Raw genomic sequence first — 248,839 nt, 5'->3', positions numbered from 1 at the left:
AGCACCACTCCAGAGTTGTCCTCTGACCTTCATACCTGCGCTGTGGCACATCCATAACGCATCATGGAAAAACTTCCTCGACAGGGTTTCTCTGTAACTGTGGTTGCAGCACTTGAGACCAGGCTGGCCTCGCTCAGAGATCCACCTGTCTCTGCTCCCCAGTGCTGGGATTAAAGGGTGCCACCGCTGCCTAACCAATTTTAAAAAAATTTAAGGAAGACGGATCAGTCTGACCGTAGTAGCATACTTTTAATTCCAGCACTCAAGAAATAGAGTACAGCCAGGCAATGGTGGCGCACACCTGTAATCCCAGCACTTGGGAGGCAGAGGCAGGTGGATCTCTGAGTTTGAGGCCAGCCTGGTCTACAAAGAGAGTCTAGGACAGCCAAGGCTACGCAGAAAAATGCTGTTTGTGGGGGAAGGGGGAGCAGACCCCAGCCTGGTCCAGACAGAGTGAGTTCCAGGCTTGCTAGGGTTATAAGGGTCAGGCCATATATGAGAACAGTAACAAGAAGGATATATAAAATCATCTTTTGCTACAGCATTAGTGTGATTACTATTCTTGGTTGTCAGCTTGCCTCTCTGGAATGAACTACAATCCAGATATGGAGGGCACACCTGTGAGAGATTTATTGCTTGGGTGAGGTAGGTGAATCCACCTCTAGTCCAGACCTTTAAAGTAGGAAGATACATCTTTAATCTGAGCCACACCTGCTGGAAGACTATATAAGGACATGAAAGAAGGAAGGTTTTGTTCCTTGTCTGCTGGCCCTCTCCTTGCTAGCATGTCCCTTCCTTCATTGGCATTCAAACCTGTTTCTTCGAGATTTGAGCATATACATAAGACTAGCTGAGACCCACAGCCATATGGGACTGAGCAGCTGCCAGATTCTTGGACTTGTCCTTACAGCCAGCCATCATTGGATTAGCTGGACTGTAGCCTGTAAGTCACTGCAGTAAATTCCCTTTATATGGAGAGAGAGATTTATTCCCTAAGGTCTTTGACTCTAGAGAATCCTGACCAATAATACAATTAGGTTCTCTAAAGGAACAAAACTGATAGAATGGATGAATACATATGTATCTATGAATATATATGTATATGTATATATATATTTCATATATATATGAAAGTTATTTAGAGTGATTTACAGGCTGTGATCTGAGTAGTCCGGTAGTTCTCAACCTGTGGGTTGAACCTTTCAGGGGGGTATCAAACAACCCTTTCACAGGGCCACATATCACATGTCCTGCATATCAGATATTTGTGATTCATAACAGAAAAATTACAGTTATGGAGAAGCAATAAAAATGTGTGATTGGGGACACCTCAACATGAACTGTATGACAGGGTCCCAGCATCGGGAAGGTTGAGACCACTGGAGTACTCCAGCAGTGGCCAAGGATCTAGTAGTTGTTCAGTCCACAGCATAAGTCCCAGGGACGTCATGAAGAGCTGCCAGTTTTCAGTCTTCACTGGAATCTCAAGTAAATAGGTTCTAGCACCAGGGAACGAATGGCTTAGGAACAGGACAGATGAACTTGCCAGTTAGAGTCACAAAGCTGGCAAAAAGCAAAAGCTTCCTTCTCCATCCTTTTATCTGGGCTGCCACAAGAAGGCATGGCCCAGATTTAGGGTGGGTCTCCCACCTCAGCCCAACAAAAATACCGCACAGATGTGCCCAGCTGTTTGGGTTTTAGGTAATTGCAGATGTAGTCAAGTTGACAACCAAGAACAAACATCACACACACAAAAAAAGAACATCATGTTACCTAGGGAGTTCCATGCCTACCTGAGCTACATGAGACCCTATTTAATGGGGAAAAAAACCCAAAGATCGGCACTTTAATCACTGGTCAGCAGTCATGTGTATCACAGCTAAAGCTTTCTGTGGCACATGAAAAATAAGCCAGCCTCTGGCTGGGGGCCGCTGAGAGGTGAAGGGTGGCACAGGGGTGTTGGAGACTGTCCTAATTACCATTCTGTTGCTGTGAAGACCATAAAGAAGACAGCCTATAGGAGAAAGTGTTTAAGTTGTGCTTGCTTGCAGTGCAGCAGGCTAGTCAACTGTGACGGGAAGCAGACTGACACGGAGCATAGCTGATGAGTCCCACCCAGTGATACACCGCCTCCAACAAGGCTGCACCCACTCCACCAGACTACACTTCCCAGTCCTTCCCAAATAGCTCATTGACTGAAGATTAATCATGCAAATATATCATAGGCCTAGGGGGCCGTTTTCACTCAGACCGCCACAGACATGGAGACAGGTGCTGGAGAGCCAGGCAGGCTTCACTCAGGGTGCAGAGTGAGAACCACACCAGGCCCCTGCAGTCCTTCTCTTTCAGGGTGCCAGAGAAAACAGGAGGAAATAGACACTTTCAAAACGGCAGACATTTTCAGACATAACACCCCACCAATTGCCACACCCCCCAAAGAGTTCAGCAAACCATGAAATCAAAAGACAAACTGGAGGGAGGTCTGTAGAGACAGCTCAGCTATTAGGAGCACTTTCTGCTCTTTCAGAGGATCTGGATTTGATCCCTAACTCACGCCATCTGTGCTTCCAGTTCTAGGGGATCCTGTGCCCTCTTCTGGCCTCCAGGGGCACCAGGCACACACGTGGTACACATGCATAGATGCAAGCAAAATACTCAAACACAGAAAATAAGAACAAAGCCAGACATGCTGGCACATGCCTTGAAAGCAGCAGATATCTATGAAATAAGAGTCCAGCCTGGTTTACATTCAAGTTCCAGGCCAGCCAAGGCTACATAATGAGAACCTGTTTCCAAAAACGAAAAAGGACAAACTGAGAAAAGGCACTTGCAAAGGGTATGGTGAGATGCACTGCTGAATCATTCGTCACTAAGACAAAAGCCAGACAGGAAAGCTCAGCGTAGAGACTCGGGCTCCTCAGCACTTGGGAGCTGGAAACAGGACCATTAAAGTTCAAGGATGGCATTGGCTACACGAACAGTTGGAGGTTCCACGGACTACAGGGGCCCCGGTCTCAGAAAAAGGAGGGAGGAGCCACAAACAACTGTATTTCAGAAGCTGAAGAGCGAGCTGGGAATGTAAATTCAGTGGTAGAACTTGTGCCTGGCACTAGAGTAGCTCAGAAGACAAAATACAGCCAACCTCACTCAGAATCAAAGCGCACACACTTAATGGCTCGGCGGCTGCATAGCGGTCCCAGGACCTGACAAGTATGAGCGACAGGGACTCCCTGCTGGGGGCAACACGGTCTGACAGGTCTGGAAACCAGTTTCTGAGTAAATGAAAGGTAAACGGCAAGCGCACTCGCCCCTTGGTTGTGAAAATTCACTCCCGGGCATGTGCCTTGGAGATGAGCACTGAAGGCAGTAATGAGCAGCTATTGAACCTACTGTGAGCTGGGGTCTGTTCTCAGGCTTTTGCATGGGTTAACACCTCTGTGGTGGTTTGAATGAGAATGGCCACCATAACCTCATCTATTTGAATACTTGGTCCTCAGTTGGTGGTCATGTTTGAGGAGGATTATGGGATGTGGGGCCTTGTTGGAGGAGGTGTGACATTGGGGGTGGGCTTTGAGGTTTCAAAAACCCACAGCACTCAGTCAGCTCTCTTTTCTGACTCCTTGCCCATCAGGTGTGAGCTCTCAGCTTCTGTTCCAGCGCATGCCCGCCCGCCTGCCACCAACGGCCATGCTCCCTGCTCTGAGGATCATGGACTCTAACCCTCTGGAACCATGAGCCCCAATAAACATTTTCTTTTACAAGTTGCCTTGGCCATGGGTTTCCAGCAATAGAAAAGTAACTAATACAATCCTCTACCTATTTATCAGGCAGGACTGATCATTGTTTACTTTACAGATAAGGAAACGGGCCAAGGAGTAAGCAGGGCCTGAATTACCCATAAACACCAGGCCAAACGCTCAGTGCACATTGCTCATGTTATGCGGTCTGTGAGGCACTTGCTGTTCATTGTACACATGAAAATACTGAGTAGAAATGTGCCTGAGGAGCCAAAGGGCTATGATTGGACTACAAAATGGTTGCCCCTTTGAGGAGGAAAAAAGGGAGGCAGAGGATTAGAGGGTATTTGTCAACAGGTCTTGGCCATACCCTGGGACCACCTAGAGGGCCTAGCATCTTTAGGGAGAGCCTCTGCTGCTCTCCATGTGTCTTAGTTAGGGTGTCTATGGCTGCAATGAAACACCATAACCACAGAGTGAGTTGGGGAAGAAAAGGGTTTATTTGGCTTAAACTTCCTTATTGCTGTTCCATATTAAAGGGAGTCAGGACAAGAACTCAGACAGGGCAGGAAGCTGGAGGCAGGAGCTGAGGCAGAAGCCATGGAGGGGCTACTGACTGGCTCAATTCCCCTGGATTGCTCAGCATGCTTTCTTATCACTAATTGAGAAAATGCCTTACAGCTGGATCTCAAGGAGGCATTTCCTCATCTGAGGCTCCTTCCTCTCTGATGACTCTAGTTTATGTCAAGTTGACACAAAACCAGACAGTACCCTGTGGCTGGCCACCTCTCCTCTGCTGGACTTCCCCAGAGCCAGTGGAAACAGAATACAGATGAGCTGCATGACTGCCCTGCACAGACTGTATCTCTCCTCCGGAAGAGACCCATGGCACTGGGAAGGAGTATTGGTCACTTTTGGGAGGAAAGGGAACGTGGAGGCTGAGGGGCTTGGCAATGGTTTGGAATCACAGCTGGAGAGAAAGAGCTGGTAAGCAAGCAGGCAAAATACCAATGCACCTTAAAAATGTTTAAGAAATAGAAAAGGCTGGAGTGTGGGCGCTCGCTCGTCTTGGAGGACAGGGTGAACCGGGCAGGAGCATTGTCTCTGGTAGAAAGGGCTGGGGCAGGAGGATCACTTAAGCCTAGGAATTTGAGAGCGGCCCACTCGACAGAACAAGGCTTAAAAGATCAGAAGGCCAGGATGGTGGAGGATGGGCAGTTTTGACAAGCTAGTGGCCTTCCCCATACTGAAGCCACTGAGACAAACAGGAGCTATGGTTGTACGAAAGTGAGAGACTGGAGGGCGGGGGAGTTTGGCTTTGAGGGAGGGAATTAGTTGGATGCAGCATAGACCAGAATAGCAAAGAGGAGAGGGGTTTATTCTGGGCCCCTCAGGCATATGGAGAAACCCAAAGACAATTGGCCCCACATTGATCCAGACGGCTCAGAACCTGGAGTGGTTGGTCTATGGAAGCTGCTGCGCTCCTGCTACAGATCACCCCACCAAAGGTCAACTTCGATACCTTCCCGGTGTTGGAGACTCCTTGACCAAACTGTAATCTCTCCACCAAATCCACTTTCTGAGAAGCAGTCTGCTCTCACAAAAACCCAGTTCTCTTCATATAGTCAAGTGGGGCAGTTGACAGATTCCCAATTTTCACTCTTTCTGCACGTCCAGTGATTCAGGAAGGGGTTTACAGATCCAGGTAGACTGCGGAGAGGAATTCCTAGGGAAATTCTAAAAGCTGCGTTAGAGTCTCAGAAAACTCAGCAGAGAAGCAAGCAGGTGCCATGGCTGGCTCTACACAGCTCTGCAGGACTTCTGGTTAGTAGATGGGAGTGGGAAGTCTGGACGGGGAGATCACATGGCAGGGTCGGGAAGGGTGTCCAGGAAAAGAGTGGCCAGTGTCTCAGAGTTTCCATTGCTGTGATGAAATGCCATCACCAAAGCTAATTGGAGAAGAAAGGGTTTATTTGTCTTATACTTCCACATCACTGTTCATCATCAAAGGAAGTCAGGACAGAAACTCAAACAGGGCAGGAACCTGGAGGCAGGAGCTGACACAGAGGCCAATGCTACTCAGTAGCTTACTCCTCGTGGCTTGTTCTTAAAGAACCCAGGACCACCAGCCCAGGGATGGCAGCACCCACAATGGACTGGACTCTTCCCCCATCAATCACTAATTAAGAAAATGTCCTACAGGCTTGCCTACCGTCCAGTCTTATGGAGGCATCTTCTCAACTGAGCTCCCTTCTTCCTGATGACTATAACTTGTGTCAAGCTGACATAAAACTAGCCAGCACAACTGACTCCTTGTCAGCTTGACACACAAATACATCATTGTTGAGCACAGCTTTTCTTTTTTGTTCATCCCCAAGATCACACATTAATATGAACATCACGATATAAAATATTCCAAGTCTTAAAAGTCCCATAGTCTTCACAAATGCGAACACTTTAAAATTCAATCTATTTAAAAAATCTGAAGTCTCTTTCAAAATCTAAAATCTCTTTGAAAATTCAGTCTCTTCGCTGGGCATGATGGGGCACACCTGTAATCCTAGCACTCATGGAGGCAGAGGCAGGTGGATCTCTATAGGGCAGCCTGATCTACAAAGCAAGTCCAGGACAGCCAAGACTATACCAAGAAACCCTGTCTCGAAAAACTAGATAATAATAATAATAATTCAGTCTCCCTTAGGGCTGGACAGATAGATCAGTGGTTAAGAGTACTGGCTGCTCTTCCAGAGGACCTGGGTTCAATTTCTAGCACCCACACGGCAACTCTCAAGTATCTGTAACTCCAGTTCCAGGAGATCTAACATCCTCACACAGACATCTGTGCAGGCAAACACCAATGCATATAAAATTAAAAAGAAATAAATCATTTTAAAAATCCAGCCTTTCAATTGTGGGCTCCTATAAAATAAAAAATAAATATTTTCTTACTTTGAGAGGGAAGAACCAGGACACAGTCACAATCAAAGTAAAATCAAGCTTCAATTGTGTAAATAACTGTTTAATGTCTGGGATCTACTCACAGTCTTCCGGACTCTGCAAAGGCCCTGGGTCACTTCTCTGGCTCCACCCTCTGCAGTATTGCACATGTTGCCTAGTCGCTGGTGGGCTCCGCTCTCTGCTGCTGCTGTTCTTGATGGTCTCCCACGGTACTGGCATCTCCAAAGTGCCGGCATCTGCTGCAACTGGCCCTCACTTTCACCAACAGCCTTTCCTGGCTCTCTTCATGGTGCCAAGCCTCAACTTCTCTGCATGACCCCTTCAGTCCTGGGCCTGCTACTGCTACTGAGGCTGCGCCTTCTCCAGTGCCCTCTCCTAGCTTCTCACAGTGCCAAGCCTCAGCTGCTCTCCATGACCCCTTCATGCCGTCAAAACCAGTACCACCTGGCCACTCTTACACTACCAAGTTTGGTTGCCAGTGCGAGGTACGACCTTAGCAACCTCAGAGCACAGCTTCTGAGTGTTGTCTCAGAAAGCACTTCCCAGAAGCCTTCATGTCAGTGATGCTGGTCTTTTCTCAATCATAGCTAATTTCTCAGCTCCAGCTAGCCAGCATCAATTGTCTCAGTAAAGCAAAGGTTTCACTTCAGTGTTGCTGGGTTCTTGTTAATCGCTCATCAGCCCCAGCTGACCAGACACCACACTCTTCACACAATTGGCCAAGTGGAGTCTTTGCTCCCCCTGAAATCTCACAAGCCAGGTTTCCATCATCTGCAATGATCAATATTCTTTTTTTTAATATTTATTTCTTTATTATGTATACAATGTTGTGCCTGCATGTACACCTGCATGCCAGAAGAGGGCACCAGATCTCATTATAGATGGTTATAAGCCACCATGTGGTTGCTGGGAATTGAACTCAGGACCCCTCTGGAGGAGCAGTCAGTGCTCTTAACCTCTGAGCCATCTCTCCAGCCTGATCAATATTCTTATCATCCAAGCTCCTAAAGAACATCCCACTGAGCTGGGCTCCATGGTGCATGCCTGTAATCTCAGCACTCAGGCAGGCAGAGGGAGGTGGGTTGCTGTGAGTTTGAGGCTAGCCTGGTCTACAAAGGGGGGAAAAAAAGAAGCCACACCAATCTCAGTTAGGGTTGCTACTGATGAGGAAACACCACAACGAAAAGCAGGGTGGGAAGGAAAGGGTTTATTTGCTTACACTTCCACATCATTGTTTTTCATTGAAAGAAGTCAGGGCAGAAACTCAAACAGAGCAGGGACCTGGAGGCAGGAGCTGATCAGAGGCCATGGAGGAGTGGAGCCCACTGTCTTGTTCTTCATGGCTTGCTCACAGCCTGCTTTCTTACAGAGTCCAGGACCACCAGCCCAGGGCTGGCACCACCCACAATGGACTGCCCACTCTTCCATCAATCACTATTTTTTAAAAAATGTCCTACACACTTGCCTGCAGTCCAGTCTTACAAAGACATTTTCTCAATTGAGGTTCCTTCCTTTCTGATGACTACTCATTGTGTCATGTTGACATCAAGCTAGCCAGCACAGCCAGATAGGCTGAGGAGATGCAAATCCCAAACTGGCTTGCCAGCGGCGGTTGAGGATGCTCATGCCAGCCAGCTGAGAGCAAACACCTGAGACAGGTCAGGAGGCCCAGGGCCTAGCAGCTGTGTGTCCTGGGGCAAGCTACACACTCTCCCAGCAGTCTTCCTTCCTATCACAGGGATTTGGAGCTGTATGAGGCATCTGGAAAGAGTAACTTTACTGAGTTTCAAAACCTGGTGCTCAAGGATTTTCCCAGTAGAACACAGGGTCACTGGTAGCATTCTTATGCCAGTGGGCATATGAAGCCTTATGAGGATCTTGGCACCCCCAACTGGTCAGTCTGTTCCCAAGTCTCCTAGCTACAGATCCACCAGGACAGGAGCCACACACATGGCCTCCACCAAGAGTCAACAGTTAAGTCAATGCAGACATTTTAGGCCCCGTAGCAGACAGGGGCCAAAGATGGTAGCTACCTACCACACCATATAGCCATAGAGCTTGTTCCCCTAAGGAGCCCTTGCTCTCCTGGGAGCCCAGCTCCCTATGGCAGGTCCACCTACCCCCTGAAAGTGGGCAGGGCTAACCCAGGTCTCTGGAGCTTCAAGAGCACAGCTGTGACAGCAGTGCTCAGGGCCAGCTGAACGGTGCCTGGGCTTGTCCTCTGGCTCTCAGTTGTCTTCGGTGCCCTCCTGGCCTCCAGGTCTAGGATTGGAACCTGGGAGCAGATGAACAGAGGCTGACACCAAGAGACTAAGAGACACACAGGTACCCAGACAAGAGAGGCTGCCTTCCCTTCTGGTTGGCTGAATTGTTCAGGTTCTCACATCCCCAGCCTTGGCTGTGAGCTCGGGCTATACTGACCAGGGGACCAATTCTCCATCTTAGCTGCTGACACTAGGTTTTGGTGGTGCAGCAGTCAAATCTTGGCGCTGCCCCCACACATATAGTCACCATACATCTGCCCATGCTTGGAGTCCACTCTTGCAACAGAAAATTGCTGCAGCCCAGAAGTCCTATCTACTCCTGGCTTTGAATGCCCAGCAACTACAGGTGCCTGGACAGGGAGTTTGGGACCCCCTATACAGAAAAAGAGCTGAGGCTCCATGAGGAGCCTCGGTGACTGTCGGTACCTCCCACTGTTTTGCAAGAGTTCTGGGGTCCTTAGAAGGGCTTGTTGAGGGGCCTGATTTCATGTGGGGCCATCACCTGCTGCTCTAAGCTCCTCTAAGTCTCAATATCCATCTGATTGTTTTCTCCCCCAGGCCCTGTGTCCTACTCCTGTTGCCTGCCAGGGAAGGCCTAGGAGGGACAAATTGCATTCTCATCCTGGCCCACATATCCACCTTGAGGTTTGGTCAGGACCCCGCTGCAAACAGCTCTACTCTACAGCCAGCCTTGCATGCCCTCATGGTTCTCTGTGGAGGAGGTAGGCATAGGGAGCAGTGCCCACGATCATCCTCCTCTGAGCACTGCAGCCTCTTGTGGCTGTGATCCTCCTGGGGTCATATGAGGAGACAAATGAAAATGTTTCCTGAGATCCTAAGTCACACCCACCCACCCAACAAGAAAGTAGCAGGAAGCAAGGTGGGGGTGTTGTGTGAGCTGTGTCCCCTAAAAAAGAATTTTTTGCAGTCTCTTGCACCTCAAAATATGACCATATTTGGAGATGATAATCAAGTTAAAAGGAGGCTCTTGAACTAGGTCCTAATCCCACGTGCCTGTGATCTTTACAGAAGGGCAAAGGTAAATTCAGATGCAGATATGGCCTGGGAGCAAAGGAAAGTGAGGGCAGGGACCCCGGTTACAGGAATGGCAAAGGCTGTAGAATCCAGCAGAGCCTGCAGTTCGGAGCCCATGGCAGCCATCCTGCATCAGGCTCTGCCACTGAAATTCCAGCCTGCAGAACCGTTTTAGCCTGAGGCCGAGGTGCTTGGCTGTGGCTAGCTAGCAAACTAGAATAGGGGGAGCAAGGATGGGACCCCGCACACATGGCAGCTCTTGGGACCCCCAGATAATCCTGATTTCAAAGGGAGCTTTCTTTTCTTGTGTGGCCACTCTTAGAGCCCCAGGAAACATTTAAGCTATTAGCTACATGTGTAACCATGTAACCAGGACAGTTGTCCTCATTTTTACAGCTTTGGCCCAGAGAAGTAGGTACCAGACACTTGCCCAAGGTCACACAGGTAATATGGAGCCAGGATTTCAGACCAGCATTCACACTCCTCATCTCTGCCTTAAACATGGTAAGGACCTGGGATTAAGGACAGCCTGAGGTAGATATTCAGAGAGCGGTCAGGTAGAAGGAGCTTGAAGACAGGAATGTAATTAGAAGGCAGAACCTGAGGGGCATAGGAGAAAAAGAGGGAGGGAGGGTGGATTGGGAGGGGATGGGGCAACTGCTGGGATACAAAGTGAATAAACTGTAATTAATAAAAATAAAATAAAATAGAAAGAAGGCAGAACTTGTTGGAGGATTGGGGCCCCTAAGCTCTGGGCCTTTGCCAATCACATGGCCCGAGCACGGGCTACAGCCAGCCCCTGTCCAACTGCTGTACTACCTGGCTGAGCTCTGCCTGGTAAGCTTGGTCCGTGGTCCACAGACCACACGCACAGGCATCTGTGAACTGGAGGCCACATCCTGTGGCTCTCTCCTGACAGGCTCAGAGCTGGGATTAGCCAGCCACCTCTCTCGTCTCTTCTGCCATATCAACAGGTCAGTGTAGACAGAGGCCTGCGGCTATGTGTGGGACCCATTCCTACCCCCACAGTGTTGTATCCCAAGGACTCCCTTGTGATACCTGTGTCTTGCTGTGTGTGCACATGGCCGGGAAAATGCACATTTGCCCAGGAGGCCAAAGGGGAAAGGCTGCCAGGAGGAGGCAACTACTGAGTTGGAACTGGAGGCCGGGGGATGTCAGGGCCTCAGGCACCTGAACCCTTGATCTGGCTCCTGTCTCGCCTCCCACAGTAACCCCCTCACCAACTCCACTTGTCATTCGGGACAGGTATTGTTTCATATTTGTGTGTTCGATGTGCACCTACGGAAGCTAGAAGTCTATTCTCTCCTCCCACCTCGACGTTGGTTCCAGGGATGGAACTTTGCCAGGGTTATTCAAGTGCTGTTCCCTCCCGAGCCATCTCTCCAGTTGTTGTGCAGCAACTTCCCTGGAGATAAAACATTTCATCTTGGAGGACCCTTCATTAAGTCTCAGGGAGTGCAAATGGAGGTTTGTTACTCAGGAAGTAAACAACTCAAAAAGCCTCAGGAAGTCCCTGAAACAGATGTGTTAGAGCCCCTCTCCCCAGGTTTATGTAAGCAGTAAGGACTGCTGTGTGTCATCCTCAAACTGGCAGCCCTGCTTAGAAGAGACACTCTTCAAACTGTCAGTTGAGCTTCCTTTGAGTTGTGCAATGAGCTCCAGGTTTCCAGCTTTCAAGAGCTGTTGCCAGGGCTGGGGTGGGCTTCCAGTGACACAGCTGCCTGTGAGTCGTTCCTGCTCTTGAGAAGCACCCCTCATTCATATGCCCGTAAGGAACCCCAGTAAACTCAATGCTTTCACTAAATTGGACTTGGGTGCTATCCTTACTTTGTCCTCAATTCCCTGTCTTGAGAAAGCAGGTATTTGTTCAAGGCCCCAGCCTGGGTCAGGGATCATTCACAAGCTCACACACCCCACCCTCTTCTCTGGGCATTTGTACCTATTGCTTGCTCTTCCTGAAGTGCCATGTATTTCAGTTTTCCTCTGGGAAAATGCCCGTTCACCTTTCAGGGAGGCTCAGAGGTTCAGAATCCCATTCTTTGGAGAGGCCCTTTCTATCTATTGTCCAGCCCCTGGTTGAATTCACTAAATTGTAATCCCTTGTTTCTTGGCCTGTATGCCCTCAAGTCGTACCCTTTTGGGGACATGGAGCAGGCTGCTCTGACATGGGTTCTGCACAATAGAGGGGCCCAGGTGTGTAGAAGATGCTTAAAAAAATGCATGCTGAATGGCTGGGATCACGATGAAGGGAAGGAGGCATAGGGTAAAGCTGGGGGGAGAGCCTAGCTGCCGCTGAGAAGAGAATGGAGAGCAAAGGAAGGTGGAGAGGGCACCTGCCTGGGAGGGCCAGACCCCGCTTTGCCTCTGGAGTCCCTGAAGTAGAGCCATATATGTATCAGAGCAACTGCCCCCTGGCGCCAGCGTGCCCTCCAGTAGTCACCTCCCTCCTCATGATGCAACCTGGGAGGTGACTCCTGCTTGCCCAGCTCCCTCCTGAGGGAAGATGGTACCTCCCAGAAACTGAGGTGTGCTGGCAAATGAGGCACTCTGGACTCTGTGTGGGCCTTTATCGTTTTAAAGACAGATGTACTCACTGTCTCGTTAACTGGACAGTAAGGTCTCCTTCGTGTCTTCCTGGACACCCAGAAGCCCCTCTGTCCTGGGGCTTTAGTTCCCATACATCTAGAGTTGAACAGAATCTTCTTATTGCCCAACCCTGCTCCCCTGCCTCTGGGTGCCATGAGTAGTGGAGATAGAACTCCCCCTCCTCAGTTATTTGATACAAGGTCTCTCTCCTGTAGTCTATGCTGGCTTCAAACTCATTGTGTGGTTCAGGATACCCTTGAATCCCTGCCTCTACCGTCTAAGTGCTAGGATTACAGGAGTATGCCATCATGCCTAACTGAGATAAGGCTAAAATTTTCCCCCAGTGCCCCATAAGAGACAAGATGTGACCAACGTGAACACAGACACACAGGAAAGGGAGTTGGACCCTGGCCATGGGACTCAGGGTTGGATCTCCGATCATACTCACTAGCCAGTGACAGAGGGTGGCCAATAGCTTGGCAATGGGGCATCTCACTCTGTGAGAATAGGGACCCATCCCAGCCTAGCTTGCACACTCTACTGGTCAGAGAACACCCCAGAGCTATCAGCAGCACTGGCTTCTCCTCAAGCAGCTGAGCACAATCCAGGGCCTGAGCACGGTCCTTTAACACTCTCATCTCTCCCCGCAGCAGCTGCTGCTGATCCAAGAAGTCCCTTCTTGGTCTGTGGCTCTGGCCCAGATCTTCTGAGTCTCTTGTTTACCTAGGAAGAATCCAGAGCAGTGGCTCAACCTCTTCTGGGATTGTGAGGTCCAGGCTAGCCCTGAAGGGTTTACCTATGCATTCCCTTCCTCCCTGAACCCTTGAGTCACTCTTCCTTGGGAACCTAACTATCTTAATCACTGTTCTAGTGCTGAAATAAATACCTGATCAAGGCAACACTTATGAAAGAAAGCATTTAATTGGGAGCTTGCTTACAGTTTCAGAGGCTTATTCCATTATCATCATGGCTCAAGGAACATGGTGGCAGGAGGTATGGTACTGGAGAAGTAGCTGGGAGCTACGTCCTGACCTGTAAGCAGAGAGAGAAGAGAGAGTGAGAGCATGCTCAGGCCTACCATGACCTTTTGAAACTTCTAACAAGGCCATACTTACTCCAACAAGGTTACACCTCCTAATCCTTCTAATCCTTCTAACCACACCATTACCTGGGACTAAGCATTCAAACATATGAGCCTTGCAGGGAGGGCATTCTTATTCATACCACCACACCAGCCTTCCAGGTAGTGTTCCCACCATTCCAGTTGTAGAGACATTTCCACGGACCAATCTAGGCCTTCCCTGAACTGCCAACCTGCAGGGTGGGCAGCTATGGGAACTGCTGTGTGGATGACCCTCAAGTTACACTGTGTGGAGGCCTGTTGCAGTCGGTCTCGCCTGGTCATTTTCTTTTTTACTTGTTCTTAGTAGCCCTTGTCCAGCTTCAGAAGCCCCCCCCCCAGTAGGACCAGTCCCTCTTCTCTCTGCCCCCAGGTATATGTGTGATGGGACCCACTCTGTATCCAAATTTCTCCTGCCAGGAGTCTTAACCCACCTGAGCAAGTATCAGACGATGCTTCTGCACAGAGTCCATTCCAGAGACAGGGCAGAGATCTCAAATACCCCCAGGGAGACTCTGCCTGGGCTCCAAGGCTTCCGGGCCCTGTCATCACCACAGCTCTGCTCCTGGATCTGCAGGCCAGGCCTCATTATCTACTACTATGAATATACAGTGTAGGATCCTGGGGCCTTCTCCCACACAAGGGGCATGTCGTGGCTAGGACCTCCCCACAACTTGAATTGTGTACCTACACAAGCTTTTCTCTACAGTCTGGTTTCAGTTTTTCCATTCGACCAGGGGAAATTGAACTGAATGTTAAAAGAATGAGAAGGAGGTCCCTCTGCCTAGGTAAAAGCCTGCTTATTACATTCCTTTCTTAGGTCCTTCTTCAAGAAGGAAGGCCAGACAACAAAGTAGGACACCGTTGCAGCTGTAACAGATCTGGGGCAGAGCTTTGCCATACATCCACTTGGGAGGAGGGCTCTGGTGTCATCCCTTATCCCAGGGCTCTCTAGGCTAGGCTCTGGGCCAACCGGCTGTCAACACATCAGGTCCAAATGCTGCTGAGCCTTTCCTACCACTGTCTGCAGCAGAAAGACAAAAGGGCTGTCTGCCTGCCTTCTGCCACTCCTTCCTCTCCTAGTCCCCACCCTCGCTTGTTTTCTGGCCTGACTTCTTCCAAGGCTGTTGTCCCCGGGGTTCCCACAGCAGGTGTTTCCATGGCTCCAGTTGGGCCAGAGGGCATTCCAGCTGCTGGGAATAACGCTGAAGGTGGCAGGCGTGCAGAGCCATTGGGGATGCTGGTTTGGATGGAGGCTGCAGCCTCAGATAAAGCAGATTCCTAGCAGGGGCCGAGCTGATGGCTGGACAGGAGTCTTGAGTCATGGCTTATACACAGGGAGTGTGGCTCATAGCCCAGGGAGGGTGGAGGAGAAAAGTGGGCTGCTCTGCTGTTATCTATTACTACAGAGCTCCAGATGTGCATGCTCTACCCCCAGCTGCTCTCAGACACACCGCCTCTCCTTTGTAGCTGCAGATAGCCCTAGAGCTCAGGACAGAAGTGCCTGGGACTCTGTTGTGGAATGCTAGAGATCAGGAAGTCTAAGGAGATGGGTTGTCAACTGGGTCCTGATGGTCACAGAGCCCAGGTGGAGAGTGGTTGGACCCATGAGGGTCATCAATGGGCTGAGACAAGGAGTCATTAAATACTCAGACATCTTGGCAATCAAAGTGGTTCTACCCTGTACCCTTGCAAAGAGCAGGGGTGTTGGTGACCTTACCAGGAAGCCTCACCATACAGTCAACTCCCTATCTCTGGTGTTAGCCACTTTATCTGGCTATATAAGGAAGCAATATCCTGGCCCTTCCTCTGTCTCCATGTAGTGAGTGTCCTTAGTATCACCCAGCACATGCCTCCCAAATGTTAGCACAGCTCCATGGACAGCCATGAGAGAGGGCTGTTCAACAGGCTCTCCCTGCTGGGTGTTCCATTCCCTTTTCTTCTCCTGACTCCCCGACTCTTAGAACATGAATCCAGATGAGGGCAGGAGCTCTGGCCACCTTGGCGCTTTCATCCTGTAAGGGGACCTTGTCAGTTTAGAAGATTTCCCTGGGGCTGCAGGTAGGTAAGGAGGACCTGGGGAAGAGGCTGGGAGACTCATTTTCTTTCTGAGCATTGGCTCACAGCAGGCCAGGCTTAACCCCACCTTGTGCTCCCACTTTCATAGAATTTGGGCTCGTCGCAACAGGGCCTCTGGCACCACTCACAGGTGGCTGCCAGCTTGATCTTCTGCCACCTGTTTTCTGCTGGCCCCAAAGCTCCTGTGACTGCTTCCTGTCCCACTGTGGTCCTCTGAACACCTGCCAGGAAGAGAGGAGCCATGTATTCCAGGAGGCTGCTGTACTTGACTCCCTCACTTACCTTAGCACTTCAGTGGACACAGAACACTAGCCACAGGTGGTAGGAGTGCCAGAGACAGCTGGCAGAGTTGGGTATGTGTCCATAGACACTGAAATAAGCCCGCAGGTTTTCGATATGGAGCTGTCCTGGTTCCTAAGTGTAAGGCTGAGATGCAGAACCGGGGCCCATCCTGCCCGCCACCCTGGTCCTCAATGATTTGATTCAGACTTCCCATAGACATCAACCTCAGCCCATCTTGTTCTCAGTTCTAGGCTTCCCTGAGCTATGGGTGCTGACTGCAGGCAGTCTTCCCCAGCCAACAAGCCCTTGTATGATCTCACAAGAGCCAGTTTAGGAGGGAAACTGAAGCTGAAAACAGGATAATGGGCACCTCAGGTCATGCTGGCAGTCCCAGAAAGACTGGACTTTGTACCCAGGGCTGGCTTAAGGGCCGTTTTTCCCAACCCTGCCACTGCCCAAGTACAGAATCTGGAAACTATAGGGCTCAGGTGGACATTTGCAACCTACCACTTTATGATGTGAGGAACCACAAGTGTGTCTCTGCTCTGGGACTTCTGTGGCTTCAGCTGCTGCCTCCATGCCCACTGCCTTAGTGGGGGGACTCATGGGCTAGCATGGGCTAGGGTGAGCTGGTGCCCCCTTTTCTTACCACTGGCTTCTTCACCTATAAGGGCTAGATCAAGTCCTCGTGGGATTTTATCCAGTTGCAGGATGTGGGGGACTCTGTGGCCTTCCCATTCCCAGACTCCAGTGTCCTGTCCCAGCTTTAGGGAGGGTCTAGAAGATGCCTCCTCTTCACCGGGCCCCTTTCCTACCCCACCCTCAGGGCTCTGACATACTTACATTTCTTAGAATTTAGTCCCTCTCAGGCTGGCACCACCTTCCAGCAGGCCCCTCCCCCTCTAAGCACGATGACTCTCTCCACTCCAGGTCCATTCCTGGGGGCCCTCCTGGTTGTTTTCCTACATCAGCACCACTATAAAACAGACCCAGAGACTGATCCCACAGCCTGGCACAGCACCCACAACACCTTAATTGCCCAAATAGAAGTGAGGCCTCCATGGTTAGCCTGCCTTTTGTCCTCTGAGAAGCAGAGCTGTGCTGAACTTGTTTTAAGAAGTTCGTCGTCTTCCAAGCCAGACTGTTGGGTGTGAGGAGCCAAGTGAGGGTGGCATCACAGCAGAAGAAGAACCTGACCTCTCCCAAGATGCTTTCCAGGGAGGTGACCTTAGGGCTGAAGTTAAAATGTGCATCAATTCATTCCGAATAGGAAAAAGCCGGATGTGGCAGAGAAGACTGCAAGGGCAGCCAGATGAGAGAGTGCTGGGCCCCAGGGACTTGGGAAGTTAAAAAAAAAAAAAAGTAGGAAGAAACAGGAGCTGTGGGGGTTGAGTAAAAGCAGAGCAGGGGCTCTCCTTGGTGCCCTGGAGTCATGCTGCAGGCCAGGCACCCAGAAAAAGCTCGTAGGCTGGGAAAAGTGTGGTGCCTATGAGCAATGGGTGGGCTCCAAACCTCCTCTTGGGGGCCAGGAGGTGGGGTGATGAGGAGCTGGTCCGAGTTCCCTCTCAGCAGAGTAATGGAGAGATGTACATATGTAGGAAGAAGTGAGTGAACCCAACTTTACTTCAGGACCATTTTTTTTTTTCCTGGTTTGAGTTCTTTTATGAAGAGAGATAAGAGAATCCTAAAGGGAGATCCACAGGAGGAAGACCAAGCTACAGCTTCTGGAGAGGACAGGATTATGGGATAGCTCCTGTTTACATTAAAGTAATCGAGAGGTGCTTTCTGAAGAGGGGTATGGGTGGGGACTGGGGGTAGATCACCTGGATTTTTCATGTTAAGAGGCAAGCAGGGAACAGAGACTGCCTCTGACATGAACTGATTGGCCTGCTCTTTGATCACCTCCCCCTGAGGGAGGGAGCAGCCTTACCAGGCCACAGAAGATGACAATGCAGCCACTCCTGATGAGATCTGAGAGACTAGGATCAGAAGGAAGGAGAGGAAGACCTCCCCTATCAGTGAGCTTGGGGAGGGGCATGCGTGGAGAAGGGGGAGGGAAGGTGGGATTGGAAGGGGAGGTGGGAGGGGCTTATGGGGGGGTACAAAGTGAATAAAGTGTAATTAATAAAAATAAAAATTAAAAAAAAGCCCTGCTCAGATGTACTCTGTAGACTCAGTCTCAAGTGGGTTCCCTAGTAAGAGGAGCAGGGGCTGTCTCTGACATGAACTTAGTGGCAGGCTCTCTGATCACCTCCACCTGAGGGCGTGCAGCCTTACCAGGCCACAGAGGGAGACAATGCAACCAGTCCTGATGAGACCTGGTAGGCTAGGGGGAAAAAAAAGGAGGGCAAGCAGGAAGACTGCCTAAATTACCCCATTCCTGACGCTTGGGTTAGGCCAGGAGACGGGAGCTTTTTGAGGATGTCAGCCTTAAACTGGAGGACACTGGTTTTCCGCAGCCGTGGAAACGCAGGTGGGCAACATTGGTGGGAGGTGAAGACCCCGCAGAAACTTGTGAACGAATGAATGAAATTCTGTCAGTGTGGTTCTGGGCCTCAGGTGAGAGCTGCGTCTTCTGACGCCGAGAATTTTCACTCTTTGGCTCCTAGGCTGGAAACACATGAGGCGGACCTAGGGGCAGAAGCAGCTGAAGCGGCTGTCAATTGAATGTCTGCGTGGCCCGGAGGCGGCCAGTTTGAGGTTGCGTTAGCAAACGTAATCACCCAGCTTTTTTTACTCAGCCACTGTTGTTTACTTGGGTGGTGGTGAAGATGCCGAGCTACTACGTCAGAGCCAAAGGCGAAGGTCGCTGGAGACAGTTTCAGCACTGGAGGGGGCTAGGGAGCGGCCGCACCTGATGGCGCGCATCCTGCACGGGGAGGGGGCGCCTGGGAAACCCTGGCTGTCCGCGCGGAGTCAGCAAGATCCTGAAGGGATGCCCCGCCCTGGCCAGCCGCTCCAGCCCCGCTGACCTTGCGTGGCGTGGGGCAATTAGGCGCCGCGCCGCCCGCTTGGCTGCGCGACGCGCGGGGGCGGGGACGCCATCAAAGCGAGGCCTTCCTAAAAGACTGCGGCCTGTTTTCTCTTCTGAAAACAACAGGACTTAATGACCCTGCCACTACAAAGCGTGGGGCAGTAGGTGGGAGGGGTCTAGTCGGGGTGGCCTCAAGCCCGAGGCCGCGGCCAAAGGCAGAGTGACTCGAGTAGCAGAGCGGGAGCGCGGCGCGGCGCGGGGCTTTGGTGTGGCGCGGGTTTGCTGGCCCAGCAACCGTGCTGATTGACAGCAAGACGCTCTGAGGCGTCCAAGGGAAGGGGACGTCCTCTCCGTCAGAGCCCACCGCCGAGGCTCGGGGAACCCTCCCGGAGACTGCCCGGCCAGCTCGAGCGAGGTGGGGCGTGGCGCCAAGACTTTCAAAATCCCCGCACAAGCCGAGAGCAGAATGTGTCGTCCGCTTCTTGCGCGCAAGCGGAGTCGCGCCCGCCTTCGTCTGCCCGGGCGCACCGACCGCCTTCATCTCTAGCGCCCTCCCGGGCCCCGGGAGAACAATGCCGGTGCTCTCCGCGCGCAGGAAGAGGCTGGCGAGCGCGGCCGGGCCGCGGCGGCGGAGCAGACCCAGCCTGGCAGTCCGGTGGGTTCCTCCTTTCGGCCCGGAGCCGGCCTCAGACCGCGGTCGCGGCCGCGCACCGATGCGGCCGCGGGGGCCTGCGTGCACCACAGCGCGGCGCGGGGCGGGCCGCGGCCCGAGGCTGCTCCCGGGACCTCCCGGGAGAGACCTCCGCGGCTGCGGCCCCGACCCCGGCAGGGCAGGCAGGTCCCCCAGAGCCTGCGAGTTGGGGGCTAGAGCGGCCAGGCCTCTGGGTCGGGTCGAGCCCGGGCCGCTGACGGCTGCGTCACGCGAGGGGGCGGTGCTGCCACGGGCGGAGGCCGGAGCCGGAAGCGGAAGAGGCGCTCGGAGTGGGGAGTGGGGCCTAGCCGCAGCCGGAGCCTGGGAGACGGTGAGTGTGGGCCCGAGCCCGCGGCCGGGCGGCCGGGGTGAGTCGGGGGGGACGGGCAAGCTGGTACGGGTACCTCGGCTGCCGGTCGGGTCTCGGCGTGTACCTGTTTCCCTCTTCGGCCCACGTCAGGCCGCGGTCCCGACCTCTCACCCCTGACCCGCCGCTTCTCTCCCGGAGGGCGGTCACTGCAGACCCCTGTTCTGTTCCCGCGGTGCTGGAGGCGGAGCCCCAGCAGCCTCCTAGTCGGCTGGGAGGATCCACTTTGGGGCCCGCGCCGGTCCACAGGCTGGGGTCGTGTCCGACCTAGGCTCTCTATCCTGGAAAGGCTTTCCCTGTCCCGGGCTCGAGGCTTAGCCCACAAACCTACTCCGCGCGCCGCCTGGAGTTTGATTCTGGCCCAGGCTGGCCTTCCCTCTGGTCGCCGGGTCTTCCCTTGGCGGTTACGGGGAACGGGGCTCTGGGATCCGGGCGGAAGGAAGGGACTCGAGTGTGGGCCGCCGGCCCCCTCGGTGTTTTGTTATGATGGAACCACTCCATCCCGGAGAATGGGCCAGACCAAGCCGGGAGTACAAATGTCCAGGCTGCTCCTCGGTCCGGTCGGGAGCCTCTATGCTTTAGTTCCGGGTGCGGGTGCCCTGATGCTAGGGTGGGAATTGCCTGAGTCTGGCCCCCGTCGAGGCGGAGTTGGCGGCCTTCCAGCTTCCCTCCTCCGTGCCCTTGAAAAGGAGGAGCGTTTTGCCCGGTGGCAGCCGCAGCTTGCGAGGTGGCAGGTTTGAGGTTGCAGTGGTGGGGCACTGCCAGCCAAAAATAACCATGGGTCGCTTGGGTGGCAGGAATCCGGGAGGGCAGTCGCTGACCTGGCTGGCTGCTCTTGTCAGCCCGGTTCTCTAGCCAGGAACAGCAAATGAGAAGCCAGCCAGGCCTGTCCTCAGAGAAAAGCTGGCATCCTTAGCTTGGTTTCATTGGTCATACTGCCTTTTTCTTCATTGTGCAGAGCGGAGCCTCCCAAAGAATAATTGTGGCTCTTTAGTTTTAAAAAGCTTCTCTGCTGAGGTCTCAGGGAATCAGAGGGAATTTGTGAGAAATAAGCTCAAAAGTCCTGGCTGAGAAGCTGACCTGGGACGCCTGGTATTTCCCGGGTTTTCACCTGCCTGGGATGTGTTGCCTCTACGGGGTGCTTCATGGCCATCATATTTGACCATCTGTGTCAGTCTGGGAGGTGTTATCTTCATTTTCCAGGCATGGCAACTGAGGTCTCGAGTGACTTGTATAAGGCCACAGGGCCAATAAGCGGCAGCGCTGGGATTCAGTTCAAGATTTTCTGCCAAAACTTCCAACCTGATCCCTTGGAAGGAATTACAAATTAAGGCGTTCAGCGTCGTCCTGAGTGTCTCCCGGAACTTTCTTGGGGCTAATGAAAGGTTGTCTTTAGTACTTACCTGGGCTAGGCTTTTGACTTTATAGGGCAGACATATTTAATTCTTACAGAGCCTGTAAGAGATTATTGTTCCTTTGTTTTAAGAGGAGGCTGAAGCTCAGAGTGGTTTAATAACTTGCCCAGAGGCAAACAGTGAGGTGGCAGTGCTGTGGATCAGGTTGGCATTTGACTCTGCAGCTGTGACTTTCCACTCACGTGGACATGTAGTTACAGAAGTCTTCTAGGTCCCAGGAGGAAAACTTTGGAGTGCTGTGGATTAGATGCTTGGGGTGCTCTGCCTGCCTGGTGAGGATGGGCAGGACCACCCTTGCCTTGTGGGGAGATTCGTGCCCTGGCCAGTAGGATGTCTTGGGTCAATTGGTGAGACATTAGATACTGCTTTCAGTCCATAGCTTGAGCACTTGCCATAAGATAATGGGGGTGGGGAAACATTTAGATGATTGGGAAAAACAAATTACTGCTTTTATGCAGTCTTTATCTCCAAGGATTTCTGGGTGCCCAGACTTTTCAGAAGGAGGGTTGCTAGTGGAAAGATGGCAGCGCTTTTTTTATGGTTGCCAGAGGTTTTGATCAGTTGGCCTTCCCATCCTGCTCATACACATATAGCTATTTCATCTTTGGATTCTGCTGGTGAGATGGTGCAGCCTTGATGGATTGGTTTAAAAGTTGCTTGGCCAGGCAAGCCTAGGACTGTGCAAGACCAGAGGTTGGGTGTAAGCAAGTGAAAGCTTGGAAAGCAAGCAAGCTGTGCTCTCTGCCTGGCCATCTGGTGGAGAAAATGTGAAGGGGTTGGATACCGGTAAAAACAAGGTGCCAGCCTCATGGAGCCATCTTTCTCAATTGGTTGTTGATCCAGCTTGGGAGTCTCCTGTATTGGATCTAAGTCCTCAATGGCTAAAGAATACTTTTCCTACTTCTCAGTGTAAACCTGGAGCCACCTCTTGGCATCTCCAGAGATAGGGCATAGGGGAGAGTGCCGGAGCAGGGGGGGAGCTACAAGGGTGGCAGTGATGTTGGTAGAAGGTAGAGCACCTGCCATGGGACTGTAGTTGGTCCGAGGGCACTAAAATGTGCACCAGACACGAAGCTTACATTCCCTGGGGGTTGTGGCACCTTCCTAGGCTGAGACCGTAGATAGGTCATGAGGGCTGGGCAGGCCCTCCGGGGCCCAGCTTTGCCCAAGTGTTAGTGTTCTCCTCCCTGACTTTGAGTGTTGAACTTCTTTTGAGTTGAGTCCAGTTTATTGCTTTAGCCAGGCAAGTTTCCGTTTAGCACATTGGCTTTATGCCACCAGTTCATTGGCTTCTGGCTTCTAGAACATTTAGGTTATGGGATCCCATAAGCAAGAAGAAATTGAGCAAAACTTTCTTTTCCTCCTGTTTTTGGCATCTCTGTGGCAGTGCTCAGCATCCCCCTATATCTACTTCTGTATCCACATGTGACTTAAATAGTTCAAGTGTTTGGGGCTCTAGGCCATACTGGGAAGGCACCTGTTTGTTTATTCACTGGCAAAGGAGGGAGTCACCCATTGTCTGCTTTTCTGTCACTGTGACCTCAGAGTTCTGTTTTACTTCATAAACCCTTGGGAGGGGCTACCCCTAAATAGAACAATGGGCCTCTTCTTCAGGAGCACCTGGCTGCACCAGGCAGCCCTGTGGCTGAAAGCAGTGAGCTGCGTGTTGAGCAGGGCTTTCTCTTTCTTGTGGCCTAGATGCATCATTGTAAGCGATACCGTTCCCCAGAGCCAGATCCATACCTGAGCTACCGCTGGAAGAGGAGGCGGTCTTACAGTCGGGAGCATGAAGGTCGACTACGATACCCATCCCGAAGGGAGCCTCCCCCACGGAGATCACGGTCCAGAAGGTGAGTGGGATCTGGGTTAGAGGGAAAAACTTCTTTCCTCAGCTAGCTGAGCAAAATGGCCCAGAGGCCCTGTTGGTTTCTGGTTCTTTGTGATGACTGCTTCTGCCCAACTGCCCATAGATTCTTGCTCTGACCTCTCTGGGATCCCCGCACATCCTACTTCCATTTCCTAGCCTCAGTGGAAGCTACCTTTCTTTCTTTGTCACAGAGTGATAATTCTCCCGCTGTATTTTCTAGGCCAGTACGGTACCCCTGAGCCTTCCTCAGTGGGAAAGAGGAATATCGCCCTAGCCTTGGAAAGACTGATCCCAAGTCCTATCTGAATCCCCAAAGTTACACTTGTACCATACTGGTCAACTCTGGCACTTTTGGAGCCCTTTCCCTGTGCCCACTTTCCTCTTCTCCTTCCTCTCTGTTTGTGGCACTGGAGAGATGCTGGTCATTACCCAAGGCTCTGGAGAATAAGTTTGATACCTTTGTACCTTCTCCTCCCCTATTCACTTCCCCTCAGCCAGGATGCTTCAGCTCTAACAGGCTTTCCTTGAGAGCCTTTGCAGAGGCCCTGCCAAAGGCCTCCAGCTGGCAGGAACCTGGCTGGTAGGGCCTTTCTTGACTCATGTCCTTAACCCCTCTTGGCAGCCATGATCGCCTACCCTACCAGCGGAGATATCGGGAACACCGTGACAGCGACACATATCGGTGTGAAGAGCGGAGCCCATCCTTTGGAGAGGACTGCTACGGGTCTTCACGGTCTCGACATCGGAGACGGTCAAGAGAGAGGGGCCCATACCGTACCCGCAAGCATGCCCACCATTGTCACAAACGCCGAACCAGGTCTTGTAGCAGCGCCTCCTCGGTGAGTGGTGGCCAGAGTGTGCTAGCAGGGGCCTAAAGGCCTCCTCTCTTTCTCGCCTTCTCTCAGGCTGGCTGGTCTGGGTGAGTACTGGCAGCCCTGTGCACATACACCACTGTGCGTGCACACGTGTGTGTGTGTGTGTGTGTGTGTGTGTGTGTGTGTGTGTGTGTGTGTGTTTGAGAGAGTGTGTGTGTATTTGAGTGTTTGAAAGAGTGTGTATATGTGTGCGAGATTGTGTGTGTGTGTGTGTGTGTGTGTGTGTGTGTGTGTGTGTGTCATGTGGTACAGGACTGAGCAAGGATGTTAAGCCCTCCATCTTCTGGCCCCTTGCCAGTGGCAACTACAGGGGCTCTGGCTCCGGCGTTGGCTGGTTTCCAGCCTGTCTGTGTCTACCCACTGTTCTAGACACAGGCTACATGGTACACATGCCTGGGACACACTTCTCAGAGATCATACTAAGATTGTTGGTTTGTGGTTTGGGGCTATATGACCTGGTCTTTTTCATATCAGGTCTTGTCCCCTTCATCCCTCCACAAAATAGGTAAATGCTTTGACAAATGTGGACTTGACCACCTCTGCAGCCTCATCTCCACAGCCTTCCTCTCCCAAAGGACCGAAGTCTGCATTACCTGATAAAAAAAAAAAGGATACTTTCCCAGTCAGTTTTATTTTTCTTTTTTAAATGCTAGGATTCTAACCCAGGACGCATACATGCTAGGCAAGTGCTCTACCAATGAACTGTATCACCCCAGCCCCCATGCCTTCTTTGTTTTTGAAAGTCTTGTTATGTATTCCAGGCTGGCCTAAAACTCGTGATTCTTTTGCCTCTACTTCCTGGGTGCTAGGCACCACTGCCTGGCTTCCTAGCCCTTTCTTTTTTTGATATTGTTCTTGAATTTCTGTGTTTAACCTTCCAAGTTGCTGGTCTGTAAGAGCATATTACTTTGCCCTGTCAGTCAGCTCAGCTTGGGAGCTTCCAATCTGACCTCCAGCCAGGCTGTCTTCCACCATGTTCCTTATAGGTGGGGGTACTTGTCTTGAGATATCTGTGTGATGGTCTCCCAGGCCTCACCTTGTTGCAGGCCACTTAAAGAATAGAGGTTGGCCAGCATTCTAGGGTGGTATGCTGCACAGACCAAGAGCCCACACTGTACTCAAGTCCATGGAAAGAGAAAGTCCCTTGTGTGTTTCTGAGGCTGTGTGCTGCCTTCTCTTCTTCCTATTTGGCTTCCCATGTTGTCCTCCTGCTGGCCAAGAGGCCTCTGACTAGTAGTGGTGGGTTCAGTGGAACGATCTTCTCTGCCCAGTGCTCTGTGACTTGAGTGGTATGGGTTGAAGGTTGGTTCTTGCAGGTGAATCCAGCATTGGCCTGTGGCCTCCCACAGTGCCACATGCTGCCACTGGGTGGCAGTGCAAGTCTGGTGCTCTGTTATACTTGGTGCCCTCTGTCGTTGTGGGACGGGTCTGGCTTTTGAGTGGCACAAGTCCTAAGGCCAGGTCAGGAGCTGGCTTGGGGCCTGAAGGTCGGCTGGCTCAAAGGATCTCAGCCAGGCTCATTTCCTGCTGGAGTCTGGTGGCAGGAGGGCTGCTGGCAGAAGGCTGTTTCTGGTAGTTGGTTAAGTCTGGCCAAGGATGTCATGTGGGGGCAGGTAGTAGCTTGGTTCTACGTGGCAGCTGTTGAACATGTTGTAAGGCTGTGTGGGCGAGCGGAGGCAGGCAAGGACAGGCTGAGCATACTGTTGCTGCTGAAGCCAGGGTAGCCCTCCAAACCAGTCCAGAAGGTTGGACCCAGGTTGGCCAGCTGCCTTTTTTTGCGCCGGTCACTCGTGCGTCTTCAGCTCTGGCCAAAGTTATGGGAGGGCCAGGGAGGGGGAGATTCAGAAGAGGAGGGAGTCAGGGCTGTGGCTGTACTTGGGGCCTGGCCCCTCTGTGTCAGAGGCAGGACATCTTTCTGAGCATTTGTGGCACTCTTCTTAGAGATAATGTCCGAGTTTTCTTACATACCTGTAGCTGTTTTTGCTTTTCTGTTTTGAAGTCAGTTTGTGTCTTGACGTGTCCCTTGCAATATCCCTATCGTTATATATGCTGTGTGCCTTATGAAATGCTGGGATCTGGAAAATCCAACCAACCAACCCACCGGCTCCTCACCGTCTCCACCTCTGCCTTTGACTGACACCTCAATCTGTCAATCGGAACCGCCTACCATGCGATTGGTCGGATGGCGTTTCGGGGGGCGGTGCATGCAGAGAAGCCAACAGAGCAGTAAGCGCAGCAGCCGGAGTGTGGAAGATGACAAGGAGGGCCACCTGGTGTGCCGGATCGGCGATTGGCTCCAAGAGCGATGTACAGCCACCTTTCGTAAAACTTTACCTCTCTACTTTCTACCCCCCTTGTTAGATGAGACCTCTCCTGCGTGGAGGGGCCTCTAGTGCGCGTGGCGCCTTAGTGGGGCCACCAGTAATTGCCTGAATGACACAGACACTAGCAACTTCTGTTTTAAAGAGTGTAGCAGTGAGCAAGAACCTTTGTTGTTTTTGAGGATTTGAATGCTGTGAACTTGCAGGAGCTGCCAGCCTCCCGCCCTCCGGACTCTCATGCCCAGCTTCTTCTCTCTCGCAGATGAGATCGTGGGGAACCTGGGTGAAGGCACCTTTGGCAAGGTGGTGGAGTGCGTGGACCACGCCAGGTGAGCACGCTGGGGCAGCACAGCCAGCTCTGTGTGCGGACGTCCTTGGAAGGGCTAGTGCAGCTCTAGTGGGGCGCAGCACCACTACCGGTTATGTGTTGGGTTTGCTGATGTCATGAAATAAGGGAGAAACTCTTGGGATTTGACAAGCACGTGACATCCCTGCCCAAGAACTTGTGGTTAGTGTGTGCCTCTGCCCTAAATCCCTACTTCAGGCTGTGGCATTGGATATTAGGACAGGGCCAAAGGCCTGTCTTCTCTGTGGCCTGGAGCTGCACCCCATGAGCTTTTGGAGATTTTTAGCTAGGCCTCATCCATTTTTCTAATTTCTTGGGCAGAGAAAAAGACAGATAAAAGGTCCTGGGAACCTTTAAGGAATTCAAAGGGAGTCAGAACAGGGCCAGTGGAGGTAAAATTCAGCTGTGCTAGCAGTCCTGGTAAAGGGCTTCCTTTGGAATGAGTTACACCTGTGTTAAAGACACACCAGCTGGTTGCAGTGGCACACTTGGGAGGCAGAGGCAGGCAGATCTCTGTGAGTCCAAGACCAGCCAAGGCTGTTATACAGAGAAACAAAACAAAAACAAAAAGATAAGAGTGGGGGAGGGACCTTTTTTCAGAAGTCTGAAGTAGTGGCCTCTCCTTGGCCAGAAGGGTGCGAATGCTGCTGGCCAGGCCTGATACTGCCTTTGCCCCTCCCATGTCTGCCTGAGAAGTCCCAGCCGAGGGAACTGAGACTGTGGCCTTTCTCACCCAGTGTAGTAGATGTCGATATAGATGTATTACCTCAGATGTAATAACGAGCTGAGTGAGTCCAGACTGGGGAAGACAGTGCCTGTATGTGACACTCCCTCCAATTCTAACAGTGTAACACCCTTTATCATTTGCCAGACTAGAGTCCTTTCTTCCTTTCCTGTAGCTTATGTTAGAGAGGCAACCCTCAGAGGAGCCACTTGTGTTCCTGCCTTAGTAACCTCTGACTGTTTTAGTGCATTAGCTACAGAGTGCTGGTATCTTCATTTGAGCCATGCTGGTCACTGCTTCAGAGATGAAACATGAACATGCTCTGGGGTTGGCCAAGTTACACTTCAGCCATTGATGATAGAACTGGGCCTGCTCTCCTTGGTGCTTCCACATTAAGTGAGCTGCTCAGAAAGGACCATTGGACCCAAAGTCAGCCATTCTTTCTGCCATGAGATGAGATGCTAATGTGACTGAGAATCTTCCTCCTGCTCCCAATTTCCATTCAAATACCCCTTCATCCGTCATGACCCTAAAATGAGTATAGCAGCACATACACACTGTCTTGTGACCAGATGTGGACTGGGCAGATGGGAGAACCCCTGACACAGGAAGACAGCTACAATGTGTGGCTGTCCCTCTGAGTAGCTGGGAGTGGAAAATGAGCCTCTGAAGTCACTAAAGGATGGACATAGGTCTTGGGAACCTTTAAGGAATTCAAAGGGAACCAGTGGAGGTAGACTTCAGCTTTGGTAGCAGCCCTAGAAGGGCTTCTTTTGGAATGAGTTTCACCTATCTTAAAGACAAGACTGCAATTTAGGAGGTAGGAGAACACCTTGTTTCAGAAGTTTGAAGTAATGACTTCTTTCTCTCCACCTTCCCTGCTCAGGAAACCAGGGGGGAGGGGGAAAATGAGGGTTAGCAAAGAGAGCATTCTGAAGAAGTTCTCTTTGCCTGTGGGCCTATGAACTTGTTCCCAGTATCAAGGTCAACCCTTGAGGTACCAGAGGATACACCGTGATGGGCAAGGATCACCTCATTTCAGGTGTCCACTGGCACCTCAGCACTACCTCTCATTGTCAAATCTTGGCAATCTAGCCTGGCATGTTTCCTTGTCTGCTCACATCCTGCAAATGGCCTGTGAGACTGGGAGTGGATTATGGAGGGCAGAGCAACAACTGTGGGAACTCATGGGAGTTCTTGGCTCTTTGTAGCTGGTGGGAAATGCTGAGGCAGTTAGATAGTTGGGGAAAGGGACCTGAATTAGGGTGTAGTATAGGGAGTGGCCCAGCCTTCAGTGAAGATTCCACTGCTGCCACCCTAACTGCTTGTTAAGCCTCATACTGCCCAGGTCAAGAAAGTATATGGTTAAGCACTAGGTAGGGCAGCTTGGCCTACAGAATAGGCTGTCAAGTAAGCTTCCAGAGACTGGGGTTAGTCAGGATTGGCCTCAGCTTCTCTGCCTGGATTCTCCCTGGGAAGGTGGAAGTTTCTGAGATGCTAAAGGCACACGATAGCATGGAGGCCGAGACCATTCATTAGAACTGCCAGGGGATCTTAGATGGTGAGCAGAGGTCTGGTGTTGTTCTCAGCAGGCTGGACCCTCAGGTATGAACACCATTTCATTACCTGTGGTTTATGTAGTAGGGTTTGTTTTGAGTTGCTGGTTTCAGGGAAGGGAAGAGAGCTGGGCACTTGGCTGATGAGAGCATTTGCTTCTTTCCTGCTCTACAGAGGGAAGTCACAGGTTGCCCTGAAGATCATCCGTAATGTGGGCAAGTACCGGGAGGCTGCCCGTCTAGAAATTAATGTTCTCAAGAAAATCAAGGAGAAAGACAAAGAGAATAAGTTGTGAGTGTCTGCAAGAAGTGGGAGGGGGGTCACTCAATGGGGCAGCATCCTCTATTTCCAGCTGTCTGGACCCTGGGGACTTCTCAGTGTCCTACATGCATCTGGTACTGCTTCCTCAAAACACTCAGTCAGGGAGTTTGACAGGTATTCTTTCTGTAAAGAGCCCTTGGAATTCAGGCTTTACCCTACCTTGCTTTGTGTTCTGAAGTATCCCCAGCCCTGCATTTATGAGTTAGGGACCTCACAGGTTTGTTGCACTGTTCAGACACTTAAAGAAGAGAGTTTTTCCTTGGCAGCTAGATACCAGTCAACTTCTCTACAAGCACTTAACTACAGAGCACTTCAGCAAAGGGGATGTGCCTGCCCAGGTCAAGAAGATCAGCAGTGGGCTGGAGAGATAACTCAGAGGTTAAGAGCACTAGCTGTTCTTCCAAAGGTCAAGAGTTCAGTTCCCAGCAACCACATAGTAGCTCACAACCATCTATAGTGAGATCTGGTGCCCTCTTCTGGTGTGCTGGTGTACGTGCTGTATACATAATGTGTACTGTATACATAATAAAGAAGTAAATCTTAAAAAGAAGTTGAGCAGTACATGGAGGCCTGTGCTGTACTGGTGCAATTCTATCTGCCCTTAGTAACTGTGTGGCAGGGTTGCTTACCATCCCAGCTACATCTGAGCTGGGATCAAAATGTAGCTCCTTCTTGCTCTCAACACATCTGTGTGATCTGAGACTTGCTTTGTATCTTGGTGTGCAAAACAGTGGCTTTATCTGGGGCCAAGTGAGGCACAGCTTAAACCTCCACTTATCCTTTTCCTCTAGCCTATGTGTCCTGATGTCTGACTGGTTCAACTTCCATGGTCATATGTGCATCGCTTTTGAGCTCCTGGGCAAGAATACCTTTGAGTTCCTGAAGGAGAATAACTTCCAGCCTTATCCCCTGCCACATGTCCGGCACATGGCCTACCAACTCTGTCACGCACTTAGATGTAAGTGTCCACTGGAGCATGGAATACTTTACCCTCAAAGCAGTCACCTGGTGGTCTTGCTGTCTGTCCTTCAGTATACTGTTGAACATTCTGTAAGGTCTCTGGCTGAAAAGTCCTTCTGTCTTCAGAGAGGAATCTCGGTGCAAAGATGGAAAAATCTGAGTTCCCTGGAGGGACATGGGCCAGGCTTTTCCCCAGGTGCTTAGGAAGAAAATAGCAAAGTGCTCTAGGAGTGGCCTCGCTACTGACTCTGCTTTTACCTTTATGGAAACGAGGAAAAGGTAGAAGGTGGACCTGACAGATCCTCAGGTCCTGCTACCCAGAGACCTTTCTCAGTTATCTACCAACCTTGAAAAGCAGCTTTGATGGACTTTGTACCATTGTAGGACTTACGTAGAAAGGCAGCTTGGAAAGTGACAAGTGAAAGGCATAGAACTAAGGTGTATAGGGCCTGAGTTGGTGACTGGAAAAGAACCAGCAAGTAAGGGGCACAGCTCTGCAAAGGTCGAATGTGTTGACTCACTCACTCCAGAGGAGAAGGGACATGCTGGAGAGTGCTCTGGCTCAGGTGGGGTCACGGAATTGTGAAGATCTTACAGGCCAAGTGGGAACCGTGAAGCTGAAAAGTGAAGAGTGGTAGAAAGTGCCAGTGAAACAGATTGGAGGCAGAAGGCTTTCTTGCTCAGGGATAGCTTCATAGGCATGTGATCCAACAGTCCCCTTTGGTGCAGTGAGGCCGGTTAGTTGATACAGCTAGTCCAGAGGAAAAGGGTGTACTGATTCTGAGATGCATCTGAAGTTGCAGAATGTGTACATCTTTGCCTCTGTAGAGAATGGTAGAGGGATTTTTTGATGGAAAGCATTCCTTTTGTGACTTCTGAAGGCTTATGAGGAGGCCCCACAGAGCTCTTGACTAGGACCTCAGTGTTTGCTTCTCCTTCCCCTAGTTCTACATGAGAACCAGCTGACCCACACAGACTTGAAGCCAGAGAACATCTTGTTTGTGAATTCTGAGTTTGAAACCCTCTACAATGAGCACAAGGTAGAACACTGACTGGGTGGGCAAAAGTATGGCCCTGCTCCAAGGTAGGTCACCTACCTGGTCAGACTGACCTAGCTGGCATGCCTTGCCTTCAGAGCTGTGAGGAGAAGTCAGTGAAGAACACCAGCATCCGAGTGGCAGACTTTGGCAGTGCCACATTTGACCATGAACATCATACCACCATTGTGGCCACCCGTCACTATCGCCCACCTGAGGTGATCCTTGGTGAGTAGCTTTGTAGCCTCCAATATTGTTTACATTAGGCAGCTACCAAAATGCATAGCTGGATGTGGTGGTGTACACTTGTATTCTAAGTCCTTAGAAGGTAGAGGCAGAAAAGATCAGTCCAGGCCAGCCTTGGGCAACACAAGACCCTGACTCAGTGAGGCAGGTGGTGGTAAGCAGAACCTATCAGTCTGCCATCCAGGACTAGACAATACCCGAGACACTGAGGTAGTCTTGGTCTTAGGCAGAAACAGCTTTATTAGTGGGGCTTGGGCAAGAGTTCTGCCAGCCAGAGTGACAGCTTCCTGGGGACTTGGGGTGCTGGGTCTCATGTCTTAACATCTTGGCTTACAGAGCTGGGCTGGGCACAGCCCTGTGATGTCTGGAGTATTGGCTGCATTCTCTTCGAGTACTACCGCGGCTTTACACTCTTCCAGGTATAGTACTGAGTTGGTGGGTTGCAGGGCACATGGGCAGGAAGCTCTGTGTGGTTGAGGAACTGATGTGTTCCATCCCTACAATGTGACATTAATCTAGATTCTTGAGGGTTATAGTTGCTTAGGGAAACGAATTAAGAGAGTCTAAAGCAAGTAGGGAGGGTTTCATCAAGGACAAGACTGGGTACAAACAGATTCTGTCTGGACAAGGACATATCATAGGCCTCCTATGGCACAAAGAACCAACCTGGTGTGTAGTTAGCCAACCAGGTCCACAGCCTAGTTCCAGACCTGTGGGCTGTCACCAGGTTGGATTTTCCTCTACTGGAGCGAGAAGAGATCTTGACCTATCAAGTGGGCAGAGGTTGGGCCTAATTCCTACCTATTCTGTCCCTGGTCTTCTGCAGACCCATGAAAACAGAGAACACTTGGTTATGATGGAGAAGATCCTAGGGCCCATCCCATCACACATGATCCACCGCACTAGGTAAGTCTGGGTCAGCAGGGTACTAGAGAATAGCCTTTACCAAGTACTCTGTGGTTCTCTAAGCTCCTGAATAGCCTTTACTGTATGTCCCTTGAACCAGCCTGGTTAAAGCTGTTGCCCTGACTTACTGAGTCAGGCCCATACCTCTTTTCTGGCCCTGCTACCTGAAGTCTGACTAGGAGCTACTTTTTCTCACTTCCCACCTGAGCCCAGACCCTAAGGGCTTTCTTACTCCTTGATTGCCTTTCTCCTCCCCATTGACTTTCCAGGAAGCAGAAATATTTCTACAAAGGGGGCCTGGTTTGGGATGAGAACAGCTCTGATGGGCGGTATGTGAAGGAGAACTGCAAACCTCTGAAGGTCAGTTTCTGGCTCCCCAAGCTCAGCTCATGCCAAGGAGACCCCAGGCATTGGGCAAACAAGCAGCAGAGACAGGATGGGCAGCCAACAGCTGCCCATCATCCCAGTTCTGTGTGAGGCAGCACCTAAGGCTACAGGGTACTGGCAGTGAGGCTTTCTGCAACCTGTCCCTGTGGGGCCCTTAGCCCTGCCCCTGTCCCTGTCCACAAGGTGGCTACGAATATAATGGGGAAATACCTGGAAGAGCATGCTGTCAGACTGCTGCTTCCTGTCCCTCTCTCTTCTCAGAATTTTGGGAAGAACTAGGCAGGACTGAGGCAAAGGGGAGGGAAGACCTAGATGTGGCCAAAAGGAGGCTTGTCAACTGTAATTTGGTACCTGGACTAGTGCATTTCAGAGGTGATTTCTATACCATCAGAACTTTGCATGTGGGGTAGAGGCACCAGCCCATGAAGATCCCACCCAGTAGCCTAAGTTCTGAGCATGAAAGGAAAGGAGCGGCTGCTCTGTCTTGGAGGGCAGAAGTAGTCCTCCAAGGAGGCACCCCAGAGGCAAGGGACTGTGGTGGCCTCCCACAACCCTGCTGTCACACTGAGGTACCTTGTGTCCTTGAGCAGAGTTACATGCTCCAGGACTCCCTGGAGCACGTGCAGCTGTTTGACCTGATGAGGAGGATGTTAGAGTTCGACCCTGCTCAGCGCATCACACTGGCAGAAGCCTTGCTGCACCCCTTCTTTGCTGGCCTGACCCCCGAGGAGCGGTCCTTCCACAGCAGCCGTAACCCCAGCAGATGACAGGTGCAGGCCATCATATGAAGAGTTGGAGAGCTGGACTGGGCTGCGGGCCCCTTTTCTCCAGTCTCTCCCACTGGCCTCAGAGCCAGAGCCACCTATGAACAGTGCAATGTGAAGGATGGCAGGAGCCTGCAAGGGATGGGGGGGGGATGTGGTGCCCAGCTGCCAGAAAGCACAGATTGGACCCAAGCTATTTATATGTTGTAAAGTTATAATAAAGTGTTTCTTACTGTTTGTAATCCCCTGGTACCAGTGTGTCCATCTCCAGGCTCCTTGCCTTCTCCCTTCTCTGACTGACTTGACTTATTTAATAAAGTCTTTCTCAGCAGCTCAGCTTGTGGAAAGCTAAGTGTGGATTGGACCAGACACAAAAAGACTAGCCAACAAGTTAGCAAGGAGCTGGAGCATCCCTCTAGGGCAGTGGTTCTCAACCTGTGGGTCATGACCCCATTGGGGGTGGGAAGGTCAAACAATTTCACAGGGCCACCTAAGACCACCAGAAAACACTACAATGCATCATAAGAGTAAACTGTTTTGAAGTGACAATGAAAAGAATTTTACAGTCGCAGTATTTGGAAAGGTTGAGAACCACTGCTCTAGGGTTATGGAGAGTTGAGTTTTGGCCCCAGGATAGGGATGAGGTGTAAGACTTGCCAGACCTAGAAGGCGCTCGGCATTTCTCATTTCAAGGGACACACAGCTCCCTATAGCTAACCAAGGAGAATCTGGTTTTGCCTTGTCCATCATGTCCCTATGTACATAACCATACCAACAATCAGTGATCAGGGAAAGCTCCTAAGGATTAGGGAAACGGCACTTCACACTCTACAAAGCAGTTCAGATAGCAAAGAGCTCTGTCACTTTATTTTAGTGCTGGCTTTGGGTTCCCCAAGAGCTGCATGCATTAGTGACAGATTTGACCACTTGACTGAAAACAGCAACTCGGCAGGAACTTCCAAAAAGAGCTGCAGGTAGGAGTAGAACACTTTCAATAACTCTAGAGAGGTCCAGGCCAAGGGCAAGGAGAAGAGGGTGAGTCTTCTTAAGTCTGACCACTTCAGGGTCACCAGAACTTAATGCTAGTAATCATCTTCAGGATCAGAGTCCTACCTCGTTTTATAAGTGTCTAGTAACTTTGAGTGGCTGCCTGCTGCCCAAATTGTAACCCTGCCTTTAGAAAAAGAGGCCCAGCTTGAAAGCAACAAAGTCCTGACATGCAGGTGATGCTCCCATTCCTTTAGCCTCTTTTCTATAGCTGGGGATAATTTTAGAGAAAAGATGAAATAAAGGAAAGGCTATCACCATCTGTTCCTGGCCATGCTCTGGTAAGTAAAGCAGCCTGAAATCCACGGTACCAGGGTTTACCTTCTACCCAAACATCTTAGTGAGCCCATCTGCCTGTCCACCAATACCCTGCAACCAGGGGTGGACAAAGCAGGAAGAAGCCTCAAAATACAAGTCCTTTGCAAAGGTTTCTGCTAAGGCTCCAGGCATGGTCCTATCTCACTAACCTATAGGACCCAAGCCCAGTAAGATCCTGAGAATAATGCCCTAGGATCTAAGCAGTGTGATGTTTCCATGGCTGAACCCCACCAGTAAGGTCATCCAGAACTGAGCTCAGTTTTGGCGTTTAGAGACAGGCCACTTGTCCCGAGTCTGCATACCTGGGAAGGGCAACTATAAAGGATTAAAACCCAGATTTAAGAACTGGGGTGAAGTCATAGCAGGAGGGAGGACATAACCTGGGACAGCCGCAGAGGATCATTTCCAGAGACAGAAGGGGCAGACAAGGAGTATTTATGGGCAAGGAGGTAGGAAGTGATGGCCTAGGGCAGAAGCACCAGGGAGCTTCCTCTGGCTCAGCACCAAGCTCCTTCAGGGTTTCCCTAATACTGAAAAGCTGCATCCTGAAAGTCTGACTCCCAACCAGGAAGTGGGCACTATTGGGAAGTGGGCACTGTAGCTTGACAGGCACGAAACTGCTAAAGGTGACAGCAAAGCAGCCAGTCTAAAATCTCATCATAGGCATCATCCCATACACTCCTCAGGAAAAGTGCCAACACAAAGTTGGATCATCTCAGGAGAGTCCAAAGTTTCCAAACAAACTTGGGTGGCCCTCAGGGAAAGCAGAGACACAGCTCTCAGGATCTAAGGAGAACACAGGACTGTCTTCTGGACAGCTGCCATGCAGCCTGATCTACATGATTAGAGGAAGAGGGGGCTAGCTGGCTGCAGGGCCAGAGAGAGCATGGGAGAGACATAAAGCCTTCTGAAATAGAGTAGGTGGAAGCCCCAAAAGGCCTTGGCCCACCCCACAAAGTGCCAGCCCATGCCCAGTGGCTGTAAACCTGAAACAGTCTTAGAGCTGCCTATGTCTGTAAACAAAGCCCCACTTGAATGGAGGCAGGTAGGATAGAAAGATGCCTGGAGCCACTGGTCTATTCCTGACATGCATGCCAGTGGGAAAGCCTTCCCTGGTGAAGGGAAGGTGGCAGGCAAGTTTTGTTCTCTCACAGAAGAAACAAACTGAACAGATACTCTACAAGGTCCACAAAGCTTCACATCCTTAAGGCGTCCGTTGTTGGGTTTGGTGGCAGGAATGCAGGGGAATACAGGGTCCAACTGCCTAGAACCCTTCTAGGCAGAATGTAGGGGTATGACAAACTTGCAGCCGAAGGGTGAGTGGTAGTTGATGCCAACTTCCTGGAAGACCTGCTGGGGAATGCCAATGTCACACAAATAGACTCGGCCTGCATGCTCCCCCAGAGGCAGAGGCAGGCCCAGTGCCAGGGACCATTTGGCATCAATGCCCTGTTCAGCTTCATGCACAGGAGGGTCTATGCTGAGCACTGGTGCCCGGTTCTGGTTGGCCCAGGCCACAGCTGCCTTGTACCAGGGCTGATCCCGCAGGAAGGCATTCTCAGGGCAATCCAAGCAGTTGATAACCAGGTCCACAGGGCTAGTAGGAAGATCTGCAGATGGAAAGAATGCATCTGAAAATTCCTGGAGCAGACAGCAGGCCAAACCAGGCCTCAGGTAGCTCCAGGGACACCTGGTTTTCTAGATAGTACCACTCCAAAGATCAGCCTTCTCAAGGGCATAAAGCCCTCACCTCCTCTGCCTTGCAGATAGGGCTTTATATCTGACTAACCCCAATGATGCCAGCCCTCTCAGGGATGCTCTCAGGGTCCAGCAGAAAGACCACCTGGCAATAGGTGTTTCTATTCAAAGGCTGGCCTGTACATCATACTCTAGCCAGCTTGCCCTTCTGTAGGAATTCCTCATGCACATGGATCCTCCACTCAGTCCAAACTCAGGAACAGGGAAAAACAATCTCTGTTCTCCCAGAGCTTAAAGGTCTTCTCTAACAGCCAGTGAGATGGTTCAGTGCTGCCAGGCCAGATGACCTGAGTTTAATCCCCAGGACCCACATGGTGGGGGAGAAAACTGACTTCTCTAAGTTATCCTTTAGACCTCCATAAACATGCCATAACATGCACATCCACACAAACTTAAGTAAAATGTAACAGCAATGTATTTTTTCCTTAAAAAAAAAAAAAGAGGGATGGAGTGATGGCTCAGAGGTTAAGAACACCCACTGTTCTTCCAAAGGTCCTGAGTTCAATTCCCAGCAACCACATGGTGGCTCAGAACCATCTATAGTAAGATCTGGTGTGCAGGCAGAATGTTGTATAAATAATAAATAAATCAAAGAAAGAAAGAAAGAAAGAAAGAGAGAGAGAGAGAGAGAAAGAAAGAGAAAGAAAGAAAGAAAGAAAGAAAGAAAAGAAAGAGAGAGAGAGAAAGAAAGAAAGAAAGAGAAAGAAAGAGAGAAAGAGAGAGAGAGAAAGAGAGAGAAAGAGAGAAAGAAAGAGAAAGAGAGAGAAAGAAAGAGAGAAAGAAAGAGAGAAAGAAAGAAAGGAAAGAAAGAAAGAAAGAAAGAAAGAAAGAAAGAAAGAAAGAAAGAAAGAAAGAAAGAAAGAAAAAGACTTCTCTGCTCTGACCAGACTATAGTCCTCTGTAACAGTAGGGTCAGGAAGTCTCAACATGAATGCATGCTAGGACTAACCTGACAGAAACAGTGACAACAGGAAGTCTTGACATGTATGCAAAGCTAGGATTAACCTGACAGGAGCAATAATGAGACTAAACTGCACAGTCATTATTATCCCCAAGCTCCTGGAGCAGCTGCCACAGGAAAATTTTTTGATAGCCATAGGAAGGCCTGGCTGGAACATGGCACCGCATGTTCAGACTGCAGTCCATTCCCAGCATTCTTCTTAGAGCTCAGCCTACTTAATGACAGTGCTCAATTAGAGACTCACAGCTTCCCTACTTAAAGACTCATGAGTATAAAGTTCCTGTAGGTCATGAATCAGCCAACAGATTGAGTGGAACCCTTAAAAAAAAAAAAGTGGAGCCTTTTGTATGTACACAGAAACCTGTGGTTCTGGTCTAGGCTCCACACTTGCCATGTGGCCTCTGGCAAGGTCTTTCTTTTCTCTCTCATCTTTGCTCTCTTATCCTATTTTCACTTAAATCCCACTTGCAGTGTAGGAATTTCTTACACCAAAACTGTGCTTCCTAAGTATTCCAGGCCTCCACCTGGCTTTCAGGCCATTGCACCTCCTCCTCCCTCCCTGACCCACTCCTTGCCTGCAGAAACAAAAGAACTCAGTCCTCTGACTCTCCTTTTCCAGACTAATGACAGCTTCTGTGCCCCTCAACACAGCCCCTGAACTCGAGGCTGGATCCTTCCTTTTAGTCTAGAGTCACAGAATTTCCTGCTTGAGCAGCAGTGGTCCCAATTCCTGGACACCCAACAAACATCTAACCTGAGGTGTTCTTTCTCTGACAAGTCCCACTTCAAAGGCAATTTAATCAAGTCAAAAAATTCACAGCATTCTCTCTGTGTGTCTCTCTCACACACAGAGAGCTCTTTTTATTTTATGTCTATGTATAAATGTACACTACATGTGTAGATACCACAAGACAGTGTCAGATACCTTGACCTGGAGCTACATATATTTCTGAGCTGCCATGAAGGTACTGGGAATTGAATCCAGGCCCTCAGAAAGTAGAGCAATTGCGTTTAACCACTGAGCCATCTCTCCAGCTCCTTGTCTTTTCAGTTTTATTGAGTTGCCCAGGCTGGCCCCTAAAAGCTGAGAACCTCTCTATGTAGGCCTCCTGAGCTGCTCACTGGAGCCACTCCTATTTCTTTTCTTGCTTCTCTCCAGTAATCTGACTCTAACTTCACAAATGACTCAAAAGCTAACCACTTTTCACCACCTCCTCTTAGCATAACTACTATCTCAGCTATCTGCTACCCCTAATTCTCCTAAGAGCATCTAGAACCCTCTGTATCCCAAAGACCCACTCAAAGCTTGTCTAGGAGCTGAGTTGGGTCAGAAGCAGGTTTGAGTCTATGAGTTTGAGGTTAGCTTGGTCTACAGAGTGAGGTCCAGGCCAAATGTGGCTATACAGTGAGATTCTGTCTACAAAGAAATATCCTAGTAGATAATCTTTCTGCTGGTGCCACCAATGACTCTCCATCCCACCTGGAGTCAAAACTCAAACCACTGTAGTGATCTCCTCCTCTTCCTCTTTACCACCCAACTCAGAAACACTCTCCTCTACGCCTTCCAGCATGCTCTGTTCGTCCTGCTACATTTTACTCCATATCTGACCTAATGATACTTACTTGTAGGTTCATCTCTCCTAACCACAGTGTGAATCCCATCATGGGAAAACAATTTTATTTCTTTGAGACAGGGTCTCACTATGTAGCCCTGGAACTTGATATGTATACCAGGATGGCCTTGAGCTCACAGAGATCAGCCTGTCTCTGCCTTCCAAGTACTGTGATTAAAGCTATGTACCACCACATGTAGCTGGAAAAACGGATTAAAAAAAAAATCAATGCCAAGTTTATTCCCAGAACTGGGACTAGTGCTTGTCCCGTAAATACTTATGAAATGAGATAGTGGGTATCTAGTTCTTTTTGAGTGGCCAAAAGGGTAGGGCTTGGGCTTTTTCCTATAGGTAATTTAAAGACACCTTGGAAGCAGAACATTGTGTGTGCATGTGTGCATGTGTGCAGAGATACACATGTACTTCCCCACAGATTCTTGCTATATAGTCCCAGCTGGCCTCAAACTCAAGAACATTCTGTCCCTATTTCCTACCCATGTGCTGCCTTTCTACTTGGCCCCACCAGGTGGCACCATCAGACTGCCATGCTACCAAGGACACAGGAAGCTTTGACCCATACGGAGAGGCACTTTTTTTGTGAAGCCAGGTCCTTACATAGAAAGTGTTCTACCTTTGGGCTACACTGCAGTGCTGATGCTTACTTACCTCTTAGGCTAGACACCTGCTGACCTTGGGTCTTGCTGAAGAGAGACAGTTCATTGGTGATAGACTCCAGCATCTTGACAAAGTTAGGAAGGAAGAGGATGACTTGTACATCATGGTTGGCTAGGTGCCTCCCACAACTGATACCCTGAGCCCCCTTCACATGGGGCCCGCACAGCAGGGCTACTGTAGGCCTCTGGTGGACATTCTTAGGATTCAACCTAGAACACACAAGTGAAGAAGCAGTTACTGGACAGACTGGGCCAATCCCTTGAGAACCATCACAAAGACAGATGCCTGTTGTCCTCAAGGGCACCGTAACTCTCTCCGCTGCTGGCCAAGCCCTAGGCCCCAGAGAAGCCCAGGCCCTCTACAAGTCTGCCAGGCTTGCAGCATGGCCCTCACTGCCTGTTCTTCCCACTAGCTAACCCACAACAAGTAGCATACAGCTCTGTCTGTCAGAACGATGTTCTGACTCAAGAACATCTTCACGTGAACAGTTAGGTCCAAAACTCCATGTGGTGGAACTGCTCCATCTCTGACCCTAACCCCCCAAGGTTACTTGACTCCAGCGATGTTAGGCTCTTCATTCTTTCCTGCAGTTGTAAGGCTCTATCCTGCCCATCCTCAAATTATGTCCTGTGACTAAACAGCCTTTACTTTTTTGCAACATAATATTTTATTGACTATTTGGGAATTGCACATCATGCATCCCAATCACATTTACTTCCCAGTCCTCCAAGGTCTGCCCCCACCATTGTGCACATACAAAAAAAAAAAAAAAAAAAAAGAATAAAAAAGAAAAAGGCAATAAGGCAATAGTGGTACATGCCTTTAATCCCAACATAGGGAGGCAGGGGCAGGAGGATTCTTTGTGTTTGAGGCCAGCCTGTTCTACAGAGTGAGTTTCAGGACAACCAGGGCTACATAAAGAAACCCTGTCTACAAAAAAACAAAAACCAAAACCAAGCAAACAAACAAACAAAAAAACCCACACCAATAGTCCAATTGATGCAGTTGATATACTCACTGGGGCATGATCAAATTCCTAGTGTCCAGCCCCTTAAAGAAAGCTGAGTCCTTCTGTACCTGCACCCCACCAGAAGCCATCAACTTCACAGCATCCCTGTGACAGCTTTTAAGAGTTCTCTTAAAGTTCCTGTTCTACCTTGGGGAGTAGGAGTTGGGGTTGTCACTAAAGCTTTCCATGTCCCTGTCTCTCTGTGGGTCTACACTCATCAATGCCACTGTCAAAGTAGCTTCCTTGCCCTTTACGGTCAGTGGGAGCACAAACAACAGACATTCGCATGGACTATGGGCCTCAGCAGTTTCCAGGGGCAAGAGACCACAGACATCAACATGGCCCTTTGCAACAGCCACATGTCCCTCAGTGGTAACACAAAGCCCTTCTCTCACACCTGTCCCTGCTGGTGAGTCTCTAGTTTGGCCTCTCTCCACCACACATGTACCTCTCTGCTCCTCATCTTTCCTACCTCTCCATTTCATATTCATTTGTCATAGTGGCATTGGAAACTGCAGTGTGTCACATAGTATTATTTTCTTACCCAAACAGTTTTACATGCAAATATTCATAGGTCTGGCTCAAGACCTCTTGTCTCTGACATACCATAAATACTGGACTCATCTAGGTTATCCTGCTGCTGCCCATAGTCAGGGTAATCTTGCAGTGAGGCAGGGCACCTGGGAGTAGGCTTTGTGGAAGTTCCAGGCTGCTGCACATCCCCCTATCCTCGATGTTAGCTGCCCAGAGGCTCACCAGGTTCCACCTTCAAGTTCATAGCCCTCAGGCAGCACCCAGGCTCTAGTACCCTGACTACCAGTAAGGCAGGCAGTAGCTCCAAGCTGAAGACTATCTGGCTGACTTAGGACCAGATCCACTTGGCAACTGGCTCCTCCACACAGCCCAGAAGCCCACAGACAGAGCAGAGGCTAGAGTGGACTCACCCAAAGAGCTGGATCTGAGCCAGGACAGCAGCAGAGCCGGCCAGCCCCAAAGGCCTTGCAAACATCCCACTTTTCAAACTCTGAGCTACTTTTTCTTTGCTTTCTAGATCAAGGCTCTCACCTCTCACTCATGCTAACTTTTCTCCTCTTCTCAACACCTACTGTCCTTGATTATTTGCCAATCCAGGTTTGCTCCTGAGGTGCCAATAATCTGATGAGGGCAGTGCTATGGACAACTCCTATTATTTTCTAGGAAGTTGTGTGAATGAATGGAAATAGAAATTCTCAACTGAGATTTTTAGGCATCAGGGCAGGACCTGACTTGAAGAAAAGTCTATTTTCTTGCTAGTCACAGATGACATGCCTCTGTCTTATGAGAGCCAATGCTAAGGAGGTTTGGATCAGCCCTGGATTGATCCCACAACACAGGCAGCAAGGTAGAGAAGAGGTGAACTGCAAGACTTTGGGGTAGAACAGTGCCAATCACCATCACCTACAGGGAGGGAGATTACAGGTACTGCCAAGACAGAAAAGAATTTCAGGACTTCTCTTCACAAAGATACTTCAGAGAACTTAGCACCAAACTCTACACAGACACCAAACTAGTCACTACCCCATTTTCTCTGCCTCTAGACCTGCAGTTCTCAACCTGTAGGCTGTGACTCCTTTGTGTGTGGGGTGTTGAACAACCCTTTCAAAGGGATTGTGTCAGGTATTTACATTATGATTCATAACAAAATCACAATTATGCAGTAACAACGAAGATAATGTTATGGCTGCGTCACCACAACATGAGGAACTGTATTAAAGGTCACAGCATTAGAAGTGGTGGAGCCATGCAGGAGGAACAGCAAAACACCTCTAGAACTCACGGAATGAAGCCCACTGGTTAGCACAGGAGACATGCTAGGTGTCTTGGAGAGGCATAACCCAAGGACTATGTGTCCCGAGGACTTCTTGCTATTATGGAGCACAGCTCTGTTGTCCTGTGGTCACCATATCCCTCCTAATCTATGAGCTGTAGGAAAACTCTACCAAGGCTTCCAGTCCCTCACCGGGCAGCATCACTGGCAGTCACAATAATGCTTGATCTCTTTCAGGCATTGCTGCTGGAACAGACTAATGATTCACCCACCACCCTTGAAAAAAATTAAGAGATACAGATTGTTAGCAATGACCACTATCCTTAGAAACAACTTGGAAATACAGATTGTTTAGCAAGGTTAGGTAAAGATGTTTTTGTTAGTGGCTCTGGTATGGAAAATCTTAGAGAACAGTTTGAAGTTCAGGAAAGTACATTCTTAATAGTAAAACCAGAGACTTTTTGAAGTTGGTGAGCAGGAACAACAGCCTAGAGTAGGACTGGCTGTTGTGAGACTCTCAAGCTGGGCAGGTGACTGAGATGACATTCCTTATACTTGATTTTACCCTCAATTTTCTGTTATGCTTTAATAAAAATTATTAATGAGTAGATGTGCACCTTAAAGATTTAAGGTGGAAATGGTTGATTATTTTTTATATAAAAGTTTAGATTTGTGATTCTTCTAAGGCTAGGTAGTGGTAGTGCACACTTTTAATCCCAGCACTCAGGAGGCAGAAACATGTGGACCTTTGTGAGTTTGAGGCCAGCCTGGTCTACAGAGTGAGTTCCAGGAGAGCCAAGGCTACACAGAGAAACCCTGTCTTGAAAAACCAAACAGAAGAAAAGAAGAAGGAAAAGAAGAGGAGAAGAAAGAGAAGGCGGAGAAAGAGGAGAAGAGGAAGCAGCAGCAGCGAAGACACAAGAAGCTGGCTAGAAAAGAAGGCACTGGTGAGGCATGCACAGACTGCTCCCACGGTTTCTAGAAAGCCACTTAATGGCTTCCAAAACTCTTCTCCCCACTGAACTCATTCCAAAACTCATTCTTACTCTCACTGTGAGAGTAGGGTGTGCAGGAAGCTATTCCTCCTTGGAGTCTCTTTCCTCTTTCTGCACAGGAACATCAGGGGCCCTGCACAGCAAAGAACTTGCCCACACAAAACACAACGAGGAACGAATACTCGTAACTCTACAAAGCAAGGAGTAGAGGCCAGAGTGAAATCTATCTATTCTGGATCAATCTTGTTTTCGTTAAGACTGCTTTAGAACCACTGTCCAGCTCATTGTAGCCAGAGAATTCCTAGATAGTTTCTCTGCTTCCTTCACTATGGAACTCATTGTACTTCCCGAAAGACTTCCCCAGACTACTAGAGGACATGAGCAGTGTGGGGTGTCACTGGTGTGCTCAGTGTCGAGCCGAAGACCTAGAACACACCCCCAGTAAGACCATGCTCTGCGCTGACAGCAGCCCTTGGGCAGGCAGAAAGCACCTGTCCACTAGGTGCTCAAGACTTGGTGGGGCTGACCTGGAGCTACTATGGATTCAAATGCTAATTGCTTGCTCCCCAAGTTCCTCACCAGCAAATCTTCACGTGTCCAAAATGATGTGGTATAAACCTTGCCTCCCAAATTGTCCCTGATTGGCAAATAAAACGCCTACACTTGGCTGGGCAGGAAAGCGGTAGGTGAAGCGAAGGTTCTCAGGCTTTTGGGAGAGAGAGGAGGAAGGAGAAAGGAGCAGGTCACCACGGTTAGGATGGACTAGCAACATGTGGCCAAAAGCAGCTTGCTCTGAGGACTGCCCCGACGGAGCAGGAACAGCTTAAGTGGATGGGGTTTGGGGGCGGGAAACAAGTTGGCTTAGAGGGCTAATATCTGCCCAGTCATAGGTGTAATAAGGCTTATTAAAAATCTAACAGGTTTCCATGTCCATTTATTTCTAAAATAGTGGGTTAAGGGATAACTGCTGCCTTAATAACTATATGAACCAAATATTAATAATTCCATAGCAAAGACTAATGTGCTTTCTAGTGAAAGGTTGAGTGTCAAAGGGCAGATCTCTGCAAGGCTCTTTAAAGTCAGGCCTGACAAACAGCAGAGATCTCAAAGAATCAGACACTGCTATCAGCAAAGAAGGAAGAGTAAGGACTTCCAGGAGATGGGTAAGAGAAAGGGCAAAGAACCTTGGCAGCATAAAAGGCTCAGATGGGACGGTGACTGCCTGGCAGCAGCTCCTATGTGCATGTGAAATGTGTGGGCTGACCAGAGAGGGCACTGCCACACCACATGCGGCACTGCCAGTCTAGAGCCACTCACCTGTTGGGTCCTCCAAGAAGAGTCAGTGCCATCTGACTGGCACACACACCAGTCATCTCAAGCCTCCGCTCTAAGGTCAGACCGTGCTTCTCAGCCACAGATAAAAGCTTTTTATGTAGCTCATAGGAAATACTTGGGACCACCAGGCCAGAGTCTGTGGTAAAACAGAGGCAAGGAGCAAGGAAAACGTATTATAAGAAATCAAGGTTTTTTAAAAAAAAAAGTGAGCATTTTATGCAGATTCTGCACATGCCAGCCTTTTTTATTTTTATTTATTTATTTTTTTGAGACAGCATCCAAGGCTTAAGCTTATGTAGTCAAGAATGACCCTGAACTCCAAATCCTCCTGTCTCTACCTCCTAATTTCTGGAATTACAAGCAAGCACAGCCATTTTCAGTTTATTCAGTAATGAGAATTGAGTAATGAGAATTTGCCTAACAAGTTAGGCAAAAACTACCAAATAAACTTTACTCTACACCAAACTTTTTAAGACCAAGCCAGTCATATTGGAGTACAACTTCAATCTCAGCATTCTGAAGGCAGAGGCAGTCTGATTTCAAGTTAGAGGTAAGCCTGGTCTACACAGTGAGTTCTAGGACAGCCAGAGTTGTGTAGAGACTCTCTCTCAACAAGACCAAGCCTCCTTCAAGGCTAAGGCATGCTTGAGGAGTAAATGACAACCTATATAACATATCTAGATCAGCAGTTCCTCAACATGTGGGCCATAGCCAGGGTGGGGAGTGTCAAATGACCCTTTCACAGGGGTTATCAAAGACCGTCAGAAAACACAGAAATTTATGCTATGATTCATAACAATTGCAAATTTACAGTTATAAACTAGGAATGAAATTATTTAAGGCGAGTGGGGGTCAGCACAACATGAAGAAACATATGAAAAGGTGGTAGCCATAGGGAGGTTGAGAACCCCTGCTCTAGATCACATCAACAGAAAACAGGGAGAAACTTGCCCTCCATCCTTAGCAATTCAGCTTTAGGCCACTATGCATAGATGTCACAGCATCCCATCACAATAAAACAGCACACTTTTCCCAAAGTTTTCCTCATAAACAGGTTGCTCCTTTTTCCCAAGAATTGGAAAAGATACTAACTAGCCTTCTGGCCCCTCTAAACACTGCTATTTTCATCAATTTCTTGGCAGGAATTTCCACCCATTTGCTTTCTGCTTCCTCTTATTTCTCTCTTTCACTTAGTTTAAGAAATTTAGCCAGCAACTTGTTTTCTCTAATAATTTGTCATTTTCTCCCTATTTGCATATTACCCAACCTTCTGGCCATCAGACAGGAATACAGCGAAACAACTGTCAAGCTACTTTAAAAAACATTTTTCATTCGCCAGAAACAAAATTCTAAGAATTCTGTCCAGCACCTAGTATACTTGGGAAAAGTTTATGTGGTGTACTCCACGTATAGCAGTATCTGCAGACCAGAAACATTTCAGAGATCAGACCAAAGTAAAAACTTGTGATCGGAAGCCCTTGCCTTAGTATAGAAGGTCTCCTTCTCCCCAAGATAACATGCTATCTTACAAATGCAATGCTGGACTGGCCCTAGAGGAGCAGACCCACTGACAAAGAAGACCTTTTAGTTTCCCTGTCTGAGGAAGCAAATACAGACAGCTCAGAGGCTAGGCGTGCTGGCTGCTCTTTCAGAAGATCCAGATTGGATTCCTAGCACCCATATGGCAGCTCACATCTGTACCTCCAGTTCCAGGGAACCTGACTTGTCTGGCTTCTGTGGGTACTGCACATACTTAGTACAGACATTCATGCAGCCAATTAATATTAATACACATCTAAAAACCACAAACAACAACAAAACAAAATCAGAGGAGGGCACACTATCTGTGTTTAGCATTTCGGATCCCATATCCTCAACTTCTTAAAGTAGGGAGGTGACCCTTTCACACCAGTAGCCATGGTTTCCTTGCATCTCTGTCTTAAATACAGGCAAGAGCTCAGCAGTTGGTCAAATATATAGACACAAACCTCACGATAGCTATGATCTAGCCTAAAAACACTAGTTTTCTTTTGGTTTTTTTGAGACAGAATTTCCTCTGTGTACCCCTGGCTATCCTGGGCTCGAATACACAGCGAGTCCCCTGTTTCTGCCTCCCTCGATGCTGGGATTAAAGGTGTGTGCCACCATGCCCAGCTGAAACATTCGTTTTTTTGTGGATTTATCATCATCCCATTGTTCTATCATCCTGTTTAGAAAAGCCTGACTGCCCCACTGTTCATTTCTAGAGAAATTTCTTTTACTTCTATCACGAATCCAGTTCTGGCTATGCAAATTATCCAAATCAGACACAAGAAGGCTATTGCTATGGACTTTATCAAAAGGAACCAAGCAGAAAGTTCAATTCTATAGCATTCAGGCCTGTGTTTTCTCAAGTAAGGCAGTATAATACAGTTTAATGCAAGGAAGACATAATGAAAAATGCCTAACATTCATCAAAATAAATGTCAGCTGAGTGCTTCTGCCTGCCTGGCTCCCATTTGTTATGGGCAAAGGCCACAAACAGTACCAATGAAAGTCTCCTCCCTCTTTCCCTGTCTCCTCCCCCCCTTCCTAAAATGTAAGTCACTGTGGCACAGGTGCCAAGGCTGAAGGTGTAGCCTGGCCTTACATGTTATGAGTGATTAAAGCAGTTATTTTATTTTTATGGCCTGTTTTAGACAGGCACACATTATCAGGACTAATTATGAAGCCCTGATAGCAGTGAAAAAGCTGGCTGAATTTTCAAGATTCCTAAGATGTCCTGTCCGACTAGTCACACACCTATCTACCTCAAAAAACAAAACAAAACAAAACAAAACAAAACAAAACAAAACAAAACACACAAAAAACTTCTTTACCTGCAAAATCATGGAAAGGAGAGCTTCATTCAGTCTGCACGCCTTTGCCTACTTATCTAAACTAGTACCATAGGGTTTTAAATGGGATGGCCTACTACACGATAAATCAAGCTTTCCAAGCCTAGCTCTTATACTGTATACAGACAGAAAGCTCTCTGGGAACAAGCAGATCCATTTTCAGACGGCTGTCCTCTCACAGCTCTGAAAAATATGAATTAAACTGGGTATTAGGGGACACAAACACTCTCCATCCTGCCTAGGAGCTACGACAGCTGGAAACTGAGTCTCCTGCTATCTCCCCCTGGTCTATGCTGAGGGAAAGGGGCACTGCTAATGGACTGGCATAGTTCTATAACCTAGAGCAAGACAGGCTAGAATCCTCTCTGCCTGCAGTCATATGCTGGGGGCCTTACTGGAGCTGCTTTCTGCTTCTCTAAAAGGAACACACAAGAATCACAAAATGTTCCTTTTAAACATTTTAAAGAAAGTTCAAGAAGACGGACTGGCTTATCAAAAACAGGCAGGAGGAATAAAATAAGCCCCAAAGGAAAGGAAGCAAGAACATAGCGTGTATACTGCAAACAATAACACTGGCAGTCTGAACATGGGCCAAGCCTAATTATGTTTGGGTTGGACGGTGGACCCAGCCAAATTACTTGCTGGGTTTCCCTGAATATCAGAGAATATGTATTTTACAGCTGTACTGAAGAAAGAAAGAGAGATATAACTGTATCCAGTTTGTGACAAGCAGAGCACTGGGCTCCCTTTACCTCTACGTATCAAGGAAAGCAATTCAAGCACACACTGCATGGGCCAGGAAAGGAGGCTCCTCCCTGCATTGCTCATTTCCACAGCATGGGGCTGGGCTGTCTCTTAGGTCATAGGTCCCAGTGGCCTAATACTGCCTATGTCTGCCATGTCTCATACTATCACTATTATTCTCCATTCCAGTCTACACCACTTCAGGCCTTTCTCTCCTTATACACATATATGTTTTGACATTTTCCATGCCCCAATCTGGTAAGACCACATCCAAGCTTCCCCTCTTATCCACCCAGGTCTAGCCTTTCTCCTGCCCAACTCTTAAAACAAAGTGTCTCTCAATGTAATGTAATTGTCAAATAAATGTGGCCCTTTGGTAGGAAAGGTTCTATGCCCTGTATCTCTTGAACAGGGAACACAACTCACCTGATGGGTATGGGATTCCTCTGTTAACTGAGTCTATTCTATTGCAGTCCCAAAATAAGGAGTCTTGGGGTGGTAGCATGTTTTTTATGATTCAAAATCACCTGCAAATTATACCTTCCGACTAGCAATGTACAGGCAGCCCCTACATATATATATATTAAAGCTGCCAGAAAATGTGACATAGCAGCAAAAGGGACTGTTAAAAGAAGCCTAAAGATACACTACAACAAACTTTATCCTGGCACACAAAGTCTTCTATTCTGACTGCATCTCTCTCACAACCTTTACCTCACACATCACCTCTATCAGGTCCCAGATACCATGGCTGCTTCAAATCGTTACTCCAACAGTTCCTAAATACTTTAAACTCTTGGCTTCCCTCTCCTAGTATTAGGTTCTTCTCAATTTTTACTGTAAAATATTTATTTACTTATTTGTGCACATGTGCCATGGTATATATGTAGAAGTCTGAAGAAAACTTGTGGGAATTAGTTCTTTCTTACCATTATGTAGGTTCTGGGGATCAAACTCAGGTAGTAAGACATCAGGTCAGTAAATTTTTGTTTTCCAAGATAGGGCTTCTCTGTGTAGCCCTGGTTGTCCTGCAGCTCACCCTGTACACCAGACTGGCCTCAAACTCACAGAGATCTGCCTCTGCCTCCCAAGTGCTGGCATTAAAGGCATGTGCCACCAGTGTCCAGCTCAGATTTATTATTTTAACTAATAAATCGAACATAAAAGTTGAACATCTTAAGGTGTTACCATGTAATGTTCAACAAACATGGAGGGTATGTAATGTTTAAATCAGGTCAAACCCCGCGTTGGACCCTGAGTGCTACAACACCAACCTGCCAGGCAAGATGTGCAAGTATCTCTGAGGTTTTGGCTCTCTAAGCCAGATTAGCTTAGAGAGTTAAAACAGACTAATACTGCTCAATTGTTGTGCCATAAAGCTTGCTAAACAAGGGTGCTAGCCAGGTTAAGAGTAAAATTTCAATACAATTTTAATTTAATCATTAACATTCATAAAATTAACTATTTTATGAAATAGATGGAGGCAGAAAAAAAGCAAGAATAGAAAGGCCAAACAGAACTGATTTCAAGAAATGTCTGGGAGACTTACGAGGTAACAAAAAGGTCTTGAAAATGTCACAAGTTTGGAGCTAGAATGAATATTCTGTGAGTAAAGGTAAGGCTCTACGGGAGCAGCTACAGGACACTGGCACTGCTTGCTATTACATTAGGAAAGGGAGTGCTGAATTCTCTGCACAAAGGAAGATGTAAAGTTTAATACTGAACACTGACTACAAAGTTTAATACTGTATACCAAAAAATGGCTATTCCAACAATATAACTGGGAATGACAAGGAGTCAGGGTGCAGTTGGGCAAAAACAACTGGCTTTGATGTATATCCTTTAAGGAAGATGGTAGATACTCTAAAATCAAACTTTTTTTCACTCTGGATAAGCAACCATGGCACTGAATGAGCAAGAAGATATATATCAGCAATGTAGTTACACCGGGAGAGATCAGCCCAGTAATCTAACTGGAGATATCAGGCCAAAATGTAGTAGATTCCAGTTCCTCCAGCCCTTTGTTTGAGTTCAGACCCTTAAAATTTCAGCAACAAGCTGAGCGACTCCCTTCCCAGTGGAACCAATAACCAACCTCTTAAGGCTTGTGACAACCACCTGTCTTACTGTACAGGCCAAGACACTATGATGTTTTCCAAGTTTATTAACTGTTTGTACTCTGGTGATGGAGGATCTACTAGAACCAAATGAAGCAGATGGCCACTAAGGCAGTCTGCTTACAGAGACATGACTTCAGAGACTGGGCTCATCACTTCTGCTTATGGAGCACAGGGTGATCACTCTCATGTTCTAGTCAAAACACACTGAATTCAATTCCTGTTGCCTCCTCTGAGGTTGTCCCTTGGAATGTGCTCTCTATAGCACCTGTTCTAGTTTGTAATGGGAAGGTGATGAGTCTCAAGGCTCATACAGAGGCTAAGGTAGGAATTTACCTAGTGGGTTGGCTCCACAGTCTAAGAGGTAATGTAATATAACACTCAATTCTAAGAGAGAAGCAGTTTCCTCAAGAGCATAACAGTGGGCTGGAGAGATGGCTTAGAGGTTAAGAGGACTGTCTGCTCTTCCAGAGGTCCTGAGTTCAAGTCCCAGCAACCACATGGTGACTCATCTATATCTCATTATACATACATGCAGGCATACATGCAGGCAGAATACTACATACACAATAAATAAATCTAAAAAACAAAACAAAAAAAAAAAAAAAACATAACAGATAACAGCCATGGAGGGAGGCCTCCACAGTCTTTAGGCTAAAATTCTTCAGCAGCCTCTTCAAAATCCAAAATTTCTTCTGGAATTCTTCCTGAAGAAGAATTCTTTTTAAGCATACCAGATTTCCTCATTACTTGGTTTGTTTGAGATGAGGCTTCACTCTGTAGCTCAGGCTCTCCTGGATTCCCCCTCGTGAAGATGAAGCTGGCATGGAACCTAAGGTAGCTTCCTTAAAGAGATAAATATACTAGATAGTTTTTGAAAATGCTAGAAGGTTTTTGAAAGACTCTTGGTGACAAGAAACAGAGAAAAGTGGCCCAAGCTCAGAGGCAGAATGGAATGCCAACTATGAAAGACAACTGCCAGGTAGAAGTGATGAATCAAACCTGTCCAAAGGGAGAAGGCACCCCATCGAAGCTTGAAAGACTCAGTTGGCCAGGATGGGAAGAAATACAAGCTGGCAAAGACAAACCAGTGCTGGCCAGGGGTCAGAGCAGATTCTTGAGATCAGGAGAAATGGGTCTAAGGGTTAGCACATGAGTTAAAGCCAGGGCGCTTAATTCAAACTTGAGACTAGATCCTTTGCAAGACAATAATCATTTCAGTGTGGGTTTTGCTGCTTTCTTAATCTCAGCAGACACAGAGTAGAAGTAGTCGATAATTCTTCAGTAGAGCTGACAGGATAATTGTAGTCAATGCCTCTACCACTAGCATTCAACAGACTTACCCATCCTTTTAGAAGAGGGCTCTATAGCAGAAAATCAATGGTGGAGGTTAGTAAAGTCTTTCCATCAAAATGGAGAGAAGGCTTAGTAGTTAAGAGCATGTACTGATCTCACAGGGGACTGGAGCTCAGTTTCCAGGACCCAGGTCAGACAGCTCATAACTGTCTGTAACTCTAACTCCAGCGGATCCACCTCTCTCTTATGGACTCTGACGACATCTGCATTCGCATGCACACATTCATGTACAGAGACACACAGACACACACACACACACACACAGAGAAAGAGAGTGAGAAAGAGAGAGATTTACAATTTTTTCTTAAAAGTGAAGTTTCTCCAAAAGGAATGGTTCATAAATAGAGAATTTATTAGAAGAACCTGGGGAAAAATAGTTTGAATGACGCTCAAGTCATTCTTGATCAAGTCACCTAAAACAAAACTTTAGCAAAACAGAGATAATAAAGACAATAAACTCAATAGTCCAATCTCACAGAGATGCTATGAAAATCATATGATGTTACTACTTGGAGTCCTTTGAATGGTGTTTGGATATAGCAAATACTCACGGTTATGCTGTTAACCATAATGCTATTGCATCAATTGCCACCACCCATTTCAGCCACAGATAAGCACTGAACCCATTTTTATATTTAGATATTTACATATTTGGCTGTCCAGCACTCTAAAGATCCTGAGGTGACTGAGTATCTAGCTATCTAGTACCTAGTATCTGGCACTTGGTCTATTTTGTAAATGTTGATGCTTTGAAGTAATCTTACTGAGGCAGCCTTTGCAACTACATTTAAACTCAAGTATTTACGGAGTAACCGATAGGAACTTGGAATTGTAAAAGCTGCTTTCCAATCTACTTTATTTGACAACGATCTCCCCACTCTACAGAGAAGGACACAAGCTTAGGGGCTTCCTACTGGCATTAGAACTCACAATCCTTCACACTGAAACTCACAACTACCCTCTTAACTTTCCACTCTTCAGCTTACCTCTCTATCCTTCACAGTGGCACCTCTATCTTTTTCTTTGTCTGGCTTCAACCACAAGGCATTGCAGAAGAAAAGAGGGATGGGGGAATCAAACCACAAAACCATACATAGCTCTCTACAAAGTCAGGCAACCTAACTACAGCTGGACTCCGATCCATTCTTCCTACACCACACACATCCAATGCCTCTCAAACCTCCGACATATTCAACAGTTTACCTGTCTTCAGTCATCATACTGTATCAAACTCTCCTGTCATGTCTTTCTTGTCTTTGAATTTATACTTCATGGTCCAAAATCCCAGTACAGTAGTTTCGTCATGAGAGCCAAATTGATCCTGCTTCAGTGTCCTCAGTCCCTCTCATTCTGTGCTAAATCTTACCCTAAGACCAGGATGAAAGACTGCAATCATACAGTGCTCTGATCTAAAATCTTTTGGTTGTGCTGGTGAGATGGCATATAGGGTAAAGACACTTGCTACCAAGACTGACAGACTGGGGACCTACACAGTGGAAGAAATGGACTCCCATCTCTAAGAGTTCTCTGACCCCACATGTGCACTGTAGCATACATGCAATACACACATTGTGCATACATATGCATAACACTGAAACAAATTTTTTTTTTTTTTAAGACAGAGCTTCTCTATATAACCTTGGCTGTCCAGGACTCACTTTGTAGAACAGGCTCACCTCAAACTCAAAGAGATCTGCTAGCTTCTGCCTCCTGCATGCTGGGATTAAAGGCGTGTGCCATACTACACCTGGCTCAAAATTTTTTTAAATTAAAATGAAACCCTTCAGTTGTTCCCCAGGTGTAGGACAAAATATACAAGGCTAGCAAAGATAATATAAGATCCTCTGTGCTCTGGTCTAAAGCTCTTTTTATTGCCTTCTAGTCACCCTTACAAATCTATCCTCAACCAATCCAGCTAGTGAATAACCTCCCAAGCCTTTAACTTACACTAATCATCAATACCTGCCCAGTTTGCCAATAAATATCCTCTTTTCAGCCCAAAAATCCTGCCCAAGAGCTTCTGTTCTGCTCCCAACTAAAGCTCTCAACTCCATCCTAAACTTGCCTGCCTTTCAACTCCCAGCACTCTTATTGTCTACACCCTCACTGCACTCTGGGCACACAGGGTACCCTTGTGTTTCCTATACTCCCCACTCCTAGCCTCATGCTGAAGACCAGCCCAGGGCCCTGAGCAAGTCAAGCTCCTGACTGCTAAGCTGTATCCTAGCTCTTCCTACTAAATCCTTCTGTGTTGTTGGTTTTTTTGAGATGGGGCTTCTCTGTGTAGCTCTGGCTGTCCTGAAGCTCGCTCTGTCGACCAGGCTGGCTTCAAACCCAGGGATATGCCTGCCTCTGCCTCCAGAGTGCTGGAATTAAAAGTTTGTGCCGCCATGCTCAGCTCCTACATTTGTAAGAGCAGGTTACAAACAATAAACACAGCAGTTTCTTCTAGTGTTTGTGTGTTTTGGGGGATGCATATCAAGGCCAGAGGTTAAAACAGAGTGTTACAATTGTTCACTACCTTACTTGGACCGAGTTCTCTATGTAGCCCTGGCTGTCCTGAAACTCGCTCTGTAGACCAGGCTGGCCTCCAACTCACAAAGATCCCCCTGCCTTTGCCTCCTAGAGTGCTGGGATTATAGGTGTGTGCCACCTGGCTTTTCTTTCTTTCTTTCTTTCTTTCTTTCTTTCTTTCTTTCTTTCTTTCTTTCTTTCTTTCTTTCTTTCTCTCTCTCTCTCTCTCTTTCTCCCCTCCCTCCCTCCCTCCCTCCCTTCTTTCTTTCTTTCTTTCTTGTTTTGGTTTCTCGTGTATAGCCTTGGCTGTCCTGGAACTTGCTCTGTAGACCACACTGGCCTCGAACTCACAAAGCTCTGCCTGCCTCTTAAGTGCTTAGGATGAAAGGTGTGCACTGCCACCACCACCACCACCTTACTAGTTTAAACTATCTTATTAGTTTAAGAGCAGGTCTAAAATAGACCCTGATACACCAGCTAGTCAGAAAACTCTAAGAACCTGTTCTCCTGCTTCCACCTCCCCAGCACTAGGATTACATGTGTGCACACCACACGTGTTTATGTGGGTATTGCATAACCATACTCAGATTAGAGATTTCCATGCTTGCACAGTAAGCCCTCTATTGACTGAGCAATCTTCTCAGCCCAAGCAGTGTTTTGCCAGACCCAAATGGTCCTAATTTTGCATTTTAGAAGACTAAAAACATTTAGCAAAAACTCTCTTCTGGCACCCTACCACCACTAAGCAGTATTTCCTGGGACTGATTCACTGTATATTCACATACACATATACAAACAATTTGTTTCCACATTTTTCCAACTTGTGAGTGTGGACCCATTCTGGAGTAACTACTGAACATTATTATCTTATAGGGCAGGCCTAGTCAGACTGCTTTACAATCTGTCCCAGTAGAAACAGCAGCAATGCCAAAGAACCAAAAAGAGCTTTCCAGAGAAATTTGGGTTAAAAAAAGGAACTAAATTTAGTTGATTCTTGAATGTATTTTCCCAATCAGCAGAACTACTGAATAAGCACGTGCACACGCACACTCAGGTCTGCTCACGCACACTCAGGTCTGCACACGCACACTCAGGTCTGCACACGCACACTCAGGTCTGCTCACGCACACTCAGGTCTGCTCACGCACACTCAGGTCTGCTCACGCTCACATGCCCCACACTCTCTCCCTCTCTGCTGGCAAAGCAGATTGGTAAGGGAGTGTGCCCAATGGCCCAATACCTGCTTATGTGCTGTCAACGCCACTTAGCGCGAATACGCAGGGCAGCAGCGGCAAGCCATCAGAACTCTAAAGCTCAGCCACCCCAAATGGGAAATGAACATGCTGCACCTGCCTCACTGCTCCGGGGATTAGCAAAAATAAAAGCATCTAGTATTCAAACCCCGAACGCCACAAAGCTACCCTAGAGGGCTCTTCAGGCCATTCCTGTAAATTACTGATTAGCCTGGCCCATTTCTGAGACACTGCTGTTTAATTTTTTAAAAAATTAAACAATGTTTCACTATTTTCCATTAATCAGAGTTCTTTTATACTACAGTCTTCCTTTCTGAACTTGTCCACATTCACATGAGAAACAGGTTTAACCAAGTAGATTGTTTCTCCAAATATCCTGGACAGATAGGCTTATTCTGATGCTAAAACATTTGGAACGGAACACTGTCCAGCTCTTTGCTAGTGGAATACTGTTCAACAAAGGGGATTTATTTCTACTAACCACTGTTAGGGAGAACAGAAAAAAAAACATGTGGCAAGAGGCTGCTGGGCTTCTTGTCCCCAGCATCTTCTACCGCCATGAACTAGTAGAATACCACTTACACTGCACAGCACAAGCTGCTATTCCCTGGTTCAAGAACAGCACAAATGACATGTGGCACATTTGTCGATGAAAAATAATTTTTTAAAGATTTATTAATTGGGGGCTGGAGAGATGGCTCAGTGGTTAAGAGCACTGCATGCTCTTCCAAAGGACCCAGGTTCAATTCTCAGCACCCACATGGCAGCTCACAACTGTCTATTTCTTCAGTTCCAGGGATTCTGATACCTTTGTACCAATGCACAGAAAATAAAATTAAATAAATTGTTTTAAAAAAAAAGATTTATTAATTATGCATACAGTCTTCTGCATACATTTATGCTTGCAGGCCAGAAAAGGGCACAGGAGAAGGTACCAGATCTCATTAAAGATGGTTATAAGGCACCATGTCGTTGCTGGGAATTGAACTCAGGACCTCTGAAAGAGCAGCCAATTCTCTTAACCTCTGAGCCATCTCTCCAGCCCGGAAAATAATTTCTTGAGGACAGAATTTTCTATTCCTATCTATGAGACATTTCTCTTTAGGAAATGTTTTTTCAAGACTCTCCAGGATCTGAAATGTTCTCCTCATTCCCACTGTGGACTCTTTCAAACCTTTTTAGTCACTTAACTACAAGGCAGACCATCATCTCCCCCAGCTCAGGAATCCCTGTGGTCTAAATAATTCCAGGAATCCATACACTTCAAAATCCAACCACCTCTGCAGCAGAACAAGAATGACAGCAGAGAGCCACAGCAGAAATTGTAGTTGGTAGATCAGGAGTATGCCTAATGGGCAACTAACTGCCTTTGAAAAGCCTGAAATCAGGCTGGGCAGTGGTGGTACAAATCTTTGGACCCAGTACTTCAGAGGCAGAGGCAGGTAGATCTCTGTGAGTTCGAGGCTTGCCTAGTCTACAGAGTGAGTTATAGGCCAGCCAGGGCTACACAGAGAAACCCTGTCTCTAGAAACAAAACAAAAAAAAGCCTAAAGTCTGAGCAAGGATACCTGTCTCGACATGAGTAGTTTTAAAACTCCAGCAGTTTGACAGTCACACTGTAACTTAAGAAAATTTCTGCAGTAAAGAGGCATGCCCTATCAGGGTCTACCAGTGAAAAACTGAAACAACTTCAGTCTTAGACTGGCAGTTTGCCTATTCTTCATAGGTGTGCATAAGCTAGCAACAAAAAGCCATGTCAGAAATCCCTCTGAATGCAATTCAGCTGTCATTTCTTCCTGTAACTGAGTATTCACAATGTAAAGTTCCCATATTCTCCAAACCAAGACGGAAACATTATGCTCAATTCCGTTCCTTTAGCAGAAGTGGTTGGGTGGATTGTGCTCAATTATGGTTTCCCCTTTGGCTTTTGGGATCACTCAGCTACAATGACTTGTACATTGTATTCTAAGAAGTACGGTTACTTTACGGTTTGGGGCAAAGAAGGGCACTGACAGATTACATCTCCTCCAGCTACTCTCATCTGTGCTTCAAGGCCATAAATTTGGAGACAAGTTGGTGGTGATTTGAGAAAGAATAGCCCCATGGGCTCCTTTATTTGAATGTTTGTTTAGTCACCAGGGAGTAGCACTATCGGAAAGAATTAGAAGGATTAGCAATTGTAGCCTTTTGGAACAGGTGTGCCACTGGGGGTGGGCTTTGAGGTTTCAGAAGCCCACACCAGGCCCAGGTACTCCTGTTCTCCCTCTCTCCTCCCTTCCCATACCCTACCCTCCTACTTGTGGATCAGAATGTAGTTCTCAGCTACTTCTCCAGCACCACGCCTGTCTACCACTATGTTCTCTGCACAATGATAATGGACTAAACCTCTGAAACTATAAACACCCCCCACCACCATTAAATGCTTTCTTTCATAAGAGTTGCTCTGGTCATGGTGTCTTTTCATAGCAATAAAACAGTGACTAAGACAAAGTTTCTGACTTAAAAAAAAAAAAAAAGTCAAAAACTGGAGGGATGGCTTCGTGGTTTAGAGCACTGGCTACTCTCACACACATGGTGGCTCACAACCACCTATAACTGAGGTCTCATGAGATCCGATGACCTCTTCTGGTGTGCAGATAGATGTGCATGTATATAAAACATCCATATTCATAAAATAAACAAATCCTTTAAAAATAAAAATGGATAAAATAAAAACTAGAGCAGCTGAGGGGCAGACTCCTTCAGTCCCAGTGCTTAGGAGGCAGAGGCAGGTGAATCTTTGGGGAGTTTCAGGCCAGTCAGGGTTACGTAGTGAGACCCTGTCTAAAACAAAACAAACCCAAACAAAACTCACCTGTGCAGAACTCCTTGCTCACACTGTGTGGTACCGTGATCCTTCGGTAGACAATGGGCCCCGATTCCAGGATGTTTTCGTCATGGCGGTACCTAGCAGGACGCTCGTTTGGGACACCCCGGGAACGGGTGCCACTTCTCCTCTCGTAGGTGTCAATCTCCTCAAACACAGCTGCTTTGTCAAAAAGGGCCAGGTTCCCCTCAAAGTCAAAATCTGTGTCTGGGATCTCCTCAATATCATCTCCAAAGCACTCATCATCTTTATTCTTCATTTGGCCATTTTTTAAACCACTTTTCTTTGGCGTTGCCTGGTTTGGATGCCTGCTACTAGATGACCCTGGAGGTTAAAATAAAGAACAAAGTCAGTGTAGCCATAAGCAGTGTAAATGAAAAATGTAGTCATCTGAGAGTGTCAGGAATCAAAAGGAAAGGCAGGGTATTTCTAAATCACACTAAGAGCAAGAAAGAGTAAGCACAAATCTCATGTGGAATAATGAATCTGAAAAACCACTCAAATAACTAAACAGAAAATGAGCAATACTCCTGAAAATCTTAATCACTACTGCCTTTCATAAAGGAAAAGGTCATGACAGATACTTATTGTCAATAAGGTTATCAATAAATCCCCCAGGCTGGCCTTGAACTTCCAAACAACTTGGATTACAGGTGTGCAACACCACATAAGATGACAGAAGCTTATCACATAAGAAATGAAATAGCAAGAGCAGCAGCATCTCCTCAGGCTAGGATGGTTGCTGCCAGGGTACAAGAATGAAGTCCACAGGAAGAGCTGTTCAGCTTATTCTCTGTGTACCCACCAAAGTCCTTTCTAACTTAATTTACACAGCAGACAAGAATAACAGATCCAGCTAGTCTAAAATGTTCTTTAATCTTTTGTTACTATGATCTCTTTTCTCAGAACCTTCTCTCTTCTACATAAGTGTTTTCTAAACTACCAAAGATAAATGATCACAGCAAAACAAACATCAACACTGCAGCAACCAGCCACCCTGTCTCTTAGATTCTACTTGGCTGCTATTTATCAATCAATACTCCTTTAGCAGCCAAAGAGAAAGTTCCATAAAATTCTTCAAACCAACCATTCAAAGTATAAATTATACCTACACAGATATGTAGGCAACTCATTTCAGCTCAACTACAATGCTCCTTTTACACATTCCTTCAATGGGTCAAGCGTTAGAAGATCTTTAATCTAGTTAAGTCATCAAAATGTTATATAATCTAGGGGCTGAGGAAACAAGTCATTAAATCATGTGCTAAGTGAACATGAGATCCTGAGTTTGGAGCCCTAGTACAGAAATAAAAGCTGAGTGCAAGAGTAAACACGTCTGTAACTGAAGGACCCTGAGCGCTTACTGGTGAGCCAGCCAGCCTAACCAAACTAGTGAGTCCCAGGTTCTGTGAGAGAGATTCTGTCTTAAAAACTAAGGTGGAAAGGGATGAAAGAGGAGAGTCAATGTTGATCTGTGGCACCCACATGCACATGTGGGTGTGCACTGGCATGCACACATGCAGATAAGCACACAGACATATACATATACAATGTACATACCCAGAGACAAATAATTTGGGAATGGGGTTGAAGCCCTGTTGGCAGAGTACTTGCCATGCATGCACTAACTCCTGGGTTTAAACCCCAGCACCCCAAAGCCTGGGGATGGTGGACACATGGGTAATCACAGCACTTGAGAAGGAGAGGCAGGGCAGAAACTCAAGGTCATCCACAGGCCTAGGCTAAACGAACTCATGTGTTAAAAACAAAAACAAAAAGCAAGAGTTATATTTAATCTTATATTTCTATCAAGCAAATTGTTCACAGCACTGGTTCAAAGTAGTCAAAAAATATCTGACAAATTAATCCACACTAACAAGGCTATTTTAACATTATTTTGAAAATACAACTCATGTTTTCCTAATGCCTCAGTACTTGGCTCACTTAGCCCACAGTCTGGCTGTGCACTAAGCAAGCTGACCTCTGGCCACTGGGAGAACAAGGAACTTCCCTTGGAAAAGATAAACAGTCCTTCCCAGGCTTGCAAACCTTTCAAACAAGGGCCAAGCATGTAAGAATGGAAGCTGGCCTTCCTGTGCCATTTTTCTGCCAGCCTTTGATACATAGGCTCTTTGGCCAGGACCTTTTGTAACAAACCCACAGTTGTGTAACCCTCAGTGTCACTTACTAATTGGCTTTTGTCATGCATATATTATAAAAGGGAACTCTGTCCTACACTTTAGGTTCTAAAGGGTACCTGATAGTCAAATTGAAAATATTTTAGTTCCAGACTCAGAAAGCCTGATATGACAGAAAGCCTGATAATACTGGAGATATTCTGGTTATTTACCAAATCTGGCAAATAGATGAAGCACATCCAAAGAGATACAAAGTCAAGAGGAACTCTAGTAGGAACATGGAAACAGAAGTTCCAACTTCAGAGGACTACCAAATCTAAGCGTCCATTAAAGCCCAACCACGTTGCAACAAGTTAACATCCAACATCTTTCCATTCAAAAGGTTTAATTATACTTCCCAATTTCTATCTTCTACAGAAGAAGTACCAAGTACCAAATAGACAAAATGTTGTACCTATGATTTATATTTAATTCTAATTTTTTGTACATGTGTGTCTGGGATGGGGGTGAAGTTGTGCCTAAGAGGCCAGCAGAAAGCATTAGATCCTCTAAAGCTGGAATTGTAGGCACTATCATCCCCTAAAATGTCTATCTGTAAGACAACCTCTGCTTACATAAACATGAGCTCAAGGCCAGTTATCTACTTTCATGTTCTAAGAGCAAAAGAGCCTTAACCATCCAATAGTATATAACCAATGAATGATTGCCACATTCATGATTACAATGTGATTTTACAGGAGTGTCTTTATCTGTTCCCAAGAGTCACTATTTTTAGTTGATTAAATCATGAGATTTAAAATTATGATTTTAAATGTATTTGTTATTAGTGTATGTTTGTACACATTTGCACCCACAACACAATGCCCTGGAACTTCTGATTCTCCTACTTTTGTCTCTCAATTGCTGAGATTATATGCAGAGCATACAAGTTGAGTTTATGTGGTGCTGGAGATCTAACCCAGGTTTTTATGCTAAGCATGCACTCTAGCAACTGAGCCATATCACCAGCATGACACATATGGTTTTTACCCACACAGCAACCCATACACTTAATAAACCTTAAGTGTTCTCCCTCTGTAACCTGGACCAGATGGTTGACCCATTCACCCCTTTGACAAGTTTTCTGTAAGTCACAGAAACTATTCTTTAAACCCATCCTTACCCCAACCCAAGGAAGACATTAAGAAACACTTATTCTAAATTTTATCAGGGTTGGATTAGCTAACAGGAACCAACAAATTCCTCCATTTATAGCTCACCTTGGAAGAACACTTATAAGAACAGGAAAGAGGGCTTGAGAGTTGGCTCAGCAGTTAAGAGCACTGTCTCCTCTTCCAGAACACCCAAGTTCAGTTCCCAGCACCACACAGAAGCTCACAATCATCTAGTTAACTCTAATCCCAGGGGATCCAATGCCCTCTTCTGACCTTCCAGGCACCAGGCAGGCATGTACACATATATACATGCAGGCACAAAGGAGTCACACTTGATGGGCTTGGTTGCACACAACTTTAATCCCAGCACTCAGGAGGCAGAGGCAGATGAACCTCTGTGAGTTCAAGGTCAGCCGGGTCTACAGAGAGTTCTAGAACAGCCAGAGCTGCAGAGAAAAACCCTGTCTCAAAAAACAAAAACAAATCAGAAAGAAAATGACATACCAAGCCACAAAAAGACATGAATGAATCTTAAGCACAACTGCCAAGTCAAAGAAGCCATTTGTACTGGCTGGTGTTGTGTCAACTTGATATAAGCTAGAGCTATCAGCGAGGAAGGAGCCTCAGTTATGCCTCCATGAGGCCAGCTGTAAGGCATTTTCTCAATTAGTGATCTTGAGTTCTGTAAGAAAGCAGGCTGAGCAAGCATGGGAAGCAATTGAGTAAGCAGCATACTTTCATGGCTTCTGCATCAGCTCCTGCCTCCAAGTCCCTGCCCTGTGAGTTTCTGTCCTGACTTCCTTCAATAATGAACAGCAACATGGAAGTATAAGCCAAATAACCCTTTCCTTCCCAACTTACTTTTTGGTTATGGTGTTTTGTCGCATCAATAGACACTCTAACTAATACACCATTGAAGAAGGTTAAATGCTGTGTAATTTAATCTGACATTCTAGAAAATGAAAACTACAGCAGCTACCAGGAGAAGTGGAGAAAAGGGAGGGGATTGCTGTACAAGTAAAGCACAAGAGATTGTTTAGGACACAGAAACTATTCTATACAACATTGTAATAACAAACATATGACCATGTATTTGTCAAAAACCCACAAACTCTACAGCAAAAAGAGTAGTAAGCCTTTATATTTACAAATATTCAAATTATTCAGTAGCTTTGAGGAATCACAGAATGGAATGAAAAATGGCAATCCATCTATATTATGAATATAAGAAACAAATCAATAATATGTGTGAAAAAAATCTATGGAGTCTGAAAATAAATGGAGTCTGTAAGATGAAAGGCAAGAGGAATCACACATTCCTTGTCACAGAGATTATATTCTGTAGAGAGTACAAGTTAGTAATTCTGATATAAACTGAGTATTCTTCATCTGAAATGCTTGGGACCAGAAGTGTTTGGGATTCTAGGAATATTTGCGTAAGTTATCTTAGGGACAAAACCCAAAACTAAAGACAAAATTCTTTGGATATAGACTACACAGAATTATTTTGTAAAGGAGAAATTTGATATGACATTTTAATCAGGTGACCAAAGTAATGGTGGAAAGTCATAAATTATGGTCATTACACATTTTCTTGATAGTGTAATAAAAATTTTATATTTTGTGTTTTTCTACCCCAAAATAGTCTAATCACAAGAAAAATATCAACGGAGGGACTTTGTACGAAATACCTGACCAGTATGTATCAAGAGTATCTATCAACAAGAATAGGAAAGCCTATGGGGTGATAGCTCAGTGGTTAAAGAGTATCTACTGCTCTTCTAGAACATGCCAGCTGGTCACACTGACTATACTTCAGCTCTAAGGGATCTGACGTCCTTTTCCGACCTCCTTGGGCACCTGTACACACACAACCCAAAATAAAATAAGTCAAAAAAAAAAAGAAAAAGTCAGTCCAAGATTAGTAACTTATAAATATAATGGACACTGAATAAAACCCAAGACAAGGCATTAGGTTAAAACAAGGGCAACCTGAATAAAATTTGTACTTTATTCAGCAAAGGTTAAAATCTAAGTGGAATGAGTCATTTCCTATCCAAGCAGTCTAAGTTTTCTTAGGATACAGAAGTACTCCTGCATGCATTTCAGTCTTCTGGTTCAAGCCATCACCAATTAATACAGTTGTTTTATAGGTATTTAAGTATGTAGGTATTTGCCTAAAAATGCCTTTTTATTGGATTCTTTTTTTCATTGAAAGTGGGCATTTCTTTTTCTTGTTTGTTTTGTTTTAAATAATTTATTTTTACTTTATGTGCATTGGTGTTTCGTTTGTATGTGTATCTGTGTGAGGGTATTGGATCCCATGGAACTGGAGTTACAGATTACTGTGAGCTGGGAATTGAACCCAGCTCAGGTTCTCTGGAAGAGCAGGTAGTGCTCTTAACTGATGAGCCATCTCTCCAACCCAAAGTAGGCATTTCTAAAACTTAAAATGTTAGCCCTGACACAAATGTCACATCCCAAGCTAGAACTGAAGCAGCACACTAAAACCTTACTACAAGGCCACTGGGACCAATAATGAGGGCACAAAAGGACAGTAAGTGGCACTGGAACTTTCTGTAATCAACTCTCCCAGTGGACTCTAGAAGCAGCTCATTCTAAATTCTGCCATGACTCTAGTGTATAATTTTATATGAGTTAGTGAATACACATGTAAAATTCCTCATATTTTGCTACCACTTGTAGGTATAAAATGCCAGTAACAGTAAGACAGTGTACTGGATAGTCACCTGACAAAGGCTGGAGTCATCTGAGAAAAGGAAACCTTAATTAGAAAAATGTCTCCATCGTATCGAGTTATGGGCAAGCCTACAGGGCATTTTCTTAAGTTAGTGATTGATGGGGATGTGGAAGGAATCAGCCCACTGCGGGTGATGTCATCCCTGGGCTGGTGGTCCTAGATTCTATTTTTCTCCCCAAGTTGCTTTGGGAATGGTGTTTCATTGCAACAACAGTAACCCCAACTAAGACAAATGGTATTTATTTTTATTTATATGTATGTGTCATGTATCTATGCACCTATACCGGTACCCAGAGAAGTCAGAAGAAGGCCTTTGGAGCTGGAGTTACAGGCACTTATGAGCCACCCTGACTTGTGTGCTGAAAACTGAACTCGGGTCCTCTGTAAGAACAGCTAAAGTAAACCAGGTGTGGTGGTCTAACGCCTTTAATCCCATCACTCAGGGAGGCAGATGCAGGCAGATCACTGTGAGAGTTTGAGGACAGCCTGGTCTACACAGCAGGTCCAGGACAGCCAAGGATACAGAGAAACCTTGTCTTGGGAAAAAAACAAACAAACAAATAAACAAAAAAAACAAAACCAGCTCTTAGCTACTGAGCTATCTTTAGAGTCCTAGATGTAATTTTTTTCTCCAACTTTGGATTATTGTATTTTTTTTCTGTCTTCACCATTTTTTAAATATTGGTTATAGTTTATTAACTTTGTATCCCAGCTGTGTCCTGTTCCCTCATTCCCTCCCAATCCCACCCTCTCTCCGTCATCTCCTCTCTGCCCCTTTCCAAGTCCATTGACAGGGGAGGACCTCCTCCCCTTTCATCTGACCCTGGTTTATCAGGTATCTTCAGGACTGGCTGCCAAGTCCTCTTCTGTGGCCTAGTTGGGGGGAGGTGTGTGTGTCAAAGAGCCTGCCATTGAGGCTACCACAGAGGGCCTCTGAAAGACTACCTAGATGTAAAATTTTTAAAATTACTTTATATGTATGAGTGTTTTGCCTACATGTACATATGTGTTCTACATGTATGCCTGGTGCCTTTGGAAATTAGAAAAGAGTATCAAATTCCCCTGGGACTAGAGTTACAGTAAGTTATAAACCACCATTTGAATGCTAGGAATTGAGTCTTCTACAAGAACAAGTGCTCTTAATTGACAAGCTGACTATCCAGCCTCCCTAGAAGCAACTTTATTTTTTAAAAAAGATTTATTTGTTTATTATTTATACATATTCTGTCTGCATCAGATCTCATTACAGATGGTTGTGAGCCACCATGAGTTTGCTGGGAATTTAACTCTGAACCTTTGGACATCTTAACCTCTGGACCTCTTAACCTCTGAGCCATCTCTTTAGCCCTAGAAGCAACTTTTAAAAGAACATTTATATGTATTTAAGAACCAGGACAAATGTGAACAAATCTGTTATTTCTCAAAATTACATTGCTCTAGCACACATGAACGTGACAGGTTCTAGTGACCCATCTATGGCTCTATAATCAGCACGTGGAAATCAATCATGTGTTACTAGCAAACAAAACCAGAGAGAATATATACCAGTGCATGCTTTCCTTAATGTTCTAATGGGGACAGGAAACACAAGAAAATATAAATGACCTGTCTGGGGGCTGGTGAGATTGTTGAGAAAGTAAAGATACTTGCCACCAATCCTGACAACCTGAGTTTGACCTAAAAGCCCACATGATGGAAGGAGAGAACCAACTCCCACAACTATGCTCTGACCTCCACATGCACATACCTGCACACATACACATAAATACAGAAATAAAATTGCCAGTTTCAGACATAGCTTGGTGGCAGAATGCTTGCCCGGTATGCAAAAACCTGTGTTCAATCCACAGCATCTCAACAAATAATCAGTTTGTCAGAAATGAAGGTAACAATGATGCTATACTAGAGTCCTCCTCTCTAAGAACAGAAGTCGTATTCAAGAACTAGAACAGCCCAAGTACAGTCAATTCAGACATCACAACCACCACCAGTTATCAGATTTAAAACAAACTGGTTCAGATCCCTAACTTTTCCTGAAGGAAGACAAGTGACAAAAGTGGGCAAGAAGGTTGGGTGTACCTCAAATAGCTCATTTCCTTTTCCTTGGTATTTTAAGGGACTAGCCTAGAATAACAGAAGCATACTATGTTTTTGTGAAGCTCTGCCAGTACCCCCTTGTGTAAGAGTAAGAAACGATTCAGTTAAATAGCAACAGTAGGCAAGAGCGAGCATACAGCCCTACAACACTCGGTTATTAAAAACAGCAACTTGACTGTACTTACAAGAGTTATGCCGTCGGCGGAAGCTTTTGGACTGACTCAAGGATTCCATGTGCCTGTCCACGTAACTCTTTGAGCATTGCTGCTGCTGAGGAGAAACGGCAACATCCTGGCTCTTCACATCTGTCCTCTTAGGGATGTTCTGAGGGGCACTACTGGAAGAAGCTGGTTTCTTGACCACCTTGCCTGTACCATTCTGACTGATACCCATTTGGTACCCAATACCAGAAGGGCCTAATTCTGTCTGATGAAGGTCTCCAAACTGCTGGTTGTCTCCAGGACCTGGTATCTCCAGAATTTTTAATTCTGTAATATCACCTGCCCTGAAATACACAAAAGTCCAAGTCTGAAAATTATAGTAATAGGAAAATGGTAAGGATGAAACTGGGATTAACAGAAACCAGCTACCCTCTGCAAAACTGCATAACTGGGAATTATAAGTAAAAACTAAGACCGGTAGCAGAACACTTAAAGACAGTGTTCAGCCACCAACTTTCTATTCATACACTACTTTAGAGAGATAGTTGTTAATAACACTCTGTAGCCATCTTAGATTTTCAGAATGTTAGTGGCTATTTAAAATTCTTTCACCCACTTGCTCATTCAGCCGGCAGATATAACGTCCTTAGTATGTGGTAAGCCATGGCTAGGTGCAGGATATACAGAGACACAGTATTTACTTATAAGCAACTCAGTCTGAGCACTGGAAAAGACACGTGTAAATAATGAAGTGTCAAATACTATGACAGAGACAAGCACAGGGCACTAGTGAGCCCAGAAACAGAATACCTAAATTCATACCGTATATGGACTTTCTTCTGTGTTTTGGTTTTTTTTTTTTTGTTTTTGTTTTGTTTTGTTTTTTTGAGACAAGAATTTCTCTGTGTAGCCCTGGCAGTCCTGGACTTACTTTGTAGACCAAGACAGCCTCTAACTCACAGCGATCTACCTGCCTCTGCCTCCCGAGTGCTGAGATTAAGGCAAGCCCCACCACATCCAGCTATATACAGACTATTTAAGCTATGTCTAGGCTGTGGCAGGAGAAGGTAAAAGCAAATCAAGTAGAGATCAGTAGGGAGAAAGGCATCTTAGCCAGAGGTTCAGAGACTAAGAAAATGTGAAGATGTTCTCAGGAAGAACCGCAGATGCTCTCGATGGTGTTATATGAAGAAAGAATGCTTCTAGAAGCCCAGCAGGAAGATAAAGTGATAACCAGGGGCCAGATCATGAGCACAATAGGTTTTTCCCACGGTTGTTTCGAGAAACTAACAGGGTATCATGACTCCTGTCTAGAACCCTACATTTGGGAGACAGAGGCAGGATCACAGCAAATTTAAGACCAGCATGGTTTGTATAGTTACTAGGCAGCCCCAACTACACAGACCTTGTCTCAAAAGAAAGACAGAAAGAATTGTATTCTGGGCTGGAGAGATGTCTCAGAGGTTAAGAGCACTGTCTGCTCTTCTAGAGGTCCTGAATTCAATTCCCAGCAACCACATGGTGGCTCACAACCATCTATAATGAGATCTGGTGCCCTCTTCTGGTCTGCTGGCACACATGCAGGCAGGATACTGTATAAATAATAAATAAATAAATCTTAAAAAAATCCTTATTCTTCTAAAGCCCTCTCCTGCCCTATGGCTGTCTGCCGCCAGGTGGAGGATGTCCATGCCTGCAACTCCAGTGGCATGGCTCTTCCCCGTTTCTCTTCCACTGTCCTACACTGATGGGGATTTTCTTTTAAACTTTAATAAAAGTGCCCTCTCAAGCCCAAATTAGGGAAAGAAAGTTTTTTATGATTCTTAAATTTTCTTTTTAAGGTCCCCCTCCCCCGAGCCTGGGCATGGTAGCACATGCTAATTGATCTCTGGGAGTCTGAGGCCAGCCTGGTCTACTTAGTGAGTTCCAGACCAGCCAAGACTACATTTTTGAGACCCTGTCTCAAAAAAAAAAAAAAAAAAAAAAAAAAAAAAAAAAAAATATATATATATATATATATATATATATATTCCCCCCTTGGGCTAGAGAGAGGGTTCAGAGGTTAAGAAGACTGCCTTTCTTTTAGAGGACTCCTAACTGTCTGTAACTCCAGTTCCATGGGATCTTAGGCACCAGACACATAAGTGGTACACAGTATGTAATGCAGACACTCATGAATAAACTTTAAAATTTTTAAATATTCCTTACATTTATTTCTTCATTGCACAGGGGAAGGGGGTGGAAATGGAGGGGACAGGGTGTCACCATGTGCGCATGGAAGTCAAAGGACAACTTGCTAGAGTTGTTTCTCTCCTTCCATCATTCGGGTTCTGGGGACTGAACTCAGGCTGCCAGACTTGTTAGCAAGCACATTTACTTGCTGAGCCATCTCATCAGCCCAATTCTTAAATTTCTAACTTTGGTAAAAGGTGTCAACAATATAACTTATGACTAGACTTCTGGAAGAGAAACCTGCAAATATAGTTGTTCAGCTGTGTCTTCAACTGAAGACATCTTGTAGAATGAATATTCTACTGGGAAAGATAAGGAGACAAAGTATCTGCAACTCAGACAATAAAGGGGCAAAGATCCGAGCTCTTACTAAAATACATTTAAAAAGTACAAATTTACCTAGAGCCTAGCTTATTTAACCTGTGGGCTGAGACACCATACAGAGTCACACAGTGACCTTGGGGTTTTGAAAAACCTGGTGATAGTAAAAGACTTCTGAACATGCAATGACCAATGAATTCAAAATCACACCTAATGAACCCAGTGTGTCTCTGCACGCTCTGCACTGTGCAAGCTGTCATGCCATCCAACCCAGTATCACCGCCTCAAATGTCTCAGTTCAAATTTAAGATTACTGTACATTATAAACAGTAGGGTTTCTACTCTACATACAGAGATTTTTGGTCTTGTAGAAACAGTTTTATTATGAAAACAAAGACTTTCAAATATTTTCCCACTGCCATTTCTCAGTATGTAAATAACAAATTAACTAATCTCCAAATTGTAAAGCATTACAAGTTTGACTCTAAAAGCTGCTGTTTGAATTACTAACTTTTTTCATTTAAAAAAAAAAAAAAAGGCAGTGGTGCAGCACTCGGGAGAGGCAGGGGTAGGCAGATCTCTGTGAGTTCAAGGCAAGCCCCGTCTACAGAGTTCTAAAACAGCCAAATCTGCACGGAGAAACCCTATCTCAAAAAGTACACACACACACACACACACACACACACACACACACAGGTGGGCTGGAGATATGGCTCAGAGGTTAGCAGCACCTGGGTTTGATTCCCAACACCCACATGGCAGCTTATAACTATCTGTCACTCCAGTGCCAGGGTATCCAATGTCTTAATTTTGGTTTAGGATTAGGACAGAATTTTCAAGTTTCTGAAATGGCCCTAAATAAACTCCCACCATTTTACACTACACTGTGAATCAGCAGTTCCAGCACTGACAATTATGAAAACAAAGTATCATAAAGATACTCTGTATACTGAAGTATCAAATATTCAGCTAAGCTTTAATTCTTGTTTTGTTTTGTTTTGTTTTGTTTTGTTTTTTTGAGGTGGGGTAGTCTTGTAGCCTTGTGTAGCCTATTCCTGGACCTTGGTATATCTGTAGACCAGGCTGGCCTCGAATTCGTAGAGATGTGCCTGCCTCTACCCGCCAAGTGCTGGGATAAAAGGAGTGCACCACCACCACTGGCTCAAGCTTGAATTCTTTAGGTAAAAATAAGTAAACACACCCACCACACTCAGTGTCCAAATACACTTCACATTTAATAAGTGGTAAAATTATATGTGTACCAAAGGATTATTTTGAAATAAACTTCTTTATGGTTGAACAGAAGATGTTTTATTTGAATATCTACTTTTTATGTCTATATTCTGCAGTCACTTTAACACGTCTATGAAACAGACACAGTGGACCATTCCTTTAATCCCAGTGTTGGGGAGGGATAGGTGAGCAGAACTCTTTGAGTTCCCAGCCAGCCTCAGCTGTATATTGAATAGATTCTGTCTCAAGAGTCTGAGAAAAAAAAAAAGTTTAAGTAGAAAAATTTTAGAAGCCCTGATCCGAAGATTGAAAAACAAAACAACAAAGACAGAACACAGAATAAACCATTCTTTGAACCTGAAAAGAAAAAGAACAAACTTAGAGGCAAATTAAAGAAACCAAGAAAAGGAGCACTCCTGAATTTGTCATGAATTAAGATTAATTAAGTCTTCTGTCAGCCTGACAAGAGATAATCCAGGATGATGACAGAAAAACACGAAGAAGGAACTAGAAAAACAAAGCTACAAAAATGAATAATGGTAAATAATTTTCATCTGAACAAGAGTATGGATATAAAGAAAGGGAAATGATATTACCTAGTAGGAAATGGGGGGAGGAGGTTTCACATGAGGGAGATCCATTGCTAGAATACAAAGAGACAGTACAACAAAGGTTGATGCTTGATGCTGAAGACGAAGACACAGAAGAAATGGAGTAAGGTCTCAAAGGAGGGAGAGAGCGCATTTCCAGTACAAATGAAGGGGCCAGCCCAGACAAAAGGGCTACTTGCAGGGACCAGAGAAGTTAGGAAAGGTACACCCGGAGCTACAGTGATAGCTCAACAGTTAAGAACACTTGTTGCTCTGACTGAGAACTAGACTCAAGTCCAGTTCTCAGCCGCACACTGGCCTATAACTACAGCGTCATGACATCCAACTTCTTCTGGTCTCTTCGAATAACTGAACATACAGCCAGATAGGCATGCACACACAAAATTTAAAAAAATCTTAAAAAAATAAAATAAAAAACAAGTTCTCAACCAAAAGGTTGTACAGGCATAAATACAAAGGAATTGCTCAGGAAAATAAGGTAGCTCTTACCAGCATCGTTTTTGGTACATAAATATAAGAGTCTGACTCTCAGAGTGATGAAGATAGGTTTGTAAAAAAAAAAGTGAAAAGAGCTAGAGGCAAATGCTAAGGAAAGAACCATCTATAACTAAGGACTTCAGTTACTGGCTCCAGTGTGCTTCCCAGGATAAAACCACATGAATCTACAACAGACACATTTATGCCAACAGGAAAAAACTGGTAAGACCTTTGATGTAGGAAAGCACATATAATAGTGGAAAAAAAACTGAAATGATAAAAGTTATGCTGAATTTAAATAAAACTTCATGTCAGAAGAGGTAAGAAACAGGTTTCACAAACCCAAAATCATTACCTCAAAACTGTATTATAACATAAAGTCTCCACTGAGAATAGCAGAACCCTGAGGCCTGTAAGACTATGAACTCTCCCTCTGGACAGACTCAACTCGACAGAGCCCAGCCAAGAAAACACTGTCAATCAGACCTTGATTCCAGCACCAGGCTGGATTCCGAAGACTGTAAGTCAGGACACTTACCGAAAGGTGACTTCTGGCACAAGACACTTCACTCCATTGTGGAAGGGCCGAGTAAGGGAGATGGTCTGGCTGACCTGATCCACTGCTGACACTCTGCCCTGATAGACTCCCAGGCTGTCTCCACAGTTGATGGACACAATACTGCCCAGCCAATCCATAGCCATGTTTCAGACGTGAAGTCGCTGTGAAGAGAAGGAACTAGTCAGTATACCTTGAAGAAAATCTTTTAAATTCAGCAAGTGTGTTAGGTTCTGTACTTAGTGCTGTTTGATAACACTCTGCCATTGAGGTAACAAAGCATTAAAAAACAACAATAACAACAAAACTCTCCAGTAAGAAGTGAAGCATAGGGGCCAGAGAGATGGCTCAGCAGTTAGAGTACTGGCTGCTCTTCTACAGGGCCCAGGACCAATTCCCAGTTCCCATATAGCAGCTCACAACTGTGTGTAACTCCAGCTCCAGAGCATCCAGCACCCTCACAGACAGGGCCTCACCATGTAACTGTCTGGCCTGGAACTCAAAATGTAGACCTCAAACTCACACAGCTATATCTGTCTCTGCCTCCTGAGCACAGGAGTTAAAGGTTCGTACCCCTGTGCCCAGCTGCACATACCTCTGGTCGCAGTGTTGGGGTGGCTAGGCAGAAAGCAGAGTCAGGTAGACCTAAATTGAAGCCAGCTTGGTCGACACAGAATGTTCTAGGTCAGCCAGGACTACACAGTGAAAATCTGTCTCAAAAACAAAAAGTTCTTCAGTAGGGACATGCTTATTAATAAGCAATATTGATATCTGTATACAAAGACCATGTAGACAGCAGGTAGTGGTGGCACGTGCCTTTAATCTAAGCACTTGGAAGGCAGAGCACGTAGACCTGAGTTCAAGGCCAGTCTGGAAACACAGAGAAACCCTGTCTCAAACAAACAAACAAAAAACCAACAACAAAGATTATGTAGTTGTTTTAGAGTATGAATTACAGACAACAGTGCAAAATCTTTCAAAAGGGAAGGATAGGTACATGATTAAGCAGTGGGGTAGTATTTGCCTAGCAAGCACAAAGTCTGGGTTTAATTTTTAGCACCATCAAAACTTTTAAATATATATATATTAAAAAGCTGAACAAAAAGGGCTGGAGCGATGGCTCAGCAGTTAAAAACACTGGTTGCTCTTTCAGAGGATCCTAGTTCGATTCCCAGCACACACACACAGTGATGTATAACTGTTAATTAACTCTAGTTTCGGAGAATCTGATGCCCCCTCCTCAGGCACTGCACACACAATTCACAGAAATACATTCAGGTACACACTCATGCACATAAAAACTTTTTTTAATTAAATTAATTACTATATAGAAAAGACATCTACTGGCTGGAATCTCTGAGTTCAAGGCCAGCCTAGTCTACAGAGTGAGTTCTAGGACAGCTAGGGCTACAAAGAGTCACCCCTACCGCTAACCCCTTTACACCCCCACCCCACCCCACCCCCGCAAAACAACAACAACAAAGAAGCCTTTTGTAGCTCCTATATATCCTCCTGCTTCAGCTGTAGCTTTTTCTGACAGGGAGGACTTGTAATGAATGACGCACATTTCCTTGGAACAGTCATCAAATGAAGTCTGATGGGTTGCACTGTTTGATTTATAGTTGGTATCTGTGTACAAGAAAAAGTTTTGGTTTTAGTTCTTGGTAGTTTTGGCAGGTAGATCCAGAATTTCATGTACATATTCCCAGAAAGTGTTCTTCCACTGAGCTGCATGCCCAATCCTAGGAAATTTTGGTTTGTTTATTTTGCTTCTTCTGAGATCTGGTCTCAGTGTGGCCCTGGCTGGCCTGGAACGAACTCTCTCTGGGCTAGGTGTACTCGAAGACTTACTGCAACTTTCCAAGTGCTGGGATTACCAGAATGCATCACACACTCAGGTAGAAAGTTTCTTTCTAGGAGAAGCCTGTTTGCTGTGTTGTCAATAAAATACCAACGTATTTTACAGAGGTGCTTCCAATAAAAACAGAGTTACATATTAATATAGAATCAAATTTTTTAAAACTGCATTTATTAACTGAAAGTCACATTTATCAACTAACCTTAACATTTGACTTGTTAACGTTAACATTTGGTTTGTCTGTCTCTGCCTCCCAAGAACTGGGAGCTGGAGCTCATTTTTTTTAACGTGTGTGTGTGTGTGTGTGTGTGTGTGTGTGTGTATGTGTGTAAGTGCCTGCGTGCCTGCATCCACTTTGCATGCACACACTTTTCTGGTGATGAAACCCAGAGCTCATGCTAGTACCTAGACATCTGAGTTTACATCCCTAGCACAAGGCAAATCTACTTTTCCATCAACAATTTACATAAAAGTGGATTACTCCACATTAAAAACAAACAAACAAACACGATAGGGATTCACTATGTATCCCAGACAAGCTCAAACTCAAGATGCCTTGTCTCAGCCTTCTGAGTGCTATGATGACAGCTATGCATCATGACATCTGGTGCTCCAAAATTTTTCAAGTAACCAGTCCCCCATGGAGCTACGACACAACTATCACAAGGGGCTCCATTGTGTCTCCATAAAGATGCTGCTATTCTGACATCATGAAAGATTAGTTTATGCTATTTTCAAACTTCACAGAAGTGGAATCATGCAGGATCATGTGCCTGGCTTCCTCTAATCAATAGTACATATGTGAAATTCAACTGTTGCATGTAGCAAAAGTTAATTACCAAGTCTGTAGTGTATTATCTAAGCACACCTCAATGAATTTTGCCAGTCTGCTATTGTAAACAGTTGAATTCTTTCCACTTCTGAGTTCCATTTTAAAAAACTAACACTTTTATATGTGTTGTTCATATTACACAGAAAATCAGGGTCGAAACTGTGTTTGACTTTATTAGAAACTAACCGCCAAACAGAGTGGTGGTGAAGGCCTATAATCTCAGTACTCCAGAGGCCAAAGCAGGAGTATTACTGTGCTTAATACTGGACCCAAGTGTGAAGACTGTCTCAGTATCATCCAAAAGCCAAGCCCTGTGGTGGTGCAGGCCTTTAATCCCACCACTCGGAAGGCAGAGGCAGGAGGATCCCCGTGAGTTCCAGGCCAGTTCGGTCTACAAAGAGAGTTCTAAGACAGCCAGAGGAACTACTTTTACTTCAGAGAAACCAACAATTAGGAATTTTTGTGTCCCCCAAACTGATTTATCATTCAAGAAAACTAAAACAAAAACAAAAAACTGGATTCCACCTGAGAGCTCCCGGTGAGATACAAACAGCTCAGGGTTGGTCATTTGTATTGTGGAAAGAATAAGGTTGTTCTGAGCTCTGCAACTGGGAGACTAAAACCCAACTAACGGAGCTGATGAGGGCCATTCCTCCAACACACTCCAACACTTAAACCACTGATCAAGTAAATTACGAATAAATGCAGTCACATCACAGAAAGGATTAATAACTACAGCAGCGCACCGAGGGCAGTTAACTGTGCGCACTGGCAGGGCATCAGGATCTGTATTTCCACATTCCAGCCTGTCACAGATCAGCATCCACCGTGTGGCACTGGCACGCTTCCTGACTATTAACTTCACTGGTCAAAAGGAAATGGAGGCAAAGAGCAGTGGCTGGGAGAGAGCGCAACTCGCAGAGGCCACCAAAGCTGGCCTGAGAGACCCAGCCGCTACCGCCTCCCAGCCCTCAACCTCCCGTCTCCTGCCTCAAACCCAGATCCTTGGGCTACACCTACACCGAACCCAGTGAGTGCCTCAGCACCCCATACGCGAGCACGCACACACCCCCGCAAGTTCCCGCACAATGCACACGCTACACACACACACACACACACACACACACACACACTACACACACACACACACGCACACACATGCACACACACACAGAGTTCCTGCACACACACACAGAGTTCCTGCTCACCAATATACAGGTCTACAAGGCCTGGAAGCCTAAAAAGCAAACCGAGCCGACCACCCCGGAAGCGCCAGCACACGCGAACACGCGACCTCCCTCATGCTCACCTCCCTGCCGTCTGCCCCCGCCTGCGCCGCGCACCACACCAAGCAGATCCCACAGGCCAAAACACCACAGAGGGGCTTCACGCCCACCTCCAGGGACACAGAAGAAGTCGCCGCCACCGCCGCCGGAAACGCCCCCGCGCCACGCCAACCCGGAGTGAGGTCACTTCCGTTGACACACATCATAGGCGGGAGGGAGGAGCCCAGGGGCGGGCTCCCGGGAAATTTGAGAGGGTCGTGGTGCTGAAAGGAGATGGGTAAAGGCTGCTTGGTTGTGCTGGGTGTTTTTTGTGCTTAAAGTCCGAGTGGAGTGTGTGTGAGAGAGAGGGGGAGAGAGAGAGGAAGGGAGGAGGGAGGGGAAGGAAGGAAGGGGAAGTTGTACTGGCTGGTTTGTCAATATGACACAAGCTAGAGTTACCTGAAAGAAGAGAACCTCAACTGATAAAATGCCTCCGTAAGATCAGACTGTAAGCAAGCCTGTAATGCATTTTTCTTAATTAATGCCCAGGCTATTGTGAGTGGGGCCATCCCTGGGCGAGTGGTCCTGGGATCAATAAGAAAATAGGCTGAGCAAGCATAGGGAGCAAGCCAATAACCAGCACTCTCCCATGGCTTCTATATCCTGTTTCTTCCCTGTTTGAGTTTCCCTCCTGACTTCCTTTGATGATGAACAGTGATGTGGAAGTGTAAGATAAATAAACCCTTTCTCCCCAAGTTGCTTTTTTGGTCATGGTGTTTCATTACAGCAATAGAAATCCAAACTAAGACAAGTTGGTAGCAGGAGTGGGGTATTGCTGTGACAGACTGATCATGTTTTGGGAGGATTGTGGAAGGACTTTAGGACTTTGGAACTTTGGACTAGATAAGCCATGGAGTGTTGTAGAACTCAGCGAGTTGTTCCGTAGTAGGTTGGAAGGTAAGAATATTAACAGCATTGAAAGATTGCCTGGCTTGTGAAGTTTCAGAGGGAAGTGTTAAGACTCTATCGGGGCCATTTGTCATTTTGAATTAAGATTCTGTGGTTCTGGCTTAGCTGGTGCAAAGAATCAGCTGCAATTAACAAGAACTACTAAAGTAAAACTTTTGCTTTGCTGGGATACTCAAATCTGGCTGGAACTGAGAAATTAGTGGTGCTTAAGAAGAGAACAGCATTATTGAGGTTAAGTTTTGCTTGTTTTTGTTTTTTGAGACAGGCTTTCTCTCTGTCGCCCTGGAACTCACTCTGTAGACCGCTGGCTTCAAATTCAGAGATCCACCTGCCTTTGCTGGGATTAAGGCTGTGCAGCACCACCGCCCAGCAGGGTAAAATCTTATGGGAACTGTTTCCTGAGAGCTAGCAGACCAACAAGAAAAAGAAGGGGGTAAGGGGAAGGAGAAAGTGGGAGGAAGGAGGAAGAAAAGAAAGAAAGACCGAAAGAAAGAAAAAAGAAAGAGAAAAAAAAGAAAAGAATTATTGGGCTGGAGAGATGGCTCAGAAGTTAAAAGCACTTGTTGCTCTTCCATCACTATCCATAAATTCAGTTCCAAGGGATCTAATACCCTCTTTTGACCTCTGAGAGGACCAAACGCACTTATGGTGCATGTACATGCATGCAGGCAAAACATTCAATACACATAAAATAAATCTAAAAAAATAGAAATTTGTATAAGCTTATGTGCTCAAACACAGTTGAAAGGTTTTAATTTATGGGAAAATTTTTGAGTCAGTGTCTTGCTATGTAGCCCTAGCTAGATTCAAACGCAAAGCAATCCTTCTTGAGTTCTGAAATTAAAAGGGAATGTCACCATACCAAGTAAAAATTATTATCAATAATTAAACTGTCCTATATTCAGAAGTTAAAACCTGTTCAAGATTGTCCAGAGTGGCTTATTCCATTCCTGGAATCTTTGTAGCATCTTTACCATCTGTCATGACCAAATGCACCAGGCTTGTCTTTCATTAATACATCCTCTGTCCCAGATTTGTGGGCAATTGTTTTCCTAAGAAGCCCTGGATCTCAATCTAGGCATTAGAAAGTGAGAATGTTCATTTCTGTGAGCTGGCTCCTGCTTCTAAGTTTTAGGATCTTAGCCAGGCATGATGGTACATGCCTACAAATCCCAGCACTCAGGAGGCTCAGACGTGAAGCTCAAGAGTCGGAGGTCAGTCTGGACTACAAATTGAGACCCTGTCTCTAAAAACAAACAAACAGATCTAGGAAGTTGAGAGACAGGTAGATAGAAATGCATCATATCCGTTAAGATTATCTGCTTCTATGTTACAACAGTTTCTTCTTTTTTCTATACTCTAAACCCCTAACTCCTCAAGATATAGGGGATGATGAATTTGAACACCATTATTACTCATTTATCCTTCATTATACTGTAATGAGCAAAAGTAATGTCACCATCATCAAGGCAAAGTCTGAGAACAGTTGCATAAATTGTTTTTGTCTTGTTGTGTATAGTGTGTGTATGTTTTGTTTGTTTGTTTGTTTGGGATTTTTGTTTTATTTTGAAACAGGTTTTCACTGTGTAGTGCTGGCTGAACTGGAACTCACTCTGTAGACCAAGCTGGCCTTGAACTCAGACATCTGCTGCCTCACCATCCTGAGTTCTGGGTTTAAAGATGTGCGCTACCACTGCCTGGCTCATAAATTGTTTTATAAATACTGCCCAGATTTATTAGTTTTAAAATGGTATTTTCCTTACCATTTTAACCTGTATAATTCATTGTGGTTTTTTTATGAAGATTTACTTTTGGGGGTATGTGGGTATTTGGGGGAGGGTGGTATACACACAATTTGAGGGTAGGTGGGAGTGTCCTTGGATGCCAGAAGAGAGTATGTGGAGTTACAGGCAATTGTGAGCTGCCCACGTGGAGAGATGGATTGGACCTAAGATATCACAAAAAAGCAAGTATAATGTGGGAAATCTAAATGTTTAGGAAACTATGAGGGCTTGGAGATTTAGGATGGAGTAGCTATTACCCAGCATGACAGGGTGCTGGTCATGGAACTTGGATCCTCTGGAGGAAAACCAAGAATTCTTAACTGCTGAGCCTCTAGGCCTCACTGCCTAGCTGCTGTTTGTTTTGTTGTTGTTCTTTTTAGTGTACACAAAGTTATACAAGCATCACTCCTGCTTTTAGAATCCCTTCTCTATCTTTAGAAGAAACCCTACACCTGCCAATTCCCTTTGCCCTGTGTTACCTGATAATCACTAACCTGATTTCTGGCTCTATTAATTTTCCTATTCTGCATAGTTTATAGGCTCCTCTATATTATAGCATATAATACAAATTTTCTTGTTGTTTCCAAGACAGGTTCTCACATATTCCAGACTGGCTGCAAACTTTCTATAGCAGAGAGTGACCTTTTTAAAAAATATTTATTTGTTTATTATGTATACAGTGTTCTATCTGCATGTACACCTGCACGCCAAAAGAGGGCACCAGATCTCATTATAGATGATTGTGAACCACCATGTGGTTTCTGGGAACTCAGGACCTCTGCAAAAGCAGTTAAAGATTTATTTGTTTTTTTTTATATATACAGTGTTCTGCCTGCATGTACACCTGCACACCAGAAGAGGGCACTAGATATCATTATAAATGGTTGTGAGCCACCATGTGGTTGCTGGGAATTGAACTCAGGACCTTTGAAAGAGCAACTAATGCTCTTAACTGCTGAGCCATCTCTCCAGCCCCAAGAGTGACCTTTAACCCCTGACCATCCTGTCTTTATCCCCTGCTTGCTAGAATTACAGGTGTGTGCTACCATAGGAACTTAAGCTTTGGGCATGCTGGACAACTATCAACGGAGCTAATCAACGGAGCTAACATTTCCAGCCCCAAAGGTTTTTTCAACTTGGTGTAAACTTCCAAATAAAGCAAGTAGACACAATGTTGAGCTGGGCGGAGCCAAAGGACAGGAAAGTGGGGAGGAGCTAGAGGGCAGGAAATGAGTGGGAGGGAAAGGGCGAGGAGAGCTTGGAGAGAGAGCTGGAGGAGAGATCTTGGAACTACATGGAGAGATGGATTGGACCTAAGATATCACAAAAAAGCAAGTATAATGTGGGAAATCTAAATGTTTAGGAAACTATGAGGGCTTGGAGGTTTAGGATGGAGTAGCTATTACCCAGCATTGTGTTCTAGGTTAACTAAATAAACCCAATGTCTGTGTGGTGATTTGGGTATACAGCTGTTAGGAATCACAGCAAGCTTTACCAAAAGATAATCATTAGTAAATATTAATCACCGACTACAACACTTGAGCTTTGGGCATGCTAGACAACTATCAACTGAGCTACATTTCCAGCTCCAGAGGTTTTTTTTGTTGTTTTAACAAAAAACAATTTGAATTATATGCTATAATATAGAGGAGCCTATAAACTATGAGAAGGGTAATTGGGCATCATTGTTCCCTCTGACTTTGGTTTGCTTTTTATGGTGGCCTGAAACTCTTGGTGAATGGAAACTATCTACTCCAGTCAGAAAGCATGAACGTGGCAATTACTGTCCACTACAAGCTGTTCAAGGAGGTTGAGTGGGGTGATACTAGGAAGGGACGCAAACCAAGGTTCATGTCCTCTAAGCATGTTAGAGGAGCTTTTGGCTGAGTGGGTCTGCCCTTCACCCCTACCTGACACTGCCACTCTGACATTTCTGAGGGATGAGGCTTTCTCCATTGAAATGTGAGCCACTCGAGAGAATGCTTCTCTGGGAGAGCTGGCCCTGTCCTTCACTGGCTGCAGTGTTCAGGAGAGTGGGCCCTGCACATTGCCTGGGCAGCATAGCAGAGCTAACCATGGTGGCAGAGTGCAGGCCAGCCGGTCCAAAGGTGTGAACACAGGAGAGCTGGCCCCCTCCCTCACTGGATACAGCTCTTGGGTCCTGCACCTCATCTGGGGAGCATAGCAGAGCTGACGCTGGTAGCAAAGGTTAGGGTGAGCTGGCACCACAGGCAGAGGAGTGGGAGAGCTGCCCCTGCCTCTTGCTGGCTGTGGCAATAGCTGAGCTAGCCAGGGCAGTGCTAGAGAGCTCACCGGCGTAAGTGTGGGAGAGCTGGCAGGCTGGCCAGTTTAGTGAGCTACTACCCCGGCCCAGAGCCAGGACTTGATCCAGGAGTTGGTCCATCCCAACATCTCCCTCACCTGGGAACTTCTGAAGCATGTGAAGGGGCTGGTCCTGCAGATCCAAAGCTGCAGTATCTCCATGACACAGAGCAACAACAGGATATCTGAGCAGGGTTCCAATGAGGATCCAGCAGAAGCCAGACCAAAATGACCCATTGCAATGAACATTTGCAAGTAAAGAAGTGTGGACTGTGCAACACACTGCAGCTTCCATGACAAGTTTTTTTTTTCTTCTTCTTCTTTTAAATTTTCTTTTGGGGAGGAGGTTTCAAGGGCAAATACGAAGGACTGGGGAAATGTGAGACTGTGGTACATGGTGTGAAATTCATAAAGAATCAATAAAAAGTTTCTTTTTTTTTTTAAGCGACTGTTTCTCATCCTTCAAAGAAGGCTCTGCTTCGGTGTCCCCCAAAGACCTAGGAACTTCTCCAGTATACCCACCCCACACCCAGCCCTATCCCCAGTTCTACAACCCATATTTCCCTATGCAGGGCTGGTCAAGCCCGGAATACCTTGAATTAGGTGATATGCTACGGATCAGGCCCTTCCACCAGCTTTCGGGGGGAGGGTTCTGAAAGCAGTCTTTTGTTTAATGTCCCAGAGAACACTCTCTATCAAAGTGTGCGGCTAGTTAGAGAGGGAGACGCCACTAACAACCTGCCTGCGAGTTGCCATGTCCCCTCTCCGCTGCCACCTCTGTCTCCCCACAGGGACACAGCAGAAAGTTGAGCTCAAGGTTAGAATGTAGGCTAACTTGAGGTTCAAAACCTCTCCATGTGTAGCACTTCCAGGTAAGCTTTTTATTTAGCTTAGGTAGGTTTCTCCTATGTATTTCTGGATACTTGAGTTAGAGTTTTCTCTGTTGTATTAAACATATTGATCTAAAGCTCTTAAGGTCTGACTAATACAAATGCATAAGCAAAATACAGAATAGAATTAAAAGGTCTATGTACAAACTTGGTTTTGTTTGTTTTTTGAGACAGGGTTTCTTTGCGGGGTGGGGGGGACTGTAATACTGTTTACTCTGCCAAAAGTGGTTTTCTTTACAGATCTTTTTTTTTTAACTTTTATTAATTACACTTTATTCACTTTGTATCCCCCCATAAGCCTCTCCCTCCTCCCCTCCTGCTCCCACTCTCCCTCCCCCTTCTTCACGCATGCCCCTCCCCAAGTCCACTGATAGGGGAGGTCCTCCTCTCCTTCCTTCTGATCTTAGTCTATCAGATCTCATCAAGAGTGGCTGCATTGTCATCTTCTGTGGCCTGGTAAGGCTGCTCTCCCCTCAGGGGAGGTGATCAAAGAGCAGGCCAATCAGTTTATGTCAGAGGCAGTCCCTCTTCCCATTACTATGTAACCCACTTGGACACTGAACTGCCATGGGCTACATCTGTGCAGGGGTTCTAGGTGATCTCCATGCATGGTACTTGGTTGGAGTATGAGTCTCTGGGAAGACCCCTGTGTTCAAATTTTCTGGTTCTGTTGCTCTACATGGAATCTTACGTAAGAAGTGGGAAATGGTAAGCTCTGGAGAGGACAGGAACTCCACAAGGAGAGACAGGGTTTCTTTGTGTAGAACATTTTATACAATAAAGAAGAAGACCAGGAGCAGTGGCCCATGACTGTCCTGGCACTTGGTAGGGTGGCAACAGCAGAACAAAATAAGGAGCCCAAAGCCATCCTTGCTACATACCAAGTTCAGAGGCAGCCTGGGCTACAAAAGACACTGTCTCAAAAGTGTCATCCCTTTTTTCTACACCTGGTCCCATCGCCCAGAGATTCGGTCCCTCTGTTCTTGGGTCTTTCTAGACACCAAGTCCCAGCTCTTCCTGAACAAGAATAGAGGCTTTGCAAGAACAGGGCACCCTGCCCTGTTCCTGTGGAGGGCAAACAAAGGTGAGCCCCACATGAAGTGTCATAAACCCACGCAGGCAGGCTGCTTAGCCTTAACTAATAGCAATCACACCTCTGTGCCAGTATTTTGAGCTGTCTTCTCCCTCTATTCTGGGCAGCTCCCAGTTGTCAAAGAAACCAGACAGATCCTGGCATGACCTGCTTTAAAGTTTTTCTCAAACCAGCCAGTCCCTGGAGCATCCAGAGAGCTAGCTCTTCAGGGGTTTTCTGAGGCCCATGTACCTCTTAACACTGTAAGGCTTCCTAGTTGTTCCCGAACGTGGGAAGGTTCCAAAGTTCCTGTGGGCCTCTGCTGTGCCCGGTCTGTCTTGAGCATACAGAGAAGCAAGTCCAAAGTAGGAGGCAGGCACAATTCCCCAGAATCTGTGCTTCTGGCTGGGGTTAAATCCGGGAAACAGCCCGCTGGTCTGGTGACATACAGGGCAGTCTGAGCTTAGAGATGCTGAGGCTCAGAAGAGCGCATCTTCACTTGGAAGTGCTCACAGCGGGCATACTTTAAAGTCAGTCCATAGATAGGGGTCATATCCACCTTCTCACCCGGCAACACTCGGAATTCTATTTGCTGCAACAAGATCGCCAGGAAGAGAAAGACCTCCCACCGGCCAATGGTCTCCCCGATGCACTTCCGCTTACCCAAACCAAAGAGCATGATCTTCTCACTCAGGACCTTGTCCAGAGTGCCACTGGAGGTGAGAAACCTTTCAGGCCGGAACTCGTTTGGGTCACCCCACAGCTCCCTGTAAGTAGAGGGAGACAGTTGAAGTACCTGATCAAGGGCTTATAAACATCAAGTAGGTCAATTCCCCAGGGACAAGAGGGTCTAAGCCCAGGAGAGGATGGACCAGCTCACTCAGGAGTTTCCACTTCCCCGTCAACTTACTGGTCATGGTTAACCTGCCACTGGTTCACAAAGACACAGCGCCCCTTGGGAATATAGAAACCACACAGACTGGTATCTCTTGTGGTGCTGGGGAAAGAGGAAGCTCAGTCAGGATCAGGGCCATAGGAAAGTCCACCACCCCCACTCCCATGCCATGTCCTTCCTATGAATCCTAATGGGCTATGTATACTAAACTAAGGCCTAGTATCAAATATCAATGGATCTATGGACTGACCTGTGGGGGATGGTGAAGGGGACGAAGGATGAGTGTCGGAAGGTCTCTAGGATGAAGGCCTCCAAATAGGGCAGCTGAGGTCTGTCGGAAAGCCGAGGCAGCCGATCCCTGCCAATCACTGTGTCTATAGAATACACGGGTGCCAAAGGAGTAAGATATTGCCCAGACTTTATCAGGGTCTCCCACTTAGAGTCCTTGGAAAGGAGCCACCACCTACCTAGTTCCTCCTGAATTTTTCTCTGTACCCTAGGGTTTGTCACCAGGTACATGAGGCTCCAAGAGATAGCAGTTGTGACTGTGTCAAACCCTGAACAGGAGGGAAGAGAGGGAGAAGTCGGCATGTGGCAGGTAGGGGCACCTAAGCAAAGACACGATACACTGAAGTGCACATACCAGCTCCAAAGAGGTCAAAAACAATCGCGATGATCTTATCGTCTGACAGCTGCACATTGGCATTCTCGTCCAGCGTCTTGTCTTGACAGTGCTCAATGAGGCTGTCTGTGACATCCCGGATGTGGCCCTGGGAGACGAGGGAGCACAAGGTGAGAATATCCCAAATCCAGACCTACCTCTCCATCTAGGCCTGGCCCCTCACTGTCATCAACACCTATGTTCAAGAGGTGACCTGAGCTGCTGTCCCAGTTTTGCTTTGCCTCTCCAAGTCTCTTTCCAACCTTAGAGAACTGATGGCCCAACTCAAGAGACCCTGGAGGCATAGAGCCTGACACTACTAGTAATTAGATGCTTTCTTTACCTGTTTTTCCAGCATGAGACCAGGACACAGGTTCTTTAACTCTTCCTGGTCCAGCAAGAACTAGCCCAGGGCTCCTCCTATTCAGTGGCTCTTGTCTTATGGATGCACAGAAGGACCAGCCAAGAAAATTCTATTGACCTGCTGAGGACGGAGCGCACTCTGCTACTGGCTCCAAGCTTGCCTGTGATGTTCTGGCCCTGGACCCTGCCTGCTTCCTACCACCACCTGCTTCTCCCAGCCTCTACCTTCTCAAATGTCCTGTAATGCTCCTTGATTAACTTCTTTACGAAGCTGTAGAAATTCTTATTCAAGTCCTTGAAGACATCCAGAGAGGAGTTAGGCAGGTAGCGAAGGACAGGGATGAAGTCAGCAGGGTATCCAGAGCCAGTGACCTCCCCAAACTCATTGCTCAGATTGATTATGCTCAGCAGCTCTTGGTTGTCATGGTCATAACGTTGGCTAAAGCACATGGCACAGATGACATTGGCCACTGACACTACCAAATATTTGTAAGGATCAAAGTGGCCAACCTCGGCCATCAGCTTCTGAAACTTGCTGATTAGATATTCAGCCTCTTTGCTCACGTGCTCCTCCAAGTAACAAGAGGATGCTGATGTCGGGTCTGAGGCTATGGAGAAACTCTTCAGGGCGTTCTGGGCCAGGCGCCGACGGGCAGCCCACACTGGTCCAGAGTCTGGATTGAAGGTCAGGCTCTGGCCATTACTGATGAAATTAAAACTGTAGAGGTCTGGCCGGCCCTTGAAGTCATCCCCCTGCCGCACCAGGGCCTGCCGGATGGTGTGGAGGCCGCTCAGCACCACCACAGGTGTGGAGCCAATGTGGATCTGCAGTACATCCCCATACTGTTTGCTCAGTTTTGTCAGTGACAGGTGTGGGTTCTTCCCCAGGGTCAATATGTTCCCAATGAAGGGCCAGCCCCAGGGTCCGGGTGGGCTCTTCAGACCTTTGGGGACCCGGGTTCTTGACACTCTGACCACCCAGAATCCGAGGCAGAATATGGTGACGGCCAGGAGCAGCTCTGTGGCGGACATGAAGGCTGGGAGCCCATACATAGAAGGCATGATCCAGGTGGCTGCTGAGAGCTGAGGCAAGAAGAAAGAAAAGGCAGACCATCAGACTGAGGGTGAGGGATAAATATGCTAATGTGTCACCATGCTGGTTGGACAAAGGAAAAGCCTTCCACCGGAGATCTTCACTGGGTACAGAGGGAGGACAGAGATTGTTGAGCTGCCACTGTGTGCCCAAAATTCCACAGTACTTTTTCCTCCACACACAGAAAGGCTGAGGTCAGGTAGACTGTCGTCTCTTCTGGAGAAGCCTCAGTGTGGTTTTGTTTTGTTTTCATACAATATATTTTGATCATCTTCTACACACACATGCTCTCTCTCTTTCTCTCTCACACACACACAGAGTCATTTTTTATTCAGTCTTAGCCATAAGCCTCTGAGGAAGGCTGCAGTAAGATTCAGAGAGGATACGTAACATTCTCAAAGCTGCAGATCTGGGAAAGCTACACCCCTGTGATCCACTTCTAGAAAACCTCTCGTAACTACTACTGCATTCTACCTAATGCATTCCAATAAATGCACAGCTAACACGTCACCCAAAAAGTTCTCCTTGGATCCTACCCGTCACCTTGGGGAAGCCACCCTATCAGGAAATTAGAGATCGTTTGTTCCTCCGGCCTCGTTTCATACTCTAGCAGCAGGGAAATCAACCTTCAAATGGGGCATTGACTTGCCCAGAGCCACCCAGCCATAGTGACAGAGCCAGGAGTCAGAGCTCTCAGGGAAAGTTCCGTGGAATGCATAGCTGCTTTGGCGGCTGTCTCCCTTTGGAATTCAAAGAATCTGAGTTCACAGTTCTTTACTGTTCTGTTCACCTCAGGATCTAAAAAACCCCACAAAACCCCAGCAGAGGACAAGAATGGGAGAAGGTATAGGAAAACTCCTGAGCTCAGCTGAGCCACACTTTAAAAGCAGAGGAAGAGCAGCTGTAGCTCTGAGCAACAGTGTTCCAGGCCAAGCTTTCTGTTGTGCTCAGTTCTCATGAATGAATAGGCTGGGCCTCCCCCACTCTTTTGCTGGTCATAAGAAAGCAAAATTAAAAGGAATCAGGCTAGGGCTATAAGAAAACCACTAACTGGAATTAGGAAAACCAGGAATGGATTTGAACTTAACAAAAATTAAGAGGAAAGGTTGTCTTTAGGCTTGTTCTAGAAAAGGCATGCAAATTTACAGACTGTTCCAAGGTTCTGCCCAGTCAGGAGAGTCACTTTGCCAAGAAGAACAGTCCAGATAGTCTTGGACAAGTCATTTTAACTTTGAGGCTTCAATTACGCATCAAGGAGAGAGGGTAAGACAAGATTGCCCAGTTCAGCAGGGAGGTGGTGGCACATGCCTTTAATCGCAGCACTTGGGAGGCAGAGGCAGATGGATCTCTGAGTTTGAGGCCAGCCTGGTCTACAGAGTGAGTTCCAGGACAGCCAGGGCTACACGGAGAAACCCTGTATCAATAAAACAAACAAACATCTGCATCCTCCAGATACAGATCCTAGGAAGAAAAGATCTGAACCACATAAGAAAAGATGTACAATTCCTACCTCAAATACTATAGCCAGCTTGAAATGAGAGGGGCTTCCTGGAGGAGCCGAATTGCAGCACACCAGAGACTCATTTTGCTCAGTGAGGTAGGAATACTGCCAGCCTGTGTGTGCCATGGCTTCTCCTTCAACATAACTGGTGTCCCTAAAGACCTCTAGTCTTTATAAGATAGAGGAGCCAAGGGAAAGGCAACTGGTGTTTCCAGTTCCCTGCAGCTAGCAGTCTCTCAAGCTGATGGTGTCCCAGCAAGGATGGAAGAGACAGCCAGTGGGAGAGGGAACCCCTGGGTAATAGGTAGTGGCAAGGCTCCTGCTGAGGGCAGTCTCTCCTGCCCAGGCCAGGAACTCTCAGTTCTAACATGCTACCTTTTGGGGTAGGGGTAGTTTTAAAATAAGACAGAGTATGGCTAGAAAAGCTGAGTTATCTCTGTTATCTACCCTATCTGACCAGAGAGGAGCTTTCTCTCCCATTGGCAGTCCTGAGGAACGGGCTGAAAGTGTGGGAATAGGGAAGCCCGGGGGGGGGGGGGGGGGAGGTCAGTGAGAGCTGATCTGAAAGTGGAAGGGTATCTCGTTTCTATCTAAAGATCTGATACTAACTACTAGACAGTCCTCTCATTCCTCTGGCCTCAGTTTCTCCCTTAAAGAGTTTGCCTGATCACAACAACAACAAAAACCAACAAAACACACAACAACAACAACAACAAAATACTCTTAGTCTCCTATTTTGGAGGAGCTATCCAGTACCTCCTCACCAAAATGTTCCTTTTCTTGGGAAGGAGGAGCAAACCAGGAGCCCCCCAGCACTCACCTTTGGCTGTGAGGAGGTGCTGAACTGAAGAGTGCTCTTTGGGGTCCCCCTTGGAGGATCAGGGAAGGCTCCAGGGAACTACCACCTTCAGGATCAGGGTGGAGGCATACCACCTTTATAGGAGTCTGTGTGTGTGGCCACGCCTCTTTCCCCCGAGCCGGCCTTAGGGTGTGCTCTAGGCAGGAGGGGGATGAGGTAGGCAAAAAAGCAATATGGGGACACCTGATGTAGGTGTGGGCACATAAAAAAGTGAAGGCTGGGGTCACCCCCACTTTCAAGGTGCTCCACGGACAGCACAGAATCCTGAGAGAGGGGTTGAGGGAAATTTCTGGAGAAGCCTTTAAAGTATTGGGGGAATCCCATCCACCATCCTTTCCACTATCTTGCCCCCCCCCCAACATTGGGTGTGTAAGATCCTGTGGCACATTACAAGCCAATGGGTGCCAGGAAAGGCTGGTAGAGGGAGAGCAGTTGGGTGGTGACTTTCCTTCCCTGGGTTACTAAGTCTGAGCTCGCGTGAGAAGCGCCGCGACCCCAGTCCCGAGGTCACGGACAGGAAGGCCAGTGGCGCCATTGGACTGACTCTATTCCCCATAGATTGGTGGGGGTGGATGGCAAGCTTGCAGGTCGCACTCTAGGGTCATCTTAGGCAAGCTACAAGCCTGGCAGGTCCCTCTGTAGCTCCCTCTAGGCTCCCGGGAGTGTTTTTGCATACTGAAGCAGGCAACGTAGAGAAGTCAGGCTGCGGGTAGCTACGGAGCTAGCTGCGGATGGTGTAGGAAAGGCTGGAGGGAGAATCCACGGGAGACAGCGAGAGGGGGTCAGGGGCCACCAAAGGGGATGCTTGGCATGCACGCAGGCTCCTGGGGCTAGCGTGTGTGAACCTGCTCCATCCTCCGGGGGCAGAGGTCAGTCTGCTTGTCCCCGCCCCACCTGGCTGGGGGCGAGGTGCCCGGGAGTTGCGTGAGAAGGCCTGGAGGCCCTCGCAGCCACCCAGCTACCCAGCTCACAGCCGGGCGCGGGTCCCAGTGCTGTCACGCTAGCTGGGGGAGGGGAGCATGGGTGAGGCTCTTAAAGGGCCAGTCTCTCATGGGGCGTTGGGGTGAGGTTTTAGAGATAGAAGTAGTCTAAGCTTTGCTAGGGCGCGACTAGACAGCACAGGCGGTGCAAAGGGCCAGGCTTGCGTGCGACGCTCGGCTTCTGCCTGAGAGCAAAGGCCTGACAGCGTGTGTTCACATTTTTAGTGGCAGGACACGCAGCACCACCCGGCACGCCTAGCTGGCTCTTTTGCAGGTGCTCTCTAGCTCTGAAGACGGCTCCCAAAATAAAATTAGTCTAAGGAGAGCAACTAACTCAACTCAACCTGTCCCTAAATAACATCTTCACCTGCCCTCCCCTGTGAGCAACCAAGACAAGAAATAACACTGCCATTGCTCTGTGACCAAGGCCAGGGGGAAAAACAAAAAACAAAAAAAACTCATCCACCCCCTCCCCTCCCGCTCTAGTCACAGGCCACCCTTATGCATTGCCCAAATATTCACCAAGTGCCTACTATGCGCTGGTGATTGGTACAGAGGTGAACAAAACTAACAATGCTCCTTTGACAGCGCTTACCCTCTGCTGGGGGGAAACAGATGATACGCAGCAAGACACAGGTGGCCTAGTACAAAAAGGGCAGCAGAAAGATTAAATGATGAGGTGGCTCTCTGCGAATGAAGAATGAAGCCTCCCAGGTATCTCCCTGGAGAACGCGTCGCATAGAGAGCCCACCTCAAAGACAGTGTTCCTAGAGCTACTGGTTGTGTGTAGAGGCTGTGGGAAGGAGGGGGGTCCCTCGACACTTGCACCTCCTCAAGAAGCACCCCACCAAGGAGGAGGAGAGTCTGCAGTGTGGGTGTGGTGTGACCTGAGCAAGATCACTCAGGCTCCTGTGCTGGAAACAGACTGAAAGGCAAGAACACTTCTCTGGCCATTTTGACATCTGGGTAGCTCCACGGCCATACTCTCATCCAGGCCCTTATCATTGCTCCCTAGAGAATGGATTCCCTTTTGCTTTTTGACTCTTTCAACTCCTTTTTCCCCACTATGTCTCCCAGAATTGTGCAAACCTTTCTGTCACCACTTTTGCTGACATCCCTTGAGCACCTGAAGATAGAAATTAGAGTCTCTCGCAGAATCTACCCAGTCTGCCCATCTAGGCTTCTAGTAGTCCCAAGCTTTGAGTCTTTCGTGAAACATGGCCTTTTTTCCCTGAAGGTCTTCCTGTATCCTTCCCACAGCAGGCTAGATTTCACCTGCTGTAGGTTCTAGCACTTCTTCACAGCCATTCTCACTTCTAACCCTGTGGCTGTGACCTTCATTCTATCTGTCTCTTCTTCCTCTATACCCCAATGCAGAAGAGCTGCATATGGAAAGTTAATCAGATATACAAGTGCTTGTGAGGTAGAAATGAATGCCAAAACTCCATTATAAGTAGGGCTCATGGCAACAGTACTATTGCTCCCCAATCATGTAATGATAAAAATTAGGCAACAAGTATTAGGCATAGTGCTATATAACTATAATTCTAATAACTTGCTAAAATGAAGCAAGAGGATCTTCATAAGTTCAAGATCAGCCTGAGCTACATAATAACAGTGGACCAGCCAGGATTACACAGCAGATACAGCAAGAGTGAAGGGGAACGGGGAGATAGAGAGAAAGAGAGAGAAACTGAGTAACAGAAGAAGCAGGACACATAGGCGGTAAGGTGGTCCTTCTTGGTCTCTCTACAGTCATCATTCCAGTCACTGTGTCTCCGACTCAGCCTTTATGGTACCCACTTTGGAGCAAGAACCACAGAATTGAAAGAGCTTGTGTAGAAATAAATCCTGGCCAGGAAGTGGGAGCAAAACACTTGTAGACCTCTCAGCTGCTCCACAATCACCCTCTTCTTCCTACTCCATTGTCCCCACGAACACTAAGGCTCTAGAGGGCCATGGAAGCTCCTAATGGCTGGAGGATCTCATTTTGGGGCTTACAGCCAGGAATTCAGGAAGTCCCACTGCTTTGCTCATGTTCTCTACCAGGCTCTTGACTCCAAATACTTTATTAGTTAATAAAGCCAGTTCCTCTCTTACTTCTCAGCTGGAGAGACTAATGCCAGAAAGAAAAAGCCCAGTGAGCTGGTGGCAGATGAAATCAGAGCCTAAGACTGGCATCTTGCTTCCAGGCAATAGCTCTTCCTGCTAAGGGAAGCCCCAGGGTGACAAGCTAGGGCTCTAAGCCAAAGCCTTCACCTCCCCAGCCCCTGTGCACTAGGGTCTTGGGGACCTTTCACTCACTATCACCAAGACTCATCTGAGGAAGCTCCACAATGGAAGGAATGGGCTTCATAATCTGCTGCTATTTGACAGGCAGAAAGTTTGGAGGCCTTGGGCTAAACACTCAATCTGAGGTCAAAGTTTATAAGCGTTTGCGTGAGAAGCTCCTTGGCTTCCAGAGTGACTGATACCAGGAGCACTTTGGGAGGGGAGAGGGCTCTGTGTTGGAGGGAGGCAGTCAACCTGGCAGAGACAACAGCTGAGGCCTTTGGGTCAGTACTGCTGAGGGCTAGGTAGTGGAAGCCAGGAAACAAACAAGACCCTACCAAAATCCCTTTTCCAGAAGGGAAAACAGGAGCCACACCCCCAAAGAAAGCCCAAGTGGAGGCCAGAGATGCTACAGAAACCTGAGCAGGCTGAGGCAAATGACACAGGACTCTGGGGAGCTTCGAATAAATTTGAGGAGCTAGGAGAGTTTGCTGACGTGGGCGGGAGGCACAGTATGAACACTGTAAACATGGCAGTGCAAGGTTGGGGGGGAGAAGTACGGGAAGAGCAGAGTTTGGGTTGATGTGCAAAAGTGAGACTTGTCTTTCAATATGTCCTCATTCCACCCACTGGTCATCCTCTAGTGTAGCCAAGGTATGAACCTTGAGTATCTTCCCCTTGCTGTGCCCAGAGAGCAGACACATTCAATTGGTAGGGACCAGGGCTCAACTGGCCCAGGCCTCCACTAGCCGGCTTTTGTCTGCTGCAGTTAAAGTAATGTTACCTTCCTACAGTCTTGCTCTGATCCTGCTGTAATGGCCAGGCTGATTGCAACTTCTCTGAATGCAGAATCACTATGGAAATGTACCTCTGAGTGTTTCTGTAAAAGTATTTCCAAAGAGGTTTAGCTTTCAAAGTGGATGGCACCGTCTGCTGGGTTAGGGTCCAGGATCAACACAAAGGAGAAATGCGGGAGCAGCATTCCTCTGCCTGCTTCCCGACTGCAGGTGCAGTGTAGCTTGCGGCCTGTGCTCCTCCTGCCACTCCCCACCACAACCGAGCCAAGGGAAAACCTTCCCTCAAACTGCTCTTGGCAGGAACTTTGCCCTCGCCAACAAGAAAAGCAACAAATACACTTGTTGTCCCGACATAAATATTTAAAGCGTCCTCTTTTATTCTTAAAAGATTCTAGACTGGTGGGGGAGGGAGGAAGAGCCTGCACTGAGTTACATGGTCTTCTGAGGGTTGTGTAGTTCAGTATTTAGTTTCCTTTCTACTTCCAATTCTACACCAACTCTCCCTTGGGGACTGCTGGATCCCTACTCTCAGCTGTTAACTTTGGTGAGGATGACCCTACCCCAGGCTAGGCCAATGAGAATCCTGTGGGGGTTTTGTTGGAACTGCTAGGATAAAAAGAGGTTTTTCTCTCGTCAGGGACTGTTATACTGCTTATCTGGGGGCTCATTTTTTAAAGAAAGCTACAGAGAGAGGAGGGTATGGTAACCTGTGTCTATAAATCCCAGCACTTTAAAAGTGGAAACAAAGCTGGATGTGGTGGCACACATCTGTAATTCCAGCACTTGGGGAGGCAGAGGCAGGCGGATCTCTGTGAGTATGAGGCCAGCCTGCTATACAAAGTGAATTCAGGACAGCCAAGGCTACACAGAGAAACCCTGTCTTAAAAAACAAACAAACAAAAAATGGGAAAAGGTCAGGCTCAGGTATATGGAGAAGATTCTAGGCTAGCTTGGTCTATAGAAAACCCTATCTCAAAAACAAATAAACCAGGCTGGCCAGATGGCTCATACACATACAAAATAAATAAATGTCCTCCAGCAGGGGAGGGGAGCAAATGTCAAGCAAACAAACCAATCCCAAGAGAAGAGAGGGAATTCCTAACTAGGTATACCTAGAGCCAGCTTTTCCCTAAGTCAATGAAGCTCATGCACAGAACATCCCTATTTCTTCTGGGGATTTTGTTTTGCTTGTGTGTGTGTGTTTTCGTATGTGCACACGTGTTTGCCTGAGGAAGACACGGGCCGTCTTGCTCTATTACTTTCCATCTTACTCCCTTGACACAGGGTCCCCTCACTGAACCCAGAGCTAGACTGGTGACCAGAAGTTCAAGAGGCCCTCCGCTCCCTCTGTCCCTCCCCATTCCCTGCCAGCTCTGGGGTTAGAGGCACAGCATTATGTGGGTGCTGGGGATTTGAACTCAGTTCAACATGCTTGTACAGCAAGTGTTTTTACCACTGAGCCATCCTTCCAGCCCATGTTTTTGTTGCTTTGTGAGGGTTCTGTTGGTTTTTTTTTCAGTGCTAGGGTAAACTTCAGTGCCTTGGTAAACTAGGAGACCATGCCATCATTGAGCTATTTCCCCATCCTACATACTCATTATCTTAATTAAATCAGCACTACTGGGCCCTTTTCTACCACAATCCCCTTCTCCTCCTCCTCCTTCACTGCTGCCTGTCTCTCCTTCCCTCCGTCCTTTCTTCTTTTTCTCTCCATTTTATAGTATGAGCTGGGCTTTGAGAACTTGTGCAAAAATTATAACCCAAGCCTGCCAGCCAGGGAGCTGAACTCAGCAGCACTGCGTGTGTTAGGCAAACCTCCTGCAAGGCGTGCCTTTAATTCCAGCAGGTTGGTCTCTGTGAGGCCAGCAGAGCTACACAGCGAGACTCTGCCTCAACTGATCCCCTGACAAAACTCACATGCAGCGCACCTCAAAGAAGACCCACCAAGGGTGCACACTGCTCCCCCGTTGGCAGCCAGATTTCCAGAAGCCTGTGGTGCTGTTGGGTTGTCCTCTGGGGAGTGCCTGTGAGGGGCGCCTGCTCACAGCAGAACTGACCTGCAGTCTGCCCAAGGCTTGCTGTGTGGAAGTCAGCACCATGATAACTGGGTGGTCATAATGCTGAGCTTAGGAAGCTTCCTCTAGGCAAGCTCCTGCTGCTTCGTTTGTTCTTTGCCTCTCTTGGCCTCAACCTTTCAATTCCTGACTGCAGGTCTTCCCAGGACGGACAAAACTCCAGAACTCAGACACCCAGAAGAGAGCAGCCTGTAGATAACTTTACGAAAGGAGTCTAAGGGAAGAAAAACTCCAGCTTCGTTCTCCTCCTTTCTTCCCATCTCATGCCGGAGCCTTCTAAGGGTTGAACAGATAACGAAGGCAGAGTGGGAGGCACTGGCAGTCTGTAGAGTCAGGTCATAGTGCACAGAGCAGGGACAAACCATGGTCAACAGCCTGGGCCTGTTGAGCTATTTGCTTGCTCACTTGTTTTTTAAATTTTCTTTCCTTTTTTAAAAGTTTATTTATTTGTTTATTATTTACACAGTATTCTGTCTGCATGTGTGCTTAAGAACCAGAAGAGAGCACCAGCTCTCACTGTAGATGGTTATGAGCCACCATGTGGTTGCTGGAATTGAACTCAGAACCTTTGGAAGAACAGCCAGTGCTCTTAAGCTCTGAGCTATCTCTCCAGCCACCCCTCCCCCATTCTTTCCTTTTTTATTTGTTTTCTTTGAACAGTATTTTGTTATACAGCCCCTACTAGCCTTGAACTTGATATATAGCCTAGGCCGTCCTGGAACTCCAAATCTTCCTGAGTCTTCCAAGTGCTGGGATTATAGGCATACACACCACCACTCCTAACTTCTCTGTTTGATTTTTATTATTTCATTTACTTATTTTTGAGACAGGCTCTTACTACGTTGCCCAGGCTAGACCTGAACTCCTAGGCTCAAGAAATTCTTCCATTTCAGACTCTTGAGTAACTACAGGCTGTACAATGGCTTAAGGGTTTTGTTTTTGTTTTAATCAACTTATTGTCAGACTCCTCCATGAAGGCAAGGCTTGCCTGTGTTGTTCATAAATGGAACTGTTCTTCTAGAACAGTAAACAGTGCAGTGTGTGTGTGTGTGTGTGTGTGTGTGTGTGTGTGTGTGTGTTCAGAACTGAGGATGAACCAGGACCTCTTGCCTACTAGACAAGTGCTTTTCCACCATCCTGGCTAGCTTTATGTCAACTTGGTACAAGTTGGAATCATTGGAGAAGACTGAACCTCAATTGAGAAAATTTGTCTGCCAAATTGGGCTGTAGGCAAGCCTGTGCTGAGTTTTCTTGATTGGTTTTTGATGTGGAAAGGGCCCAGCCCATTGTAGGCGATTCCACCCCTGAGCAGGTGGTCCTGGGGTACATAGGAAAGCAAGCCTTAAGAGAATGCCAGTAAACAGCATTCCCTCCTGGTCTCTGTATCAGCTCCTGCCCTGACTTCCCAGGACGATGGACTACAAATTGTAAGATTAAATAAACCCTTTCCTCCCTAAGCCGCTTTTGGTCATGGTGTTTTAGCACAGCTATAGAAAAGTAACTAAGACGTCTTAGTTGTCTCCCGACTGGAGGACTGTTTATGCTCATAGAGTCCCACTGCACCCACTATGTGACAGGAAAGAGTAGAGGGTGCCACCCTCGGAGTGAGAGTGCACACCTGTAATCTCACGACTCATAGGCTGAGGCAGGAGGATTGCCATGACACTGGGCTATAGAGCGAGCTCTCATCATAGTCTAGAGAGGGAGAATGAAACCAAATCACTATGACACCATGATTTTGGTAGCATGAAAGAACCATGTCCAAAGAAGGATTACGGAGGGCATGGGTTTGGAGTCCCATGTTGGAGGACTTGGTTTATGGGAGAAATGGAGACGTCTTGTCACCAGTGCTTAAATATGTTGAGCATCTTGAACAGAAAAACAATGCATTTTCTTGAGGGCGTCCTTTGAATGTGAAGGAGTGGTTGGGAGGAGGGTCGGGCATTCTGGGTAGTGGGAACGACGCTTACGAAGGCAGAGACAGAGGCTGCAGGAATCATAGGGTGGCTCCTCCATCTGGTGGGAAAGTTACACTGAGGGGAAGACAGTGCAGGGGGCGGAGGGGGGGAGATGGGGGTCCCATGCTCGGCAGAGGAAACTTGTTTTCAAGGCTTTGCGAAGTCGAGAGGCGGCTTCGAGAGGACTCTGGCGTGCAGTTTCACAAAGTTCACTTAGGTGGCATCAGGGAGCGCTGACTGGAGAGCTGTGGGTGTCTAATTATGCTCACAATTCAAGAGTATAAAATGCTTGACATGTCAGTTCTGCTAGCACATTTTACAGCCGTACCAAACAGAGCAAAAAGAGAAGACCTTTTTTTTTTTTCCCCCAAGCAGGCAAGACAGCCTGATGATCTGAGTTTAATCCCCAAGACCGTCTCATGTCGCTCAGGCTAGCCTGAGACTCCCTATGTAACCAGAGATGACCTTGAACTTTTGGTCCTCCTGACCTTGAACTTTTGGTCCTCCTGCCTCCAGCTCCCGATTGTTGGTGTAACAGGCATTTGCCACCAGGCCAGGTTGTCCGCAGTGCTGGAGCCTGGACCTAGCGCTTCTTGCATGCCAGGCAAGCTCTCTACCAAGTGAGCTATGTCCACAGCCCTCAATAAATTTTTTTGAGTGACCACCCAGAACTATCTTTCCACTTACCATAGCCTCAGCCCCACTCTGTCCGTCCTCTTTGGAGGCTGAATTCCCCCAGTTCTTCACTCACAGTAACTTTCTGATTCTGTACTCTACTCTGCCCATGTCCACTGCTGTCCTTCCCTGCATCTGGTCCAGGGTCAGTCACTTACCACCTCCAGGACTGCACTGAGTCTAGTGAGAAATGAGGCTACAATGTATCTACTTGCCAGCAATAGCATCTGAAACAGATGGCCTGTGTTAGCCGTGTCAGAACCCGGCTTAGCAGATGCTCAGGGAACACTAAGTATTCTTACTCATCTACAGGACCAAGGTGGGAAATTCCCCATGAAGACGGCTCACAAAGCTCTCATTCAGCTTCATATGCCTCCTGTGAATACTAATTAATTTATCAAACCTTTTCCTGAGTATAGCACTTGTTTTTAATATTCTACTTTATTTGGGGGTATTTGGGCCTTCACCTCCCATCCAACCTCCCAACCCTATGTAGGAGAGGGCTTAGTGGGCAGAGAGGGCCCCTTTACTTCTCCTGGCTGTTTAGGGCCAAGGGGTTCCTTTAGGGCTCTATACCAATCTCCGTCTACAGCAGATGCAGACAGCAGTCTCCTTCAATCTGCTACACCCGGAAGTAGGTACACTCCATCGGTCTGCTCCAAACTGCCACAACGTCAGTCTCTTTGATCTCTCCAAACTGCTACTCACCACACACCAACACCGAATGCCACAACTCTCTTTCTCAGATCTCAAATTTATATTCTGAGTCCTAGACCACCCTCTCTATGCCACACAGGGAAGGCTGTTACCAGCTAGCAAAAGCCACATCCCACAGGAGACAATTCATAGCTGTCGACAAACTATAGCCCAACTAAAATCCCACACTTGGGATTAAAACAAAAACATATTTACATAACATAACTGAGTTTACAAAGAAAGCAAAACTTCCATTACCCCTGAGTGTGTGCTGTGTGCTGGTCCCAACACTAGAGACCAGAGGTCTGTAGAAAAGTTAAGGCTTGGTCAACCTCTGTGTTAGCCAACTTTCCATTCCTACAACAAATACTTGAGTTTATCATCTTGGAAAGGGAAATAACTTAACAGATCACAGTTTTGGAAGTTTAAGTCCACAATTAAAAGACCCTGTTTCAGAGCTGTGGAGGGGAGTGTATGGTAGAGCAAAATTGTTCCCCCTAAAGCTAAAAGGTGAAAAGAAAGGAAAAAAAAAAACAAGAGGAAATCTAGGGCCTCACAACCCCTTCAAAGGTAGCCCTTTGGTGACTCAAGCCTGCAACAAGGCCATACTTCAACGTTTTCACCCTTTCCTAATAGCATTGATCTAGGAACCAAACCTCAAACATATGGACCTTTAGAGAACACTAGATCACAGCAAACTGCAAGTTCTTCATGGTCCTGGAGGAAGACAGGTGATAATGGAACTGTAAGAATTCAGAGGTTCCTGGCTAGTTTGGTGATAGCTGAGCAGGGTATAAAATAATGAGTCAGAAAGGCAAGACAGAGTTCAACATACAGAGAAAGACTGTGGAAGTGGTTTCCCTGTCTCTTGCCATGTGGCTCATCATTGTCTTGGATGCAGCCACTTAACTTTGAATCAGTCCCTTGAACCCATGCAAGGAGCCAGGTGTGGACTGGGGATATGGCTCAGTGGGTAAAGTGCTTGCCACACAAGCATGAAGGCCTAAGTTCAGACCCCAGAAACACACATAAAACTAGATTCTGCAGCAAGTGTCTAATTCCTTTGCTCCTTCTGCAAGATGGGAGTTGAAGTCAGAAAAGTCCCTGAAAGCTCAGAAGTCCTGTTGTGAGCAGTGGTGACTAACAATAGAGTCTATCTCATAAAAGGAGGAGGTTGAGAATGAAACCTGAGGCTGGACTCTGACCTATGGCAAGTGCACGCCCACACTCATACACACGGATACTCACATAACGTACATACACAAACACTCCTAGTAAAATTTAAAAACAAAATTTAAAAGCTGGGAATAGTAGCATACACCTGTAACACAAGCACTGAGGGTGAGGAGACAGATGAACCCTTGGCACTCACTGGCCATCAAGTCCAGCCAAACCACTGAGCCTCAGGTTCACTGAGAGACTCCCTCAGTGAGCTCCTTTGGTCCCAGCACTCAGAGGGCAGAGGCAGCCAGATCGCTATGACTTTGACGACAGCCAGGACTGTATAGTGAGACCCTTTCTCAGAAAACAACAACAACAAAAAAAAAACAAGAAACAGCTGTTCCTTGGCTGGAAGATTTAGGTTTGACTCCCAGCACCCACAAGGCAGCTCACAACCATCTGTAGCTCCAGTTCCAGGGGATTTGATGGCCTTTGATGGCCTCCATGGGCACTAGGCACATATGTAGTGCAAAACACGCAGGCAAAACATCCATACACATAAAATAAAATCTAAAGGTCTGAGGGATGGGTCAATGATTAAAAGCACTGGTTATTCTTCCAGAGGACCCAAGTTCAATTCTCAGCACCTACATGAAGGCTCTAAATTGGCAGTAATTCCATCCCAGGGGATCTGACACCTTTTCTGGTCTCCAGACATATATGCAAGCAAAACACTCATACACATAAAATAAAATGTTTAAGTATTTGAAATTAGATTTTAAAAAAAATGATAAAGGTAACTGGGCATGATAGCTCACACCTTTAATCTCAGCACTTGAGAGATATGGGCAGTTGTATCTTTGTGAGTTCAGACTGGCCTGGTCTACATAGTGAGTTCCAGGACAGCCAGGACTATGTAGAGAGACCCTGTCTCAACAAAACAAAGCAAAACAAAACTAAAACTAAAATAAATAAATATGCAGCCAGGCATCACGGCATAAACCATAAATGCCAGTACTTGGGAGAAAGAGGCAGACAGATCTGTTCATTCAGGCCAGCCTAAACTACTTTGAGGGGTAGAGGCTTTTGAAGTCTGGTGACATTCTACCTTCTGACCTGGGAGTCAGTGACACTGCTCTCTCAGATTTGTGAAGATGCTCTTAAGCCACGCATTCAAGCTACATGCCTATGATTCCAGCATTCATGGACCCCAGGCAGCAGGGTCTTGAACTGTAGGCCAGCCTGGACGAGAGCGTCGAGAAGGAGTAAGGTTCTGAGTGAATGCTATTAACATGGCACAGCCACGCCAAGGGCCGCAGAGCCTCAGACCCATGGAGAAAACCGCAAAGCCTTCTCTCCTGAGGTGAGGCTCAGAGGCAAAGCCTTTCTTCCGATCTGTGTATAGATGATGATGGTGTGTGCAGAAAATGTCCATGACAGATTTCTCCCTCTGGATATTCACAGTACGAAGACTCCTCCCCTGATCTCTGTGAATTCAAGGCCAGCCTGTTCTACACAGTAAGTTCCAAGAGAGCCAGGGCTGCCCAGAGAAACCCTGTCTCAAAAAACAAAAACGAAAACTCCTCCTCTGCAGAGATTGCTCCTACTCTTACTGAGATTAGTTAAACCCATCTCCTTGATCCAGCTGTATATCATAAACCCCGCCTCCTTGTCTATCTGTAAATGATAACCCCACCTCCTCGTTAAACTATATGCACTAACCCCACCCACCTCTTCTTTCAACTCTATATAATAAACACACTGAACTTCTAGGATACTCCAGTTGCTTCATTTGAGAGCCCAGAACCTGATTCCAGTTTTCCTGCTCTCTCTCTCTCATTCTCCCTCCCTCCCTCTCTCTATCTCTCTCTCATTTGTGTGTATGTGTTTGTCTGTCTGTCTTTATTTTCTTCATTCCCTTGCTGCCCCAGTCATGTTTAAGTTCCTGGAGTTGTGTATGGACACTGCAAACTCCCTAAGTATCCAGGGATGACCTGGAACTTCTGACCTTCCTACCTGCACCTCCCCAGTGCTGAACTTACAAGCATTCGTTACCAGCTCCATTGACAAAATGCCAGGGATCAAACCAGGCCCTGATGCATGATGGGCAAGTTTATCAACTGAGCCATGTCCCCGGCCTTCTTCCTTAGTTTAATTTCTGAAAACAAAAGCGATCTCTCATAGCCAAATGTCCAAATATTTGTATAGCTGCTCCCCACTTCTTGGGTGTAGGCTGTGCACAGTGCCTTCTTTCAAAGGGCGCAGCATGGAAAGTGAGGAAAAAGTGACTTAAAATGGATGAAGTCGCTTGCTTCCCTGCCTAACACTGTTTACGTTGGAGAAACTTGACAGTCACTATTCAGCCGACTGATCAAAGTCACAGAGACAACGGTTGGAATTGTTAGTGTCATTTTACCTCCGAGACCCTTCTACCAACTACCCCCAACCTCAGGCTTGCTAGGAAAAAAAACTCCAGGCCAATCTAATAGAGAGATGTACTACAAACATTTGACCCAGACTCCTGAGAATTATCAAAGTCATCCAAACCAGATAGCTTGAGAACCCTGAGAGTTTCAGCATCTAAATGTCACCTGGCATGCCAAAGAAGATCCTGAAACAGATAAAGAACATTGAATAAAAATTACTGACATCTGGGAGCTGGGGAGACTCTCAGGGGTTAAGAGCACTGTCTGCTCACAGCTCTGCTCCCAGGGGAACTTAACGCTCTCTTCCAGCCCCCATGGGCACTGGACCCATCTGAGTCATAAACATACATGAAGGCAAAACACACGTCTACAATAACATAAAAATATTTGTGTTTGCTTTTTTATGTTTACAATAACATAAAAATATTTGTGTTTAGCTTTTTGCTAAACTCCTGTTTAACACAACAGGAGTTGGGCATAGTGACACACACTTTTAACCCCAGCATTCAAGACATAGCAGATCGTTGTGAGTTGGAGACCAGCCTGGTCTACACAGTGAGTTCAGAGCAGCCAAGGGGACATAAACAGACCCTGTCTCATAAAAAAAGGGGGGATGGAGACATCTAAACAAAATAAGCTGTGGGCTTTAGTCAATGAGAAGACAAATTTGTATAAAACTTGGCCTCCTTCCCATGTTGGCCTTTTTAATTGAGTGAGCTGAACCCAGTGAAGACTCAGGAACTAGTGTTGCTTGGTTCCCAGCTGACTTCAAACCAGCTTTGTCACTCTGTGTCCCCATCCTTGACCCTTGTACAGGTTGACCCTGAAGCTTTGTGTGTGTGTGTGTGTGTGAGAGAGAGAGAGAGAGAGAGACAGACCACTGTGCTCACATGGAGGTCAGAGGGCAACCTGAAGGATCTAGTTTCTTCTACCATGTGAGTCCTGGGGATCCAAGTCCTGGCTGTCCTGGAACTCAGTCTGTAAACCAGGCTGGCCTTGAACTCTCAGAGATCCGCCTCTGCCTCGTGAGTGCTGGGATTAAAGGCATGTGCCGCTGCCACCGCGGCCACCACCCAGCTTATATATTTTTAAGGTTTAAAAATGTATTTTTCTAGTGTGTGTGTGCATGTGAGAGAGAGAGAGAGAGAATGAGAGAGAGGGAGAGGGAGAGAGAACACATTTGCCAAGATGTGAATGTGCCAAAGCACACATGTGGAGATCAAAAGACACCGTTCCTACCATGTGGGTCCTGGGGTCAAGTGCAGGTCATCAGGCACCTTTACCCCCTGAGCCATCTCAGCAGTCACAGAGTGTAGGTTCTGGGTTTTTTGTTTTTAACAGAACCATTTGAAAGAATGTCGCAGACGTCATGACACTTCATCCCTAAAGCACACAGCATTAATCTCCAAAGAACAAGAATACCTTACCACATGTGGTTTGAATGAGAATGGCCCCCATGGCTTGAAAATTTGGTCCCTGGTTAGTGGAACTGCTTGGGAAGAACTGTTGGGTGTGGCCTTGTTGGAGGAGGTGTGGTGTCACTGGCGGTGGGCCCCACACCGGGCCCAATCTTGATCTCTCTCTCCCTGCTACCTGCAGGGCAGGATGTAAAGCTCTCAGCTACCGCTCCAGGGCCATGCCTGCTTCCTGCTATGGTGATCATGGACTAACCCTCTAAAACTGTAAGCAAGCTCTTAATTAGATATTTTATTTTATAATAATTGCCTTGGTCATGGTGTCTTTTCACAGGATTAGAACAGTAACTCAGATGTCATGTTAGCGTGACATATGTCACATCTGAGCAAATTAGTATTCATTTGAGAATGTCATTTAATCTGCAGGCCATGGTTATGAGTCCTCAATTATCTCTCTAAAAAGTCTTCTATAGCTTTAAAATTTGCTTTTTGTTAAATTTAGGATCCAATCAAGTCCACATATTGCATTTTATATATTTTAGGGTCTCACTGTGTAACCCTGGCTGACCTGGAACTTACTATGTAGACCAGACTGGCTTTGAACTTATAGAAATCCATCTACCTTTGCCTCCAAAGTGCTGGGATCAGAGTGCATGCCACCATACCCAGCCCTGTATTTGCTTTCAGTTTTTTTGTTTCTTGGTTCTGGAACTTATCTGGTTGATTGTTTTTTTCCTCTACTAATATTGACTCAGAAGAGTCCAGGCAGGTTACCGTAAAGAGCAAGTCCTGCTATAAATTCTCCTTATTGTTTTTAATTCCTACCACCTTCCACAGCAAGGAGGGTGTCAAGAGAGCCTCCCTTTAGAGGACAAAATTCTAAAGGAAATAAAGGTTGGGAGAGGAGTGGAGACAAAGGTCAGTGGCAGAGGACTCATCACGTATGTTTATGGATGTAGGTTCAATCACACACACACACACACACACACACACACACACACTGTTGGGGTACATATCTGTGATGTTTAAATCTCCAATGCCATCCTGATGGGATTTAGAGTCACCTAGAAGATGCCCCTCAGAGCATACCTTTCCTGAAAGGTTAACTGAGGACGGAAAGCCCAGCCTGAATGTGGGCCACACCATCCCTGGGCTGCAGCCCCTGGTTAAATAACAACCAGGAGCCCAGCTCCAGCATTCATCTCTCTCTGCTTCCTAACCGCAGCTACAGTATGACCTCACGTTCCTGCTGTTGCAACTCCCCTGCCGTGATGGACTCTAAAACTCTGAACCAAAATAAGCCTGCCTTCCTTCATTAACTTAATGTTTTCAGGTAGCTCGTTACATCAAGAAAAAGTCGCTAGTACAATGCACCTCCCTATCTGCCCTGGCTGGCCCGGACTAGAGGCTAGGCGTGTCCCTTTCTGATGAGTGCTATACCTATCCACAGGCCTAGCTTTCACACCCCACACTCTGAAATATGCCCCAGCTCCTAAAATGTCATGGATATTTATCTCCAGGGACCCAGGGCCACTTCTGACCCAAAGATCTGTTCCTGAGCCCTGAGTAGAAGGTGGAGCTGAGGGATCAGGGCTTGAAGCCAAGAATTGATCCTTCCAACTTTGTGCAGTATCCAACTTGGGTATCAAGTGACCTGAATGGCTGGGCCAGTCCAGAGGGGGTGGTGTTATAAAAGGCCCATCATTGGAACCCCAAAGGCCCAGAGAGACTCCCACAACTCGGCCAGTCTCCAGCCTCTGCCCTTCAGGTATGTCTGTGTGTTTTTCCAGACCATGAGATCTGCTTATCTCCTAAATGCTCTTAAAGATGGATAAATGTGGACCCTGTGGGAACTGAAGGAGGGATGAAGTTTTAATTCTTGCTTGTCAGCCCTGAATCTCAGTTCCTCTTTTTAAACTTCACCTCCCCCACACCATGTAGATACGTGTCTGTCTGTCTGTCTGTCTGTCAGAATTCCACAGCTTGTGTATGGTCAGGGGACCATTTTCAGGAGTCAATTCTTTCCACTATGTAGATTCTGAGAATCCAACCAGGCTGTCATGCTTTCCAGAAAGTGCTTTTAACCACTGAGCCACCTCACTGGCCCTCTGTCTTTAATTGAGTAGCTTCAAGGACAGTTGAAGCTTTCTAAGGACAGATGCCTAGAGTGAAGAATTAGGGAGAGAATACCCACCTGGCATTGGGTAGCCCTGGACCAGGCTCTAGCTTACTTCTATTCTGGGAAGCTCCCAGTTGTCAAAGAAACCAGACAGATCCTGGCATGACCTGCTTTAAGTTTTTCTCAAACCAGCCAGTCCTTGGAGCATCCAGAGATCTCTTCAGGGGTTTTCTGATGTGTAGCTTAAAACCAAGCATGTGTGTCAGTGCTTACTGAATGAGTGAGTGAAAGGATAAATGGAAGGCTCAGATTCCATCATCAACCACCCCATCTTTCCATTTCCCCCGCAGCTGGTACAGATGGCATTGTCCTCACCCACAGAGCTGCTCCTGACCGCTGTCATCTTCTGCATAGTATTCTGGGTGGTCAGAGTGTCAAGAACCCGGGTCCCCAAAGGTCTGAAGAGCCCACCCGGACCCTGGGGCTGGCCCTTCATTGGGAACATATTGACCCTGGGGAAGAACCCACACCTGTCACTGACAAAACTGAGCAAACAGTATGGGGATGTACTGCAGATCCACATTGGCTCCACACCTGTGGTGGTGCTGAGCGGCCTCCACACCATCCGGCAGGCCCTGGTGCGGCAGGGGGATGACTTCAAGGGCCGGCCAGACCTCTACAGCTTCACACTCATCACTAACGGCCAGAGCCTGACCTTCAATCCAGACTCTGGACCAGTGTGGGCTGCCCGTCGGCGCCTGGCCCAGAACGCCCTGAAGAGTTTCTCCATAGCCTCAGACCCGACATCAGCATCCTCTTGTTACTTGGAGGAGCACGTGAGCAAGGAGGCTGAGTATCTAATCAGCAAGTTGCAGAAGCTGATGGCCGAGGTTGGCCACTTCGAGCCTGTCAGCCAGGTGGTGGAGTCGGTGGCTAACGTCATTGGAGCAATGTGCTTTGGGAAGAACTTCCCCCAGAGTGAGGAGATGCTGAGCATTGTGAAGAGCAGCAATGACTTTGTGGAGAATGTCACCTCAGGGAATGCTGTGGATTTCTTCCCCATCCTGCGCTACCTGCCCAACCCAGCCCTCAAGAGGTTTAAGACCTTCAATGATAACTTTGTGCTGTTTCTGCAGAAAACAGTCCAGGAGCACTATCAAGACTTCAATAAGGTGAGACTGGGAGGCGTGGTTGCAGACTCTCCACCCTCACAGGGGCAGAGAATGCCCCTCCGATCCTAAGGCACGGTACTCATGCTGCCAGGCCTAGAAAAGGTCCGGGCCACTCAGCGGCTGTGTGGCCTGAAGCCATCCCTTCCTCCTTATAGCCCCCTCCGGGCCTGTTCCAAGTCCCAGAAAGATCAAGTGTGTGAATGGAGCCTTGGCACAGCAATATGGGGTGTCACAGTGCAAAGGCTATTTGTTGTTCTGCAGGAAAATGAACCTCAGCAAAGCCTAAGCCGGCTTCATGTCACAGTTCTTCCCTTGAGTTCACGCCTACCTCTTCCTCCTGGGAAATCTGACCCCTGGGGGTTATGAGCAAGAATGGTCAGGGGCACATGCTCTATTTAGGGCTGATGCCAATTCAAAAATCTGAGCCCCAGCCCAGAGCCTGGAGGCCAAGGCAGCTCCCAGGCCCTGGGGACGAATCAAACGGCATGGGCAACGTCTGGCATTTGTCCCTCGAAGTGCCCGTAAACTCATTCCCTGTAAACTCGTTCCCCATAAACTCGTTCCTCTTAGGACTGTATCCAGGACATCACAAGTGCCCTGTTCAAGCACAGTGAGAACTCCAAGGACAGTGGTGGCCTCATCCCTCAGGAGAAGATTGTCAACATTGTCAATGACCTCTTCGGAGCTGGTAGGAACCCGCACACGTATCCCACCCCCGTCCACCAGCTGCTATGTATCCGTGCCCATCCTATCAGCTAACTCATCTACCGCACAAACACAGGACAGACACCTAGGATCAAGGTGTCACCTCACACTTTGCCACCAACTCCTAGAAGAAACTCAGCCAGATCCCTCTCTTTTTTAAAGCCTGGGTTTCTCCACCTGGAAAGCAAGAGAGTTCTACAACCTGCAAGTTCAGTCTTAAAATTCCAGCTGCTCATTATGAAACCAGTATCTATCAGGTTTTTTTTTTTTTTTTTTTGCTTGATTGGGTTTGGTTTTGGATTTGGTTGGTTTTGACTTGTTCTGTTTGAGACAAGGCCTCACCTCTGTGTCCTAAGCTGGCCTCAAACCTATGGCAATTCTCCTGCCACAGATTCTCTGGTGGTGTTGGGATTCTAGGTATAAACCACCAAGTTTGGCTTCCAAGATTCTGTAGAGGACTCAGCCCTTCCCTCAGGATACACAGAGATGGGAGCCAGAGAGGGATAACACTTGCTCTATTTATGCCAGTGCTTGGTAAAACAAAAACAAAAACCCTTTTCCTTCCCCCATCTTCTTTTCTCCCTCACCCTACTCCCTGCTGCCCAGGATTTGACACTATCACCACAGCTATCATCTGGAGCCTTTTGCTACTTGTGACACATCCCAAGATACAGAGGAATATCCATAAGGAACTGGGTATGTGCTGCTCCAAACCCTGAAGTCAGAGAAGCCTTGAGGCTCGGGGTCACTTGATCTACAAACTCGTGTTTATGTGTCTACTCTGTAGAAGTCCTAGGCATATGGCCCCATGTGTCCAGATAAGGTACTGGGGGCGTATTGTGGGGTCTCAGAAACGTGAGTAAACACAGTCCAACATAGACAGAGTCACTCTAGTACAATGGGGACACACATGCATGGAACAGACAGAACATCCCATGAGCTCTGCCTGTGCTTTGCAGACACGGTGATTGGCAGGGATCGGCAACCACGGCTTTCTGACAGGCCCCAGCTGCCCTACATAGAGGCCTTCATCCTGGAGATGTACAGATACACATCCTTCGTCCCCTTCACCATCCCCCACAGGTAATGCCCCTGTTCCGTAGCCACCCCCGTTTTCATACTGTTCCTCCACCAGGTCCATTCCCCTGTGGCCTCAGCAGTTACTCACCTCCACTTGACATCTTCTTCAGCCACACCCTCCTCACAAGCGTAATCTAGCCACCTGCCAACTTTGCCTAAACTGGACCTTCTGCCTGGAAAGGCTTCTATCCATTATGTGGATCCCAAATTCTACTCTTGCCCAAAATCAGTCCCAGCACATGTATGCCCTCCCATCTAGAAGCTCCTTTTGGCTCAGCCAGCAAGTAGAGCTTCCTCCTCCGATGACTTGTAGAACGCTCAGCCCGTGCTCCTTGACTGTAAGAGCGAACATTTACCTCTGCTCACACCTTAGCCTAGTTGCTCCTGGTACAAAAGGCTGCAGATTCCCAGGGCAAGCCCCAACCACTGATTTCTTGCCTCAGAGACTGCCCCCTGTACACCTGAACAAAAAGACGTTCTAGTAAACAAGTGTTGAAATTGAAGAGTATGATCCCAGAAAAGGGAAGCATAATCGCCCCATGTTGCCTACCCCTCACATGACCTCCCAGTACCAGATTTGGAGACTGTGGAAGTCAGACACTGGGATGGATTAGAGGGAGGAACAAGTCACAGCTCAGCTTTTCCAAGCCCAGAGCTGGACAGAGCTCTCTTCTTTCCTTAGCACAACGAGGGACACCTCACTGAATGGCTTCCACATCCCCAAGGAGCGCTGTATCTTCATAAACCAGTGGCAGGTCAACCATGATGAGTGAGTACATTGTCCTCATGGGGAAAGGTGCACACTCAACAATCAGGAAGGCCGTCTGTCTCTTCAGGAAGTCTTTACATAGGAACACCTCAGAGCTAGATACCCTATACTAAGTGACAAAACTTAGTTCCTGTTTCTCAGACTTCAGTGTACAAAGAATTTACTAGGTATCTGGTATAGGTGGCAAATGCCTGTAATTCAGCCTACTCAGGAGGCTGAGGCAGGAGGATTATAGTGAGTTCAAGGCCAGTCGGGGATTCTTGGCAAGTTTTAGGCTAACCTAGGCTCCATACCTGCTCAAGAGAGAGAAAGAAAGAAAGAAAGAAAGAAAGAAAGAAAGAAAGAAAGAAAGAAAGAAAGAAAGAAAGGAAGGAAGGAAGGAAGGAAGGAAGGAAGGAAGGAAGGAAGGAAGGAAGGGAAAGGAAGGAAGGAAAAGGAAGGAAGGAAGGAAGGAAGGAAGGAAGGAAGGAAGGAAGGAAGGAAGGAAGGAAGGGAGAGGAAATGAGGGAGGAAGGAAGGACGAGAAAGGAAGGAAGAGAAGAGCTATAGAGTGGGAAGTTTCTCTAATTCCTCAAGGTTCCAGTCTGATATGTAATGTGGATACCTCAAATGACTTCTGAGGACGGTCTAATGATTTCCTTGGAAAAGTCCACTCTAATTTGTAAGTGGGAGATCCATCCAAGTCAAAACATATCGAATATGAGAACACCATTCATGTTTGTATTATCAACTTTTAGCCCAGAATAATACACATAAGCTGAGCCAGCTGGCGATCTCCCTTGCTACTGGCCCATTGGGAACAGAAGGGAGAGAAACATGTTTTCCTTCTTTCTTTTCTATCCTTTCGATAAAGTGTTATTTCTTTGAAGTAACAGATTAGAACTGGAGCTGTAGCTTGCTGGTAGTATGTGTGATGTGGAAGGCCCTAGGTTCAGTCCCCAGAACCACGTCAAGGAACTAAGACAAATGAATATTAAAATGACTATCTTGGACCCTGGGAACGGTTCAGCAGGTAAAGGCATGAGCTGCCACACCTAATAACCCAAGCTCATCCCCAGCCCCACATGGTAGAAGGAGACTCCTAAAAGTCGTCCTCTGACCTCCACACACACACAAGTAAACACACAAAAATATAAATTAAAAAATGATCAAAATCCAGTATCTTTTCTGTTCTTCTCTCATATTATATCCCAACTACAGTTTCCCCTCCCTCCCTCTCCTCCTCTGCCCTCCTACTCCCCCTCTCCCTAAGATCCATCTCCCCCTCAAAATCCACTGTCTTTAAAGGTTGATCATTTTAGAGAGAATTTTTTTAAATCATTAATATGGCTGGAGGTATATCTCTGTTGGTCGAGGGCTTACATACTGTGCACAAGGCCCTGGGTTCAAGCCTAAGCGCCAGGTGTGAGAGCACAAGCTTGTAATCCCAGCACTTGGGAAGTAGCAGTAGAAGGGTCAGAAATTCAAACAAGGTGACCCTGGTGTTGGCGTTCAAGGCCAACTTTAGATGCATGAGACCCAGCCTCAAAACAAACACAAAAAGAACTGTAACAAAAGAAAATAAATACTAAGTTTGCTACCTTCCCCGAAAGGCTTTCCCACAAAGCTTCTCCCAGAAGCCGGGTGAACACAGCAACCCTTTCCTTTCAGAGCCTACACAGCTCAGGTCCCATATGTTCCTCTTGCAGGAAGCAGTGGGAAGACCCATTCGTTTTTCGCCCGGAGCGCTTTCTCACTGATAACAACACAGCTATCAACAAGACGCTGAGTGAGAAGGTGATGCTCTTTGGCTTGGGAAAGCGCCGGTGCATTGGGGAGACCCCAGCCAAGTGGGAAGTCTTCCTCTTCCTAGCCCTCCTGCTGCAGCAGCTGGAGTTCAGCGTGCCCCCAGGGGTGAAGGTGGACCTGACACCCTCCTATGGGCTGACCATGAAGCCTGCATCCTGCAAACATTTGCAGGCATGGCCACGTTTTTCCAAGTGAAGATGGCCGTGGCAGGGAAGGAGGCAGCTGTGGGGCCATCATCTTTGTTTCTTTTCCTTTCTTTTTAAATAACACCTATTTTAAAATCCAATTCTTTCACCACATAATTCATCTCCAAGCAATTTTAGGATATTGTCTATCATGCCCCCCTTTAACCCATACCCATTAAGACTTATGGCCATCCCTCCTAACTTGTCCCACCACATGCTAATCTAGTTTTTGGCTCAATAGATTTGCCTACTCTAGCCATTTCATAAAAATCCAATGATTATGGTCTGTGACTGGTTCTTTTCACTTAACACAGCTCTTTGCAAGTTCATCCATGTTGTCATGTAGGTTAATAGGCCTTGCTTTCTTGAATCCTGGGACTCATTCTGTTTCCTCAATCAATGGTGGATACCTTTTCTACTGCTGTCTCCTCATACTCTTCTTCTTGGGCTTGAGTCGTTGAACACTTGAAAGGGACAGAGAGGAAGGAGTCTGGCTGGTAGTGCATAGGGACCTCCTACATCCTATTCTCAAAAAGCAGAAGGCATGACTCCTCATGTTCAGGGGAGAATAACATCCCCAGATGCATTCAGGTGACTGGAGAGTGAAAACAGAGACTGGGAAGATGGTTCTGTGGATGACAGCGGTTATTGTGTAAGCATGAAGACATGAAGACCTAAGTCTGAATCCCAAGCACCCATATAAAACAGACACAGCCACACCCGCCTATAACCCCAAGCTGTGTGGCAGAGACAGGAAGATCCCTAAAGCTCACTGGCCAGCCTAGCCCAACCGCCAGCTCCAGGTTCAGAGAGAAACCCTGTCTCAGAGGAACAAGGCATAGAGTGATGGAGGAAGTGACTTCACACACTCCTCTGGCCTCTGAATTGGCGAGCATGGGTTGGGCATGCACACCCCATGCATACAACACACTGCATGTCCATGCATACAACACACCAAACATACATACAGCACACACACACAAAAGGGGGAAAATGGAAATGTAACCCATGAATGGAAGATACTTGTAAAACATAGTCTGATGAGAGGTTAGTGTTAAGGATATGTAATTCTCCTTCTATAATTCGATGTTAATGTTAAGGACATGGAATTCACCTTCTGTAATTCAAGACAACCCAATTCAATAGTGAACGAGGAACTTGAGTCAACACTTCTCTTAAAAAGGTATACAGTTGGGACTAGAGAGATGATTCAGCGGTTAACAGTACATACTGTTCAGTTCTCAGCAACCAAATGGTGATTCACAACTATCTATAACTGTAGGTCCAGAGGATCTGATGTCCTCTTCCGACCTCCACAGGCACCAGGCATGTATATGATACGTAGATATACATAGATATACACGCTGGCAAAGTACCCACACACATAAAACTAAGTAAATCTTTAAAAGATTTATACAATTAATTAGCCAATAAGCACAAGAAAAGGCTGTAAGTCACTAGCGAAAAGCACCATAAAGGGAGCGCGGTACCACACACCTGTGAGCACAGTCACTCAGGAGGTTGATGGGAGCGTTGATTGAGCCCAGGAGTTAAAGTATGCTCGGGCAACAGCAAAACCTCAGCTAAGCAAGCCTAGCTGGACGTGGTGGCATGTGCCTTTAATCCCAGCACCTAGAGGCTGAGGCAGGACTTTTAATGAGCTGCAGGCCGGCCAAGGCTGCAGAGTGAGACCCTGTCTCGATAAGTAAATAGATAAATTTAGACGATTCCAACGGCACACCCTGTAACATACAGTTGTAGTCTGTCGCGAAGGGAAGCCAAGGCAGGACCTCAAGGTCCAGGAACCTGGAGGCAGGAGCTGAAGCAGAAGACCTGGAGCGACACTGCTTACCGGCTTGCGACCCATGGCTTGCTCAGTTTGCTTTCTTCTAGAACTCAGGACCATTTGGCTGGGAGTGGCACCACCCACAGTGGGCTGGGCCCTTTCGCATCCATCGTCAGTTAAGAAAACTTCCCATAGTCGTGCCCACCAGCCGGCCTAACGGGAACAAGTCCTCAGTTGAAGTTCCTTACTTCTAAATGACTCCAGTTTCTGCCAAGTTGACAAACACCAACCATTAGAAATAGGATGTCAATAATTTTTACACTGGAACTTAACAAGCATTGGCGGAGTATGTGGAAAAAGCATAACCTTCATACACTGCTGGTGGAAAGGCACAGTGGTTCAGCGACTGTGAAAAATGGTTCAGTAGTCCCTCAGAAAGTTAAGCAGAGCTATCACATGATCTGACCACCCCACTTCTGCTCCTCTATGCCTTCCCCGCCATAACAGAGTGTAGCTCCTCAAACCGTGACCCAAAATAAAGCCTTCCTCCCCAAAGCTGCTTCCGGTGAGGCATGTGGTCACAGCCATGAGCAAGGCGATTCAAGCATGCAGTAAGCTCACAGAAAGGACTGTGGTTCAGGGTAACCAGGTAAATCCACAGAACAAAACCAGGAGGCTTCCCTAGGGTCAGAGGAGGCAAAATGAGGAGCTGGCTGTTGTTGTTTTGCTTTTTGTTTATTAAAAACTCGGTATTTAAGGAATGTAGTTTGTGTTTAGGATCATGAAAGAACTCTGGAAAGTGGATGGTGGTGACCATTGCCACCATGATGGACGTACTCAGCCCTGCTTAACTGCATCCTTAAATGGTAAATTATTTACATATTTTGACACGATCTTTTTAAAATGGCAAGTGACACAGCAAAATGCTGTGTGATGAAAAGAGGTGAGCTATCAAAGCCAACACGGTCTACACAGCAAGTTTCAATCCAACAGGGACAGCTCAAAAAAAAAAGATGGCTCAGTGGGTAAGAACACAGACAGCCCCGGCCAAGGACCCAACTTTGGTTCCCAGCATCCACGTTGGACAGTTCGCAACCACCTGTAACTCCAGCTCTGGCGGATCCAACGTTCCTGATCTCTATGGGTACCTAAACACATGTGCAAATACTCACACAGAGACGCACTCAGAAACATAATTTAAAAAGAAAGATGAAACTAGAAATCTAAAAAACCTAAATAAATAAATAAAAATAACAAGATGTAAAGATGATTTGTGGTGCTTCCCCTGCTCTGTGAGAGCAAAGCCAGTTTCCTGTGGAAACCAGAGACAGGAAAATGAAGTGTGCCGAGGCTCAGGCTTGGACATTCCAGCTCTGAGCCAACACATCTGAGCTGACTCAAGGCTTCCGCAGACCCTTTAATTACTATTGTAATTCCAAGGACGTGGCTTTATGCTTGGAGGGAAAACTGGCTGTGGTGGGATTGAGGGTAATCTGGGCTCCAGGTGTTGGGAAAAAAAGGAAGGAAAATGATGGTGGAATGTACAGGAGGAATGAAGGAGGAGGGAGAAGAGGACGACACAGAAGGAAAGACTGTAGAGCTCAGAGTAGCGTTTCAGGGCCAGAGCCCTGGGATGTTTTTGCTGTTTTTTGGTTTTGGTTTGAGCCAGAGCCTCACTGTGTAGTCTTTTGCTGGCCTGGAGCTCACTATGTGGACCAGGTTGGCATCAAACTCACAGGTATTCACCTGCCTTGGCTTTCCGAGTGCTGGAATTAAAGGCGTGTGCCACCATGCTGGGCTCCATCTGCACTCTTGATCTCTTGGTTCATTTTTGCTTTCTTTATGACTCATAAAGTTCAAACAAATATGTCCTACAAGTAATGATTCTCTAATCTGAAATAAGAACAAACCAAACTTATTTCCAAGAAGGTTCTGCGTCAACCGTTTGAGGGCTTAGTAAAGAGGAAGTGGATGACCGTGAGAGCTGAGAAAGTGGTGGGTGCTCTGACCCACAACCGCCACCTTCCAAGCAGGATGCCGCTTGGCCTTTGGTCAACTTAATTCAAAGCTCTGGAGAGCGCTCAATGGTTAGAGCAGGTACTGCTCCCCTGGGCTTTATTTCCCAGCAGCCACATCAGGGGGCTCACAACTGTCTGTAATTTCATCTCCAGGGGATCAGTTGCTTTTGATCTCTCTGTGCGCTAACTCTCAAACACAGATACACATGCACAGCTATACTCAATCTAGAAATAAGTTAAATCTTCTTGAAAAGGAAGCAAGAATGATAATGTTTAGGAGCCCATTTCTGGGGCTGTACCTGTCTATGACATGCCTATCTTCAAGCACAAGGCAAAAGCCTCAAGGAATTCCAACTAGAAGACTCAGCTCAACTCTTAGACTCAGAAAGGAGCATCTCTGCCCTGGGCAACCTCAGTCTGAAACGAGAGACTGCGATGCCCCAGGATCAAGCCTGATCAGGCCATAAAGCAATCCTGAACACCTAAAACTAGAAGAAGAAGACAGAGCTCCACACTTCAAAGGAAATCCCCCTGCTCAGAAACAGCCGTTTAAGGAGGAAGATAGAGCCCAGCCCTTAGAGTGAGCAGTGACCTTGTTCTGGGACTCCTTGCTGAGCGCCTTGGCTCCAGTGTGAGAGAACGTGGACCTCCCTCCAGAGACTGGTGGAAGGCTCCTTGGGCATGATAGCTAATCTTTTTATAATACATATTAGCTGTACATGATAACAGGTTTTAATTATGACACTGCCATAGGTGTGTTTTATGTACTTGAGTATATTCATATCCATTACCCTCCCTGTCACCCTCCCACTCACACTGACTCCTGTCCTCTTCCCCACCAGTCTTCCTTCTGATTCCATAGCTCTCTCTCTCTCTCTCTCTCTCTCTGTGTGTGTGTGTGTGTGTGTGTGTGTGTGTGTCCCCCAAGGGTGAGGGGTTATTTACAGGAGCATAGGAAACGTACAGTGGTTCCACCACTGAAGAAAATGTCTCCACCTCCTCCAGGAACCATTAACTGCCAATACTGGAAAAGAATGGGGGCTCATGATCTCCTCTCCCATTTATGACTGAGCACTGACTGGCCTAGTCTTGTCAGCTAATCAGCGCTGCTGTGAGTTCAAGGGTGCAACGGCCCTGCCATGCCTGGAAAACAGCATGTCACAGCAGCCACCCCTTCCTCGGCCCACACAGTCTTTCCACCTCTTCTTCCCTAAGCCTTCAAAGGAGTGACACAGATGTTCCGTTTCGGGCTGGGCGCTTAACAGCCACTTATTCTCAGCACCTTAACTAGTTACAAGTCTCTGCGGTGACTTTGCCCACCGTAAAAGAAGCTTCTCTCATCAAAACTGAGAGTAGCACTAATATGTGGACATAAAAAATTAAGAAGGCACTTTGACAACACACCCACTCAGGAAATCTACAGTAGTAGCTATTCCATTAGGGCCTGGGAGCTCCCCAGCTAGGAATTCTTGACAGCAGACCTCAAAATCAACTAGAAAGTGGCTGGGCCATAGCAGTCATGCCACTATTGCACAAGTGGGCATGTACCGATGGTTAATCTTGATGGTTAACTTGACTGGATCTGGGATCACCTAAGAAACACATCTCTGGATGGATCTGTGAGGGCATTTGCAGGAAGGATTAACTGAGGAGAGACTGGCCCCAGAGTGGACGGGCAGCACTCTCCAACAGCAGCCCAGAAATCAAGGTGAGGGCACTGGAAAGATGACTCCGTGGTTAAGAACACTGACTGCTCTTCTAGGGGACCCAGGCTTGATTCCCAGCAAACACATGGTGGCTAAGAACTATCTATAACTCCAGTCCCAAGAGATCTTCTGGTTTCTTCAAGCATCATGCAAACATATGGTACACAGACATGCATGTAGGCAAAACACTGGTCACAAAATTACACATATATAATATATGTAATTATATATACATTACATATTACATATTATATATATATATATATGGTTTTTTGAGACAGGCTTTCTTTATGTAGCCTTGGCCATCCTAGACCTGCTTTGTAGATCAAGCTGGCCTCAAACTCACAGAGATCCACCTGCCTCTGCCTCCTGAGTGCTGGGATTAAAGACACGTGCCACCATGCCCAGCACATATATACATATTTTTTTTAAAGATTGATTTATTTCATGTATATATGCAACTTTTTCTGAAGATTTATGTATTTATTTTATGTATATGAGTATTCTATCTTCATGTACACCTGCATGCCAGGACAGGGCATCAGATCCCAGTATAAATGGTTGTGAGCCACCATGCGGCTGCTAGGAATCGAACTCAGGAGCTCTAGAAGAGCAGGTAGTGCTCTTCCAGCCCCCATAAATATATTTTTAAAGGAAAGCATGAGAATGGACAGAAAGACATGTCAGGTTAAAAAAAAAAAAAGCAAAAAGCTGCTACTTTTCCTGCTCAACTTTACTTCTTTGGTTTGGTTTGTTTTTGGTTTGTGGGATTTGTTTGTTGTTCATTTTGAGGCATGGTCTCACTATGTAGATCAGGCTGGCCTCAAACTCTCGGAGATCCTGCTGTTTCTACTTCCCCAGTGCTGGGATTAAAGGCACCACCTCGTTGGGATCTCCCTTTGCTTCTCAGTGGTGAGTGTCTGCTTCGCCCATTTTGTACGAGCCAACCACATTTTATTTCATCATATGTATTCATTCTAGCACTGCTATTCCTCTGCAACCACTGACTGATACGCTGGGGTACCCCAGTGGCACAAAGCCTTAGGAGACAACAGGTAGACATCTCCACACGTCTTCGATCCAAGCTCAGCAAGGCTCCGCTTCCTGGCAAGGTCTAGGACAGGTCTGTTGATTGTCATCTAATGGTCACTGCCCAGTCTGACGGCGTGTGGACTGGGGTTGCCGTGAGCTTCTCACGCACACCTGGCCAATCTTTAACCAGGTAGCCTCGGGCTCCGCTCCGGCCAGAGCCAAGGTAGGAAGAATTGGACATAGAGACTTTGCTCTTTACCACTCCTGTCCCTGACATCACGTGAGAGGCGGATGGAGCCAGTTCTGTCCCGCTCTGTCCTGGGCAGTCCCTGGACAGACACCTCAGGCTGTTCTCACTCCAGGAGGTGGGAAAACACTGAAGTAAGGCACACCAGGGATGGACAACTGGGGCAAAGATGAAATGGTAGGCAGGGCCTAAGGTGGGCTCCTGCCTCTGTCTCCCAGTGGAGGGTGTGGGGCCTCACAGGACCCCACATTCTATGCCGCTCAGGTCCCCAGATCTTCATCTTAAGGATCTCCCACCAATCCTTTCCTTTAAATTGCTTAGGTCCAATTGCTTCGCCTCCTCCCTCGCCGCCCTCCCCACCCTCCCGGCCTGGAAATTGCAATTCAGTGGTGAAGCAAGGTAGGGATTTAATCACAGTACCCAGACTACCCCGGGAGGTGAAACCAATACAACAGGCCCGTGGGAAATAATGTCACAGAAGAAAGCAGAGGTGCACAAGGGTTGCCAGCTGTCACCTTTCTGGTCTTTCTACTAACAATGAAAACCAAGCTCACTCTAGTTCTCAGTTAGACCTAAAGAATCCAAAACAGGGTCTGCTGACAGTTCCACAGACCAAGTGCTAGGATTCCACAGTGGCTTGCCCTTTTGGAAAGGAGCTGGGGCACTGGGCCAGGTGATGCTTCCTGGCCGTTTTACTGTCAGGGTCATCTCTCTCCCCGGATACCCTTGTTCCCTAGGGAGATGAACCCGATCACTAAGTTCCCTCTCACCCAGATCTGCCAGGTAAATTTCTTAGGCAGTTCACTTCCCAAGCAAGAATTTTCCAGTTGGCAAAGGAGGAGACAAAGGGTCTGGAACAGGGCACACTGCTTCTCCTGGAACAGGGCTTGCGGAGTTCGAGGAGTCAGCCGCTGAGTTTGCCCTCTCCTTAGAAAGAGCCCCCAACTCTCAGTGACCTCCCCCCCCAGTTAGTTCCTGAAGGTCCTGCTTTCTGAACGTCCCTCTACCAGGACAAGGTGCTCATAGGATCCTTCTGGGCTGGCAGCTCTCAGGTTACAGCGAGGGACATTGCTAGGCAAGAAGCGCGCAGGTGTGCCTCACCTCATCTGAGGAGGAAGGCAGCCAGCTTCTGGTCTTGGCTGAGGCCACCTGTGCTCTCCCACCGGCAGCTCTAGAAGGACAGTGAGGTGACATTTGTTTGCTTTTTCATGCCCCTCCCTTCCTTCATCTCTGCACTTCTGCGTCGGGCCAGCAGTTAAAGGAGGTTTTTCACCTTGGCAGGGATTGGGAAGTGGAAAGCGATAAGAAGGCGGTTTGGCTCAGCTTCGCTAGCCAGTTGCATAACCTGAGTCTGGATTTTCTCATCTTACAAACCCAGGCTGATAAGTCTACCTCACAGGGCTGGTAAGAGGCTGAAGGAGATAGTATGTATAAAGTGTCAGGCCTCAGGTGGGTGTGCGCACACAGCAGAAATGCTGGGAAAAGTGTTCCCAGCGCAGGACAAAGCCCACACGCTTGCCAGGCCATGAGCAGCTGTGCACACCTCAGGCACACGGGTGAGCCAGCAGCCCCAGCACTGGGGTCTTGCCAGGGCCCAGGCTCAGCTCACTTCCTCCCACTCCTACCCACCCAAAAGCTGGGGAGGTGATAGCGTGCCAGGGAACAATAGGCTCACAGCTCCTTCCGGCCCATTGCGTGAGAAGGAGCTTCGGGAAGGAAGCTCATCTCCCAGAGGGAGGGGCCACCGCCCCCTTGTCACCAGCCCTTGGGGAGTTTCAGGACCCTCTCTGCTCCAGGCCTCGCCTCCTTGGTATCTCCAGTCCACAGCACCTGTACTGGCTTCCCCCGTAGGCCGAGCTCTGGCCAACCGAAAAAGGAAGCCAAGTCTGGAGACCGTTGTGGCCCAGAAGCTGAGCGAGGAGAGGTGAGGGAAGGATCAAGGATGAAAAGGCCAAAGTTCCTGCCCTTTACATAGGGATGAAGCAACAGCCCCCCAAAAGGCCACCAGAGAGTATAGGAAGTGAGGACACTTGAATATTTCCAACACTCGCTTGCCATTTCATCTACGGGCTGGCACCCATCCGTTCACCTGCGTCCCCCACTCTCCAAGCACTTTTACTGTCACAGTGGGAGCCCTTACAGGCAGGGGACACGAAGGGAGCACAGCTCTCCCACTCTGCCTATCCACATCTAGCTGATAGCTCAGAGGAACCCCTCCAGGCAGGCTGCCGATTCAGGGCTCTGGGGCTCTACACGTGAAAGTCATGGCAGGGGCTGGGACTGGCTGAAACCAGCCCTGCTCTCAGCCCTCCTTATTCCGGCCATATGACCTCAGAGCGTGTAGGCAGATTCTGAAGTCTTACTAGCTCTTGCTCATGTGTTTATTCATTTTCTCACTGTTACTCCCAAAAAATCTGGGCAGGAACTCTGCTCCTCTGTGCATGGACTCGGTGTCACCAGTTCCAAGTGTCCCCAGCTTCAGGTGTGACTGAATTGCCAAGGAACAGAGAAGCAAAGACTGTTTCCCAAGGCTTCCCCGCTCTGGGCTAGTGGCCTCCCACGGCCACCCCCATGGAGTCCTCACCGCTCCAGTTAGAGGCTCCGAGGGCCTGAGCACACAAGGATGGCAAGCACGACTACAGACCCAAGCCCAGCCTCAAACATAGACACACCTGTCTGGCGTGCTAACCCACTTGAATGCACACCTGGTGTGCTCAGGCACAGACACACACCTGGCCATCCTTGCCCATAGGCCCACAGAGAGCAGACCCATTGCAACGCAAGCCTTGTGCGCATACACCCCAACCCAGAGTACTGTGGGCTGTACAAATCCACTTCCCACTTGGCCTTGCTAGAACTCTATCAGGTGGCCCCAGGAACTAGGAGCCTGTTTTCCCCTGCTGGGGATTAAACCTGTGGCCTCATCTAGGCTAGGCAGGGTTTCTACCAGCCAGAGCTTTTAAAAGCTTAATTATGATCATGTGTGTATGATGAGCAAGAGGGTACATCGTGGCATACATGTGGAGGTCAGGGAACATCTCCCAAGATGTTTATCCTACCACATTGATCCCAGGAGCAGAACTCAGGTCTTCAGGCTTTGCAGCAAGCATCTCTACTGTCTCCAAGGCTTAGTTTATTTCTGTTTTGTTCTGTAGTCATGTGGTCCAGGCTGGCCAGGAACTTATGTAGAGGAGGCTGACTTTGCGTTCCTGATCTTCCGCTTCCATCTCCCAAATGCTAGGCTTACAGGAGAATGCCACCTTCTCCCTCTCCTTTCTCTGTCTCTCTCTTGACAATGTTTTTCTATGTAGCCCTGGCTATCCTAGAACTTTCTATACAGACCAGGCTAGCCTCCAACTCACAGCAATCCTCCTGTCTCCACCTCACCAGTGCTAGGATTATAGGAATATGCTGCATAGCTAGCTAATATATATATATATATATATATATGTATTATATGATATATATTATATATATAATTTGGGGGTGTGTTTGAGGCAGGGTAGTCCAAGCTCCAAGCTGTCACGGAACTCACAACACTCCTGTCTCAAGCTCCAAAGGGCCAGGATGACAGGCATGAGCCACCGTGCCAGACTTTTAAAAATAACAAAACTTTATTATTCATCCCCTCATTTAATTTGCTTCTTTTTGTTTTCTTGGGACAGAATCTCACTACATAGACCAGGCTGGCATGGAGCTCAGAGCCATCCTCCCTGCCTTAGCCTCCTAACTGCTGGCATCACAGGCAATGTATTGCATCACTACACTTGGCCAAAAGCTATAACTTTAAAAAAGAAGGCAAATGAGAAAAACTCTGATAAAAAGAATGCTTGGTTTGTACCAGTCAGAGTGGCATGGCTGAAACGTTCAATAATAGACTGTTGGTCACAGTATTGAAAAGCAAGCACACCTATAATTTCAGCACATTGACAGCAAAGGCAGTAGGACCCAGAGTTCAAAGTCAACCTTAGCTACAGAGCCAGAATTTTAGGCTAGCCTGAGCTACATGAGACCCTGTCTTTTAAAAAGTGATGAAGACATGACTGGGGACAATGCATGCTCTAACAGCCTCAGTATTTGAGAGAATGGGGTGATAGGGTCACTTGAACCCTGAAGTTTCACAGAAGCTTGATTGAAATGGAGAGAGAGACAGAGAAAGAAAGAAAGAAAGAAAGAAAGAAAGAAAGAAAGAAAGAAAGAAAGAAAGAAAGAAAGAAAGAAAGAAAGAGAGAACAGAAGACAGGGTCTGGAAAGAAAGCTCACCTAGGATTGTGCTTGCTGGAAAGCACCAACCCCCATGACCTTTGCTCCCCAGCACCACAGGCTTTGTGAAAAAGACCCCTGAGGTTCTCTGGTGAGTCAGCCACATCAGCAAGCCTCAGGCCCCAGTAAGAGACCTCTGTCTCAAAAGACAAGGTAGATGGCTCTTGTGATACCCCGGGTTGACCTCTGAGAAATCACGTGTATTTCCCTAACATTATAAAAACAGTATTTTAAAAACAGGAGTCACAAAGCTCTAAGGAATCACATGACAGTCAAAGGGTCATTTGATCGATAAGATCAAATCTAGAGTCTCATGCATGAATATTTGCAAAGTTCATTCACTTTGATCCAGCAATCCCACTACCCGGAATTCCTCTTTCATTTAAACTTACACAAATGTCAATAACATCAAGGATTTTATTTTTTAATTTTAAACAAGGGTTTCAGTATGTTACTCAGGCTGGCTTTGAACCCATTCTATAGCCCAGGCAGGTTCCAAACGTGAGATTTTTCTGCTTTGGCTTACCTAGTTGTTAGGAGTACAGATGAATGTCACTGGGCCTGCTTCAAGAATTTTTGTTGCAGTTGTCAAAACCAAAGTGGAGGGTTGGGGGGGTGGCTCGTTTGTGAGTGCTCACACAGCATAGTTGGAGCCATAGTGTTATTCCCAGTATCAGCATCCTCTTGCTGTGCTGGTTCACACCTCTAATCCCAGTAGTTGGGAGGTGGAGGCAAGAGGATTAGAAATTCAAGGCCAGACTAGGTTATGTGAGATTCCATCTCACCCGGCCACCCCTCCCCCCCAAAATAAAACAAAAAACAAAAAAAACAAACAAACGAATGAATGGAAGTGGAATTGCTTTGTCAAGCATTACAAGATAGTAAAGTGAAATCTAGAAAGAAATTCCACAGCTAATCAACGAGAAAAGACTGCCACAGCCAGCACCTCACACAGACTATACAGTGAGAACTGCTGTGCAAGGACAGCACCCCATCTTTGTCGCTTCCACCTTGGACAGGTGCCACTCTCATGATGGATCCTGTGGCCGAGGATCATTGCATCACTATCTGTTGCAAGAGTCTCGCCGTCTTACCTTTAACCTGCTCTGGCCTCAACTTCTCTGCAGTCACGCAATTTGCTATGACACAGCATAGCTGCAATAAACGCACTGAAAGGTTGACCCGTGGGCGCAAATCTGCTGTCCAGGGCTTGAGCAGATCAAGAACCTCAGGCCTGCCTGTGAGAGACTGCCTGAAAAGGGAAAAAGAGCAGCCAGAAGGTGGCTAAAGAAGCTAAAGGTGGCAAGCAACCTTTAGCTCAGCACTCAGGGGTCGGGGGTGGGGGGAGAGGCAGGTAGCTCTCTGTCTCTAACCTGGTTTAGAGGGCAAGTTCCAGGGCTACCTTGTGAGACACAGCCTCAAAAGAAAACAAGCAAACATATAAAGGATTGCAGAGATGGCTCAAAGGTTAAGAACTTTGGCTGTTCTTCCAGAGGATGGAGTTGGATTCCCAGAACTCACATGGCAGCCCACAACCATCTGTAACTCCAGTTCCAGGGGATCCAATGCCCTCTTTCTGACCTCTGCAGGCACTGCATACATATGGTAGACAGACAGACAGACAGAATACCAATACACACAAAATAAAAATTAATAAGTCTTCTTTTACAAACCCTGAAACTAAACAATAGTAACTACAACAATTGATTGGAAATTCTCTCTGTGATATTCAAGATGGCTCAGTATTCTACTAAAACTAGTAATAGTCAAAATGATGAAAAATTGACAGACCTATATAAAATAATAACATGATGTGAAGATTTTTCCACACCAACACACACGGCCTTGTTAGCCCTTCTGGGTTTTTTTGTTGCTTGTTTATCTGTTTTTTATTTATTTAATTTTATGTGTGTGGGTGTTTTGCCTCCATGTGTCTGTGCTCAGTGCCTTTGGAGACCGGAAGAGGGTGTTGGGTCCCCTGGAACTGGAGTTACAGATGTTTGTGAGTCACCATGTGGGTGCTGGGATTCAAACCCAGGTCCTCTGCAACAAGTGCTCTTAACCACTGAGTAATCTCTCCAGCCCGTTTGTCTGTTTTTGAGACAGAATCTTACCATGTGCCCCAGGCTGACCTTTATCTACTGAGCCATCTCACAGGCTGTTTTTGTGGGGTGGGTGGGTGGGTGGGTGGGTTGGTTTAGTTGCTTGGTTGGTGGGTGGATTGTTGGGTGGGTTGGTGAGTGGGGTTGATTGGTTGGTGGGTTGGTGGGTTGGTGGGTTGGTGGGTTGGTGGATTGGTTTGCTTTTGAGCAGGGTCAGGCATCACTTTATTGGTCTTTCCATTTATATTTTTTTCCTATTTTTTGTTTGTTTGTTTGTTTGAGAAAGGTTCTTTCAAAAGAGAGCCCCGGAACTCAATATATACCAGTCTTTCTTTCCTTACTGTCTCTGTGATAAGGCACCACAACCGAGGCAGGTTACAGCAGGAAGGGTTTATTTAGAGGTACTGTTCTGTCGCCACCATGGTGGGGGCATGGCACCAGGCAGGACACCGAAGCAGCCCCTGAGAGATCCCATCTTGATCTGTGAGCAGGAGGCAGAGAGGCACACTGGGAATGGAATAGTGTGCGTCTCTTGACACACCTCCTTCAACAAGGCCACACCACCCCGTCTTCTCAGACAGTTCCACCAAGCATGAGCCTACAGAGGCCATTTTTATTCAAGCAATCACAACAGCTCAGAGTGACCTTGAACTTCCAATCTTCCCAAACCTTTGGTTGCTACACCCAGTGTTGGGGTGCTGGGGATTGAACCTAGGGCTTTGTGTATGCTGGGCTAGCACCCTACCGCCTGAGTCATAGCCTATTTATTTGTTTAAAAACAAGTATATGCTAATGTATGCAGAGAAGAAAGGAAAAAAGGGAAGGTGATAGATGTCTATGGGATGTAGGGTTCTTTATTGTTTGTTTTAAGACAGGGTCTCTCTGTTATGTAGCTCTGGCTGTCTAGGAACCCTCTACATAGGCCAATATGGCCTCAAATTCGCAGAGATCGGCTGCCTCTGCCCCGAGTATGGGGTGCAGATTTCTTTTCCAGTTCTAAGAGTTGAATCCAGAGCCCCTTATGGCAGGAAAACAATCTACCTCTAAGCTAGGCTCCCTGCCTCCCTGCAGCCCCTCTCAAGCTCCCCCTGCCTCCCAGTGTCAAGCTGGAACTGACTGTAGCCTTCACAATACTTTCCCCGTTGGTGGGACTCAGTGTCCAAAGGGAACTGTCACACCCTCATGCCTTGTGTACACCTGAAATAAAAATCAAGCCAGCTGGCCACGGTGGCGCACACTTGTGATCCCCACCTGCAGGAAGCTGAAACAAGAGCTGGAAGGATGGCCCAGAGAACAGAGCTCCTCCAGCACAGGCAGGTCACGGTCATCCGAAACTCCAGCTTCAGAGAATCCAATCCCTCTTCTGGCAGGCCTCCCGGCATCAGGCGCACACGTGGTAGACATGTGGGGCACAAACAGACATACATGCAGGCGAAATCCCCATCCATACAGGTGAAAAACAAAATTAAAATAAAAAAATTGAGGCTGAAGTGGAGTGGGCATGAGGTGGGCGAGAAACACTGAGATCCGGGATAGCCTGGGCTACACCTACAGCAAGACCTCAGCTCAGAACACACGAATGCGAGCAAAACCAAGAATCATCAGGGCGGGGCGGTGCACACCTTTCCAGTCCCAGCACTAGGGAGACGGAGGCGGTCGCACAGGCTGGTCGACACTGTGAACTCTAGGTCAGTCATGGACTATGTAGAGAGCCTGACCATCAATAGGTGAACAGAGTTAGGATTTCGCTCTGTGGGAGAAGGGAAGTCCTCCAGCTTACTCTTCCCAAGCTGCCTGTTTTCCCCTTGTTTTGTGGCGACAGAGTCTCACTAGGTAGCTCAGGCTGGCCTGGAACTAACTCTACAGTTCAGGCTAGTTTTGAGCTCATGGAGATATGCTTGCCTGTGTCTTCCAAGGGCTAGGATTAAAGATGGCACCACGAAGCCCATCTTTAGTTTTAGTCTCCCTTCCTGCGCGGTCCTGAACTCTCAGGTCGAGATCTACCTCCACCGTCCACTGCGCGAGGCTGTGGCGTGTGTCTGTGATGCCCCCTTGTGGCCGTTTGGGAAAACTGCGTTTCCCAGAGTGGTTGACCCTCGGACCTCATCCCAAGCAGGCAATCTAATGGAAAGTGGTTTGTGTTGCAAATGCAGCTTCGAGGTAAATCTCAAGTCTTTCCTCCCCATAGAATCTGGAGAAATTACCAGTAGTTTCTGGAGCATGCCCTCCCCTCCCCTTCTCTGCAGCTTTTCTTGGCCTGGTTTTTGTAGACTAGCTTGAAACAGGAATTCTTTGCCCAGCCAGGTGTGATGGCACACACCCAAAATCTTAACACTTTAGAGGCTGAGTCAGGAGAATTGCTGTGAGCTAGAAACCAGACTGGGCTGTTCATACCCAGTCGCAGGCTAGCCTGGGCTAGACGGGAGACTCCCGTGGTAAAGCAATAGAGCCGACTAACGAAAGACACCCGCCCCAGGGACTCGGGGGCCATAGCCCTCGGGGCCTTTCTGACTGCTGACTGGAATGTTGTGAACCGCACCCTCCCTTCCTCGAGCTCCCTTTCCTAAGTCCTCCTTCTCCACCCCCCAAACACACTAACAGGAAAAAATGCATACATGTTAACATTTCACAAGAACCAAGAAAAAAAGCCAGTGCAGAGAAGGGTTAAAAGACCAAAGAGGGGGCTGGAGAGATGGCTCAGCAGGTAAGAACACTGGCTGCCCTGCCAAAGGACCCAGGCTCAAATTCCAGCACCCACATGGCAGCTCACAACTGTCTGTAATGCCAATTCCAGGGTGTCTGACATCCTCCCATATCCATACATGGAGGCAGAGCACCGGGGTAAATAAAAATAAAATAATAAAGAAAAGAAAAACCAAAGAGGAAGAATAAGAGTAACAAAACTAAGAATGAGAACAGGGGCCAGGAGCGATGCTCAACGGTGAAGAGCACGGGCTGCTCGTCCAGAGGACGTGGTTCCATTCCCAGCTTCCAAGGGGCAGCTCACAGCTCTGTTGACTCCAGTTCCTGGGGATCTGGTGCGCTCTCCTGGCCTCCACATGTACCAGGCACCACCTGGTGCACAGACATTCAAGCAAGCAAAATACTCACACAGATAAAATAAAATAAATATTTTTTTTTAAGTAAACAAAAAGAATGAGACTAGGAAGGAGGAGGAAGGGGAGAGGAGAAAGCTGTTACTTGTCCAGCTCCTTCTGCAGCGTCTCTTGGCCCTCCAAGCCTACCTTCAAGGCTGAGTCACTGGTTGTTTTGTGTGCACACAGTGCATCTGTCAGCATCAGAGAAGCCTTGAGCATCAGGCCTGGCGTTCTGCCTTGTTTGAGACAGGATCTCCTTATTGTTTTCTCCACACCACATAAGCCAGGCTAGGGGCCCATGAGCTTCCAAGGATTCTCTCGTCTCCATGTCCCATCTGGTAGGAGTGCTGAGGTTATGACGGAGCACTGAATGTCTGCTCGGCAATCACTTTTACCCACCAAGGCATCTTCCCAGGCTCCCACCATTCTATTTGTTTGTTGTTTTTGTTGGTTTAGTTTGGTTGCTTCCTTGCCTTCTCTCTCTGAGACTGGGTCTCTCTATGTAGTCCTGGCTGTCCTAGAACTCACTATGCAGACCATGCTGGCCACAAACTTACAGAATTAAAGGTGTATGCCACCATGTCCCACTTGGCTGCCTTACTGAGACCAGGCTGACCTTTAACTATGACCCCTCAGCCTGCTTGGTGCTGAGGTTATAGATGTGTACCACCACACCTGACCTCATCAGCTTTTTGGTGCTGGGGCTACTGAAAACGTTGATATATACCCGTTCTTAACTTAGATACAAGCTGGGCAGTGGCGCACACCTGTAATCCCAGCATTTGGGGAGGCAGAGGCAGGCGGATCTCTGTGAGTTCAAGGCCAGCCTGGTCTACAAAGCGAGTCCAGGACAGCCAAGGCTAGACAGAGAAACCCTGTCTCAAAACAACAACAACAAATTAAAACTTAGATCTATGTGAGGCTTGCTTACCTAGAGTGACAGGCGAGCAAATGAGGATCATAGGTGTAGAAAGGCACAGAGACAGGAGTGGCCAGTTCTACAAGGGCACCCCTCCACACACACACACACACACACACACACACACACACACACACACACATCCTTCAGAGAAAGTGTATTCAGGGGGGATTAAATTCCAAAATCTTATCAATCCCTGGAGCCCAGCTCCCTTTCCCGCTTGAAGGCCCTCCAGATTTCTTGTGTGGTTGCCCTTGCTGGTCCCTCCCCGTGTTTGCTCACTGAGAAGGTATACACAGAGGGGCAGAGAGGGAGGCCTTGTGCTACAATGACACCTCTGGTCATTTTCCGAGGCGGCACTTGAACAAAGTCCTCAGAAAGAAGCGTCACCACGAAGGCTGATTGATTAGGATTTTAGCGTTCGGAGTGGTTGGAGTGGGTGCAGGTCCAAAGTGAAGCTACAAGGTATCCTGGCCATCTCGACCCTTTGGATTGAAAAGCCAAGTACTGCCCACCTCCACGTGGGACCTAACGTAGCTAGTAAGACCTTTTGGAATGTATGAGCAGACCCCACACCTTCCACCAACCCAAGATCGAAGAATGTGGTCAGATAGCAGCGAGGCCAGCGGCAGAGATTTCCCCAATTCGCTGGAACCGTCTACCTTACGTACTCACCCGTTACATGGATAGTGTTTCCTCATGACTTTCTTAGTCCGGTTACAATACTAAAAACTTCACAAGACTTACCACTACACTGGGGCCTGGAATCTGGGGAAGCATAAATCTGTGTTCCCACGCCAGAATAAATTATTTCTTGTCCCCCCCTTTTTTTTTGAGATTTACTTTTATTATTTTTACTTATGTGTATGAGTGTATCTACAGGTAGGTATGTCCACCCAAGGGCAGTGCCCACCATGTACGCCAGAAGTGTAGGAGGCCTTGGAACTAGGGTTACAGACACTTGTGCATCTACTGGTGAGTTTTAGGAACTGAGGTGGGGTCCTCAGCAAATTTCTCTTAACTGCCGAGTCATCTCGCTGGCCTTGGTGTTTCTGGTTGGTTGTTTTCACCCACAGGACTGATCCTGGGCTTTACTGGAAGCGCTTTCTGCTGACCGTGCATACACCCCTGTCTGGCACCAGTGCCATGAGCTGCCTCTCAAAGGGCCTGCGTCAATCCAGATCTTAGAAACAGAGCTCAGAGCAGACCCGGAGGTCTGCCTCCTTCCCACCCACCCTCCATACCTCTTCTCTGTTTCCCACCTGAGGGCCCGGGGGTTATGGGAGCCAGAATCTCCTGCCCAATTTTCAGCAGCCTGCCAGCACGAATGGCTACCATATGATAAATGGGGGCGGAGTGGGCAGCAGGAAGCAACCATCTCTCCCAGATCATAGCCCTTCTCTGCCAAGCAAATCCTGCTCGTGGGGACTCCGGCTTCTGAAGCTATCAGGGGCCATTGTGGGGCAGAAGGAAGCTCGGGGGTTTTAGCAATTCTGTATGCAAATCAGCCTCACAGTACTTGAAGAACCTCCTCAAGAAGCACGACCTAGAAGATTCCATCTTACTTGAAGAACCATGGTCAACCGAGATATAATAAAAACACCCAGCATGCAGTAGGTGCTCAACAAAGCGCCTTCCTCCCTTGTCCTCATTCAGAAAAATCCTGGGATAATCAGCAGTGCTGGTGCCAGGGGCCAATATGGTGGTTGCCTTAGGATCAGCAGGCTTCCTGCTCCCTGTGGGCTGACACGGCTGTCCCCCTCGGAAACACCCTTCCAAAAATGCCCTCCTAAGGCCAGGCAGAGTCCGTGGCCATGGTTGGAAAGGCTTGTTCCCTCCATTCTGTGAAAGGATGGTTAGTGCCGCCAAACTTTCTGGAAATGACTTTATTCCTTCCTGCTCCGGCTGCACTCCGTCCTCATCCGTCCAAGCCGGCTCTGGCCAGCACAGGCCCTGATGTCAGTCGAACCCACTACCCCGTCTCGCCAGGTTCCTAAGAGCCTAGGTTAGGCAGACTAGCCCATCCCTTGGTCTGGAACCCTAGGGCAGAGTCATGTGACTTTGTCCTTCCTTGGGGCCTCTTCTCTTGTTCTTCTGAGTTTGGACACTAGAGAGCGCTGTTGCCTCTCAGATCTGGTGAGACCGGTGGCTAGCGTCATCAGAGACCAAACAAACCGAGTTCTAACGGAAGAGGAAAGTACTGGCAGCGTGCAAGGAGTAGGCAATGCATTTATTTGCCACAGCTGTGGCGCTAGCCTTTCCCCTTGAAATTCAATTCCATCAGTTGAGAGAGTGAGGCAGGAGAATTGCCACAAGTTTGCAGCCGGGGCAAACTAGCCGTCTGCGACTGCAGAGTGAGTGTCTCAAAACATCAGTAATATGATCATCAACTCTGCTGGTCTAATAATTATTTGTCTTAGTTTTACTTTTGTTGATTTGCTGTTTGTGATAGAGTCTCATGTAGCCCAGGCTGGTCTCATGCTTAATATATGTCCCTGATAATGACTTTGAATCCTGTTCTTCCAACTTCCACCTCCCTAGTGCTGGATTACAGGCACGTATTTTTCCTATGAAGGATAGGGGCGAGCTGGCACACACCTTTGACCCCAGCACTTGAAAGGTAGAGGCAGGAGGATCTCTGTGAGTTCAAGACCAGCCTGATTCACACAGAGTTACAGGAAAGCGAGGCCTAGCTAGAGAGACCTTGTCTCCAGACAACAGCAAATCTTAGGGAAGCTGATGGTGTCAGTCATCTCCCAGTTACTCAGGGACCTGAAACAGAAGAAGTGAGAGTTCAAGGCCTGCCTGACCTACACAATAAGTTCAAAGCCAGCCTGAGAAGCTTACTGAGATACTTTCAAAATGAAAATTTAGGGGCGGGAGAGATGGCTCAATGGTTAAGGATACTGGCCACTCTTCCCGAGGACCTGAGTTCAATTCCCAGCACCCACATGGTAACTCACAACCATCTATAACTCCAGTTCGCAGGGATAGTATGTCCTCTTTTGCCCTCGAAGGGCATTAGGCATGCAGGTGGTATATAGACATACATGCAGGAAAAATACCTGTACACATAGAAAATAAATAAAATAAAACAAAAGTTCAAAAAGGCTGGTGATGTAGCAAAATGGTAGAGCACTTGCTAGTTGTGTATGAGGGCTGGGCTCCCTGGTACCATGAACAGAAAGAGGATCTAGCACTTACTACACAGACTTTACATTTCCTCCAGCCCCAGCCATGGGAGTTCAGCTGCCCTCTAGGTAACAGGCAGGATCTAAGTCACAACCAAGCGGAAGTGACCTCTGCTAATATTATCAAGAACTAAACAAATGCACTGCTCGTGCTCGTAAAAGCAGCTGCAGCAGAGAGAGCCTCACTGGGGAGGCGGCAGGCAGTGAGGATGATGAGGCCTCCCGTGCGGTTTGAACAGGATGCGGCCTCTTGACTTGGGCTGACAGGGAGAATAATCTCCAAGTCTTTGGTGCCTGTGGCCCAGCTTCTCTTTCTTTACCCATCCTCATACCAGCTGCCTTGAGGTAAGAACACAGGGAACCAACCAGCTCCTCCCAGGCTGTGCTCCAGCCACTCAGGCTTCCATCTTCCCTTCCATTCTTCTGCACACTGGCACAGGTGAAGCTCCTGTCCCTAAGGCCCTGGGGTGGGGAGAGGAGAGTCTCTGCCCCTGACAGGCACGTTTGCCTCCTTTTTGAGGGTGCCCCTCTCACTGTCAACTGGCCCATGGCAGAGTGGAGCTACAGAGTAAGAGATCACTAACTACTAGCAGCTGAGAGCTCAGCACTCAGGGCTGCTGAAGACCACAGGCTTGGGGAGCCAGGTGTGGCCCTAGAGGTCAGTGTGTCACACTGGGGGCTGAGAGTCAGGTCTCTCCAACCACAACTGGCCTAGGCTGAAGGGAGACTTGAGTCGGAACCCCCCCCACACACACACACCAGGTTATCTGTGTGACAAGAGGAAGCTGCTGGAGGGCAAGCAGTTAGTTAGGGGTTGGGGTCCAAGATTTGACAGATGCAAAGCAGATGAGGAACTCCTCCCTGGACCGGGGATCCCGAGGCCTGTGGCAGGAATGACGGCCAGACACCTCAAGAAGAGTTTGGTCACTGCTTTGCTTTTTCCACGGCTGTGTCCTGCTAGAGGCTTTGTGCCACCTGCCCTATGGGGACAGGAAGAAAGGAACCAGTTCCTGTCCTCACCGTTCCCAATCCTGGGAGGAATCCCTAAGAGGCAAAAGGCCTTTCCCTCCAGGCCTGCTGCAGCCCGTGAAGAAGGTCCCTCTAGGCCTCAACTCCCACTCCCAGGAAACATCCACAGCCCTGACCCTGTAGGGTTTCCTCTCCTTACAGCTCCACCCCACCGATGGCCAGACAGACAGGTGTTGTGTGTCTCTTGGGGGTAAGGTCCAGCAGGTAGGCAACTCTTGGGCAGGAGGATTTGCCTGTGATTTGCAAAAGCTGGACTTGAAGTGAGCTCCTGCTCTTCCCCTTAACACCCTGCCCACCCCACCCTCAGAGAGCCAACCCTTCCCTCCGTGGAGCACCCCAGGGTCTCCGCTCACCTTCCCCTACCCAAGTCCTCAAGCAAGTTAGAACAGCAGCTGAGAAGCATCCAATCAGCAGGCAGAGCCTGGGGATTTCTGGGTGGGGTGAGTCCATCATAAAGAGGACAACCGGCTGCTGGGGCCTCAGGACAGCATGGAGGGGTGAGTACCAGCCTGCAAATGGCTTTGGAAGTGAGAACCAGAGACGCTCTAGCCCTGCCTGGTTGCCATTCACCGCCGCTGAGGGTAGTAACTGCCTGGGTATTTGGAGAGTGGATGAATGAGGTTTTTTTTTTTTTTTTCAGTTCCTCAGCTATTGTGGCACCCTCAGCTCAACAACAAAAGCCTTGGCCCCACCCTGCAGAGGCCAGCAGACCCCTGAGGGGACTGCGGGGGGGGGGGGGAAGCCAGACTACAAAGCTGCTCCAGGAGTGAGATGGGGGGAGAATTCACCTAACTGCCAGTGAGTGCCAGAGCTGTGGCCTAAGCCAGGCTCCAGTCTAGTCGCCCAACCCCTTCCAGAGAGGCTGCCCTCACTGTCCCTTTACAGGCAGGCTTCTGAGGCTGAGAAAGGCCACCGAGAGGGCTCAGAGGACAAAGGTGCCTGTTGCCAAGCCTCATTACTTGAATTCCATCCCTGGAACCCACATGGCGGTAGGGAGAACCAACTCTCAAAAGTCAGTCACCCAAATGCCTCCTGCCCCACTTCTAAAAGTAAATGAATAAATGTAATGATTTTTTTTTTAAGGCTCGGTGTTGGCCCAGGGGTATCACTCTGAAGCAGACCACATGACTAGCATGCAAAAGAGCCTCAGTTCCATCCCCTATATTGCAGAAACTTAAGTTGAAAGGTCACATAGACGGGCAGGGGACAGTCAGCATTCTAACTAGGAAGCCTTTAAAATAGAACTTCAAGACGTCATCCTGGGTCCTTCCTCCCTCCCAGAGATCTGATGACCAGCTGAGCTAGGCTCTTTTCAGTTTCCTTTTCTGCAAAATGGAGCTAGAGATTCACCCCTAAAAACAAAAATACTGGGCTGGGATGTGGTTCAGTCAGCACAGTTCTGGCCTAGCATGCATGAAGGTCTGGATTTGCTCCCAGACAGTATAACCAGGGCATGGTGACCCACACCTGTAATCTAGGCTCTTGGGAGTAGGGGTAGGAGGATCACAAGTTCAAGGCCATCCCCTGTAACCTTGAGTTCAAGGCCAACATGGATACATAAGATCCTGTCTCAGAAGTACACAAATAAATATCAGCCATCATCAGCGCCATCACTGATAAAGTGTCTGACAGAGAGTGACACAGAATAAATAAAATGAGAGGTCCCTCAGCCACCAGGGGTCAGACACTGTAGATAACAGGCAACCTCCACCTGTGAATGAAGAGTCATAACTGCAGATCACCCTTAGGTATTTGGGTGGGGAAACTGAGGCCCAGAGTAGAAAGACTAATTCAAAGTCAAAAGCAAGGTCCATTCAGAGAACCAGGGTCTTCTAGGCCATTTGATACTCAAGATGACCTCATCCAGAGTCAAGAGGGAGGTTTACAGGGTGACGCCTCTGGATTTAGGCAGTTTTGGAAGGTAGGAGGCATTCTGCAGGCACAGTGTGGGGAGGCTTACCTGGGGACTGAAGCCTGGGTCTGCATGAGCAGTGCACTCCTTACTTGGAGTTCCCAGGAAATTGCTCTCCCATAAAATGAAGCAGTCCCGGGGGAGGGGGCACCTTGGCCCTCTGGGTCCTGGCTCCTTCGACAGCTGTGGACATCAGCCAAGCAGACCCAGACATTGACATGACAGAAGTCACTGTGGCCACTTGCTCTCCTGGTTTCTGTTGTTTGTTTTCCTACAGACTTGGGGTACTGGTCTTGGCAGCCACCGTTGTTCCACCACTCCTACCCTTTAGTCAATCTTCTCTAATTTAGTGAGACCCTGCAGTAGAGGGTCTAAGTCACCCTGGAGCCCCTGTTCTTCCTTCAAGATCCATCTACCTCCCGGTTCTACTGCTGTGCCATGTCTTCGTCTTCATTAGGCCTAGCATGAGGCTTATTGCTGCAGGCCCCCCTGATGGAGATGACCAAGGTCGAGGCCAAGAAACAAAGCCGGAGAGGCAGCCACAGCCGAGGCAGGTGCCTGGCCAGTCAGCCCAGGCCCTCTGCTCTGCACCCTGCTTACAGCCCGGCAAATGTATGCTGTGCAGGGGCACCTGCCCTTCAGGAAGTAGGAGACTTTGCTGGAAATCTGTCTTTAATCTTGGCTTCCTGTTTTCTGCCCTGGGGGACGCCCAGAGTGGCTGAGTTTCAAGCTACTTCACACTAGCTTCTCTAAACTATCATCTCCGAGCATAAAAGCTGGGGGAGGGGTAGAGGCAGAGAGAAGAAGCAGAGGCCCTTCCCTGCCAGGGAACCATGGGAACACACTCCAATCAAACCTGCTAAAGCTCGGGACCCCGCCCCTACCCCCCACCCCACTCTGCATGCAGCTGGGCCATCTGGTCCCTTCACCCAAATGCTGCCAGAAGTCTTTATCTCCATCACCCTCCCTCTCTAGCCTCCTCTTTTCTCCACTCTCCTGGAGCTAGCCCACCTCCCAAGAAACAAGCCACAGCCCATGCTGCCTTGATATGTCCATACATTACAGACAGTTCAGACTTAACCAACACTGCAGTTGCATTCTTGAGTGTTTTCTCGTCCCTGTCTGCCCTCCACCTCCTACCCCCACTCGCTGAGTCCTCTCTCAGGAGAACCCCACCATTTCCCAGGAGCTGGGCTACACCAGAGGATCATGAGGCCTCACTGACCACAAAGTCCCCCCAGGGAGAGCTGACCTGAGACACTCCTTGTCTACTGTCCAGGCCTGTTGCTCCTGCCAGGACCCATGGCCTCCTCACCATGTGGACCATATATGCTTCTTTGCTGGGCTTTGGGTTTTGTTTTGTTTTGAGATAGGGTCTCATGGAGCCCGAACTGGCCACATACTTCCTATGTAGCCAATGATGAGCTACATAGGATAACAATGAATTTGTTATCCTTCTGCCTGAAGATCCCAGTCCTGGGATTCTAGGTATAGATCAGCATGTCCATGTCATGTTGTATGGAGATGGAACTCAGGGAATTCATGCCAAGATGGAATTCATGCCAAGCAAGCACACTACCAACTGAGCTACATCCTGAGCCTTAACTAATGATGCACCCCCCCCCTTTTACTGGACTTTTAAAAAGTGTGTGTGTGTGTGTGTGTGGTGGGGATTCAACCATGCCATAGTAATCCTATGGCAGTTAGAGGAATCTGTTCATCTGTTCTTTCCTTCTGTCATAGAATCCAGGAATCGAACTCATGTTTTCAGGCTTTGGAAGTAAGTGCTTTTAAATTTTAATTTAATTTAATTTTTTAACCTGCCTAGCCATCTCATTGAGCTTCTTAATGACTCTTCCTAATGTCAGGTCCCTGCTCAAGATCATTCAATGGCTCTGGGTTACTCACGTAATGCAATCCAAAACCAGGATGCATTGCTGGTCCCTTTTTTCAATTTCATCCTCCTCCTCACTGCTTTCTAGTCTCATCATCTTGGCCTTCTGACTGTTCCTGAGCCACTGGGCACTTTAGAATGTAGAGTCCTCAACCTTCCTACCCCTTCACCCAGATTACTCTCCCCTTCCTCCACCCTCCTGGGGCTAGCCCCACCACTCAAAGCCAAGAATCCTAGCCTGGGAGTGTAAGGCTTACAAGCTGTCCTGACATATTCATACATTGTAGGCAACTCAGGCTCAGCTTAGCCAATGTTGCTTTTTTTTTTTTTTTCTCCCTGAGAGAGGGTTTCTCTGTCAAAGCTGCATTCTAGAAAGGCCCTTCCATGAATCCAGATGCTGACTTTTTGGTTCTGACCATTGAGGTGCTCAGCTGTAGCTGATCAGGCTGGTTTTCTCTTTTCTGTTTTGGACAAGAACCCTCTTGACTCATCTCCAGCATAGCACTCACAGCTAGCAGGTGTTCCACATTTTTTTTTTTTTTTTTTGAGAGGGAATGAGTTCGTGAATGATGAACTCAAGTGTTATCTGGTCCTTGCACTATCCAGCTCAGGTTTTTTGTTTTGTTTTGTTTTGTTTCCAGAGCTGAGGACCGAACCCAGGGCCTTGCGCTTGCTAGGCAAGCGCTCCACCACTGAGCTAAATCACCAACCCCCCAGCTCAGGTTTTAATCCCCAGTGCCCGACTCAGAAAGGTTAATTTTTCTTTCCCTTACTTTGCTAAGAGGTGGAGCCAGGATTCAAATACAGGTTTATTTGGTTTCAAAGGTCATCCTCTGGGCCCCAGCACACTGGGGGGAAGGGGGGGAGACAGTGTTTATGGGTAAAGGAAGGTGTGTCGGTTGTGAAACTGGAGCAAGGATTTAGATAGTCACTCAGGTACTTCCCCTCAAACCCCCACAGCCTCCCCACCACCTAGCCCTCTTACAGTTGAGGAGATGTCAGTCTCTCCCTTCTTGAAGCTTTGCAGGCTGCTAAAGCCCTTTCCTTCAGGCTGAGCAGCACACACACACTGCCCCCCCCCAAACTGGGGCCATATTATCACTCCATCTTGACCTCAAAGGAAAGAAAGCGAAGCCTGATACACACAAACTCACACACACACACCATCACTTTAGGCCTGTTATCTTGCTGAATCTTCACTCCCTCAACAAAGAGGCATGCTCTCAGCCTGATCGTACAGAAGAGGAAACAGCTCAGAGACCTTAGGTAACTAGTTCAAAGCCACACACTCTTAAGATTTAACCCTGAGATTTGACCCCCAAATTCCTGTGGGGGTTGTTTGTTTGTTTGTTTGTTTTCTTTTGTTTTCCACTATGTCACTTACTGGATGTCTCCACCAATGGTATCCCTAGAAAAGTGGTTCCTTGTAAGCAAAATGATCCTGGGCATGCTGGATAGGAGGGTCAAAAGCTTTGGTCTGGGGTGGGGGGTGGGCTTCAGCATGCCCACCTCCTGCTCCTACCATTTGAAGTTACTCGCAATCTCACAGAACCCTTTTCCTGTCCCCTTTTGCCCCTCAGTTCTTACTTTATATTCCATTCCAGGTCTGTGCCAGCAGCCTCCCCTCTCCCATCCGAGGACCCCACTCCAGCCACACACCCCCGCCCCGTTCCTAAACTGTTTGCCTCCTTCAGCACCTCCAACAGGAGCGTCTGGTTTCTCTCTAGCGGCCGTGCGTCCAGCCTGTGCCTGAGCACTGCTTGCTCTCTTAGCTACGAGCAAATTGCCTAGGGAGGATCCTGAGTCCTCATTAACAATGGTGTATAATAACAGCCCGCGTTTAACTGAGGACTCACCACGTGCCGCCGCACACCAAGCACTTTAAACCTATTAACTCATTTCCTCTCCGCAAAACCTTACCAAGTTGGTGCTATTACTTTTGCTCGGTTTACCAAACCACGATGCAACAGGACAGAAAGAGGTTGGGTCACTTGTCCCAACAGCCACTGACAATTTCTTATGGCTTCCAAGCCGAAAATAAAGTCCAAGAGAGTTCCGAGAGGCTTTTGGGATCTTTTGCCCTGGCAGCCTGCCGGAACCCATCTTGTGCTGCTCGCCCTACCCACAGGGCGAGCGGCAGCCTCCCTGTCTTTGCACGTGCTGTTTCCCCAGTTCTGTGAAGTCACCCCCTGCACCTTCTTTCCTATTTCCTGGGGGCCTTCTACATCGCCTTTCACTTTTATCAATTTGTTCTTTGAAAGAATCTATTTGCCCCAACCCCGACTGAGAACTTGACAGAAATAGTTTTTAAGAAGTGGACTCCTGCCGGGTGGTGGTGGCAGCGGCACACGCCTTTAATCCCAGCACTGGGGAATAGTATGTCTGAGTTCGAGCCCAGCCTGGTCTACGGAGCGAGTTCCAGGACAGCCAGGACCACACAGAGAAGTCCTGTCTTGAAACAAAACAAAACAGAACAACAAAAAAGTGGCCTGCAGAGTCAGCCCCCAGGAAATGTTTGTTAGTAAATAATGCAAGCTTACTGCCACAGAGGAGTCTAGGCCTAGCCGCCACCCTAGCACGGGAGCTTCGCCTAGAGAAGGCTGGGAGCTTGGCTCTAGCGTGCTGGTGGCTCTCTGGAAGGACCTTCGGGAGCCTTCGCGAAGGCCAGCGAGTGGGGGCAGGGCGTGGGCGCGGACACACCCCCCGCATTCCCTCCACGGTCCAGCAGAGGGCGCCGACCCACGCCCCGCTGCGCGCCGGGCAGGCCCCCTCGCGCAGGCGCGCCGCAGCGGGCGGAGGATCCGGGCCGCGCTTCCTCTCGCCAGGCCTGCGAGCTTCCTCCCATCGGAGCCCGGGCGAACTGAGGTTGGCCGCCGCCGCCGAGCCTGCTTCCTCCCTTGTCCTCCCGCGCCACGCCGAGCCCTGCCCCGGGGACCCCACCGGGGCCGGGGCCGGGGCCGGGGCCGAGCGGGGCCAACCCCGGCCGCACCGCCGTCGGGGCCGTCCCCGAGCCAGCCGTCCCTCCCGCCCCGCCAGCCTCCGGCCGCCCAGCCTCCGGGGTGTGGGGCGCAGGCACCCCCCGCGGGCCGCGATCGAACGCCCGGGGCGGCCCCCGGCGGCCGGCGCGACGTCCCCAAACCGAACCTCGGTGGCCGCGTTCGGAAGCGGAACTCTGCCGGGGCCGCGCCGGCTACATTGTTTCCTCCCCCCGGACTCCCTCCCGCCCCTTCCCCCGCCTTTCTTCCCTCCCCAACCCGGGCTGCGCGGCCGTCCCCCTGCCTGTCTGGCCGTCCTTCCTCCCTCTCTTTTCGCATCCATACACCTCTTTGTACCGCACCCCCTGGGGACCCCTGCGCCCCTCCCCTCCTCCTTGGCCGCATGGACTGTCCTGCAGGCCGCTGATGCCGCCCGCGGTGAGGTGGCCTGGACCGCAGTGCCCCGAGAGAGGTGAGTGCTGGGCAGTCCGGGAGGAGGTGGGTGTCCCGGTGTCCCCTGGAAGGAAGGAGGTCGGTCGTCCCGCCTCTGTAGCCAACGCTGCCTCGTCCACACCCTTCCCCCCCCCTCAACGGGTTCGAATTCTCCCGGGAATCACTGTCAGAACACTACTGGGAGGGAGCCACGAGGGAGGTACTACCCTGCGCCACTGGAGACTTGCTTTAGGTCGGATGAGTCCTACCCCCCTAGACCCCGTGTGGAGCGCAGTGGGAAGTAGCAGGACCCCGGAGAAAGGGAATCGGTGTGGGCTGGGAAAATGGGCCGGACTCCCGGGAGTTTGTCCTTTCCTGTTCAGGGCTTCCCTGAAGGTACCCTATCTTGCTTGGCTCTGAACTCTTCTTAAGTCCTGCATTGAGGTCCTACTGGCTCCAGGCAGCCCAGGGCCGTGCCACCTCCCTTTAGCCCTGACAGAAGCCCGGGTCCTTGAACTGAGCCTGTCACCTTTGGCCTGCCAAAGGACCAGGCTTAAAGCAAGGGACCTCTGACCCTTGGGTGGAGGATGGGCAGAGCTTCCAGTGTGCGTGGAAGCGACACTGGGCATTGCTCCTATGCCCCTACCTCCTAGCATCCTCATCAGCTCATTTTCCCTGGCTTCTCAGGACCCAGACCAGTTATTTGGAAGGGGTGTGTCCAGTCACTGGATCTTTGGAGCTTAAGTAGGACCTTTTTTTGATCATTTTGTACACCAGGAAACCGAGGCCCAAGGGGCAGGTCATATTCCAGGCCTCTGGTGGAGGGAGGCTAACTGTCTTTCATTCTCAGTTCTGTAGCCATCGGTAACTGTAGGTGAAGGGGAGCCAGGGCCACCCTGGCACCCACGAGGGACACAGTCAGTCCCCAGCCTGACCTCCAGAAGGGACCTTGTGGGGTGAGCACGTGTTCCTCTGCAGAGGGCTAGAGGCGAGGGAAAGGGCTTCCGGCCCCAGTGCTGCCTACTTAGTTGCTGAGACATCATAGGTAGTGCTTGTGAGACTTCCTTGGTGCCTGGGACTGGGTCCTGTTGGTGTGGGGCGTCCGTGTGGTGTGCAGAAGCCTGCTCCTGGCCTGCTTCAAACAGTGTGGTGGTTAGTCCTGATCCCAGCCGGGCTCACTCAGAACCCAGATGGGGTCAGTATAGGCAAAGTGGGAGACAGCCTTGGCATGAAGGCATGGTTGGGGCAGGAGTGTGGACACTTGGGACTTGTTTCTGTTTCCCTGTACCCTGGATGTCATGGTGATGGCCACAACAGGATCAGGCCAGAGGCAGGAGGAATAAGGTTGTCAGTGCTGCAGGATCTTCAGATCCCTTCAGGATGCTGAGCTATGCCTAGACCCCCTTGAAGCCACAGGCAGTTTCATCTTGCTTCCAGCCCTTGCCCTTATTTAAGGGTTTTTTCTCCTGTTGCCCTGAGATTCCCCCGGTGGGGGTGCTCCCCGCCTGTGAGGCTGTACTCACATAGCCTCATGCCCAACCCGAACTTCCTGTCCAGCCTCAGGGGCTGTGGCTGGGCCTGACATGGCTGGGTGCTTCTTACGAACTTAGTTGCAAGGGTGTGGCCAGAGTCCAGAAGCCTTTTAGAAAGCATCTTAGGTTAAGCTAGCACGTGTTCGAGGCTGCGAGTTTCATTTGGTGAACTAATTCTCCCCTATCAGAGCGGCTATTCCTTCTGTGTTGGGATGGAAACAAGGAAAGACCAGGAAAGCAGATGCCCTCCGCACTACAGGGGCACCGCTGTTCAGTGGCCAGCCCACATGCAGTGACCCGCAGCAAGTGTCGGTGGGGGGACAGCTTCCTTCACGCCAGTCCAGGTGGGGATGGAAGCCAGGGGCCCACAGTGTTACTCAGCCTCCCCAGTAATCCTCCTGTGTTTCCTTGGAGTGCTAGGACCACTCAGGTCCCTTTGCGGGGTCCATCTTTGGAAAAATTTCAAAACCTTGACCTATAACCCCCAAAAAACAGAGATGTTGAATCTGGGAAAGGTCTGAGAGAGATCCTCTCATGTCTGAGAGAGTGTCCCAGGTGGGAATAGATGCTCCATCGCCGAAAAGTCCTGAGTACCTGGGCCAGAGCTGAAGGGCAGGTAAGACCTACGAAGGTCGGCCTGAACTCACATGAAGACCATATATGCTTAATTTTGTTATTTAGAAAGTAATGAGGCCTGTATGTGGTGACACGCACCTGTAATCCCAGCACTAGTCTTTAAAAAAGAAGAAAGAAAGAACACAAGCCCCAGAAATTTTAGAAAACAAAACAAAATTACCTGCTAATTGCCAGGCAGGGACTATCAGCTGGTTAGAGCCCTGTTTTCCTGACTTTCTTCCTTTGTTGCTCTTGCCATTTGAATGTGTGCGCCACAACTCTTTTTCCATTTACTACTGTGTCCCTGGGCACTTCTTGAGCTACCTGTCATGGTAACTGCCTCTAAAAAGCTTCAGGGTATTTCCAGGAGCTCTGCCGCACCGTCACCCAAACCCTCTCCCTGAATGTGCCGCGCTTCCATCTGTCACTGCTGTGGGCTGTTACTACACACCCCACAAGCAGCTCGTGTGTGGGGAGGAGGCAGTTCAGCAGCCAGCCATGTGGGTTCCAGGCCTGAGCATAGCTAACAGAGACAGGGATCCTTATACCTCGGAGGACACTGAACTAATCCTCCAGGAAGCTAGAAGGAGTCCGGGCCGGTGGCTGTGTGGCTGCTACAGAGTGGGAGAAAGGTCCCTGAGCCATGGGCCCCAGAATGGGTGACCTCTCACCCATTTTTGTTAAGGTGCCCCAGCGCCCCTGAAAGCCTCTAACTCTGCATTCTAGGCTGCTGTGTCTGTGCTGTGCCCCACTCCCTTCCCATCACCATGTGACAGAGCTGCCTCAGAGCACAGGGCTGGGCCTTGGGAAGATAGGCTGCTAGTTGCTGTCCAGAGCCTGACCCCACCCATTCCCTTCACGGCCTTGGAGTTGAGAATCGCCACCCAGCACAGACACAGTGGTTCTTGCTAATGGCTGTAAACTTGAGATCCTTCTGCGTCAGTCTCCAGAGCACTGAGATTACAAGTGTGCACACAGCAGCATACCCAGCCTGAAGAGTCACCCCGTTGCCTCCCAGTTGCTGCATGGCTGACCTAGGCTGCATGTTCCAGTGGAAAATAGAGGGTTCCTTAGGCGGAGCCAGACTTAGTCAGGCCAGCCTCAGTTTTCTCCAGTGGCCAGGGAAAGGAAAGCTTAGGTTCTGGAGCCTTACATCCGAGAGTTGGGAACTAGGCGTATGTGCTGTTGCCCTCCTTTGCAGATCTAACCTGAAGGTTTCCACACTATGGGCAGTGGGAAGAAAGTGTTCTCTGCTTGGCATACCCTGGATGACTAGGGAGGTCCAGAGCTACCCTAGGTGCGGAGGACTGACATGACCCTTTCAGTGCAGAAGCCCCTCAGGCTGGTAGCTTGGGACCCTGATTGCCAGTCCTTGACACACACATCCATAATCTCTCTCTCACTCTCTGGTACTGGTGCCATGAAAGTGGTCATTACTACTGCCCTCCTGTCCCCTAGCTTCAGTGGGATGAGGTCACAGGGTTGGGTCTTGCCCAAGATGCTGGCCTTTGAGTGTTTCTCAGTTTTCCCCGCCCTTGGTTAGGGACAGGATGGGTGGAGGAGTAAGCTGCTCCCTAAACCCAGCAGGGAGCACTGCCTCCCTCCTCCCTTCTGGGTCCCTTCATCCAAGGGCTTGAAATAGAATTCGCTAAGTAATGATTAAAGTCAAATTCAGGCCTAAAAATAAAGAGCTGGAGAAGGAAGAGCTTGTGTGCTCCCTGCCTGACTGAGGAAAGATGTGAACAGGGAGAGACTGCCTTTGGGTGGCTGAGCCCTAATCCCCAGAGTCAGGAGTGCTCCAGGAATTGGGGAATGCTCTCTTATTGGGCATGGTGCAATATGCAGCACCCATTGGTTGTAGACTGTGTGAATGGGGGTGCAGAATGAGAGAGAGAATCCCATTTTTTCCCATGAGGAAACTGAGGCTCGTTTAGTGAATTGACTTGCTCAGGACCAGCAGGGAGCTTTCCTGAGTGTAGGCCCCAGGGCTGAAGGCCCCACACAGCTCCGCCCACCCTGTTTTGCCTGCTTTCTCTTCCTGGTTCTGTGCGAAGGGCAGCTTCTTCCAGCACACCCTCCAACCGCAGCTTCCCTCCGCCTCTCTTCCGTGGTCTGCACTGAGCAGAAGAGAGCTGCTGGTGCTCCCCGGCTGCCCTGGGCTCTGCACGGTTGGACGGCTTGAAGGCTTGTGGGCGGGTGAGACCTGGGTGTCATCCGACCCGTACATCCTGGCGGCTGCTGCTCAGCCCAGCCCAGCCCGGCACCTGGTCCTCACCCAGCCTCCGGGCGTTGCACCCTCTAATGTGCACACTACAGGAAAAAGGACAAGAGGATGAGCTCCATTACTGACGAGAGAGGCGGCTGAGCTCAGGGGAAGGCTGGCAGGACAAGCCTATGGTTCCCCCTCCTGCAGGGCTGCTACTGGGTTCTTCACGGGCTGGAACAGCTTAGAGGACTTCCCGGAGGGAGAGTAGGGCCTGTGAAAGCACTTGAGGAGGAGACAGAGAGCCAGAGGCTCCTGTTCAGTAGGTCTGTCCTCTGAGGGCTGCTGCCTTCTCTGGGTTGCTGTGAGGCTCTCGTGATCTGTCTGTGCAAAGGCAGGATATGCAGATGGCCAGGAGAGAGCACAGGTGTACCTGTGCAAGCAAGAGGGACACAATATGAGTGGTTGTCCCTGGTGTTCCTGTTCTGTCCTTTGAGGATGTCATATGATCCTGCCAAGGAAAAGTTGGGGAGGAGGTCTGCTGAGCCAGGTTCCAGCATAACTAAGCTTGAGTCCCTGTTCTCACTCTTGGAAGCTGCTGGTGCCCTAGGTGGTGACCGTTGGCAAGCTAGTCTCCTCCCCTGACTAGTGGGGTCCACCAGGACCTGTGGTGCCGAGGGGAGGAGTAAATGGCTGGTGCAGAGCCTTGAACCATGTTGGAGCAGCAGGCCATCGGCCACATGATTTCATGTGTGGGGTGTTGGTGGCCCCTTCCCCTGAGTCTTTGTCCTCGGTGCTGTCTGCGTAGTTCAGCCTTCTGAGCTGTGTCCACTGCCATGCTTGTTCTGGAGGTTCCTTGGTTGCTTTGTCTGTCTGAGGCGGGTGTGTGTGTGTGTGTGTGTGTGTAGGGTCGTCTCACTTTGTAGACCATGCTGGCTTCAGATTCAGAGCTTCAGCTGCCTCTGCTTCAAGTGCTGGAGGCCACAAATCTGCTACCCTGTTCTAGACTGTTCTCTTATCCCCTTGCTCCAGTCTCTTCTCTTGTAACATTGCTAGGAGACTTGGAGGGTGTGTGTGTGTGTGTGTGTGTGTGTGTGTGTGTAACAAAGCCACTGCATGACTTTAAAGGGTTGTTGGAGGTTAGTTGGGAGGTTCTCTGTATGTAAGTCCAGGCAAAAGAAGATGCAAAGACCTGAAGCCTACTCTGAGGGGTGGGGGGCAGAGGCTTGGGGTAGAACCCTGGGGAGACCTGGAGGCCCAGAGGCCCAGTATATGTAAGTAATTAGGCTCCTGAGTGGTAATTAGAAACCTTTCTGGGCCAGGAGTGGCAGCCTCAAGCCACAGTGTACCCTGGGGAGGAGGCTCCCTGTTAGCCTCCTCTTTAACTCCCCCCTACTGCTCCTAAACTGCCAGACAGGATTTCCGGTCTCGCTGAGCCCCAGTGAGTTGCTATAATTTGGTTCTTTAACATTTTTCAGTCATTAAACTCAGCCTTCCTCTTAGGTCAAGGGTGCTAAGGGCTGAGGGAGCCTGAGGCTGGAGGTGGGGCAGCATGCCCCAGAGCCCAAGCCAGGCATCTTTCTTGCCCAGAGCTCTGCATACCCCAGAGGTCTGTGCTTTCAGACCTCTTGGGACTTGTGTGCAGTGGGGGTGCTGAGGGATGTCTGAACTGCCGGGTTAGCAGGAACCCTCCAACCCTTACACCCAGTGTGTGGCTGGGTGACTGTGCTGTCAGCCCGAGAGCCCTCCCTCTGCAGAACCAGGGGTCGGGCTGACTGTAGCTGCCAAACCAGCTCTGCTGCTGGCTGGCTGCCCACCTCAGGTGTCCTGCCCTCTCAGGGGCCGTGCCCAAGGCTGCACTTCACCTTTGCCCCTGTCTGCCCTGGACCTGTAGGAAACTTCCTTTGGCAGCCTTGATTGAATCCCTTAGTGATTCAATGTAGTCTTACCCGTGGCCTGGTCTAGACACCTCAGTCATTCCATCTCCCTCACCTCCTTCCTGCAAGCTGCTGGGTAAGTAGTTGAAAGGCGCTGGGAGTAGAACCAAAGCAGATGGGAGAACATGATGTGCTTGACCACTGAATTATCCCTGCAAACCTTGGCCTGTTGAGGCAGTGGCACACCTGCTCTAGTGAGCATTCTGGACCGAGGAAGACAGGAGCTTAGAGTGTATTTTGTTGGGATCCCCAGTACCTCCACATAGGCTTGGCACAGAGGACAGGCCGAATCAAGTTCTTAGACCTCTACGACTAGAGCCTTGTGGGCCTTTCTCTCGTCCTGCCTAACCTGACTGCCAGGCAAGGCACGAGGTACAAAAGAAGGCTCCTGAAACACCAGCGGCACAGAGTAAGAAGGCAGAGGACCTTCCTGCCTTTGCCTCTGTGTGTCTGTATGTCTGTGTGTGTCCCCAGACAGTGCAGCTGGGTCCTGTAGCAGGACCAGAGTCTCTGTGGGCCAGAGCACCAGTCCCCCCAGGTCTCTGGTACACTTCCCTTTTCAGTGGGTATTTTTAGCTGCGTGTAAACAGTTTCTGAAAGCTCCCACGCCCCATTAAGCAGTGGAGTTTTGGTGAGGGGGCAGGGCTAGAGTCTTCTGACCTATCCTAGCCCTCTGCCCGTGCTTGGTTCTGGGGGTCTGCAGCTGCCTCGAGGGCAAGGAGAGGGCAGCCTGTGCATGTCTGGGCTCCTGTTCCCCACCCCGTACCGCCTCCTGGACAGCCTGGGCTCCTAAGAAAGGCCTGCCTGAGGCTGCAGCCACTGACCTCAGCGCTTGGGCACAATGCCCAGCCTGTTCCCGGGACCCCAGCACAAGGGCTGCTGGGAGCAGGGTTTAGGACAGGAAGTCAGAAGTGTTGGCCCTGCCACAATCCCAAGCCCCTGTCCTGCAGCCTTGTGGGGGTGGTTGACAGCTGCTGACCCTCTGGGGTTAAATATAGTCCTATTGGTTGCAGGACCCAGTGTGCTGTGGCCAGCCAGGCTTTCCCCTTTCTTTCGTTCATTCATTCAGTACTCATTACTAAGCAGCAGCTTTAAGCCCAACCCATGCTGGGGGTGCAGATGTGGCAGGTCCCAGCTCACCTCTCCCACCTGTGCAACCAGAGGCCACTGCTAGGGAGGTCCTTTGGAGCATTGTGATACAGGAGTCCCTGGAGGCGGGGCCAGCCAGTACAGCTAGAGAACCTGATGGAACTGGCTTCCAAAAGTGGTGGGTTTTCCAAATTTATTGTTAGGGGGGAAGAAATACAGATGTTTGTAGCTTTAAAAGAAAACCATGAGCTGGGGATATAGCTCACATGGTAATGTTTGACTGGTCTTCTGAAGCCCCAGGTTTAATCTCCAGTACTGCATGAACTGGGTATGATGTCAGACATGAGGTTCAGAAATTTGAAGCCATCTTTGGCTACATAGTGAAAATAGAGGTTAGCCTGGACTGTATGAGTCTATATATATAAAGAGAGTCTCTCTCTCTCTCTCTATATATATATATATATATATGCTTGTACATATATATGTATGTATACTATAGACTATAGAGTGTGTGTGTGTGTATATATTTATAGCAAAATAGAAAATATATAGTAAAAATGTTTCCCTTTAATTTGATACTATCCCAGAGGAAACTTCTGTTACTTATCTTTTTTTTTTTTTAGGTGTATTTGATTTTGCGTATGTGAGTGTTTTGCTTGCATGCATGTCTGTGTAGCGTGTGCATGCCTTGTGCCTGTGTCCAGAAGAGGTGTTGGATTCCCTGGAACTGGAGTTAACCACGTTTCTGAGCTGTCCTCTGTAACTGCTAAGCCATCTCTCCCCTTCTGTGCGGCTCTCAGAAACTACCTGGGCATCTGTAAGCTTAGGAGTGTGTGTTCGTTTTCTGTGAACTTGAGCGCCAGGGAGGAGTTGGCGCTGGTAAAGATGCCTGCCACCAAGCCTGACCACCTCGGGCTGATCGCCAGGGCCCACACAGTGGAAGGAGAACCAGCTTCCACAAGCCACTCTCTGATTTCCACGTGTGCATGGTGTGCATGAGTCCACGTGCATATTAAATAAGTAAATAAAATGTAATAAATTAAAACCACACAGTTTATACCTGGGCGTGCTGGGGCGTGCCTATAATCCTGTCCTGAGGCAAGAGGATCTCAGAAATTGAAGTCATTCTGGACTGCATAGCAGGACCCTATCTCAGAAATCCTATCAGGAGGCAGAGGCAGGAGGTCTCCAATAAGTTGAAGATCAGCCTGGTCTACATACTAAGTTCTAGGATAGCCAGGATGACATAGAGACACTCTCAAAAAACAAAAGCAGCCCCCCCCCCAAAAAAAAGTTAAAAAACAGCAATAGCAGCCACAAAACAAACCCCACTCTCAACATGTACTACACTGTAGGTCATCGAAAGGTGCATTCGCTCTTTTTTTTTTTTGGTGTTGAGTGTTTCCAAATCACTGAAAAGTAGAAATAATGATGTAGAAGACATTCATAGATCCTTTCTCTGCATTTACCTGTTCTTAACATTTTGCCTCATTTTACATTGACTTTTTTGGTTTTAATTGTGTGTTTGTGTGTATGTGCCCACATGTATGTGCATGTACATCACACAGTGTGTGTCAGGGGTCAGAGGACAGCTTTGTAGAGTTGGTTCTCTCCTTCCAGGAATGGACCTCAAGTTGTCAGGCTTGACAGCGAGCGCCTTTCCCTGCTGAGCCGTTTGGCCGGTGCTGCTTTGTTTCCTGTTGCATTGCTGGGGGATCGGAACCCAGCTTCATGTTTGTCACAGCTTGCTGTCCTGGCCTCCGTCACGTGTAGGTGGGTGCATACAGGGGCTAACCTCTGTTATCCATAGGTAGGTGCACACGGGTTTGCAGCTCGCAGGCATTTATCCCTTACCCTGGAGAGTTTGCTCTTTCATTTTTGTGTGCATGTAGGATATGTATAAGTATGTGTGTGCATTCATGTGTGAGTACACTTGTGGGCACTTGCGTGTGAAAGCCAGAGGTCAACAGCAGGTGTCATTCCTCAAGATTGTTCTGGAGATAGGGTCCCTTGCTGCGGGCAAGCCAACAAGTTCTAGAATCCCTGTTTCTACCTTCCGCTCTGGGATGGCGGGCACATGCCACCGGCACTCATGTTTATGTGAGTGCTTGCCACCAAACTTGGATCCTCACAGCAAACACTTTACACACCTTGCTCTCTCTTCTGTCCTCCTTTGTTTATTTGTTTGGTTGATTTTGGTTTAGTTTTTTGAGACAAGCTGGCCTCGAACTCAGAGCTCAACCTGCCACTGCCTCCTGAGTGCTGGGATTAAAGGTTATTTTTTTAATTAATTAATTTATTTTAAGACAAGCTCTCACTGTGTAGCCCAGCCTGGCTTCAAACGTGTCATCTCTTCCCCCGCCTCTTGCCACCACAAAGAGGGGCGTCCTATTGTACTTTCCCTTTGTACTCTGTGTACCACAGTAGCCGTCCCCTAGGCTGAAACCCCAGGCTGCGTAGAAACTTCCTGGATGAAGGGAGAGGGCAATAAGTAGGCAGGTGCATGGAAATAGATGTGAGGAAAGGAGACAGACATGGTGCTTGGAAGCCAGCAAACGCAGTGAGCTCCGGTGACTTCGGAAAGATCACACAGCAAGTTGGTAAGCGGGCCAGGGCCAGGACAGCCCAAGACAGTGGTCCTGTACTGCCTTCCTAGAGCACCTTGGCCGGAAGTTCAAGGTCCCACAAAGGACCTTCTTTGTGCCTTCTCCCCAGTGAGTTGGAAGGTGGCTTGCAGTAAGTGGCCTCTTGAAGCTACTCTGGCAATCGGCCTCAGACCAGAAGGCAAGCCCAGCCAGAACACTGCAGCTGCTCAGCCATCCTGGCCTGGTGACCTCACCATGATTGACAGGTTGGAGGATGTCTGGTGAGATACGCAGAGATCCAGGTGCTAAGGGGACAGGGGGGTGGAAGGCAACCCCAGGTGTCACAGCAGCCTAGGATTTGCTGGTTTCTCACCTAGCTGTTGTATGCGTGAAAAAGCAGGGTCCTAAAAGGCACTGCTGTGGAGTTAAGGGTGACTCTCCCAGATCTGGTGGCCCAGCAGCCTGCCCCCTAGGCAGCATCCCCTGACCACTGCTGTCTTGTCCCATCATCCTCTTAATGCATGCTTGCCCCTCATGGGTGCTCTTTGCCCTGTCTACCCCCAGACTAGGAAGTCCCAGATACACAGCAGTTCCTGAGGGTATAATGTGAAATGCAGAAGGCAGGAGCCACCAGGAGGCCAGGCAGTGCTGGCCAAGGAGCTCAGGAGTCTGACTGAAGCAGGACGTGAAATCTCACTGGAGCTCTGACCTCAGGCAAGGTCTCACAGTACTCTGGGCTTCACTTGGGGGCCTCATCTGTAAAATGGGGCTAGTAATAATAGCCCGTCTGTCTCTTAGAGTCATTAGGATTGGGTGCGTTGTAAAGTGCCAAGGATAAGGCCTGACACTGAGTAAGTACTCAGAAAACAGGGCCTGTGATTATTTTTATTATTGTCATCAAGGCAGCAGGGAGGTGGCGCGGCAGCTGCAGGCCAGGAAGGAGTGTTTGCAAACTGACAGCTGGAAGGGTGACTAACTGTGCCCAGCCTCCGCTCCCTCCTGTGGTGGCAGCAGTGAGTTTTGAATTTGGGGAGGGAGGAGGAGGTGTGGAGAGCTGTGTGCTAATAAGTTCTCTATAGAAGGACCCTAAGTTTGGGGCTCAGCCAACCTCAGTGAGACCCTAGCTTAGGCTGTGTGATCTTGGGTAACCTCTTGGACCTTGGTTTCCACTTCCATAAAACAGGGTAGGAAGGCTCACAACTCTTCCACAGAACGCAGTCCACAGGGCCCAGAAGGTGGTTTGCGTTCATGCTGGCTCAACCATGGAAATGGGGTGTGAGGGGATGGTTCCTATCACTCTCTCCCTGGGCCTCAGGGCCCAGTCTGGACAACAGGCCTGATGGCCTTGCTTGCCTCTGGGTGCAAGGACTGTTTGTTCTGGAGGAGACAGGAAGCATAGCAGACACTTCCAACTCTGGGTTCTCATCCATTCCTCCCACAGCCTCCTTGCAGGGGTTCACTGTGCTGCCTTTTAGCTGAGGGGATTTTAGGCGCAAAGGGTTCGTTCATTCTCTCCAAGTTGGCATGTTGATAAAGCCAGGTTCAAAGCCCCAGTCTGATTAGAGCTGAGAGTCCAGCTTGGGAGTGCTGGTCAGTCTCTCCTGCACCCTCCCCCCTTGCTTCTGGTGGACTCTAGGAGCACTGCTCCCTGAAGAAGGTCCCCAGGCTTAATACTCTCAGGGTCCAACCATAGCTCTTCACAGTGCCGTGGGAAACTTCTTGCCACCCTGCAAGGTTCATGTCAGGGCCTCTGGAATACTTCTCACACAGCAGACAGACAAGGGTGCTCGGGAGAGGCTCAGCATGTCAAGGGTCATAGAGCCCCAGAGGGGCAATTGGCTCTGTCTGCCTTACCAGCTTCCACCCAGCCCAGTTCTTTTTTTATGTGTGTGTAGTGTGTATAGTGTGCATTGGTGTTTTGTGTGCGTGTGTCTGTGTGAGGGTGTCAGATCCCCTAGAACTGGAGTTACAGACAGTTTGTGCTGCCATGTGGGTCCTGGGAATTGAACCCGGGTCCTCTGGAAGAACAGCCAGTGCTCTTAACCGTCTCCAGCCCTCCAGACCAGTTCTTGAGGCTGTCCTACCTTCTACTCCAGCGCCTTGGCTCAGCTCGACTAATGTATCAAGCATCACTATATTACTTTTTCTGACCCATCCTCTTTTAGAACAAGGTCTTAAGCATATAGCTCAGGCTGGCCTCCAACTAGCCATCTCTTGGCCTCACCCTTTACCCCTCTGCCTTTCTGACAAATATCTTTTTATATCAAATTTTATTTGCTTGACTGCTCATGAATTTAAAACACACAGATATACACTTTGTGCTAGGCTTTGAACCCAGAGCCATAAATAAGCATTCTAGGCAGGTACTGTCCATCCTCCACGGGACCAGCTCCCGTGCTTCCTGCATATGTGTGAACATGCAGGCATGCATGCACACGAACCTATATCAGCACTTACACTGAAGTTCTCTTCCAGCGGTGATGTACATAAGCCGTAAATGCAACGGCTAGACCTCACCTGTCCCATCTCGGTAGGTCTGTCATTGAACCGTGTGACCAACGAAGGGCCTCGGCTCTGTTTTCTCGCCAGAAAGGGAACAGTTGCCCCAGCCCCTCTGCATCTTCCTGAGGTTGTCTGAGGCCTGAGGCTGTATTTGGACTGGTGGTGCTGACAGGCTTGCTGCTCCAGGGGAGTGTTCTGGGTGTTGCCTTTACTGAAGTGCGGAGGCTCTCAGGGTACAGCCAGCGAGTCGCTACAGAACAGGCCCTCTGCTGCAAGGGTCTCAGTCCCTGGAGCACCCGGAGTCCCCGCACACCATACCAAGCTCTTCCACCCTCACAAGCCTGGGTCGGATTGACTAGATTCTGAACTGCTTTCCTGAGCCTGGCTCCTCGGGTGAGGGTCCGAGGCCGGTGAGCGGCTGAAGAGGATCACGCCACTGCTGTGTGGCGCACCCTTTTGTACTTCTCCCTGCTCTGTCCACCTCATTTTCCACACCCAGGCAGTTGCTGGTCTGAAACTTACTACAAAGCCCAGCACGGGAGAGCACCTGTCTGTCTCCTGGCAGACACGGGCTGTTTTCTCTTGGGTATATACAGACAGGGAAGCATAGACATTTGTCTCTGCAGAGGCCTCTTGGGCAAGCTTTTGTAGAACCTGTGAACTTGTCCAGAGTACAAGTGACTTTGCCAACCATACAGCACCTGCCCAATTTCAGAGTTTCCCTGGACTCCCTTACCTGTCAACCCCCTAGGTCTCATTGGTCCTCTTGGTCTCTCTATGGGACCTGTAAGGCCCCCCAGAGACATAGGTTTGATGGCAGCCTCCCGTGGGACTCTTAAGTCTGTTTGCTTGTACCTGAGGCTGGACACAGTAGCCCTGGGTCCATGTCCCAAATCCCAGAAGCCTTGGCACTGTGGCTTGTACTCCTTTGAAGAAGATGGCGATCACACTGAGTGGGCGGGGGTCATCATCTCTTCTCACCCTTCCTCAGCTTGACTCTTCTCCCACAGCTCTAATGGTACCAAGTAACGGATCGGCCTTCCTGTAGCACGGGGACGCCAGATCTAAGAAGATGTCAGCAATACAGGTACCATGGGGTGGTGGGGACAGATAAAGCAGTCAGTCCCAGATCCCACCATCTCCAGGCGGGACAAAGGAGCAGCCTGTCCCCGTGCCCAACCCTCCACCCCTGTTGAGAGTTTGAATGAAGTTAACATTAAGTCCAGTGTGCTCTACTGGGCACAGGACCCCAGACAGGGCTCTGACAGATCCGAGCTGGAAGGACTCAGAAGTCTCTGGAGGAGGGTGTACCTACCCCCGGTTCATGGAAGTCAGCTAAGATGCTTTGGTCCCAAGGGCATTCGGGCAGACGGATAGAGAAGGGCCCTAGCTGCACCCACACACCTGTCCCTTCCCCTGTAGGCCGCCTGGCCATCCGGTACAGAATGTATTGCCAAGTACAACTTCCACGGCACTGCTGAGCAAGACCTTCCCTTCTGCAAAGGAGACGTGCTCACCATTGTGGCCGTCACCAAGGTACTTGGGGACCTTTACGCCTGTCCCATTCTCTCACCTGTGGGGCTCCTTCTGGCTTTGGCTCCCCTGCAGAGGGAGGCAGACCTGAGGGTGTGTCTGCGTTGTCCTTTCTCCAGGACCCCAACTGGTACAAAGCTAAGAACAAAGTGGGCCGTGAGGGCATCATCCCAGCCAACTATGTCCAGAAGCGTGAGGGCGTGAAGGCAGGCACCAAGCTCAGCCTCATGCCGTGAGTACCAGGAGGAGGGAGGGCTAAAGGCTCCTGGCTTGGAGAAAAGAGGGGAGATGATTGTGGTCCTCCTGGAAAAGCATCAGAGGAAAACAGCCCCAAGCAAGGAGCTGTGTAGGGGAAGGCATTGTGGGAATGGGACCAGAGTTGGGCATAACGGACCCGGCAGAAGGAAAAAGGGGCAAGGAGAAGATGATGGCCTCAAATGCTTGGCTGGCAGGAGGCACCCAGGTCTGTGCCGTGGTGACCCCCAGCCTTGCCACCCTCCAGCTGGTTCCATGGCAAGATCACGAGGGAGCAGGCAGAGCGGCTTCTCTACCCACCGGAGACAGGCCTGTTCCTGGTGCGGGAGAGCACCAATTACCCCGGGGACTACACGCTGTGTGTGAGCTGTGAAGGCAAGGTGGAGCACTACCGCATCATGTACCACGCAAGCAAGCTGAGCATCGATGAGGAGGTGTACTTCGAGAACCTCATGCAGCTGGTGGAGGTGAGTCGGGTGCGTGCCCGGGTAACCCGCCCTTCCCCGTCTCACACTCCTGAGCTTGCCTGGCTGAGCCGCCTGGACATTTGACAGCTTTTTTGGGTCTTTGGTTCCTTCCACCTCAGTGGAACACCCACCTGCTATGTGCCGAGGCTTAGCTCTGTCCCCAGAGTGCCCCAGCGAGGCCCCACAGATAGGGTGGCACCCCGTTTTATAGATAAGGACACAAAGGTTCAGAGCAGTGAAGGTCCCCTTATCTAGGCACCGGAGGTGCCACCACTGGACTTTTGAGTCTGTCTGATCCAGAACTCACTTCCTCTGGCTCTCAGAACCCCTCTTGTCTGGATGTGTGCCTTCGCCATCAGAGTCCTTGAAGCCCAGAGGTCCTGGCCGCTTCTAACACCAGCTTTGCCAGCTCTTGCCAGGCTATACCTGGTATCAGATACCTGTAGGTTCCCTCCGAGCTCACTCCCATCTCCAGCTTGGCCCTGAGTACACCTGGCTAGCAGCTGGTGTAGGGAGCAGGCCAGGCTTTGCTTTCTACCTTGAAGATGCAGGTGAGGCCCAAAGAAGTAGTGAGAATTGTGAGTCCGGTAGCCGAGTGTGGGTGGGATGACGTAGGAATAGACAGGCATCCCCACCCTTTTTGAAATGAGGAACCCTCTCCACACAAAGCTGCTCAAGGCTGTGTGGGCTGGCCTCTGCTGCCCTCTTGTGGTCAGACATGAACAGTGTGTGAGTCATTGAAAAGGGGGTGTCCCAGTGGAGGTGCTTCTAAGGGCTTGCCCTCTCTCCGCAGCACTACACCACAGATGCCGATGGGCTCTGCACTCGCCTCATCAAACCAAAGGTCATGGAGGGCACAGTGGCGGCCCAGGACGAATTCTACCGCAGTGAGTGCACACGACACCTAGACCTCCCGCTCGCCCACTTTGCCCACCCAGACCCTCTGCCCTGCCCTAGAGGCTTGGAAACCTCAGACACCCCTACACCTAAAGCAGTCTAGGCTGTGCCTGTCATCTCAAGTGGCTCCAGTCTGCCTTTCACCTCACTGACACACTGCCTCCCTGCCCCAGGTGGCTGGGCGCTGAACATGAAGGAACTGAAGCTGCTACAGACGATCGGGAAGGGGGAGTTTGGAGGTGAGTTAAGGGAACCCGGGGAGAGCTGAGACGCTCAGGGAGTCCAGGAAACAGCCCCTGCTTGTCCCCCCAGATGTGATGCTGGGGGATTACCGAGGCAACAAAGTTGCAGTCAAGTGCATTAAGAATGACGCCACTGCCCAGGCCTTCCTGGCTGAAGCTTCTGTCATGACGTGAGTTGGGACAGGAATAAGGGCAGGTTGCCTGGGTGGAGCCGGGGAGGTGGGCCGAACCCTTTATCACCTTGTCCTGCCACAGGCAACTTCGGCACAGCAACCTGGTCCAGCTGCTGGGTGTGATTGTGGAGGAGAAGGGTGGACTGTATATCGTCACAGAGTACATGGCCAAGGTGGGTGCTCCTCAGCACGCCTTGCCCCTCCCGTGGCCCCTCCACTCTGCCCGAGCCGAGCTTTGAAGTTGCCAGCCCTGGCCAGTCATTTATTGACTGACTTTAAACAAGTTATGCCACCTTTCCAAATCCCGGTTTCCTCATCCGTAAGCCCCCCTCAGAGATTGTGGGGGTTATGAGATTATGAATCTGTTAAGCCCAGTATCCCAAGTGTTTCGGTCCTTCCCTGTTCACCTCCCACCCCTTCCTTTCTGTCCTGCTCTCAGGGGAGTTTGGTGGACTATCTTCGATCACGTGGTCGTTCGGTGCTAGGTGGAGACTGTCTCCTCAAATTCTCACTGTGAGTGATGCAGCGTGGGGTGGGGGTAAGAACCTGAAGGAGACCCTGCGCTGCTGTGGGAGCCCCAGTCTGAGGGCCATGTGGCTGTCCCGCCCTCAGAGACGTCTGCGAGGCCATGGAGTACCTGGAGGGCAACAATTTCGTGCACCGGGACTTGGCTGCCCGGAACGTGCTGGTGTCTGAGGACAACGTGGCCAAAGTCAGTGACTTTGGCCTCACCAAGGAAGCGTCCAGCACTCAGGACACAGGCAAACTGCCGGTCAAGTGGACAGCTCCTGAAGCCTTGAGAGAGAAGGTGAGCATGGGTCCTGGAGTCTCTCTCACATGCACGCACTTGTGCGTGCGCGCGCACACACACACCAACGCCAACCTTACTAGGATCTGATGCTGATTCTCTTACACACATGGCAGAAATTTTCCACCAAGTCCGATGTGTGGAGTTTCGGAATCCTTCTCTGGGAAATCTATTCCTTTGGGCGAGTGCCTTACCCAAGAATTGTGAGTCTGGGTCTGGGAGCCATGTACGGCTGGGGCTGAGGGCATGGGCACGGTGGCAAGAGCAGCATCCCTGGGAGCTGCCTCCCTAGCTGGAGCCTGGTACATTGGGTCTGTCCTGAGTAACCTCCAGGCCATTCCCGGACCTGGGCCTGAGGCGGGGCTGAAGGCACCCCTAGGGAGGGATTTCTGGGTTGGGCTCCCTTCTGTGGTAAGGCACTGAAGTCACATGTCACCTGCTCTCAGCCCCTGAAGGACGTCGTCCCTCGGGTGGAAAAGGGCTATAAGATGGATGCCCCGGATGGCTGCCCGCCCGCAGTCTACGAGGTCATGAAGAACTGCTGGCACCTGGATGCTGCCACACGGCCCACCTTCCTGCAGCTCCGCGAGCAGCTGGAGCACATCAAAACCCACGAGCTGCACCTGTGACCTCTGCCTCCGCCTAGGCCACAGGCCTGCAGGGTCAGGGCCTAGAAGATCTGGGAGCTGGTGCCCTGCGGCTCACTGGCCTGAACTTGAACTGAGCCCCAGCGGGCTGGTCGGCCTCTTGCCTCTGACCTGCCTGTCCCTTCTGGCCCCCCAGGGACCCCACCTAGTCCTGGCATCTTCTCTCATGGACCCACATGTAGGGCTTGGGGCTCCCACTGAAGGGGCTAAGAAGGGAGGAGGCCCAGCAGCAGGAGGCAGCGCCCCTGTGGTCGGCCTTCTCTTGGCCTCACATCATTCGCCTTCTTAGAGTTTTATTCCTTTCCTTTTTTGAGATTTTTTTTCGTGTGTTTATTTTTTATTATTTTTCAACATAAGGAGAAAGAAAGTACCCAGCAAATGGGCATTTTACAAGAAGTACGAATCTTATTTTTCCTGTCCTGCCCCTGGGGGTGGGAGGGACCAGCCTCTCTCTAGGGACCCATCACCCCAGCCTGTTCCCCATCCCGTGTTCCATGTCCAGTGTTGCCTCGGTCGCCTATGTTTGCGCTTGACCATGTTGCACTGTTTGCATGTGCCCGAGGCAGGCGTCTGTCAGGGGCTTGGATTTCATGTGCTGTGGCCGCTCACTTTACCGCCTTGTGAGATGGAATCCTAATAAACCACTCCATGAGGACACCGCCGCCCAGCCTCGGCGCTTCCTCCGCCGAGCCTGCCTGTCCGCCCCGTCGTCTTCCCATGCCATCTTGTCCATCCCTCTGTCTCTGTGAGTGGGGCTGAGAGGAAAGCATGGCCAGAAGATGTAGCCGCCTTTGTGTCAGCTGCACGAGCCAGTGTCCTGTGTCTGCCCATGGGGAGTGCTCACCGCCTGTCCATTCCTGCCAGCTATCACCTGAGCCCGGCACCTGGGCTGCCTTGGGCTCTGGGACCAATCCAGGGGTGCCTGGGCATTCTGGCTGCTTCTCCTGCCGTGTTGTCCAGGTCTGAAGCTCAAAGAATTGAAGTCCAGGCCTGGCCAAATGGGATGTGGCCCTGGGACCCAGATAAACATGCCCCGGATGATTCTGACCGCAGGGGTGATGGGAAGGGGAGCCTCTTGTAGTTCTCATGTTTCTCCAACTTGTGACAGCTTTGCTGCCCCCGCCTCTCCTGTGTGCCAAGCCCTGTGCCTTCCTGGGCTTTGCATGGAGTAAGGCACCTTTTGCCTGCTCCAACTAGGGTACACACATGGAGAATGAGGACCAGTCATGGGCTTTTCTCCCCTCAGGGTATCCAGGGGTGGTAGAACCCCAATGGGTAGGAGAGACTGGATTTATCTGAGATGAGTGGGGAGGTCCCCTTGTCCTGTCATGGTTTTGGGTCTCCTCCATCATCCAGGACTTAACTAAGACCCAGGAGTTCCGGCTTGGGGCTCACCTTAAGTCTACCTCCCCCGGCCCACTGTGCTTCAGTCCCTCCCACTGCAATGACTTCCCCATCAAGCCACCCTCTGTGCATACTGCAGGCTAATTCTGTGAAAAGGCAGAGACCAGTCATTTAGCTACAGACTTCAAATACGTGCTGTGTGTAGACTGTGCTGGATGATTCAGCCAGTGAACAGAGCAGACTGGAATTCATGGTTGAGAGGACGGTCACATGCCATGACAGGCTGTCTGTGAAGGAACATCCAACACCACAGTTGTCTGTAGATCAAGAGGCTGCATTCATGCTGGGTTCAGGATGAGTGCAAACATGGGTGTGTTTGATACCCTCTACCCACCCACCCAGGAAGAGGCAAACCAAGGCAGGGAAGCTTGTCCAGGAGCTCTGAAGACAATTCTTTACAGATGGACAGAGCTTGGAGATAGGAGGTGGGCTTGGGGAGGGAAGGTTGCAGCCTGCATGTGGTTTTTATCAAGCCAAGAGCTAGCTGTTGGAACCCAGGGATAGGTTTGAGGTGGCAGAGATATGATCACCCTGGTAGGGAAGTGTGAGGGAATAGAATAAGGATGGTGGTGGTGGTAGATGGACTCCAGGGAGACCTAAGGGGTGACAGAGCTTAGGAATGAGGTCAGCACACTCCACAGTGAAGGAAAGAAGAGCTGGACACCTGACCTGCCTGCTGGGTGGGTGTGAGGAACGTGAGGGCTGAGCGCCTGCCCATTGGAAGGACCAGAAGAGACCACAGGTTCTGCTGAGGGCGTACAACCTTGTGTGCTTTTGAAACTGTCAAGAGGTAGGAAACTGAAGAAACCCAGGCTAGAGAAGGAAACTGAGTTGTCAGTGAGTGGACTGAACGTGAGGGATTGGTCCGAATGGGAGAAAAGGGCAGAGAACAAAGCCTGAGAGAGGCCTAGAGCAGGCGTAGGAAGTTCACACACTGCAAGCCCAGTGGAGGCAGGCAGATAGAGACCAGAGTGGCTGTTTACTGAGAGTCTGTCTTTAAAAATTAAAAATGGCCTACGCAAAGCATAGAGGAGGAGAAGCTGGAGTTTGGCAGGAGCAGGTAGGCAGTGCCACTGAGGCCCATGGAGAGGCCTGCCGCTAGGTCCTGGCCCACTGAAGACTTGGAGATGAAACTGACGCACTTGTTGGTTTTCAAACCTAGCCTGAGGAAACTGGCCTAAAGAGCATGTGTGTGTGGCCAGGCCCATTCCAGGAAAATGTATCCGTGACTGCAAGCAGCGAGAATGGGAACAGAGGGAGTGGGAGTCAGAGGCTTGAGCAAATTTGTCTGAGGAAAGGACGTTGACCCCTGGGTCATGTTCAAGTTATGAGGGGAAAGCAAACCACTGAGGAGGCATGGTCGGGCTGGTGGGAGAGCCTTTCTTGGAGTTGGTCTCTCTGAAACTGCAGTGAAGGGTGTCTCGCTCACTGGAGCCTTGGTGACTGTTTAATGAGCAAATTGAAACCAGATGTACACAGCTGTAACCTCAGCACTTCTGGGTTGAGGGGGCAGGTGGGCCACCTTGGCTACATTCAGAGTTCTGGGCCATCCAAGGCTACAAAGTGAGAACCTGTTTTAGAGAAAGAAAAGGAGGACAGGGAGTGGGTGGGAGCTGATCTTTAGTAGTTATTGATACCTAAATCAAATATTGTCTGTCTGGTTTCAGGCTACCACCTAGCTTCATTGACGGCTGAGCTAGTGGGGATCTTAACCCCTGACTCTCACCGGCTGCCCGCAGCCATGTCCTGTTTAGAAGCCAGCAATAGAGCCTTGTGGAGGAACAGGCCCAGCTCCCAGGGCCCTGAGTCAAAGCAGACATGGGTAGCTGAGCCCGCCTTATCCTGTCCCCTGCCTCTAGCTTCCATCTCTTCATTTCTTTTCCCTTCTCCTTTCTGTTTTTATTTTTTTGAAATGAGTTTTGTATCTGGAAAAAGTGGAGATTGAACCCAGAACCTTACAAAATTGAGGCAAAGGCTCCAACAATGCTACAAACAGCTGTAACCCACCAGCCCAGCGTTTCCTTTTGTCTTTTTCAGACAGAGCTCCATGTAGCCCCGGCTGGCTTGTAATCATTGACAGCTGGGAATGAACTTACACTGCTGAGTCTGCTCCCTCCATTTCCCAGGTGCCTGTGACTGCAGTACTGGGTCTCAACCCCAGGGCTTTGGGCATGTGAGGCAAGCACTCTGCAGCCTGTGCCAGCCCTTGCTTTTACTTCCTGTTAATGCTGTTTCTCCTATCCTCCAGCCATCTGTGTGTCTGTTGGGTTGTTGTAAATGAGCATGACATAATTCTTAACCTAGAGAGTACCCCTAACATTGTGGACAGATGGAGGAACCCTCTCAGGGCTCAGCTTGGTAGCCAGAAGTCCTTTGGGGTGCCACCTTCTGCCAGTAGCCGCCAACAAAGCAGAGGCGGCAGGATGTGCCACTTTCCACACACTCAGTAAAAGGGGCAGGGATGGAGTGTACACAGGCGTCCCTTGTCAAGAGAAGGCTACGTGGAGAGCAGAGGTGGTGAGAAGGTTCCTGAGAAGGCAGGACCCAGACCTCACATGGTTTAGCAGACCCAAGGTGGAGTCCAATTTGAAGCAACTATGATCAGGAGCCACCATTGGCCAGTGCAGAGGAGTAAGGGGAAGATTGGAAATTTAGAAAGGAGTTCTGGGCCAGGTGGTGGTGACACATGCCTTTAATCCCAATACTCTGGAAGCAGGAGCAGGCAGATCTCTGAGTTCAAGGCCAGCCTGAACTACACAGTTCCAGGATAGCCAGGGCTACACAGAGTAACCCTGTCTCAAAAAAGCAAAAAGGAAAGAAAAGAAAAAGGCATCCTGGCCTGAAGCAAGTTCGGAAAGGGGACCAGGAATTCTGGGGAAGCTGCTGTCGTCAACAGCGTGGTGGGAGGCGGTGGGCTGGACAAGCAGGTGGAGCAGAGAGGAAGGTGAGCGCAGCCGCTGTTTAGCTGAACTGAGTAGCAGTTCCTGTGTACCAGGCCCTGGTCTAAGCACTTTACATAGATCATCATGTAATCCTCCAGACACCTCTGGTAGCCACATACTATATATTTGATAGACTATGCCATATATGGCTATTACTATATTTACCTGTAGTACAGTCCATTGCAGTTGAGAAAAATGCTCAGAAAGATTGAGACACGAGGTTACAGGCTCAAAGTGACAAGAACTCATTTAAAAGCTGGTGATGAAAGGGGGGGCAAAGGTGGCAGAAGTGGTGTGGACATAAGGACACCTTCTGGCCCTTGGGGCAGGAAGCCCTGAAGCCTGAAGGAAGCTGGGAGGTACTGGGGAAGAGAAGTTCCATTTGAACAGGATGTCAGGAACTTGGAGACATCTACTAAGAGCCGTTCTTTGCAGAGACATTTGTTCCTGTAGCTCCTGGGAGAGATTGGGCTGGAAGGGCTTTGTGGTAGGAACGAAGGGCAGAGATGAGCCGTATTAGGGGATCAGGTGGAGACTGAGGAAGGGAGAAGCCTGAGGACCCTAGCTTAAGAGGCTGGAAGGGACGATGCTGATAAAGTGATATAGAGAACAGAGGGGTGGGGAACACCAGATGAGCTCAGCAGAGAGAGATTTATTATTTATTTATTTTTTCAACACAGGGTTTCTGTGTAGTCTTGGCTATCCTGGACTCACTTTGTCGACCAGGCTGGCCTTGAACTCACAGAGATCCTCCTGTCTCGAGTAGTAGGATTACAGGTGTGTGCCACCACACCTGGCCAAAAAGGAGATTTTTGATGAAGGTGAAGAAAGCAAGACAGTGCTGCATGGAGGTTATGTTGCAAAGCATTCCCCAGACCAAAGGACCTTGTGTGGTATGAACAAATATCTAATTGGTGCCAGTAGAAAACAATAGACTAAAGTAAGGATACTGGCATAGTAGAACTTGGTGAACTAACAAGTTTCCTGGGGTTACTTTCAGGAGGGTTACTTTCAGGTAAGGAGTCACTTACAGAAGGAAGAACGACTTAAAGACAGCTGTGTCAATACATGGATGATGGCTCATGAAAGCGCCACCCCTGCAGAGTGTCTTCCAGGCAGCTCCACCAGTCTGAACCTCCCCAGCAATTCATCCTTCTTATATAGCCTTGAGGGCCCGAATGCACCTGATCAGTTTCAGGAACTTCCTGAGAGTTCTGGATTGTGTATTTCCTGAGTCTTAGTGAGCCTATCTTTAGAACTTCTGCAGTCTTAAGGAGTCTTCCCTCAGAATTTCCTGAATCTTTGGAATTTACTAAGTTTCAGTGGACTCCTTTCAGGGTGGTTTGTTAGAACTCCAAGGGAATGCATAACACCTTGCTTGGATAGAGGCAAGAATCAAGAAACAAGAAACGGGTGTAGAATACCCACTCTCCCCACCCCCCAGCTTGGCTGTGAAGGTAGAGGTGACTCAGCATGGCACCGTGACTTCCTTTAGCATGTCCTAAATGTGTCACAGCCTGGACATAATCAGTTTAACACAACTAGTCACTGCACCTATCAGAATGCTTGAATGGACTGCTATGGAAAACTAACCTTTATCTAGATGGAATATTTGGAGTACAGGGTTTCTTACATTTCAAGAATATTTTTAATTACATAAAGAGTTGACTAAAGTGGTAAGGCTCCCTGGGTTGGACCTCCAGCATGAAAGAAAAAAAGAAATGGAATGGAATGGAATGGAATGGAATGGAATGGAATGGAATGGAATGGAGTGTAGAAGACAGGCTTGCGGATGTAGCTCAACTGGTAGGGTGCTTGCCTAGAATGAAGTCCTAGGTTTGATCCCCCATAAAACTAGGTTTGATCCCCCCACCACATAAAACTGATGAAGAACCAGGAAGAAGAGATAAAAGGAAGAGACAGGTAGGTGGGTCTCTGTGAGTTTGAGACCAGCTTGGTCTAGCTAGTACATTCCAGGCCAGCCAGGGCTACAGAGTGAGATCTTGTCCCAAAACAACGAGTTACACTTGGCCACAAGTGAACAGACTTAGTCCAGAATGCCAAAGGTCCAGGGCAGAGGGCCAGTGGGACTGTTTTGGTTGTAGGGAAGGTGGCCAGTTTCTCGGGTGGTCCCGGCAAGGTGATGTTCCAGGTCCATTGACAGGGTATTGCTGACAGCAGCACACAGCCCAACAACTTGTACCAGCGTCCCAGCCCTCTGCATCCCTTACTTCTGCTCCTGCAGCCTTCGTGGTGCACAAGCTGATTTACTTGAACCTCTGCCTCATCTTTCTCCTCTTGCGCTTCAGCCTGCACATTCACCTCATCCACCATTTCATTCTCATAGTGCAGGAGTTTCAAGGAAGATGGCAGTAAGGCCAATTTGTGATGCACACCTTTAATTCCAGCACTCAGGAGTTCTAGGATAGACAGGGCTATACAAAGAAATACTGTCTCAAAATATAAATTTAAAAAACTGATAGCTGGGCACAGTATTGCATGCCTGTGATCCCAGCACTCAGGGAAGCAGAGGCAGGTGGATCTCTGTGAATCTGAGGCCAGCCTGTTCTACAAAGTGAGTCCAGGACAGCTAAGGTTTCTAGACAGAGAAACCTTGTTGCAGGAAGGTAAGCCATTGAAGGCCATTCTTAGCTATAGGGCAAGTTCCAGGCCAACTTGGCCTGAAAAAAAGAAGAATATAATGAACCCTCAGATCTCTATCACCCATCTTCAACAACCCAGGTCTGGTCCACATTGTTTATACCACCTGCTTGTTCCAGGTTCCGGGATATTTGAGAACAAATCCCAGACATGCGAATCCATCCATAAAGCTTTAATGTGTTTCTCCTAAATACTGAAAAAGCCATAACCCAAATACCATATTACATGTAAAACTTTAACCACGATTCTTTAATATCAAATACCATTGCTCCAATTTCCCCAATTGTTTTATTTTTCCAGTTGGGTTGAAATTATACTCCAAATAAGAACTATATTTTGTATTGTACTTGTTCTCTCCTAAATTCTTTTCCTCCCCTCCCCCACCCATCTCTTGTGAGACAGGATCTCACTATGGAACCCAGGCTGTCCTTGAACTCAGTAATTCTCCCACCTCTTAGGTACTAGGATCACTAGCATGAGCCAACACTCCTAGATATATTTTGCATTTATTTGTTTTTTTCTCTGTCCTTTTTTTTTTTTCCCAAGGCAGGCTCCCACTACAGAGTCATGGGTAGCCTGTAACCCACCATACAAAGGAGCAGGATGCAAAGCCCCCCCCCCAAACAAGGAGGAAAGGGGAGGGCTGTGGAAGAGTAGGGCCTGGCACTGAGCATCCCTGAGCACCCTGTCCTATCACCAGCTCTGGAGCTGAGGAAGAGCAGGAAGATGTCCTCAGCCAAAGAACAGGGGCAAGGCTCAAGTTGGCAAGGAGCCCAGGGTGAGAGGGGGCGGGGCCTGAGATCAGACCTGCAAGAGAAACAGGATGTGTGTATTGGGGAGGGGGAGGAGTGAGCACACGGCCAAAAACCTAGATCCTGGAAGGTTGTCAGGATCTCCCTGAGTGACTGCGTGTCCTGGAGCCCATCACTGGCCTCACAGCCAGGATCCATCCTGCTGCTCAGAAACCAGCTCCTTTGTAATGCTGGGGACCGGAGGCCCATCACCTTCCCTCTGCCTCCTTTTCCCACTGCTGGCCATGTACAGTGCTGAAAGGAGCCATCCTCCTCCTCAACGCAGGTTTGAGTACAAGCTCAGCTTCAAGGGACCAAGGCTGGCAGTTCCTGGGGTTGGAATACCCTTCTGGAGCCACCATGGAGGTGAGAAACAAACGCAAGAGGACTGGCCACGCCTAGGGTCCTTCAGAGAGTTGGAGGGTCTACAGCCAGATGGACAGTGGGTGTGAAAGGCTCTCTGCAGGGAGAGGGGTGACCTGGGGTGACAGTGACTGACCCAAGACCCCTCCCACACCTGTCTCCTGTTTCACCATGCCCAGTTGCCTTGCCTTTCAAGACGCCCTTTCTTTGTTCAAGGACTGTATTTGTGGAGGACCCAGAGGCACTGGCAGAACCAGCTGTTGGGAGTGCAGGACAACAGAGAGTCACAACTAAAGAGGAGAATGAAGGGGTCAAGGCTCGGGGGAGAGGGGCCCTGTGGGTGGCCGAAGAGCAGGCTAACACTACCATTCCATCTCACCTCCAGCTTTAGTTTCTCTTGTGCCACTCCTGAGCCCCAGGACTTTTTGCCTTACTTCTATTTGCAATTCTTCCTCTAACTTTCGGACTGTGAACACGCACATGGATGTGCACACGCATGCATGCACACACCTGATGTGTCCCCGATGCACAATAACGAGGCACCTTGAACTCAGATTAGCCTCCTCTCCGCTGGCTCCATCCTGTGGGACTAGAGTTCTGCTGGAAGCCGGGCACTGTGCGTCCAGCTATTTTGTTAGGGCAGGCACCAGGCCCTTCCCTTGCCTGTTTATTGGCGGTAGAAGCAGACATTAGATGATCTTAGCACACAGGTCTGTGCTCAGGGTCTTCCAAACCCAGATCTACAATTTGTCTGATCTCCTTCACAAAGGGTTCTGTGACGACCTGCCGAAACTACACAGTTTGCAGGATCTTAAATTAAGAGGAAGAGAAAAGAATCAAGGACCCAGAGTTGGAATGGAGCAGGAGATGAGTCCAGGAACATGGCTCATTTCCAAAATATATTGTGAGGTTCGCCTAGCCATGGGTTTTGCTCAGAGCCTCCTAGCTGGAAAAGCAAAGAGAAAAAGTAGATTGGTTATCTATTTCTATGTAAGTTCCAACAATGGCACAATTCCTGACTAAGATGTTCCAAGACAGCATAAGCTTCGATCCTCTTCCATGGAAGGCCAGGGGGTGGATGTGGGTTGTCTCCCAGCCAGGTGCTGCCTGGTGCCCTAAGGACAGGATGGTAGAACCAGTACTCGCTCAGAGTCGCGCCACAGCTAAGGTGTCACGGAGCACGTGGGGGAGCTGAGGCACATCCCCCGAGATCACCAGCAGATATGATTATTGTCTGTCACTCATCTCTCCTTTCATCAGAGCCCCACCCAAGGCTCCCCTGTGCCCAGCTGGATACCCAGGACTGAGTCAGGCTCCAGTCTGGGATGAGATCCCAGACACTCCACAGGAAGATGACTATGTGAGTTAGTCAGAGACTTGCCTCCTACAACTCTCCTAGGGCTTGGGGTGGTGCTATAAAGCCTGTAATTACAGCACGCAGGAGGCTGAGGCAGGAGAATCGAGAGCTTGAGGCTAGCCTGGACTGCTTGAAAAAACCCTGTCTTTTTTGTTTGTTTTTAGTTTTTAGTTTTTTTTTTAAGAGCTCTTTATTACTATAAATTATGGTTTTATGAGATTTTTATAAATCATTTTACATTTTAAATTAATTAATTAATGAAATCACTTTACAGCCTCCTCCCTCCTCTCCCCACAGTCCCACCCTCACATCAACATTCCTCTACCACATTCCTCCTATGCCCCTTGCTGCTCTCTATGAGTTCCAACCCATCACGGCACATCAGTCACAGCAGGACTAAGTAGCATCCTCTCCCACTGAGGCCAGACAGGCAGCCCAGCGAGGAGAAAGGGATCCAAAGGCAGACAACGGAGTCGGAGCAGCCCCTCCACCAATAGGGGGAACCACGCCATGACAAAGCTGCACATCTGCCACCACGTATGTGTGGGGCTGTCTGTGTTTATAGAAAGAGCTGAGATAGCTCAGCTAATAAAAGTGTTTGCCGTGCAAACCTGACAGCCTGCATTTGGTTTCCAGAACCCACAGTGGAAAGAGACAAACAGCTATTAAACTACGGAAAGTTGTCCTCCAACATCCATACATTGGCCTGCATGTGTGCTTACACACACACACACACACACACACACACACACACACACACACACTTTAAAGTACGAAAACAAAAAATGTTGAGCTAGCAATGCTGCTCAGCTGACAGAGTGCTTGTGCTGGTTTGGCATGCACAAGGCCCTGAGTTAAATCCAAGCTCCACATAAAGCTAGGTGGGATTACAACCTGTAACCCCAGCACTCTGTGGAAATGGAGGCAGGACTGTCAGTAGTCCCGGGTCATCTTTGGCTAGCCAGAAAGTTCTAGGCCACCCTGGTCTATATTATAAAAACAAAATACAAACAACAACCTCACTTCAGACAGTGGTGGTTTCCAGGGACTCTGGACCTTCTTTTCTTCCCCACCCATCACTGGCCTTTGCAGAGCAAACAGGCTGGATTAGCAACCTCCGGAAAGTCTTGGCAGGGTCTAGGCCTTGGGCCAGGTTCCAGGCTGGTAGACCAGAGGGTGGGGATCCAGTTGGAATGGAGCCTCTGATTCCTTCCTTCCCTCCAGTTCCTGCCATGTCTGCCTCAGGCTGCCCTGCCCCCCAGCTCCAGGGTAATCCTCATGCTCTCCAAGCCTGTGCCTTCTTCTCACCACCCTCCAGGCCAGGGCCTGCCTCAGTCCCTATGCCACAAGCCTTTCTCTTCTTGGGCCACCCTTGGTCCTCTTTCCCACAAGCCTCATTTCCCAGGATGCTTGGATTACTGATCCTCTTGCCTCCATCTCCTGAGTGCTAGGATTACAGGTGTGTGCCGGCACTCCCAGTTTTATGGAGCTGGGGATGGAACTCAGAGCTTTGTGTTTTTTAGGCAAGTACTCTACCAACTGAGCTCCATCCCCAGCTCCATAAAATGAAACCTTATAAAAACAGATGGCATAGACTTTCAGTGAGGCTGCAGTGGAACCCAGCAAAACCCTGCCTCTTGCTGCCTTTCTTGAGTAACATCCATTTGAGTGCTAGTCCCATTTCCCCAACGGATTCTCCCTCTCAGAAGTCAGCCCCATAGCCCCATAGCAAATGACGAGGTCTTTGTGCGAGCTCTTCCCCAGGGCTCGGCTTTTGCCGATGAGATAGAGAGGTAGGAGAGGAGAGTCCAGAGGTCCCCAGCTACCGTGCTCCACAGACGCCATTCCAGGCCTGGAGGAAGTGCGGCTGGTTCCATCTATGAAGAACCGGAGTGGTGCCGTGTGGAGCAAGATCTCTGTCTCCTTTCCTGCCTGGGAAGTGGAGATGCAGATGAGAGTGACGGGACCAAGGCGCCTGGGAGCCCAGGGTATGGTGAGTGGCCCTTACCTGCGTCTGTTGGGGAAGCAGGTGATAAGCCCCAGGCCCAGTGTCCTACAGGGTCCCTGACCTGTGGGTCTGGGACCTTTCAGGACATGTGGTATACCCAGCAGAGGGGTCAGGTCGGCTCTGTCCTAGAGGGGCTGACCTCATGGGATGGCATCAGGATCGCCTTTGATTCCTCCGCCAGTGACGTCCAGGTGGGTAGCCATCTCATGCCCACCCTCCTGCCTGTCTTAGCTCTAATCTTCACTTCTTATTGTGCTTCGAGGCTCAGGCTGGTTGTCACCTTCTATGCAGAATGGCCCTGCCATCCGAGTACTGGCCAGTGATGGGCAGGACCTCCAGGAGCAGTTTGGGTAAGGGCTTGAGGGAACTGAGCTTGGGCCTAGCAATCACCTGTACTTCCTTCCCTAGAGAATTCACCCCTCCTAAACCCGCCACCTTTGCTGATCTCTCATTCTGAGCTCCACTGACTCCTGGGACTTTTTCTCACTGGTCTGAGCTATGCCTCAGCAACCAGGCCAGAGCATGCTTGCTTTTCAGGGTGATGGCCTCATCTGTCTCCAGCTCTTGAGACCCAGGTGAAGTGACAGAGGCTGGAACTGCCATGAGCAAGGTCTCACTCCAGAGACCCTCATTAAGCATGCTACATGGGGACACTGAGACCCAGAAAGGCTGATTGACCAGAATGGCTACAGAGCGGTGCCGAGGGAGGGTCCGGCACTAGCTGCACTGTTGTCCCTTTCTCTCAGATGAGGTGGCCTCCTGCTCCTCCCCCACTGGCTGCCATAAGTGGCTGGACTGGTTTGCCAGTGTGTCTCAGCAAACATCCCTCAGCCCATCACAATTAGGATAATTGCTAAATGACATTTATGGAGTTGGGCTGACTGTATAGCAGGCACAGTGCCCAGGCATTTGACATTGCCTTGGGAACCCTTGTAAAACTGTAATGAGGTAGTTGCAATTATTATCCTCATTTTAAAGACAACAATTCTGGGCTTTGGGAAGGTGGGAGAGGTTGCCCAAGGTTACGCAGCCTTGAATATGGCGCCTCCCTATTCTCTGCTGCCCAACTCTTGGCTGAAGGTGACAGCCTAGGTCCCATGCTGTGCACCTATGGGCCAGAGCACCTCGGGTTCAACAATCTCCTAAGTCCCTGAGCTTGCTAAGCCTCTCTGGGGAAAAACTGAACTGGCCACATTGCCCTTGGCTTTTAGGACAGGGCCCTTAGTGTCTGCCTCAAACAGTCTAGGCCTTTGCAGAATGAGAAAGGGACAGGCCTTGGAATTTAAGGGAAAGAGAGGGATGGAGGGACAGTGAGATTAGGAGGTGAGATGAGGGATAGAGATTGGAAATCCCATGGTTGCCTGGGCTTCTGCTCTTTCCACCTTCTCCTGCCAAGGAAGCAAACTATACCAAGAGAGGCTCAAGATAGACAATAGGGGCTTGTCCCAGGCCGGGTCACTCAATGGGGACAGTGACACTCCAGGCTTGGACAAAGTTGTTCCCTGGATTGTCCTTTGGCCAGTCCCTGGGTCTCATGTGGCCTGGCTGCATTCTAAGCATCCATAGGGATGGAAGTGTCCAGGAACTAGGCTCCTGTCACCGAGACTTCAGGAACTGGCCATACCCCTTCCGAGCTCGGATCACCTACTGGAAGCAGAGGCTGCGAGTGAGTCACCCCTGCTGTTCCCGTGGGAGCCTCTAGTGGGATGTAGCGCTGCAGTTTGGGGAGTGCCCAGTGTTCTAACAGCCCCATGCCTGTGACTGTCTGTCACACACTGGTCTTCACACCCATGTGAGGTCCCTGGTCCTCCACCAATACAAAGAATCTTAACACTCCCAGAACATACAAGGCTTGGGTGAGACCAGCATCTATGTCACTTTTATGCCATTCTGACCCAAGCCCTGTAGTTTCTAGCTTACCTCAGGTCTAGGGAGCCAGTGAATCTGAATAGGGGACAGCCCCTTCTTCTGGGACCAGGCAAAGACAGGAGCTCACTGCCCCCGTGCCCCTCAGGTGTCCTTGAGTGGAGGCCTTACCCCCAATGACCCTGAAGAGGTCTGTGCTGATGTGGAGCCCCTGCTTTTAGCCCCTGGAGGCTTCTTTGGGGTCTCAGCGGCCACCAGCACCTTAGCAGGTGAGGACCTTACCAGGTAGGTAAGCAGAGGGCTGTGTCTGATGGCGGAAAAGCCTTATTACAGCTTCTAAAACGCCTTTGTATGGTGTCAACCATCTTCTCACCAAGTGGCCTGGGCTGGTCACATTCCCTCTCTGGCTTCTCCGTCAGAAGGTCACATTGGCCTTGAAGAGCTACGGAATGTCTCAAAGGGACACTGTGGGTGTGAGCTCTGTTAGTGAGACCTCAAACAGCATGCAGGACCCAGCTGTGGCGGCACATGCCTGTAATCACAACACTTGGGAGGTAGAGGTAGGGGGGGGAACGTTCAAGCTATCCTCTGCTATATAGCAAATTCAAAGGTCAGCCTGGGCTACGTGAGACCCTGTCTCAAAAAATAAAAAGAGGAGGGGGGCTCAGATGAGATGACACATAGGAATTCTTATAGTCCAGTATCAATAGCCATAAATTCACTTTCCTGGGTGCTGTAGGCTGGTAAAGGGAGGGACAGCGCAAGCTGCAGTCAGGGAGTGGATGTCTTGCAGTGGAGAGCCCCTGGAGGGTCCTACGGCTGAAAAGCAGGCTGCAACCAGAGGATGTGAGTCTGTGAGAGCCGGGCCTCTAGTTTTTAGGCTCTGGGTCCTGGGGCATCATGGAAGGTTTCCAGGAGAGAGGATGGCTACAGCCATGCTGGGGAAGCAGCCACCGTGTGCTTGTGACTGCAGTAGCAGCTCTCTGCTGTGTCCTGTGGCCTCCTGCGTGGCCCTTGGGCCCCACTCCGGCTGTATGCGGTTCAGCCCTCACATCCCACACACTTGTGTATTTGACCTTCAATGAAATAAGTGAGACAAAGGTCAGAGTTGCCCAGAGTCATACAAGCCTCTTGTTTTCCTGCAAACAGTAGAGTCTGGATGAATGGGTAAAAACCCTCCATATCTCCCCTTCATCTGTCTCTCTTCCAGATGACCATGATGTCCTGTCCTTCCTGACCTTCAGTTTGAGGGAACCAGGTCCAGAGGTAATGGCAGTCATTTCTGCCTGGGAGAGGTAGCCCAGAGACCCTGCTCTCCTCAGATGCCTTCACTCACAGCAGGGCATCCTCAGACCTGCCATGCTAGTTCTCACCAGCTAGCTGTCAAATCAGGCCTTGGGATGGGCGGTGTAAAGGCCAGCGTGTATCCTCTAAGCTTCTCCGGTGGAACACATTTTAATCCCAGCACTCAGGAGGACAGAGGCGGGAGGATTTCTGTGAGAGCCAGGCCAGGGCCTCACACTTAGAACATTGTCTCAGTGACTACAAAACAAGACCAAAAAGGCCCAGGGCAGTAGTGGTGGGGGGTAAGGGAGGAGGGAGAAGGAGCACTAAGGAAGGGTCTGACCCAGCCAAGAGGAGAGAGAAGGGTGCCTGCAGGAGGCGAGCTTAAAGGAGCACCATACCTAAAGGCTTAAAATGTCCAAAGTCCGGAGCTCACAGAGAAGTTTGTGAGGATGTGATAAACACAGCGCTCATAAGTCTACAAGCTGCAGGGCTCTGTGGGGGCCTTGTGGTTGAACTGTGGGTTCCTCCTCGGTCCCAGTGAGTATGTGGAGGAAGATTGTGGGCTCCCAGACGCCCTGAGGGGAGGCTGCCCCTCACAGTACTCCCACGCATTTGGGTTTGACTTTTTGTCTTCCTCTTCCAGGCAGGCCCCCAGCCATTCATGGAGAAGGAGCAGCTCCGCCTGGCCAGGAAGCTGGAAGGACTGCAGGCAAGGTTGGCCCTGGGCATTAGAGAGGATAGCATTCCACCGCTGAGCTCCAAAGCCCAGGAAGAAGGTAAGACCCAGGGAGCAGGCAGGTAGGGCCACAGCACATTGTAGGGCCACAGGACCCTGTTCCTCCAACCAGAGTCCATTAGCCCATGGAGAAGCGGAGACCCAAGGAGGCTGTATCGAAGCAGAACCTGGGATGAATATTCTGACCTATTCCCACCTGACACCCCCACCCTCAGGCACATTTTCTTTTTCAATGTGTGTGTGTGTGTGTGTGTGTGGTGTGTGGTGTACACCACAGCATTTCTGTGGCGGCTTTCCTGGCAAGTGCTTTTCTGTTGCTCACCCTGCTTCCTGGACCCCTTTTCCAAGCCCCTTTTCTTAGAAGAAGAATCCACACATCCTCATGCTCCACTCCAAAACACAATCTACTGCCCCTCCCCCCACAGCCTTCCATTTGGCTCTGCCCCAATCCCCAGGGGAAAGGTTCTTTGACTTGGAGGAGACACTGGGCAGACAAAGCCAGATCCTGCAGGCCCTCCAGGCTCTCTCCAGGCAGTTGGACCAGGCTGAGAAGCAGTGGAAACAGCATCTGGGGTCTACAGTCCAAGTCCGACCTGAGGGAGGCTGGGTGAGTGATTCTGGACCACCCTAGATCCCACCTGAGGGCTTAAAAGAATAGTGACAGTCTAGAGCTAAGGTCACCCAAGCTTGGGGGAAAGGAGGACAGGTTACAGGACAAGCAGGGTAGTATATAAAAGGACATTACCACATAGCAATTGCCCTGGGCTGCAGAGAAGAGATGCCAGGTATCTGGAATCTTGTCTATAGACAAATGGCAGAAATAGACTAGGCGCTAATTTGCATGTGGCTTCACATGTGATTTGCATAAGACTTGCCTAAAAGCTCAGTTGCACCAGAATCCTCATTTCCTCTCGGCTGCCACCCTGGCTCCTCCCCCAGGTGTCGTTCCCTAGGACACACTCCAACTTGAGGAGTGAAAACTAAACCCAGCCAACATGCTGGCTAGTGGGCAGACAGGGACAGCCGCTCTTGCAGGCTTTAGGCTCTGCCGCCCAAGGCTTTTAAGCTTTTGTCCTCAGCCCACTACAGCTTAGGCTAGGCTGTTGGAGCAAAACGGAGTGGAGAGGCCGACACTGCAGTTGTTTCTGATCCTATCTTTAGGCCCTGAACCCCTCCTGCCTGATTCCACTCACCCTCAGAAGGGTCAGCTCCCTATCCAGGTCACTCTGCCAGACATGGACCCCTGTACTGGATTTTAAACCTGTTCTGGCCCTCAGCTTGGATCACAGCCTAAGAGAAAGGCACAGAGAGGATTGGATCAGGCTTCTTCTGCCTCCCTGTGGGGCCAGGGATACTTTTTAACAGGAGAAGGATTTGTGGAAAGCCTAGGGGGCCCTTTTGGAAGAAACATCCCAGCTTGGTGTGGAAGGAGGGTCCTCCAGAAGTCCAGGTGGACAAGTGCCAGGGGGATTCAGTGTGTCCAAAAAGAGGGGAATCATGGCCCTCTGATAAGGCTTCTGGAAGAAGAATGAAGTATCTGTGGGGAAGGTGAACTCTGAGGAGAGGGGACTCTGGACACTAAGAGCTGGCCTTCCTGTAGAACACTGCCAAGGTCAGCACACTGCTCTATGGACAGCAGACTCTGATCCAGGCCCTGCAAAAGATGAGGTAAGGAATAGAGTGAGGAGGGGGACTGAGAGGGGAAAGAAAGGGTCCTCTGTTATCCTGCCTCTGCCAGAAATTCCTGCTCCCTATTTCTGGGGCTACAGGCACTTACAGCCAAACCTGGCTTTTTCCGTGTGTACTGGGAGTATGAAGTCCTTGTGCTTGCAAAACAAGCACTCTTAGCCTTTGAACCATCTCCTCAGCCCTTGAGGGAATGTATTTAATAGAGGTTCTTGGAGGAAGCACAGCCAAGATCAGGCTCTTTTAAGGAAGTGGTCTGAGCCCATTCTGCCTCCAGTGTCCCAGGATCTCACTCTGGCTCACCCAGCCTGTGGAGCTTCCCATAGAGTTCGGGGGTGGGGAGATCCCCTCCATCTAGATGCCTGGGGCGTTAATTCCTCTGGGCTAGAGATGAAAGGCAGAGTCTAGGGAGCCTGGAACGTAGACAAGACGCTTTTAGAGACATCTTTGTATGTGCTAAAGTTGTCTCAGGTTCCAGGGAGAAGTTTTAGAGTAAAAAGACCGACCCCAAAGACAGGAGTCTATGCATATCTATTTTTTATCATGTGCTGACCCTGGGGGATTATGGGGAAATATTAGGTAATTTGGGTACAACCAAAAAGAGTAATGGGTCATCTTTCTTGATGTCCACGCCCCATCACACCACCAGGGAAACAGCTGCCCAGATGGCTTCAGGAGCCCAGGTCTCTTACCTGCCTGTGGGGACTAAGCATCATTTTTTTGAGTTGGACCAGATCCTCAGCCTCCTGCAGAAGGACCTCAGGGATCTGGTGGTAAGAAGTGGTGGGTAGGGCTCATTCTTGAGGTCTGGTCTCTACTAGCCTTTCCCAACACTTCTGTAGCTTTGCTGCATTCGTCCAGGACCCCCGACAGGCACAGCTGTATCCACCTTTGTGTGCCTACACAGGGCACGAAGGGACACAGGTCTCTTCTATTCACCCTCCTGCTTAGGAGGAACTCCTGCCACTCAGCACTACCCAGAGACATCTTGATCAACACCTCTTGATGACCAGAAGGGAAGTGGAGTAGACCATGCCAGGGACCACTCAGATTCAGTGGTGCTGCCAATCTTCCCGGGTCCCTGTCCCTCCTTGTTCTTGTCCTTGCCCTCACATTTACCATCCTCTCCTCCTTCTCTCTTATCTCTTAAGACTTTAGTCCGTTGATGATTCCAGGACCAATATCTTCTGAGCTATTCCCACAGGTGGAGCCATACAAGCTTGCAGAGCACAACTTTGGACACTACCCTATTTCCATGTTCTTAGATGACAGCCAGGATAGCCCAAGCCTGAGGGAGATAAATAGGGACCATGCAAGGCATGGATTCCAGGTCCCCTCTCCTCTAATGGGTTAGAAGCTGAGGTAGGGCCTCATAATTTTCCCTTTCAGAAGATGACAGCCAAGGCCCCCCGCCAATCTGGCTGGCACCTTGGAACTTCCACATGTCTTCGGACCAGCATCTTCCTATTCTTCCTCCTCATCCAGACCATAGGCTTCTTCTGCTACATGAACTTCAGGTGGGCCTTCCCACGGGCACGACTTCCCATACCACCTGTATCAATTGGTTTTGTTGAACTTGCACATCTACAATGGTTGACTTGAATTGGGGACCCTGAAGCTCAGACAGGTGCTATCCAGTTCACCAGAGGGCTGGGAGCAGAACCTAGACCAGGGACACATCATTTACTAAGGACAGACACCTACTCAAGCTCCAGTCCCATCTAGTCCTGCCCCACAGAACCCACTTTAGAGCAAGTATCTGAAAACTAATAGTCAGACCTTATGTTGCCAGTGCTATGGTGGCTGGAAGCTTGGAGACTTGGGGAAAAGCAACTGATTCATCTTTGAGGCCGGGTTGAGGGTAGAAGGCGATCAAGGAATTGACCTGGAAAGAATATTTGATTTGGGTCCTTAACGTGACTAAGTTTTTCAGCCTGACAAGATAAGTAAGGCATTGATGCAGAGGGAACAGCATCAGAAAAGGCATGGAGGATGGAAAAAACATCTTTAGGAGAAAGAAAAAGAAAGCAATTGAGTACTATTGAAATAGAGGGCAGGACCAATTTATAAGACTGGGCAAGAAATCTGGGCATTCTGGATTAAAAGTGAATGCCCTTAATCTCAACATTTAGAAGGCTGAAGCAGAGGGATGCTGAAATCTGGACCAGTCTGGGTTCAAGAGTGAGATCTCGTCTAAAACAGAAAAAGAAGGGAACGTGTGCCTAAGGACTTCACCTTGGCATTAAGCCGTCCAGGAAGACTTCAAATGTCAGGATGAGATGTGAATTTATATGGCATGTCAAGGGAGCTATAGATAGTCCAGAGTGTGGCTGGCTGTGGGATACTGAGCACTGGGAGGCAAGTATGAGTCTTGGTCTCAGAAGGGAGACTCAAGTAACCTTTTCTCTCTGGCAGCAGGCAGGAGCTGGACAAGAGGCTTCAAAAGTACCTGTCCACAGGAAGCCTTCCTCTAGAGCCTGCACTACCCATCCCTAGGACACTCGGGGCTCTGAGGAGACAGCCTGTCTCCCCCAGCATGCAAGCCTGACCCAACTCAAAGCCACGTCTTACTGGGAAAGTGGGGGATAAAAGATTTGGCCAGTATCCTTCCTGAGTGTCTACATCCTAGTTTTTGGCAAGTCCATATTAAAAGTGATTTTCCTCTTGCTGTGACGATAGCCTCATTTACCTTCCAGCCTCACATAGTCTCTGATAGCTTCCACCTTCTCTGGGTAGGTAGCGTCCCAGAAGGCAAGGAGGCCAAGGGCTAGATACCCCCAGAGCCCTTCCCTCTGGACTACTGAAGCGAAGGGAGAGAACTGTGCAAAATTTTCTTCCTACTAAACTCAGCAAGCACAAGGAGAGGTGCCTGGGCTCCTTCTGGCTCATCTTTTCAGTACCCCCAAACAACACTTCCCCTTCCCCACTCCCTGAGGCTCCATGGACAGCAGGGCAGACACGTGACAGAGGAACTGAGTGAAAACTCACCGAACCATATAACTGGGATTCCTGCTCATGCTCTTGAGGCCTCCCCTCTGCCCAGCCTTGAGCGTTTTGAGGTAGCTGCTAGGGTCAGCAGAATGGAGGTGGGGGTGGAAGGAGGATGGAATGGGACGGAAGGCTGGGGTTATTTGGCCCTTGCTGCTACTGGGCTTTCCAAGCTGAAGTTCTGGTTCCCGATGACCCAGAAATAGAGGGAATTGGAAGGTAGAAGGCAGGGATCAAGGCACACATAACCGCAGCCCCTTTTCCCAGGGACGCGACCCCACCACCGCGAGCCCTAATCAGCTGTCAGCAGTAGCCAGCAGAGCCTGGCTGGCGCTAAAGGAGGCACGTGGGAAAGGCGGGAGTGAGGAGCAGGCACGTGGTCCAGGCTTCTCAGCCCCGTGCATGCCCCCCTCCCGGCCCCCGTGAGGAGGGGTTTGGGAAGGTAGGGACCAGCGCGCAAAGCGTGGGGCGCGAGCGCGCAGCCGGAGCTGTCCCTGGGACTTAGTGCTGAAGTAGGCGCCGGCGAACCAGGCGCCTGGTGCAGTGGCCAGAGAGGACCATGGCGTTCATGGTGAAGTCCATGGTGGGTGGCCAACTGAAGAACCTCACCGGGAGCCTGGGGGGCGGTGAGGACAAGGGGGACGGAGACAAGTCTGCAGCCGAAGCACAGGGGATGAGCCGAGAAGAGTACGAAGAGTATCAGAAGCAACTGGTGGAGGAGAAGTAAGTGGGACCCTTTCCTCGCTCCTGTGACTCCACACACAAATACACTGACGCGGCTGTAGCTCTCCGTGGGTCAGAGCTCCCCTCTACCTCTCCTCAACATGGTAAGAGGGCGGGAGGTGCCCTCTGGGCTGCATTTGCAAAACAGCCTATTTCAAACCTAGGACCCTGTTCCAGCTTCATCCTTGGTCCAGGGGAAGTTGGGGGAAGGGTGATGAGTTCAGAGGTGTGTGGGGGGAGCAGGCACGTGCATCTCTGATGAAATAGGTAATCCCTTAATCCGATCTGCTTTTAACCTCCTGTCTTCCAACTGGGGCTCCTCTGAGCCTGAGGCTGTAAGAAAAGTGCTTTTCATTAGGCAGGGCTCAGAGTCACGGGGACAGATCCATGGTGGGGGTATTCATGGATACCGAGCCCACCGTATGCAGTAGTTCTGGGGAAGAGTAGAGAGAGAGTGAGCTAGGGTGAAGTTGCTTGGTTCCGATTCTCACTTTGCTTACTGGCTGAGTAACTTTAAGAAAGTCATTTAACATTTCTGTGACTCCTTTCCCCTTCTGAAAAATGAGAGTGGTAATCACAATACATGCTTTATATATCTGTGAGAGCTGAATGAGTTAGTGCCGTTAACCCTTAAGTACAGCACCTGGCACATTCGAATCTTCCCAAAATATCCGCTACTGTCATTTTATTTAATCCTGGTTGTTCTGTGAGTTGTCTCACCTCCCCCCCCCCACACCTTATAGAAGAAGGTAAGTGATTTACTGAAGGACATATCAAAAGTGGCAGTGGTACCATGAGCCAAGTCCAGAGTACCCCCCCACACCCTTGCCCTCATACCCTCACTGCCCCTTCCACACAATTTGTCAGAGAAGGAAAGACAGACCCAGAAGGAAAGACAGTCAGAGATTGCAGAGGACGTATATTAGGAACTGAGAGAGCAGGATAAAGAGAGAGAGAACAAGACTCCCACTCAGTCAGCTCTTCATTAGCAGGAGTGAAGAACACACAGAAGAAGGACACGGTGATGGGTTGGTAGCATGAGCTAAGCCTGCCAGTCTGAGGTGACTAACTAGGCAAGGGCCAGCTGGGCGTTGGGAGTCCCATACAGCCTCTTCCCGGTCTTCCCGATCATTTTAGTCTCCTTTACAGACCTCGTATCTCTCAACCCCCGAGATGACTTCACACTGGTGTCTTCCTCCCTCGCAGGATGGAGCGGGATGCACAGTTCACACAGAGGAAGGCAGAACGCGCCACTCTGCGGAGTCACTTCAGAGACAAATACCGTCTGCCCAAGGTATCCAGAGCCTAAACTGTGAGGTGTTACTAAGTCTCTGTGAACTGGGAGCTGAACTCCCTCTGGGCCCCTCAACTCTCAGCCCATAAGACTCACAAGGTGCTTGATGACATTTTTCCTTTTCTTTCTCCTGTGTCCATCCACATGCTCACACTGCTGAGCCAAACCCTGGGCCTGTGGAAGCTTACAAGTTTGTTTCTGGGGTCAGTCCTGTTTTCCTTCACCTCCACCTTTCTGAGCTGGGACAAACCTGGCCCATGAAGACATGTGGGGTTGGGAGGGGAAGGTCAAAGAGCAGGCTCTGTGAGAGTGTGAGCTCCTCTGGGGCTACTGACTCCATTTGGAGCGCTGGCAGGAGGGGAGAGCATGACCCTTCCCATGCACCGGCAACCTTCATGTCCTTACCTCACTCTCTCAAGAAAGCTGCTAGATAGTTGTCACTACATGTGTGAAAGAGGAAACTGGATGGGGAGACTAAGGGGCTTAGCCAGCGTGTGGGACAGTACAAGCCCGTGAATAATGTGTGTATGCTTACTCTACTTTTCAGGATATGGGGGCTACTGACCTTTGCCTGTCTTTGTCTCAGGGAGCTCCTGCCCTGTGCTTCCCACGATGTTGCAGCACTAGATTGGCCTACAAATGTGCCACTCCTGCATGGGACAAGCCGCTTCCCAGAGCATCACCTTTGTGTGCCCAGAGCTGTGCTAGATTCTGAGGAGTAGGGTGCCATAACCCTGGTCTTGACTTTCCACTTGAGTACAGAGATCAAATATATCCTGTCACATTTACTCATCAAGCAAAGTGTTTGCTGAGCCCTTGGCTGCCACTGACTTCCCACAAGTCTTTTGAAAGTCTCTCAAAGGAAAACCTAGTTCAGAAAGTCTTCAGTACTACAAATTCCGATAGCAATGGGGTCATGGCTCAAATGCTCACACCAAACGTGTAAGAGACATTACTCTGCTGTAAGGAGATTCTGAATCTAGCAGAAAAGGCAAGACTTGGGTGTAACTGTGTAGGACACAGGAGAAGAACCCTAAATACTTCCCAGAGACCTGGGGGAGTATGGTGGCTCTCAGCAGGTGCAAAAGGAGTAGATATTGGAATAAGTGGCGTAGGTCTGAATCTAGCTCCCCACTTCTCTTCCTAGAAGTATATTAGGCAAATTGCTTAAATTCTGAATCTCTCTCTCTCTAGTTTGTAAAGTAGACATGTCAGGTCCCTTGTTGCTGAGGATGGCCTTGAACTCCTAATCTTTCTGCTTCTACCTCCTGAGATTACAGGTGTGGGCCACTTGTCATCTTTGCCTAGTTTTTGTTTGTGTTTGTTTTGAGACAGGCCTCAGTATGTATCACTGTATGGCCTGGAACTTGCTATGTTAGACCAGGTTGGCTTTGAATTCATAGTGATCTATCTACTGGCCTCTGCTTCCCATGTGCTGGGACTAAAGGCCTTTAACACCACTCTTGGCTCTTCCTAGTTTTTTTTTTTTTTTTAATGTTTTGTTTTTGAGTCATATATTTTCTCTGTGTAGCCCTGGCTGCCCTAGAACTTTGTCTGTAGACCAAGCTGACCTCAAACCCACCAAAGTGTGCACCACCACACCCAGCATTTTTCTTGGTATTTTTTAATTGCAAAAGGTAAAGCATTCTGAGTGCCAGAGAGATGACTCAGTGGCTAAAAGCACCTGTTGTTCTTGCAGAAGACTGGAGTTTAGTTCATAGCATGCACACCAGAAGCTCGTAACTGCCCGTAACTGCCAGGTCCATGAACAATATCCATGAACAATAAAATAAACCTTAAAGAAGCCCATTAGAAGTACCTACATTACTGTCAGCCATAGACTAGGTCTTGACAAATGGTATCCATCAATGATTTTGTTGTGCTATTCAGTGTAGTTAGCCACTGTCAACAGTTAGCTGACTGTAACAAAGCGGCATTTTCCTTTTGATTTAGTCTCTCTGCTAGTCCTTCAGTATCTCAGGTGAGTAAGGCAGTGCAAAAACTGCAAAGTCTCCAGGCCACCCATGAAAGGCTTGACCCCAATGTGGGGGCAGGTGCTGAGCTCGCTGTAATATGGCCTTCAGCAACCAAGAGTCTCAGGACCAGCCTGGGCAGCCTCTGTGCCCTGTACTGCTAGGTCCTGACAGATCTCCACCCTTGTCTCTTCCCTTCAGAATGAGACAGATGAAAGCCAGATCCAGCTGGCAGGTGGAGATGTGGAGCTGCCTCGGGAGCTAGCCAAGATGATCGAGGAGGACACGGAGGAAGAGGAGGATAAGGCCTCTGTGCTCGGGCAGCTGGCCAGCCTCCCCGGCTTGGATCTCAGCTCACTCAAGGACAAGGCTCAGACTACACTAGGGGACCTCAAGCAATCAGCTGAGAAGTGCCATATCATGTGACCACTTCCCCTGGGGTTGCCTCTGGGATGGCTAGAGGGCTGGTGCCACGTGAGGGCTAAGAGAGTGTCTCAACTTCCACATACCTCCACTCTATTTTGGCCTTTGTTCTTCCCTGCCCTAGCCTAGCCTCACAGTCTTTTCATCCAAGGCCAGCTCTGGCTCTGATCGCTCTCTCTTTGTTGTCAGCAAAGTTCCCCTTCTTCCCTCTTTCCCTCTTTTGCCTGGAAAGTTTCCCAAGTCGATAAGATTAGCACAACCCTCTCTGGGTACAGCCCCCTGTTCTTTCACACTAGAGCACTCACAGAAAGAAACAGAAGCCCTGGATCATTCACCATAGACGCATCCTGGCACACACAGACACACACATCCCTTGGGTTCCCAGCCCCTCCCAGATACCAGCACCTCAGAGGGACTCTGGGCACACAGAAGGCCTGTTCTTATCCCTAACTTAGGGTCCTAGAAGCTGCTGCTGGGCTTTATGGTATCATCTGTGAAATGGGAATGGACTGAGTGATTTCTAAAATTCTTTCCCAATTGGCATTCCCGACCACTCAGAACAGAGCCCACATCCCTTCTTGGGCAGGGCAGCAGCTGCGGCACAGCGTCACACAGCTGCCACTGTGGGCTCTGGGAACTGAGCAATGCTGTGTGAGGGGCGGAGTGCCAGGGATGGAGCTGGCGCTGAACAGTAGCTCAAGCAGCTCCAGACCTTCTCTGGGCCTAGGGCCGGGCCAAATTCTGTTCTGTTCCTGTAGAATTCTCTGGATTCCATAGTTGGAATTTCCTCTTCTCGTTCAGTGGAAAATAAAAATTCCAAATGACATGGCTATCTTCCTACTTCTGCTGACTCGGAGTTCACAGGCCCCAAGCCTGCCCTTGGAGGGGTATCCTCTGCCTCTTCACCTGCAGCTTCAGAGGGCTCTGGGAGATGAACGAGGGGCTTCTGTGGGACTCTATAGTGCCAGCCCCTGTGTGAGTGCCCTCTCAGGGCTGCAGGTGAAGCCTCGCTGAGGGAGCAGATGCGCTTTTGGGCAGGATGAAGCAAGTCTAAGCACCAAGAGTTTGATGTGACAGGCTTCTGGGGAAGGTGGGGCCTTAGGGTGTTTCCTGAGATTAAAGAGAAGGGCTGTCTCTCATACTTGTCCCTCGATTAAGATGGAGAATGAGACAGAGAGGAGAAAGGGTTCATTGTGCTTCAGCCTGGCTCTGCTGTGTGTCCTTAAGTAGGTCTCTAAGCCTGTGTAGCTCCTGGTAAAATGAAGAGTTCCTGTCCCCAATAATAACAGTATGTGTTTCAAAGACTGACCATTTGTTTTGTTTTTGTATTTTTTTTCTTGGTAGCGCTGGGGACCCAGGGCCTCACACACTGCATACTAAGGAGAGTGCTCTACCACCGAGCTACACCCACAGCCTCCAAAAATGCCCCTTACCAGCTGTGGTAACACTGAAGACAGTGTTAGTCTCTGGCACATTTGCAGGGAGGTGGCCTGAGGTGGGAAGCTGGTGCCCTTGAAGAGTTTGTGTTTAGGCAGTGAATTACTGTTCCTGCTACTTCCTCTGTCTGTCTCTCTGTCTCCGTTGGTATTACTGTCTTTATTTTGTTTCAGAGTCTCATGTAGCTCTGGCCCACCTCAAACCCCTATGTAGTCAGTGCTGACCTCGGACTTCCAGTCATCTTGCCTCCACTTCCCAAGTATCCTGGTTACAGGAATGGGCCCCCACACCCAGTTTAAGCTGTACTTAGGCTAACCAAGGGCTTTGTGCATGTTAAGCAAGCACCAACTGAGATGCATCCTTGACTGTGCTTGGTGGTGTTTTTAAATTTTATTTTATTATTTTATGCGTATGAGTGTTTGTCTGCATGTATGTATGTGCACCATGTGTGCTTGGATATCAAAGATGTCAGAAGAAGCTGTAGGACCCCCTTGGGACTGGAGTTACTGATGGTTTTGAGCTGCAGTGTGATACTGGAAATCGAAGCTGTGTCTGGAAGAGCAGCCAGTGCTCTTAACCACTGAGCCATCTCTCCAGCCCCTTTGTAGTTGACATGGGATCTCACTATGTAGCCCAGGCTACTCTGGAACTTTAATCTTCCTGATTTAACCTCCCAAGGGCTAGCATTACAGATGTGGAGCACCACTATGCATGAAGAATAAAAAGAATATAATTCTTTCTTAAATGAAGATTTCAAATGTCATCATACTTTCTGATGTCTGGCAGGCAGGGTAGGGGATGGTGTTCTGGAAGTTCTAAGTAGCTGCTCCAGTGGATCATCCCAGGGGCTTGCTGGGCAGAAGGAAAGTGCTATAGGCACCTGGTGTCTCTTGGCCTCACAGGCTAATTGCTAGCCTGTGGGGAAGCCATTAGTTTTACAGGAAGGAAAAGCAGTTTGTTTTCAAGGGCAAAGTTCCTAGTAAGTCTCCCTATAAAATAAGAACAAGAAAGAGTAGGTAAGGTTGAGTGGAAATGCTGAAACAGGAAAGAAAAAAGAGAGTAAAGACAGAAGGGATCTATGCCCCAAGTGGCACTTCTTGAGGCTGTCACACTGGGCATCCTTTGAGCATCCTAGGGAGACACCTGCATCTCTGAGATGCTCTGGCCCACACCCTGGGGAAGGGCTTAGCGGCCACTGGACAAACACCCTCTTCTGACCTTCCCAGAGGAGCCCCAAGCTGGGGGTGGGGAGCATGGGCTGCCTCAGCAGCATCAACAGCAGGGTCCACGTCAGCCCTCCACCCTCAGGGGCCTTCTGCCTAATGGGATTGGACAGCCCCTTCCCCTTCAGTGCTTTGCTGGCTGAGAAAGAGGCTAGCATGGCAGGTCAGGTGGTAGGGGTGCTTGGGGACACTCACTGAACCCTGTCAAAGCAGGGCTGTTTGGCGCCTGGGGTCAGGAGGTGGGAGGGGACTCTGCCTCCTCACTGATCCTCCACTCACATCCCAGGAACCCCAAGAAGCCCTGACCTGTCTGCAGTGTCCCTGGAATGGTGCAGAGGAGGCTCTAGGGCAAAGGCACCAGTCTGAAGCTCAGGCAAAGATGGGTAAGGTGGGCAGGCTAAGGGTCCCCCGTCAGCTGTCCTACTGGATTTTTCTGCCTATCCATGTGCTTGTCTGCTTCTCCCTCTCCTCCCTTCCCATACCATCCTCAGTCTTGGCTTCATATATCTGATATGAAGTGAGGACCACAAAGGAAGCCATTTGCTTCCAACATTTTCCTTTTAGCAGTGCCTAACCCTTTCCTCTCCAAATAGGCCCTGAGGCTTCAGGCCCCTCTTTCCCTCCCATCCTTCGGCTCCTTCTCCCTTCCTCTTTCCTTCTTTCCCTTTCAGGATACTAGAAATACCCACAGGTGATGAAAAGAGTATTTCTGACCCTAATTTTTCTTATCCATTCACCGACCCCCTCCCCCAGCAAATGTAGACTTCTTCAAGAAAAAAGAGAAAGAATTCCCAAGATAGGGGAGGGAAGTATTGCCAAGATCTGAGGGGAGAATATCCCAGGACAGGGGAGATGAAAATATGAAGCCTGTTCCTCCTACCCCACAGCATGCACATCCAGGTCTCTGGCTCCACAACACACAGATTCCAGAGAGATTAGTGGCACCCCAGGCCCTACCAAAGAAGCCTCCAGTCTGCTCTTCCTGCTTCCCACCCACCCAGGCAGCTCAGGCCCAGCTCCCAGTGGGAAGAGAGTGCAGAAATAACAAGTGGCTTTCTAAGGCCAGCTGTTTCCTAGGGCGGGGTAGGGAGGGTGGCCAGGGTTTGGAATGCGCAGGATCTCCCTTTCCCCCAACAGCCAGATGGTCCCTCCTCAAACACTGGAAGCCCTAGGCAGGCACTGGGGACATCTGGGCATGTTCACTTGTCCAGCTGAGCTCCTGACAGCGCCTATTGACCCAGTTGACGCTCAGCTCCCAGCACTGAGAGGCAGGAGCTTCTGTCCTCTGTCCCACAGAGTCGAGGTTGCAACAGGACCGGGGAGCTGTGGAGCCCACTGTCCTGCCTCTAACCTTGTGACTGCCAGGCATTGCCAGGCCCAGTGTGTGAGGCGTGGGGAGCTCACTGGCCTGAGTCCAGGGGCGCAGCATTGCTGAGGCTGCCTTTGCCTCACTCAGCAAAATCTGTGTCTGCATTTCTTTAACTATGAATGTAGGTCTACCTGTGACATGGCTTTCTGTGTCACAGCGTGTTTGGTTTTTCAAGTGTTGGCTTGATAGTATGAATCAGTGATGGTGGTGTGGAAGTGGCCATGGATATGCCTTATTCCTCCTGCCCCAGCCTCATAGTCAGGGCCATTTCCCTCTTAGGGAGGGCTGGAACAGCAACTTGGCCTTTGGGGGGAGAGTGCTTCCAGATAACCTTCATGAAACAAGACCTTATATCCTTTCCTATATCCCCAGTAGGAAAAAAAAAGGGCGGGGGTGATGACAGGCTGGGCCTAGAGACACCTGGGTCCCTTGGTCTATTCCAGAGGCTTTTTCCAGAGCAGGCGCTTGGGAAAATGGGAGGTCCAGGTCCAGGTGCTGTCGTTGGCTCAGTCTGGTATTGGGAGTATGGAGACAAGGGGGTGGAGCTCCTGGATGGACAGTTTTGAAAGCCTTCAAGGTAAGAAGTGGCAGGAATTCTCCACCTCTCAGATGAGATATATTTGACAAACATCTTAAGTTTCCTTTAGGCCTGTGCCACAGGAAAGCTCACTGGAGCCCACTCCCCACTTGCTCCGGGTCCAAGACTGACCCCCTGCTTCACAAGGGGCTTGACAACAGGACCTGCCTGGAAGACATTAATTCAGTGCTTGGGAGAAGCCCTTCCCAGAGCCCGAGTCCCATGCCCTTCCTGTGCGCACTGTCCCATGTGGGCCCATTCCTCCAACGCCCTGTGTAAGAATTTCAGGCCCCTGTTTGCAGCCAGCTGGCCAGTGCGGCTATCACAAATATACAACTCTCTCCCTTATCTGTTGGTGAGCGTCACCCAGCCTTTATTATTCTATCTCCCAGCCAGTCTTCTCCATTCATCCCTTTCTTCCTTTCCCTAATTTTTTCTTACTAAAACTTTTCATCTGCTTTATTTCCAGAGAAAATTTGAATTGTACTTTTTCCCTACATTGAAAATAACATTTTATTGGACTTGTGCTATATACCAGGTCTACATACACTGCCTTATTAGAGTCTCACTGGGCATGTTCACCAATAGCCCACATGTGTAGTCTAAGCACTGGGCCAAGGAACAGAATCAGGAAAGGCTGCAGCAGCTCCCTCTGCCCATACTGCTCCACCCTGGCCCCAAGGGCTAGGCTAAAAGCTTCAGCAGGATTCATTCTACCTTGGCTCCTCCTGTATCAGACCCATGGTAATAGGCCTGAGAATCATTAAGGAAAGAGACTGTTGGAAATTACCCCAGCCTGGGCATCTTTGGGGCATTAGGTAAAAGAAAAAAACCCTGAAAGATTCCCTTTTCCTAAAACCAGCTTGCTGCTCCCTCACTGCTGGCCCAGAGCGAGGAGGAAAGAGACGCCTGGGACACTGGCTAAACATAGAGGGTTCTAGAGGGTTCTGCCACCTGCCACTGGGCTGAGGTATGTAGAGAAAAGGGCCTGCCTGGGTTCCCAGGCCTGGCCACCTTTGTCCCACTCCCACCCCAATGCACTAGGTGGTTAGGGGGAATGGTGGAACTCTTGGATCCCCAAAGACAAACGGCAAAGGCAGACGTGCACACATGTCACATCCCCCTGGGATCATCCTAGTCAGCTTCCCCAGTCTTTTCTGGACATGAGCAGGGTCACTTCACCTATTTTTCCAAGGCCAGAAGAGAAGCATAAGTATGAAAAATAATTTAATAGAGAAACAATGAACTATATATTCTTTACGTACATCCAGTCTCCAGCAGGAGAGTGTTCCACTTTGTACTAAGTCTCCAGCAGGAGAGTGTTCCACTTTGTACTAAGGAGGCAGTTAAGGGCAGAATGATTAGAACCCACCAATATTCTCTAACTTTAGAAATAACCTTTGTGACAGACAGACAGACACACACACACACACACACAAACAAACAAACACACACACACACACGAAGAAGAAGAAAAGAAAAAAGAAAGAAACTCTCATTACTTGTCATTTAGGGTAATTTGTGGCAGAACAGCTCCCCTTCTCCTTATTCAAAATCAACCTTCAACAAGAATTTGAACAAAAATTTAAAACAAGATAATGATGAGGGTGGTATTTAAAAAAGAAATCCTCCAATAACTCCAGATATGTAGATTCTCCAGCTCACACAGGATGTAAGCTGTGGATGTATCCATAGCTTAATAGGACAGAAGGGAAGACCCAGGCCCACCCTAGCCCAGGGCTGACTGTATGACTAGTATGGCATATCCCCCCCTACACACACACAAAGAGGGCTGAAAGTAGGAGGGATGAGGGCCCTCCTCCATGCCAAGGCACGGACAGGCCTGGAATTTCACATGTACCTCACCCTACAAAGGACATGGATTTCATGCATGAAGGATTGTCTTGAAGTACTGAGAAGGCCAGCAGGTGGGAGCTCCCAGGAAGTCTGGAGAAGCTGCAGGACTGAGTGCATATTGTAGGGTAGGTAGTCCCTGAGGGGTACTGGAGTGTCCCATTCCAGTGCAAGAAGGGAGTAGGGTTGGAATACAGGCTTCCAGGGAGGACTGGCCCAGGTGCAGCAGCTGCCTGGCAGCAGGGAAATAGAAGTACCCTGAAGAGGCACGACTCCCTCTTTGCAGAGCAATACACACACTGTGATGATGTCCTGACGCCAACAGACTTCGGGCAGCAGTCGCCCAAGAACAAAGTCCTATTAAAGCAATTCTCCCAGAACTTATTACACCCGGCACAGTACATGGGCCGGCAGCTGCTCCAGGGGTGGAGAACATTCAGAGGAATACTGGGAGCTAGGATGTGGGCGTGGTGAAGGTATTCACCCAGGAAGGCCCCAGGTGCATACGTGTTAACCGGCGTTGGTACATAGCTTCCCTCTAGGCTTGTGTCCCATCCACTGGTTCTTCTGGTGTCACTGCAGTGTGCAAGCTAAGACAGGTGAAAGGGAAAGGTCAGGCTTGGCAGAGAGGCAGAACCTATAATCCTGAGGTGGGCTGGTGGACCCCCAGGGCAGGACTCACAGCTACGAACAGACTCCGACAGCCCCTCTTTGTCCAGAGTGTCTGCTTCCCAGTGAGATTCCCTTATCTGTGGGACATGAAGCAGGAAAGGGGTAAGGCAGCGGTAGCAAGACTTGGAAGCCACAGCACATACACAACCACAGAGAGCAGGAACCCATAACCCGTCGCCCAGTGTGGCCCACCCATGCCCACCTTGATCTGCTCTTTCAAGTATTCTGCTCGAGCCATTAGGGTCTGAACCTGCCAGGAGAAAACACGCCCAGAGGTGTTTAAAATTGAGGGCCTCCTCACCCCCGATGCTCCCTAGAACCCTCTGCCTCGTTAGAATGGCCTTGTCTCTGATCCTCTATTTGTTCCCTCCTTCAGGAAGCCTATCCTGCTGCAGGAGGCCACAGACTTTTGGTTTATCCAGGCACTGAAGTCCTGGGCCCCTGACCTCACAGTTCTGAGGCCTGGCCTTGGGTCTTGAAACCCCCAAGGGCAAGGGAACTCCATATGCAATCTACAGAGGTCCCACAGACCTGAGCTGAGTGAAAGGAGAGGAAAGAGTACTTCCTGACTCCCAAACCCACGGAGTACCTCAGTGTGAAGAAGCTCCCGCCTTCGGCCCGGGGCTTCGGCTGTAAATAGAGGGAAGGTGGTGAACACCGGGTAGCCAGAGGCAAGGGCAAGAGCGGTGTTGGGCCTTACCCGCCAAGAGCAGCAGCAGCTCTCCCAGGCTGTGCTGGTACAGGTCCAGGGCGTCCTGCTCCTTGCCAGCTTCCTCCTCCTGCAGCCAGAGGGGCAACACAGCGTTCCACATTGTGACTTGGTTTCCCTCCTGTCCCACCTGGACTCCTCCCAGTGAGCACAAACCTTGGCCATAGCAGCTGAGGCCACTTCCAGGGCAGCTAGGAGGCGTGGCTTGTCCCGGGCCATCTCTGAGGTGAGAGGAAGGGCTCCCAGTGAGGGAGAGGCCTGTTGTTTTTGCCCAGGAAGCCCCCCCTCAGTCTCCCAGTCAAGATGGAGCGGGGTTGCTAGGACTCATGCACAGAGCAGGAACTGAAGCCCTACCCCGCAGCAGCTCCTGGACAGACGTGCCCTGCCTTAGCAGAGCCTGATTGGAGGAAGAGACAATGGCTTTGAGCTCCTCTGCCCGGGACACATACTGCCCCACCTGTAAAAGAAAGAGAGGCTCAGGGCTGTTCCCTTATCATGTACCCACCTCCAAGTTGCCCTCTGGTCTTTGATGATTGCTTCACACTAACTAGGTCAGATATCAAACAAGCTGGCCTGACCCACCCTCTTCCCCCAGCCCTATCCTATGAGAGAGGAGGCTCCAAATCTAAGACCGCCACTCATCAGAGGGGCTTGTGACCTCTGGGTCCTCTCCTCTCATGTCCAGCCGTCTCCTCCTGGCGAGATCACCCACCTTTGCCTTAATTGTCTCCTTCCTCTGGGCATCCACTTCGTCTGCAGAAGGTGAAGGGGTTCATATGAGGGATCTGCACTGGAACCCCTCCCCCACGGTGAGTCCTCTGCAGTCCTCAGAAACCGAGTTCCCCCTAAGCTCTGCGTGGGGAGCCTGACCTCCCTCCTGCCCCACGTTACAGGGATAGTGGGGCCTCACAGTGCAGGGCAGGCACAAAGAAGTCCAGAGCCTTGCAGTAGAGTGACAGGGCTGCAGCTGCGTCCCCCTGCTGGTCCTTCTTCACAGCCTCCACGACAAGGGCTGTCTGGGGGAGGGGAGGATCAGCGGTCAGACCTACCTTCCTAATGCCACAGCAACCAGCATCAGCCAGCAACTGGTCCCCACCCCCACCAACTCCCCCATGGCCAGCTGTTCTGCTTCTGTGGGCCAGTTACCTGTTCACCAGTGTGGACAAATGAGACCCAGCCCACCTCGTCTCCACTGGTCTGCTTACTGCTTGCGCCAGGCTCTCCCCACTAGGCATGTGCTCCAGGTCCACCCAAGGGTGGGCAAAGAAGTCCTGGAAGGAGATTCGACGGCTTGGGTCCCGCTCTAGAAGTCGCTGCAGAAGGTCACGGCAGTCTAGGGAGAGTTGGGGCCGAAGGGGGAGCTGCAGAGGAGCAGAGCAGGAGCACATCACACTGGGCTCCAACATCTGAGCCTAAGGCCTGTTGGGAACCCTCACATGGGGTACATGTTTGCAGGAGGGTAATCTGAGCCCTGGGAGGAAGATGGCAGGTCCAGCTGATGTGCAGGAAGAATGCCAAGCACCCTTTACCAGGCTCTTATCAAACGGGGATCTGCCTCCAGCCCTGCACTGTGGGACAGTAGGGCCTGGCACAGTCCCTAGGAGGTCATTTGGTGCCCATTGTGGCTGATTTGGATCCTCAGGAATGGATCAGACCCTAGGCTTCTATTGTAGAGCACGCCGTACTGCCTTGAAAGGCCTGGGGCCTACCCTGCAGTCTACAGCAGTGGAATACAAACCACTGGGCCTTGAATCCCTCAGTTCCCCAGTGGGTGCCAAGACCCTGCCAGACGCACCTCAATAACCCGATTGCTGCGAATCTTTTCTTCTAGCTCTGAGAACGATCTGGAGGCAAAGGGGGGCTGCCCAAAGAGGGCTTCTGTGGAAGAAAGAGAGGGGAGGCTCACCCCTGGGAAGGAGACCAAAATCCCTCAGAGGAGAGCTCTGGGTCCCTCAATTCTCACTAGAACCCAGAGAAGCCTTGCCCAAAGGCAGAGTAATTCTCGGGTGGTCAGCAAGGGAATAGAGGTCTCACCATACAAGATGACCCCCACAGACCAGAGGTCCACACGCGCGTCATACTGCCGCTGGCACACCATCTCAGGAGCCATATAGAGTGGGGAGCCACGAAGCACATGTTTCTCATCCCATGGGGACATGTGCTGGGCAAAGCCAAAGTCTGCAGGCAAGAGGCCAGGCACAGGGTTCAAATCCCAGCTGCTCTTGTGACTCCAGTCAGAGCTCCTCCCAACCCACAGCACTCCTCCTCTATTTCCCTCTGAGGCGGCAATCCTCAGCATGGCACACCACCTCTTAATCGCCTTCTTCTTAAGCCCATCTCAAATGCAAACTGCACAGAAAGCCTCAACCCCCGCCCCACCTCTGCACTAAGCTATGTCATGTTCTCTAGCCTCCAAACTCAAGTCTATTTTTCCTCAAATCTTATCAGAGGCCACACCGTCCTTCCACTGCCACAAGTTCTCCTCAGTTGTCCAGACTGAGCCCTAATCCTAATGACAGATTAAGTCGGGTCCCAGCTCACAGACTGATCCTGAATGCTGGTCACACACCGACACTATTTACAGACAGCCCCAACTCTGACCCAGGGTGATCCCTGGCTCCACCCACAACACTGAAGGTCTTAGCTCGTGGGCAGCCTGAGGATGGGTGCTACCTTTTGGTGGTCTGCTCAGCCCTGTGTCTCCAGACCTGTCTGTCACTAGTGGTTTAGAGGGATGCCTGGGAACCTGGCTGGGCTGCTGAAATAGCACAGCAGGGAGCTCACTGTTTCCCCCCCACACACACACCCTGCTGTTCCAGACCCAGACCTGCCAGTTTCAGGTGGGGCTTCTCCAAAGAGCTCAGCAGGATGTTCTGTGGCTTCAGATCCAGATGAGAGATGTTTCGTTCGTGCAGAAACTGCAGGGCACTAGCTGGGGAGCCAGCACCATGAAAATAAGTCAGAGCCTCTTCCCCACCTGCCTCTGCCCGCCCCAGCTAGCCGCTGTCCTCTCCCAGCTGTATGACTGCAGGGCTGTCCTGGCTGTTTTACATAATACACAGTGGCACCAGACTCTGGACATTTCTAAGAGGTCCCTTGAGCGCCTGCTAGAGCACCCTTCATAAGATCCCCACCCTTTCAAGGAGCCTCCGGAGAAGCCCAAGCCCTTTAGGACTTAGCATTCTTCCTCACTACAGCACTTGGGTTCCACCTACTGGGCCCTGGAAGATTCTACAAGGTTCTCACACCATGTTCCACACATGCTAGGGACGCAAACACGGGAAGCCGCAAAGCACTGGGGTGGGGAAGAAGAGCACATGGGGTGTGTCACAGGCTTTTACCCAGCTGCTGCATGAAAACACGAGCCACCTTCTCAGGCAGGATCCTGCGAGCATGGATGAAGCGAGACAGGTCACCCCCCGCGCAGAACTCCATGATGAGGTAGATATTGTCACTGTCCCACTGTGGTGGAAGTAAAGAGGCAGCTGTGGGCAGCGTCCCTTCTCCAGCCTCCTCTGGAGGGAGTCCCCCCCAGGCTCACACCTGGAAGTCTTTCAGCTGCACGATATGGGGGTGTCGAATGCCCTTAAGGATCTCAATCTCAGTCAGGAGGTTTTCCACCGAGGCCTTGTTGAGACTTTTCTTGGCCACGCATTTGATGGCTACCACCTCCCGAGTATCCTTCTGTGGAACAAAAAACTTGGGGTCCCTGTCTTGAAGGGGTCCGCCCATGAGCTGGAGGGGCCTCTGGTTCCCTTTGCAACCTTTCCCCTGTCTGGGTCTATCCACTCTCCACAAGACTCCAAGTTTCCCAGCTTCCCTTTCTCAAATCAACGAGGCTTCCCAACCCAGCAAGTGTTGTCCAACTCCCTGCTTCCAACCCATGGCAATTCTTTCCAGAGTGGCCGGTGACGGGGGTAGGGGTGGGGGTGGGGGAACTATCTCTGTTCTAAGAGCTGGCCACTCAGCGTTCCAGTTGGTACTACCTCCTGGGAATCTGATCCCAGACTCCTCCCAGCCCCTCAGGCGACTTCCGTGCAGAGCCGGTTTTTCAGCCACTGACACCGAGGCTTCCTTAGGTCTTCGCCCGCCCCTCCAGACCAAACTGGCATGTGTTTGTTTTTAAGACCTAAGAGGGGCGGTCAGCGCCAGCCTCCTCCACCCGCCTGAGGCCAGGCAGCCGCTGGCCAACTACTTTCAAAGCGGTCGCCTGTGTCCTGCTCCTCCCGGTCACCCAGCCGGGCTTGCCGGGGGTTGGCTGACACACAAGCCGGGTGCCCGGCGCCGGGACACCTCGGGCACGACCCGCCCACACCCACCTTGGCGTAGGCCTTGTACACCGTGGCGTACGTGCCACTGCCCAGGCGCTCCGTAAGGATGAAACCGTCCAGCCGAGGGAGACCCCAGCCGGTCCCAGCCATCCCGCGCCCGCCGCCAAGTGCTTCCTGGTTCGGGGCGCAGGTTCCGGCTAGAAGCGAAGCTGGGGGCGCCTGAGGGGCGGCGGGGCGGGACTCCGCACGCCCCAGCGCAGCCCGCCGGAAGCTCGGCTCGACACCTCCCCTCCGAAGCTCCTCCCCTCCTGCCGTGGACTGGGTGACACCCTCTGCCGTGCACTGCCAGGCGGGTTTTCAGATGGAGGCCTCAGAGGGCGTAGAAGTGGGTGGAGGACTGCGGACACGTTCACGTGGGAACCCCCACTCAGTATATGCGGCCCCTAGAGACCACCCACTTAGGGGGCGGGAGGAAGAGTGCGGCCTTCTCCCCGCCCTCCAAGACCAGAAGAGCGGGACACGTAAATCCCGGGACCCCAAAGGGTGAAATGGGAGAACAGACTCCAGCAAGTTCTCTGATCACCACACACGCTCTGACATTTGTTTATGTATGTATGTATGTATTTTGTTTCAGAATTTTTTTAAAATTTTTATTAATTACAGTTTATTCACTCTGTATCCCCCCACCTGTAGCTCCCTTCCCTCCTCCCCTCCCAATTCCGCCCTCTCTCCCTCTTTTCCACCCATGCCCCTCCCCCCAGTCCACTGATAGGGGAGGTCTTCCTCCCCCTTCCTTCTGATCCCAGCCTATCAGGTCTCATCACGACTGGCTGCATTGTTTTCCTCTGTGTCCTGGTAAGGCTGCTTACCGCCCAGGGGAAGATGATCAAAGCACTGAGTTCACGTCACGGACAGTCCCTGTTTCTCTTACTAGGAAACCCACTTGGACACTGAGTTGCCATGGGCTATATCTGTGTAGGGGTTCTACATGATCTCCATAAATGGTTCTTGGTTGAAGTATCAGACCCAGAAAAGACCCCTGTGCCCAGATATTTGAGTTCTGTTGCTCTCCTCTCCTCTCTTCTCCTCGTCTTACTATTTCCCACTTCTTTCATAAGATTCCCTGCACTCTGCCCAAAGTTTGGCTACGCTTATTTATTTATTTAGCCATTCATTCATTTTGTTTTTTGTTTTTTCAAGACAGGGTTTTTCTGTTTAGCTCTGGCTGTCCTGGAATTTACTTTATACACCAGGCTGACCTCAAACTCAGAGGTTGGACTGCCTCTGCATTCTGAGTGCTGGGACTAATGGTGTGTATACCATGCCTGGCTTAAAAAAAAGACAGAAAGTTTTAAATGCCTTTGGAAGAGGCCACTGTCAGGGTCCTCCCTTCTACTTTTCACTCTTGGAAGGGGTTCCTCCCTAGAGCTGAGTGGGTTGACGTCTATCACAGTCCAGCCACCAAGGATCTTAACTGTCACCTCACTTATCAGGCCCTCAGCCTGTACTTTGGTAGGCCGTGGCCTCCCAAGTCCACCAGAGACACCAGGACCAGTGCTGTCCAAAAATCTTTTTATTTAAGCACAAAAATTGAGACATGACATATACATTTGTACATGGAGGAAAATAATACCAGAAAGTTTACAAAACCCTGGCGACTGTCATTACCATTCAGTGGCTCTAGGGCTAAATGGGCCGACAGCATGAACGTAGCCTCAGGCTCCAGTTCCAGAGGCAGGAAGCTGGCCAGCTTGCTGAGCTCCTGCACTACTGACACAACAGAGTCAGGATTTCCACAGTGGCTTCCTGAATGCCACTGCAGTGACAACCTGTAGAGACCCATGACAAGTGGAAAGGGAGCTAGACTCTACCGAGGGTTGGGAAGAACCCTCAGAAAGATGGCTCAGCGGTCCTGCCTGCAGGACAGTTCAGGACTAATTTCTTCCAACCACCCTAAGAGTTGTTAAAGGTAAGGATTGCTGAAGATGAGCAGGCCTAAGGCTGAGGCAGAGGGGCAGAGTCCCTCAGGAGGAGAGAAACCAAAACGAACAGGTCAGCCGACACCTACCCTCTCAGAAGCCTGGCAGAGGCTGGGCAGGACAACTTGAATGACTGTCTTCCATGATTCCACATCCCCAAGTCCCAACCAACTCCATTCACTTTACATTCAGGAGTCTGAAGAGAAGGGCTAGGGAGGGTCCCCAGAGGGCACAAGGTACTGTTACAACACGGGGCAGAGCAGATGTTATGACTCTACTGTGAAGAAAACTGGGAGAACATCTGTGCACCCACCCAGAACACAGCTCAACTAAAGTGGAGCCCTTGGAGGAGTCAGAAGCCTAAGTATGAAAGGCAAGACTGTGGAAGCCCCAATACAGGTTAAGCCGGCAGGGGAGGAGTGGAGTCCAGGGTGCCTGTGGAAAACTCCTGGTACAATGATCCCCATACAGGCCAATGATCCTGTGTGTGGTTCATGGACCCTCGTGCACATGAGTGCACTTGTTCTCATGGGAAGCAGTCCCACTGCGTCCAGACAGAATCCTCCCAAACCACCATTAGAAAAGGAAAGACAGCTTTGTTAATTTTTCTTTTCCCTTGTGTTAAAAAAAATAGAAGTCCATGTCCCTTCCTCCCCTTCCCTCATGTGGAAGGGACAGCTAACTACTGAGAAAAGAGCAGGAACAAGACGAAATCCCTGCCAGGTCTGTGCTGGGCGTAAGCACTGCATAAGGCACCATGGAAAGTGCAGCTCAGAAGGCAGGTGACGGAAGAGGCTGGGGCTGAGGGAAGGAGAGTCAGGAAGACTAGTTCCCCTGGAAGGCTCCTCGGGCGGCAGATGAGGCAGCACTGCGGAAGGTTCTGTTGCTGAAGATGCCCTGGGAAAACTCTTCCTGAGCCTGCTGGAAGCTGGCTCCTGTTCGGCGGTAGAAGGCATGTACCTAGGGAACGAGGCTGGGGTGAGAAGAGCCCAGGGCAATCCTGGCCATCACATATGCTCCCAAAAGGGCTCCTGAGGGTTCAACCCTGTCTGCCTGCTCACCCAGGGCCTCAGACAAAGGTGTTCAGCTTCTGAGGACTTCACGGGACAAGGACCCGTGCACCCAGAAGAGATGGACCTTTTACTTGTGTTTGCTGTTAACTTGTGCCCTACTTACCCGCTGGAGGAGGAAGAGCGAGAGCCCAGCACAGAGTGTAAAGAAGCCAGCCACTACCATCATGATGATGGTCACAGGTAAGGGCCCATTTTTCAGTGTGGCCAGGGCTGCGAGCCAACCACTACAAAAGGAGAAAGCAGAGGTGAGGTAAGAGTGAGACCCAGATGTCCCTAAGAGGAGCACTTCTCCCAAATGGCTATGTCCTGACCACCACCTGGGCATTTCCCTGCAGTACAGGGCGCCTTGTGGTTCAATGATTTTCCTCTGTGAGAGACCAGATTGTGATCCCTGATGGGCCCACATGGGCTCCAACATGACCTCTCTTGAGGTGTCAGAGGTGGTGTCACATGGAAATCTTCTGGCCCAGTGAGATCTAGAAAGGAGATGTGGCAACTGTCTTGTCAGGAGCAGCCCAAGGCTCAGTGCATGCTGCCAAATGAGGGTGGGGACAGTGGTCTGCACAGAAGACTCCAGGGGAGGGGCACTGCTCCGCCTTGTTGCCTTCACCCTGTCACCTCAGCCTCCCCTATCAGGACCTCTGCCTTTAGTGGTTATGTTACCCCAGAACCTCAGTCCTTACCTGTAAAGGGATTATTCTCAGGCTGCCTGACTTCAAAACTTACAACAAAGCTACAACAATCAAAGCAGTGTGAAAATAGCATGAAGAGCAAAGTCACAGACTCCAGAGTCCAGATCTTCCTATTTTTAAAATTATTAATTTTTTTCTGTGCATTGTTGTGTCTGTGGAAGGATGTCAGATCCACTAGAGCTAGAGACAGTTGTGAGCTGCCATGTGAGTGTTGACAATTGAATCTGGGTCTTCTGGTAGAGCAGCCAGTGCTCTTGACTGCTTAGCCATCTCTCCAGGACCCCCAATCTACCTTTTTTTTGTTAGGTCCTAAAACCAAATGGGACAGTGAGATGGTTCAGCAGGTACAGGTACTTGATGCCAAGCCTGACAGTTTGAATTTGATATTCAGGACCCACATGGTGGAAGGGAAGAACTTATCCTTGGACCTTGCATACATGTCCTGACATGTATGTCCTCAACCCCCTGATAAATAAAGGAATAAAGAAAAGTTTTAACACCCCAAAGGGGAAACTTGTAGTTTCCTTACAAATGAAACTGGGACAACTGATCCTTACTTCAATCATATATAAAAATTAACTCAAAATAGGGCAAAGATTTCATTGTAAGAACTGAGACTATAAAACTTTTTGAAAAGCTGGGCACACACCTTTAGGCCCCAGTATTTAGGAGGCAGAGGTAGGAGAAAATAAGTTCTAGGACAGCCTGGTCTACAAAATAACTAAAACAAGAAGGATCACAGAAAGACCCTGTCTCAAAAAGCAAACAAACTCTTAGAAGAAAAATCGAAGTTTCATGACCTTGAATTTGCTGGTGGTTTAAGTGTGACCAAACACACAAGCAACAAAAGAAAACTAGAGCACCAAGGAAACTGGCTCAACAGGTAAAGGGTTTGCCACTATGCTGACAACCTGAGTTTGATCCTCAGAGCCCACATGGCGGAAGGAGAGAACTGCCTCTCACGTGAGGGTCCATGCATGCTGTACATGCACACTAAATCAACGTAATTTTAAAACCTTTCGTGTCTTAAAGCTGAATGCTATGGCTTACACCTGTAATCTTAGCAATTGGGAGGCAGAGAGGCAGGAAGACCAGCAGTTAAAGGCCAGCCTTATTTCAAAAACAAAAAATGTATGGGAGAGTTCAGTTCTTGCAGCATAAGAATAAGGACGTGAATTCAGAACCCATACACAAAAGCCGATGCTTATAATCCTAGTTAGCACTGGAAGGGCAGAGGCAGGCAGATCCCTGAAATTTGCTGGTTAAATAGCTTTTTCAGCAAACTCAAGCTAACGAGAGGCCCTTCATTAATAATAAAAAGAAAGTACAGCCAGGTGGTATCGGCGCACGCCTTTAGTCCCAGCAGAGGCAGAGGCAGGTGGATCTCTGAGTTTGAGGTTAGCCTGGTCTACAGACCGAGTTCCAAGACATCCAAGGTTACACAGAGAAATCCTGTCTCAACAAAACAAACAAAAAAAGTGGAGAAGTGGCAAAACAGCTCAGCAGTTCAAGGTACTTGTTGCCAGCTCTGATGTCCTGAGTGTGCACGTGCACTCATACACAGAGAGAGAGAGAGAGAGAAAGAGAGAGAGAGAGAGAGAGAGAGCGGGAGAAATTAAGAAAAAACAAGGCGAGTGCATCTGAAGAACAACCTCTGGGCTCCACAGAGAGGTTACACACATACCCCTACATGAACATGCATGCACACATGCGCATATGCATACACACACCAAAGAAGAAGAAGAAAAAGGTCACAGAAGGTCTGTGGGAAGGCAAAACCAGGCAGGAACCAGCAGAGCTCACTGAGTACAAGGCAGTGAGGGCAGGGCCAGGACCAGACCACAAATTTCATACTCCCAGTCCAGAGTGCAAATCCTAATTACAGCATGCCCTACCCTCACCACATTCTCATCTACTGTCTGTCTATTTATTTTGAACACTGTCTTACTATGTAACCCTGGCTAACCTAGATCTTGTTATGTAGACCAGGGTCTCAAGCTAAAAGATCCACCTGTCTCTGCCCTTCTAAGTGCTGGGATTAAATGTAGCACGATGCCCAGCTCATCTGTACTCCAGGCTGGCCCTGAACTCACTACACAGCCCAGGCTTACCTTAAACTTTCAATCTTTCTGCCTTATCTCCCAGTGCTGGGATTACAGGATAGGGGGCCACCCATACTTGGCTTTCCTAACAACATCTAACTTAAAGTAATAATGAAATTGGACCATCCATCAAAAGGGGCTGGGTTAGAAGAGCAGAATGAGAAGGAAGCAGTGTGGCAAGAAGGCAGTGTGCTCAGGCTCAAACCACCCGTGCAGCCAACCCTCTCCTCACACTATGGACTAGCTAACTGCTGCAAGGAGGGGGCTGCCCTTCCAGGCTCATGCTCTCAGCCCCATGCCAGCTCGGCCTTTTTGCAATGTTCCTAGAGTACTGGGGTAGAAAGAAAAACACCAGCCATCAGCCTTTCTTTTGGAACTTAATTCTGAGCTGAGGATTGAGATAGCAAACAAACAAACAAACAAACAAAAAAAACTCAAGCAGCTACATGCTCCAGAACAGAAAGACACCTCCCCAGAGAGGCAGGTCCCATCTCCTGCAGTCACAAGGCCCTGAGAGAAAAAAGTAAGATGGGAGCCGAGGATGTAGTGTCATTGCAGTGCTTGCCTAGCATCCATGAGGTGCTGGACTCCATCCCAAGGTCTACATAAAACACACGCGCGCACACACACACTAGAGCCTACAAGCAGAAAGACAAGAAGTTCAAGGTCATTTTGAGCTACATAGTGAGTTTGAGAAAGGCAAGGTGTAAGTTACAGGCTTCAAAGGCCAGGGCACCTATCAGCATGTAGGAGGATGCTGCAGGAGAAAAGCAAGAAGTTGCCATACAGTGCTAAACTGGCATGGTGGTATGGTGGCTCAAACCTGAAATCTCAGCTCTCTGGAGGCAGGCAGGAGGATTACCATGAATCTGAGGCCACCCTGAGCTATACAGTAAGTCCAAGACCAGAGTGAGACACTCTTGTACACACCCTAAAATGAAGAGGACAGAAAGCAAAAAGTAGCAATGGTAAAATAATGGAAAGCTAGGGTGTGGTTCAGGGACAGAGCATTTCCTAGCATGTGCAAGGTTCTGGGTCTGACCTCTAAGACACAAAAAAGAAAAAGATGACCAGTAAAGAGATATTGCATAGTTTCCTCAGAGATTGAAACATTCTATCCTACCATAAACAATTCAAAATAACTTCAGGAAGTCCTTGAAACTGACCAGATTCACTAGGCCTCTTCCTACCAGAGAAAGTAATAAAAGCTGAGCGTTCCCCTCTGATGAAGGAGGCTGAGCTGAAAGAAGATTCTCATACAAGCTGAGCTTCAAGGCAGACTCATGAGGCCAGACCAGCTGCCTGCAAGAGCGTTAGACCAGACTCACTTGGAAAGGACACCCTCCAAGTTGCTGAGCTGCCTGCAGGCTGTGCACTCTCCAGGTTCCTGGCTTTGTGAGTTCTCACTCATGCTGGGGTGGGCTTTGCTGATGCATCTGTCTTTGAGTTATTTCTGCTCCTTAAGTACCCCTCACCCATATCTTTGTAAATAACCCCAATAAGACACATTGGTTCACCAAGTTAGACTCTGGTGTTAACCAGTACTTTGGTCTGTCACGGGTTCCCTCTCTGGGGTGAGCAGACGTATGTAGATCTCTCCAGGAAATGTTTGGTCACACAACAGATCATAGTGTGCACTCCACTTTTTCTCCACCATGGCTCAAACAGGCTCTCTAGGAGCTAGGACCTGGCAAGGAAGCTGAACCCTCTGTGATACGGATACCTCAGGTCTTACCTGGTTCCCAAATTAGGCAAGCCAATCAACTGGATAAAGTAGATCCCTATTTGACAAAAAAATACAAAGAAGAACACGAAGAAGCTGAAAGAGTTGTCAGACCTGTGGAGAGAGAAAGAAGTGAATCACAAGAGGCCTTGGGGCCAATAGTTTAGGGATGAAGCCAGGGATGAAGCTCAGTTGGTAGAGTGCTTGCCCAGCATGTACAAAGCCTGGGTTCTAGCAGAGCTCCACATAATTGGGTGCGGTAGTACAGGCCTGTACTTGAAGCATTTTCGAGGTGCAGACAGGAGGGTCAGTGAGGAAAGGTCCTTACTACCAAACCTGATACTCGATGTTCAATCCTGGAGCCCACAGGATGGAAGGGGAGAACTCTCAAAAGTTGTCCTCTGACATAGTTAAGTGCACTGTGGCATGAATACACACACACACACATATACACACACACACACACACAAAAAAACCCAACAACTGATGCCAGGCATGGTAGTACACTCAGGGAGGCAGAGGCAGGTGGATAGCTTTCAGTTCAAGGCCAGCCTGGTTTACAAAGGGAATCTAGGACAGCCAAAGCAAAAAGAAAAACCCTGTCTCGAAAAACTAAAAAAGCAAAACAAGACAAAACAACTAAGGCTGGAGAGAAGCTCAGCGGTTTAGAGTACTAGCTGCTCTTCCACAGGACCTTAGTTAGCTTCCCACAGCCACATGACTGATGTCCCAACTGTCTCTAACTCCAGTCTTCCAGTCTCAAGGGATCTGATATCCCCTTCTAGCCTCTGAGGACACTGCATGCACATGGCGCACAGACATTTACATAGGCAAAACACTCATACAATCTGTAAAACCTTTGAGTTCAATGCCCTCTTCCAACACACACACACACACACACGCACATCCGCACACGCAGACTTGGCTGGGAGAAAAGATGTTTGTAGAGCGCAGTGGCAAGCTGGTTAACACTCCTCAAGAACTGGGTGCCTCCACCACACTGTGCTGTTTTTAGTTACAGACAAAGGTCTCATGTAGCCCAGGCTGGCTTCTTAATTCCCTATGTAAGCGTGAATTTCTGACCCTCCTGTCTGCACCTCCTAAATGCTGGGAGTACAGGCCTGTGCCACCATACCCAGTTTTCTGTGGAGCTTTACTAGAACCCAGGCTTTGCACATGCTCAGCAAGCACTCTACCAGCCAAGCTTCTTCCTTGGCTTTGACCATCTCATCTTTGAGAACCATAATACAGAATTCAGGATCTGTCCTTCTGATACTCCCAGCTCTTCCCTGAAAGCATCAAGCTGGAAGTCTAATTGCAAATACCCAGGTGGGCTGAGACACCGCCATTTATGCTCATAGCAGCTATCTCACATATTGGCAACAGATGCCTGAGATCATAAAGATGAGCCGCAGACAGCATCTAACCCCCTCAGGGTGGCACCTCAGGCCTCAGCAAGGTGTTCCTTCTTCACAACAACTAAATCCCTGCCTACCGGCTAGCCTGACCAGAAACAGTACCACAACAGGCAAGGCTCCAGTCCCTTCTCATTCCCCTGTATCCATCCTTGGACAGGGCTCTAGCAAACCTCACCTACAGCCTAGGCTGAGGAACATGCCTCTTATTTTGTGTGCCCTGACTCGAGTGAGAAAAGAAAGGTGATTTCCCTACCGCTCTGTTCTGAGCTAGGCCTGTAATGGGGCCCAGAGCTTGGGTCTGTCAGCTGTTCCTGGGATGTCAGGCATCCCCTCGCCCCTTGTACTAGCTCCACTCACCTGAAAGCCTTGTAGATGGGTCGGTACCAACACAGGAAGGCACAGGGGGTGAAGATCAGAAACCAAAGGATGGAGAGGCCAAAGGCTGTTCCATTAGCCGCGTCACTTGTGAACCAGGCCAAGCATGCAAGCAGGTTTAGAAACAGAGTCACTGAATGCACTGGGAAGGGGCAAGGAGAGAAAAGTGGCTTGACCCAAGGTGGCTGGAGGATTGGCTGCCCACAGAGCAAACCACTCCCTAAGAAAGGCCGTAGTGTGAGGGACGCTGAAAAAATAGCAGGGGACATTAGTCTATACTTAAGCAAAGTCAGCTTCCAGATTCTAGATCCTGGTTCTCTGGGACCTCACATCAGGGACCAAGTAGGAGGTGACTGGGAGACCTAGGGATAGGCATGGTGAGGTACAGACCCAAGGTTGAACCTTGGGGAGTGAAATAGCTCTTTCTCAATGCAGAGAAGGCCCACCATGCAGCTATAGTCTCTCCTCACCGGCAGGAACCCAGAGGCTGGTAGGGAGGACACGCCTTCACCCAGGCTGAGCCTTTCTGGACAGTGAGCTCTATAGGAATGCAAAGGTCTCCAGGTAGTCCCCTCTCCTTCCCAAAGTGATCTAGCTGGCCCTTCTGAGCAGGTTCCCAAATGGCACATAAAAAACCTCCCCATTCCAGCCCCAACACCGAGAAGGGCAGTCTGTGAGGGGTCTTGACCCAGGGGAGCAAGGCCCAAAGCAAACCCAGGGATCTCAAGGCATTGCCAACGCGCGCTGGCACTCACACATCCAAAGATAGTAAAGCATCTTGCATATGCGCTGGTAGTCGGCAGGGATCTCCGTGGAGAAGTCCTGATAGAAGCAGGGCTTCACAGGGCACCAGGAGGGGAGGGGCGGCCAGTTGTTGTCTCTCACTGTGTAGAAAGAGTTCAGCCTCATCAGTGGCATGGAGAACACACACCCGCCCAGTTTATAGGCAAAACAGAGCTGACAGAGGTGCCCCTTACATAGGAGTTTCAGGGGCTTCAAGGAGCATGAAGTGAGATCACAGGGGGACCCAGAGAGACACCTACAAGGTCACTGCAAGATAATGAAGCCCCACTACATTGGGTGATAGAGAGCTAAATGTCCTAAATGATGTGTTTGTTTCTTTTGGGTCAGTGAGGTAGCCCTGGCTGTCCTTTAAGACCAGGTAGACCAGGCTGGCCTTGAACTCACAGAGATCTGCCGGCCTCTCTACCTCTTGAGTGCTGGGATTAAAGGCGTGAGCACACTGAGGCTGATCACCATCTTAGGGAGTTCAGTTGCAACCTCTTGCAAAAGTATTATCCCAGTTGGACCTGCTGACCACCTACATCCCTGAATAAAGGGGTGGGGAGGGCAGGAGACCCTCACTTAAGTATCCAGCCTCTCCCTACCGCAGGTTGTATGCAATTCTGCCTTAATTGTACATGGCCTTGGGGAGGGGCTAGAGTGTAGAGGGAAGGGACTCCATCTGTGCCGCACAGGAAGATCTTCATCCCTGCTAGGTAAGGCTTTCCAGGAATAGCTGTTCAGGGAGGAGCACCACACCCCTATAAGGAATCCCTCACCTCTGCTCCATAAGAAAGCCCAATGAATTCACTGGTTCCATAGAATGAATTTAGGTAGAATCATGCTTCAGTCTGTCATTGGGACATTGTTTAAGCCTCCCTCTGGGAAGGAGTGATAGCAACAACACAGAACTGTGGGCCCAGGGAATCAAAGAATTTCAGAGCCGGGAAAGAATGCAGAAATAACCCTTTTCTGTCAGGCCTATACTCTGCTGGTCTTTTAACTTCTGCCTTACTTCCTTCTAACTCCAAAACCAACACTCTTCCTTCCTTCCTTCCTTTCTTCCCCTCTCCCCCCATGTAGTCTTGCTATATTATAACCTTGGCTGGCCTGGAACTCAGGGTGATCCTCCTGCCTCTGCCTTCCATGTGCTAGGGTGACAGTTACTGCCACTATGCTGAGCTCCCCAAACCAACATACTTCCAAAATTAAAAAGCTTTGCAAGATCCCCCATGAAGGTGGTTCGGGGCATCCCCTGTGCTAGGGAAAGCAGGCTAGACCCCAACAGTCTCTGTTACCATGCAAGTTCGCCGCAGTGTTCTGCAACTCTCGCTCCTTGCGTTCCAGCTCAGCAGCTTTCCTGTCTAATTCTTCCTGTTGCCGAAGCAGGCCTGCCTGGGCTGCAGCTGCAACAGCCTGGAAAGAACAGGAGCAGGGAACAGCCAGAAATGAGAAAGGAACAGTGTCAGCCCAGGCAAGCCAGCAGGGCACTTCACCTAGGCAGGAAGCGCTAGCAGGCGCTCTGAGGCGTCCAACCCAATAAAGTGGCTTGGGCTTTAAGGAATACCACAGGAAGGCCTAGGTGACCCATCGCCCACTACCCTTATACCACCTTTGACCCCTTAGTCCCTGCCAGGGCTCTCCACTTCCTCCCCCTCTCCCACGGCTCATCTAGTTCTCCACAGTGGAGTCCAGGCTAAACCGAAGTATACTGTCCTTTGCATGACAGCAAAAGGGAAAGACCTCACAAGAGCCCAACCAGAAGCCAGAAACCCAGAGACTTGAAGCTAAAGGGAAGAGCCTGAAGTGGGTGTGCAGAGTGGAAACAATGCTAGGCTGCCAGCAAAAAGCACAGAGAGAGGATGTGAGGCAGGCCATGGACACCAGAGCCTCAGTAATCCACACCAAAGTAGCCTCCCTCCCCACTCTGTCCGAGGGGCTGCCTCCCAGGCCCACCTGAACAATGTCTGGCCATGCCCTTGGGGGCAGTCCATGATGTGTGTCCCTTCTCTGCCTGACTTTCATGGCATGCAGAGGCCAAGCTTTATCACCTCTGCAGGCAGAGCAGTCTTTTAATGAGGCAGTTCAGGGACTCTCAGGTGAGGCTGAGTAGAACTGGGCCCAGGGCCCTTGCACCTGCTGCTGTCACCACTGTTTGGCCCCATCTTCCTCCTGAAGAATGAGACTATGGTCCTCCTTGGGGGAGCAGGCAGTACGCTGGCCATTTCGTAGGGTGACAACTATGCATGTGTGTACACATACACATTTAACCAAAGCAGTTCTCCAGAGAGCAAAGGCTGCCTCTGGAAGGTGAACTTCAGACACTGGGATCAGAATTGGCCCTATAGTTTCACACTGAGGGTCCTAGCCTCATCTCCCTGTGCTGTCAGTGGAACAGAGGCATGGTCTCTGCATCCCATCACCCCCTGAAGAGAAAGTTACCCTGCACACAGGGTTTGCCTCACCTCACAGGGTTCTAGGACCCAGCCTGGGCAGGCTCCAGGTGCCCAGCCCACCCTCTTGCTCATCTACACTGGGCCTACCTTTGGAAGCTTGCGCATGTAGCTGTCCCTGGAAATACTATCTCCTCCTAGTAGCATCTGCCTCTCTGAGGGCTCACCCGCTGCCAGGAATCGGGCAGGCAGAAACTTGCTGGCCTGTCTAAGGAGCTGCAATACACAACTCCCGCTGTGGGCCATGCTCACCAGGGCAGTGAGAAGCCTGGGGTGGGGTGGGGAGGTGGGGAAGTGACAGAGGTCAGCGACAAGCACAAGCAGACAAGGCTCACCAGACAAAGGGACAAAGGCAAATAGGATAGAAGGAGGAATAAATGCGGTTAAAAGAGAGAGGGGCCAGGGATGGAGCTTGGTGACAGAGCATTTGTAAGGCCCTGGGACTTGATTCACAGTACCACAGACTAAAAAATAAGAGACAGATTCTGGGCCCTAAGAAGGTCTTGGGAGTGGCACAACAACACAGGTGTTCTCTAAAGACACCAAGGATCCCAGCCTGGTTAGTAGTAGAGCTTACTTCCGGGGGTGGGGAGTGGGGGATAGGGGTGGGAGGAATGGGGCTATAGTTTGGCTCCACAAAAAACGCCAAGAAGCCTCAGGGATGAAGGCCCTTTCCCTGCCCCCAACCCTAAGGGTTCAACTATGGAGCTGGGTGATTCCCGCTTGCACAGGAGAACCCAAAGGACTCTCAACCAGTACCTGGGGCGTTGGCTGTACTGGCTCCACTGAGGGCTGGAGTACTGCTGGCTGGGAGGGTCCAGGAAGCTGTGTGACAGGAACTGTTGTTGCTGCATTTGTCTATGTGGGACAAAGGTGGGAAATGAGTGGGTTCCACTAGTGGCAAACCCATAGTGAGGACCTGATCTGGACTCTCCTCTGCAGGTTTTTGGCCAACAAGGCTTAGGCCTAGGGAACATGACCTCTAACACATATCCCCTAGCCCATACTCCTGGCCTTGCTAGATACCAGGCTCTCCAGCATTGTCCTGTCCCACCCTGTAAAAGAGAACCCACAGAACTCCAGCAACAGAACTTTTGGAGATGTCTCCATTCTTCTTTTTTTTTTTTTCATTTACTTATTAATTTAATCTCTTAGTCTCCTCCTTCCTCTCCTCCCTGTCCCGCCCTCATGCCCCCTCTCCTCATTTCCCTCTCCTTTTTCTTAGAGAAAAGGAGGACCTCAAGGGATATCAATCTACCCAGGCACCTCAAATCACAGCAGGGCTAAGAGAATCCTCTCCCCCTGGGGCCTGAGTAGGCAGCCCAGCTAAGGGAAGGGTTCCAGTGGCAGGCAACAGAGTCAGAGACAGCTCTACTCCAACTGTTAAGGGCGTTAACCACGCTGCACATCTGCTACATACGTGTAGGGAATCTAGGTCCATCCAGTCCATGCATTCGCTTTAGTTGGTGGCTCAGTCTTTGGGAGCCCCCATGGGCCCGTCTCCATTCTTACCTTACCCCAAGTCCACATTAGGACTGTCCCTCTGTGAACAGTTACTCTCCAGAGCTGTTCTTTCCCTGCCATAATCCTTGCCCCAGACGCCCTGGCACCTCCTGCTAACACAGGTCACCACCTCCCCAAAGACTCAAAAAGGACATAGTCACCAACCTCTGAGAAGGGATTGAATTCAGCCAGGCCACCCTGAGGGGCATTGGTCAGCTGGGTCACAGAGGGATCCTGGGAATGAGAAAAGGAGGCATTAGATATTGACAAGAGGAAACAGCCCCGGCCAGCAAGCAGTCCCATGTCCCACCTACCCAGGGTTATAGTCTGCCCTGCAACAAGGTCTCATCATCTGTATCCTTCACCTTTTCTGGAAACAGTCTGCCCCACAGAGGCCCTCAGTGCCAGATCCGGGGCGGGGCACAGCATTTAACCTTGGTAGGTTTTTTTTCCTTCCTTTCACTTTGGTGGGGAAGGAATAAAGTGGATGGAGGAGGTAATGGCCTTTCTGCACTATTTGTTTTTGCTGCTCTGCTGGAGATGGAGCCTAGGGCCTGTGCTTGTGAGGCAAGGGCTCATGCACTAAACTGAACCCCAAACCCGGTTTTTCTTAGTCTTCAGAAAGCAGTTTATTCCTCTTGCTTTTTAGAGGAAGGTTAAAGGTTCTGGAATGGAAACATGCTACTGGCTGTCAGCACTGACGATTAAATCAGACACACTCGATAGGAAGGAGGTCTCAGATGAAAAGCCAAGAAAATGTTTCCTTTTCTTTCTTAAAAATAAAATAAAATAAAGAATAATAAAAATAACAATAAAATTTAAAAAAAAAATCCTAAACCTGGTGTAGTGGTGCACACCTTTAATCCCAGAACTTGAGAGGCAGAGGGAGGTAGATCTCTGAGTTCTAGGACAGCCTAGTCCATACAGGGAGTTCCAGGCCAGCCAGGACTACACCAAGAAACCCTGTCTCAAAAACAAAAACCAATCAAACCAAAATTCTTTATAGTTAGGTATCAGAGCATATATGAGTTATCTTAGTATTCTGAAGGCTGACATAGAGGATTAGGATCCAAAGAGTTCTGGGTCAGCCCGGGCTTACATAATGAGTTTTAGGCTGGGCTATAGAATGAGATAATGAGATCTTTATTAAAAAAAAAAAAAAAAAAAAAGGAAAGAAACGGAAGTTATCAGCAGAATACGATCTTGTCCTGTGTTTCCATCCTTCTGCTCCCAACTTCCTCTTTGCCTTTGTGGCCCTTTTGGTAGCAAGGGCAGTTTCTGTTCATCCTGCCTCTCCTGTAACAGGCACCCTGTCCCCCATCCTGGACATGAGTATAAGGGTTCAGGTCTCGATCCAAAACTATGCAGGAACTCTGGGAGGAACATCTGTGAGAAAGGCCAGAGTGCCACTGACTGGCATCTCTAAAGTTCATTCCCAGACCTGCATTTTCTTGTTTTATTTTGTTTTGTTTTTTCGTGACAGCGTTTTATATACCTCAGGTCAGCCTCAAATTGTAAAGACCAGGAAGGCCTTGATCATGATCCTCATGATCCCACTTCCCAAATGCTAAAGTTACAGGTGTACACCACCAAACCTTGCTCTACAGACCCAATTCTTAAATACAGTGTCAGTGTCACAGATACTCAGAGAGCAAACCCCTCAGTTCATAGGTATAGAAAAGACACTGATGAAGTAACCTGAGGACTGGCAGGTGTAGGTATCAGATTGTGTGTGTTCTCTGGTTTTTCCATATAGTGGTTCTGTCTTCCCACGGGGATCGCCAGCTCCTGGGGTAAGACTGTGCCTGACCACCCCTAGGGCCACACCCAGAGTAGACCACCAGCTGGAGATCACCGGGTCTCTCAGGGCTACTGTACCACCCTCCTTTCAGCCTCCTCCACAAGACTGTGTCCTGACTGTTGGTCACCCACCTCTGCTTTGGTGGCTCCTACAACTCAGAGAAATTGACAAAGTGAGGTTCAGGAGGTCCCCTAAAAACATGAGGATTGGTCCTGAGGTTATTCCCACTAACAGTCTTCTCCCAGAACCAGCTGGCCTACATGGAGGCTCTGGCTCAAGGTCTGCCCTCCTTTCGGAGCCAGTGCAAGTGAGCCCAAGCCACTGAAATAAGACCCAAGAGCCAAGAAACTGGCTTCTACAGTCTGTCACCACAGGGCATAGGAACCAAAGGGTAGCTCAGGTAGCAGTTTCAGGAGCTAGCAAAGATGTGCACATTTAATAGGCAACTTTAAAGCTCAAGGCAAGATGTCATTTCTATCACAACAGCAGTCAGGTAGCAGATTCTTGAGGCAGGATGGAGATGAGAGAGGTGTGGCTACCCTGTCTACACTGATTCTCCCCCTCCCCTTCTTTTCTAATATCTGCAAGGTGTGGTTCTGGGACCCTAACCAGGCTCATCTTAACTGGCCCGTCCCTACTAGTGGTCTGAGAGTGTTCTGCAGCTGGGGGCATCTAGGTCTAGTCCATCTTTCAGGCTTCTTGGGGTTTGGTGAAGGACCTATTGCAGAGCAGCATCACAGGAAAGGTTTGAGAACAAATGCCACACTGTAGTGCTTCATCCTCTCAATGCATGGCCTCATGCTAGGAGACCTGCAGGACAGCAGTGGCCTAAGAACTTGGAAGCACCTTGCCTGGGATCAGATAAGCCCAAGACACTGTGACATATGGGTATTTCTCCTGTAAGGAAACCTGAACTCTCCCTGGAAGCTGTGGGTGGCTCCAAGAGAGACTGAGACTAGGTGAGGACAGGGAGGGAGGACTAAGAGAAAGTGACATTTCCTGAGTGCCTACTGTGTGCCAGGCTCACCAAATAATGATACCGTGAATTCTATTCATCTAGACTAGATTATTGGGTCACATCGCCAGAAGGTTCTATAAGCCTTTCTCAACTTGTTTTTTAATTTCTGCTTTTTATTTATTTTTGAGAAAGTTACTCCATATTGCAGTATGGAAGCCACTATCTACAGACCCCCCCAACCCCAACCCCCTAAACAAGAGTCCCTCTGTGTAGCTCAGGCTGTCCTGGAGCTCAGGCTTCCTTTCCAGACTGGCTATGAACTCAACCTCCTGCTACAGCCTCTCCAGAGCTGAGGTCAGGGGTATTTGCAATGATGCCCAGCTCTGTGGTGACTCAGCTTCACTCCTTTGTCTGTACTGTACTGGTGGCTGAAAAGACGGCTCAGTGGCTAAAGGAACTTGTCACCAAGTCTGAGTTTGACCCTTGAACTCTACATGGTGGAGGGAGAGAATGAACTCTCTTCTAGTTGTCCTTTGTCCTCTGAACATGCAGGTACACACTCATAAAAGGAAGTAAGTTAAGGAGGCAAGGAGAGGGAGGAAGGAAGGGGGAAGGGAAGGAAATATTCATTCTATTCCATTCTGTAAAGACTTGAAAAAGCAACTCTTGTGTGTTTTATGCCTCTGCCAAGAATGGCAACCACAACTTCTCTCACTGAATCTTCACTCCAGCCATATGAAAGACAGTTACTCCTCATGCAGATGGGAAAGTCCAAGCTCAGTGCAGGGAGGGCAGCTATTCAAGAGCTTTGCTGCAGGGGCTGATGGTTCAGTGGTTAGGAGCACTTCATGTTCTTCCAGAGGACACTCACTCAATTCCCAGCACTCACATGGTAGCTTACAGCCATCTATGACTCTAGTTCCAGGAGAGTTGATGTCCTCTTTGGGCTCCTCAGGCCACATACACATGGTACACAGGTATACACACAGACAAACACACATGCACATTAGAAAAAAAAAAGTGCGTGTGATGGCGTGCACCTATAATCCTAGCACTCCAGGGAGGTAAAGGAAGGCAATTTCTGTGAGTTCAAGGCCAGCCTGGTCTACAAGGTGAGTCCAAGACAGTCAAGGCTACACAGAGAAACCCTGTTCTGAAAACAACAACAACAACAACAACAACAACCCCAGAGCTGTGTCTGAGGTAGACCCTGAATGCAGGTCTAACTCTAGGGACAGGACAGTAAGGCAGAGATGGCCCAGCTTCAGGACAAAGAGAAGGTAATTGACTGCTCGCTGTGTGGCTGAAGTGAATGTGCCCTATTCCTAAAAGTCACGAGCAAGGGCTTCCTTACTGAGCTTCAGAGAGCTGGGTCCTGGCACACATCTTTACAAAATACATGCAGAGCTTTACAGCCTTTCATGCAAGGACCACACTGATGAGGCTGTTGAGGACCTTGAGCTTCCTCTCCAAGTCACAAACCGAAGTTACCTCCATCAACCTTTCCCACTCACGGAGTACCAGTTGGCTCTTAAATGGGTCACGCAGTTATTTAAAAGGATGGTGAGGTCTAAGTTTCACCTACAAGAAGTAACCTAAAACCCCTTCAGCTGCTCAGACTGGAACAATGCCTTTCACTGAATTTACAAGAGGCTGGAGAAAAACTCTAAAGTTCATAACATTTCGTGAACAGGTAGAGTGAGGAACATGCTAAGATAAGCAGGACACAGCTCTTTCCCTCTTAAGAGCTCACAGTTTGTGGACTGGTAGCTGAGACAAATGCCAAGAGTGTGCGGGGGTGAGGTACAGAGTGATTGACAGGAGGGGAGGGAGATACCTCAGATGGCTGGGAGGAAAGTGGGTGGCATGGTTAGCTTTAATTGTAAACTGGCTTCAACCTCATAATCATCTGGGAAGAGAGTCTCAATCAGATATTGTCTACATCGAGTTGATTTGTGGGTTTCTCTGTGGGAAGGTTATTAAGTTAATTGCTATGGGAAGCCCCAAAACCACTGTGGGTGGCATCATTCCCTAGGCAGGCAGGGAGATCCTGTATATAAGAGCAGAGAAGTCAAGGTGAGCACAAGCAAGTAAGCATATATATAAGTTTCTGTTTGCTCTTAACTGCAGATATGATACCTAGCTGAGTTCCCATGGACTATAATGTGGATTTATAAGTTGAAATAAGCCCCATTCTCCCTTAAGTTGCTCTTTGCCAGGGCATTTTGTCACAAGAACAGAAACAAAACTAGAGTAGTCGGGCTCCCAGAAGGCGGCAGGAAGGCAAAGGCCCAGCAGGTAATAAGAGCATTTCTATGCAGGTAGGATGTGAGGGCCCTGGGAGACACATGGCTGGGCTACAAGGGCCCCTTTTACTGGTTTGGAGAGAAACCTCTTTTCATGTGTTTCATAATTCCTGATTAGGCCTGAGCCTCGGTGATTTCCCTGCTTTCCCGTGTTATATTCCACCCTCCAGCTACTAGTGTGGGACTGATCCCATGCTCAGAACAAGCACATTAAACACCTCAGGTCTGGCACGGTAGCACACACCTGTAATCCCAGCATTCATGAGGCTGGCAGGGGAACAATATAAGCCACCCTAGACGATCTACATAGTGAGCTTGAAGCCAGCTTATGCTACACAGCAAGACCTGTTTCAAAACAAAACAACAAACAAAGCAAAACAAAACAAAATATCCTCTAGTCATACAAAAAGTTTTCATTAGATTAAGCATCAAGTTAGTTTTATCAAAAGTAATCACATGAAAAAGGCTGCCAGGAAAACACACCAAAAGAATGAAGCAAGACTGAGAGGTATGGGTGGCTTCTTTTCTCTCTTCCAAATTTCATATAATGTGATAGTGTCACTTTTACCTAAAAGCACAAGGGTTAGAGTAACAAGTTGAAAAAAAAGTTAGAGACAATTCATTTTGGTAGGATGCTTCTTTAAGCAAGCGCGAAGCTCTTGGCCCAGTTTAGCACAGTGTCAACTGGGCAGGACAGCATTCATCCGTAATCTCAGCACTCAAGTAGAAGCAGGATGACCAGAAGTTCAAGGCACACACCATTAATCCCACATGGATCAAATATGAGGCCTGCCTGGTTGATACAGCAAGTTCTAGGCCAACTAAGACCACTCAGTGAGACCCTGTCTCAAAAACCAAACACACAGCCCCATCACGGTATCACATACCTATAATCCCAGCATTAAGGAGACTGAAGCAGGCGATGTCCCTCAAATCTGAGGGCAGCTTTGGCTACAAGACGGTAACAAAACCCTATCTCGAAAGTGGGGTGGAGGGAATGAGTGCTTGAGAGCTATGACAGGCAAGGTCTACTCTGGGTCTTCTTTCCTGTCCACAGTGGTCTAGAAGGTATGTGAGGGGCTTCTCGGCCCTGTATCTGGGGGCCTTTTAGGCCCTGGGATACCTCCTGTGGGCACAGTCTTTCTAACCTGTGCCACTTCCTTTGTCCTCCTACCTGTCCATTCCCTACACAAACCAATCCATGAAATGCTAAGCTGGGACTACCAAGAAGAAGAAAGCCTGTTCTTGCCTCTGAGAAGCAACAGTAGAGAGAATCAAACCCAATCAACACTGAGCCCGGTTGAGAATAAAGGCAGCAGTATCACATGGGAGCTGGGCAGTGCCAACACAGGCTCTCTCTAACTGGCATCAGACCACCTGAGCTCTAAAGAGAACATGCTGGTGTTCAGGGAATGAGAAGGCTGTGCTTAGAGATTCTGCTTAGTTTTCTTTTTTAGAGACAGGATCTCACTGTGTATCCCTGCTCTCCTCCAGATCACAGGACTTGCCTGCCTCTGCCTCTTGACTGGTGGGATTAAAGGTGTGTGTACCACATCTGGCTTAGTTTTCAGTTTTGTGTGGTTCACTCATTAGTTTATTCTCTCTTTTTCTTCTTTTCTTCCTCCCTTCATTCCTTTCAATTTAAGGATGACCCTGAACCAGGTTGGTGGCACACGCCTATAGTCCTAGTGCTCTGGTGCAGAGGCAGAGGCAGAGAGGTGCAGAGGCAGAGGCAGAGAGATCTCTATGGATTCAAGGCCAGCCTCTTCTACAAAACAAAACCCTGTCAAACAAACAAACAAACAAAAAACAATCTCCTGATTCTTTTGCCTCTACCACCCAAGTGTTGAATTATAAACTTATGCCACCACACCCAGACTGGAAGAAGGTCATGGAGGCTTAGAGGTGAGAGTGTAAAGAGAAAACATCCAGAAAGTATTAGGAAACCAACATGACAAGGGCAGAGCCAGACTGGAGCAGTTAGGACTTGACATCAGTGGCAGGGGGAAATAGCCAAAAGAGTTTGAGCAGGTTACACCACCATTCTGGTTATTATGAAGTGCATGCAATGTGCAGGAAGGACAATGTCAGGTCATGACTGGTGACACGAGTGACACAGTTAAATTAAGGGACAGTAGCTTGGGATAGAGGGGTTAAGGACTCTAGAGACTAGGAGTAGATGTCACAGGCTCAGCAACTCAAAGCTGGTTAAAAGTGGAAAGGATGCCAAGAGACTGGTTTTTCAGGCTGTGTGGGAAGGGAGAGGACCACCCTGGGAGGTGTCTGCAGAGTATGTCTGCCTGGCATGTCTAGAAAGGTGTGGATAGGAGCTGCAACCATTTGTCAGAGTTTGAGAGTGAGCTGAGGACGAGAGCTACACAGCTAGGATGTCTGGGTAAGGATGCTATTCTGAGGATAGAGCAGACAACTGAGGACCAGGCCCCAGACAGCACTCAGAAATACTCCTAAATGGAGGACAGGAAATGAGACGGACCTGAGATAAGCCAGAGTTACCAGTCAGAGAGATCCTGGACAGCAGGCAAGCATGTGTCACACAAGCAGCAGACAGCTCCACAGGCTCACAGAGAGGAGAGGTACCAGGTGTAGCTGTGTTGCCTGCAATCTAGGTGCTTAGGAGGTAGAGGCAAAAGGATCGTCAGGAGTTCAAGTTCATCTTTGGCTCCAAGTTGAGTTCCAGGCCAGCCTGGTCTAAGTGAGACACTGTCTTATGGAAAAAAAACAAACATAAAGCCAGGCATGGTGGCACATACAGTAGCTCCTGGGAGGCAAGCAGGTGGATTTCTGTGAGTCCAGGCCAGCCAGAGCTACATAGTAAGATCCTGTCTCAAAACAAAGAACAGTTGCTTTGGAGCCATGGCCAGGCGGCTGCTAAATCTGCCCACTTTTCTGAGTCCTAATTTCCTTTTCTTCTTTTCTACCTCTCTCTCTTTCAAACACTGGAAAAAAACCTAAGCATGTCGTCTCACAGCTAAATGTCAACTCCAGAAAGCTGCTGAGATGGAAGTGTCCTGCCTTTATATGTAAAGCCCACTTTGGGCTTTCTCAGACTTTGGGTGAAGCCACCTGCTTTCACCACATGGCTGGCTGCTTGCTGACCTCTGCTGACGAGCATGCCCCTTTAACTAAAAAAATATGGCTACCTTCTTCTCCATGTCTTCTTGCTGGTGGCAAGTTTTACAGCTTGCTTGCCCTGTTATTTCCTCTCAGACTCTAATTAGAGTTCTCTAAACCCCAATTGTCAGGGACAGAGAATAGGTTCAAAGACTGAAGGGGTCCCTGGGTAGCAGGTGGAATACAGGAGGACAGAGGTGACATCTTAAAGTGACTTCTAGTTCTTGCTGTTTCTTCATCCAAAATCCCTTATCTTTTCATCTGCCAGACTTTCTGCTTTCCGCCCCAGCTCCTTTCTGGCATGGGACTCTGCTCTTCCTCCTGAGATCCTTCACAGCTTCCCTGCCCTCACCTGTCTCTATCCAGAGCATTAGCTCTCAGCTCTGCCAACCAGAGACCACATGCTCCTTTACCTTGCTCTCTGGTACGAGGCAGGTTGAACAGCAGGGCTTCTGGTGTGCTTAAAGGTGTGAGCAACTCAAGGGGGCACCCGATGGCCCGGGCACGCCTTGCACCGTACACAGCACTCTTCCCTGAGTGAGTTTATCCTGGTTAAATATTAGCATCCTCTAGGCAAACAATAATCCTATTCACACTGACTCCAGAGAAAGTTTAACAGAAGTGTAGAGTCCAAGTTCATCTGAGTCTCTAGCCAAGTTCTAACTCCCCTGCCTGGCTCCAGGTGCCAAGCCTAAAGGCAGGGCACCTTCATCTGGGCGGCTGCCTGGAGTTGGCATTAAGCTGTAAGACTGTTGCCCTTTTCAAATTTTCCCCCTTAAAACTGTTTAAAGATTCATTTTCATTTCATATGTACAGGTATTTTGCCTGTCTGTATGCCTTGCACCATGTACACGTCCATCCCTTTGGAGGCCAGAACAGGGTGTTGACTTCCCTGGAACTGCAGTTACAAACAGTTGTGAGTTGACACATGGGTGCTGGGAAGAGCAGTGAGTTATTTTAACCACTGAGCCACCAGAACCACTTTCAAAATTTTTAAGGCAGTGTTCCTGTTCTACATAAGTTCTGGATGTGGTGAGGAACACCTGAAATTCTAGCACTCTGGAAATGGAGGCAGAAAAATGACAAACTCAAGGACAGCCTCAGCTACATAGCAAATCTGAGGTCAGCCTGGGCTACGAGACATCTTAACCCAAACAGAAGAAGAAAAAAGAGAGAGAAAGGAAGAAAATTCTATCAGGTCTATTGGTGATTCTGAGAATTCCCAAATCTCACTCAAGCTAGAGCTGGCCCTTTCTGGGAAGTGGCACAGGCCTTAGTGCCTGTGGAGGGAGCTTCACGTAACTGTTCGCACAAATCCCATTTTCTGCCATCATCTTCCCCCACAGGAGAGACAGGTTTCGCGTCCCTGGGACGCAGCCACGGCGCTGAGATTATCTTTAAACTTTAAAGGAGGCAATGTGTGAAAGTGAGATTGTGTGACTTGGCAACTCCAGATCCTGAAAGACTTCCTCTGTTCCGCACCACCGCCCCCTCCACACCCCAGCCGAGACCTGGTCCCTCTGCTGTAATCTGGCAGAATGCTTGGAGGAAAGCAGCCCTGGCATTTGCTGGGGTGGTCTGATTTTTAGTGGACTGCTGGGGGAGAAAAACAGTAAAAAGAAAAGAACAGTACAATGATGCCTCTTTTTAGTTTTCCACTTCTGTATCACAGGACAAGACTCGTGAGAAATATCTGTGAGCAGACAGCCTGGAATCATTCCAGTGCAGGAACCCAAACATCCAGAGGACAACGAGCAGATGTGCCACAATTAACAGAGAAACCAGGGTGTGCCTCAGAGGTTGTGAAATCGCTAAGGCTTGGCTTGTAGCTTCCTGCTTCCTTCCAGGAGTTTGGTAAGCCTCTGCTGCACTCTGCGGACCTCGCTTTCCACTCAGAGACCATCTCAAAAAAATGTTCTTAAAGGAAAAAACAACAACAAAATAAGTGAAAGGTGCTTGAGAAATGGGAATAAAAAATATGTCCTCTGACCTCTACATACCTGTATACACATGAACATACAGGGAAAAAAGTAACTTGAGTAAGAAAATCTACTTCAAAGATGCATAGGAGTTTCGCTGTGTTTTCGAGTGTGAGCACAGTGTTCCTTGGTTGAACAACTCTGAGAAATGCTGGGGCAAATGTCTTCATTGTACAGTATATCAGGACCAGTTTAGCCAAACTGGCAAGCTTTGTCAATCTTCAAGAAAAATGTTTCTCAAACCTACTTGAGCATAGAACAGTGTATCTTAGAAAGTTCAAAATACACTGTCTTAAAATATTGCCTTTAAAAACCCCTACATACGAACCAACCGTAGCAGCGCAGGCCTTTAGTCCCAGCACTGGGAAGGCAGAGGCAGGTGGAGCTCTGAGCTTGAGGCCAGCCTGGTCTACATAATGAGTTCCAGGACAGCCAAGGACACACAGAGAACCCTGTCTCAAAACAAAAGGGGTCAAGTGTGGTATCAAAAACCTCCTGATCCCAGCTCTTGGAAGATAGAAGCAGGCAGATCTATGTGAAGACAGCCTGGGCTACACAGTAAGACCCTAACTATCACACATACAAGCACACACACACACACACACACAATCGATAAGGGCCCCCCAATGTAGAGCACTTGATTAGCATGCTCAAGACCTTCAGTACAACCCCCAGCAACAACAAAACAAAATGTCAATAAAATCTGTCCAATTTCATCCCTTTCCATGAAGGGATGATGAGCTGGCTCAGGGTGCTTTCTACTAAGCCTGACTATCTGAGTTCAGTTCCTGAGACTCATGGTACAAGCAAAGGACTGACTCTTGCAAGTTGTCCTCTGACCTTTATTCTTCAACACAGTATGAACATGTAAAATAACAGCCAGGTGGTGGTGGCGCACACCTTTAGTCCCAGCACTCGGGAAGGCAGAGGCAGGTGGATCTCTATGAGTTTAAGGCCAGCCTGGTCTACAGAGTGAGTTCTAGGACAGCCAGAGCTGTACAGAGAAACCCTGTCTCAAAAACAAACACAAATAAATAAATGTAAAACATTTTAAAACGTTTAAGTTTTGCTAATGCTGATTTGGTGACAACTACCAGCATTCTGATTTCAAGAGGGAAAGGCTACTCTGGCAAGGTGACCCGAGCCCATTAATTCCAACACTCAGGAGGCAGAGGCGAGAGGATGACTACATGCTTCAGGTCGTCCAGCAAGACCATGTCTCGAAAAACAAAGAAGCAAACCCAAAAAGTAAAAAGATGACAAGAGTGACAATACTACAGTTTTTTCTTTAGCTGAGCTAAAGTAACCCCAAGAAGCTTAACACAACAGATGAGATTCGAAAAGCTTTAAAGCAGCATCATCCCAGGAATGAAACCCAGGTCTAAATTCTCCATGTGATGCTAATTCTGGCACGCTGCTGTTGGCCCTAGCGTGTCCCAGCCTCACTGGAGTCTTGTCTTCTGAAAGCTGAACTGAAGATGTTAGAATAGATTTCTAAGAACATTTACAGTCCCCTAACAGTCAGCCACAGACTCAAAATAGTAAGTATATTTTTATAATCCACCATTACATGGTATGACCAAGAAAAAAAGAAGAGAGACTGTTCTCCAGTCTGACTAGGTGTGACGACTTGTCTGTCACCTTTCCACCTGCTCTCTCCTGAGCTCTGAGCCAACACCTAAGTAAACGAAACTGGGCTCAGGCCTAGTCATCCAACAACTACACCCTGCCGGTGCCCAGCCCTGACAACAGGGAAGCACGATACAGTATCCTAAGGGAAGGAAGGGCAGCTCTGACCAGGAGGAACTACAGGCATCAGATGCCAGGCTGCTTCTCCTCACACAGAAAAAGAAAAAGTCCTTTCCGTGTGCGGGGGAGTGTATCACCATCAGCCAGCTCTCTTCCCACACAGGATTCCCCTCCAGATGTTGCCGGTCTGCAGGCCAAAAGCCGCTTCCTGTCCCACCATATCCTGAGGCTGCCTGCACAAACTATCTTACTTGAATGCAATGCAGAAATTACTTTCTGTTGCCTCTAAAGTTACTCTCACACTTTGCCCGATCATTTCCGAGTTCAGAGATGTGCTTTAAGACTTTCAGGGCGCTACTACAAATACAGGGCCGAACAGCCCTGCCCACTGCCAACCCTGGAGATTATCTGCTGCAATGCTAGACAGCCCACTGTGCTGATAGCTGCAGAAAAGCTATTATTCTGACAGAATAAAACTGAACAAGGAACACCATTGCCTGACACGCACCAAAAGACTGCTGGATCCTTGCTATATATAACGGAAACATTATTATTTCGTATTATAGGGCAATTTATCATTAAATCAAAGGAGTTAGCAGAAGACATTAACAGGAAAAATGCAAATATTCTTTTCCTCACTCAACTAATAGAGAGGCAACTGTTTGCCTTACATAACAGACAGGGTCCTTACAAGGACTCTGTCAAGAAGCATTATGCTACAAGAGGAATATTCTAAATTCCCCAGTGTAACAAGGAATGAACTATCAAATCTGCCTGAGGGTTCTGATCAGCTAGGTGACCTTGGGAAAGGAGCATAAATTTTCCACTCTCAGCCTGGCTGGGTGTGGTGGCACATACTAGTTCAAGACTAGCATGTGACACATAGGGAATTCAGGATGGGTCTGTACTACATAGAAAGAACCTGCTTTAAATAAACCAAGAGCCAGGTGTAAAGCTCAGCGCTACCCAGGATGCGCAGTGGCAGAGGACTCGCCCAGCAAGTGCAAAGGTGTGGTCTAATCCCACCACTGCAAACTTCAGAACAGCAATACATTCTACTTCCTGACATATAGCCACCTACTTCAAGGCACTTCTGCTTTGCTCCCACCCTCAAAGGATCCACGTTGGAAAATCTCAAAGGACTTCTCTGACCCTGCAGGAAACTCTGAAGTTGTAGATGACCAAAATTAAGTACCAGCAGGATGAGTTAATGTGCTTGGTGACATTCTGACACAGACAGGAGGAACAGCTGGGCTCGTAAATCACCAGTCAGCACAAGCCTCGCTTCCCTCAAACTGGTTTCGGGCAGACATGAAAGAAGAAGCAAAGTGCCTTGGCGCTAACAGGAGTCGCAGAGTGTCTAGCCCTTCAGCATGGGCACACAGGCACCCCTGTGTCCTCCACGAGAAGTTTTGGCTTTAAGTCCCAAGACTGTTGTATTCCTGAATGTTCCAAAGGTCAAGCCAGCAACCACCTATGCAGATTCGTCAGGCCCGTGTACTGTGCTCCAAGCTCCTTCACCCCCACCCCAGCAACTCTCTCTTGTGTGGCCCAAACTCACTCCAAACAAAGCCCTTAGCCAACACGTACAATTTTTACAAGGCTATTTCCTGGCTTGGGCGCTCTTCTTACCCTCTCTCAGCTTTCTTTTCGTGATAAACACTGGATACTCTCCTGTACTTTAGATGCTTGCTTCACCACTGCTGTTGCTGCTGGGGTGTTGGATTGTCTCCACATTTCTGCACCTCGCTAGACTTCTACTTCCTCCTTATGTTTCAATGACCCTTTCTCCTAAGATGACTCAAGACAGGTGAATTCCCAAGACTTAGACAAGTCACAGCTACATGTTCATTCCCTTCCTGATCCTAGGACACCTCCCCAAGGATAAGAGCCTGCTTACTGCCCTTTTCTCCAGTGTCCAGCCAGGGGGGCTACAACCCGGGGTGCTCTCAGAGCCCACTTCTTTCCAGGCTGCAGCGCCCCACCCCCTTGCCGCAGTTCCACCTGTTGCAAAGTCCCGCCTCCATACAAACTATGATAGGCCTAGACTTCGAATTTCGCTCTCCCATTGGGCAGGTGATCCGTCCCTCCTACGCCACGTCTCCGGGCTCCCGCAAAAGAGGCCGAGGCCGCGGCCCTTGGCCCTAGAGATCTAAGAGTTGAGGGTTCTACCTGGAAGGGGTTTACATCCACTGGGTCCGCGAAAGGGTTAGTGTCGAAGGCTGACATGGTGATCGAGGGCCAGCGGGCGATCTCCGCGAGCGCTACTGCCTTCGGTCACTCAGACCCAGCGGCACTCAGCGTAGACCCTTCACTTCCGGGAGCGAGGCAGCCGTTCTGGCGCAGGCGTAGCGCCCTCTGCGGGGGCGTGGCCCTGCGGCGTCACAGAGGTCCGCTCCGCCCTGCCCAGCCCTCTAGAGAGCGAAGGCCAGGCGTTCTGTTTCCATTCACTTTTCCTCTCTCCTGAAAAGCTGGGCATAGAACTCAGCGTCTCACCAACGACAGACAGCGCTGTAGCCCTGAGCGACATTCCCAACTTTTCCACCCACTTCTTCCTCTGGGGCAGGTTCCCATCTGATGCCTTCCTTCCAATTTGCGTTTATTCTGAGCTTCCAAATGAGGGACTTGCAGGAAATTCCACGCATTTCTAGAGGGCAAAATTGGGAAATTCGGGCAAGTACCAGAGTAAAAGGACCAGGGTGACATGTCAATCAGAGTAGTTCTCTGTAGAACTGTGCTCCAGGACAAATTTGGAAAACGTGCATCAGCCCTGCCCTAGAAAAGCCCAACTTTTTTAAAGCCCCACCCTCCTTATTTGTCAATGTCTTTCGGGCTGCCTTGGAATCCAGCCCCAATCGTTTCTTACCCTGGTATAGAACAGCGCTACTAATTGTTCTATTCTTTGTGTTGTAACCAGATGTTTTTTGCTTTTGTTTGTTTGGTTATTGTTGTGTTTCAGGAACTTTGGTTGGTTGGTTTGCTTTCTTGGTTTTGTTGCTTTTTTATTTGTTTGTATGGTTGTATGGTTGACGAAGGAACTTACAATATAGCTCAGGATGATCTTGAACTTGTGATCCTAAAGTGGAATAGAAACACAGGAAAATTATGGGGATATGAAGAGGGAAAAGACTCTCGTATCCAAGTCTGACTGATGCCCCCTCTCACCAGCTAAGAAAAAAAATCCATAAAGTTAATAAATAAATAAAATTAATTTAGTTTTCATATAGAGCTATTTTGTAGAGTAAAATGAACCAGGCTTGAAGCTTGAATGTGTATGTCCTTTCCCAAGATATCTCCTAATTATCTCAAACAAAACTATTCACGGGAGTTAGAGAGGTGGCTCAGAAGTTTAGAGCACTGTTCCTCCAAAGGTCCTGAGTTCAATTCCCAGCAACCGTATGGTATTAAAACCATCTCTAGTGAGAACTGATGCCCTCTTCTAGCATGCAGGCAGAACACCATATAAATAATAAATCTTGAAAAAAACTATTTACATTGAAGATATCATCTTCCTACATCCTGGAGAGCTTATCAACAGTGATCTGACAAGTACTATTCAGAACTATCCGGAGATCTCGTTGAAAAAAAGTAGTAGTTGTTGTTGTGTATTAGAAGATAACTGTGTGCTGAACACAGCGGCACACGCCTGTAATCCAGCACTCACGAGGCAGAGGCAGGCGGATTTCTGTGAGTCCGAGGCCAACCTGGTCTACAAAGTGAGTCCAGGACAGCCAAGGCTACACAGAGAACCTTGTGCATAACCAAAAAATAAAATAAAATAAAATAATAAAATAAAAACTTTGTGGAGTTGGTTCTCTGAGTTCAGGGATTGAACTCAGGTCATCAAGCTTAGTGGAAAGCACTCATACCCACTGAACCATTCTGGTGTGTGAAGTTCAAAGTTTTAATTTGCCCTCAATGTCTTTTCCAGTTTGTCTTCCTTATCTATTCTCACCCCCTCTTTTGCCCACACCTCTTCATTACACTCTTAAGTGGTTTTGGTTCCTGAAACTAATATGCCAATGTAATGCACATAGTTTAAAAAAAGCCTTTTAGACATATAAAAATAACTTAGTCAGGAACCCCATTACACCCAAGGCTGCACCTAATAATCAGAACCCAGTGATATCACTCACCTAAGATAACCGTATACAGTCCTTGAACCCCATGACACCACCCACTGGACAATATATAAGCAGACAGCAAGAACAATGGTCTACTCTGTACATCTGGAGAGATGTCAGCTTGACCTGACCTATGGCTAGAGAGTCTCCCCCAGGATCTTGACCCTCAAATAAGAGACTTCTTTTAGAGACCTGACCTGACCTTCAGCTGAGATAAATCGCATAGGTGAGCAGCTTTGGAGAGATAGGCTTAGGACCATAGTTAGGAATTCAGAGTATGAACCTTGTGATGACCCTCAGCATAATAAAATATAACTTTTGTTATGCTGACTACATGTATGTACCTTATTGCTCTAGACAATACCCTTATCCCATGTCCTACTGAATAAGTATTCCTCAAAGCCAACTTCAGGCCCTTTTCTCAGAAGTGACTTTTCTTCACTAGACTAGATCATCCATGTCATAAACTCATATTATCTGCTCTTGCCCTTTCTAGTGTATAGTACAGATTGTAATTGCATGCTTGTGTAGATGGGTTTTATTTATGCCTCCCCCAGGAGACAGTGGGCTCCACAAGAGCTCACCGCTGTGTTTCTGGTACTAACGTAGTAGCAAGCACATGGCAAGCATTTCGTAAACACTGTCTCCACTGATAATTCCCTTACCTTTCTCGCCCTGTGTATGTTCTAATTACCCATTCAGGCTGGGCTCAATGCCACCAGAAACATTCTGAAGTTGAGAGAATGAGAAAGGGACCCATGTGTGTTGGCCTCTGTCCTTCAGCCCCTACAGATACCCCTGCGAGGGTAGAACGCTCAGTTGTCTGCATCCGGAGAGGAGAGCAGTCTGTAGAGTGTGAAGCTGTCCCATCTTCTCTCATACAGCGCCAAGGCTAAGTAGCATGTTGAGCTGGTAAAGAGGGAATGAAACTTGATAATAACCAATATGGAGACTGCCTCCACAATCTGTCCATGTGAGACACCAGTGTAGGGGGGGGCGTATTTTGGGAAGGCAGAGGATAACTTGTGGTAGGTAATTCTCCCCTTCTATCCTGCGGATCATAGGGACTGAGCTCAGGTTGTTCAGCTTGGTACTAAGCACCTTTGCCTACTCAGCAATTTCAATGCCCTATATTTGTTGTTGTTGTTGTTTGCTTATTTTTAAACAGGGTCTCTGTTGTTATTTTTGTGTGTTGGCCTGCCTTCTAGTACTCAGATGGAAGGGTGTCTGGAAAATCCATAGCTCTGGAGTGGAGAATCCGAGTCATAACACCAAATGTTGTTTTTGTGTGTTGGCCTGTCTTCCTGACCGGGTGGGAAGGTGTCCAGACCACTCACAATTCCAAGGGCTGAAAAGCTGAGTCACAGCTCTGAGGACTGGGAAGGCGCCCCAGCTCTGAGATGGAACAGAGTCCCAAGGGTATCCTGAGGCACTGGAGCCCAGGAACCTCACAGCTCTGAGAGGAGCCCTCCTCAACAGAGAGGTTGTAACTTCCAAGGGAGGGTTGTCTCAACCCTGAGGAGCTGAGGAGCCCTAGAAGCCTGAGCTCCACTCCTTCTCCAGCCTGTTCCTTCTTTGTTTCTTCTTCTTTCTTCTCTTCTTTCTCCTAACAGTGCATCACAGCACGCAGTAAATCTCCTAAGAGACTTTTTGAAGGGACAAATCCAAAAGTGGCTGCCTCTGCTCTCAGGAGAAGGCAGCCAGGAACTGGAGCAAACACAGCCTTTATATAGGAATTCTTAGCGGGCAGAGTTTTCTGGGGCAGGGATTTCCAGAGTGTGAATTGGTGGGACTTCAAATCCTGAGCTGTGGTAAGCTCAGGGATTGGTGGGTTTTTTTCTCCAGTCTTTTCACCTCAAATTTGCATACTCTGGAATGAGTCCTACTGAAAGGTTGGACATGATAGTTATAGAGATATAGGGGGTGCAGGGCTGGGCTGCTGGACTTCCTCAGGCAGAAGTCTGGCCCCTTTTTTGTTTTGAGGAGTTATAAAGTATACAAAGTGTCCAAAATTTACAAAGAGTTCACTGTGAAGGCCACAGACTGAAGCATTATCAGGGACAGCTTCCCTGGCGGAGGCAATGGGCATTCTGAGGCAGGAAAGGCCTCTGGTTCCCATGGGCTGAGGCAGGAAGAGTCACCATGGACAGCTCCCGCTGAGGCGTTGCTTAAGAGTTGCAGGCCAGGGCTGGAGAGACGGCTCAGTGGTTAAGAGCACTGCTGCTCTTCCAAAGGACCCGGGTTCAATTCCCAGCACCCACATGGCAGCTCATAACTGTACCACCAGTTCCAAGGCATCTGACACCTTCACACGAATGCACATAAAATAAAAGTTAAATAAATTATTAAAAAAAAAAAAAAAAGAGTTGCAGGTCATCTTGTCCGGAAAGAGGGGCTGACTGCCCTCAGAGGAGAAGGGGAACTGGCAGGGAACCACTGCTACTATGCATTTAATTGGCCTCTAAACAGCTCTTGCAGGGTACAGTGGGCTGTTTGAATTTCCTGCTGCCTCAAGGGAGGAGTGGCAGTTTGGGATGCCTTCCTATCTCACCTTAGTGGGCTGCTCCACTCCTGGGGCTCGCCTCCGCCTGGGGCATCCGCTGCAGTGAACCTGCAGCCGCAGGTTACCTCGGCTCCAGCCTCACAGTGTCAAGTATGAAGGTGCGCCTGTAATCCTAGTGCTGGGGAAAGTAGAAACAGGAGGATCCTGGGAGCGCATTGGCCAGCTAGTCTAGGTAACTGGTAGGCTCCGGGTTCAGCTAGAGACCCTGCCCCAAAAATAAGGTGGAGAATGATAGTGGAGGAATCTCATTCCCAACCTCCGCCCTCCACACTTGCATGAACTAGCCGAGCTTTTACACACATGTGCTTAATGCAATAAATAAAAAATATAGGGCATGGTGGTACACGCTTGTAATCTCAGCACTCTGGGAGGCAGAGGCAGGCCATCACTGTGTGTTCATCGAGGCCAGCCTGGTTTACAAAGCGAGTCTAGGACAGCCAAGACTACACAGAGAAACCCTGTCTCAATATGTATACATATGTATGTATGTGTATATACATATGACAAATAAACCAAGAACACATGGTCTTGCACATGATGATAAACCCTCTCACACTGATGTACCAGCCCTTATGATTCTTAGATATACTATTTCCTTGTAATTATTCCACTTTGAATTTAAATAAAACATTTTGAGACAAGGTCTAATAGGACCCAAGGCTGTCTCAAGCTGGCCGTTATGCTAAGGGTGCCCTCCAATGCCTGATGTTCCTGTCCCCATCTGCTAAGTGCTGGGATTAAAGGCATATGGCATCACCCCAAAGAACAAGATCAGCGAATCCTGGGCCAGTGGGTTAATATTATTTGAAGCCCATCGAGGTCCTTTGTTTTAGAAATCTAAAAAAGACTTACTGCACATTTAAAAGTCTTAGAGTCTGTCTTTTTACTTCCCTTTTTTAAAGAATATAGCTAGTTTGCAGTTTCAGATGGAGAAAGAGAACCGAAAGCAACTTTTGCCAGGGAATAGTGTTTTAGTAGAAGCAAAGCTGGTGGGGACTAATAATACATTGCTCAGCTGTATGCCTTCCAAATTAATTCTCTCTCTATTTTGGGGGGGGGGGGTACTGGGAATGGAACCCATGACCTTGGGAATGTTGGAAAGTGCTCTACTACTGAATTATATTGTTAACCATTTTTAAATTTTTGAATTTTTTAAACTTTTGTTTCATAGGTGGCACACACTTGTAATGCCAGAACTTCATAAACTGAAGCAGAAAAACTACGGTTAGTTCAAGGCCAGCCTGAGTTTCAGGCCTTCCTGAGCTACAAAGTCAGACCCTGTTAAAAGAGAGGAAGGAAGGAAGGGGTGTGTGTGTTGGGGGAAGGGGATAAAAAGAAAATAACTTTGAAATAAGAGTCTCAGCAACTTGCCCTTGAACTCACATGGCTTCTGCCTCAGTCTTTTGGGTAGTTAGAATTCTAGGTTCTCCAGGCACCCTGGTTTCTCTTACAGATAACTTTTCTTCTCTCTCTCTCTCTCTCTCTCTCTCTCTCTGTGTGTGTGTGTGTGTGTGTGTGTGTGTAGCTTGGAATGGGACCATTTTATCTCAACAATTAAATTTTTTTCTTATGCGAACGATATTCCATGGAGGTGATTCTAATTATGGCTTCTGTGATGGCAGCAGTGGAATTGCCTCTTGAACTCCTGTGTCTAATTTTGCCTGCACACGTGTCTGGGTTCTCTGGAAGAGCAGTGTTATTATTGCAGAACCATTTCTCTAGCCGCTGTGTCTAATTTCTGTGTGTGTGTGTGTGTGTGTGTATGTGTATTCATATGTGTGTGTGTGTGTCTTTATGTAGCCCAGGCTAGCTTGGAATGCATAGAGATCTTCATGTCTTTGCCTCCTAAGTGCTTAAAGGTGTGTGCCACCATGCCCCTCTCCTGTGTCCAGTTACTATCCACACAATTTAGTATGGCTTGGGGGGTAGGGATGAGGGAAGGATCCAGTACTCTGAAGTCGGAGGTATTTGAGCTGCCAAGCACATGATTCTCATGTTTTCCATTTCATTATTAGTGTATGAGAAAGCTTCCTTCAAAGTGCAAGTTGGTTTATATAAACAAGAGACCTCCAGGAGGAGTTGATATCCACATGGAAAGAAAGTTTGAGTCCCCTTTCCTTGGACACTGTGGGATTAGCCCCATGTTTGTGTGTATAAAGGTAGAATCAGGTCTGAAGGGGCTTCACAGATGGCACAGAACACATCAGGACACCAAATTCTCAGCATAAAGGAGTTTTCTTTTTCCTGGAGGGGACAGGCAAGTGGTGCTGCCTCTGGATTGGGCAAAAGCAGGAGCAGGTGCCTCTGCAGGAGTGGGTTTTAAGAGAAGGGGGGAGTCGTGGCTGGATGAGTTGGTGAGTCCTGTTTGGACAGGTCAGTTAGTGTAGCCAAATAACGAATTTTGATTGGTGGACCTTGATGATTTGATAGTTGGACCTTGGTGGTCAGCCTCAGGAATGAGTTAGGCATAAGGAAGTCGCTTTAGGAATGAAATCTAATGGTTTTAGCAAGGGATAGGGAAGGAGAGTGGTAAAGGCCTGCCGGTGCTATGTTTGCAATGCTTGGGCCTGTTGCAGAGCCTTTAAGGTCTGTAATGCCCCTCTCACGTTCCCAGGAGCTTTGACAGCTGTGATTCTGGGTCCCCAGCTGGCTTCTCTCCTCCTAGGCTGCTATGGAGGTCCAGATGTCAGACACTTTTTACAGAAGATATGAGAAGATTACTCTGTAGCAGGACTCCATCCCTAGCCTTCCCTGTGTAGGGTTCCTGGTGACTCCCCCTCCTGCCCACAGCAGCTCAGCCTGGAGGAGGGCTGGGTTCTGGAAACACCTAGGATGGGAGGGTCAGAGGGACATAGAGAACTGATTGCTTTACAGTCCCCATAGATACTACAATAAATCTGGCAGAGCTATGTTACTATCCTCATTCTACAGAGTAAGAAACAGAAATTGAGCGGAGGAAAGGGGGTGCAAGGGATAGCCGTCATCACCATCATAGTTACATCACACAAATAATCTTCTAACCGTTGGCACTTGGAGGAAAACCTGAAATCCTCATGAAAGCATATGAACCCCCACTCATGACCTTTCCAGTTTGCTGACTGCCTTCAGAGCATGTGTATGTGTGTGGCCTTTGTCCTGCAATACTGACCTCTTTGTTATTTAATTGTGTACAATATATGTACATTCCAAAGTTGCAGCACTAGAGAATTCTTGGAAGTCTTTCTTTTGCCAAGAACACTCTTCACTCTTCCTTAAATCTCTCCTTCTTACTGGGGCTTACCCCGATGGCTTGTTGTGACAGGGTCTCATTATGTACCTCAGGTAGATCCCGAACTCAAGACAGTTCTTCTGCTTTGGCTCCCAAAGTGCAGGAATTATAGAAGTGTGCCACTATGGTTGGCTATTTATTGCCTTTGGACACACTGTTAAGATTTATTTAATTATAGCCGGATGTGGTGATGCACACCTTTAATCCCAGCACTTCGGAGGCAGAGGCAGAGGCAGGTGGATCTCTGTGAGTTCGAGGCCAGCCTGGTCTATAAAGAGGGTTCCAGGACAGCCAGGGCATTTATACATAGAAAACCTGTTTCGAAAACCGAAAAAAAAAATTAAAAAAAAATTTTTTAATTACTTCCCTTCTCTAGACTAGAAGCCCCGAGAAAGCACAAAACTAGTGCTAGCTTGTTCTCTGATGCATGCGTGGAACAGTCTGTGGTACTCAGTGAGCTCTCAATACTTACAGATAGAAGGGGTGGGAAAGCAAACGTGCTGAGACCAAGACTTAGGGTGAACGTTTTTTGGGCAACAGGGCCTCCTGCCTGCGGAGGTAGGAGGCAGTGGGCTCTGGGAACTACATTTCCCATGAAGCTCTGCCTTCTGAAAAGCGGAGGCTTCTGGGAAGGGCTTACGTGCCTGAAGCCGGGTCTCCAGCCCTAGAATGGCGAGTCAACGAGGTGAGCCGTTGGCCGGTGCTGCCTTAGTGATGGTCGCGTCCTGGGTCTTAACCCTGGCAGGACCTAGCAGGTCAAGACCATTCACGTTGAATGTCCGACAGAGGAGAGGATCTGGGGTGGGCATTGCCACCGAGGGTGCGGGAGTCGGAGGTGCACTCGAATCACTTTGGGACCGACCTAGTGCGGAGAGATGAGTAGTTCTTTTTCTCTCCCTGTCACCTGAACTCAGTTCTTGCCAATGTCGGACAAGAGCCGTATCTGCCAGTCTTACAGGTGGGAACATCGAGGGTTGTGGAAGAGAAGGGTGTCGTCTCAAACTCATAGACTCTGCCCAGCTCGTTCCTGGTTCCCCAGCACTAGGAAGTGAGGAGCGGAGTGGAAGCTGACCTTCTGTCTGTTTCCCCAGTGTTCCCACTTTCCTGTGTGGTGCAGCAGTATGCCTGGGGGAAGTTGGGCTCCAACAGCGAAGTGGCACGCCTGCTGGCTAGCAATGACCCAGTGGCCCAGATCTCAGAAGACAAGCCATATGCAGAGGTAAGACCCTGGCTGCACATTAGTTCACTTTACCCTAAGTGAGACCAAAGAGCCTGACACAAGCCATATGGATCCGTTGGGAATAATCTTTGCAGCCCATGGAAGAGGCCCTTTTGGTCCTTGGACCATTTTACATACATGCACTGTAATCACAGAGCTGGGGAGCTGAGATAGGAGAATCTGCCTGGTCTCTGTTACTAAGACCCTGTCTCATACAAAGGAGGATAAAACATCTGAAGATAAACATTCCCCTTCTCCCCCCAGACAGGGTTTCTCTGTGTAGCCCTGGCTGTCTTGGTTCTTGATCTGTGTACCAGACTGGCCTTGAACTCAAGAGATCTGGCTGTCTCTGCCTCCCTAGTGCTGGGATTAAAGGCATGTGCTACTATTGTTTAGCTAATTTTTCATTTTTATTAATCCCAAATTTATTCTTTCTATTGAGAAAGGAAAAGCCAAAACAAAGGAAAGTTTTGTCTTTTGAGACTTAAATAAGTGGATGTTAACTCCTCATAGAGCTGTTGTTGAGACTCATGCTTTCAGAGACATTCAAGTGTCATCCTTCCCACTGGTCAGAAAATGGTAGAGTACTTCCTTTCCGTATGTAAGGCCCTGGGTTCGATCCCCAGCACCTCATAAACCAGTGTACTGATCCTGATACATGCCTCACACATACAGGGATATCAACTGCTGTCTTCTTTCTCAATTTTTCTGTCCTTCCAGCTATGGATGGGGACACACCCCCGGGGGGATGCCAGGATCCTTGACAACCGTATTTCCCAGAAGACCTTAGGCCAGTGGATTGCTGAAAACCAGGACTGCTTAGGCCCAAAGGTCAAAGACACCTTTAATGGCAAGCTCCCCTTCCTCTTCAAAGTGCTCTCAGTGGAAACAGCTCTGTCTATCCAGGCGCACCCTAACAAGGTACAGGATTAGAATGTGCAGAGGTCAGGGTGGGGAAGGGCTTTTGGTGGGCCTTCTCATAGATTTTACTCCTGCTTTCTCCCTGCCCATACAAGGCTCTGGCTCAGGGCTAAATCCAAGTCGTACTAACCCCAATTTGGCTGCTCAAGGACACAGGCTGGTAACACATACATAAGCCGACTCTAAGTGGACAACTGACTGCCTGTGCCAAGAGAGCTTCTCCAAGTTTGTCCTTGGCTTCCCCTCCCCCAGCCTAGTCTATTCATATCTGCCATTTCCTCACCTGGCTCTCTTGGAGAGTTCGATTCCAGAATTCCAGGACAGGGTAGGCACCCCAGCTGCTGCCTCAACTGCACCTGCAGTGTAATCTTCTTGAGCAAGGCCCAGCCCAGCTTAAGCAGTCTGTCTAAACTCTTATTTTTAAAAATGTTTAATACTTATTTCATGTATCTGAGTGTTTTGCCTGCATGTAGGCCTGTATACTACATGAGTATAGTGTTCAGGGAGGCTAGAGAGGGCATTGAGTCTCCTGAGATTGCAGATATAGACGGTCATGAGCTGCCATGTGGGAATCGTGAATAGAACCCAGGTCCTCTGGAAGAGCAGCCAGTGCTCTGAACCATTGAGCTATAGCTCTAGCACCTTTTTTTTTTTAAAGATTATTTTATATGTATGCATGTTTGCCTCCATGTATGTATGTACATCACATGCTTGCTTGGTGCCTTTGGAAGAGGCCAACAGATCCCCTGGAACTTGAAATACAGATGGTTGTGAGCCACCATATGGGTGCTGGGAAAGGAACCCGAGTCCTTTGCCAGAGAATCAAGTACTCTTAACTACTAAGCCAACTCTCCAACCCCTAATTTTGTAGTTTTTAAATACAGGTCTTCTGAAGCCCAGGCTTCAGACTTATTATGTAGCTGAGGATGATCTGAAACTCCAGATAGTTCTAACTCTATCTCCCAAAACAATCGTATACCCGCGTCACACAGCTTATGTGCCTGTTGTTGGGGTTCTTCAGCCAAAGCCAGGTCTCTCAAATCTATCCTAGCTCTCCCCTAGATTTGGCCCATTTCTCTGCCCTTGGGCTGAACCCCAAGTTTCTGCATGATGCCTTGACTGGATTCATTGCCAGAGATAAGCCAGTGCCATCTGGCAACGGGGACAGATGGGCAGCAGGGTCTGCAGAGGCTGGTACTCCTGCTGATAACTGTACTCCAATTGTCCTCTACTGCCCACCTACAGGAGCTGGCAGAGAAGCTGCACCTCCAGGCTCCACAACACTACCCTGATGCCAACCACAAGCCAGAAATGGCCATTGCCCTCACTTCCTTCCAGGGCCTGTGTGGTTTCCGGCCAGTGGAGGAGATTGTGACCTTTCTGAAGAGTAAGGTTGGGCAGGAATGCTGAGGGCATATGTACTGGGCATGGGACATACGGGGAACCTGGGCTAGAGGGGAAACAGACAGAGTAGAGTTTTGGTATTATAGGGACTAAAGGGATCTTGGCCTCATGAAGCAGTTTTAGGGGCCAGTGGGCCTGGAAGTGAGACCGGGCTCAGCTGTGGTTGCTGGTGGCGAGCAATGTTTACACGGCAAGGCTTGTGTAGCGCAAGTGGGTTTTTGGTTAGGGATGCAGTGGAGGTCCTCACTTCTTAGTGGTCTGTCTTACCATTCTTGACATCTGCTTGGCTTGGCCACCCTGCAGAGGTGCCTGAGTTCCAGTCCCTGATTGGAGATGATGCCACAGCACAGCTGAAGCAGAGCGTGAGCGGAAATCCTGGGGCCATGGCTTCTGCTCTAAGGAACTGCTTTTCCCACCTGATGAAGAGTGAGAAGAAGGTGGTGGTAGAACAGCTTAACCTGTTGGTGAAACGGATCTCCCAGGAAGGTGGGTGTGGCGGAGGTCTGGGCGGGCGCCCTGCCCTAGCCTGGGCTCCAGACAGAGGCATGGATGAGGCCATGCAGACAGGGTTCCCACCCCCTCCCCAACAAAGGGAACACTAAAGGGGGCGGAGCTTAGCCGGGCGCTAACAGGGCTTCTACCGCTTCTTTCCCTGTCTTTGTGGAGTGAGGCCCCAGGCTGAGTGCCGCTTCCAAAGTGGTTTTCTCAAGGTGGCTGGAGGCAGGCTCACCCAGAGGGGTTGATCAGTGCCCTCTACTCAGGCATCCCCAGATTCTTCCCAACCCTCCAGCTGCTTCCCACAGGCCAGAATTGCACTGGGGAGCCCGGGGAGCAGGAAAGGACCAAGGATTCATCCTTCTTTAGAGGACCCAAGTCTTGTGCTCTTAACCATTAGCTCTTCTTAAATCCCTCCAAGATGTCTAACCTTGTCCTAACAGTGCAGGAAATGACCAGAGCGGGGTGGTCGCTATTGGCCTGAAGAGTCAGTACACGGCGAGAAGGCTGGCAGACTCAGCCTGGAGCTTGTGTGGCAGCTCCTCGATGAGGTCTTAGCTCCTTGCCTGATAGGCCAGCCCCTCCAGGCAGCCCCAGAACCCTCTCTGGTTCAGTCTTTGCCTCAGTCCCTGCTGTGTCACCTTTGCACCAGAGCCTTACTCTCTTGATGGAGCATACCCTCTTGTTTTGTGTTGTAGTGGTTCTGAGTGTCTTATCTGCTTGCATGTTATTGGACAACCCTGGCCTGAGCTCTGTTCTGACATCCAGGTATGCAGGGACCTCTTTGAGCTCTGTGCTCACTTGTTAAAACTGGGGTTCTCCAGGCCAGAGAACTTGATGTTTGTCCCAGTGTTGAGCAGAGTAGCCACTAAGCAAATCTCTGTGTAAAGATACAAACTGCCCTCCCACTTGGAACACTGCCTTCTTTATTGTGGTTCCTTCATATTCTGAATACACTCCTCCCTTTTCTGCATGCTCCAGAAGACTCAGCTCACCCCGCCCCCACCCTTCCAAGAAGCCTCCTTCATCCCTCCAGCCCAGGCTGAGCTCATCTTCCCTTGGTCAGTCTCCAGGGTACATTTTGGTCTGCAGCACATTGTGCCTTGTACTCTTGTGGGTAGACAGCCGTCCCAGTTTGCCTAGGATGGACAGAGTTCCTGAGACATGGGAGTGTAAGTGCTCACAAAGGTGAGGTCCTTGGCTAATAGGGAATTTGACACTTCGTGAATTGGTTGGGTTATCTCCCTATCTATAATAGATTTTGAGCTCAAGAGCAGTGAGTGGTCCCTAATCAGGAGACTGTTTTGGAGTAATTGTCTGGAGATGTTTTTGTCAAAATCTGAACTGAAGATAGTGGTATCTGTGTTTTAAATATTTTTCATATATTTTTTCCCTAACTCCTTTTGTTTTTGTTTTTGTTTTGTTTATTCAAGAGAGGGTTTCTTTTGGTAGCCCTGAAACTCGATCTGTAGATTAGGCTAGCCTTGAACTCAGAGATCAGCCTGCCTCTGCCTCCCTAGTGCTGGGGTTGAAGGCTTGTACCAACACTGCCCAGCTTCCTACCTCCCTTGAAGACAAGGTTTCTTGTAACCAAGGCTGGCCTCAAACTCATTATATGGCCAAGAATGGCCTTACAATTCTGACACTCCTGCCTCTGCTTCCCAGCTGCTGGGATCACAGGCACATGCCCCCATCCCTGGTTTTTTGTGGGGGTGAGGATCAAACCTAGGGCTCCATGCATGTTGGGCAAGTGCTCTACCAACTGAGGTCCATCTCCAGCCTGTATTGTTTGAGACGGGGCCATAAGTATTGGAACTCGGTAGATAGCCCAGTGTGCCCTTTGCTCACGGTGATCCTTCTGCTTTAGTGCTAGGATTACCGCTGTGCGCTACAGTGCCCAGCTGCTGCAGCCAGGCCGGCATGAGGGTGCTTGAGGTGAGAGGAGGCATTTTTGTGCAAAGATGAGGGGTGTTTAGGAGAGGCCCAGCATAAATGCTGCACTCTTATGGGCTGGGACGGTTCACCAAGACTCCCTTGTCAGGGTGAAGTCGTGGATACCATGTATGTCTTAGTGGCCTTGGGATGCTCTGTGACCCTCAGTATCTGCCGGAAACAGCATGGAGGATATCTGTGGGACACTCTTGCTACAGCTCCACCAGCAGTATCCGGGTGATATCGGATGTTTCGCCATCTACTTCCTGAACCTGATCACCTTGAAGCCTGGGGAAGCCATGTTTCTGGAGGCCAACGTGCCCCATGCCTACCTGAAGGGAGGTGAGCCCGATTTTAGTAGTATGCCCCGTTGCCGTCCCTGGGACCTTGTTTATTCCTGTGGGTGAAAGAGGATGGCTGGTGAGGCCTGCTGTTAGGGCGGTCGAGCAGTGTGGATGGGGCTGCCAGTCGGGTGGTAGATACTGTTTACAGTCTGCCGCCAGCCACAGTTGTGATGTTGAGCCCCTGTGATGACTGTTGAAATCAGTGTGAGCAGAGCTACCCTGAACAAGGCCGCTCTGCTCAGTCTTCTCATTTGTGTTTGCACACCACCTCTATCTGCCTGGAGACTTTACACTAAAGTATGGGTGATGCAACAAAAGGACGCCATTTGTCTGTGCAGGGTGCATGTGGAGCTCAGGGGCAGCTCGGGGCTTGATTCTCATTCTGCTTTGAGGGTCTCTTTTGTTGTCCCTCCACCCCCACATACAGCAGTCTAGCTGGCCTGTGAACTTCCAGGAATTCTCTCCCCCAGGAGGAGTGCTGAAACTACAACTACCTATGCTACACCCCAGCTTTAATGTGGGTTTCTGGCATCTCAACTCAGGTGCTCACGCTTACATAGCAAGTGCTTTTACCCAGAGAGGCTCCCTTTTTGTTGCTGTTCTTGTTTTGAGACGGTCTGACTCTGTAGCCCAGGCTGGCCTCAAACTTGTGGCAGCCCTCCTACTTCAGCCTTGTGAGTGCTGTGATTATAGATATGAACCGCCATGCCTGAGTGGCTGTCCCATTTGACTGTTGGCAGTTTAGTCACAAGGTTCTATGGCAGAAGTGCAAGATAAGTCATGTTAATTTAGGGGTTAACATAATTTTGATGCCTATTAACCGTCATCATATTCTTCCACAGTGCTATTCACACATTTTAACTCCATGTATAGACATTCACATGGCCTACGTTAGGAGGCCGAGCCCTGGAGAGCCAAACTCTGGCTTACTTCACCATCTTAGTAAATGACATTTATCTGTCCCCAGACTGCGTGGAATGCATGGCATGTTCAGACAACACTGTGCGTGCTGGCCTGACACCCAAATTCATTGATGTGCCAACCCTGTGTGAAATGCTCAACTACACACCTAGCCCCAGCAAGGACAGGCTGTTTATTCCAAAACGAAGTCCAGATGACCCCTATCTCTCTCTCTATGACCCCCCTGTGCCAGACTTCACTGTTATGAAGATGGAGGTAAGTAGGTGGCCTAGGGGGTGCCCTTTGTGTAGCCTGTTAAACCTACAGAGATACACTTGGGGCTGGACTTCCTGTCAGCCCACCTAGTTGGAGCAGCCACGGTGCCCATCTGCATCTCTGCCGGGGGCCAGATGTGGGCCTCCATGATGTCAAGAGCCTGAACACTGGGGAAGGGGGCAGCGGGGCCCTTGAGGTGGTTTTGAACCCAGGAGCAGAGTGTAAACTTTACCATCACTTCTTTCTACCAGGTCCCTGGCTCTGTCACTGAATACAAGGTCTCAGCACTTGACTCTGCCAGCATTCTTTTGATGGTCCAGGGGACAGTGACAGCTACCACACGCACAGTCCAAACAGAAATCCCTTTGCAGCGTGGTGGAGTGCTCTTCATTGGGGCCAATGAGAGTGTCTCACTGAAACTCACCGTACCCAAGGATTTGCTGCTCTTCCGGGCCTGCTGCCTGCTGTAGAGGCCAGTGCCTGGTCCTCCTGCCTGTCAGCTGTGTCCTGGCCGGCTCCACTTCTCAGGTCCAGCGCGATCCCTGTTCCAACTTTGCACTCTTTGGGTGTGTGCTGGAATACAAGTAGTGTGACTCCAGAGCATGCTCAGGATGAGGGATCTGTGTGAAGCCCGAGGCCTGTCACTCCACTGGACTCAACACTCCTTGCCCCGCTACCTCTGAGCCAGGTGTGCCCACTCAGAAGGTAGCCACTCTGCCCCTTTTAATGAGTCAGGCTAACAAAACGTGCACCATCCAGCATTAGCTCAGCATCCACCCGGAGGGACAGCCAAGGCACTGTCCAAGAACAGAGCTCTTGCCCTGGGACTGCCTGCCCTCTCAGGTGCAGAGAAGGAAAGGGAAGGGGTAGGCCAGTGGAATACTGAAGCTTATTCCTTCTCGCCCTGTCAGTCATTAAAGATCACTTGTGTTGAGGATACAGACTAAAGAGCAGTCAGCCTTTGGTATTCCTGTCCCTGATGTGGGCGGAAAGAGCGCTCTGATGTTGTCCAATTTTGATTTTAATTCTACTTCATGCAGCTTCCTGGGGGTGGGCAGGCTGAATTCCAGCCTTTTATAGGAAGGGTGGGAGAGGAAGCCAGCTGCAGCCCAGATACACAGCTTGCGGGCGGGCCTTGGCTGCTCTTTTAGCTTACTTTTTTTTTTGAGATTGTCCTCATGTTCTGAAGTTTAGCTTTGGAGTCAGCCCCTGCCTCGGCTTCATCATGGCTTTGGTGTGTGCACACATCTCCATGTTATTCCTCAAGCGCCATCCCTTTTTTTTTTTTTTTTGAGACAGGTTCCCTCACTGGCCTGGAATTTACCAATTCAGCTAGGCTGACTGGCTAACAGGCCTTGGTGGGTCTCCTGTCTTGGCCTCCCCAGAACTGGGATTACAGGGGTGTGCCTCTACCTCTGGCTTCTTATTTGGGTGCTTGGGGTAGAAGGGTTGGGGATGTGAACTCAGTTCTCATACTTGCACAGTAAGCACTTTAACAGCTGAACCACCCTCCCCCTCCCTTTTATATATTTTTGAGGCTCTCCTGTAGCTCAGGTTAGTGTTATGTATGGGGGGCTGGAGAGATGACTCCACAGTACTTGCTGTTTTTGCGGAGAACCTAGCTTTGGTTGCTACCTCCCATGTGGTGGCTCACAGCTGGAACTCCAGTTCTAAGGGATTTGACGCCTTGTCTAATTTCCATGGGCTCTTGCATCTGCGTACTTATCTTGTACCCTCACATAAGACAAACTTAAAAAACAAAGCTGGGTGATGGTGCACACCTTTAATCCCAGCACTTGGGAGGCAGAGGCAGGCAGAGGTCTGAATTTGAGGCCAGACTGGTTTACAAAGTGAGTTCCAGGACAGCCAGGGATACACAGAAACTCTGTCTTGAAGAGAGAGAGATAAAAAAATTGCAACACAGTACAGCTCAACTACCATGACTGCATTTATTATAACAGATTATAGAAGTGCAAGCCAAGAGAGAGGTCTGTAGAGCAGTGTGAGCTCCAGGTGGAACCGATGCTGAGGAGCTCATCTGCTTTCCTTCCCAGGGACCACCTCCTGCGGGACACCCAGCACTCTAATTAAGGCAGGTAGGATCTGGGCACCATTGTGCCTTTATTGGCATTATTTTCATCTAACAACCGACCATTTCTACCTATCCTAGCTGGACATCACCACCTGCTCCACAACCCTGAGCTTTCTCCACAAGTAATGCCTTCCCATAAGGTCACCCAGCTCTAGAACTTCCTTTCCAGGGACAGTTCTAGCCAAGTACCTCAATGTTGACTAAAGCAACAACCGGAGGGTGTGGTTTGGGGGGTATTCTCCCCACCAGGAGCTGTCAAGTGCTCAGGCCACTGTTTTAACCAAATTCTAACAGAAACAAGGCTCCACACTTAAGATCCACACTCACTTCTGGCCCTCACCTGAGCCCTGCCACCAAGTCTTTACACTGTGCTGTATCTACCCCTTTCCATGTGAGGTCTTCACCTCTGCAGAATTCTAGAAGGCCTAGACCTGGTCTGTGCCCCTCCCTGTAGGCCTTACATAAAGTGCTCAGAATGTGAGGTGCCTACACAGCTGCAGAGTTCCAGTGTAGAACATAATTAGCATCTATAACCTAGCAGATGTGCTTCTGGTTTCTGTCCCATCTTCTGTCCTGCAATGCTGCTTATAGTTGAGGAAAAGGCCACTAGTGTAGTACTCGTTTCAGCCTCCACGGCCTAAGAACAAAAACCTAGGCAATCATAAGGACAGGTTTGTGACTAAGTAGCAGAGGCCTTATCTCTCTTGGCTTCTCGATACAGGGTTTCTCTGTGTAGTCCTGGATATGGTGGACTTTTAGGCCAGGCTGGCCTTAAACTCAGATCCATCTACCTGCCTCTGCCTGGGGTGAGGAGACTAAAGGTGTGCACCACTGCATCTGGCTGAAAGCCTTATCTTTTGACCTTATCCTTTCTGCTACCGCTGTGGAAAGCCCATAGAGGGCATATCATTCCTCCTAAGCCTCTAGTGTCACTAGACAGGACACACATGTGGTACCCAACCCCTAATTCTAACTATTGTGCCCCTTATGCTGGAAACCCTCTCCACTCCAAGCCTCACCACACACCTAGGTAAGATTAAAAAAAAAGGGGTGGGGGGAGGTCCTGGAAAACTAAATTCCAGAAAAGGGCTTAGTATAGCAAGAGAAATTTCCCAGTTGTGGTTGCAGAAATTATTTCTGTTTGTTGTGTTCAGGCTTGGGGTTGAAAAGGGCTGTGCTTGCCCATGGGTCTTTGTTCTGTGCGCCCCACCACCAGCCTTGCATATGCTAGGCAAGTGCTCTACCAGAGCGACACCTGCAGCGTGTGAGTGCTGTTGGGGCAGATGAATGTGCCACAGAAATGAGCCTTGTTAGGAGAGGGAAGTCCCCCTTGCACTGCAAATTGGTCTATCTCAAGTGGGGTCCAGGAGCTGTTTTACGTCTCTCTCCCTATCCTGTTATTTCCATGTAGGCCAAAGCCATAAAGCTACATGAGAAACGTCAGCTCTCATCCATCAGTACTTCTCTAAAGCTTAAAAAGCTGAACACAGGAAGGCGCTGACTGCACACCAGCTCCCTCTGATGGTAATCACGAAAACTGCAGGTTTCTGGGGCCAGCCCCGGCAGCCAACCCAACTTTTACCTCAGAAATCCAGGTGGAAAAACTAGCCAAGACCAAGGAACTACTTACAAAAATAAACATATATATGACAGAGAAGTTTTCTTCTAACTATGGAAGGGCTGACCAGAGTTACTAAACCCATCCAATCAGCAGGACCAGTAGAATGTCCCAAGTCTAGAGGTTCTGAAAGCCACAGTCCTACTCCATCTTACCTTCCTTGTCGTAACTAGACAGATGTAGCCTGAAGTAACAACCTTCTTGTTGCTTTCTTGAAGGTCAAGCCTCCTAACTGCCCTTCAAGCTGGGGAAAGCATATAGAATTTCTTGAATTGGTCCCAGTTATACTCTTTCTTCCTTCTGTAAGCCATAAAGTGCTGTTTTCTGCCTCCCTCCACCTCCAAGCCGGGGCAGAAGAACTTTCTTTTCCCTCCCTCAGAACACCTTGAGAACAACCAGTCAGAATGTCTGCAAATGGTTTTCTTAGCAATCCTTGTCAACACATAAGAACCAAGAAAGTCTCTGCTCTTGCCGTTATTAAAGCGGCTTCCTGAAACTGCCCCAAGGGAAAACTGCAGACTTCCACCTATCACCTTTGACCCAGATGGGAACCTCTGACATGAGAAGCACCAGCTGAGGGCTGCTTGTAGGTCACTGGCCTGCCCAGACGGTCAGTGCCTCCAGCGGTTCTAGGCTGGCAGCAGCGCCCAGTGCACTGAGCTGTGAAGGGCCATGTGGCCCATGATGGAGGGTTACAGCTACTGGAGGGTACAGGAAGAATCCCCAGGACAGCACCAGCAGCAAGAACATGTGGAAGAGGCCATAGGCTTAGGGGGAATGAGGTCCAGGTCCTCATCATCTGGAATCTCATCCAGGTGATATCCATCTTGCAGCAGCTGCCGGCTCACATCCTGGTTCACCTGCTAAAGGAAGAGGAGACAACTATAAAACAGGCCGTAAAGCATTCAGAGGTGCTGCCTACAGTCAGGTCCCTGTCACCACAGCTGAGCTTCCTGTCCCTGCTCTACCTAGCTCCAGGCCAACTCCACATCCTGAACTACAGAAGGAAGGATCACTATTTCCCTGCTGTGTTTTTCCAGCAGTGAGGAACTCCCCAGAGGCTTATTGAGAACTCTCCAGGCTTCACATTAAAAATCAGTGTGTACAGTTTTCCCCCACTGGAAACCCACATACCCCGGTCAAGATTCAAGAATATGGGGCTGCCCTGTGTGGTAGCACATGCCTTTGATCCCAGCACTTGGGAGGCAGAGGCAGGCAGACTTCTGAGTTCAACGCAAGCCTGGTCTACATAGTGAGTTCCCGCACAACCAAGGCTATGCAGAGAGGAAACTTAAAGGGGGGGGGGGGGCTTGAGTACTAGTATATGCGGTACAGTAGACAGGGGTAGGGAGCAGCTTTGTCTGCCAGTTCCTCCTCTGCTGGCATGACTGGACTCCTGTAAAGTCGGCCTGATTTCACCAGGGTACTGGCAGGCAGAAAGACAATGAGGTTAGGACCATTTAAGACTTGAAATTCTTGGCAGTTTTCTTAGTTTTGACAATCTTATATCTTAGACACATAAGAAGGATGCATTTGGCAAGCCGTTTCCTCCTTTGCAAAATCTGGGATTAGCCAAAGATTCTTCGGAGAATAAAGAACTACTAGAACAGTTATGTTCCTACTTCAGCTCCTCCATACATGCTATTATGCCTGACTGAGAATTTTCTGTCCCTGTGATTTCTGATTCTCTCTGGGACAATCATTCTGGAAAGATGTCCTAAAGACCAGCCCAAAGGTGTGCTCAGGCTATTCCCAGAGATGGAACTGAAGAAACAGGCTTAGTGGAAGATGGGTGAGGAGGGTTGAATGCTGACTCCGAGAAAGAAAAGAAAGACTTAAGTTACCTTGTGACACTGCAAGGCAGGCCTATGACCAGTGGGTCCAGGCCGCAAGAAACAGGAAGACCTGTAAACTACCCAAAGAAGGAGTTGTATGTTTGCTGGGGGAGGCACCAAGCAATGCTTCTTGGATGTAGTGAGTGTCCGGTCATAGAAGTATTCCAGCACACAGACTACTAAACACTTCGCTGGAATTTACCAAGAGGATTCTTAGAGATCATTCCAGCCCTAAGGACATATATATAGTCTGCTGAACTTCAACAGCCCTCCAAGATGCCTGTTATCTCTTCTTAGGCAAGAAGCCATAGTGTAAGACTAGAGAACACACTGATATCTAGCACCATGCTGTGCACACAGCAGGCACCAAACAAGCATTTGGCAGTGGTGGTGATGCTGCCTGCAGCCTGGCACTGCACAGATAGGCGCTCTGGACTTGCCTCTGCAGAGGAATACCCGGAGGAGTATCTGGATTCCAGCTCCCCATCACTAGGAGAAGAGGAAGACAATCAGTTGAGGGACATATGTGTAGCACAGCTGCAAATGGCAAGGGGAGAACATGCAAAGGGGGGCTGAAGGGCTTGTGAAGCCAAGAGCGCACACCAAAGAACTCAAGCCCAGTCTCCAGAGGACCAATGGCTCCCTCAGCTGACTTCAGCAGAAACAGTCATTCTCACTAAAAGTGCAAGCAAAATAGGACAGGATGACTCTTCCAGCCATGCCATCCCTGCAAGGGACAGCACTTAGAACAGTCTTGGAATGTGCATGAGAGGCCCTGGAGGAGATAGGCAACAGGCAAAGGCACCAAGCAATCTGCAGTGCTATCCAAGTCACTCCCGACTATGTCCAAGGAGAGCACTCACCTGTCAGAGTCAAGGGACACCAGGTTTTCATCTGGACTCTGGCTAAGAGCAGCATAGCCCTTGTTAAACTTCACTGACCTGAGATGGGAAGGGGAAGAAAGCACAGGCATTTCACAGGGAAGGCCAGAGCCCTGGTCCCTACGCAGAAAGAACAGACTGGACCATTCCAGACTTTCCTTCTACCTGGTCACAGACACCAGACCTGCTGCTCTATTCAGGTGGCTCCGGCTCCTCAGATTATGTTCTGGCCTAATATACTGAAAGCACCTAGGAAAGGCACACCTCCCCCTTTCATGAGCTAGGTAAAACAGCATCTCTCCACTTTAACCAGAGGACCTTTCACATTTTGAGTTTCAACACTCAGTTGTAAACAGCCATACTATATGTGACATCTTATTCAACTCTGAGAGCTTACCATGCTGTTAAAAAAAAAAAAAAGTCCAAAAAACTGCCAGGGGCTTCAGCCACCATCTCTCCCCTTGATGAATTACACGCTGATGAACTCCCCTATTCCAAAGCTTATTTCGTGACACTAGCACAGACTTAAAGGAAGAGTAGAGGTCGTTCCAGTCGTGACCCCCAACCCCATCCCTCCCAGTTCCCGTTTTTAAGGTGAACGTGGCAGCAGCTCAGCGAGCTGGCTCAACCTTAAACTTCAGCAGCCTGTTTCCCAAGCAGAGGAAATAGGCCTTCGTTGGAAGCAACTGACACAGGAAGTGAAGCCCACTGAGACCTTTTCCCTGAAGAATCGGGGCGGTTCGGCAAGGCCCCCAGCATGCCCTTTCTCCGTAGAACAGCCTTGGCCAGGTCCCGGTGCTTCTCTGGAAGTCAAAGGGTCCTGGGTCAGCTGGGTCTTTCCCATTCCGCTGCTTCCCAGGTTTTCAGGGTGTGTGTGTGTGGGGGGGGGGACTGCACCTACACCCCTTCCCCTCTGGGGACAAGATCACAGGGCTCTAGGGTCCAACCCCCGACCACAGTAGCCCGCTCGGGCAGAGACCCTCATGCATCTCGCCGCACTCACGCAGCTTAGCCTGAATGGAAGGTGCGCGCGTCACCATGTAAGGTCCCCGCTTCTCCAAGGTGGGGGGCGGGCGATCCCCAAGCCGGGGGGTGGCACTGCCGCTCCGTCCGGAGGGCAGCCCCGCAGCTCCTGCCGTGCCGTCGGGGGCCGCGCCAGGCCGAGACCCCTGCGTGGACATCCGCACCGCGTGCCCGCGGAGCTCCGCGGTCGCCATGGCGGACCCCGCCCCACCCCGCCAGTGGCCAGCCCGGCGCGGGGAAGAGCGAGTTGACAGGACGTGCACGCCTTTAAGATGGCGGCGCGCATGCGCGGGCCTCCCCCGGCGCTTTCCCGGCGGCCCGCAGTGGGCGAGCTCAAGGCACCGCCCCGCCCCTCAGGAGCCGGACTGCCCAGCCTGCTTTCCCGGTACTCTGAAACCCGAAGTCGATCCAAACCTGATCATTGGAGGATCTCCGTTCAGTCTATAGTTGAAGTAAAATGACGTTTGTGTAGGGTGGAGGGTGTGTGTGTCGAGGGCCTCTTTGACAGCAGCCGGAGCTCCTTCAGGGGTGATACAGGAGGGGTCGGGCTTAAAGGAGGGGGACACTAGGTCCCTTATCTAGAAAAGTAAACAGCTGAGTTGATCAGGATCTGCTCATGGCATCCTACCTAAATCCCGTTTTTGTTTTTGTTTTGTAACACTTTGTCGGAGACCTTGGCCACAACAGGGCCTCTTTCAGGCATGTTTCCACACTTAGATACAACCCTGGGGCTAGAAGTATAGCCTGGTGGTAAAATCCTTGCCTGGCATGCACAAGGCTTTTTTTTTTTTTATGCTTTGGGGGGTGGGTAGTTGAACTTCAACACAACAAAAGATCAAATGGGAAGCTAGGCAAGATGGTACACACCTGTAAGCCCAGGAGTTGGGAAGTGGAGGGATCCTGACACGCCTGGGCTATAAATCCTTGTCCTTTAAAAAGAAGTAAGGTCCGCAGTAACAAAAATAAAGACGCCAGAAGGCAGGGTGAAAGTGCACTCTTGAGTCTGTGTGTGGTAGGGTACAAGGCTGTGTCAAGACTCTTGACTTTTCTGGCCCCCAAGGGAGGTGCTTGTGTCTGGCTGAAAATAAGCTCCAGAGCCTTGTAGAAACTGCCAGATTTCATGGGGCTGCTCCACAGCTAACACATTGTCATAGGGTAGGTCAGTATTGTCCAGCCTAAAGCCCCAGGGACAAACAAAAAAGCAAGCAAAAATTTTATATAAGAGAAAAGAATTTGGGGCTAGAGCTTTTGAAAAAAATCAGACTCTGCCTGGCGTGATGGCATGAGCCTGTAATCCCAGCACTCTGGGAGGCAGAGGCAGGCGGATTGAGTTCCCGGCCAGCCTGGTCTACAAAGTGAGTTCTACAAGGCTACACAGAAAAACCCTGTCTTGAACAAACAAACAAAAAAGAAAAAAATGAAACTCAAGGGAGCCTGTGTTATTTTAGTGAATTTCACCCTACACTATCTGGTTGACTTGTTTTATTTTTAGGCAGACTCCCCGTATGTATCACCGACTGGCCTTGAACTCAAAATCCTCCTGCCTTGGTTTCCCAGGTACCATAATTACAGGTTTGCACCATCATTCCTAGCTGTTGAAAACTTCCAGAAACATATGACTGGGCTTCCTGTTCAGTTTTCACGTTGAGAAAAAGCTGGTAGTTGCTTCTTTTATACACAGGGCACAGCTGGATGTGGTGGTGCGTGCCTCTAGCCCAGCACTTAGGAGGTAAAAGCAAGAGGATCAGGAGTTCAGTACCAACTTTAGCTCCAAGTAACTGTGACTCAAAACAGTAACAACATAAATATAAAAGGTAGAGGGCTTACAACCACCTGTAACTCAAATTTCAGGAGATGGCCTCCCAACCTCTCGTCTACACAGGCACCAGGCACACACATAGTACACAGACATACATAGCCAATTAAATTAAATCTGAAGAAAAAGTTTTTTAAAACCCTAAATTGAAACAATAGGAGTCAAGTGTAGGTGTCAAGTGTAGCCTGGTCTACACAGTGAGGTCCAGGAAAGCCAGAGCTACAGATTGAGACCTGTCTCAAAAGCAAAAAACAAAAACCCCGTGAGAGCTCAAGTTACCAGAAGGAAGCTGCACCAGCTCTGACCATTTTCCAGACTGTTTGAACTGCAGTGACTGGATTGTGAGGAGCCTGGAACTGTACAGGTCCAGAGCTTAATTCCAGATTGTCTTGGTTTGTGTCCTACCTCTGTATATGATTCTCATCCTTGTGACTATTAGATTAGCCCCTTGGAAAGTGTGAAAGACTCCTAAGCATCAACCAACGTAAAAACTAAGACTGACAGCAGACAGCACCCAAGGCCATAGTGTAGGTTCCCCTACTTTGCTGTAACCAATCTGAGATTTATGTCTTTGCTCTGTTTTTAGAAAAATGTTGTACTATTACCACATCTAACATGGAATTTGGAGTAACATAAATCTTTATTCCTGGGTCCTGATCACTGTTAGCCTCCAACATAAATTATTAGGCTCCAAAATAAACTGTCTTTACTTCCCTTTCATGTGAGAGCTGTTTTTTTTAATATGTCAAGTAGTAACCTAAGAAAAGTAAGTTATCTCCCTCCCCAAACAGGTAATAAAGCTTATGTTGTAAGAGGATGAAACTCCAGAGCAAGAACTGCCATGGGACAGTCACAAGCCTTCCGACCTCACCCAGGCTACTCAGACCCAACTCACAGCAACCTGTGCTCTCCTCACCCTTCCACTCAGCAACAGTTAGTCTCCTGTGCTGTGGAAGAGGTCATGACAGGCCCTACAGATCACAGCAAAGAGACCAGGGGCCCAGTTCATTTGCATTTCTTTGCTGGTGGGAATGTCCAGGAGAGATCCCTGTCTCCTGGATCTCACTCTGTGGACCAGGCTGGCCTTGAACTCAGAGATCTGCCTGCCTCTGCCTCCTGAATGCTGGAATTAAAGGTACACACCATCTCTAGACCTTAAGATTCTTAGCTGTTAGAATCAAAGATTTCCATCCTGGCTTTTTGAGCCCTCCTGTCCTTTTATACCAGCCAGGTGTGTTTTTAATATTTCCATGTGTTCACAAGGAAATGTACATAATACTTGCTCTATTTAAGATATTTTAGAGTTAAGTTTGGTTGCACAGGCCTGCCAATCCCAGAATTTGGGAATTGGAGGCATGAGAATCAAGAGTTCAAGGTCATCCTTGGCTACACAGCAAATTAAGAGGCCAGCCTAAATTACATGAGACCCTGTCATTCATTAGTGTATGTATTTATGTATACATATATATTTCAGACACTGGGACAAAACCAATCACATGCAGAAGCACGTCCAAAGTTTTAGAAAGGCAAGCCAAGCACAGCACAGAATTGTCTCATTTTTGCTCTTCAACCAAGATAGGAAAATGGTAAACTCAATGTAGGAAAATGGTAAACTAAATAATGCTTCTGCAAAATAGGCGGTCTTGTACCAAGAACAAGTGCCCTGGTATACAACAGGAAAAACCGCAGCAACAGTTTATGAAGCTTAGAAGAGAATGACTAGATGTAAGGCATATCCCCAACATAACCATAACATACATGATTATAATAAGCTCAGTGATACTTCACTCACATTGCAGCTTTCTAAGGCATTTCCCAACTTGATAAAAGAAAGCTATCCATGGGCAGCTATGGTCCAGATCCTAATTAGAGAAGGGCTGGGAAACACAGCTCAGCTGTTGAATGTTCCCTGACACAATGGCATCTTGAGTCCATTCC

The 248,839-nt window shown here is 48.9% G+C and overlaps 12 protein-coding genes across 38 annotated transcripts; 7 read left to right on the top strand and 5 right to left on the bottom strand.

Annotated features, from left to right (window-relative positions):
* The first annotated feature begins 18,414 nt into the window (after positions 1-18,414).
* Positions 18,415-34,082, top strand: Clk3 (CDC like kinase 3). 9 transcript variants are annotated; one of them, XM_021653498.2, is made up of 13 exons: positions 18,415-20,078; positions 23,228-23,379; positions 24,019-24,235; positions 26,482-26,578; positions 26,855-26,921; positions 29,394-29,510; positions 30,332-30,498; positions 31,446-31,540; positions 31,636-31,765; positions 32,120-32,202; positions 32,610-32,689; positions 32,959-33,049; positions 33,667-34,082. In XM_021653498.2, the coding sequence occupies exons 1-13, from the start codon at positions 19,629-19,631 to the stop codon at positions 33,841-33,843; spliced, it is 1,923 nt and encodes a 640-aa protein (XP_021509173.1). In that variant the 5' UTR covers positions 18,415-19,628; the 3' UTR covers positions 33,844-34,082. The 9 variants fall into 9 exon arrangements, with proteins under 9 accessions (XP_021509173.1, XP_060230619.1, XP_021509175.1 ...); XM_060374636.1 differs by having other exon boundaries at positions 18,422-19,711; XM_021653500.2 differs by having other exon boundaries at positions 20,038-20,115.
* Positions 34,083-34,679: 597 nt separating this feature from the next.
* Edc3 (enhancer of mRNA decapping 3) lies at positions 34,680-76,982 on the bottom strand. 5 transcript variants are annotated; one of them, XM_021653504.2, is made up of 8 exons: positions 76,825-76,982; positions 74,391-74,454; positions 72,808-72,989; positions 67,420-67,739; positions 59,073-59,408; positions 45,341-45,494; positions 40,204-40,421; positions 34,680-36,815 (listed from the first exon to the last, which is right to left on the bottom strand). In XM_021653504.2, the coding sequence occupies exons 3-8, from the start codon at positions 72,969-72,971 to the stop codon at positions 36,481-36,483; spliced, it is 1,527 nt and encodes a 508-aa protein (XP_021509179.1). In that variant the 5' UTR covers positions 72,972-72,989; positions 74,391-74,454; positions 76,825-76,982; the 3' UTR covers positions 34,680-36,480. The 5 variants fall into 5 exon arrangements, with proteins under 5 accessions (XP_021509179.1, XP_021509178.1, XP_021509180.1 ...); XM_021653503.2 differs by lacking the exon at positions 74,391-74,454; XM_021653505.2 differs by lacking the exon at positions 74,391-74,454 and having other exon boundaries at positions 76,912-76,966.
* A 6,514-nt stretch (positions 76,983-83,496) lies between these two features.
* Positions 83,497-123,750, bottom strand: LOC110558545 (cytochrome P450 1A1). 2 transcript variants are annotated; one of them, XM_060374653.1, is made up of 7 exons: positions 123,608-123,750; positions 85,962-86,819; positions 85,356-85,482; positions 85,180-85,269; positions 84,963-85,086; positions 84,728-84,814; positions 83,497-84,584 (listed from the first exon to the last, which is right to left on the bottom strand). In XM_060374653.1, exons 2-7 carry the CDS (start codon positions 86,796-86,798, stop codon positions 84,281-84,283), a joined length of 1,569 nt encoding a protein of 522 aa, XP_060230636.1. In that variant the 5' UTR covers positions 86,799-86,819; positions 123,608-123,750; the 3' UTR covers positions 83,497-84,280. The 2 variants fall into 2 exon arrangements, with proteins under 2 accessions (XP_060230636.1, XP_060230632.1); XM_060374649.1 differs by lacking the exon at positions 123,608-123,750 and adding an exon at positions 89,151-89,463.
* LOC110558530 (cytochrome P450 1A2) lies at positions 105,263-111,744 on the top strand. The gene is made up of 7 exons (XM_060374656.1): positions 105,263-105,411; positions 106,113-106,934; positions 107,505-107,622; positions 108,246-108,335; positions 108,599-108,722; positions 109,402-109,488; positions 111,177-111,744. Exons 2-7 carry the CDS (start codon positions 106,122-106,124, stop codon positions 111,469-111,471), a joined length of 1,527 nt encoding a protein of 508 aa, XP_060230639.1. The 5' UTR covers positions 105,263-105,411; positions 106,113-106,121; the 3' UTR covers positions 111,472-111,744.
* Positions 118,401-140,109, top strand: LOC132654657 (doublesex- and mab-3-related transcription factor B1-like). The gene is made up of 3 exons (XM_060385354.1): positions 118,401-118,427; positions 120,071-120,174; positions 139,299-140,109. The coding sequence occupies exons 1-3, from the start codon at positions 118,401-118,403 to the stop codon at positions 140,107-140,109; spliced, it is 942 nt and encodes a 313-aa protein (XP_060241337.1).
* Positions 139,441-158,212, top strand: Csk (C-terminal Src kinase). Of its 7 annotated transcripts, none has more exons than XM_021653510.2 (14): positions 139,441-140,105; positions 149,062-149,214; positions 153,539-153,615; positions 153,951-154,064; positions 154,181-154,293; positions 154,564-154,783; positions 155,577-155,670; positions 155,854-155,919; positions 155,993-156,092; positions 156,178-156,268; positions 156,535-156,608; positions 156,708-156,903; positions 157,020-157,106; positions 157,350-158,212. In XM_021653510.2, exons 3-14 carry the CDS (start codon positions 153,601-153,603, stop codon positions 157,530-157,532), a joined length of 1,353 nt encoding a protein of 450 aa, XP_021509185.1. In that variant the 5' UTR covers positions 139,441-140,105; positions 149,062-149,214; positions 153,539-153,600; the 3' UTR covers positions 157,533-158,212. The 7 variants fall into 7 exon arrangements, with proteins under 7 accessions (XP_021509185.1, XP_021509184.1, XP_060230664.1 ...); XM_060374676.1 differs by lacking the exons at positions 139,441-140,105; positions 149,062-149,214 and adding exons at positions 150,157-150,307; positions 150,591-150,740; XM_060374677.1 differs by lacking the exons at positions 139,441-140,105; positions 149,062-149,214 and adding exons at positions 150,157-150,307; positions 150,591-150,745.
* A 7,302-nt stretch (positions 158,213-165,514) lies between these two features.
* On the top strand, positions 165,515-177,285 carry Lman1l (lectin, mannose binding 1 like). 2 transcript variants are annotated; one of them, XM_021653511.2, is made up of 13 exons: positions 165,515-165,714; positions 168,907-169,061; positions 169,160-169,267; positions 169,368-169,426; positions 170,643-170,742; positions 171,091-171,211; positions 172,153-172,208; positions 172,873-173,005; positions 173,421-173,572; positions 174,566-174,633; positions 175,301-175,424; positions 176,041-176,168; positions 177,070-177,285. In XM_021653511.2, exons 1-13 carry the CDS (start codon positions 165,537-165,539, stop codon positions 177,197-177,199), a joined length of 1,512 nt encoding a protein of 503 aa, XP_021509186.1. In that variant the 5' UTR covers positions 165,515-165,536; the 3' UTR covers positions 177,200-177,285. The 2 variants fall into 2 exon arrangements, with proteins under 2 accessions (XP_021509186.1, XP_060230740.1); XM_060374757.1 differs by having other exon boundaries at positions 177,067-177,285.
* Positions 177,286-178,079: 794 nt separating this feature from the next.
* On the top strand, positions 178,080-183,448 carry Cplx3 (complexin 3). Its single transcript, XM_021653521.2, has 3 exons — positions 178,080-178,362; positions 179,569-179,656; positions 181,831-183,448. Exons 1-3 carry the CDS (start codon positions 178,199-178,201, stop codon positions 182,053-182,055), a joined length of 477 nt encoding a protein of 158 aa, XP_021509196.1. The 5' UTR covers positions 178,080-178,198; the 3' UTR covers positions 182,056-183,448.
* A 4,420-nt stretch (positions 183,449-187,868) lies between these two features.
* Ulk3 (unc-51 like kinase 3) lies at positions 187,869-194,460 on the bottom strand. Its single transcript, XM_021653507.2, has 16 exons — positions 194,213-194,460; positions 193,437-193,577; positions 193,235-193,355; positions 192,721-192,825; positions 191,928-192,071; positions 191,689-191,771; positions 191,099-191,254; positions 190,804-190,909; positions 190,606-190,646; positions 190,248-190,350; positions 190,050-190,114; positions 189,885-189,963; positions 189,774-189,814; positions 189,387-189,434; positions 189,195-189,261; positions 187,869-189,102 (listed from the first exon to the last, which is right to left on the bottom strand). The coding sequence occupies exons 1-16, from the start codon at positions 194,312-194,314 to the stop codon at positions 189,086-189,088; spliced, it is 1,419 nt and encodes a 472-aa protein (XP_021509182.1). The 5' UTR covers positions 194,315-194,460; the 3' UTR covers positions 187,869-189,085.
* A 1,259-nt stretch (positions 194,461-195,719) lies between these two features.
* Positions 195,720-222,545, bottom strand: Scamp2 (secretory carrier membrane protein 2). Its single transcript, XM_021653513.2, has 9 exons — positions 222,363-222,545; positions 208,431-208,499; positions 207,522-207,620; positions 205,608-205,725; positions 204,282-204,410; positions 203,509-203,668; positions 201,746-201,847; positions 197,320-197,440; positions 195,720-197,103 (listed from the first exon to the last, which is right to left on the bottom strand). The coding sequence occupies exons 1-9, from the start codon at positions 222,417-222,419 to the stop codon at positions 196,969-196,971; spliced, it is 990 nt and encodes a 329-aa protein (XP_021509188.1). The 5' UTR covers positions 222,420-222,545; the 3' UTR covers positions 195,720-196,968.
* An 8,204-nt stretch (positions 222,546-230,749) lies between these two features.
* Positions 230,750-238,584, top strand: Mpi (mannose phosphate isomerase). Of its 2 annotated transcripts, XR_009588378.1 has the most exons (9): positions 230,750-230,830; positions 231,237-231,364; positions 232,085-232,285; positions 233,531-233,672; positions 233,993-234,175; positions 234,883-234,952; positions 235,166-235,372; positions 236,285-236,458; positions 237,428-237,565. XR_009588378.1 is itself a non-coding variant. In XM_021653512.2 (8 exons), exons 1-8 carry the CDS (start codon positions 230,815-230,817, stop codon positions 238,104-238,106), a joined length of 1,272 nt encoding a protein of 423 aa, XP_021509187.1. In that variant the 5' UTR covers positions 230,750-230,814; the 3' UTR covers positions 238,107-238,584. The 2 variants fall into 2 exon arrangements, 1 of the variants encoding a protein (XP_021509187.1); XM_021653512.2 differs by lacking the exons at positions 234,883-234,952; positions 235,166-235,372 and adding an exon at positions 237,888-238,584 and having other exon boundaries at positions 237,428-237,636.
* A 982-nt stretch (positions 238,585-239,566) lies between these two features.
* On the bottom strand, positions 239,567-245,378 carry Fam219b (family with sequence similarity 219 member B). Of its 6 annotated transcripts, none has more exons than XM_060374719.1 (5): positions 245,066-245,378; positions 244,754-244,865; positions 244,045-244,122; positions 243,622-243,670; positions 239,567-242,206 (listed from the first exon to the last, which is right to left on the bottom strand). In XM_060374719.1, the coding sequence occupies exons 1-5, from the start codon at positions 245,277-245,279 to the stop codon at positions 242,045-242,047; spliced, it is 615 nt and encodes a 204-aa protein (XP_060230702.1). In that variant the 5' UTR covers positions 245,280-245,378; the 3' UTR covers positions 239,567-242,044. The 6 variants fall into 6 exon arrangements, with proteins under 6 accessions (XP_060230702.1, XP_060230695.1, XP_021509194.1 ...); XM_060374712.1 differs by having other exon boundaries at positions 239,567-242,209; positions 245,066-245,376; XM_021653519.2 differs by having other exon boundaries at positions 244,778-244,865; positions 245,066-245,376.
* Positions 245,379-248,839: the final 3,461 nt, after the last annotated feature.

Source organism: Meriones unguiculatus, chromosome 1 (assembly GCF_030254825.1).
Source record: "Meriones unguiculatus strain TT.TT164.6M chromosome 1, Bangor_MerUng_6.1, whole genome shotgun sequence".
Classification (NCBI taxonomy): Eukaryota; Metazoa; Chordata; class Mammalia; order Rodentia; family Muridae; genus Meriones; species Meriones unguiculatus.
Note: the sequence above shows the minus strand (reverse complement) of the source record. Positions and strands in the feature narration are given on the sequence as shown.

Coding starts and splice junctions, on each gene's coding strand:
- Clk3 (XM_021653498.2), top strand. CDS start 19,629: ATGCCGGTGCTCTCCGCGCGCAGGAAGAGGCTGGCGAGCGCGGCCGGG. Junction 24,236..26,481: donor CTTGTAGCAGCGCCTCCTCG/GTGAGTGGTGGC, acceptor CGGTGCATGCAG/AGAAGCCAACAGAGCAGTAA. Junction 26,922..29,393: donor GAGTGCGTGGACCACGCCAG/GTGAGCACGCTG, acceptor CCTGCTCTACAG/AGGGAAGTCACAGGTTGCCC.
- Edc3 (XM_021653504.2), bottom strand. CDS start 72,971: ATGGCTATGGATTGGCTGGGCAGTATTGTGTCCATCAACTGTGGAGAC. Junction 59,409..67,419: donor CCGCCGACGGCATAACTCTT/GTAAGTACAGTC, acceptor TTTAACCTCCAG/GGTCATCTAGTAGCAGGCAT. Junction 45,495..59,072: donor GAGCAAGGAGTTCTGCACAG/GTGAGTTTTGTT, acceptor GTTTTACCACAG/ACTCTGGCCTGGTGGTCCCA.
- LOC110558545 (XM_060374653.1), bottom strand. CDS start 86,798: ATGCCTTCTATGTATGGGCTCCCAGCCTTCATGTCCGCCACAGAGCTG. Junction 85,270..85,355: donor TTTTGACCTCTTTGGAGCTG/GTATGTGCACTT, acceptor CCTCCTGTTCAG/GGTTTGACACAGTCACAACT. Junction 85,087..85,179: donor AAAAATTCAGGAGGAACTAG/GTAGGTGGTGGC, acceptor TGTATTCTATAG/ACACAGTGATTGGCAGGGAT.
- LOC110558530 (XM_060374656.1), top strand. CDS start 106,122: ATGGCATTGTCCTCACCCACAGAGCTGCTCCTGACCGCTGTCATCTTC. Junction 108,723..109,401: donor CCCTTCACCATCCCCCACAG/GTAATGCCCCTG, acceptor TTCTTTCCTTAG/CACAACGAGGGACACCTCAC. Junction 109,489..111,176: donor TGGCAGGTCAACCATGATGA/GTGAGTACATTG, acceptor TTCCTCTTGCAG/GAAGCAGTGGGAAGACCCAT.
- LOC132654657 (XM_060385354.1), top strand. CDS start 118,401: ATGGACAACTGGGGCAAAGATGAAATG. Junction 118,428..120,070: donor ACTGGGGCAAAGATGAAATG/GTAGGCAGGGCC, acceptor TGGTATCTCCAG/TCCACAGCACCTGTACTGGC. Junction 120,175..139,298: donor CAGAAGCTGAGCGAGGAGAG/GTGAGGGAAGGA, acceptor GCTCTCTGGAAG/GACCTTCGGGAGCCTTCGCG.
- Csk (XM_021653509.2), top strand. Junction 154,784..155,576: donor ACCTCATGCAGCTGGTGGAG/GTGAGTCGGGTG, acceptor CTCTCTCCGCAG/CACTACACCACAGATGCCGA. Junction 155,671..155,853: donor CCAGGACGAATTCTACCGCA/GTGAGTGCACAC, acceptor TCCCTGCCCCAG/GTGGCTGGGCGCTGAACATG.
- Lman1l (XM_060374757.1), top strand. CDS start 165,537: ATGCTGGGGACCGGAGGCCCATCACCTTCCCTCTGCCTCCTTTTCCCA. Junction 169,268..169,367: donor CCTCCGCCAGTGACGTCCAG/GTGGGTAGCCAT, acceptor CCTTCTATGCAG/AATGGCCCTGCCATCCGAGT. Junction 175,425..176,040: donor AGGACCTCAGGGATCTGGTG/GTAAGAAGTGGT, acceptor TTTCCCTTTCAG/AAGATGACAGCCAAGGCCCC.
- Cplx3 (XM_021653521.2), top strand. CDS start 178,199: ATGGCGTTCATGGTGAAGTCCATGGTGGGTGGCCAACTGAAGAACCTC. Junction 178,363..179,568: donor AAGCAACTGGTGGAGGAGAA/GTAAGTGGGACC, acceptor CCTCCCTCGCAG/GATGGAGCGGGATGCACAGT. Junction 179,657..181,830: donor ACAAATACCGTCTGCCCAAG/GTATCCAGAGCC, acceptor TCTTCCCTTCAG/AATGAGACAGATGAAAGCCA.
- Ulk3 (XM_021653507.2), bottom strand. CDS start 194,314: ATGGCTGGGACCGGCTGGGGTCTCCCTCGGCTGGACGGTTTCATCCTT. Junction 189,815..189,884: donor GCTGCTGCTGCTCTTGGCGG/GTAAGGCCCAAC, acceptor CTCTATTTACAG/CCGAAGCCCCGGGCCGAAGG. Junction 189,262..189,386: donor ACTTGAAAGAGCAGATCAAG/GTGGGCATGGGT, acceptor CATGTCCCACAG/ATAAGGGAATCTCACTGGGA.
- Scamp2 (XM_021653513.2), bottom strand. CDS start 222,419: ATGTCAGCCTTCGACACTAACCCTTTCGCGGACCCAGTGGATGTAAAC. Junction 207,621..208,430: donor AATTCAATCCCTTCTCAGAG/GTTGGTGACTAT, acceptor TGTCCCACATAG/ACAAATGCAGCAACAACAGT. Junction 204,411..205,607: donor CACTGCGGCGAACTTGCATG/GTAACAGAGACT, acceptor CTTTCTACACAG/TGAGAGACAACAACTGGCCG.
- Mpi (XM_021653512.2), top strand. Junction 233,673..233,992: donor GATTGTGACCTTTCTGAAGA/GTAAGGTTGGGC, acceptor GCCACCCTGCAG/AGGTGCCTGAGTTCCAGTCC. Junction 237,637..237,887: donor TCACTGTTATGAAGATGGAG/GTAAGTAGGTGG, acceptor TCTTTCTACCAG/GTCCCTGGCTCTGTCACTGA.
- Fam219b (XM_060374712.1), bottom strand. CDS start 245,279: ATGGCGACCGCGGAGCTCCGCGGGCACGCGGTGCGGATGTCCACGCAG. Junction 244,866..245,065: donor TTCCATTCAGGCTAAGCTGC/GTGAGTGCGGCG, acceptor TTTGACTTCCAG/AGAAGCACCGGGACCTGGCC. Junction 244,123..244,753: donor CAGTGGGCTTCACTTCCTGT/GTCAGTTGCTTC, acceptor TTCCCATCTCAG/GTCAGTGAAGTTTAACAAGG.